This window comes from Dermacentor variabilis, unplaced genomic scaffold, assembly GCF_050947875.1.
Source record: "Dermacentor variabilis isolate Ectoservices unplaced genomic scaffold, ASM5094787v1 scaffold_12, whole genome shotgun sequence".
In the NCBI taxonomy this organism is placed as follows: domain Eukaryota; kingdom Metazoa; phylum Arthropoda; class Arachnida; order Ixodida; family Ixodidae; genus Dermacentor; species Dermacentor variabilis.
Genome location: NW_027460280.1, coordinates 47776488 through 47984998, shown reverse-complemented (window position 1 = coordinate 47984998; position 208511 = coordinate 47776488). Strand labels below are relative to the sequence as shown.

The window sequence follows — 208511 nt, the reverse complement described above, 5'->3', positions numbered from 1 at the left end:
ATTCACAGAATTGTATTATCACTTTTCGTTGTTGAGTTACAGAGTTATAAACTTGATAGTTTCATTTTATGAGAATTTTCTATTTTTGCCAATTTTTTATAAAAAATTGACGACCTAACTTAAAAATTCGAAACCAACAGCTACTAGATTTTAAGTTTTCCTTTTAAATGCGTCAAACCTCGTCAAATTTGTTCCAGTGGTTGCTGAGAAAAATGAATTCTCCTTTTACATGTATTAAGATAGGAGCACCCGAGCGAAAGCTTCCTCTGAAGTTTAAGTGCTATCCGCGAGTCAAAGCAACTGAGAAACAGTACAAACAAACAAAATGTTCTTTACAACTTCTGAATAAAAAAAGAAAGGCACAATGAAAAATTTGTGATTTTCATGAATATATACGAATATTAGTTGATCCATCTTTTAAAGGAATTGGTCGTAATATGAAACTGAAATGTGTATTCTGAAAAGCAGTGGCGGCTTCCTTGCACATTCACAAATGCCGATCCATAAATGTGCAGTTTTCTATTAATTATACTTTTGCTTGAAAGGTGAAGCAGTGACTGCGATGACAAGCATGCAAGGCCTGTGCTGCTGAAGAGCACCCCGGAGGCTGCCAGGTGTCTTAGGTATATCTGATGCAATAGTGAACGCATAGTGGCAAAACTGCATTGTTAGCTTTCCAGCTTTCCTAATCCCATTTATATATATATATTATTACGATATCATCAAGCGATGGCTCAAGAGACGAGTCGAAGCGAGAACGACGAAGAAGTTGGTCGGTGCCCTTGGCACGAGCGAGTGTGAGCCTCGCTGCCTGGCTCCAGTGTAAATAGCGTGTAAATAGCATCTTTCGTCTGTGTCTTTCCACACGTAACATTTCTATAACATATATATATATATATATATATATATATATATATATATGTTATAGAAATGTTACGTGTGGAACATTTCTGGAACGTGTGTGAAATATATATATATATATATATTTCTTGCACTTGAAGAAACTTTGTGTGACCTCGAAGAATTGTTCATTGAAGTGACGGCCTTATATGAGAATTTACAAGACCTCACGGTAGGAGACCGTTTTCTTTCACAGCCCGAGTCCTCTCCCACCACCAAGAATCTGGCATCTCACGGTGTAATCTTGCTATGTGTAATTGTTGTATACTTCACTATCTCTAATACTGTTTAACGTTTCCGGCGAAACTGGAGCCTCGCTCTGTCTTTTTCTGTGAGTCCGAGTATAAGCGCTGCTGTGCGTGAATGCTGCCGATTCTGATTTCGAGTGAATCCGGCTTGGCCTCATTTTGGTTGCTGAGTGAACTATACAGGGTGCCCCAACAATCGTGCACCAAGACTTAAATTAAGAGCAGTTGCGCTGCTCGAAGAAAACCTAATGCATATTGTTTCCAGTACAGTGGAGTAGCCGCCAGTAATTCTTTCATTCCTAAAATTTAATATGACAATTGCAATTATCTGATTCGAGTTTGCTCGTTCTGTTTGTATACTAAGAAGCGCGCACGTGCGCAGACCGGTAATATGTCACTAATGTACATTCAGTTCCGGCTGCGTGCTATTGGCTAGTCGCTCATAGCACTTCCGGGCGACGTGGGACGAATTCTAGATTTGCAGAGCCGAGCGATCGCGCGACAAGATCGAGCGATCTGTTCAAGCGACGGCCCGATCCGTCGCTCGAAGCCGTCGCTCGTCGCTGTCGCGCACAAAATCGCGCTCATGGGGTTTAGCCTTTAGCCTTCAATTGCGTGCAATTTTCTCCCACTGCCAAACAAACCACGAAATATGACAAATACCACATGGCTACGCTCCCACCCGCATCATAAAGCAGCGCCCTCAAATAATCTTATTGGAAGCAACTGCATTGCTTGTCGCAAACCCTAAGAGGCAGCACATCTTAATAATGGTACGGAAGGAGCACCAACAGCAGGTTTAGCGGCTTTGCAGCTATTCCTTCCTCTCTACATCACACTTATTATCCGTATCTTCAAGGCCGACTGATCTCATTGATAACAAAAGCCCATTGATAATCTGGCCGAAGCACCACTCTGACCAAGCACGAAACGCAAAAAAGCAATGTAATAGGTATAGTATGTTTCAAAATCCCAGCTTTGCTCGCACCGCATCAGCAGAGTGCGCGCCAGAAATTTGCTTTGGACCAAAGCCAAATTAAAGTGACCATTTTATTTTCCATGAAAGTGTATATGTGCTGCAAAAACAGGTTCGTGTCAAAAAATAAAAGCGAAATGAACAAACCGGGAAGCGACCCACGTGTAGAGAAAAGGCAAAACCACTGCGTTCACGAAAGTAAATACATGATAGCACTTCTAAATGAGCCGAATTGGCAATCGGGACGCCTGCTAAAAGAAAGAAAGAAAAGAAAAACCATCAGGTTTCAGTGTTCCCTTATTATCTATGAATTCGTAAGCGCCGCTGAGCACCAACTGCTGCCTAGAGCACGTGTTAAAATGGGCGTCTCCTTCTGCAGCCACGCAGTATTGAGTTCGCTTTTGCACATATTCAGTGGCTTTCTTGATGACCGATGCTGGAATTCGACGGCAGACATCCGTTATCCTTGCTTTGAACTAATCTGATGTCTGTGTCGATCATGTAAGCACGATCTTTCACATAACCTCAAGGAAAGGAATCGAGTGCAGAGAGGTCAGGTGGCCTGGCCGGCCAATTTGGCATAAAAAGTCACATCCAGCCAGTTTTGTGCTCGGCTGCTACTGTGTGCTGGTGCCCCTTCTTGCTGATAGCACGGAAGTGGTAGACGTGATAGCGGGACTTTGCTGTGAAACTCATTCACCACTCCTTCAAGTATTTCGTCCATCCGATGCTGTCTGGTCAGTGTGTGATCGAAGATGGGATCAATCATAGCACCGGAGTAAATTTAGAGAAAGACGTTGCGACTGGGCCGAAACAAAACGCACCTTTAAACATTTGCACTGACGTTGTCAGTTCGCTTTTTTGGGGATAGGTTTCGTGGCAAAAAAAAAAAAAAAAAGGAAGAAAGAAAAAAAGAACCATCCGTGCACTTTATCTGCGCTAAGAACAGCTACCACAGCTTGTTTACAACACCGTATGCAACGTGTTACTTCGGCCGAGGCGCGGCAGATAAGACACTAGCTCGATCACGATGTTTTACAGCCAAGCTGTATATGGCTAGTCAATTGGAAAGAGAAGCGAGACTGAGACACACATCATTCACGTGCATTTCACACGCCGTTGAGAAAAGACTCTACCGACAGGGTCACTAAAGTCTACAGGTTTTTTTCAGGGCCAAGAAAGCGTGCAAAGCATTTTGAAGTGAGATGAACATACAGTAACATATTCATTCTCTAGGCATAAGCTATCCATACCTTTAGAAATAATTCGCTACCTCCTTCTCTTTAAAAAATATAATAAACTTTTTCCTGTGCATATATTTAAATGTGTTGTGTATGTGCATTGTGTTTACAGTGGAAATTTAAAACAATGTTGAAGTGAGAAAATACGGACGAGGCAGCCGCTGCTGGAAGTTCTAATGCGCTTGTTCTATTGTCAGGATTTGCAGAAATAAAACGAAATATGAATTAAGATCCGTGCACCTCCGCACCAACAATGATGCAGTAAGCTATTAGCCATAATAAAATTTTAAGCGAAAAGGTCGAGGCAAGTCAAAAGTAACCTCAAATGATGTGGTTGACAAAGCTCTGGCAAGAAGTTAGGTGGAGGGCAGGGGCGTAGGCTTCAGCATCGCCGGGGGCGAGTAATTACAACGATTACTCTCAACCCGTGCTCTCAACCATCCATGGCGCGCCGGACGCTGCCGGCCTGGATCGATGGATGGATGTTATGAGCGTCCCCTTTGGAACGGGCCGGTGGGTTGCGCCACCAAGCTCTTGCTATGATGCTGCCTAATGTCCTAGCTAGGTTAAAGAAAAAAAAAAAGCATGAACTTCTACAACCAAATTTTCTGATCCCCAATTGCGAACTGTGCTTTTGTACGTCTCTGTTTTTTGTAGTTTCCCTACTTTTCTTCCACCAATCCTCCAATCGCCTCTTACTAATCCCTATTGTGGACATGTTTACTTTTCCACTTTTCTCGCTGAACGCAAGGGCTTCAAAGAGGCCAGTGGTGCCTAAATCGACCGCTGGGCAGACGTCTTCACATTCTAATAAAACATGTTCCATAGTTTCCCAGCTTTACCGCAGCCCACCACATGCTTCTTCCTTCTTATATCTCGCTTTATAGGTGCGTGTTCTAAGGCATCCCTATCTCGCTTAGAAAAGTAATGAGCTTTTCTTTGAGTTATAAATTGTTTCTTTCCTTATTTCGTTTTTTCCTCTTATGTAGTTACTAATGGCAGGTTTCTTTTCCATTGCCGCCACCCCTGAGATTATTTCAGCCTCTCTGACTTTCCGATTGACGTTTTTTGTTGCTGTGTTGCCCACCCTACAGGCCGCATACTTGCTGGTAAGCTTCCTAGTTCTTTTCCTCCACTGTGAATCAATGTTTTTCCTGTACAGATACCTCAACACTCTCCCAGCCCATTTACTTTCTTCCATATTTCTCAGTCGTTCTTCATACTCAGTTTTACTGCGAGCTTCCCTGTCTTCAAAACTAGTCCAGCCCATATCGCCCTGCACAGCTTCATTTGTAGTCTTCCCGTGAGTGCCCAATGCGAGGCGTACCACTGACCTTTGGTTCCTATCAAGTCCTGATTGTACTCCTGATTTAAAGCTAACAACCGCATTTCCAAAAGTAAGTCCTGGAACCATTACACCTTTCCAAATCCCTCTGAGCACCTCGTACCTATTGTATCCCCATAGCGCTCTATGCTTCATGATGGCTGCATTTCTCTTCCCCTTTACTGTTATTGTTTTTTCCTGTGTTTCCATATATCTATTGCCTTCGTTTATCCATATACCAAGGTATTTATATTCTGTTACCCGAGGTATTTCCTGGCCCTGCATCGCCACTGTCTGTTCACTGTTTTCATTGAATACCATAACACCTGATTTTCTAACGCTAAATTTCAAACCTAAATTTTCGCCTTCCTGTCCACAGATGTTAGCCAGACGTTGCAAATCACTTTGCTTGTTAGCTAGCAACACAATGTCGTCCGCATAAAATAAACTTGGAAGCTGCTGCTCTACTACTGTACCCGCCTGTTTGTATGAGAGATTAAACCTGATATTACTTCCTTCTAGCGCCTTATCCATCCTTACCTTGTACATCATAAACAGGAATAAAGGGCACCCCTGCCTCAGTCCCTTGTTGATATGAGCTTTCTCCTCGCTCCTCATCCCTTCCCATTCAACGCAAACGGTATTTTCTAGGTAAATCTCTCTCAAAAGCTATAGAGAATCGTCGCCTAAGCTTTCCCCTTCCAAAATATCCCACAAAATGTTGCGGTCTGCGTTGTCATAGGCTACTGTAATGTCTAAAAAGGCCACATATAATGGTCTGCTTTCTACTTTCGATATTTCAATACACTGAGTAAGAGCAAATAAGTTTTCATATAAACGCCTACCTATTATGAAGCCATCCTGAAGTTCTCCCAAAATTCCACTATTCTCTGCCCATGCTTGAAGTTTTAATTTGATTGCTTGCATTGCTAGCCTGTATATTAACGATGTAATGGTCAACAGTCTGTACGAGTGAATTCCATCTTTCTCCCCCTTACCTCTATAAATGCCAACTACTTTGTCAACAACTGTCTGGTATTCGTCTATCTTTTAAAGTTTTTTCCACTGTTTTCACCAGAGCTCCCTTACTTTTTGGTCCTAGTTTATTAATCAGCCTAACGGGAACCTCGTCTAGCCCTGTGGCTGTGCGCTTAGGAATTTTCTCTTCAGCTTTCTTCCAGTTGAAATTTGTCAGCACCAGCTCCTTTTCCACCTGGGTCTCTTTCATGCTCTTTTTTTCTTCAAATACAACCTCGTCATTGCCTTGGAAAGATTCGGCTGTTACTTTTCGGATGTAATTTATTGCCACTTCTTCCAACCTGTTTACATCTTTGTCTAGGATATGTTGTTAACTTCCTGCCTAATAATCTTGTGTGGTTCCAAAATATTCTAGGTGCGGCCTTCGTTTTCTCATTTCTGTAACCAACGTTCACTTTCACCTTTTATCTTTGCATGCACCAGTATTTGAACCATAGACTTTTTCTCCCGGTATATTTCCCGTTTACTGGTTACTTCATCTTGTGGCAACTGCGCCTTCTTTGGCAGCCTGTGCTCGGGATGCTTTCTGTCGTTCGGCGATTGCTTCTCGTACCTCCCTGTTCCACCAGCTTTTCGGTTTCTTTTTTCCTTTCCAACGAACATGTTTCTCTTTCTGTATTTCTGTCGTTATTGCACTTAGAATCTCACCATATTCCCGCTCTTGGCCATTTGCCAAGTTCTTCATCTACTCTAGTGACTATATTTGTTATTTGTTCAGCGTTCAAATTTGGACTGGCCATCTTGAACTCCTTGCTCTCTTTCCCAACTACATATCCCATTTCCAAAATGATGCGTTTATGGTCGCTCCCAATGCTGCTATACCCTTCCTCATCAATGACCATTTCTCTCAACTTGTCATGAATTCCTTCTGTCCTGGTCAAGCAGTGTGGCGCCATCTTGTGTTTGCCGAGAAAGTCGATTTCTCCGTTCCTATGTGTTTAGCCTATCGATCTAAAGCTTGCTGTTAACGCAAAAGGTAAGTCGTAAGACCACCAATTGGTGAAAATGAGTCCGGATCCTTCCTCTACGGCGTCCCTCATGGCTCACTATTTAGAAAACGCTTTCGCTCTCTCCCGGCGCTGTCGGCGGCGCCAGCAGGATGAGCTGCGCGCCTACGCCCCTCAGGAACATACCGACGTCCTACACCCGTGTGCTATCAGCGGACGTCCCACCACTTTTCCTTGCACCATTTCCCCCTCACTTCCGTGAATGCCGACGCCGATCGCCTTCTCCACGTGGTCGCTGAGCGTTGCCTGCGCGGCCGGGTTCCTAATTTACGGCTTGCCAGCTCCCTGACTCCCACTAGGGAAAACTCCAAGCTGCAGTTTTAGGATGGAGGAGCGACCATCGAACCTGTTATTAGTGTTTGTATATAAGGTGTCCTGCACTGTTCACCGGCGGCCATATGGCATGTGTGTCTTGCCGAGCGCAAGGTTATTGAAAAAAATGTATCCGACATGCTTCGACGAAATATCATTTGTCCAATTCCGCAAGTCCCGGGTCTTCCCCAGTCGTTCTAATGCAGAAAACAGTGCTTACCCAGGCATGGACTGCAGCTCAATAAAAAAAATGCAGCTTCGCAAGCAAGACCATCAATATACTGAGTCACTTGGTCAGCAAAGAATATATGTGACTGGACCCTGACAAGCTTGCTGCCGTCCTCAACTTCCCCGTTCGCTTCGTCGAAAAGACTTGCGTAGTTTCCTAGGCCTCGCCTCCTACTTTCGGCACTTCATACAGAACTTCGCGGAGCTTACATCCCCGCTTCATCAACTACTCGGTGTGCTGTACCCTTCGTTTGGTCCGAAGACTGCGAAAGTACTTTCCAGGCTTTGAAACATGCCCGTCGACGTCCCGCCCAGTACTGTGCCACTTCGAACCTACCGCACCCACCATCCTTCACACACTGACGCTAGTGGTCATGGTCTTGGAGCCGTTCTCTTTCAACGTGACCATATACCTCCCGTGAACGAGTCATTGCTTATGCTAGTCGTTTTCTAACCCCTGCAGAGAAGTATACGCGCGGTCACTGAGCAATCGTGATAAACAGTGCCAGTGTTTTGGCTGTGCAAAAATTCCGCCCACATCTCCATGGGCACCATTTCACAGTCGCTACCGATCATCACGCATTGTGCATGCTGGGTTTCATCGCGGAAGAACTTATCGGGACGTCTCGGTCTGTGGGTACTTCGCTTACAGGAGTACGACTTCGATGTCACCTACAGATCTGGAAAGAAGCATGAAGGCGCCGATGCTCTTTCTCGCTGTCCTCTTCCGATCCCTAATCGCTCATCATCGCCTTCCCACACCAGCGTATACGCATCGAGTCGTATTCACTCGCTTTACCTATCACAGCGCAAAACTGGCTAGGCCCCGACCATCATTCTGTCCTTGTTTCCCACCAACGTGCCGACCCATACATGCCGGACTATTCTTGAACGACTGGGAGGTTCCTCTTCACCCCCCAACGCCCGATTTTGTCGAAAACTCAAACAATTCAACGTTTACGGTGGGGCTTTACATTTACCGTATTGATGGCAACAGATGGGTCCCCGTTATACCGCGTTTTCTCCAACGTGAGATTTTGGAAGCACGGCGATACGACGGCCGGTGATCTCGGCTATCACAAGACGTACGATAGAATCCGAAATCGCTGTTCCTGGCCGGGCCTCACTTCAGCCATTGCCAAGCGCGTCGACTCTTGCGTGCCTTGCCAACGCCGCAAACGATCCATATCTGCCTCCACTGGGCTCTTGCAACCTCTCTCTGGTCCCGCTTCGCCCTGCGCGCCTCAAGCACCATTCATAAGACGTCTAGTATACCATCCACAGACCACTGGCTTGACAGAACGTTTCTATCACACTCTCACACATGATTGCAAGACTGCATCCGCCCGGACCAAACGAACTGGGATGCAATCCTGCCGTTTGTAACTTTCGCCTACTTTACTGCCATGTCATCGGCTTTTCTAATTTTTCCTTCTGTACGGCCACTCAGCAGGTTTCGTGCTGGATGCCTCTTTCTTAGGCTGCAGTAGCTTCCTCAGCTTTTTCCAAGCAGTTTGTTTCTCGCCTCGCCCACTGCCGTCACCTCTCCTGTATTAACACCCGCATCTCCTAGGAAGCCCGCAATTAAGGTAGGTATACGACTTGACTCGCCGCGCTGTGACTTCCTCCACAGAAGATCAAGTTCTTTGGTCACTTGTGCGTACTCCCAGCTTATGCGACAAATTGCTCAGTCGTTTTATGGGACCTGTAATGGTTGGGGTCAGGCATGAAACATGGCCCATGCCGGTCGTCCAACTCATCCACGCTGAGGACGTTGTTGAAGGGAGAGACTTGTTCTCATCGAGAACGAGGAATATGGGATTTATTTAAAGTATCTACATGAGAACGTTACAGTTCATCAGTCTAGCATGATTGAGAGAGAATGCACACTCAGCAGCCGCGCCACGGCTGCTTATAAACACTCTGTCCTCCCTAGATCCCTAGGTGAGGGAAAACGGCCGTTCAACCGTCGACCAATTCGGAGCGTCCAAAGTCATCGTAACCGACCCGCCTTTGAGGGGGAGGGTTTACACTCTCACTTCCGCACAGTTTTGACTAACCACACCGAGGTGAGAGTGTTCTCGCAGACACGGGCCTTGCCCGGAGCAGGCGCCTCTTGGTCTCACAGTTGACCCCGCAGACAGTGGCTACCGCGTCTTTCCATTGACTGACGACTTCTAAGACACGCGAGACGGCGCCGCAAAACACCTTCTTCCAGGAATTCCACCGCTTCAAACAATCCGTGACGGTGACGGCGAATCCACTAACAATACTTTGTCCGCCGACCGCGCCTAGACATGGTGGCGCCGACGGGCTGGGGACTGTCGTATTGTCGTCCTTAGAAAGCGAGTCGCCGCAGTAGACATGGTGGCGCCGTTCGGTTGGGGACTGTCGCTTCCCCGAAGATCGCCAGCCTCCGCAGGTCGAACGTAACAGACCTTACCGATTTATTGAATAGACAATCTCAGTTAATTATCGCGTCTCGCCTGTTCGTGCTCCTTCCCATGGCCGTTGCCGCGGGACAGAGATAGTGTATGTCGCGTTTAAAACCATGTACTCGGCGCATTTCATACTACCACCGGTAGGAATGAGTGTGAGAGCAATATGTGACTGTGACTTTCATCTTCCTCATATGTACATATCATCAGCGCACGTCGCGTCTTCTTTGTCGTCATAGCTCGCCCCCGGAGAAATAAAGCGGTTCCTCTTATATAAACAAGAAGAAAGGAAACCAAGGGGCCCGATTTTTATTAGTCATATCATAACAAGCCATCAAACCATGGCACCAAGCGTAACATAGGGGAAACTACGTAGTCGCACAAGTGCGCTTACGTAGTTCGCAGTGCTGTGACGTCACTCACTGTGACGCGGGACTTCGAGAATTATTCGAGGCGAGCAGTTGTTGATCTGTTTCTTCAACAGACGAATTAAGTTTAGAGAACTAATAAAACCTACAAACCGAACGTGTGCGTGCCTTTGTTTTACTTCATACCGTAGAAAGGGAGATGTACGTACTTCCGTTTTGTCTGCTTGTTCCCAAGTCGTGCAATCGCGCGCGCACAGAACGAAACTGACATTTTCTACCGTGTTCCAGCGCTCGATCATGCTCTTTGATACGCTCGCGTCTACCTCAGTGTTCATGTGGCACTGACTTATCATACCGCTAGTCTGGTGCTAGCAGTACAACTACGTGCAGATCCATGATCCGGGCCAGCCTCTCCAAACGTGCGTGCACTGAGGGATCCATTTCGCCGAAGCTGCAAGACGATAACGCGGGCGTTCTCGTGTACAGCTCGCAAGATCGTACACGGAGCGAAACGAAACAAACGCAACAGCTTGCGGATTCGCTTCCAACAGGCCTTTCATTTTTGGCCAGCGAGAAAACGACGATCCCGCCGCAGCTAGAGGCTGCAACGAGGAGCTATGACAAAGAGACACAACTCAAGGCCGTCCAGCAGGTCTCGGCAGCTCTAGAGAGGCAGCGACCGCGCGAAACCGAGGAGAAGGGGGGCAGCACCCCTAGGAATGGGGCGGCGGCCCTCTCGGACCCGCGGAAGTAGCGAGGAACCAAGACCTCGAGGAGCACAATGCACGAGACTGACGTAGTGGCCGCGTCGCGGTAGAAGCTTGTCCTCCCTGCGTGGAGGGAGCCTAACCGACTCTGCAGGCATTTTCACTAAAGTTGTTCTCTCTCTCTCTCTCTCTCTCTTGGCTCAAGTTATGTGGGACACCCTGTCTATGGGATCATCTGAATGCCATCGTGTCATCGTGCCATCGTCGTCAGGGTGTCGGGGTGTCGTCAAGGTGTCGACATGTGTCCCTATGTACTTTAAGCGAGTCGAATATTTATGTGGGCTTCTTAGCTGCTTTCACCGTAGAACTCCCTGAAGCAATTTCTTGGGGTAGGGTCGAAGCGCAAGTGAACATTGAAAATAATGCAGAAGGCAAATACGCGGCTTTCGAGCTTTGAGTTGCAACAATCCGTGCACCTCTTGCGAGCGGCAGCTTTTGTAATTAGGTGTGGGGGAGCTTCTTGTCTTGCGCGCATTCTTATGCGTCTGCATATCTGCTCAGGACTTGTTCTCTGCTCTCAGCTCAAAACATTTCAATAATAATCTGGCAACTGCTTGGCAGAACTGCAGCAATGTCAGCGGGCTCGTCACTTTGTTCTTTGGCGCACATGGCGTAGACAATGTTTACTCCATTGTCCATGAATTCGAAGAACGCCCTAAGGTAGTATATTATTTTTCACTTTCAGTCCACTTCACAAGTTGCCTTGGAGCTGACAGTACGTGATAGCTCAACAGGAGGCTGACAGCTAGAAAGGCCTTAATTTATTCTACCGATGTTATAAAGATGTTCCCGTTTTGCACTGCGTACCAAATTCCTTCTTTTACAAGCATTTTATGAAACTCTCCAACGTTATAACAACAGAAAATATTTTTAGATACACCAAGGAATACACTATGGTTCCTCGCGGTGCGCGCGGTTTTGTGCGTCTTCTTCCGTTCGTTGACCCTTTTACTACAGAGGCAGTTCTTGTGAGTATATAGTAATTGCGATATTTTTTTGCGGGCACACTTACTCTCTTTCTCGGTGGCTTTAAATATTATCGCTTCTCTGTGTGCTCTGGTTCAATTTCTACACAAATGTTGTTAAAATCTTTTTCAACGGCTAAAACACACTGTTTGTCCTTGTCATCAAACAAAATCTTATAGAATCTTTTCTTCCGATACGAAGAAACTGTTTTCCTGCATAATTTTGAAAAATAAAATCTTTTATCTAAAGTGAACCGAGCCACACGTAAAGGCACTAAGGATACAAATTTATTCAATTCAAGCGGCTATGAGAACGTGAACGTGCCACCCACAAGCGAACGCCATGCAATTGGCATCCAGCCTTCCGTCACGATACACAGGGACACATATGGCGCAATGAATTTTTCTTGGTAAAAAAGTATTTTGTACTCTTTTAAATCCAAAAATCTTGCTCTGTTAAGAACGCTCGACCACTGCACTTTACATTCCACACATTATCTTCCTTCACTGATTAGAAAAATCTGCAATACGAGCACTTAATTCGTCGACCCCGTCGTTGCGCGACTCTATACCAACGTTTCGTTAGTGTTTTGTCATAGTGCTGTCAACCGAAATAACATATTTCGGTAACGGAAGCTAACTAGTTTTTAAATTGCCCTCAGTAGGTTTGTAGGGGCAAGACATGTGTATTGAGATGTGTTTCGAATTCGGGGTACACATGTGTCCCATATACGCTAAAGGGGTAAAGAAGCGACACCTCATTGTCGTCGTGCAGTTGTCGCTATATTGCCTGTGTCGTCTCATTGATATCATTCCTTCTTCATCAATCTATCGTCACTGCGTCGGCGTCATACAGTCGTCGTCATGCCGCCGTGCTCATGGATCGCCTTGGCAAGCGAGTGCCACAGCAAAGTGGGATGATATCGGAGTATATATGCGGGATATAGCCGGGAAAACGAAAGTCTCAGTATTACCACTATACATGTTAAATTAACGTCACTTAGGGAATACGGTCTGTCGCTACATTGCTCGAATGCTATTCGCATTACCGTCGACAGTAATGGTAAGATGAGTTCTGCCGTAATATATTGTTCGGGTATGATGGGAAATTAGGCATTCTTCTCTTCTGAGTGTTACACGTGAACACGACAACTCTATTAGTACGTTTTTTTTTTTTTAAGAATCTGAACTACGATGCACAATATCGCTGATACACAAAGAATTAAGCGCGCTGCCGCCAACAGTCAGTATTGTCATTTTCGATCAATTTTTCTAAATTTGAAAAGTTAAAATCGGTTACAAAACCACGAATGTGAATTGTAAAAAGAAAAAAAAGAACTTTTTGCATGTTTCTAGCTCTTTTGAAAGAGTTGTGTCAAATCGCTATGAAAGCCAAGCTGAATTTTATGTGGGAGAGGTAACTTTGGCGCCATGTTAAAGCGCTTCTAGTGCTCGTTTCCGCATGAATTTTGGAGCTTATATTCTTCATTGAATGAAGTATCTTCTGGTATCACAATTGAAAAAGTGATTTTTCGAAGGTTATTGCCTCCCCCCCCCCCCCCCGCCTCCCCTAAGGCAGCATATACAATTTTGATTTTGCCAAACCTGAGTAGACGCTGTCAAGATCTTCACGGTGCGGAAACTTAGGGCGGTGTCGCCACCCGTGTCTCATTTTTACGTTTTTTTCTGCATTGCCAAGCCTACCCTCACGGTTAGAGTGGTGGATTGCCTATTGCAGAAGCATAATTTAGCAATACAAGGCTAACGTAATATTCCCCTTATTGTCCGTTTAATAAGACAAGGGCGAGGATTTTTCGAAGCAAGCATAGGTCTCGGACTGTACGAGAAGGACCGAACGGTCTTTATTCATTTACTGATTTATATTTTTTTAGTTGAACGCTGAACTTGAATCGAATCACGAGTTCTGACCCGCGGCCACAGGCGCGCCCGCTCACGTCATACGTTCACGGCCACTCACACACGCTGCCACTAGTTGATTCGCGCTCACGTGCACTCTCACGCATTCCCGATGAAACCCGCGTTCATACGCTGGGTAACTTGCGTTCACGTTCGCGCATCCGCTCACCATCACATTCGCTGGTATACTTGTGCACTTACACCCACTCAGAGTGACAGCAACTCACGTCTGTACTCGCGCCCACTCACACTCGCAGCTGGCGCTTGTTCATGCAAACGTCCAGTCGTGCGCACCGATACTCACGTTGAAGCTCACTGGCGTTCACTCCCGTTCATACGTCAACTGACTCACCTGCACTCACTCACAATCACTGGCGCTCACACTCACGCCCACTCTTACACGCCGACAGGTTACGTCCACCGACATTCGCCGACGGTTGCGTTCGCTCACACTTCGTCGTCGTTCATACTCACTCCTATGAAATGAGTTTGAGCGAGTGTGCGCATGAGTGGGGAGTATGCCGACCTGCGGCAGCCGCGCGGAATGACTATACGGCCGCTTGCCATCATGGCTCATGTGCTTGGATTCACGACCACCTCCGAATTCAGCAGAAGAACATTCAGTTTTGTTCGCCATATTAATGCATCTTTAACGCGTACACGTCACTTTGACGCGGTAAGTTTTTGCGGTTTTGTGACGTCGCGTGAGAGGCAGGTGAAGTGGGTGCTGCCCGAAAACTTTTGACCAATAGCCGAGGGCTAATGGCAAAAGGCGTCGAATGAGAAATAACTATTTTTGTGTTGTTCGGTCAATTTATGCATAATCAGTGTGCACACGTCATATCAGATAGGGAGCTATCGCGGTTTTCGTGACGTCGCGTGACAGACAGGTGAAGTGGGGGTGGTCGAAAAAAGGTTTTGACGAACCGCGGTGGGCTGATTGCAGAAATGGAATAGAAAAGTTTGGAATAGTTTTACGTTATAGCGCCCATGGTTACGGGCTGTTTCCTTGTTGAATTTCTGTCATTGTCAAAGTGCATCAGATTCCTGAAATCAGTTACGTACCGCGCCTATTAAAATCGATCACTGGTGACTGATGATTTCGATCTCCAATTTCAGAATGTCGAAATAGTTTTTTCAGATACATTGCGTAATTCGTATAGACCAGGAACAAGGCTTTATGAATCAGTTTCGTGTTTCTGCAGCTATACCTTTAAAAAACTGAGGTGTGTTTGCGAAGGCGTGTTTGTTGCAAAAATCTGCCTTTAGCTGCTTCCGTCGCAATAAAAAAAGTAAAAAAAACTAAAGCGTGTGGTTAGGGGCCGTGGCGCATCAACGTCAAATTCTTGTGATCAGAGCACCAGTAGTAAGTTTTAGACCGACATTACATAGCCAGGTTGGCGATCTCAGAGCGCTGTATGATGATAACTGAAATAAAATGTCGGCAGCGGTCCGGCGGTAAGTTTAGGTTAGAGCTCTGAGCGGGTTTACTCCTTTAAAGCGCACTTCAAGACGGCTTCCGCACGTCCAACATACAGAAGTTGGCATTTTGACGACGTTTTGCGCAGTTTCAGAGAAGCCAACTTCCGGCAGTTGTTCAGAACCAAGCTCGTCCAGCAGCTGCTGGGGCTCGACAGAGAAGATCGCGAAGGCCTTCCTGCTCAAAAACCAGTACCAGGACTTCGGCACCAACGCAATAAGACGTAGAAGAGGTCATACGAATATATGTGCTACCTGGAGCCCCAAGTGGAACCAAAAATGAACGTTTGCTGCCAGAAATGCACAGTCTGCCTTCGCTTCAGGAAGCAGAGGAAATGCTTCACTGCATGACATGGGCGCCGGATAGACTAACCTCTTTGTGTTTCGAACCCAAAGCGCAGTTGCGTGCTGATCAAATTTTATGAACGTGTTCCTGGAACGTTCATCTGTGAAACGTATACTCTGAATTTCTTATGACGTTTATTTTTTGTTGATATACAGATTTTCTATATCTTTCTCAAGTGGCCTAAAAATGTCGGCTTCCCAAAATTTCTAAAAATTGCTTATTAAATATTTTTATTGCACCCAATGGTATTTGGAAACGCCAATTAGTTTTCTACAATTTGTAATGCTGCATTATATGCTACAGCTTTGTCCACGGCGGCAAATATAACAGCGTAACAGACCACCCATCAGTTAGCCGGGGCTAGTGCAAAACGTCGCGATATCCTGCTCCCACGCGACCACCATGTGGGTCATGACGTCACAACACATAGGCCTAGAACCCCTGGGAAACAAAAACGAAACCAGTTCGTTGAAAGCTACTATAGCAAATTATTTATCTGAAGCTTGCCTGTATCTTTTCTAGGGTTTCGAGGTCTAGCGTCTTATTTTAACGCAAGAAAGACAGAAAAAAAGAAAGAAGGAAGGAAGAAAGAAAGAAGAAAAGAAAGAAACGTCGACAATTTCCTGTTAATACTCTTTTAAGAGGCTTGTGCAAATCGCCCGTGCACACATCGAAGGTCGCACGGACGGAGGATAGGTGTAGACTCTGGCCAGCAGTAAAAGCCGACATTCGCCGATACCTTTAATGTATGCATGACTGAACCGGAACTTCTAGAAATTTGGGATGGTGGGCCGTCACTACGCGCAATGTGTCTCGTTTGGAAAAGAAGCATATTTTTTTTCCAACGATCAATTTGTGAAGCAGATTTTATTTTACAGAAACCAAAACAAGTGTGGACAGCAAAGAGGTGGTATTTACATAAATGCCAACACATGATGAGCATGACAACATTATTTGTACTCTCTCTCTCAACAAATGTCAATGTGAAAAATAAAATCTTTTTCAGTGTTGAATACCGACTGGCTGCGTGTACATGGTAAGTCATGTAGTTGACACATTTTCCCGCGCACACAGACTGACAAGAGCGTGTTTGACCAACTGTGTGTTGTGTCTACAGAAGCGGATTGCGCAATATTCGTAAACAGCGATGTATTTCACGCATTGCACTTACATTCTTAAACACTGTTGCAAGCACTGCATAAGACAAGGCCGTGCAAAATCGCGTTGTTTGGTGCCAGAAAATGAAAGGACGTTGGTTTGTTGAAGTCTTCAGTCTTGCTGGAAAACATCGTGAAGAAGAGTTTGAACCAATTGTTTAACCACCATGACTTGAATCCTGCAAGTATTTTGTTATTAGGTAATAAATGTCTAGCTGCTTGGGAGGACTATCATGGCTAATTATTCTCTATTATCAGTGTTATTTTCTTTCGTGACGTTTCAAATGAGGGCATAGAAAAACGTGGGGCTCTTTTCACATGCCAATATTTTATTTTACATGCAATCACTTACAGGCTGGAATATTCTCACAGACTCCTTGTTCTTTAACACGGTTGGCCAACAGTGCAAGGAAGCTACAGCATTTGGGCAGCCTGCTGAAAAGCCGAGGTGCACCGTTGGATCTCACCCGACAGCCATTGCACCTCAAAATGGCACTGGGCTAAGTTCACGGTCACTGAAGAGCTGCTTGCATTTTTTTTTTTCGCTGCTCATGACACGGAGGGGAGTTACGGTTATGACATTGTATAATACGTCCTGACAGCTTTAGGCGGTTTATATAATGGCAAATGTCTGCCTTTTGCACGGCCCTGTTTGATCAGTACGAGACATTGACGGTGGCAACATACAGTTGGAGGTTCAGCGGTCAGCGCGATTGTGACGCTCTCAAGAGGAGCGCGCTTTGTAGACGAACTGCGACAGTCGACGGGTATGCGACGCTTGCCGAGCTACTTGCCAAATTCAGCATTCGCCAAGCAAGGGCATCTAGTTAAATCAACTCTCTGCGCGTACATCTCACATCCGGTCCGCCGTGCTTGTGCTGGAACCGGTGTGAGATGCGCGCTTGTGGCGCTCCTGTTGGCTTAGCACGCTGGCTTTCGTCTAGACGTCTTGGCGGGCACCGCATAAGCACGATGTAGCACGCCTCGGCTTCTGCCTTTGTTCGCAGTCGAGGCGGACGGAGCTTTAAGCTGTCAGGTTCAGAGAGAGGCAGGGACGCACACGCTAGTAGCGAGCGCGTGGGATTTGTTCGGAAACAAAATGTATAACGATACATCGTTTTGTGAGGTTTTAGAAAGTGTTCTTTCCCTCGCAAGTACAACATGGACGTCTACAGATAGCTATTCGGCGTTCGTTCAAACTCCGCCGTTTGGAAGGTGCCTCTATGCGATATCTATGGCGGTGGTGTCTGGGAGGCAGGGGGGGAAGTAAACTGCTGTGGGGCACTGAAAAACTGACTACTGCACGTGAACAGCTGGCGGAACACCGGAAAAAAAGACGATTTCCAGCTGCCCGTCCGGTGTGTACTGGAGAGAGCAACGTACTACATTGTTGAACATTTGGGCGCATTGAGGAAACGGCCATTGCACTTGGGAGACCATTGCACTTGGGAGAAAATAGCAGGAATACCCGCTCAGTGCGGTCACTTTAAGCTCGCTCGAAGCTAAGCTAAAAATATTGTGTCCTCTGCGGCACCTTTGAAATCTAACGCGATCCAGCGCGAGTTCGCTGCTTCGCGTGACAGTAATGTGCATGAAGTCATATCCCTGAAACGAGCGATACTTACATAATAAATAACATCAACTTTTCATTTTACATCCAACTATTCACAGCTTTTTACAGAGGACGCTGCCTCGCGCCGAAAGCGAGCACCACTGCGCAGGACAGGCTGCCTAGCAGCGGGTGGCCAGGGCGGGCGCCGACAGGCCGGGGGAGCAGTCGCGCGACTAGGGCTCGGCAGCATCTTCACACGGCCGTGTGGTGCGCGGCGAAGGAGAGAGAGGACTCGCTCTCGGAGGAGCTGGGCGGCGTGTCCAGCACGGGAATAGACAGGTCCAGGTATTCCTGCGGAGGAGAACAGTGGCTCGTCATCAGCCAAGCACGCAGAGGCGTCACGTAAGCACACAAGTTACTTGTGTGCTTCAGTGCATGAAACGACGTTTTGTTGACAAATTAACTGGAACGCCAATGCATTGCTCCGCAATGTTCAGGAATTTATATCTCGAAACTAGTGTCATCTTGAAAATTCGTTCCAAGTGGATCCGCCTTGCGAACTCCACTGCTAGCATTTGTAAATTGCAATATGGGCCATAATGTAATTAGTTAAAAGCTTAATTAGTGTATTTTTATTAATTTGTCAATTTTGCATCTAAATTTTTTGTGCAAGTATTGTCCGTCTCTTCGAGTAGACCACTTCATGAACAAGATTTGGGCTATCTGCCAGAGGCAATGTTTGAAGATGTTTCAAAGTTTTCGCTGAAGCACCCTGTATATATATATATGTATATAGCTCAAATGCGGTAGCTGAACTATAATTGTGAAGTTTCGCAACGTTGTGGTTGTCTTTCCGGTGTTATGCTATGTGTACACGCTTGCTAGACGCGCTGTATGCAGAAATACGTTTTTCTCCCAAGATACGGCAATATAGGTTTCGCGACGTTGAACATTGATTCTCCAATTAGATCCGGTATGCACATACGGCTGCAAGCAGAGCAATTCATCGTGAAATGTGCTGCTTCACTTCTGTGCAGGCGAGGCTTCCTGTTTGCTCAAATACTGACAAAGGTGAATCGCATGTGCTGCACCTCATAGCCGAGTTGATGTCGGGAATATTTCTAGGTTCTGACGCGTCGCAGCCCGCGGATAGTTAATGCACGCTGGGTACACGCAGTCCTGCGAAGCAGTAGCCAGGGTTTCCAAACAGTGAAAATCGGCCAAAAAATCTCAAGGAGCACCCAAAAATCAGCCCGTTTTCTGCAGGTGCTGTAGTAAAAGAAGTCGCCGAGCTGCTGCCGCGGTCAATCACGTAAGGAAAAACATTGCTGTCACCGAGCCCGATACTGCTCCTTTTGGGATGGTTCTTTTCAGCGCCCCTCGATTCGTCTAACAACGTGTCTTAGGACACCCTGCACGTTATCTTTAGCTGGAATGCTCAACTGACATTGCCTATTCAAGAGCACACCTTCAGGTTTAGTCCGTGGAACGTCTCCTTTATTGTTGATTACAGGACAAATATAAGCTCCACTCCCCGCAGTCCCCATGGTCCCCGATGAAATTGATAAAAGGAACACGAACACATCAATATGTGGCTCCAAAAACTACCAGAATTCTGGAACCGAATAAGTTGCTGTTGCAAGAGTTCAACTATATACATATAGTGAGTTCATATTAGCATAATTTCTCGGAGATAAAATAGTCTGGGTAGCTAATATTCCTTTTGAAAGTTGAGTTGAGGAACAAGAATAACACGGACAAATTACTATACAGAAAGCTAGAATTGTGGAACCGACAAATACGCCGTTACTATCGTTCAACTACAATGACATGGTAGTCACTTGCAGAAGGATAAAAAATCCCGAACAGGTAAAGGTTCCTATCCACCAGTGCAAACTTGATCTTCAATGTATACCCTCGATCCTCATTATGGTAGAGGTTGCGTCGTCCCCTTCAAACAACTACATGTGGTGATGATGACCATTGTACGTTGCGTATGCTATGCGTTGCGTATGCGTTGGGGTGCTATACATGACGTGGTGCAATGAATTGCACCGATATGAGCATAATACTTGGGCTTGCTTGTGTGTAGTTTCTTTTGGAGAATGCTGTTCCTAAAGGTAACCAAAAAGTAGTCATGTAGCCAACCCGAATTTTTTTTCCACCACGAGCCTTCAAAAGTAGCCACTTTGGCGCAAAGTAGTCAATCCTGGCAACCCAGGCAGTATAGCTTCACATATGACGTTTTAGCTCCGGAAATTGAAAAAAAAAAAAAAACCGGTAGAGGGCTGTTCTGCGAATAAGGTCGACTTAAGTAAAGCGACATAATGCACCCTTTACACGTCCTTCTGTTCCATCATACAAAGCATAGCAGATTGTAGACGGCTGGTTATTTTGCTGCAAAGTTGATTACCTGGTCCGTGGCGAAGGTCAAGATCCGGTCGAGGTCCTCTACGAGTTCCGTGAAGGTTGGCCGCTGGTATGGCGACTGGTTCCAGCATTCCCTCATTATCACATACCTGCAACGATACGAATCACTAATGTAATGACAACGGACCCAACCACTGGCGTGCAGTCGACCACCTGCTTTCTGTCCATATAAGAGATCTCGAAAAAAAATCTGGCAGTATAGAAATGGCTGCCTAAATCGAAAAGCGCACACACTGCAGTTCTTTGCTGTGCTTGCTGCATGTCGCTTAGGCGACATCTCTTCAATTGTAACACTGTAGTTAGGAGCAGACCACTAGTTTTATGGTATCAGGTTCAGCCAGAACTTCGAACACACATGTTTACTGTTCGTGCAGTGTGGCGATAAAAATTGCGGAATTGTCCAGGTCAACACGACCAGGCATTTAAATGTATAGTAGTTGAAGTTGCGTCCGTCAAACCACAACATTTCATTCTGTTGATGGTCCTTTAGCGAACTTTGCACTCCCTCTGATATGCTGTTAGCCCACAGATTGGGCTAAATAAGCTTGCGTTAACAACCATTATTGATGACACACAATGTGCTAAGATCTCCGAGTATGAAATAGGTCTTACATGTTTTGTTAAAAAAAAAAAAGATAGCGCGTTGTAGTCTGCGTCGTTATTGCTTTTCCTAATCTCTTTCTAGAGCTGTTTGCCCGTCACGTCGCCCGATGCTGCTCAATGCTATGCGGCGCTCATGCTGTTCAGCACGAGCATCGCGCGATCTTTGAGCGGCTGCGGCAGTCGCGTTCCGGCGAAAGGTTCCGCATACTGAGATTTCAGTGCAAGTTAAAACGCTTCGACGTAGGTCGAGATCAACCCAGAACTCTCCATTCCAGTAAATTTGGTTCGTAGAGACGAACCGAGCACTCAGCCCACCGCATGCACGACGTGCGTGAAAGTACTCTGACGGATCAAAGCTCCGTCCAGCAGTACTCCCGTAGCCTCGACAGCATTGCTTGATAAGTACGAAAAAGGCAAAACGCATAAGAGACTGTCTTACAAAATACATTTTGCTCTGTGGCATTGTGCGAAATCAGCGCGTCAGGCACCACGCGCAGTGCCGCGACCACGTCCCGTCTTTGGCCATGGCAAATTTTTGTTGGGCTTCGTGCTCTCTGATTTCTTTCATGAAGACGCGTTAAAGACACCTAAGAAGGCCTTATGAGGCACCTGCGACACCTACGAGTGCCTTACGAGAGCCTTGAGTGTTAAATATAAGAGAAAGCAGGACTAACAAGCTCTATAACCGATCTGCCAAATTAGATCTCATTACGCATCGGTCAAATCATTGCTATTACTGCGATCCTGGTTGGAACTCATGATCATCATCTGTACTAATAGAGCACGATGTGTAAATGCGAAAGGTGAGAAGACATGTAGTCTAAAATTGTTCCGTCAAAGTACGTGATATTCTAGTGTTTTACAAGCGTGTCATTTTCAAAATGTTCAATTTTCGCCGCATGTATATTTCTTACTGCATTCACGCAGAAAAGAAAAAAGTGATTCTATTTGTTGTTTCTTGGTTCTGCTGCTTCGCGGTACTGTGCCTAGACATCGTCTCCGTTCCTGTATAGGAGTACTCAGCGGTACTCACACTTCAAGCGAGCAGCCCTGTGGTTTCTCCATCCTGTGTCCGTCTCTGAGCAACTGGAACAGCTTTTCGATGGGCACAGACGGGTACGGTGTGCCACCGAGTGTCATGATCTCCCACAGAAGGATGCCATAAGACCATCTGCAGGCATAAAGCAAAATCAAGCGCGGTTGCAGTTTATATGGCGAAACGTTTCAACACTTCGCCATGTGTTGTGCGACGAATATAACACGGCAAAAAGTGATTGCGTGATACAGGCATGCCCTGACATTCAGCGCTTGACTAAGCGCAATCGTAGTCAACTGTGTGCGTCCTAAGCTTTATCTCAACATTGTTAGGCGAGCGCACGCACCATCAGTCAGTCTACACGTGGCTGTGCATGGTCAATATAAAAAAAAAAAAAACGTTCTGATGAACGGATGAATAGCGATACTGTTTAATTAATCATCACTTTGATTGTTTAACTGCGGTGTAGTGAGTGTCACAGTATAGCGACTTACTAGTACTTTAAGTCTGCACATTCGACGTATCATTTGAGGACACCTTTCCAACGTTTATACTGGATAGGATTGCAACCCACTCGCAGGTTCTTGACAAAGTTTTCACTGTGATGCTTGAAGCATCATATACTCACACGTCGCTTTGTGTGGTGTAGACCCGATCGAACAGGGCTTCCGGAGCCATCCATTTGACAGGTAGACGTCCCTGCAATACCAGAAGACGAAGATCGTGGGTCGGCAAAGGCAGTTCAAATCTGCTTTCCACGTTGATGAGTAGAAAGAGAACTTATTTGAATGGAAAGGCAGAGAGGCCGCAATGGCACTCACGTCTGATTTCTTCTTGTAGTAGTCGATGTTGTGCAAGTCACGCGCCAGACCGAAGTCAGCAATCTTCATAACGTTGTTCTCCACGACTAGCACGTTTCTCGCTGCCAAATCCCGGTGAATGCACTGCGCAAAAAGAATCGAGGCACGCTCAAGCCCTGCTGTACCAGTTCAAAATAGCGGATTGCACGGTAGTCACCAATCCAGCGCTTTCGCAAAAAAAAAAAAAAAAAAAAGTACCCGGTGCTAGCACGTCCACAAAAAAGCTTTCGGCTATGCTATAACAAGCATATAACATCTATCAACGCGAGTAGCTCAGTGCGTCGACTGGTGTAACGACATCTTGGTTGCAAAACAGTGTGTTAACAATCCTCAAAAGGATAGAAACTCGCACAGGAAATAAGTTCTGGACAGTCCACAGAAGAGGAGCCACTCGTGCAACATAATATTGAAACGCCTATATAGCAGCGAGCGCCCGCTGTGCTTAACGACTTCGGCGCAGGATTGATTTTCTCCGCATTGTAGTTTACACGCACTCGTGACTGCGACGACGTGACAGAAAACGCGTGTCAACCTGCATAGCTTACCTTTTTCGAGGCGAGGTATTCCATCCCACGAGCGACTTGATAGGCGAACGAGACCAGGTCCTTGTGCGTCAACGTCTTTGGTTTCAAGTCAGCCCCGATAGCTTGCTCGTAACCAGAGCTCGGACGGTGGGTGCGCAAGAAGTCGCGGAGGTTTCCGTGGGCAGCGTACTCGACTATCACTTGAAGCGGGCCTGCAGAGAATATGTAAGGCACGCGACGATTAACGTCCTGGCTAGCCGATATTCACGTGCTAACCGAACGCCGTGATGACACACAATGCTCTATAAAAGCACACACGCAAGACGTACTTAACAAATTTGACGTGTGCATGTTTGTGAGTAGATCCACGGTACTTTCGAACACTGTAAGAGACGTCCTTAATCATCCTTGATCAGTTTACACACTACTGCAGTTCCCTAACATACGGCAAGGTCATGGGTGTCAACTGCGGCCGAAAGCATGCAGGCGCCGCGATGCCTTTCTATATAACTCCGCCGTCGCGTATCGTTGTATGTGCGAAACATATGAGCATTTGGCACACGGCCTACCACTTAGCATTACTGCTGCCCATTCTTTCACTTTACTCTTGATGCCATGCCGGCAGGCAGCCTGCTAAATATTTAGGGTGCATCAACACGGTAAAAAGAGCGATTGGATTGCCGCGACCGACTGTATTCCGTTGAAAAAAATAATTTTACTTGCCGTCTTGGGTGCAGCATCCAAGCAGGTTAATGATGTTGATGTGCTTTCCGATGGTCTTCATCACCTCCATCTCGGAAACGAGGTTGGCCATTTCACTGTCAGTGTGCCCATCTGCGAAAAATAGTCGCTCTGAGGAATGTGATTTTATCACGTCGTGCAGCCATCTCTTCGACGCCTGTCCTTTATTTACCCATGAAATTTAAAATCGCAACATGTCAAAGAGAAAAGAAACAAAAGACGACTGTATCTACAAAATTGGTGAATGCAGATATCGAGTCGTAGTTGTTTATTTTTTACAATTCTAGACAAATAAGTCACATTGCCAGCCAAAGCATTTCTATACGCACTGCTAGCTGTAAAGAGTAACTTACTAATCGCTGACTACTAAACGATGCCGTCTCTGCTGGTTGAAATTCTTTGTGCTCATAGCACAAGCCTTAAGTCAGACCTTAGACTTGGTGCAGTCAATATGCCTGATGATTTAGTAAATTCGTGCCCTATCTTCTTCTAATAATGACTTCTCACCTTTCAGCATCTTCACGGCTACGATTGTGGGTCCTTCCTTGTCGCCAAGGCCGTACGCCTCTGCCTTGACCACTTGGCCGAACGCTCCTTCTCCCAGAGGCTTGCCAAGGACCAGCCTGAAGGAATTAATGTCACTTTACTCACGATGTAAGGTATTTCAATGCGTGCTTGCCTCAGCGTACGGCACCGCGACGCTATAGTACTAATATACACCGCCATCCCCGCACTCCCACTTGCGCAAGAGCGCACGATGAAACCGTATAAGAAAAATGACCCAGGAGGAAACACAGCGTTCTAATACACATATGTAAAGAAGAAACATGTTTGTATTAGCTCTGAATTAAAAGAAAAAATCAGCTGACAGGAAACGTAAGCGCTACTCCTAATTTTTTTCTTTCAGTTGTGACGACAAACAGACAGACAGACAGACAGACAGACAGACACACGCACGCACACGCGCACGCACGCACGCACACACACACACACACACACACACACACACACACACACACACACACACACACACACACACACACACACACACACACACACACACACACACACACACACACAAAAGCAAAAGAAACTCCCTATATGTGGGCCGATCCCGGAGAATGCAATGCCGGGCCGACCCGCGGCGGAGGTGAAGCAGGCGTTAAGCACTCGCCATACGTGGGCCGATCCCGAAGATAGTGCAATCCCGGGTCGGCCCACGGCGGAGGTGCAGTTCGCCATTAAGGGACCCACATACACAGCTTCGCTGGTCATCCTTCTTCACATAGCGGAAGGGCACTGAGTTTTTTTTTAAATGTTTGAAATAGCCTAATGTCTTTTTGTTTCTTGTCTAGAAGCGCGCGACTCAACCAGCATGAGGCGAAGAGCGCCATGTTTAAACACTGGCTCAGCGTGACACGACGCGGCAACGGATTGTTTCACGGGTGGAAGAAGCGTCGCCAATTAAAAGGTAAAACTGAATTTATACAAAACAGCTTCGCGCCTAGGGAAGCAGTATACCAGCATCGCCTGTTGAATTTTTTGTGTTTTCAAGCCTACAGTGACCGCTGCGCAGTTGAGGGCCAGGCGCGGTGCGGGTCGGTGGGGGTCGAGTTAACCGAAGCGGCATGTTTCCGAGTTCGAACTAAATTAGCTTTCCTTCCATATGCAATATATGTTTTCATGCTGGGACTTTACAATGCATTCGAATTACGCGAAAAGTCGAATACCGAGGTTACATTAACGGGAGTTGACTGTATATAATTTTAGAACCAAATTATGCTACTGCAGAAGCTGCGGTCACTGAATGCCATAGGGAGAGTGAAAATTGTCACAAATATGTTTGCAAGTATATGACATTTAAATATGTATTACCACCTCAAAGAAATCAATTGGGTTTATTATAAGAATTATGCGCTTGATGGGCGTATATTTGTTGCGGTGAGGATATTTAGGTAGCATATATGTTGTTTCGTTCCGCAATTCCGTAATTCCAAATCAGTATAGCGGTAATACAGATGGCTATACGTACATACACTGACTCGTTATTGTGTGTTGTCCTGTGTTGAGTCATGTCGGGCGATGACGTGGTTTTCGTGAAAAGGAAGCCTGCGGGAGAACTCGAGAAAAAATGCTTCTGTGGTAAAACCTAGATATTGTAAAACGGCTGCAGCTGGCATCTCATGTTAAATGCCCGCACTTTGGTTGTGGCAATAGCATCGCAGAAGTCGTGAGTGTCAGCGCCATCGAAGCCACGGACGCCTAAAACACAACCTCTCGGAGTGACCGTCATGTCAACATCCGTGCTTTTCACGTTAGGCGCGCTCACAGCATGGACGCCTACTGCTGCGGCGTCGGAAAGCGAAGGCATCGTGGAAGCACGCAGAACGACGCTTTGGGCAGGGTGTGTTACACCAGAAAACGTTTCGTGCGTGCACTTGGATCAAACCGCGCTGTACCTAGCTGCCGCGAGGGTTGTCGGGAGGGACTATTTCGGAAGCATATAAATTTGCCCTTTTTGTTAATACGCCCAAGTATTGGATTAGATGGCGCAATTTGATTTTGGCTTAGCATTTATTTCGTGTTTACTTGTACTCGGGACAACGAATGGTCAATTTCGACTTAGCCTCCTTTTTGTTTGTTTCCGTTCTTAAGAGGAAGCTTTAGCTCGGGCCCGACTCCGACGGGCTTTTCTGAGATAACGCCGGACCGATTCTAATGAAATTTGTTGTATTTGAGAGAGAAAGTTAAATTCTAGTGACCGTTGCAAGCGTATTTTCTACTTAGGGCCTAAATTTCGTTAAAAGAATTTTCAAAAATTCGAAAGTTCGAAAAATATAAAAGCACAAGGCTTGCAAATTATAGCTCTGCAACAAGAACAGATATCGCGGTCCTGTGCGGCATCCACTAGATTCTTCAAAGCGGACAAATTCGATATGTCAATTTATATCTTACGTGAATTCGTTACGTTGTGTAGAAGGGTTCTGAAAAAAGTGTATTTCTTTATTACTAACTTTTTTGAGATTGATCTATAACATATCAATTTTGTCCGCTTTAGATGTACTATTAGATGCAATTCACATAATTGTGGTATCTATTTTCTTCCCTGAGTTAGAAAGCTGTAAACTTGATGGTTTCCTTTTCTGAAAATTTGCGATTTTCGCCTATTTTTAATAAAAAATGGACGAGCTAAATAAGGAATTGGAAACTAACAGTTACTAGATTTTAAGTTTTATTTTAAATGCAACAAACCTCGTCAAATTTGGTGCGGTGGTTGCCGAGAAAAACGAAGTCCCCTTTTGCATGTATTTACGTAGGAGCACCCGAGCTAAAGCTTCCTTTTAAGCTTTTGTTTAGTTCTACGTCAGGAAGCAGTGCTGAAATTAACAATTTTTGGTGACATCGGGAACGTTTTACAACACCGAAACGTTCCTAGGACATAACAATGATCAGTAGAACAATATTAATAAAAACAATAAGTACTGCCAGCTCAGCCTCTCTTTCTGCATCGCCTTCCCTCTTATCCAGCGGACGATAACAAATCAGGCCTTGTATTCGAGTTGACCTTGTTGCCTTTCTTAATATAGTATATGCGTTAATGTTAACCCGAATGTTCACGTATATTACATTGGTCCACCACAGCTCAACATCGTGTAAGGAAATTTTAGCGGTGACATTTTACCGCGTCTTGCTTGGTGAAAGGCAGTGGCACCTACCTTTCTCTGGCAAATTCCCATTCGGGGTCCAGAGGCAACTCGTATTCGCAGACGGTGTTCAATTCCGAAGGCATGAAGCCCCTCTGGTGGTCGATCTTGACCAGTGGGGCTACTGATGAGTCTTCGTAGTGCCCAGAATCCTGTTAAGACATGAGCGCAGAATATATTTATTTGCTTGCTTGTAGATTCGCCAGTCGCTTGGTGTAAGTATAAGATCACAAGGTGCAGCAGCACGTAAGCAACGCTATAATAAAAACTTTGCGCTTCTTCGCTCTTGCACTGGGAAAGCGTAGACTTTTCTTTGGATCCGCGGATACGCAAGACGCGACGGCACGCAAGAATGTTAGAAATACTCTGACATTGTCAGCCTCGCTTTTGTGGCGAGTTTCGGGCATCCGCGCGAGCAGAACAATATAAGTGCTGATATTGCAAGTAGTTATGAGTGTGATCTCAAGTGCTGGCGGGCACTGGGGGCCCATCGGTCGAGGCATGCGTGCGGCATGCTCACCGAAATCTGGCGCTCGAGGATGACCTTCTTGCGGACGACCACATGCTGCTTCTGGGCTACGTCGAGCTTCTGCTGCAGTGACAGCATGGCAGAGCGGCAGACGAGCGTGGTGATGACGCCCACAACGGCGCTCACGCCCAGCACAGTGGCCAGCGCCAACATCCATGGGTGCTTGAGGAGCGTCATCGTGAAGCTGGACTTCTCGGGTTGCGGCACTGCACACACGCGAAGACTGCCATGAAAAACCTCATCGTGATATCAATTCGATCGGCTGCGTTTGCGGCCCCTCTCTTTTGGAGACAGTCACCGGTGACTGGTTCTCGGAGAAAGCATTGTGCTTCACCAGTGAGTTTCCGTCAAAATACTAAATTAGGACAGGGTACTCAGGTGACAGGGTTTCAAGTGGCTTAATTTCTTCAGCATGCAATAGCATTGTATATGGTGCCAACAATGGGGGCAGTCAGTAAATAAATCCAGCTTTGCTTTTCTGTTCATTGCATTCATTCGCAACAGACTGCATCCCCCTCCCTTCCTCCATCAGCTGACATCAACGCACAACACCTCCGGCCTCGGCTGACTGCTCAGTTGCACGAGCAGAGCCGTCGGTATGTGAGGCAGCTGGGAGGCGATATAGTGGGAGAGCGATCGCTTTTCCACCATTGAGCTGGCTGTGAGGCTGAGTATCAGCAGTGACAGTCATCCCAAAGCCTGAGACACGACGACATTCCCCCCTTCCCATGCTTCCGTCGCCATTGTACTCAAGCCTTAAATACGATGAACCATTACGTGATTAGCAGTGGTAAAACAAGGAACGTCGTTGAAGGTCACCAATCAGAACTTCGCTAGCACTTGGACAGCAAACCACCAAATGCGTGTACTGTCGTAACAATCATGCAGATAACGTTCTGGACTACAACGCACTTATGTAGAACACAAAGCGCGAACACGCAAGGACGAGCAAATCGAATGACAAGCCAAAGTAAAAGCACGCCGTACTCACATGGCTCAACATTCAAATAGACGCTCTTGTTGCTGATGCCAACGCTATTGCCAACTAGACAAGTGTACCAGCCTTCGTCATCCATCGTCACGTTGTCGATCACGAGGACTCGAGGATCATATATGCTCTGATTCGCACTCTGCGAGAGAGGTAAGTAATCACACCGTGAAAAACTAAGCTCGAAAAAAAAAAAAGACTTTTCAGTTGTCATTAGACACACGCTTGAACGTTTGCCTAAGGCGCACGTATCGCATCTAAGTACTTACCGATTCCTTATTTTCGCAATGAAAAGCAAGCAAGAAAAATCGAATAATCACATCATGCGCATTAGCGTTCGGTGATTTCAAATGGGACGGAGTGCAGCGTTTCATCATGCTTACCTGAACGACACTGACGTAAGGAGTAGTCTCGTCGTCGTTCTGGAAGTATGAGCCGTTCACGGAGTAATGCCGCAGCCAGCGAATGTGCGGCTGCAGGTCGCTTATGAAGCGGCATTCGAAGCGTGCTTGCTGTCCGGCGTACACGGTCAGGTTCTGGATGGAGTCCTCGTAAATGATTGGCCGAAGTGGAATTCGTTCTGTAAGCGTTAGGGTATTCGTTAGCTCCAAAATATCCCCAGAAAAGCGGCTGAAGCAACTTGCAAGGACTTTTTCTTTTGTTCTGAACTTTTTATGTTTAGGGAAGTGATAGTATAGTTAGAGCACTCTGCCTGCGGAAACCCGTGTAAGAAATTATTCATGCCTAAAACTTAGCATAAGATCCCTGCGCTAGCTGAGTCAACAAGTAGCACAGATCATTCCTCTTCTTGAATTAGTGACGATCAGATAAAATCAGTCTTAAGGATACTTTTTGTGGCAGAATAGCATCTCGATAGGTGTTTGTAGGCTTACAAAGAGAACACTTACATAATTGGGGCCGAATCAACGAACCTTTTCGTTTGTATACGCGCTGTCTGCCACTGACCTGCCGCATTCGAAAATGATAAAAATATACCCGACATCACCTTTGACTCCTATCTGCTCTTACGAACAGTATCTATCGTCAGAGCTTTTTTGTATATACTATGTCTGATGTGTGCAATCCCGTCTTCCGTATAAACGAGAAGGCGGGACTTTTTTGTGCAACAGTTATTCTTTACTAAACGTCAAATGATGATATAAGAGGAAATTAGCAAACAACTCATACGTTCTGATAGTGCGTTTCTGATAGTGCAGTGTTGCTTGTGCTTTTACGCGAAAATATTATTCTTTGTATAGATAATTTAGTTTAGAAATGTTCGCGTTACTGTCGGTCGCCGGGGGAGAGAGAAGAATTTCGCACGAACCTTTGATTTCAACAGTGTAGGTGTAGCTGATGTTGCCCAAAGAATTGATGGCCGTGCAGGTGTAATTGCCCGCGTCGGACACCATGACGTCATTCAATGACAATTTGTGCGTCCGGTAAATAACCTGCGCAGAATTCAGGACAGGTCGGTTTCATCTCCACTTCGATGAGCGGTGGTCATCAAAACTACATCCTCCACCTACATAACATGACGAGGGCCTTCTTGAGTAGCTATGATTAGCCTTACAGCTAAATTATCGTCATTGACATTTCACCACGAGCGCACACTGGTATGATGATTTTAATAATATTCACTTTGTTTAGTAGTTCCCTGCGCATCACTTGAAAAAATATTTTTAAATCTTCGTTTTCTCTGTCGATGGGGGCGAAATGCGAAAACACCCGTGTACTTAGACTTTGGTGAACGTTAAGAACCCCAGGTGGCCAAAATTTCCGGAGTCATCCACTACGGCGTGCCTCGTAATCAGAAAGTGGTTTTGGCACGTAAAACCCCATAATTTAATTTTTTTTTTCTCTGTCGGAAACGTTTCACAAACTAGTATACTTCGCTTCAAACGAAACAAATAAGAAAAATCGGAGCCGCTTCCAAGGCTTTCAGAACCAGGCCGAATGACTAAAACGCAGCAAATGTGAAAGCCATATTTGAACCGTAGTTGTTGTGATAGTCACTGGTAGGCGTATAAATTAAACGTTACATACGCTTTACATATTCAAAAATTGCGTTAACTTACTTATATCGTCAAGGGTTGTGAACAACTCTGAATTGCCGCTCTTCCTTCGAACTGAGCCTGATCCTCTACCGCCGACAGATTCAAAGCGTATAGTGGGCAGAGGCGTCCGCAACCCGACGTGCGGTATAGGGGACTCCAGTGACCCGCGCTGCAGAAGGGCATCCCAAAACGAGTGCAAGTGCTCGCACTCGAGGTTTGTTCGCGCTCACAGAAGACATTGTTTAGGAGCGTGAATTGCTGGGCCAGTTGATTCATGCTTAAAGCGGGAAAAAAAAAAAAACGAAAAGCAGGACGCTGGTCCTGAAGGCGCCACACACGCAGTCGCCGGACTTACTTGTATGTGTGCGTGCGCGTCCTTCTGGTCCTGCGTCTTGGTTGTCGCTGTTTTATTTTTTTTTTTGCTTTAAATAGAAGACATCCTGGAGAAGTGGCGGCATTACGTTCCAGTTTTTTAACGCAAAGAACCAACACATGACGTGACGCAGTCGCAAAGAACCAAGGACTCGTATTCGACACGTAATGACGGACTCCCGCCGGTGATTCGCCACGTGCTCTACAACTGATCCGAGATTCAAGAAGCTCAAAACCCCTACTGAGAGTCTGAGAGAGAGAGAGAGAGAGAGAGAGAGAGAGAGAGAGAGAGAGAGAGAGAGAGAGAGAGAGAGAGAGAGAGAGAGGAGCATGCAGTGTAAATAGAGTGGGGCTCCCGTTGCGGCCTCTATATGGCTGCTCTGTGGTCTTCGAACTAGAGATCGACGGAGCTGAATGGATCCCGTCAAGCTGGGCCCGCAGCTGTGTGGACTCGTCTCCACCCATTTTTTACACACCCCTTCCCAACTTTCCCCATCGCAACGTGTTTCACAGAGTCGTCTTTCTTGACCGTAGGATTAATTAGTCCATGGCTTATTGCGTCAAATGGCCCTAGTTCAGTCATAACTGCATATTTTCGAGAAATTATTCCAGGATAGCTTTTTTTAAACTTGGAATTCAATTTTTTTTTTTTGCTGTATGGCACGATTCCCTTAAATGATAAAGTAGCTACAGTGGCTGTAGACACTGCCAGCACAGTGCGCGCCATGCTGACTGTCGTGCTCACTTCTTGACGCTTATGCATTCGGACGCGACAGGCCTTCGTGGAGGTGTGAGTTTTCTTCGGCAACTCATGCATAGCCCACAGGTGTGCACGTCGTTGCATCTATGCTACCTGGCAAAACTATACCCGCTTCCAGTAGAATGTCACGCGCGCTGTCACTCCCGCGATGCTTTTATCGATTAACGAGGAACACTGACTGACATGCATGGCTGAATTCGAAGATCTGCCACTGAGTATATGCCGACTTCAGTGGCGGCTCTGATATATGACCGGCACAACTGCCGGAAGACGCGCGCAGTATTTTGCGAGCTCCGTGTGACACGAGGGGCAGTATTAGTGCACGAAGACAAGGACTTGGTTCGCCAACACCGAGCGTGCCTTTTAGAAAGCCATGTCACAAGAGCCCTTGCAACGCTGAGCACTATGGGAGCTGTGGTGGGTTCCCACTGTGTCTTCTTCTACTACGAACATCAATTATGAGCTACCAAATGGGCCCACCGTGTTCGTTCGGGCTTGTTCGTTCGCTCTTTGGTTCAGACAGGCGGTAACGTGACATAAAAGATAAGATGTCCTACCGAACCTACAGGATTAAACCAACGAAGGTGCGTTTCCGAACCGAGCAATCGAGTTGAGACAATCAAAGAATTTTTGGACGAGGACTGCCTCGCCGTGTTCGTACTGGTTAGCATGTTGTTTTCGAGCGATTGGCCTCCGTGCACCAGACACTGTGAAAGTGAACCCTGTAGGTTTCCCCCATCTTGTTTCACTCCGGTGCTTTGCGAGGAAGCGAACTGAGAAAAAGGCTGGCACGCTCCGGTGTACCTTTTTTCCCAGAAGTCGCGTTGGTGGTTGGTCGTTCTTGAGCCACGTGATGTTCGCCGGTGGGTTGCTCTTGACGATACATGGCAACACCACGTTGCTTCCAGCAGGCTGCACCACCAACTGAGGATTCACCTTTACGAACGTCGGTGGCTCTGAAAGGGCAGAGGGAAACACGGCCAAGAAATAGAAGTAAGTAAACGGACAGAAGCTGCGTCCTGTGGATTTCGCCAGTTCTCCCCGACCCCCACGCGCCCTTGCTCAGCATCCTCATCTGTTTCGCGGAAAATTATGGGCGACTATCACGTTGTGTTGAACCAGGCATATATACTTGGAGGACTAAACTCAGGACTGAACGAGTTTGGGTAATAAAACACAGTTCATTTAATTATTTCTGCCGCGAATTTTGTTTTGGGAAAACTTTATTTTCGCGCACATGTCAACGATAACATAAAAAGGAAAAAAATTGAAAACAGTTCTCAGTGCTACTATTCACAATATCTTGAACCTTGTGTCACATATCCAGATAGTTGCCGGGAGATAATATTGCGTCAAGATTGTAAATTTGCAACGATGAGTATATGAAGAATAGCCACAAATGATTGTCAGGCGTGCCAACTAAGGCATACTACGCCGCTTAGGCGGCAGGCGTCAGACATGCGGTATACAGGTCTAATCAATTGAATATATCTATCCTTTATTTATTTTTTACTTTTTTTTTGCCATTCCGCACCGCTGCGTGTAAACATGTTGAAAGGTCGACTCCACGTAAAGTTGGACACTCGTAGTTCTCGAATTTCGGTTATACTATAATGCTATGATATAATACCATAATAACGTTTATTTCGCGAAGCAGCGATTGTCGCCTCGTGTAGTGTACCGCATTCTCTTAGTACGCTGTCAAAGAGCATCAGAAGCACTTCGCTTGCGTATGGTCTACGTCTTCATTGTTCGCCATTAGCAATGTCTCAGTGGCTGCGGAGTTACTGCGCTCTGCGCGAGCTTACGGGTTCAATTCTCGGCTGCGGCGAAGATCGGGAAAGAGTGAAAAGGAAAAAAATAAAACCCCGCTCATGTACCTAAATTTAAATCATACTTAAAGGACACCAGGTGATCCAAATTATTCGGAGCCCTTTACCACAGCGTCCCTCACTTTGCAGCTTTCGGACGCCAAAAAAAAAAAAAAAACTGGTCACATAATTGATTCTCTTGTGTTTTCCATTTTTGTTGACCCAAGCATGCGGTATTGTGGAACACCCTGCGGAAAACAGCGGCGCCTATGTAACGCGAAACTTATCCGAAAGAAAAAAAAAATGACCCACCTAGCTTTTCCGTGATTTCTGCTGTTACATCGACAGAAGGCGCGGTAACCGCACTTGCATTTCTCGTGTAAAGAATGTTGTCCGGGGCTTTTCCTTGGTCTCGAGAAAGGACTTCTGAAAGAAGAGCAAGTTTTTTTTTTTAAATTGGAACTGAGAAGACACTCACCTTCAGAGACATTTCACTGTAATTTTAATCACGAATTTTTTTTAATCCAATGGGGCCTTCCGACTTCGTATGAAAAAAGAAAAAAAAAGAAAACGGTCACGTGCTCTTTTTCGGCGGACTCTTTTCAGCCTGAATATCTACAAGAGCTTTGCGTCCCACATACTGCCTTTTTAATCAGCTACTAGCTTTATCTACCATCTGCTGCGAGAAAAGCCCGAAATGAAATGAACACGCGTGTAAATACTGCAAAGCGCTCCGCCAATTATTCCTACGTTTGGAGAGTATTTGCTTAAAAAGCATACCTCTACTGTTTACATACCCGTAATATGAAGCGGGACGGGCGGATACTCACGGTGCAGGACTCAAGTGCGGGGCCCGTATTCACAAAAAGAGCTCTTACGCTGGAATTGCTCGGAAGAGCAAGTATATATATATATATATATATATATATATATATATATATATATATATATATATATATATATATGAAAGGCCTCAACCTTTCAGGGTCAAAACCGATTTTTTTTGCACCCGGCTTATAGCATTCTGAGTAGCAGACCACGGGGGCGATCGCCGTTTACAGAGGCCACATTCCGATGGGGGCGGATGCTATGCGCGTTGAGGTACCCTGGCCAATATTGATCCGCAGCTCTTCGCTACGATGTGCTCTCAAGCGTCAGTGTTGCTTTGGGAGGTTAAATAAAATAAATAAATAAATAAATAATAAATAAATAAATAAATAAAAGGTAAATTGGGAGAGCTGTGTTTAGAAAGTGCGGGAACCTCTGAATGACGGTCCCTATCTTTGATGGACTTCACTTGCTCACGTTATTGTAGTGAAATGTCGGCAGGTTCCCAAAGGTATAAAAAGCGATCAAGTGTAGCTGTTTCCTTTTATTTCTTTTTGCGCGCGGTGCCAAACCGTTTCGAGAACATTGAAAAGGATGCTTTGAAAATTATTTTTTGAACTACCGTATTTTTCGGACTATAGACCGCGGAGTATAGAAGTTGTACGATAAATATACATACAAGCTATACAATCTATATATGCCCCAAATAGGACGGCGCAATACGACAAACGGTAAATCAGCTTTCGGTGGGAAATTATAGTAGCTATCCTGCACAACACTTGAGAAAGTTGAATCCATTTCATCCGTTTCATCCTTTTCGACTATCCTCGCAGTTCTAGCGTTTCCTCAATGAAACAAACACTTGGCTTAGCCAACCTCGAATAGCGCTGAAAACACCTTAGGCTCTGCCTCTTTGAGAAACTCTTCTATGCTGACGAGTTTCGCAAATATGAGCTGCTGCTTAAGCCATCGTGCATGTACAAGCCTCGAACAGATAATCCCATGCAAGGTTGGAATTCTCTCATGTCGTAGCACCATATACAAGGGCCCGTTAATCCCAGTAACATCCAACGACTGAAAGCACCTCTCCACCGGCACCACCGCTATCATTTGACCCCAGAACTTCAAGCCACAAAAGTGCGTATTTTGTGCTTGTCCCTCCTTTTTTGTAAAGAGGCAACGACGCATGCACGCGATACTCAAGCGATGCGGCAGGCAGACGCTGTCGCGCTGTCGCGTGTGGGGCAACCACATGGACACGACACTGCAATAAGTCGCGTCAAATGTCCATTCTTGTCAGTAGGAATACAGTCATACGCACGTCAAAAAAATGCAAACATACCGCAAGACTAACGTTTTTACCAGAGTGTACTAGATCTAGATTTATCATGCCGCCATCGCCGATGAAGAAGCGTTCTAGACTAGCACACTCGTTGAAGTGTTAATAAGTTAAATGCACGTGTGTCAGCAATAATTTGTGACAAATTAACAAAGAAATATGTAAGCTGGAAAAAAAATTTTAAATAGACACTTTCTTGGAACATATGATAATATGACATTAAAAATGAAGTAAATTACCCGACGAAGGATGAGCATTCTTTAAAGTGTTATCATTGGAGGGAGCAACCCGCAAAAGAACCCGGACCAGGTCTCGACAGTAAAGAACTCACTTTGAGTTGTCGACTAAAAAATTACTGTAAATTGTTCTACCATCCGAAATTGTAAAACATATAGAACCCCTGGTTAAGAAGAACACTAAATAAGTATACATGCCGTAAACATTGTAAGCATAAACTAGATGAAGTAATAACATGCTCACCGTATCTCAGATAATTAACTATAATTTGGGCTTACTGTTTTATAGGCTGATCAGCAATCAGCTCCCGGTTGACCTAATTTCATTATCGTCTTTACTGAATGCTAACATTACGAGGTTTGTATATAAGAAAAATTTTACTTGCCTAAAGTGCGCACTAATTACAGTAAATTCGCATTTCATTGTGGAACTCCTTGCCTTTAGTTATAAAAGAGTGTAACGTCACATATAAATTCAAAAAGGATCTTAAAATGTTTTAAGATCATTTATTGTTCATACTCGCACTTTTTTCTTTTTTAATATTAGTTTCCCTTGTTTTTCCTTCTTTCTTTTTTTTTTTGTACTTATGCTCAACGTGTCTGTTACCTTAGTTCTACTTTTTGAGTTGTTTGTTAATCTCGTTATATGATATTGCTCTATTTTGCTGCCATGTAGTAATTCCTCTCACCACCTAACCTAGGCCGGAAGTCCCAGCACAGTCTTTGACTACTCCTCTTGTATTTCATATCTATCAACACATGTAATAATAGTCAATGTGCGCAAGGCCCCATATCATATTTCAGATTTCATAACATAAAATAGCATAGCGGCAGCGCCTAGTATGTCAAAAATAAAATTGTGTGTACAGAAAAAGAAAGAAGAGACGAACCAAGAGCTTGCACTTCAGTGATATTGAACTCATTAGTTGGCCTAATTGCAAAGCTTGGGCGAGTTCGATGGTAAAAACTGTCTATACTAAGAGTGGGGAAAAAGAAAAGAGAGGACAGAAATAAAGTGGGAATCAGCGGTGACGTAGCACATATAGTCTTGTTCGATCGAACCTTTCCGTAATGCATCAATACAAAACCGCTTGTCGTTCAGTGAGCGCGCGCGACGCGTTCTTCGCGCGCCCGGATTTACAAACCCGACATTCTCGTATCGCCGACGTGCACCAGAGGCCCTTCGGATGGCCCAGCATTATTTGCAGCAGAAACCTACGCTACTGGAAATAAGGCCAGCGTAGTTCGAGCCCGGTGCAACATTGAGTTTTGAAACGGCGTGCCGGGGGCGCGAGCCAGCCCCCAGAATAGCAGCGCCGATGAAGGAGCCACGATGAAGAAGCAGTGCACGAATGCAGCCCGCCGGGGCAGCAGCGCCAGCGCGCCGTCAAAGGCGCGTCATCGCTGACGCAGTGATGGCGGCGCAGCGAGGCCCGCGGGCGCGCGCCGTGCCTGGCCATGTGGGGAGAGCGCGAGGGCTGGAACGGCTCTATTTATGGAGTTGGAGTGCATAAACCATTGCTTTCTCTGCAGCGTTTTGAAGCGGTGAGCAGACTCGCGTGCACTGCTTATACTTATTCCGAGAAATTCATCACGGTATGTAGCACGGTAAACAGTTGAGAATCTTAATGTCCTGCGCCTCGTCGCACAGCCGTCAGTCACATTGTACTTTTTTTTTTATTATTATTCGCGCTGCAATTACTGACCACATAGAACCGAGTGCCACTTTGGCCATGATCAAACTGTGCGTGAGTGACGCGCTCGCGGAGAGTAGCTGATGACAGAAATGGGCAGCGCGAGCCAACGGAGAGAAAAGGAAGAACAGCGAACACGGCGCGCGCTGTCTGCTGGCTTAATTGTTCCCCCTTTCATTTGTCCGCGTCGCGCTGCCCATAAATATCGTGGATCCGCGCCAACTAGTCGCACCTTTCACCAGTCGCCCCATTATGCGAGGAGGCCGTGACGTTTCGAATGCGGTTACGGGTGTCTATTCACGCACTAGTCTGGCTCTCATCGCCGCTTTTCAGCTGGCTGAATGGTTTGCATCACTTCCGCATTTCTTGCAGGACTCGTCTTCACTTCCCTCGGTGGTTAGTTAGCCTCCATAACGTCAGTAAACCAGGTTACGCGCTCCTCGTTAGCGCGCCTTCAAGTCCCACGTGGAGCGACCGCCAAGTGCAAAGCCAGCATCACTCACCGACTCGCAGCGTGAAGTTCTTCCAGGCTTCGCCGAGGCCGTTGTTCGCCTTGCAGAAGTAGCGGCCGGCATCGCGTGGCTGCGCGTTCTGGATGGTGAGCGTGTGACGCGACACGCGGATGTTCTCGCGTGGCGTGGTCGTCAGCTCGCTCTCTTCGTGGTACCAGGCCAAGTACGGCCGCGGCTGTCCCGAGACGACGCACCGGAGCCGTACCGTGGCGCCGGCCATCACCTCGTACAGTGTCCGTTCATCGTCCTTTTTGAAGACCGGTGGATCTGCAGAATCAATCAATCAATCAATCAATCAATGCTCAGCGGGAGAGGAAGTAGGAAGGAAGACGGCAGTACGGGCTAGACTTCAAAGGCGGATAATGAAGAGGTCTGAAAATATTTGGCGTATTGTTTTTATCCGAAGACCTAATGCCTGCTTTTTCTCTTTTTTTCAGTGACTACATTACCCGCAGGTTTATGGATGTCTTTAGGTTACTGTTTCCTTAACAGTATCCCCTCACGCCCCACTGCGCCCCATCCCCGTTTTTCTTCGCGGTATTAGACAAGCGCACAGTGTTTTGACTGCTGGTTGTTTTCATTTGTTGTTTGGTAGCGCCTCTGGCACGAGACGCGTAAAAATTTAATAATCGTAAGACAGGCTCTCAGACTACATGCCGTCATACGAAAATTGCCGGTAGCTTTGTTTTATTTATTTTAATTTCGTCCTTGGTTGGTTGGTTAGGCTGTTTGATGGAGGCGGGGCTAACAACGGACAGCCTGGGCCGACAACTGCTCTGCACCTAGGCGACTCCTTCCGCTATTCAGGGCCGAATTCACGAAGCCTTTCGTTCGCAAGTGCTGCTTGCTATTGGCCAGCAGCATTCGGTAACAGCATCGCATGAATGACGCGATTAGTTGGCATCTGCTCTTACGAACAGTTCTAGCGTAAGTACTTTTTTGTGAATACGGACCCACAAGCGTATCACCAATTGTCCATCAGGGTCCGTATTCACGAAACCCTCTTACTCGCTAGAATATTTCGTAAGAGAAAATTGCACATAATCCTAATGCTGGACGTATTATTAGCGATGGCGGCCGACCAATTAACGGCAAAGAGCGCTTCCGAATGAGAGTGTTCGTGAATTTGGCCACTGATCAACGTCGCTTAGAAATGCGAGCACACAAGGCGCGACTCGTTTCACGCTATCATCGTCATTCGGGGAACATTATCTGCTGCGCAGGCAAACCTCTTCGTTGCAAGTTGCCTAACAAAGTATTGCTTCCGACATTGAAGCGCCAAAATGGCCAAATGAAACGTTCCGCATCACCACTGGCTGAAGACACAAAGCTTTTCGTGCGCGGGTGCTCTTGGCCATTGGCTGGCCGCCTTTACTAATATGTCCAGCATCATGATTAGCTCGAATTTGCTCTTACGAACAATTCTGGCCTAAGTGATTTTTTGAGAATAGAGGTCCATGTTTTTTTTTTTTTTGCATTCTGTATATAACGGCGAGGAACTTCATCCATTTCGTCCGGTGTAGGCTAATACTAGATTAGATTTAGACAGGGAAACCTAAGTCGGCATTCTAGGCATCGTGTGTAATACGTGCGACGTGAATGAGAAGCCACCGCAGTTGCCGTGACCGCTTCGTGTGGCTCCGTATGGTCTCCAGGTAAAGGTCGTTTCATTCATTACACGTAAATTCTCCTTCACAAGATAGAGCGGACGCCTTATTATACTATTGTAAAGAGAAATTCGCCTGTTCATTTTCACATTTGCTTCGGCATATTTACACCTACACTGTAAAATAATTTACACCCCCTGAAGTGAGAAAGTGTGTAAATGTGTCTTAACTCACACTCTTACGGTGTGATTTATATAACTGACACCCTAAGGGTGTACGTTATAAACACACTTACACCCTTTTTCGCATTTAAGGGTGTAAATTATATTACAGTGTAAAGGGGCACCGCCCAGAAGGTCGCTGTCGAATCTAGCAACCCTAAGTATCGCTTCTCACTTTGTAACTAGTAGCCGCCGTTCCTAGGGACACATCCTCAGCGGTACCTGGTGGCAGGGCCGTAACCAGGAGCAGGGTTAAGAGGTTCTGACAGCCCCCGAAAAGATCGCTGCGCCAATATACTGTTTAGTACAACCTTTATATATGTCCTTATACGTATACTTCGGGGACGTGCTCAATTCATTGTAAAAATAAGTGAGTACTTCGGAATGGTCGCCGCTGTGCTTGCATAACCCCTCCTGAAAGTGATTTTCCGCGTAGGGCCCTGCTTGGCAACATAACAAAACATTATTTGCCCCCTATTTCTTTCTCTTATCTGTGCCGTGGGCCTGTCTTTCCAACGAAAAGGGCAAAAATTAACAGCCTGGCTTCAGTTGTCGTTGCACCGGCGTTGTACCGCCATCTCCGCTGCTATCTGCTCTCTCCCGACACGAGCGAGCGGTCCAAAGCCTCGCCGCGCCCACCACCACTTGTTCCACCTCGCTGAGTCCACACATCAGCAGCGCCGCGCGCGCACCTTTCTCGCCAAGCCAGCTTGACAGCCTGGGCCGCGGCTGTAATTCGTCGAGTCCATCTCAGAGTTGCGTAATGTAAATCTGCTGCCCCCCCCCCCTCTCCCTCGCGACGCGGGGCCAAACACGGGGCGTGTCGCGTCAAGGCAGGAAGTGCGCGCGCCCGCGCGGTTATTCCGAATGCATGTATTCTGAGCTGCATCCTGCGGTCTGGCGACCCGCTGCCGCGGTCTGCAGGCGAGCTTTTCGGGCGGAGCGCTGAATGTGCGATGACGCCGCGGAATACACGAGAAAAAGAAAACGGCGCGGCCTTTGGCGACGCTAGTAATGAAAGGTGTGCATGAAGCGAAGACGACGAAGAGTGCGACGGAGAGTGCGAATTGGGATGATCAACTAGTTCCTGAAATGGCGTCGTTCGCGCGACCCGATGTTATCGGTTCCACGAGTCGCTAAATATGCTAAGATATTCGGTGAGGAAGCGATACAGTCGCGATTTTTTTGACAACAGACGCAGAAGGAAGAAAGAAAGAACGAAAGAAAGAAATACAGGGTAGTATTGGGGGGGGGGGGGGGGCGTATACGTCGTCTCGTCGTTGCAAAGCAAGGATCAAGTCGCATGACAATATTCCATTGATGTTACCGTGAAAATAATAAACTCACAAATAACGGCAGCTTGCCACTGCGAGAAAAAGCCGCCGTCTTCAATCTTTCAGGTCGTTTAGCCGCCTGAACGGCAAGTGATCTGTCACTGTGTCCATTGTGCGACAGAGCCGCCGTAGCCTTTCGGCCACCAGCCAAGCCGACGCCGAGTTCGAGGAGTCAGTGCGCATCAGGGGCCCCAATCCACAAAGCTTTTCTTGCGCGGTATTGTAACGGATTGTTTATCTGATGAATGAATGAATAAAAAAATTATGGAGTTTTACGTGCCAAAACCACTTTCTGATTATGAGGCACACCGTAGTGGAGAACTCAGGAAACTTAGACCACCTGAGGTTCTTTAACGTGCACCTAAATCTAAGTACACGGGTGTTTTCGCATTTCACCCCCATCGAAATTCGGCCGCCGTGGCCAGGATTCGATCCCGCAACCTCGTGCTGAGCAGCCCAACACCATAGCCACTGAGCAACCACGGCGGGTGAATGAATAAAAAGGAAGGGAAGGTGAATTACTGCTGAACGTACCGCAACTGTCTAGCACAGTCGGCTAACACCTGAACGGTGGTCGGCACTCGGCGTGGGGGCGTAAAAGGACACGGAGAAAGGATAACAGAGAGGAGAGAGTAAAGAAAGGGACTATTTACATATAAAGGACAGAGCGATTAGGTCCGAGTTATCCGTAGTTCGCTTGTGGAGCGACTTCGGCCTCGAGAGAGCTTGTTACCCGGCCCCGGGCACACCGGCACTGTTAGGTCACGCAGAGCAGTGGATGGCGAGGCCCGAGTGCCTGAGGAAGTCACTGTGTCTAGTGAGCTGCCCCCCGCAGGCGAGAGGCACAGCTTCGCCGTAAGGGCGCTACGGCGCGGTCGACCGGAAGCGCTGTATAGAAGCTCGAGAGTTCCTCCCGTGGCGCCTAAGTGCTGTTTCCCATTGGCCGGCCGCCTTCGCTGATACTATATGTTCAATATTATAATTGGCTGGCACATGAACTTTACAACATTACAATACAGGTCCAGGGCCGATTTCGCAAAGCTTCTGGTTCGTAAGTGCTCTTTGGCATTGGCCAGCGGCCTTCGCTACTAATATGCGCAGCATCAGGATGGCCTAGAATTTTCCCTTACGAGCAGTTCTAGCAAAAAGTTTTCTTTTCTTTTCTAATTGCGCATATGGGCTATAGTGAACAAACTGAGAGTCAGAATTTCCTTCAGCGGCGCACTGTATATGGCCTGCACAGCGATCCGGAAAGACTAGAAAGGATGGCGTAATGTGGCAGTTCACACCTTGTTCCGGTAACACCAAGCAAAGCTAGAGCAGTATATAGAGTAAAACGCGCGACACGTTTCACAAACGGCAGTCGCAGCCTCTTTTAGCGTGCGCCACTGACACGTTCAAGAGGATTTGAGCTTATTCCGGACTAGACCAGCTGTACAGAATCTTCATCAGCTTTGCATTGTTACCTGCTGACCGGTAACAAACAATGCTTGACGAGACCTTAAAGCGAGAACCAGGCTGAAACCTCTGGTTCATCTACTTATTCCCTAAATTATTCAGATGCCGCAATTGCAGGCGCTACATCTGGCAACCACCTCTTCGTTCAGCGCCGAGCAAACGAACGACAAGAGAGAAGGAGAGAAATATAGCCTTACGAAAAAATTACGGCGTAAGAGATTTTTTGTGAATGCGGGCCCTGTTTGTCTACGATTTGCGTGCCATGGAGGGGTGTGCACAAATCATTCCCGGCCGCACTGGTGTCGACTCAGCGGTTGCTTCGTGCATGTCCGACACAGTGCAGCGCCCTTTGAGAAGCCAGACGTCAACACCTAGATGTCCGAGCCATCGTGATATATATACGCAAAGAAACGCACTCCAAGTATCTCCTCCACAATTCAGCTTGAGGCACTCATTCTCCGACGACTGCGCGCGCCCAGCCATGGCGGGCGGTTCCGTGCATAGACTTCTCGACGTCCCTGCGCCAGATTCCACGCGCGAGCTTCGCCCCTCTGGCCAGAGATTGCCGTGACGATTTGGTGCAGACGCTCCTGACCGCCGCGCTCCACGGGAGGAGCGTGCCCTTGCCGCAGCCTGACAGCGCCGGAAGAGTTACGGCGGCGTGCCGTGCGCGACACCGCGAGCTGCAGGGACGGCGTCTCTGCTGGCGCGTGTCTCGGCGACCATGAATCAGAGCTGCGGCTAGAGCAGTCCGGCCTGGCGGCGGTAATTCGCCGCTCGTCAATGGCGAGGAAGCGCGCATAAAAGTGGCCGCGGGCTCCTTTATGCACACCGGGATTTACGCCGGCAGCCGCGGCTCGAACGAGGGTCTCTGTTGTCGGTTCGCGGAGCCGAGGCGCGACCATTTGACGGCGCGAGTCGAGAGGCCGGTTAATTTTGGCCCTGCGGCGGCAGCGTGCCGCACAAAGCCCTTTTCCGGGATTACCCCGCGCGCCCTTTGGCGTCTCGCCTCGGCGCGCCACTGCCGAGCGGACGACGCAGCTTCGTCAGCGGCGCCACACGCGCGGGGCCCACTTTGTTCGCATTTCCTTTGCCTGTTTGGGGCCCTGCACGTTAGAATTCCGGCGGCTCCGGCTTGGGAGCGCATGCACGAAGCCGCGGTGCGGTTTCATTACGGCACGTACACGGGCTGGCTTCTGAAACAACAGCTCACGGTCGAGACTCTAAGCGAGAAAAGGTCGGCGCGACGCGGCTCTCTCGACGGGTCCTCGACTTGCCAAATATACACGCAAAATAAGGCTAAAGAGTTGTTTGTTAATCTCTTTTCGTCTTTTTTGCGTGGAGCTCCAAAAGTGCTGATGGCCCGAAATTGCGAAAAGAGAACGAGAGTGAAGGGAAAAAAAATAGGAAAGAAAGATCCTTCCTTTACGTTCGCTGACACATGTCGGAAACCAGAGCAGACGATATTTTGGGAAACCGGCTGTAAGATAAAATCTGTCGCGCCCTTTCTCGGGGATAGGCGGCGAAATTGAATTTTTCACATCCAGAGACAGTAGCATGGCAGAGGCAATGTTTTCGTGAACATATTTTACCTTCTTTTTTCCCCAATTTCTAACAGGGGACGCAATTTCAGTTTCTATATTACTTCTTTCTTTCTTTCATTATTTTCTTTCTTTCGCATCATCTCAGCACCTATGCTGATCTACGGCTTGCGAAAAAAAAAGAAAAGAAACAAAAAGGAACAGAACCTGTGCATCTACCTTTATACAAAGGTCCGAGTGATGGCTACGAAAGCACAATTTCAGAGGAACCTCCTGAAGTTTGTAGTTCGCTTCTGAAACGTTTCCGTGTGCAGTCCAGTATCATGTGACACTGACAAGCATTCCATGTAAAGTGCATATTAATATCAACCGCGCACAGAATGTTCCAGTAGGCATACACGCGTCTTAGGCACGCGATAGAAAATACTGTAGATCGATGAGGGGTAATAATAGAATAAATGGATGGAATTCTATTGAGCATACTGCCATGTTCGGGTTCGTTGCGCTCCGCAAGAATGTTTGCCAGGCAACGCGTTGATCAAACAGACTAAAGTTGAGATATCATTTGGTACGAATGATTGAATCATACTTCTGCCTTATTCTCTGCAGCAGCTCATTCATACAAATATATAAATAAACGTATTTATATACATCGTGGAATGTGGATACATAAATGCTTTCAATGGGGAAATATTCTTAATGTTAATAAATTACGTTACTACACACACGCACGCACACACACAAACACACAGACGTCTGATTTAATCCGTACGTTAAAAAAAATTAAATTATTGGGTTTTACGTGTCAAAACCACGATCTGATTGTGAGGCACGCCGTAGTGGGTGGACTCCGGAAATTTCGACCACCTGCGGTTCTTTAACGTGCACCTATATATAAGTACACGGGTGTTTTTCGCATTTCGCCCCCATCGAAATGCGGCCGCCGTGGTCGGGATTCGATCCCGCGACCTCGTGATTCATTCGCAGCCCAACACTATAGCCACCATAAGCAACCACGGCGGGTGTCCATCCGTACGTTGCCGCCACCAAGTGTAATATCAGAAGTTTCAGGAAATAATATATATATATATATATATATATATATATATATATATATATAATCATAAAACCGTGCAACATAGTTATGACCTGCGGAGCCCAGTATGCTCATGAGAAGCGATAACGTAAGAAGCACAGGAATGTGTAGGTAACGTACTTTGTGACACTGTCAGGTAGAACAGGCTGACGAAGCTTAGGACTCTGAAGCAGAAGTGACACATGGTCTGCTGAGGCAGGGTCCTCGTTCAACTGATCATGTCCCCGGCTTCTGCGAAAGGAAAAAGGGACGGGGAGAGTCAGGGCATGCAGTAAGAATAAAGCAAGCATTTGGCGCTGCCTCCACCGCAATTTCCTTCACTCATCGACATTTCTCCACCGCTAGTCAAGTCAGAAACAGCAACAACAACAGCAACAACAACAACAACAACAACAACACTTGTTCACATAATTTGCAAAATTGTAAACGCTGCTCGAAAACTTACGATGCCATTGAAGGAAAACAAAAACACCGTATGTTGACAAAATGTGCTCTCTGGAGTAACAAATCCAGAAATTATTATGTTAAAACATTTGCGCGAACACATATCCCTTATCAAGTTTTACGTGCTGGCTAGTGTCCAGAAAAGTTACTCACTTTCCATAGAAACTGTCACGGTTTCCTCCTAGATCTTAATGTTCCAATGTTAAAAGTACGGCAGATATGTCAGAAACAAATACAGAAGTCCGGATCACATCGGCCATACAGCAACAATACAGGGTCCAAATTCGCAAAGCGTTTTCATCGCAATAATTACTTGCCAACCATTTTCGCTAATAATGCGAAAATGGACGTGTAATTGCATGCTGGTTGTCACGATTGGTCAGCGCCTGTTCCGTATTCACAAAGTTCTAGCGCCGCAACTGTTCGTAAGAGCAGGTGTCAGTCAACCGTGATGTAAGACATATTATTAGCGCAGGCGGGATGCCAGTAGAAAATTCGCTTACGAATGAAGAGTTTAGTGTTTGGCACCTGTTTCGACACCGGAAATTGCGAAGAATGCTGCAATGCTAACGTGCAACTAAAAAAAATAAAATGTGCGCGTGCACTTTACTGACTGTTAGTCGCTTTCTTTTACTTTATAAGTACGGACTACCATGGTGGTGATGTGCGACGGACCGCAGTCACCTTCAAATAGGTTATTGGAGGAGGAGGAGTAGCGTAGCTGTAGTTGAAGAAATGCAAGAAAAAGAGCCAATGCTGACGTTTCGCTGTGTGACGGCCCTCCCATCCGACGTGCCAACCGGATTGTTGCGCGAGGTGACGTGATAAACCGCTCGAGCCGCAAAACGGCGTGTACCACGCAAGCGCCGTCCACTCCCGGCATAGTTGGGGGCGGGAAGCGTCGAACGTCGGGGAAGCAAACACGAACGCCGATAGGGATCGCAGAGCGCTCACCTCTCGGGGTGGCACGTTATCTCCCGCTCTGGGCGCCTGTCCCTCGTTCCCGGAGCCGCATAATGGCACCCGGAGAGCTGTCAGCGCCCGCTCGCGAGCGTCCATCGACAACGAGATACTGCGCGAAGGCACGTCTTGGAGTGCTTGCCGGCCTAAAGCAGGCGCCGTCTTCGCAACCGACCGCCACCCTGTCGACGGGCTGACGCAGGCCACGCGACGCGCACTGCGACGCCACCGGGACAATCCAGCTTCCGACAATTTCATGCAGCGCACTTGCGGCAGCCAACTGCGCCTCGTCTTGGCGTTTCTTCGTGCCGTCTGCATGCGCCTCGCGCCGTTCCAAGTGCCACCGTATGCGTAGCTGTTGCCTTCGGGTGAGTGCATATATAGAGGACCAGCTTAGAGTGGTGCAGCGTTGCTTGCACAAGGCACATGTCGAGCACATGTAGTAAACATGTACTTTTCATCAGAATCCCTTGTGCATGACCTAGGCTGTTGCAGTTACGCGAGCCTTGCGCCACCTATAATGCGCAGGTAAGGCAGCGCTAATCACGGAAAGTGCGGTCATCGAAACATGGACGCGATCGGGGATCGTTAGATCGTTGTTCGAAATGTGCGTTCAATTTGCGTTCAGTTTCGCCTCACGCGAAGTCGCCAGCCGCGTGGCTGACGACTCTGCGCGGCCTAAGCCAATCGCGTGAGGCGAAACTGAACGCAAACTGAACGCACATTTCGAACAACGATCTAACGATCGCGCCCCATGATGTTAGTGTGCTTGATATTCAAGTGCGCAGAATTAGATGACAGTCTGCGCGCTATGAAGCGCCGGCATAGCCTCGATGAGTGGCGCATGGTCACTGGGCAGTCCGAAACAAAATGCAGAATTGCAAACTGTCGTGCATAATAACCTTTTTCTCTACTGTGTAGACCAATACGCTAAGACTAATACTCAGGCTCAGCAAGTGCTGCACAGAACAATACTGGCGGTTTACTGGGCCTAGAACGAGTTCAGCAATTGTCTTCAGACGCCACCCCGCGCTGTCCGCGACTCCCTCGCCAAGCACCACTCCCGCCCCTGTCTGTCGCGCGGACGAAATGGAGCGGCCATTTAGCGGGTCCCGCTTCAGTGGAAAAGCCTGAGTGTGCGCACGGCTGATGGCTCTGCGACTTTCCGACAAGTTGGAAGACAGGCGTGGCAGACTAAGCAACGCTCAGGCGGCAAGCTCGCCATTAGGCGAGATTCAATTGTGGCACGCAGGGTAACATCAAGGACCTGAGGCAAGCCAGGCAGGCCGCGAGTGGAACTTAAATTCTAGCCTATACCACTGCCGGTCCAACTTAGCTATACTATACTGTCTCCGCTTCCAGGTAGCTTTGCCGGTGCTAAGCACTCCAGCTTCGCAGCTTTATATAGAAAGCGCTTATTCGCAAGCGCACCACAGCGGTAAAACATCTCGCATATGCGTGCGATGTGAATTCACCGCCGGGACCTTGGCAATTGCTTCGTTACCGATGGCTTCGTCATATATATATATATATATATATATATATATATATATATATATATATATATATATATATATATATATATATATATATACATGGTTCACAACTATTGCGTCGATGTCGCGTTATCGATTACGAAAGGCAATTCCACTGCATCGTAAATCTACAACGCGCTCCTGTCAAGGGATTTCTGCCTAGGAGCGCGAAAGGAAATCGTGCGGAAAAGCCCAATGAGAGTGCCACACAAGACGATGCGCACTCCTGCTGCATATGCAAGACGTGCAGGTCGATCGCGTACCACAGGAGGCAAAACAAGGGAACAAGGGCGAACTGTCTCGTTCCGCCGATTTCCGCCCGCTCACGTTGCATGCGGCTGCGGCGGCGTCCTCGATTCGCGTCACGAGAGCAGCCGTCTTGACCAAGCGCTGCCGCTGCAGCGCATGTCTTCTTCCCTTCCGCTTATCGCCGCACCATTCGTGCCATGACCCCACTAATCCAAGTGAACTGTGTTCATCTAGAGACTGGGCACGTCCTTAGCAGGCACTGCTCTCGCGGCGGCATTACTTTCCGCCAGGAGCATTTGGCCAGATTCGGGGCCTGTGTTCACGAATGCTCTTACGCTAGAATTGTTCGTAAGAGAAACTTCCAGCCAAATCTGACGCTGGACGTATAATTAGCAAAGACGACTGGACGATGGAAAAGAGCACTTACGAACGAAGGCCCGTATTCACACGCAAAGTTCTTACGCAAAAGCTGTTCATAACACCAGATGCCAGCCTATACTGGTGCGAGACATATTACCGAAGGCAGCCGACCAAATGGCAAAGAACACCTCCGAACGAATAGCTTTGTGAAGTCACCTCGGGGCCCGAACAGGGCGAGAACGTATACACGCGCACGTGGAGTCAGCACGCGATCTCCTCTGTATTTCCGCCCGTCAACTCTGGGACGGTGGGGCCAAACTGTGAATTGTGTAATATTCATGGTTGTACGAGCCTATCGTAGAATTCAGCGAGAAAGGTTTGTGGAAGAGAATTGTCTTATCTGCTCGCCTGGTCCAAGATAAATGTATTCCTGGCTGTCGATACTCAGGCAGCATTGCGCAGAAATCCGGCGAAACTCCAGCTTGTTGGAAGGTGTATTTATGTTACAGCGGAACAGTTACACGAGTGAGATCATGCTCAGTGTTCGCTGATTGCAGCACGAGGCTCGATAAGGGCCTTCTCACGCCCGTGACAATTAAGCGCCAGGAAGGAACCCATAGTCTGTGGAGCGCTGAGAAGAAACCGTGGAGTTGAAACTGTTGATTCATATCCGAAAAGAAAAAACAAAGATGATGAACTGATTGGGGGCTCCAGAATGGTTGGCGCAGGCGATAGGGAAAATCGTGAAGAAAAGCAATAGTGTGGTAGAGCTCATCGTGCTTGGTCGAATGGCGCGCACCGAACGAGGTCGTGTTTGGAAGGAAGGAGGGTGGTGTGGAGGGTTGCACCTTGGCGCAGGGGGAGACGCGAGGCCCTGAGGTCCAGATGGCGACAGCACCCGCTGCAGGGATGAGTCTCTTGCACCCGCGGCCCCGTAGACCACGGGGCGGTCTCGAGAGCGGCACGCTGTAGGCTTCCCAAAAATAGCGCCGCCGCGGAGAAAGGCCCGCCGGGCGGGATCGTCCGCCGAGTCTTGCCTGCTGGTCGCAGTGTCTGTGGCGAAGCGGTTTCCACGGGTCACGGAGACCTTGGTCCCTCGCTTTGCTCGTCGTGTTGCTACTTGCGTGCAGCAGAATCGAAGCCGAGAGCGCAGAAAGGGTAGTCAGCATTGTTCTAAGGGATTTAGATCCACTTTGCAACAGTTAGAGCATAATATAAAGGGCTTCCCTCCATTTCATGCGCTCGGCAAATCGATCATTTAGGGACACGTTTATTTTGGTGAGGTATTCTTCTTTCTACATATAAGCTGCTTTGATGGTCCTGCGCATGACCATCAAAGAAGCTTGTATGTAGAAACCTAACCTAACCTAACCCAACCTAACCTAACCTAACTTGCTGCTGGGTACTCTGTGCGGTCGTAATATACGATCGTTTATCTACAAGCTTTATAAGCTCTCCTTTCGTTAAGATTTCAGTTGCGCGACTTCATTTCTGCCCAGTTTGCGCACATGCACAAACACCCTCTGCATTGGCTATTCCTTTTCTCATGGCACAAACTTGTAGTGCGTGGATCCCCGCTATTCACAGCCACGAGTTCTAAACTTCACATACGCAGTACATTCGAACGCTATTCTATCGCGAGATGACTTCGCAAGAAAAATACGGCGGGGTGGCTTAGACGCAAGCTAAACGCCTGAATCGTGCCACACCACGTCCATCGCTTGAGTGACAGCGGCCAGATAACGGGTCTATCAGCTGAACAGAGCCCCATTATCTCGACGTCGAGAAGTCTGCAATAAGGGAGGGCGAATAAAGAATGAGTGGTATATCGCTAGTCGGTCCATCACGGCTGAGCTCACATATCTCTTTTCCTTTTTTTCGCCTTCTTGATGGTGGCTGCCGAGTTTCTGCTCCGAGTGGACTACTTTCTTACATCATTGTACTATTGCAACCTAACATGACCTTTTCTCTTGTTGCTATTGCCTCTATTTTCTACATATGCGAACATCGTGACAAATCAAAAGTAGGCGTGACAAATCAGCCCACTTGACATCGGAACAGTACCGGGATTTACAAAAAGCGCATTCACTTTAATTGTTCGTAAGTACGAATTTCAGACAATCCTGATGCTCTACACATTATTCCTGTAATAGCCCGATGAGGGCTGACAGTATCAATAAATGAATGAATTAGTGAATGTGACTGGTCAATAATAAGAAGCACTCACGAACGAACAGTTTTGACGGCCGTGTCCAGCTCCTGATTTTCATGAGCAAGGAGAGAGGCGAACCCACAAACGGCAAGTAGATCGAACAGAAATATTTTCTAACACGAACAGCGTCGGTCTGCCCTCCTGCACGCAACTTCGCCGAGACAAGGCATTATACAGGCCTTCGTGGAGGATCTGCCTTCGGACACAACAGTTCTGTCTTTTTGGTCTTCGGCAGCAACCGGCCGTGGGGGATTGTTTAGCGCCGAGCGCGTGCTTAAATTGAGCACGCCTATCAGACGGCGTGCCGGACCTCCCATCTTTTGTTGTCTGGGCAGCGCTGACCACAACGACCGAGCGACCTTGCCTCATCGCTCTTTCGGGCACGCATTTTCAGCGATAGCGGATGACGCACAGTGCACGCGTGCAGCCAACCAACAGGAGGGGAAAAAAAGGAAGAAAAGAAAAGCTTTGAAATGGGCAGTGGAAGGGTGAGGGCAGGAGCAGAATATACACAATGGTTTACGTCCAGATATATCCGGACTGCTTGTCTGTGCAAGCGACGCTGCTTTGAAAAATGGCTGCACGAATAAAAGCCTTTGTGCCGCTGCCTTGTCCTGGACGCGGCGCGAAAGCGCAAGACAAAGCTTAGGTTAAGATCAATGTGCCACAAGGATCGCAAGAAGTGCGCTGCTGCTTTCGGGCTATTTTCGTTTGTTTTATTGCTTTTATTGATCACTGCCTGCCCAAATCGTAGACATGGCTCGATGTCGTGGGTAGAGGCCGTGGATTCCTTTCCCCGAGTAACACAGTCATCAAATTAGCGCATTTCGCAACACATAGAACACATAAGGGGCCGAATCCGCAAATCTTTTCCTTCGTAACTGTAGCTTGCCTTTGGTCGGCCGCCTTCGCTAATATGCCCGACATGAAAATTGGCTAGTATATGCTCTTACGAACAGTTTTAGCCTAAAAACTTTTTTTTTGTTGGATAGAGGCCAGGAAGGCTACCAGCACCCCTTCTCCTCCTTACCCCTGCCCTTGGGGAAGCGTATGCAAGTATGCGCTCATGGGTGCATACATGCGTGTGCATTTGTACGTGCGTGTCTGCCTGCGTACGCGTGTATGTACTCCTGTCATCATGGCGCAACGTCGAGTTCACGAAATAGTCTTTTTTTTTTCAGGTTTCCCGTGGCAGGTAAGTTCGTACATAGCGTATATGTAAGGGCTTGTAGATAGCGCGCATTGTGGAGGCGGTGAATGCTGACACACACACACACACACACACACACACACACACACACACACACACACACACACACACACACACACACACACACACACACACACACACACACACACACACACACACACACACACACACACACACACACACACACACACACACACACACACACACACACACACACACACACACACGCACGCACGCACGCAGGCACGCACGCGCGAAAGCACATTTTTTTCAGAGCTCATAACAGCATGGCTGTGCAAGCTGCAGCGCGCGAACCTGCCTGTGATGGTCGTTTCCATCACCATAACTGCATAAAAAATCACTTCATGAAAAATATTGGTGTCGTTCGCCTCAGCAAAGATGTTGGAAAGTATAGTCCAAAATATTAGTAAATGTATATAGTTATCCCTGCGCCTAAAGGAACACTCTAAAACTTAAGCAAATAGCAGTTTAACCTTCATAGTATGTCTGGAAAATTTTCTCCAGGATAGACCAGTCGTTCAACTGAACTTTCCACAACTGCCTTAGTTGCGTATAGGCCCGATTGTATACTATCGGGCCTAAACACTTTATTTACAAGAACTCGACGCGAGCGGTTCGAGTCAGAAGTCCAGCAGAACTAGACCGACCCGACCACGTTTACATGCATCGTGCCAAGTGTTAGGCGAGCCACTTGCATGCGAGCCAACTGAACTCAAGCTCACTAGGCCCGACCCGCTAGAGTTCACATGATCCAGACAACGGATTCCGGCCCAACAAGACGACTTGACCCAGCATTATCGGCTTCATGTAAACGTAGCTAGTTCTGTGAGCTACACGCCGGCATGGCGCTCCTGTTAACGCTCCGCCAGGTCAGTCACATCACGTCTTTTTTTTCTGCTTCTTTCCATTAGCCAATTCTGTCTGCTTGCGTCAAATCTTTCGTCCAATGCACCTCACGTAGTATATGTGAACTCGCGGAATGCTGGGTGTAAAAGCAAGCTTCGCTACGCAGTCGGGGCTATACATACAACAGAAGCAAGCTGGTTCACGAATGCGGAGTTGGATGCCTTCATTCTTTGTCATCGGGACGACGTGTTCGCGAACACTGGTTGGGAGGAGGTTTAGAGGCTTTCATCCATCGCCACTCGAGAAAGAGGAAACCGACCGCTTGGTTCGCGATATTTGCCGATCCACGTATGCTGCGATGAGGCACCCCTGCCCCGATGCGGAGCCGAAAGGCTGGACTGCCCGAGTACACTATGTGTACACTTACGCCAGCAGGGTTTCGCGTAAGTGTGTCCGCTTGGGAATGTACATATATTATCTCCGCCACGCACAAAAATTCCCACGATATACGTGCACGGACAATGCAAGGAATGCTGGCGGTTGGAATTCCGTCAGAAGGATTTTCACTCATTATTCTAAAGAGACGCGTGGTTGCCTTCGGCTCATATCCACGCGGTGATATTTTGCCGCATCTCCGGCATTTCTCCTGCCGCCCTCCGTATAGTGAGCAGTTTACGTGTCGGCGCACCCGAGCCTCGTTAAAGAATTGTCACGAACGGCGATGGGGTGCCCCCGCGCACCGGTTGTCACATTGCGCACTTCCGCTGCGTCGTGCGGTCGCACCGGCTGCGCGCGGCATTTTCATTTGTTGAGAAGGACCCGTAGAAAAACGGAGGGGGCGCAGGGGCGTGGCAAGCTCCTGGCCCGTTATCTCCCTTCCGATTTCCTCGTCCGTCTCGAGCGCGGCAGAGGCGGCGGAGCCGGCATCGTTCCGCATCGGGGCTCCGCCGAGAGAGCCCGTTTTCCAGGAACGCGGGCTGCGCCGAGAGGAAAAGGATCGGATTTCGCGACGCGCGCGAGAAGGAGCCACCGCGCCGCGTTCCGCTGATTCACGGGCGGCCAGGCGCCGTCCTAGTCTGCACTCGGAGCCCGCCGCGCGGACCCGTGCAGGCCGTGTGCGCTCCGGGGCTCTTTCCTCCAGCCGTCGTCGCGAGCCGCTGGGACTCGTGAGCCCGGTGGCTGCTCCGCCGTGGTTTCGGCGACATGCGCGCACACCACGTGCGTCGCCTCCCCCAGCGCTGCTCCGCGGGAAGCTCGGCAGAAATGCGCTCGGCCGAGGGACGTCGCCGATTTCTCGGAAAGAAGTGATCGTTCGTTGTCTCTTGCTTTCGCGCGGTGAAATTCTTAGTGGCGCAGAAAACGCGCGCAAAGCTGCACTTCGCGCTGCTGCACAGTCACACGCACACACAAATCACACACACACGCGCGCTCATATATATGTATATAAAGACAAATTCCTTCAGGCTACCTTCCAAACGTAAAGAACTTGAGCGATGCTGCAAGGTAAACAGAACAAGTATTTGATTTCAACAGTTTCGACCGGTGGACCGATCTTCATCAGGGTTTACATGACGATCTTGTAAACCCCGATCAAGATCGGTCCACCGGTCGAAACTGTTGAAATGAAATACTTGTTCTGTTTACCTTGTAGCATCGCTCAAGTTCTATATATATATATATATATATATATATATATATATATATATATATATATATATAATCCCACGTCTTCGCGTCACGCGTATACACGCTACGTCGTACATGTACTGCCGTCGGCACTCGCAGCAACCCTTGCCTTTCAATGTGCCGCTATAGGCCGGTGAGCGGCTGCATGTGCACAAGGTACGAACACCTGCGCGAGGAATTACAGCAAAGAAATGGTGCGAGAGAAATACGCGGAAACAATTTTCCTGTCTTTCGCACCTTGCTGCCCAGCTTCTCATGCATTTTTTCCCAGGATGAAGCTGTTCGATCGAGCTCAACAATGAAACGCTTTAGCAATAAGGCAAGAGCGCAAGTTGTACACGCCAGTGCTATTCGTGTGCAGCAGTTTGGACTCTCGTGAAAGACGGGGCTGCGGAAGCCGTGTTACCGAGGTGCCGGTCGGCGCAATCCGTTCTATAAATTTGCGGTTGCATCACAAGTTGGACACTTTTCGGTATTTATAAGCAGTGCGCGCGTGTGTGTGTGTGTGTGTGTGTGTGTGTGTGTGTGTGTGTGTGTGTGTGTGTGTGTGTGTGTGTGTGTGTGTGTGTGTGTGTGTGTGTGTGTGTGTGTGTGTGTGTGTGTGTGTGTGTGTGTGTGTGTGTGTGTGTGTCACTGTATACATCGCCTATATACGTCACCACAGTAACGGTGTCCAGTCGAAGAAGAGGCTACTCAGTTATACCGCTGCATGGAACTTAATCGGGGCGCGTTACTGGCCAGGGCCTCGGAACAGTTTCTGGACCTTGATCTACCACGGGAACGTTCCGCGTGCCCCTCGAATCTGTGTGATCTGCCTGGCAGCGTACTACTTTCTTCTTTCTCCGTCCCAGCCGTCGGAAGAGTGTTTCATTCGCAATCGGTGTAGCCACTTCGGACACTGCTCGAACCAGGCGCGTCAGTTCCATTGTTTCGGCCTTGCCGACGGTGGTCCCGGCGAGCTCGACCACGGGCGGGCCTTCCGTCACGGGGGCGGCCGCGGCGTCGCGTCAACCCGGACGCCTCCCAGCGCGCCTGCGCGCCGCTTCCGGATCCTGACAGCGGCGCACCTAATGATTCGGGCCAGACACAATGCGGACCGGTGCCGCGTGGCGCAGGCATCGTTGCGCCGCTTGCTTACGGGGCGTCGCGACAGAGGCGCCAGTCTGGGCCGCAACAACTCGGCGAGGCCTCTGAGAAAGACCCGACGAGGCACAGGTTACGTTCGTGGGGCGTTCGCGGCGCCTCGAGGAAAAGCCGCAGTTGGCTTTTTTTTTTTCTCTTTTCTGTTCTGAATTTGAGGCATATATCCTCAAAGCAGTGGTCGACGTCTCTGTAACCGCAACTGCAATTTCTTTGCGATAGAGATCCGCTGGTTCAGACTGAGTCGTCTGGAAGCGGAGGCGTATCGAATGTAGCTGCACGGACGCTTTTTGAGCACATATCTGTTACATGCCCCTGGCGAAGGATTCATTTCTTGGTATTCTAAGCTATCGGAAAATATTTTGGTATTGAGAGAGAGAGAGAGAGAGAGAGAGAGAGAGAGAGAGAGAGAGAGAGAGAGAGAGAGAGAGAGTACAAAGGAAGGCAGGGAGGTTAACCAGAGGTAGTTCCGGTTGGCTACTCTGCACGGGGGAAGGGTTAAGGGGGATAAAAAGAGAAAGAAAGTGGAAGATAGAGAGACAGCGAGCGAGCGGCGTCGAGAAACAACATTAGAGCTACGAGAGACGCCGTAGCGGAGGGCACCAAATTACTTTTGTTCAGCCTTGAGTTTTCTGGCGTGCACCGTAATCGGAATGCACGAACCTCTACGGAAATGCACCTGGTGCATGCGCCGGGAGTCGAACCCACCATCTCGTGCTCAGCCGCGGAGCGCCATACTAAGCCGCCATCTCGACAGGTAAGCTTACATGCATCTACCGAAGCCTTGTTCCCAATCCCTGTTGCTCCCACGACACTGGCAAGCAGGTGTAAGCGTTCAAGGACACTGACACACGGGTTTCAGTATTCACTAACCGCTGTTCACTTAACCCTTTCATGTGTTTCCTCCCAGATCAGTGCAATTGGCTTGGAGAGCTATAGATGCGGGAAATTGGTTATTACAATCGATTATCCTATCTAAAACATAATGCATATCCAAAGCGTTCGCTTGTTTCTGCAGACAGTGGGGCTTAACGAATGTGTATGCACTTATACCAGTCCCTTTGCATGAGAATTATGGAATGTCCTTAGCCGTCTTTTTACTACGCCAGCTCATATGGGCGCCTTATGCTGCGCAGAATTTTATTAAACAACGAGTTCTCCCAGAAACAAGTTTTCAAAGACAGAAAGCTATTGCTGGATTAGATTATGTGATAATAACATATATTTATATATGCTTTTTACATTGAGTCTATGCAAGCTGAAATTACTTGAGCGACGCATCACAATATTGTTGCCGGTGATGTTGTCGTAAGTGAACTGTGCTCTAAATATACCGGGTGTTTTCTGACTATCTCTTTTAGAATATAAAAAAAAATGAAAACGACCTGCGGAAGATACCACGATTTCTTGTACTGAATTGCTCGAAGAGCTTGCACAATCCATCGAAATGCTAATTTGAGTAATTAATAAAAATTCTCCAAATACGTTTTTGAATTATTACTGTGCGGCACGTACTGCAATTTACCACTTGTAGCCGGAGAGATTGCGAGGCGTATTCGCTTGGAACGAATTCCTAGGATGGCGCCGGCGGCACATGTAGGGTGTCCCAACTATCGCGCAACAAGATTTAAAAATATGCAAATGACACGTAGCTGTACATAGCCAGTTAAGGTAATGTTGTTTGTCGTCGCTTAGATATACTCAGATTATTTTTTGCATTCCACCTAATTACATAATTACAATAAATAAATAACTAGCTTCTAAAATATTACAGTTAGATTAAAGGTGCCAATTAGAAAAGCATAGAGCAACATGAAAAGCTCCCGACACAGCTTTCTGTTGCTCAATACGTGCTACGCAAAAGTGTTTTTTCCGAGCGTGAGAGAAGCCCGCGAGTACACGCAAGATTTCCGCGCGACTGGCCGCTCGAGGCACTTAGCGTGTATTCGCTTAGTATATCTAAGCGACGACAAACAACATTACCTTGGTTCACGCAGATTTAAAAAGCAGGCTGCACTGATAGATGAAAACTAGCAGTGCGAGAGCAATGTCTATAGAAACACACTTGGCGAGCATTTAGAAGTGGTCGCTTTAAAAGGTGATGTAATTAATTATTTGTTGTCCACCAGAGGAACTGGTGCGCCATACCCTAGTTACGGGATCTACAGCTACCCAAGAGAAAAAAAAACAAGAAAGCGTGGCACAATATTTCCATGTCGCATTTACCAATGCCTACGCGTTCCGCATAGGGGTGGCCGACACCGCAGCATGTGGCTGTTGCGGTGACGCGTAAACATTTCGTCATGTTCATGCCAGTGCCCGCAGCACCGTGTGCAGAGACAATCGCTTTCCGCCTTGCTGAACCAGTTGTACGACCAGCCTCTGCCGTAAAAAAGCATTTTGAAACGTCGACGCGACTTAACGCATCAGAAGACCGTGCAAGCGCCACTGCGCTTCTTGAGACCGACCGGCCGGTGTGAACACCTGTGACTGGAACGCCTTCTCTTGTGCCTGTTATTCTTTTCTTGTTCTTTTTTTCTTTCTTTTTTTTACCGTATTCCCCGCCTCTGTGCAGGGTAGCAACCCGAAAACTCGCCTCTGGTTAACCTCCCTGCCTTTCCCCCCTCTCTCTCTTCAAAGGAAACAGCTTTAATTGATTGTTTACTCTTCAGGAATTGTGAATGCGCCAGTCTTATAGTTCAGGAGAGGTTTGGTTCACCAGAAATGATGTAAAAGCGAAAAGCGGATGCCGACGTGCAGCTGAAATTCTCGCACACCGGGACGTCGTAAATATTGGTAGCGCCTGCTCTAGGCTATTCATCGGTAAAGAGGGGCGAAATAGTATTCTGAAATGAGCAGATACTCAAACCGATCACTCTTGCGAGGTTTTCTTGCACACGAGCAATCCAAATACGGGAAAATACCCTGAAATTCGTAACGTCATGATGACGTCGTCGAGGCCGCGTTTCGTGCAGAAAATTAATGTACGGCTCTCATTTTATTTCTCACAAGTGAATCTTTTTTATTTATTTTTTTTCCATAGAGTTTCTCACTATAACACCTAGAGGGAAATCTGGCGCCACCGTCTATGGGAGTTTCTTAAGGTGGCACCGTGCCGTCATGGGAATGACGGTATATGTGTCTGCGAGGCTCGTGTTGGCTGGTGTTAAGAGGCTTCGTCTAAAACGTGGATATGGCTACACAAATAACGCGTTCTCAAAGTAAAATCTTCATAAAATGTTTCCATTCACGCATATTACATCTTTACTCACCTACAATGCATGACCAAGCGAAGAAAAGCAAGAACAGACGACTAACTGTTTCAAAGCGAGCGCGAAGCTTGTCGTCTGTCCTCCAACTTTAGCGGCCCGCTGACACTTTTTACGTAACATGTAGTCGTACACGCAATAACAAGTTCTCATAGTTCAACAAAACATGTTTTTGCGTAATAATAAAGCTAAAACAGCTTTTCACGTGCTGTTTTTGTAGAAAATGAATCATTGTGACAGACGGAACGGTACTTGCCAAGCGCGTCTTCAAGGTTTGCTGTCTCTCCGACAACGATGCCAATCCGAAGTCACAATATACCGGCATTCCCATGCATGCCACAGCGCAGCAGCGCCAGATTTCTCTCTACGTAATATAGTGAGAAACTCTATGTTTTTTTTTCCTCTGAAGGGTAACCGGGCTCAGAGACGACAAAGCTGCATCAACAACGCTATGTCTTCAAGGCGGCAGCTCTTGTCGAATGGATAGGGCGTGCATCTGTTCAGTACATTTTGGACAATCATGGTGGTCATTAATAGGTGTCGTAGATGTAAGAATACGTCGAATGAGCTCTCACGTCTCGTGCCACTTTAATATCTGCATCACTAGCCGCACTTGGCTCCGTCTGGGGTCTCCACTGCGTCGGACCGTGCCCGAAACGATGGAGGCTGTTGGCGTGACCCCTCGGGGCGGCTGGTCTCTCGCTGGAGCGCAGCTGGTTTGTTTGACTTGGCCGCGGTGTCGACCGTCGCTCGAACTCTGCACGCCCCGCCGAAGGGGAGCCCGACGAGTGAGGATGCGTGTCGACGCCGTGCAGGCGATGGAGGCAACGAAAAGGGGAGTGTGGTCGGCGGTCTGAGAGCTTTCTTCCTTCGAATATATATTTTCTTCTGTTTGTTTTCTTGTCCGCTTGCTTTTCGAGTGAGGCACAGCAGCGCTTTTTGTTAGCCTGGTTGTCCGCGTGGCAAAAAAAAAAAAAAAAAGAACACAGGAAAATAGAATAGAAAGCTAAAACGGTATGCCGCGCATTTACGTGTTGGCAAAGATGCAAAGCAAGAAAAAGGCGCGTCTCGTGATGCGTGAAAATGCTCGCTAAAGAGCCATGCCTGCCATTGATTGCCGTGCACTGTCCACGCAACTTAGAAGGAAATAATCAAGGCCCATATTCACAAAACACGTCTTGCGCTATATTTGTTCGTAAGAGAAAATTTTAACCAGTGCTGACGAAGGACATGTTAGCGAAGGCGACCGGCCAACGGCAAAGAACACTTACGAACAATGAGAGTTTTGAACGGGCCGAATTCACAAAAATCTCTTGTCCGTAAGAGATGTTTGCCATTGGCCGGTCGCCTTTAGTAACAATGTGTCCGACATCACGATTAGCTGGCATCTATTCTTAAGAACACTTCAGGCGTAGGGACTTCTTTTTGAATACAGGCCTCGGGGCCGAATTCAAAAAGCTGGTTATACGTTATCACAAGAACCAGCTCTGACGTCGGGTCACTGACGAAGCGTCAAAAGCAAAATAATTAGAATATTAAGTTTATGTACTAGCGGTGTACTGCTCAAAAATTTTGCTTGTCGTCTCAAAGCGTCTGTCCAAAAAAATAAGGAAAATAAAAGAAAAAGAAGGAGAGAAAATCGCGCGGGAACACAACACACCAAACGCCATGTAGTGAGGAGGTTGGTGGCGGGAGGCAAAACAGACGCGAAACAAAACGAAACAAATGACTGCGGTTCGAAAAATTTTCAAGCGAGGAGGTTGAAGGAGAGGGAAACAGTGCGCAGCATGGGCAGGACAACGACGCCTGAAAACGAGATGACTCGCAGGCCGCCACCTCGCGCTGCTCCAGCACTGTCCGACCCCTGCAGCAGTGCCAATGGCTTTGTGTCGGCCGCGCTGACAGCCCCGGGGGATGCGGCGCGCGCTGCCTGCCCCAGGAAACCCGAGCGGGCGAGCGACAGCCGCGCACTGCACAGGCCGCCGGGGTCCGACCGAGGTTCGTAGGACTCCGCCAAGTGTCCAATTATGCGCAGCTGCCGGCAGCCTTCGGCCGTGCTCCTTTGCGAGAGGGCTGCTTCGGCGGAAACCGCGAGTCGTCGCTGATGGAAGGAGTCCTCCCACGGCTTTATGGCCCTCGGGAACCGACCGGCTGGCAGCCCTGTGCCGGCGGATCCCGTGCCAGCTTCGGCCACGCTCAAATGGCGCCTAACCCAACCGCAGGGCAGAAGAGGGCGAAGAAATGCCTTTCCTTGGGTTTCCTTCGTCGCCTTCACCCTCCGAGACCGTTTCCACTGTCTTCCCTCGTGTTCTTCTGTTCTCCATCGTTGTTTTATTTACGGTCTCTCTCTCTCTCTCTCTCTCTCTCTCTCTCTCTCTCTCTCTCTCTCTCTCTCTCTCTCTCTCTCTCTCTCTCATTTTTTATGTCGCAAATCAGACAGTGCGTGTGTGTGTGTGTGTGTGTGTGTGTGTGTGTGTGTGTGTGTGTGTGTGTGTGTGTGTGTGTGTGTGTGTGTGTGTGTGTGTGTGTGTGTGTGTGTGAAATAAACAGAGTGGCCTTTATTTCAGCTTTAGCGTGAAACTCTCGACATAGTCATTTGACCGATGCCCAAGTTTGTGAACTGCCACGCATTGAAGCAACGTTTGTACTAAATCTTAAGGGCACCTAACCCCTAGGGCCGAATTCACGAGGGTTTTCATTCGTAAGAACTGTGAGCGAACATAATGTTAGCGAAAGCGGGATGTCAATGGCAAGCAGTTATCACTGCGAAAGCTTTCCTGAATTCGGCCATCGATTTTTACTAAAGCTTTTCGATTGTATAGTGAAGCACCAACTACGTGTTTTGCGCCACAGATACGCTTGAAAAGGCTCGAGCCTAAAGGGCGACAGAACTTGTTGGTGCATACATCTTAGCAGTGCATTCCCACTTTCGCCCAGCGTAAGAGAGCTTTCGGTGCGTGTGTCGTATCATCTATGTGCGGCCGGGCTAATATAGCTGCCTGCCTCCTGATTCTTGTATAACCGCCGCTGCGGCGCGCACATGTTTCGTTTCCACACATTGAAGGTGCTGGTGAAGGCTTCTCAGCCAGCGCCTTGATACGATTTGTACGAGTTCAAGAATGAACTGCAGTTGTGCGCAAGCAAACAAAAAGCGCCGTGATTTTCCAGCGTGACCGTATAGTGCTCACAGGGAGACCAAGAAGAGCGCGTGTCACCAGTGGGCGTCCGCTGTAGCGCTGTGGCGCCCAGAGCACGGGGCGAGAGCACCGTGCGTGCCGTGCTCTCGTCCCTGCGCCGGCTGACATGTGGCCTCCAAATGAGTCGCCTCAATGGGGCGCCCTGTGGCGCGGCCGGCGCTTCCGTTCGCCCGGCTGCGCGCACAAGAGGCACCTCTTGTGCACGAGCGGCCTGCCTCCGGTTAGCGCGGGCCGAGCACGGGGGGTCTCGGGACCGGCCAGGAAGCCCCTCGAAGTGACCCCGCTTTCCTTAACATGGTCACCCGGATGCTCGTTGGCACTACCAACCGCCCGCCGATCCCGGTGACAGCAGGAAGCGCGAACGCCGCTAGTCAAACTCGGCTGCCACAGAAGCAGCTAATGTTTATCGTCCAGCGTCCAGTTGGACTGAAGAAAAACACGGTACGGCCCACGGGGGCGCACCAGCGTTGGCCTTGTCCAATGATAAAACTCTGTAAGCTTTTGCGTTCAGCAGCACGGACTCTCGCGTTCGTTTGGTTCTGTTCCAGTCTTGGGTTTAGTCGCTGTTCAGGACTTGGTGATTGAGCGGCAGAGCGCATGTGGCTATAAGCTGTACGGAAATGTACACTGAACAACAGAGGCACTGCATTCATATGCTGCGGCCCCGCCTTTCAACACAAAAGTTACAGGATATAATAACGAGAAGAAAGAACTGCCATAGGGTGCACAGAAATTAGGAGAAGCCGGGCTAAGCATAAAAGTGGTCTGTGTCTATAAAACAGCTTGTATACGCCAAAATGCCTCTTGGGAATTGGCGCACGCCAGTGGTGATATAGCAAACATATTAATAGCGAAGGCGGCTGGTCACGCGTAAATAGCTCCTAAAAAGGAAAAAGCTTTAGGAATTCGATCTGTGGTGCTTTAAGAGGTACATGTTTATTACTGTCATTGTTCATCGCAGCTCAGATTCGATAAGGCGTAACCTGAGACTGTACTTTCCTCTGATTAGATTGCGGGGCTATCTCCGCGATCGCATGGGATTGTATGAACGCGCAAGGGCAACGTACAGGCGCCTTCGGGTTGGCCGACCGGTCATGCGATAGTAGGCCTGTGCGGAAAGCTGATTTGCTGTCCACACATTTGCTGTCCACACATGGTGCCAGGAGGCAGCGACCCCATGGCGATTGGATCGTCCTTGTCGATGACTCCGAGGCCAACCGGCGTCAAGTGGGCCATGTTTGTTTCGGTACGGCTGATACCGACGGCGTCACCCAATAGCAGGCGATATTGACATCCCGAGGGTGCGCAAGAGGAAACGGGGCGGTTCTTTTCGGGCAGTACCCTCTCTTCATTATAATAGACGCGCCGTTGCTTGGTTAGAGTATGCCACTGTAGCATGTAAGAGTTTCCACGTTAAGGTACAGCATTATCGCGGATGAAATGATAACCGAAGATGCCAGTCTTTCTTTCTTTCTTTCTTTCTTTCTTTCTTTAGTTTTGTGTTCATTGGTTGGTTTTCACTCGACTACATAAATGAAATTAAGCACGAAGGGCAGGGTAAAATTTCGGGGCGAAATGCGAAAACACCCGTGTACTTTGATATAGATGCACGTTAAAGAAACCCAGGTGGCCCAAATTTTCGGAGTCCCCCACTACGGCGTACCTCATAATCAGATCGTGGTTTTGGCCCATAAAACCCCATAATTTTTAATAGGGTAAAATTGGACGAAGAAATCAGATTTTTTTTTGTTTATGGGTAAAATGCAGTACATAGAATCACTTTCAATTGATTCTTTCTTTGCGAAACTATCAATAACAAAATTCAGGTTGGCGGGAATGACCCTCCTCTCCCCCTCCGCCACCTTTCTTTTTATCTCCTCCGTCCCACATGGCTGCAGCTGATTCACTGCAGGGAATACGAATTGAAACAAGAAGACATACTACTATGTTTGCCGGATTCCTCAGATGTGTCTTGCAGCAGCAATAAACAGGCCACCATTTTGTTTCCGGCTGAGTCAAGCGAAATTGAAGGAAATGTTTCTGCGACCATGCTTTTCAGTGAACCAAAAACTTGGGCATGGGCACTGAAATTCGCGAAAGTAAATGGAATTATCAGAAAATGTAACAAAGGTAACAACGCCCGAGATAATGTTTTGAACGCATATGACATTACTCCGTGTCGCTGCACAGTACAGGAACGGAGCAAGGTGCGAATCTCTACTTGTAGGAGTTTCAATGATGAAAAATTGAAAAAACAACCGAAGTACAAGTGCTTTAAGCGATAAAATTGCTAGTATAAGCGACTCACATACTCGTATGACTGTAATGATATAATGATGGAAAACGATGCCAAATTAAGTAAAGCAAAAGCACAGTGCAGCGCGCCGTACAGGAGCTGAAAAAAAAAGTCGGTTACCAACGTGCTTCAAAATATGACATACATTTGCAGCAACTTCTATCGCTCAGTAGCCGCACTCTTTTTGCATTTCTTTCAATCAAGGTGGACGTTTCAGTCCAGCTTTTTTTTTTTTTTTTGTAATCGTCATTTACTGAAGCTCACCCGACCATCGGGAGCTACGAGTTTGACTAGTAGTGGCTTGTACGAATGCAATCCAATCGACCCATGCATAGAGATCGGCGATCACCTCGTGCCGCGTGGAGGAGAGCTAGCTGAGGCTCGTTCGGACTTCATTTACTTTGACTGATCTGCGAACGAACTAATATTGCCCGGAGATACAAAAACACACAAATTTAAAAAAAAAGGAAAGAGAAAGAAAATGGGAGCTGTATAGTCCCACGCATTAGGGCCCTATGGACCAATTGGTAACTTGAACGCACTTGAGGATGTTCGATCTTCGCCCGTCTTGTCCGGACATTCTGGCACCTTCCTGCTTCAGCTCCAGTTGAACGGATCCGTCTCGCACCCGTGTCGTCGTAAAAGGCGTGCTTATACGCCGCGTCCGCTATCGGATCCGCGCTGGCGGTGGGCCGGCCCGGCATCTCCTATCGTCGCGGCACCGCGGGACGCCTGGCTAAATGGGCAAGAATTGTCACTGCGGCCTTTCCCGGTAACATAAGTCACGTGCCTAAATCCGGAGAGCCGCGCGCTTCGCAAAGACCCCTCCTCTTGCGCTGGCCAGTTTGCCATGCGATCTGTAGGCTTGATATAAAGAAAACCTCCTCTTCCTTTCGTTTTTAAGGGCGAATTTATGGCCGCGTCAAATGACCGGGCCCTTTCAGAAGGCGGCAGGGGACGGTTGCGCAAAAGCCCCCGGCGCCGGGAGGGCCGGCAAGCGCGGGACAAACTGAATGCGCGACTACCGCGCCGTCGCGGCCTCCCCTTCTATCTTTCGGACACGCTCACTGACCCCAGAGCCCGGCGGTGAGCAATGCGCGTACGGTCGCGTAGCGGAGGTTGATGATGCCATTTGCGGTCTGCTCACGAACCGAATGCCGCGACGTGCGCGCTCCCGCACCGTGCACGCGCCCGGCGCGCCGCTGTCCGGCGCAGGTGAGCTGCCGCTCAGCAAACCGAGAGGGCTGGTGCCCGGGGCTGCTGCTCCCACAGGCACGTTGGCGGTTCGCGAGCGCTTCCGCGTCTCGCCGTGGAACCGGGCCGAGTGGTGTACGAAGTCACCGCGGAACAGCGATACGATGTTCATAGTTTTCTGTGTCTCTCGAGGGGAATGCAATGCGTCGGAGCAACGTTAGAGGATAGTACCTATACCGTAAGTTTGGGCGCATACGCGCAGGCCATTTTCAAATTTTTTCTCCGATGCACAACGTGCGATGAAAACTAACGCTTACGGCATTAATTAAGGCACGGACTTGTGCAAGCTTAAACAAGAACGCGAGAATTTTATGCTGATGTCGACTCAGACAACCGCAAAGGTAAAAAAAAAAAAAATCTAATTACAACGAACACATCCGTCTTTCTTACCTGTTCGCCCTTTCTTCAGCGCTAATCCACCTTGTTTGCCCATTGTAAATGGCCCGTATCCCATGATATGACAATTGGCGCGCTTATTGTCTCGCGAGCGTTCAGCAGCCGCAATCTTGCAACTTCTACCTATTTATTTATTTATTTATTTATTTATTTATTTATTTATTTATTTATTTGGTACCTGATTCGTCATTACAAGCAGTACAGCAGGGGGGAACAATTCATGAAACAAAATATGCACGAAATCGGCATGGAGGAAGTCAATATTAGAAATACTATAAATAGTAGGGGCGACAAGCCGTTCCAAGCTCATATTGACGGTACCAAAAAAAAAAAAAAGAATGAATGAATAGAAGTTATTTGCCAGAGGACTTCGTTACGTTCCTCCACTGACAGTTCTGCACGTCCTGCACAACATTTTAGCTCATATAGAGGCGGGAGAAGGGGGAGGGGGGGCGCCAAGTTAACGCGCTCGTGCAGCGCCAAACGTGTCTGCGAGGGCTGCAGATCGTCCGCATGAAGGTGTCGCACGAGCGAACTTGCCAGTAAAACGCATGTAAGCACACGCAGGCAACTGCGGCGTGGTTGCGCGCGAGCCTGTTCGGGCGCAAACGAGGCGGGCTGCTCAGACGTGAGAGGATGCACGCGCTAGAGAGACGCCTCGCCGCGGGGTCTGTCGTGTTACGAACGCCTTGCTGCCCTCGATTTGTCACTCTCTGTGGTGCGGTGTTCAGCATAGCCGTATTATAGTAGTGCGTAAGGAAAGCAGCCGGCTCGAGTGACGCGGACCCCTTAGTGACGGCGCCGTAATAAAAGGCGCATTGAGGGGAAGCAGGCAGGAAGAAAAAAAAAAAAAGAAGCCAGTGCGAACGCGAGCCCCGTGACAGGGAGATCCCGGGCGCGTAATCTCGAATCAAACATGGCGTTCGTTGAGCTGCGGCGCAGGAGCGAGCGAGCGAACTCGACGGCCCGGCACACTTTTTCGGGACGCGGCCACGGATGGACGAGTGGAGCAGCGGTTAATGACTGTGTTTGTCGTTGTCGCTGCCTAATTGATGGGTCGGAGCGCGCCCTTAACCTTGACGAGGCCGGCAATTACGCGGGCGTAGAAAGTGTGGCCATCGGACAGCCCTGCCCAGTTTCAATCCCTACACTTTCTATACATTTTTTTGCTTGACTGACTTTAAAGAGCACGGCGAAGGCCGCTTTTGGTTTTTCTTTTGATCGCGAGCACGCAATGTTTCTGTTTTTATCTATTTCGGTTCCATCGCTGTTGTTTTTCTTATCTTTACCCAATAAACACTCGGGACAGGTCAATGAGCCCTATTGCGCATCTGATAACGTGTCGTAATATGAAGATACGCATAGACACGCACTAGTGCACGTACACGAAGCACGGAGCGAACGAATCTCGAAAATTTAGGCTGACGTGATGATGACTACAGTGACGTAAATTAATTGGCGGTGTACAGTCAATGTCTCACTTATTGAGGAAATCTTTATTCTTGCTGTAAATCACAGCATTTCGGTCAAGCGAGACCATGCCGTACACAGGTGCCCGCCTCATAACGTCCGCGCAATGTAATCTGAGAAAACTGCTCTGTGGGCGCTCCGTTATTGGTGTCAGCACGTTTAAAATAACGAGGTGACCCTGCAGAAGCACTGAAACAGACGCATTCGTGCGGATTTATGACTGAAGTAGGCAGCACAGCACGACCACTATATGAATAAGAGAAAACAGTAAAATACGACCCCCCCCCCCCCCTTACACATCCTGTTGTCTATTTTCTATTCTTCCTAGTGCCTCCGTCTCGTCACGCTGCCTATTTGAAGCGAAGCTACAGCTACAGTCGCATATCGGTGAACTGAATGGAGTACAATTTCGCTTTAATAATTATGAGCAGAACAAGACTATTAGGAGCTCAAACAACGAGGCCGTACTACACGCATCTTTATAGTAAGTCAGCCCTTTATTGAAACATTAAAGGTTAAGTAATTTTTCCGTCATATTGTAACAGTATTGCGGATTATTTTTTTTACTTATTTCTTTGAGTGTGCGCAGTCATCTTGACAAGTTCCCATTCCCAAAACAGAGCTACCGTCTTCAATCGCACATACCGCTCGTGGCGCATGCATCTTCTGTCACGGTTCCTGGCAACATCGGTGCCTTCCGCTCGATTCTACTGAATAGTGATGGGAATACTAGCAAAAGGACCCCACGCACGGTTCCCATATCGGCCCGCTTTGGAGACGACGTGAACGCTCCATTCCTTTCATAGACGTGGTGGTTGTCTGTATATATGCAGTCAACGCAGTGTATGGACCCAACTGCGTGCATGGTTGCAGCGTCATTGTTGTGAGTCAAAAGAAAAAATAGTCAGGACTCGACTGCGGTATACGAGGTGATTATCGGTGTCTGAGGTTATCTTGCAACGTGACCGTGAAAACGCAGGCCCAAAAACCTCAGGACTCAGAGCATGCGGGAAGTACTTTCATTGTTTTAACAGTGCTGCGCTCTGTTTGTTTACCCCGCACGACGTGATGAAACGCTAATAGCTCTCTTATCGCCCTCGCTTGCGTCCCTGGAACAGCTCTGAGAGGCAAGCAGTCAGCATGCATGCGTGCTTGCAGGCGAGCGCACTGACAAAGTGGCCGATATCTCAGGTGCACACTGCATGCTGTGTCGACAAGTGCTACAACACTTAATCATGCGCACAATGCATGCACACCCCCTACTTTGCGCACCCTGTCTGCACGTATAGCTGACCTCTTTAGAAGAGGCGCAAGACGTCGAACGTCAAACCAAATAAGACGAGTGGCCGAAGGCATGCGAATGAAACAACTACATCCGCGCTCTCTTTTGAGCTATACCCGAGCCCATTGGACAGGTCCTTTGCATGTGTTTTGTTTGAACGCAAGATAATATCCTAACTATAGTTCGTAGACGCGTTGTATCAGCGCGACGCTTCACATCGGAAGTGAAATCATCTTGACAGCTGCATAACGTGAGCGCATGTCGTGCGCTGCACATGCCGGCTTGCTGTGCGCAGTTCAGCGTACCCTCGATGGTGGTGGCACACGTTTTGTAGCAGTGCGTCATTTCCGCCATTTCAAGTGAGCGCACCAAAGTCCATCGATGAACAAACCGCTAGCGCAACTCGTGGAAGAATAACAAAAATACTCCCACCTAATTCAGTATACCTCAAACAAATAAAAACGCACAGACAGAGACAAACTATTGTAGGCTGCGCCGTGGATGCGGTTCCATGCTGCTGATGAGGTGCCAGCTGCAGATAGACGAGTAATATCCGCACTAAGGCCATTAACGGACTTTATTCGGGCGCTTTTTGACGAGCTGCACACTACGTTGGCTCATAATGCAATGAATATATGCACTCAATACACTGACTGCATGCAGTGCTATCATCCTTGTGCAGAGGAATGCTCCACAAGATATACCATCATTTCGGGCACACCACAAACGGCCTCATCGATGGGCAGCACGGTGCGCTTCTTTCCAACCAATGCCTGTGCGAACGACTGCGCATATGAGCGTGGTTTTTCTTTTTCGCGCCTGTGTTGTGCTCACTCTGTGGTGTAATATGTAACTTTGCTTTTTATCCTCCCCATTTCCCCTCGCCCCGTGCAGGGTAGCAGGCCGAATATTGCCATCTGGTTAACTATGCTGTATTTCCCTTTATTCATCTTTCTCTTGTGAATAGCCGTATCCTCCAAATCGAACGAGGGGTAAATCAAAATGGCAAAGTGAAAGCCTTAGGAACCCGATTATATATGGACGGCTAGAAGGTCATTCGATCAGTTCATGGTGACTCTCACTGTCGAAAAAAACAAAAAAGAAAAAAGAACCCCCGTTCCTATAATAACGATATCGCCGATTGCAACCTCAGTGCTCGCATTTACGTCCATAATACCGAAGGAAAGCAAACTGATCAGTTTTCCACTCGGCGATTTCAAAAGAACCGCAAGGCCTTCAAAATTAATTTCGAGCCGCTTATTACAACACCTGCTGGTCGCAGAGGCCCTGTGCGTTTATTCTCGTAAAACTCTGCACGCTGTAATTACGACACGTTTAATCACTGTTGAAAAGAGCAGATTCCACACGCAATCAGTGTTTCCACGGAATCTATATTAACGCGCAGAGCACATCGCGGATAACACAAAATATTACGTATGAATTCAAGATCAACAAGCGAGTTTTCAAAGAGTAAATGGGTTTTTGTTTTGTGCACTCCGAGCATGCAGACTTCCGCAACTTTTCTTTATTATTTTTTTTATATGTTTGACGTTTAGTCCCCGCATGCTCTCTGTTTAAAATTTTTGTCCCGCGTTCAGGAAAAGTCTGTCCATATTCACAAAAAACCAAGCCTAAATCTGTTCGCAAGAGCATGCGCCAGTCAATAGCGGTATTGAACATGTTATTAGAGAAGGCAGCCGGCCAATGGCAAAAGGCTCTTCACGAACGAGAAGATTTGTCAAGTCAGCCCCTATTGCGTAAGGAAGCTGCCTTACTCGCCGGCGTTCAGGCTCCCGCCACTCACGGCAGTGATCGGCGTGATTAAAAGACGATGGCCGCGACGATAACGAACGACACTTACGCAATGGAAGCTCTGTGAACATGGGCTTTTATGTTTTTATGAGTTTTGCTTTTATCGGCTTTTGTGTCTTTCCCTGACATCTTCAGCCATTCTGGTTTTATTGGGCTCACAAGGGCATTCCGCTGTCCAAAAATAAAAGGAACGTTGCAAGAATAAATGAATGAATGAAACTGAGGTTTTGGTAGGAAAGATGACGACCATCATCATCATGATTAGAACACGAAGGCGACGATGACGATGATGACAAAAAGTGAGCGCTTCAAAGTAAGCTTCTTCTTCTTCCTCCTCCTCCTCCTCCTCCTCCTCCTCCTCCTCCTCTTCTTCTTCTTCTTCTTCTTCTTTTTTACTTCCCGACCATGAAGGAATACAGCCGAGCCAAAGGAAAGCAACATGTACGCGGAGACTGATGCTCCTCCGGATTAGAAAATCGGCCTGTGTGACCTTTCCGCTGCAACAACTAATAAAGGCCTGGTGCGCCCTTGGGACCGCAGACATACTTGCAACATCGCATGCAGACTTGTCGCATGTTGTCTACTGCAGGCTTTCGAAGCTACATAGAGGGGCTTTACAAGGGTGTTGACGCTCTGTACTTAATAAGATGCCTGAAGTTACACACGCGCATTACACGTGTGTGTGAGTGGAAAAGGGCTCGAAAAAATCAGAAAAGAAGCGCATAAACGTATAAGACATATCGGAGACATATCCAGGATGCGCAACGGCACCGAGAGCGACACTGACAGCGACGACACCATGCAGTACTATGTCAGCGGTGAAGATTCTTGCGACGACGCCTTCGAGCTGGTGCGGAGTCGTAAAGCAAAGCGAAGATTTCTCAGCGCATCATCGAATTCGAGTGAGTCCACCGTGAGATCTTCGCGGGATACCGAGGAGCTCACCATCCTGTTCTCGCCAGTTCTCGCCACTGACAACCTGAGACGCCTGAACAGGCAAGCCGTGTCTTCACATCTCGAGGCGCTGGTTCCAAACGAAATCAAAGACATCAGAGTGAACACTCGTAAGAACGTGCTAGCGATTGACGTAGAACACGCGGCTGCGTTGGATTCCTTGCGCAAGGTCACGGAACTTGGCGGGATGAAAGTCAGCCCTTATATTCCGCTGGGCAAACAAGTCCGTACTGGCGTAATTTACGATGTTGACGAGACCATTGTCGACTCTGATCTGTCAATCTTAATCAAGCCAGCTACGGAAAACATCATCACCACAAACGCATTTCGTCTCGGCACATCACGGTGTGTGAAGATCATATTTAAGGGCGAATCCCTCCCATCGCATGTAAAGGTGGGCCACTTCCGACACGCAGTGGGCCACTTCTGACACCAAAACCGCTGCAGTGCTGGAAGTGCATGAAGCTTGGCCATGTGAGTAGTGTGTGTAATAACACTACCGTCTGTTCTCGCTGCACTGGGCCCCACACCACAAACACGTGCGAGGCCAGCGTGCTGAAGTGCACAAACTGCAGCGGCCCTCACGATGCATCTTTGAAGGAATGCCCTTTGATTCGAAAGGAAATGCAAATATTGAAGAAAATGGTTAGAGACCACTCGTCTCACCGAGAAGCAGCAGCATCTATTAAGCGACGACGATCACGTCGCCGACGTCAATCAAGAGCATCCAAAGCCTCTGCAGAACGCCACACACGTATATTACCACCCACTCTTCCGCCCAGGCCAAACGCAGTCAGCTCAAAGGGCAAAGGTGCATCGAACAGCACGGCTGCTGACGCGTCGCCTGCACTCCCGAGGCTACATGCCCCTACTGAGCGAAATGATACTTCTACAGCAGGGGACACTTCGTCTGTTCCTGATAAATTGGCGGACCAAGATCAACAAATTGTTGTTATGATCAGGTCTCTGGTGTGAGTGCTATTCGTGTTCTTCTGGACAAGCTACAGACACCAACAGCTCGAAGTGCATTGCAAGTGCTGGATGCCATCAGTCCGGTTCTGGCGAGCCTTCAGAAGTCCAGTGCTTGAGAACTTCTACAGCAGAACCATGGCTCATCGACAACAACAACGATCGTTCCGGGATGATGTGAGAAGTGCCTCCATATTCCAATGGAATGCGAGAGGCCTGAGGTCCCGTATTTCGGATTTTCGACAGTTCGTATTTTAAAACCATTTTCCTATACCGGTCATCTGTGAACCGAACTTATCAGCCTCCATAAGACTATCGGGATATGAATCTTTTGTTTCAAACACGTGTGTCCGTAGTAGTAAGGTTCTGGTTTACATTCGCAAGGACCTTACGTATTTTTCCCAACACGTAGCGCCACACGACGGTAACCAATACGTCTGTGTTACTGTGAAAAAGAAGAAGCTGTCGTTTACTCTTATTGGCGTCTACCTTTCCCCAACAAGTCAGTTTGATAGAAAAAGACTGGAAGATATTATGGCTGCTACTCCAGGTCCTTGGATAATAACAGGAGACTTCAACGCTCACCACCATATATAGGGAAGCTCCAGGATAAATTCGAGGGGCAGGTCACTAATATCCTTTGCATCAGGCCACAACCTGTGTCTTCTAAATGACGGAAACCCGACATTTCTGCGAGGAACTATGTACAGCAGCTGCCTTGACTTGACTTTGGTGTCACGTTGCCTGACTTTGAGCGTGCAATGGTTCACTGATATTGAAACCTATGGAAGATATCATATTCCGACCTATGTGAGAATCGATGGACTAGACGCCGCATTACCGGTTGTCTCTCGCCAAATCGACTGGTCAGTCTTTCAAGATCGTGTAGAAGACACATGCAAGACACATATCGCACGCAGATTAGAAGACATAATTGCAGACGCTATGCAAGAGTGTACACGCTGCTTCACACATTCATCAAAGCGTACAAAGAATGACATTGAATTGGAAAGGCTTCGTGCACTACGTCGCCGAGCTGAAAGGAGGTACAGGCGCACGAAGTCAATTCTTGACCTCAGAGAAGCTCGGCGCATGCAAAAGAAGATCAAACGCCGAATGGATAAGCTAGCGGATTAAAGATGGAAATGCTTTTGCGACTCACTGCACCCCCGCAAGCCATTGTCCCGTGTGTGGCGTACCCGACGGGGTCTTTCCTCAAGTCCCCAGCAACGACACCCTTTCAACGCCCTTGCTCTCTATCAAAACCGCCGTGAGATAGACGTCGCAGAGGAATGTTGTGCGAACGTCGCCGGCGGCACAGTTTTAGTCCCTGACATGGCTCTAGGCAACATCCCCGGCCCACGAGATGCAAGTATGGACGCTCCATTCTCTATGGAAGAGTTAGAAACTGCTGTGGCGCTCTGCAGGTGTTCGTCTTCACCAGGGCCCGATGGCATAACATATACTGCTTTGCGCCACCTAGGTCGAGAAGCACGAAGAGAACTTCTCAGCCTTTTTAATAGTTCATGGCAAGATGGTGTCGTCCCACAGGAATGGATACGCAGCCGCCTGGTACCGCTTCTAAAAGCAGGAAAGTCGCCACTCGAACTGGCATCGTATCGGCCTATAGCTCTTGCCAGCTGCGTCGGGAAGCTTATGGAACGTATGATCCTCATGTGTCTCGAATGGTACCTTGAACACCACAAAATTTACCCTGACTCTATGGCGGGTATTTGACGCGGTCGTTGATTTATTGACAGTGTCATCGATATAGTATCATCAGTAGAACAACAAAAATCTCGGCAGCGATTATCAGTAGCACTCTTTCTTGACGTGAAAGGCGCTTACGACAACGTTTCCCATGAAACCATTCTAGACGCACTTTTGACAATTGAACTAGGAGGGCGAGTATATCAATGGATCAGAAACTACTTGACACAATGGTCCTTGTTCATAAGTACGGAAGATGGTCCGACTACCGACCACTACACATGCCGAGGCGTTCCCCAAGGCGGTGTTCTAAGCCCTATTCTTTTCGACCTTGCGCTTCTTGGGCTGGCCGAATCCCTACCGGAAACAGTGAGTGTTTCAATCTACGCCGACGACATCTGCATCTGGACATCAGCGGTCACTCGCCTGCAGGTTCGCGCACGGCTACAGAAAGCAGCAACACAGGCGTCTGACTGCCTTCACACACAAGGCCTTACCATCTCAACAGAAAAATGTGCGTTAGTCGCTTTTACGCGAAAAGCGATGACTCCTTATCCAGTATGCATCAATGGTCAGCCTATCTCCTACAAGAAAAATCACCGGTTTTTGGGCGTCATTGTAGACCGGGACCTCACTTGGAGCCCTCATGTTGCCCAATTAAAGAAGAAGCTTACATCTATTGTTCACGTCTTCAAGTTCATCGCCGGCAAAACATGAGGATCGTCAGTGGGCTCCATGCTACAGTTATATTGAGCACTGTTCATCAGATTCCTACGCTATAGCTCCCCCGTGCTTGCTAAAACATGCAAGTCAAATCTTCGAGAACTTCAGAGCGTGCAGGCGCAGGCACTACGTGTTTGCCTAGGCCTTCCGTGCAGCGCCTCAACAGCTGGAACCATTATAATGGCTCAAGACCATCCGATCGCGACTTACATTAGCACCGAAACGCTTAGAGCCCATGTTCGCCATGTTTCACGGATGCAGTCAAGCTCTCTTGCGTGCCTGCCAGAACGACGACCACAGACGTCCTTCTCCAACAAGGTAAGCATCCATCGTGCCTCCTTACCATCGGGTTTCACACCCTCAGCACGTTCAACCTCAGCTTTGTGGTGTTTAAAACAACCTCAAATGCGTCTTACGGTTCCAGGGATAAGAAAGAAAACCGACCTGCCTACCTTGGCCTCGAAGCAAGCAGCTCTGGATTGTTTGCACACTTTCTACTTTGATCGAGTCCACATATATACGGATGGCTCTTCCACTCAGACGCAGCTCCACCAGCGCAGTGGTTATACCATGACGATCACTAAGCATCCAATAGAAGATTTCTCACTTGACAACATCGACCGGTTCGGAGCTTGTTGCCCTCCGAGGTGCCGTTGATTATATTAAGAACCAACCGGCTAATCGGTGGTCTATATTCTGCGATTCGAAGGCGGCCTTACAATGTCTTCTGGCATCTCTTCGTCGCGGGTCATGTGAACAACTCGTGTCGGAGATACGAGAAATGCACCATCACATGATCGCGAAAGGACACGACGTCGTGTTTCAGTGGCTGTCTGGTCATTGCGGTATCTCTGGCAACGACTTTGCTGACGAAGCTGCTAGAAAAGCACACGAAGGAGCAACCCTTGCTTCAATACCTTTATCGCGGACCGACGCAGCCCAACACTTAGGCAAGCTAGCGCACTCTTTGACATTGGAGAAGTGGCACACACCTGAATTCACTCAACATCGCTTGCATTCCCTCGATCCCTCTATGCAACTGCGGCTGTTACCAGGTCTTCCGCAAAATGAGCAAACAGTGCTGTGCCGCTTACGTTTGGGCGTCGCATTCACCAGTGCTTAAGCATTTCTGATTGGAATGGCTGATAGCGCCGAGTGCAATGCCTGCGGTGTCGAGGAAACCGTAGAACACCTACTGTGCTACTGCCATCTTTTGAAAATGAAAGGCAAGACCTCTGCACAGCTCTCAATCAGCTAGATGGAAAGCCATTCACCTTGAACGAGATCTTGGGACCATGGCCTCGCATAGCGCAGCTACAAAAGGCCACAAAAGCGCTGCTGCGATGTTTGAAAGCGACCGGATTGAGTCAGCGTCTGTGATCCGGACTGAGTGACCGACTGATATCTCCCGTGGACTTTCTCTTCTTTTAATCTTTCCGTCCCCCTTTCCCTTTCCCCAGTGTAGGGTAGCCAACCGGGCTCAGTCCTGGTTAACCTCCCTACCTTTCATTTATCATATTCTCTCTCTCTCTCTCGGAGCATAGCTAACACATATAGACCGCCGCCGCCCCATAGTAAAAAGGTTCGGCGCAACTGCGCCGAACAAACGGACCGCATATCTCTCCCAGTTCGAAATCTATAGCCTGATCCGTCTAGCAGCCCACGCTTGGATATACGTGTGTTGCAAAACAAGCTTCTGCGCCTCAGTGTATAAGCGGCGCTGGCGGATGTGGGGGTATACGCCAAGTCTTTGAAATCTGGATCGGCCGAACTATGGCTTGGAAGTTCTCTTCGTCATTCAAAGCCATTTGCCTTACAAAAGAAAAGAAAAGAAAGAAAGAAAGAAAGAAAAAAAAAAGGGGGGGGGGGTCTTTTTGTCCTTGTAAAAAGAGACAGAAAATTGTAAATTGCAGCCGAAGACGGCAGACTGCGCAAATTGGATTCAGGCTCTATGGTCATGGTATCGTTCGGATACGAGCCACCTCGAATGCCAACGTGTTTCGTTTGTCTTTCGCAATTTAGGTTTTCGAAACTTCGCATAACTAGCCGGTACATAATATTCTGCGCGTACTTGTTCATAAAGAACAGCAATAGCCACGTCGTATACTACCTTGCGCGCAATACCTCTCTTTTCATATATAGCAATCAATGAAGACAGCTTGACTCATTATTCTATTTCTGTACGCTTGATAGAATACAGTGGTTCTCTTTGGAAAAAACACCATCCACAGAAAAACGTAGCGGATGGCGCAATGCGTCAAGTGGGGAGTTTTGACGTCGCTCCAGCGTGCAACTGCGGTTGAGGGACAAATTGGCGCCAAAAGGTTGCGGGCTACACTGCCGAAAAGCGTGGCTGCCTTTGAGCGCTAAACGGCCGTTTCTCGTGAAATGAATGACTTTCGATGCTTTATAATACCTTACGCATTAATGTTTGCAGCGTTAAATCGTGGCACAACTCTGTAGAGCATAACTATCTCCTTTTGCTCCGTTTTTTCGTCTCCCGTATATGGGGAGAACGAAGGGCCTTCTGCCCTCAGGGACGAAATAATTGAGCAGCGGTGCATGCGGCCGCAAAGCCGCCAGTGTGTGTGTAGTATATCTCGGGGCGGAGGGTGCTTGCGAAAGAGGGCTTCCATTGAAGTGCGTGACCTTTTTCGCCCGTGAATCGAATAACTCGCCGCCGCCGCCGCTGAGGTCCGTACGGCGCGGTGCGCCCAGCGATTTTCTTTTTGCGTGCGCGTGCGTCTCGGTTTTGCTTTCGTCAGAGTTTTTTTTTTCTTTCTCTCCTTTGTCTTTCCATCGGCACGTGCCCCAAGCCACGGTATACTCAATTGGTTCCTAGCGGCAAGATCGCCACTGGGTCAGTGCTTCTTTTTTTTTTTCGGTGGCACGCGCGTACGCGGAATCGATGGCGAAAGCTGCGGCCTCTGCTCGCTCCGCGCCGGGTGCCTTTCGGGTGATGAGTTAAGCAAGCTGTTTAACCCTTTTTGCTGCTTGCGCACGAGATTGAAAAAACGGAGAGAGAGAGAGAGAGAGAGAGAGACTCGGCACCAGGCCAGTCTTTGAAATGTTTGCTAGCGCCGAGTGAAACGTGATCTATGGTTTCCGAGAGCTGCAAACACACTGGCGAACGCTCCGCACTTCCTGTGTTCGCTGACTGTATACGGCGTGCGCACTGTCATTCACATCAGGGAGAACGGCTGCTTTCGAAGTGCCGCTCAGACCTACGTTATTCCGCGTTAAAAATAGTTCATTGCAAATGAAGACAAGCAAAACAAGAAGTGGCATTGACGGCCTGGGACACGCTCTTTGGTTATCGAATTACTATACCACTTACTGGAGAGTGTAGTAAACTGTGGGCTCGTTGCGAATTATTTGAGAGGAGCAATCCCCTGAGGCAGCCATACAAGTGTTCTAGCAGCTTCAACGTACATCTAATTTGCGCCACATATTTGAGTACTGGCGTGGAAAATAATAACAACCGTCTAGGTGCGATTGCAACTTCATCAGCGTTTGTGGATATGCCTAACTGTTTCGCGTAAACTGTGAATTGTCGTTGTGAAAGCGGTCAAGACAACATTTGAGCTGCAAAGTGTAGTGCTTCCAGGTGTGGAAAGCGCCGTCCTGGCTCCATCGGGAGCAAGTATGGTTATGTTACGTGACATTTTGCGAACTTTTTTCCGGTGGCCTTTTGTATCTTCATCTCTCAGCATCGTGGAAGATAAAAAAAAAAGATATATTGGTGCAATAACAATGCGCTCTCATTGCCAGCCGCCTTATATAGTGACTCCTATACGACGATCGCATTTTCATAAATTCGCAAGCACTTGTTTCTCTTTTTCTTTTTTTCTACAGCTCGAACGTTCGAGCACCAAATCTAGAAATCCAGAAATATTGTTGAATTTCCCCCGAAATGGAATACTAGGTGGACATCCTTTCTCGTCTAGTCAGCTACAATATGCCTCGGACTTAAGCGACGAACAAGCTTCGTCAGCACCCTCGGAAACCACGTCAATTTTCTTGTAACCGCAACTGAGTGCGGCCGCTCATGAATGGAGAAAAATCAGTAAACAGAGGCACGCGTGCTTGTGCCGTTGAATCATTGAAGGAGGAGGACGTTCGTCGCCCCCCCCCCCCCCTCGTTTCATTCACGCGCCACGGCGGAAGCAGCGCGGCGGCGGCTGGCGCGAAGTGCGTCACACGCTTTGACGCTCCTCCGTAACGGGGCCCGTATGGGCGCACGCAGACGGGGTCCCATGTCTTCTCGCGCGGCTTATTAGTGGGCCGTCCCCGTGTATGACGATTGCCTCTGTCTTGCCTATTATTTTGGCCGCCTGCTCCGTCTTTCTTTCTTTTCCCTCTCGCCCCAGCCGCTCCCATCTTTCCTTTTCTCTGCCGCGGATCAGCCAGCAGATGCCCGGGCCCGCGAGAGCAATTGCGACACTCGAGTCGTCAGTTCCCTTGGCGCGCGCATATCTCGCCGGCGTCGGAACGCGAGTCGCGCATGAGACGCCAAGGCAGCCGCAGTCGGTCCGCGCCTAATTTCACAAGCGCCGCCGTTCGGCGAAGCCCAACAGCCGGCGCCCTTACACGGAGCGCGCGCGCGCGGAGGCTCTGTTTTTATGCATATCGAGGCGTTTTCTCTCGTTTCGTTGACTGCGGTCGTCACATGGGGCGGGCGGGTGCTGCAGCCGACGCCGCTGCTGGACAGTTTCGGGATGGTAGGCGACTGTGAATGATGGACACTTAAACGGGGAGGAAAACGAAGAACAAACGATTCACCCAAGCTTGCGTCCGCCACATTCACTGGCGGTTTGCGAAGCGACGAACGGTGTGACTGAAGCGCTAGTGGAGGCAGAGAGGGGAGAAAGCACTTGCTGCGTCCCGTTCTGCCTATGTTTTTTGTTACGTCGCTCGGTGCAACCGTTCGCAATTGCAAGGCTGTAAAAGTATGAACCTTGGAGCTCAAAAAAGCATTGCGTGTGAGAAACCGTAGTCTCGAGGCCATTTGCGCAATAGAGCTGATCGTGAGAAAGGCGCCTGAGACTCGCGGCGTACCGACAGCTTCGTCAATCTGGCGGCCACTCGCGCAGAAGCAAGTAAGAAGCCGGCTGAAAATTGAATGAAGAAGCCCAAAGCAAAAATTATGCTAGCCGTCCGTGAACTTATGAGCCCTTGAGTCCTGCATATTTCAGCTTTCTGGCCGTACAGGATTTGTACCATTAGCCCCGCATCATTTTGTATTCGCCACGCTCTTATTTTTCGATCAATATTCATATAATATGCTAACGAAAAGGAAGGAACACAGGAATGTCCGAGAAGTTCGGCCTCCGCGCATGCTCTGTGAAAAGCTCTCTGAAAGCGAAGCAGGGTCTAGGCGTCGCTGTGCAAACACTCTGCGGGCGGTTTAAAATCGAGAAACAAAAAACAACCAAAGACAAAAAAAAAAGAAAGATTTGGCGGCGAGATGAGAACGCCGAGAATTCCCGAGCTAGCGGCGGCTCACTTCGCCACCTTTCACGGGTGTCGTGCCAAAAAGACGGATGCACCGACATGGACCGCGGGCGCCCATAGCGCTGGCTTCCGAATTGGCCGCATCCCAGAAGTGGGGCTGAGAGTTTGAACGACTCCCGCGTGCGGAAGTGTGCACGCGCTTTGCCACTACGCGCAGGGCCGCGCCGTCCCGTCTCAATTTTAATTCACCCTCGCAGCAGCGTGAGCCGCGCGCAACGCGGAGGCCACGCGTCTCCACGCGGTGCGTGCCCGCCTCGATGCCTTGACCGCTTCTGCTCGCCGCGAAAGCTTCCTTCGGTTCTTCTCTGACACGCGAGTGACGTCATAAGCCCAATTCTAGAGCACGAAAGCAACTGCACAGGCTGGGGTGACGGGCGCGTACACTGGAGGGCATGGAAGAAAAAAGTATTTGACGAAATGCCGTCTAGTGTGTCTCTGCGGCATTCAATGTACGAGGGACGTTCCGAAAGTAAGTTTGGTCATTTATTTTCTCACGGAAACTTTACTGCCAAAAAAGAGAAAGGATACACTATGGCGTCATAAACTATACACCTTGCCACATTTTCTCACATAGTCGCCACCGACATTGAGGCATTTGTCGTAGCGTGCAGTCAGTTTGAGGAAACCACTCTGGTAAAACTCGGTGCCCTGCGGTGCAAGGCCTGAGACACCATACGCGATCTGTAGGCGTTCACGGATGATACACGCACTAGTCCCACCTGCCCATTCATACCGGATAAGAGCACGCACTTCTAATGGCGACCACGCTGTCAGCACGTCTGTCTGCCATCGTGATTTGCACTCGAATAACCTCTGGCACATCGGTATGCTGTTACTCGCTCTTCTTCGGCGCTCTGCACATGCGTCATTCCTTGACACTCCTTCCGTCGTTGAACCACCAACGCGCGTATCCTTATGGCGATTGTCTGTTTCACCTGGTGTACCATCTTGTCTTTCAAAAATATGACAAAACTTACTTTCGGAACGTCCCTCATATTTACCTTGGTCTATGCCGTTTTTTTTTTTTAACAATAGCGGATTTTTAAAAAATCACCATCGGCAGATAGGGCAATTCTAATGTTTGAACTGGTTTAATCAGAGGTGGGCATTACGGGAATGAGAAAATTTAATTTAATCAGCGATCAGTTAACACAATTGTACTAATTAAGTTTTTAACTAACTACATTAGGCACATATTATAATTTATGATCTGTAGCCGGTGAGTTCATAAGGCGGTATCCACTTGGAACGAATGCCCAGGATGACATCAGTTTCGAGATATTCATTGCCAAAGTACGCGACGAAATACATTGGCATTCATGTTACTGCTATGCTTCAATGTTTAAAAGGACGTTATCGTAAAAAAGTAAGTGGAACGACAGTGTATTTTTGCATCAAGTTCGACAGCGCGTCTCTCGAAACCGATGTCCTCTTTAGAATTCGTTACAAGTCAATATTCTTTGCAGTTGCGAGCTACAAATCTTGAATTGCATTATACGTGGCAAAGTAATTAGTTAAAAACTGAATTAGCGCAGTTTTGTCAATTAGTTGATTGCGCATCTTGATTTCTCGTGGAAATAATGTCCGCCTCTTCGTAATCCTGTTTAAGAATTATAATCGTGCTATCTGCCGCAACCGCCTTTAAAAAAAAAGAAGAAAGTCTATCATTAAATTTTGAAGCAAATACTTTTCTCTTAGGCACTTCAAGTGAAAGTTTTTGTTTATTGTTCTTATCGCAATGCCAACATAACCGCAGCCGGAAATCAGACCTCTGGTGTTAGCTTCACTTGCAGCCACAGGTAAAGTAATAACATGTCCTGCACTGCGTCCGTTGTCTTACAGCCCGAGAACGACAGCACGCTACAAGAAACAGCGTATTGAGAACCTCAGCTCTAACTCGATTACACCATGCCTGTGTTGTTTAAAGCTTAACGGGAATCTAAGCGCGAGTCTGTTCTTATTATTCTTTGGCGCTTGGTCGGTGCACGGAAGTGCGCCTCGCGCGCTCGGGAGCCAAAAACAGCGGCTTCGGAGCCTGTAATGCACGAGCGATGCAGGGGTGTATAGCAGGAAATTTTGTCTGGGGAGGGGGGGGGAGGAGGGAGAGAGAGAGCTGGGCGGATGGCATCAGGAAATTTCAAAGACGGAGGCACGGTGCTATACTCCGGCTTCACCGAGAGATCCTAGAGAGCAACCGTAAGAACCGTAATTCTGGATGTCGCCTTCTTCGGCGTGTCCACATTACTTAGCGCGATAGCCGCCGTCTTTTCACGACGAAAATTTGCTCTTTCTGTTTACCGGTCACGGCACAGTACGCATTTCGGCCGTGGTCGGAGCCTACTTATCGCGTCGCATGAATTAAACGCCCCAAAAGCTGGCGAAGCCGCCTCTGAAATACTAAATACGTCCAGAAAACGTTCCATGTGGTTGTTGCTTAAGATAGCTTGCTCAGCGCCTGATCCTAGCAGACCCCGTACTTCTATTGTCTGCCTTCGGCGGCTCAGTACATTACATACCACACCAAATTACTGAGGCCATAATCGATGCCTACACACTCGTCGTAAAAACATTAATAAATCTGATCCTCCGCGAACGTTGTAACGGATTGGGTCAATATTTTTCGGCAGCGCTCAGTCGTTCTCAATTTCCTTTTCTGCCTTCTTACCAACATCATATCCGCTTAAGAGAAAGCAAGTCGAGCGCATTTTAACGTTTCGGTTTCATTTGCAACGCCGCTTTCAAAACCTTCAAAGTAAAACGAGATCACGAAATCCTGCCTTCCCCCTGGAGCCGCTTAGCGAGTCTCCAGACGGCGCGACCGAAGCCGCGACATGCGGGGTTTGTTTACACCATTGGGCGCTGCTTACATGGCGCTCGAAAGCCACAGTCGTCTGGGAACGGCCGAAATAATAAACGGGCCAAGCAACGGCCGTGCGCCGCCACACGTGCGGGAGGACGCTCGCAGACGAAGGCCCGTTTCCTTCCCAGGGCATAAACTGCGTGGGAATGCCAGTGGCCAGAGCGACGGAAATTATCGGGCCGTTTCCGCCAGTTCCACCAGTGCCGGCTACTCCCAAGTGTGAAGTGCGTTTCATACGTGCCTTCATATATACCCTGTCATTGACGCAAGGAGCAGACGAACTCGTCGTGACTGGAAATCCTTCGTATACCTCACCCATTCACAGGGCCAGAGAACAGCACTAACACTCACTCACAACATTCATTTGTTTACGCGGTATGGGGGAGTCTCGCGCGACAAGCAATATTTTTTTTTTCTCAACAAGAAAAAATGCGTACATTGAAGACATGTTCTTTCGACGCTATTATGGGCAAAAAAGAAAGAAGTGACATTACGAACTGCCATGGACGAGGTAATTTTGTAAGGTAGATGTTTCGCAGGAATCAAGACTTAGACGATAGCAAGGTCGAAGTGAGTATTAAAAAAAAAAACAGTAAAAGAAGTGTTAGAAAGGACAGGAACAACGGCGACAAAGGGAAACATATTGTGGTGAATGAAGGCTCACGCGGAGGTGGTTGAGCACCGTCCGGCAGGCGACGCGATTAGGCGGACGATTCCGCGCGCAGCGCCTCACCGCCGCTAAATGTCGGCGGCGCGCCATTTCTCGGCGAAACTATCCCCGACCGGGGCATGGAGCGCCGCACGAAAAGGTGTCGGCGCAGCTACACCTGAGATGGCGAAGGCGTTGCTCACGCCAATAACCCGTTGCCCTTGGCGTGCCGCTGTGTGCGTTTCGTCTCACAATGGAGCCCCACTGTCATGGGATTTCGATCGCTCGGGCTGCGGCCCTTCACGGCCGCCCCTCTAATTTCGCCCGCCGCACGCGTGATTCCCCCCCGTTTTCCCTCTCGTCGGCGCGCGCGATACGAGCGGCGAAACCTTTGGCGCGCCTCTGCGGCGCGTTGCCGCAGTGACGCGCGAGCTCACGCAACCGCGACGCGACGTGACGACAAGTGACGAAACGGGCATGATGGGACCGTCGATCGTGCAGACGGCAGCAGCGGTAGGGGCTCGCGGCATGTGTATCAGCTGATTGCAGAAAGCTGCGTCGAAGCTAGCCAGCCTGGGGTCGTTAACGCGGCATCGCAGGCTGCAGTCTCGCACGTGCGCACATCGCCGCTTCCAGTGGCGCGCTTCTTTCTCCAGGTTGAGACCGTTGCTTCCTCTCGTGTCAGACTGGAGGTGGACTGCTGGAGAAAATAAAGTGGCGCTGGAAACGCGAGGCGCGCTCGTGACTCGTCGCCGCGCGCGCGCAGCGAGGGGGAGGCCAGTTTCTTGGCAGACTGCCAGACTCCCAGCGCTGGTCCTCAGAACGCCTGGACGCTGAGTGCGATTTGGTGCGTACCGCGAAAGACCCGCTCGCGGGACAACGTTGATGTTTTGTTTTACGCTTTTTTTTTCTTGTTGTTTACGCTGTTCGAGAGTGTCTCTGTCAAATCTGTCATAGCAGGCCGTGAGAGCGCGCCTCGACCCGCCGGCGCCGAGGCGTTTCAACGTTGGCGGGAGCCGCTTAAAGGCGCGCTTAAGTTGCCGGTGAGAGCACGAGGAAAAACGTTCTCTCTCGGATGGCACTTGACGCAAATCTAGACGGTGCCCCACCTGAGCGCGAGCGCACGATGCTTAAACTTTCCATGCGTTCAAATGGTCCCGTATTGGGGGATCGAACAAAACTGGGTGTAAAGCAACAATGCCAGTGACCTGAGCACTAGGCGGCTGCTTTCAGAGCACATGCACATGTGTCGATGAGTTGGATGGCTAAGAATCCTGCAAACCTGCGAGACACGTTGCCATGGAGACGGTTCATATCTTTTCCCAAAGTACTTATTTTTACCTGCCATAATGACGTTATAATTTTCTAAAATACCTGATTCGATTTGGTCATGTACTCGAACTTTGAACACGATCTCTTCCACGCATTTGAACCATGGAAATCCGTGTTTATTGCTGTATTATAGCTTGCTACATCTGTTAGTTCTTCGAGTCCGATTAGAGTTACTTGTAAAAGTAATTTGTTAAAGCCTATTCGGTCGATGTCTATGTGGTGAGACAGCCTGTTGCGGGTATCCCTTAATTTGGGTCTCCTAGCAAGGTTTATAAAGCCCATTTTAAACATTATCATGTATGTATGTATGTATGTATGTATGTATGTATGTATGTATGTATGTATGTATGTATGTATGTATGTATGTATGTATGTATGTATGTATGTATGTATGTATGTATGTATGTATGTATGTATGTATGTATGTATGTATGTATGTATGTATGTATGTATGTAGTCGTATGATGCAGCTGAAATTGTTACCCACCAGTAATGCAGCTTGAGTCGGCACAACCGAGAACTGAACTCCTGCTTTCTATATAAGAGCCCACCCTATGCAACTTTTTCGCAGACTAATTCTCAGGATTCAGGCATAGCGTAATTTCTACCATTGAGCAGCGTGCTCCATGTTTGACGTTTGGTTCGCTTTGCAAGCGCGCCAGAGGTAAAAATATTTTTCAGTCAGAAACCAGCTAGAAAGAACAATGAAAGTGCAGAGTGTTACGAAGCCAAACTGGCGTCGTTTTGTGGTATGAAATTAGAAAAGGAAAAAAAAGTGATTTTCTTATTTCGTACGGTCCCCCCCCCCCCCTCTCCTTGGTAAAAACGTTCCGTCTTGGTCGGGCAGACGCATTACAAATTGATCATCCATAGCGAGACAGGGGTTCCGCTGTCGCTGCCTCACCACAGAACAGGCTGGGGCTTAAAAACAAAGGCAACGCCCAATCCGACGCTCGCTCGTGAGCTTGTGTGTGCGAGCGTGACCCCGTGTCAATCACCGGCCACGACGGAGTAATTAAAGTTTTCGCTGACGGAATGACGGCCCGACGACGGGCCATTGTGGCGCGAGACATCGATTGAGATGCGCAACGGCGGTTCAGCGATCGCGTGTGCTCCGCGTCTCTCAACGGGCTGCGCGGTGGAGGCCGAGAACGACTCGAGGAGTAACGGCGACCTTACGCAAACATGTGCGTCGTCGTCGTCGTCTTCTTCGCGGCCTCGTCCCGTCTGTCTTTGCAGCCTTTGTTTGCTCCGCCGCCAACCACGAGCGAGCCTTATTTGTGGGAGCGCCAACCACGCTCGCTAATGCCTTTGTTGCGAAAAGAGAGTCGCTAATAGTTCGCGCTCCATTTGTGCTATAGACACCGAGCCTTCAACGCGGCTTTTCTTGAGCAAGAACATCGTCAAGTAACGTTAGGTAACTGTCGGCGTCCTGGACAAACATGCGCGCTCATCCATTAAAAACGAAAAAGAAGAAGAAGAAAAAAAGAAGACAATTATAAAGCGTGGAAGTACTCACCTTATCTCAGTCTAGAGTTGCGTATTGTGGTCATAGGGACGTGACCTCCTGCACAAAAGAAGAAAAAGATAAACACGTGCTATTGTTCGAGTGAACTGACCAAACGATGGAATGGCGGTCATGTCACACGCAACACTATCAGCAGGCTTTGCTAACGGCGCAAGCAAGCTCCGCGCAATATGCCATTGCCGATCGCCGGCTGAACTTCCTTCGCGTGCGCAGCCTGTTTCAGGCGCTGCTCTTCGTGCCGTTCTTTCATATATATTTGCTGCGGATGCTGGGCGGTGACGTTGATTCGATGCGCCTTGCCTTATCTCCGTCGCGTCATGTTCGCGTGATTTGCTATCTCACGCATGATTGATCGGCGCACTGGGCGCATCGGTATTTTCCTGAATCCACCTCTGCTCGTCGTGCTCCGCTGATATATTTTAGCTCGTTTTATTTTCTACCTCTATAAACAAACACCTACTGTCGGTTATCTGAAAAAAAAAAAAGATTCTTTAGCCTGAGAGATGGACATTGGGCCCTATTTCTTGTTTGTTGAAACGCCACGCTGTGAGCCTGAGTCTCGGTTGATCATGTAGTACAAAGCGTTCATTTGGCCTGACAGTTCACAACGTTTCTGATTAACAATAGAAAGAAAGAAAGAAAGAAAGAAAGAAATGTTCACCTATCTCGCTTCTTCGAGAATCCTTATCGAGAGCTATGGCACAAGTCAGTTAACAAGAGATTTACTCATTCCTCTGGCAGTGTCAAAAGCCTTCGCCTTCACTTCATGTCCTCATGAATTGACTACAGCGCCCACTTGTACACTACCACTACAGAGGCAGCAGAGGGCTTTGGTAACAGCCTTTCAATGAACATACAAGAGAGTAAATAGTTGGCGCTATAAATGGTGCCTCCTGTATAGCTGCCCGCAAAACTGGAACCTCACGATTCGAATGCTCAACTCACTGGTTCAACTGTCGAACAAACTGTGTTGGCGAGAGAGAGAGAAAAAGAAAGCACCCACGCACCGTAATTTCTACACTTCGTATTGTCCAAGTTAATACAAACCTTCTACGAGCTAGACTTATTGAGTGCTACCTGTCGCAATATTCTTCGTGCTTGTCATAGCCGTATCCCTAAAACCTCGTTCACACACGAGACCAACGGAACAAACATTAGGCTCTTCCATATGTCGGTAATCTCCCCGAAATGCGAGCGCGATTTACCTATGCGACGCCGCTCTTAGCGGCAGTATTGGTTCGTCTCTGCGCTGGAAGGTTTCGAAATGGATTGTTCCAGAAAACAAGGCTTTCAGAGAATACCGGGCAGGCAACACGAATAGCAATGAGGGGGCGAATATCGGCACGATGGCGCTTCGCCTTGTATAGTTTACACGTGGGCGGCGGCGTTGGGATTTATATCGGTTACCGGCAGCGGGCCTTCGCGAAAGGAGCGTGCGCCGACGTATCGCTTTTTTTTTTTTTTATTCTCTTCGCCGAGGGCCAGCCGTTCGATCAGCGTCACAGCGGTGAACTGGGACCTTTCCGTGTCGACATCGCGCGTTGCGTGCTCGCCCTGTTGCCGGGCGCCACTCTTCGGGTCACTCCTTGTGAGCGCAGTATCAGAGAGCCAGTGCAGCGTCACGCATAACTCTGACGAGGTTAATCTTTAGCGCCAACGCCATAGGGTGAACGCGATAAAAAAGCTACGAAAGGTAGCGGTACGTGGAATATCTGGAATTACGAATACAAGTACGTGTTATTCGGTTATCCATTCGATTAATAAATTTGGTGGTCGGCATTGCCGGACACACACTTATCGCCCGAAATACGGGATAACTACGATTGTTGCAGCCTCGGCACGGGAAAATACCTGCGTAAGTGGTTATGGCAAGGTCTCTTTCGAATGACTCGGTTAAATAAACCGTTGCCCTTGTGCCTTGGTCACTCCGCGAGGAAGTATAGCAGGAGCGCTATAACTCAAAGATATTCCAATCTGCTTCTATTGCATTTCTGCCACTAGCCCTCCACGATTGCTAAAAAAGACATCACCGGTCTGTCACGCGACGTCACGGAAACCGCAAAAACCTCCATCTGACGTTTACACGCTGATTATGCATGATTAGGGCGAAAAAAAAAAGAATGATAATATTGTTTTTCGTCACTAGCCCTTCGCTATGGTCAAAATCTGTCGGGCTCCGCCCACTTCGCCTGACTGTCACGTGACGACACGAAAAAGCGACAATTGACTACGTCAAAGTGACATGTACGCACAAAAGATTGATTATTATCCCATCTCCCCCACACTGCTGGCGCTGAGCCGTGCTCCCGCATGGGTTGCAGAAGATAGTGCTAGCCATTCCTCCTTCCCCACAAGAACCACTTCTCTCTCTCTCTCTATTATGCCGAACAAAACTGAATTATTGTTCGGGATAGTCCGAGACTACCCCTTTCCGAAAGGCATAAAGATGGCTGCCCGCCGATCGCTTTGCCACAGGCTGCTCGGAGCTGCCATGGAGAATGGATTTCTCTGCGAGTAATAAGAATTATGCGCGGTTTTGTAAAGTTGTCGAGCCCGTTCGGTAGGCATACCACATCGCTCCGCCAACTCTCCTTCGCTGAGGATTCGTTTTAACTCCATTTTTAACCTGCCATTGCATGCCGCCGCGATTTTTGACCAGTCACGGCAAGCTAAGTAAGGGGAAGCGGACCACTCGCGGGCGCCGGCACCGCCCTCCTCATCGGTTACCTACTTACACTGCGCTAACTCGGGCCCACCGGAACCTTCTCCACTTCTGCGTGCTCGTTACCCTCTTGTCAGCCAATTAGATAAGAAGAACCTGTCAAGCTGTCAAGTAAAACAATGCAATTTGCTTTCAAAGCAAACGAAAGTGATCTTCCATAAACGAGGACGGCGTTGGATTGGGCGGTTCTAACAACGGGCGCTGCGAGTCACCGCCCGATGCTGGCGTCAACGGTTTTGTCAATTTGACTTTAGAAGAGTTTAATAAAATCAGAATGGGGAAAAGCTTTACTGTATGCGAGTCCAGGGTCGATATGTAACGTAAGGATTTCTTTCGCGAGATTCCATTTCTTTTTTATCACCCACCGTTCACGGCCGGCCGATCCCAATGATAACGTAGGCGGAGCGCCGCTCGGACCACTGACGAAGCGTGGAAAGGAATGGATTTGTGAAAATAACCGTTACATTGTCCACGCCAACTCCATGTCTTCGCATGCCTTTCTGCCTTGTAACTAAGAACCTCTCTCTCTCTCTCTTCTTTTTTTTTTTTAAGGCTAGGACATCGAGAAAGCACGCGGGCTCGATCGTGTGATTTCATTAGTGCTGTTCTCTAGCGCACACCCCCCCCCCCCCTTCCCTGGCAGGAATTCCAAAAAATACGAGCACTTATTTTCACTTCAGTATATAATCAGTAAGTGGCGTAGTTTCCGTGAAAATGGCAAGAACACTTGAGATTATTTAAATTTTTCTTCTTGTTCTGTCCTTTTCCGTTTTGTTATATATATATATATATATATATATATTTGCGCGCGCGATTCAGCTACTCACCCTCGCCCTACTCACCCTCAACCCGTGTTCCGTGGCATATTCACGAATACACGCCTAAACACTGTCAGGACAGTTGGCGGCTGGTTTTTAGCACCCAGTTCTGTCATTTGTGTAACTTATTTTGCTCCCTACTATATATCCTGTTATTTGCAAAAGCCACGCAGAAGCGCAGTGTAAATAATAGAGCCCGGCCAATGAAAGGACGCGCGGTAAAAGATGCGCGAGGAAACCGCGTGGATGCGTGACCTAATTGGCTAACGCCAGCTCTCGTGCCCGGAGCGCTGCACGGCGCCCGGTTCTCGTGGCGACAGGAGCCACGTCTCGTGCAACGCACGACAGCTCGCAGTCCTCGCGGGCGGCTGAGCGAAACCTCGGTCAGCGCGCGGTCTGGCCGCCTGAACTTGGCGCGAGTGGCTTCGCAGGCCGAGCGACCGCGATTGCCGGCTGCGAGCCGGTGCACCCCGGGTCGAAGGAACGCCCGCGTGGCCAGGCGCGCGCGCGTGCACAACAGCTCCGGCCGCCGCCAGCGGCGGCTCAGACAAGTGCGCATCTGGGAGCTGCACTTTCGCTGAGCGGCTGTTTTTCGGGCGGCCCGCCGTTCCTCTAAAATTAGAGTTCGCCGAACGATGGCGGGCAGGCACAGTCGACGACTCCTCTGGCACCTTCGCCGCTTGCACCTTTTGGCTCGCGGCTGCCTTCGCAGAAGGAGACCGCGGCTCTCCTCGGTGCCGGCCACACGACGCGTACGTGAGCGACGACGCGTGCGCGGCCGCGCACTGCGAAGCGTTGCGCAAATTTTTTTCGCGTATGTGCGCCTCCCGTGAACACTTGGCGCTGGTCTGCGCCCACTTCTGGGACCCGAGTGGATCTGTATGCGCGATGAATCAACCGCGCCCCTCGCCTGTCGCTCGCCCCTCTCGTCTACCGTGTGAAGCGCGGCGGGTCATAACGGTAAACTGGCCTCGCGATGCGGTTCGACCGCGAGCGTAGGTAATTTATTCGCCTCGGGGCGACAGCCTGGCTTCTAGCCTTTAAAGCTAACCCCCGTTCGCCGTGGCAGTAAACGCTTTGCAGTTCGTATTCTCAAACGATTGATTATACTATCCTCGAAAAAAGAAAACGCAATATTAATCGCGGAACAAACGAAAGAAACAAATTTATTCGCTCTGCAGATTATATACTTAAGCGTAGGAAACTACCACGGATGTATAACGTGTCACGAAGAACGTCACTGTAGTTGAGGAATGCAAGAGACTTACTGACGTTGCTCGTCTTTTTTTTTCTTTTTTTTTTCATGACCTCTACCTTGAAATCGCTTCTACCGAGCGTACGTCAAAGCTGCGACACAATACAGTGCAAGAAGGCATTCCTATCGACTTATACTGCATTAGTTTTACAAGAAATAGTTCGTCCCAGTTGGTCCTCGAAACAGCATTATTCAAAATCAGCAACCAGAAAATAAAGGACAAAACCTGCGTTAAACTACGTTTCCGTGGGACTTTTCTATCATGCTCCATGAACTTATTGCGAGAAAGAAAATCGCAAAGTATGATGATGCCTTTAACTGCTCGCTATATGCTAACACAAGAGGTATTATAAGCTGCGTGTGTGTGCGCAGTAACTTTCGCACCTGACATGAGCACCCTGAGGATGATATCACGCAAAACAACTATCTTTCATCCTGAACGAATACAAAGGAAGAATAGTCTCGAAAACACTCGAATAAGGCCTGCCATCGTGCTTTGCTTTCACGTTTGGGTAAAAACTAATGAGCGAACGACAACGAAGAAATCAACAAGTTTAGCGGTGAGTGAGAGTAGCTTCATGTGAGAAAAAAATAAGGAAAACATCGGATTATCTTTCCTGATCGGCGATGGGATTTAAAGTCGTTCCATGATGACAACGATAAGAACAATCTGCCGCTATTACGCACTTTTACGCTATGCTACTTTATATATAAATCTCGTGAGTCTTATTTCTTCAGGTATTTTCTTCCTCGATGTAGGCTGAACGATGTGAAATTCACGAGGAAAAACGCTACACGTCGCACGTTTCGAAGGTTTCAGTTTTTCCTTTCAGTATGAATAGCCTGCTGTAAATGTTCGGTACAGCAGCGCTTGGTCGTGAATCCGGATCTTGAGTTACGCAAGAGATCCTCGTGACTGCCGCGAAATATGTACGAGCAAGAATAGGTTTTCTTCGCTTTTGCGCTTCTGAAAGCAATCTTGTGAAACCGCCTCGTCGTTTGACGATGGACGGACAGGCGATAAAAACCGTGTAGTAAAGACGGCGTCAAGGACTCTTACGGCAACATGCAGCAACGAACGGACTGACTAATAATGCGTGCAACGCGAATCAAATAGCACGCGAATCCCCACGTTTCTGTGAAATGGCGTACGTTACGCAGTCAATAACTCTCAATGGCGTTTTACATCAGGGTGAGCTAACTCCCAGTTGCTGCTGATTCGCTACGATGCCGCCTCGGATTGTGGGATCTCCATTTAAACTGCCATTGGTGTAAATTTTCGCGCAACTCATCTGGTTAGTGAGCAATTATGCATTTCTAGTTCTTAGCGAAGAAGATGGTTCCTTCGTTGCTCTGTTTTCCGTCTAATTTGGTTTCGTTTGGCGTTGAGGGACACATTATTAGAATCTTGGGGGCGCCTACTCCTGTCGTACGGCTGGTTTCGCAGAAAGTAGACGTCAAGCTATAGCTCATTTGGCGCGTTTGCAAACATAGGCCCTGGACGGCTTCCGGTATTGACCACTGACATATAGCTTGCTATATTTAGCGTCCAAATATGGCAAGGGCAAGTCGCAGGTGTGCGTCAAAACAGAAGCCCGCTGATTTTCAACACTTTTACCCTATACATAATAGCAATTTTACAATTAAGCTTGGCGTAAGGTATATGAAACCTTATACGTGTTATTCTTGAGGCATTATTTATTTATTTTTATTTGCACTTTGCCTACATCACCACAAAGCATTGCGTGGAGGAGACGGGAGACATGAATCTCAAAATAACAAAAATAACAATACATTGTTGTAAAATATATATAATAAAAACGAACAAAAACGCGCATATTATGCGAAATTGCACAGAATATAAAAAAAATAATAGAAACGCACATTCTAAATAATAAAGACACTTCGGGAGAATAATTCCATTTATGTCGACGTTATCATAATGAACAGAAGAAGAATTCATTATTAGTTTGGTTCATGATATCATCCGGGAGCCGATTCCATTCTTGTATTGTTCTTACGAAGAAAGAACTACCAAAAGTTTTGAACGGGTATTCTAATATTTTTCGTGAATCATCCCGACGAAGCGAGACCTACGTCGGTTGTGAGACGTATTCGCGTGGATTAATAGCATTCTTATTGTAATAAATATTACGAAAAAATTTAAGCCGAAGTTTCTGCCTTCTTATTGTCAAAGGTTCCCATCCCAATCTTCTTTTTATTTCGGAAATACTTGCAAATGAGTAATAGTCATTACTTACAAATCTACTTACTTTATTTTGCACTTTTTACAGTCTATTGACAAGATACTGCTGATGAGAGTCCAACATTACACAAGCATAATCTGGAATTGATCTTACATACAAAAAGTAAAGTGTTTGTTTTGCAGTTTGTGAAGCCTGCTTAAAATGCCTCCGTATAAAATATAACCTTTTGATTGCCCTTTTCACTGTAAATTCGATGTGCTTATTCCACGTTAAGATGTCAGGAAAGTGGACGCCAAGATATTTATAGTCGGACTCGTTGGTAATTGTTGAATTGTTAATAATGTAACTTGTCTCTCATTTATGGACACGGTTAGTGAATGCTATGCAGCAGCATTTACGGACGTTCAGGCTCTCCATAATGTTTAAAAAGCGCGCTAAAGACGTACACCGGACAACTTAATAGAGCAGCTGACTTACGACGTTGACAGCGCTGACTTACAATTATAAGCCAGCGCTGGTGTGTGTCCCATCCTCTATTCTGTGCATCTTCATCTGTGCATCCACCTGTACAAATAAGGCGGAGTGCTCGCCGCAGTATTCATGCCCCAGACGTGACCGTCTGTAAGAGCATAAAAGTTGATGCCTCTACTCCGCCCTTCAGGGCATGCTTTGCCTGTCGGCAGGTCAAGGATCATTTCATCTCTCCTCGCTTTTCCCAAACTATATCCATATAGTGAGGAGGCTGGGGAGGGAGTAAGGGTCGTCCGTGGCTCCGTTAGTGCCCCGAAGGAAACATCATCCATGTCGGCTGGGGGGGAGGAAGGCAGGAGTTTGGAAAGAGTCCAAAGGATAGGTAGCCTGTCTTGGCCGAGATGGGGAAAGGGCCAGGGGATTCAACGCGAGCACTTCCAAAGAGAGATGAGGAGTAAGAGCTATCAGACATTTTCCGGGAGACTGATTGATATCCTGTGGCTCTTGACAGTTGCTCCTTCCCTTTATCTGAAAGCGTAAAAACAGACTTTTTGTAAATAGAAACAACTTAAAAACACCGTTTTTGTTCCTGAGTAGTAGTCTGATAAGACACGTGAGCGGAAGTTTCTTGGGGCTTCAGGCTCGCTGCACTTATCGCGCGGGAGACACCGTCTTATTTTTCCCTAGCGTGGCATCAACCACCAGAGTTACCACTTAAACAATTCAAAACAGATTTCAGTACTGACCGTGGTACTGACACAGTGACGTCACTAGTGGCTGCAATTACAAGAATGATAAATTAATACTTCCTCGCATACGCACTGAACGCATTGAATAATCGCTATTAGGCAAAAAATTAGCGCTCGAGTGTTATTTTTTTTTTTTCATGTTCGTGCGGGTTTGTGAACTTATCGACGATAACAAAGTTATAGTTTTCTCGATTTGGTGAAACTTATCCTGCCTAATGTACACTGCTCCTTTAAGCATTTGTCGATTTCCATGATAACCCCAGTTCTCGCTCACGCGCAGCATTTTTCCCGCGGACGGCACGGTCGCACGTATACGCGCGAATCGCGAACACGGGGAGAAGCTTCGCCCGTGTTTACATTACTGACGTGCAGAGAGGCTTTGGCTGTATCAGTGAATCCCCGATTATGAGGTGAGTGCTGCTATCAGTGCGCTTCGCATTCACACTTGCTTCGAAACTGGAAAGGGCCGCACACCGACGCGACGGTTAATTTCGACTCGCCGGGCAACCTTTTGTTGCGGCGCGCACGCGGCGTGGAAACGCTCGCCATGTATAGATTGTGCGCGCGCCGTGAGTTGGGCGCCTCAGCAGTTCTGTCACGTAGTCCACCCATCGTGTGGCTCGTGCAGGGGCAACCAGGGGGACGCCTCGGTGATAGCTCAAAGGGCAGCTGCTCCAGCCATGCCTAATCCCTCGAGCAAAATTAGCAGTACACGGGCACAACCGATGATTTAAATTCATATTGCTTTTCAGGAAGCTGAGCTCGGGCGGCATAGCCACTTGAAATGAAACATGCTATAAGCATGTATCAGAACTGCGTAACGTAGAAGAACTGTCTAACGATTTTTTTTTTCCTAATGCCATTCCTGTTGGCGTTTCGTCGTCCCTCCGACCCGTGTTTCACCTACGTTATGTAATCGGATTCAGCCGGTCCGGAGTGCTCAATTAATGTGATAGAATCGGGCGAAAAGAATCGTTAAGTTATACTCGCCTTGAATTTACCCATTCCCTCGTACAGTAAAGTGCTGCTTATTGGAATTATCAGCGCGGAAAGCGCGGCATCGGTGAAGCTACGCCGACTGCTTGCCCGCAACGTCGCAAGTATATGCATAGAAGGATAGACATACGCATAGAGAAGCATATGCATACGCATATCCTTCTCTATGCGTACGCATAGAGAGGGATAAACAGTGGATCGTAATTAAAAAGACCCGTATAAATAGCACATACACATAAGCGAAACGACTGTGTGGTCCGCTTTCTATACGTTGCCGTGACAAGCCAACAGGACAAAAGGGTCTCGGGAACATGGAGACTTGAACTGATTAACAGCGCGTGAACAAGGGAAGCATAAGCCTGGAACTATCGTTTCGACAAAGGGATTTGTCTTCGTCAGGCGAATACAAGTCCGCTTAAGGAAACTTTGGCTCGAAGCGATCAGGAATCCCTTATTCGCTTACTGCAATGGCATGGTTCTTCGCATACGCCCACCGGGGTAGCTCAGTAGCTATGGTGTTGCGCTGCTGAGCACGAGGTTGAGGGATTCGATCCCGGTCGCGGTGTCCGCATTTCGGTGGGGGCGAAATGCGAAAACGTACGCTCGTGTACTTACATGTAGGCGCACATTAAAGAACGCCCGGTGGTCAAAATTAATATGTAGCCCTCCACTACGACGTGCCTCATAATTAAAACGGAACGTTTTCTCGCAGGAAAGTGCCATAATGGAGCTGTTGTTGTCTCAATAATGGTATAAGAAAAGAAGGAATAGCCGTCGTTATCCAAATTAGTGGTGTATATAATTGCAGCTTTCTGGCTACGTTAAGGAACTTAAAAGAAACACTCAATAACAGTGAGGCGCTATTTGAAAGATGAGAGGAGTAAGAAGCGGCATGTCAGTGATATGATAACCGCGACCACCTCGTTTTTGTTGAGATGATGAAATGAAACTTATTTAAGAATGACGAAATGAAAGAAAGAATTACGGAGGCAAGGAGCAGGTTAGACCGTGCGTCTTGGGGAGCCAGAGAATCCAAACTTCGCCAAGTGAAAACCCTGCAGGGCAAAAATTATGTGCGCACAATTACACAGGTGCAAGAAAGGTCGTGCCGGCCATATACGATCACGAACTGCCACCTGAGCATAGCTCGAGAACTTCGTATTTGCAACGTTTAACTTCGACGCACCTCAGCGGTAGGAAAGCTTTAGGGTGCTTTATAACCGCCGTCAGAGTCTCTTTCTTCACCTAAATTACGTTATCAGCACTTTGTGCTTTGTAAACAAAACCGCCTACTTCGCTTAAGCGAAGCTTCTTTGGAACGGGACAGAGTTTGTGTGACCTTGGAATTTCGTTTAAGCTGAGCCTGCTGCATCGAGAGTGACTGACCTTCGCTCCAGGGTACTGCCTCCCTCACAATTCAGACAGCGATACAAGGAAAGGTCTGTTGTTGAAAGGCGCACCGCCCTTATGAATACTGTATACAGTGCTGCTATACTGACAGGAATGGAAAGGGAACCGAGAATTAGAAGAGAGCAAATAATTTCAGAGATTAAACTCTCCATGCACCGACTCGGAAAGAGGTACTTATCTAAGGGAGCTTAATACACACGCTGTCCCTCTTCGCTAGTCTTTTTGTTTTTCGAACACACATGTACACAAACACGCGCGACCACTGACGCATTCACACGCATGGGGCAAATAGAGCTGTTACGACTATTCAATTGGATTACATGAAAATGTGGACATTACCTGTTATGCTGAATCAGAACGAAATTTCTAAATAAGAAAATAATTTCGCCGCTTAAGTGTACGACTTACTTAGCATACGTGCTGCAATTGCAGAATGAAAGCCAGTCGATGCCTAAGGCTTGTCTGTTTACAATATTGAGACTACAGTTGCCATTTTCAAGCATGTGTTCCCAAAATCGCAGTGAAATGCCATCGGTGTTGCTAGTTCTTATTTTTTTATCAGAAACTGTTCCTTACGCCCCCAGAACAAAGCTACATAGAAGGCCAATGACTCTCGTTGAAAACTCTCGGTGCAAGAATGTCTAAAACGGGCGCTACAGTTTTGAGATTTACATTAAGCGAGCTCACCTTAATTGGAAGATTAAGTGGCTTCGATTGTGCATACCATTTACAATGTGTAAATAATTATAAATTTAGTTTACGGCATATTGTTACTTGTCATTCAAGTAATGTCCATCTCTTGAAGTAGTCTTGCTATACAGCAATTTTTCGAAAGTAAAAAAAAAAAAAAAAGAAGTAAACGAAATTAAGAGAACAGTCAGAATATATGCCTTTAAGATTTTCGTGATAGGTGCAGTGAATTTCAGAAAAAAAAAGTACTTTCTCATTTTGAAGGCATACACAGCCACGTTGCTGTTCCGAATGCTTGGTGTCGCGTAGTCACTGCGTCTCTCATTTTCTGTCACTGAGCACGATGCAGAGGGTTCGATTCCCGGCCGTGGTAGTCGCATTCCAAAGGGCGTGATGAAAAAAAAAAAAAGAAAGGCTCACGTACCGAACTTTGTGTAAACGTTAAAGAACGTGAGATAATTCAAAGACCTCCAATACGGTGTCTCTTATGGCCATTGTCCTGGCCTTGGACTTTTAAGAAACATCAATCATCGTAGCCAGCCTTCCTAAGATTCAGTACACAGAGCCGGAGGTGCCCAAATTAATTATTGTCGTAGCTACTTGAACACAGAGCTCAAACGTCCAGTTGTCACTCAGAAACGAATTTTGCTTCCACAGAGAGACGCTGCGGCGTTCTTCCTAAAAATGCGGTACGACTGGGACCGAGACTGGAGAGAATAACGAAACGTGCCCGCAGGCTCTAACGGCTCCTTAAACAACGGCACCAAACATCTGCGCATGATCTAAGCATTGTTTGTGCAAACGCACGCACACACTCTGCGCGGTTGGCGGCGCCGAGGAAACTAGAGTGGCACGCATTATGCGTAACAGGATCCTTGACGCACGCACGGCGTCAGAGGAGATAATTTCCTCCTGGTTGCTGCTCGCTGAGGAAACGACGTTTTGCCATGGGGCGTATTTCACAGTGCATGGGCCTTCAGTATCATGAGCAAGAAGGCTGCATAGACTTCCACCGCTCTTCTGAGTAATAAGACGGCGTCAGAGGTGAATGCCCTGTCCAGTTGAAAGCGAAGAAAACAAGTATATGCTTGTACGACGCGGCGAGCTTGCGACAGTCATAAAAGAATTCAACAGTGCTTCCTATCCTGTTAGATCATTCATATAGTCGTGAATTAGCTTTTGTTAAGCGGAAAGAAGCAAGGTGCTTAGTTCTCGCCATAAAGATGCGCCACAGTCGAATTGTGTTGAAGAGGCTATCACTCGTCAAGCTAGAGAGAAACGAAACTAAGAAAAACGACCCACTCCAGCAATCGAAATGGTAGCCAGAATCTTAATAGACCTTCGATGAGTAAAAATTTTCACGGCAGAAGTATACGAACTAAATGGGAGGTAAAATGGAGATGGGGACGAGGGGGGGAGGGGGAAGGAAGCACGCAAGGCAGCGCTATTCTCATAGTGAGGCAGCCATGCGAAAGAACAACAGAGTCGACAAAATGTAGAGGAGAAGCTGTCTTTCGTCTTGATAATCAATACAAGATGGCTCGCGTATAAAGAGACGGAAGCTCAATTCACGAAGCTTTTCTTTCCTAAGTGCTCTGGGCTATTGGTCAGTTGCTTTCGCTAATAAGATGTCAAGCTTCAGGATTGCCTGTAATTTTCTCTTACGAACGATTGCAGCGTAAGGGCATTTTGTGCTGTTGTTAAAACATTTGTTAAAATAATAATAAAATGTTTCCACCCTGAGGAAGGGAATTCATCCGTGCGGGGAGGGGGACAAATGAGGGGGCCGGTTCAAATATTGCTGACCATTTTTTGGGTCGCTTAGAAAAGGAAGTAACGACTGCAATATCACACGCCGTGTCTCAGGGAGAAGGGGGGGGGGGGGGACTTTGCGAATGCGAGCCCAGGGCCCGTATTTACAAAAATGCACTACTCTAGAATTGTTCATAAGAAAAAATTCCGACCAATTCTGATGCTAGATATACTATCAGTGAAGGCGAACGGCCAATGGCAAAAAGCACTTACGAACGCAAAGCTTTTTGAATTCAGTTCCATGGGCCGAATTCACGGATTTTTTCATTCGTAAGTGCGCCATTGGTAGGTAGCCTTCTCTAATATGTCCAGCCTCACGATTGGATGAAATTTTCTCTTACAAACCATTCCAGCGCAAGAGCTTTTTGTGAATGTGGGCGCACTTCGAGAGTAGCAGTACGTTCTTTTTCACTAAGGAAAATAACGAGAACAGTAATAACATTCAGCATGCACGAGTGTTTTTCGTTTTGTTTTTGTATAAAGGTCACCGCCTTCGCGACTTAGATAAACGTGGCAACAAAATCAACACCATAGAAGGGTGGTTGCGCTGCGCTCGCCGGCTTACGTGTGCACACACGCCGGCCATCAGTCACGCTTACAACGAAGGCCGGCGGCTGTAACTCACACGTATACAGTAGTTGACACGCTACAGAGACGAAAACGCTGGCCTTTCGACTTTTTGCGACAGGGTGGACATTTCAATGCACTGGTATTACCTCTGTGCAAGGTAATCGAATTCACCCTTCTTGATCGGTGGCGGAATGCCTCAGGCATTATTTCAGTATACGACGGTAAAAAAAAAACAGAAAGAAAAGAAAGAAGAAAGGAAAACGTCTAGCAGTGCGAGGAGGCAAAGAACCAAATGTGCTGTAGAGCGAGAGAGAGAGAGAGAGAGATATATAAAAGACAGGAAAGGCGGGGAGAAATGTGCCGTAAGTTTCAAGTTATGTAACTGACTGGTATGTTGACAAAGACATAGGCGAATTGTACATATTGACTGTAATCGATGAGCAAGCATCTAAAAAAACAACAATATCCATGAGGGATTTTGCGTGGCGTAGGGTCTGCGACGTCAGAAGCTTTTTTTTAGTTAATGTGTACGTTAGGCGGCACCAGTTGGAATGTGCTCGAAGTAATCTCGGTGGTGAGAGCTCCTAATGAACGAAGTAATGGATTTGCCTACTGTAGGCTGGAGACCGATTACAGAACAAACAACGAAGGAGCCCCAAGAGTGACTTCACGCTGTTGCTATAGCTTACAGTACAGTACGTTCGCTTTAAATATGACGTCAATTATAGACTTTCAGTGACGCGAGAAGACTAGTCGCATGAAAACGCGCTAGGTTCAAAGAACAGCGTATAGTGTGCCACTGCTTCAGTGGCATGACCATGTCTGAATTATTATTCGTGACATCGCAAATTTAGACGTGTACAATGTGCTTTATTTGTTTTTGTACAGCTCACTGTTCGTAGTGCACGCATGCTATGCTTCTATTCCAAGTATCTTCCAATGTGGCACTATAAAGTGACAGCTCAGCTATTCCGTGATGCTGTATTTAACACCTGGGCTCAAATTTTGCGCTGGAGCTGTTCGTACAAGAGCGCGTACAAGAGCCAATTGCGATATCGGACAGAATTATTACCGAATCCCAAAGAAAAACAGCACTTACGGGCGAAAATCTTTGCGAATTCGGCCCTTGATTATAACTGTCAGTAACATGTCAACTCATTTTTTGCTTGACAAGAAGAAATAGGAGCGCTGAAATAAGTCGTATGGGTACGCATATAGTAATCTTTCTAAACTGCTTATAAATTGTTTCCGACGCTCAGACCACCTGCGAGACAATAATCAAATTTTACGTCTTCTACTCCCTGTCTAAGTCGCGCCGCACGCTTAGGTGTCTGTAAGTATAGCGGCATACCTTCGGTGTATACGTTGGTCGCGCATCCTGGGCATGTGTGAGCTGGTCGCAGGACGCGAGATGTATCTTCAACTGTCAGCCCGGCAAACGCACCATCCTCCCACCCACGCCTGACATTGTCTGGTTGTTAATAGCAAGCGCGTGTCTCTCTTCGCCAGCACATGAGACCGAATGGTTTCCCCTTTGCTGCTTGTTCCAGTGCACCCAGGGCCAGGCGCGAAAGCGAACAGCCTGGCACTGTCACACATGCACCTCTGAAGACATCGAGCAGTAAAATTCGTAATTTCCTAACGCATAATAAATAATGGCCATCATGTCTAAGAAACGGGATGTGATTTTAGTTGTCTGACCATGCATTTGAATGCAGGCTTGCTTTGCGTGAGTTCATTTGGGAGCCATGTCACCCGCTCTTGCCACTGTATGATTTGGCAGAGGATAAAGCTACACGAGTACGACTTGCGTAGCGCAACACACAACGGAAGAAGAGATGGTAAAGTTGAGACTTGGTGTTAGTATCGAAGGTTTTACGACCCTATGCATACAATTTCGACACAGTGGCCAAACGCACTGGTAACACACACACACACACACACACACACACACATATATATATATATATATATATATATATATATATATATATATATATATATATATATATATATATATATATATACGGACTGGGTTGTTCTTGACCGGTGCACCTGAAATATTTAAAGTCATAAGTGTAAGCATTGGTAGCGGCCTAGTTCAACTTCAGAGCACCGACTTCGACTGCAGGCATCGACTTCAGAATGTCCTGACAAGCACATTTGTCGAAACAGACGTCGAGACAAACGTCGGAACGCCGCCTCTGGACGGAGGCTCTAAAACTTTATAAGGGGCTTGTCGTTCGGACAGCCTTAGGAAAATTAAATGAGAAGCGTTTTTAGACCGCGACCCAGTGCGACTGCGACGTGGAAAGCCACAAAAGCGCTGCTGCGCTTTTTGAAATGCGCCAGCCTTTATGACCGCTTGTGGCGAACTGAACGACGAACAATTCGTTACGTGTGTGTGCGATGATACTGGGGACTTCTCTCCTTCCTCTGATCTACCCCCTTCTCCATTGTAGGGTAGTCAGCCATGCTTAGCCTGGCTAACATCCCTGCCTTTTTCCTTATCACTTCTCTATCTCTCCTCATCTCTTTTTTTAACTTTAACTCATTTCTGTTGCGTCTTAGTGCAGACATCGGCTATTCTAAAACAACTGTGGGCGTCGAAAACAACGCACATCTTGGCATACAATGCAATCCTAGAATAACCTCGGGCAAAGAAAACTTCGCTTTAAAAACATAGGGTCATCCCAAGGATTTACAAACTGACTCAACTATTGGCTCCTTGAGTAATAAGCATGAGACTACGAAGTTCCCGTTATTACCGCGTGGCTACCGATGTGTCCCACTAGCGCGTAACTGCCATATTTCCATGGTTCGATGCCACGAGTGATATTACGACGTGACGCGAAAAGCTTTTTTCGCGTACCTCTAGCGAAGGAGTGCAAAATAATTCCGTTCGTTTCATCTTACGTAATTTCAACAGAACTGCAAGTGTGTTTGCCATGAAAACCAACCTTTCACTTACCCCACTTTCTTCTCGTCGTAAAATCGCACGTTTAGTTCTTTTTCATAAATTATGCCATCATTCAACACTCCGCAACGATTTCATTTTTCAGCCACAATACGTATCGCCTCGAATCGACCACCGTTATAAAGTTGGCCTTGAATCATGTCACACTAAAACTTTTTTACAGTCATTTCTTCTGCGGTCATCCACGGAATGGAACCATCTTACTGATGAAGTCGTACCCATTTACGATGACCAAAGATTTCGAGTAGCTCTGGCTAACATTGTGCAATTGAAGCTTTTTTGGCTGTTGTTGTTTACTGTATGGTTGTAACCTAAGTGCGTTTGCATTTACCGCTTTACTGTCTTAGTTTGCTACCAATTTATCATGAGCTAAAAATGTATAATCAGAAACCTTTGCACTTAAACGTTCTAACTGCTTACATTTGTTTCTTTTCTCATCTGCTGTAACCCACACCCTTCTTTAATGTATTTGGCCGTGAGGGTAATAATAAATAAATAAATAAATAAATAAATAAATAAATAAATAAATAAATAAATATGACAAGTGGGAATAGCGCGAAACCGTCGGGCAAATCTTCAGTCCGTGCAACAAATGCCACATAACTAACCTTGAAGTGAAAAATGGAAACCTTTGTTTACTGTGTCTGACATTGAAAACATCGACAAACACTATAGCACCCTTATTCTGTTAGGTCTCATCGCATTTAGGAAGCATTTAAATTGGATACCCGCAGAGAAAACTTTGGATTATTATACTCCCTCAGTACGGTGTTAGTCAGGCTAGAATTCATTACGCGTCGCACCCCGAGCGTATTACGCAGCAGCTAAGACATGGTTGCTTCGTCGGTTAATTGTTACAGAGAGGATGAACGCTGCCAAGCGAGGCCGCGAATCGACGTTTACGCTGCAAGATTACCACCACTTCCTTCCTTTCAAGGTAACTCAACGTAGTCTCACTATAGCTTGTCGCGAGTTGTCTGAATTAGTGGAGTAAATTGCAGATTAATAGTTTAAAACCTCCGTTTGAAGCTTTACGAAGCCATGTGGTACGTTCTTCCGCTGCTCAAACTTTGATTTAAAAGAATGCATAGAAATGAAATTAAGATAACAGCAATCAAGTGCGCAAGCCATGCGCGGACACGACACTGAAGTGGTACCTTTAAATATTTTCTTTCGATTAAAAATTTTCCCAAAAAGCTCATAACTCCTACACCCGATAATCTAGGGAATATGAACACATGAGATTCCATATAAAAAACCCACATTCTCCCACGTATCAGATGGCGTTATTGACTTTACGAGGCATATGTATTTGTTGAATATGGATGACAGTTTGTACGTAACGCTCGCAAACGTGTCACAGATAAGCCCTTTAACATAACGCAAGTGTGCTGCTGCTGAATGACAGCTAGCGAACACAATAAAATGACAACGCGCATTCCGAGACCGAAGGCTCTAGCAAACATCTGTCGACGCGAATCGGAAGCCGGAGACGTGCAATGTCTAATATAAATGGGTGTTTTCAGAACGAAGCAGGCTCATGAGTGCGAGAGCGTACTTCGATCATTGTCAGCGTTCAACATTTTCGATGACAGTCCTCGCGGTAAGTCTTGCCAAGCAAAAGAGTGCAAACTCACCGGCGCAGAGGAAGTGGCACGAGGCTCGGGCCGTAATCCAGGTAGACAAAAACAAAACAACAAAAGCGCGACGGAAGCACGCGTGCGAGTCCGCGCTCCGGGATGCGGCGGAGACGCCGGGGCAAGAAGCAGGCGTACGTCGGACTGCTGCCGAGCGCGCGGAGCACAGGATCGTAACTGGCGGGACCGGCGGTGGCCGCGGAGTTTCTCGCTCGAGCAACGTACGCGCGCGCGCGCGCGCCGGCGTGGGACCCGCGGGAGAGAGAGAGGGGGGGAAAGCGCTCCTCTGGGAGAGAGGGTGGCGGTGACGTCACGGGGAAGATGCGGCCGGTCGGGGTGACGGTCGGGCCCCTCTCGGGCGTCCCGCACCGCTGCGGCCGCCTGGCTGATGCTCGGGATGCAACTCTCCCTCGGGCCCTCTCCTCTGCCGCCTCCCGCGCCTCCTTCGCGTCTCGTACGCGCGCGTGCTCCACCGAGTTGCGCCCGCGAGTTGCGCCGGAGAGGCCTAGAAGGTATTGTGAATCGCAAGAACGCGACACCTCTGAGCGATGTCGAATTGAATATGTCTTCGCTCCGTCAGAAATGCGAACAGACGGCGAAATGCTTGTCGGGCCGTCTGAAATGTACGAAAGAAGGACCAGGTAGAAGGCAGAGGGATTTCTTCGCTTATGGTAAGAAAGACGAATGATCAATCAATCAATCAATCAATCAATCAATCAATCAATCAATCAATCAATCGGACATGATAATTTTGCTGCTGCAGACAAGATTTTTTAGGGCTTCTGAGAAAAATGACTTTCCTGTTACGTTAGTCTTCCGTTTTCGTTCGCCTTTGACCCCAACTACTGCCAGTACTAGCACTAGTAGTAATGCTACTACGGGTAGTAGTAGTAGCAGAGTAAGAACAAGGAGAAGCGGAAGGAGCCCAAAACGAAAAAAAAATGAATTATTTGGCTACTGGGGGACGCAGTTAATTCATTTTATCGGGTCCGCCTGAACCAGATGTTGGCTTTTGTATCAACAAGATCGCGTTGTGGAAAAAGGTGAACGAAAAGCGAATAATTCCATAACAGAAAAGCCGTTTCGTTCAGAATCTTAAAAAAATCTCGCAGGACTGAAAAACAGTGATGGAGTTTGACTTCGTCATTTTGGTATCTTAAGTTCTTTCGGAATCAATAATTACGGGACCAGAAACCGACCATAAGAGATATACGTCAAAATTAGGAGTAGTTCTATCTGCTTGCGTGCGACACTCGGGCTACGTGTCTGACTGCCCCGTCATCTTAAGGCAAGGCAAATGGGCCTGATGAACACCATGGTACTCGCATTTCGTCACTGTTAAGCATTACTTTCCTCTTTGACCGTTATATGTGATTAGCCTCATGTTCCTTGGTGCGTGGGCGTCATGAGTCGGCAAATATGAAAAGATAAAGTTCGTACTAAAAACCGGCGTTTTGACGGACCGTGGTAAGTCATGGAGAGGCGCTGCTGCTATCACGCATGCTCGCATTATTATGAAAAAACGAAAGGATGAAGCATGCTTACGTCTTCCTTCCCCTTTTTAACGGTGACCGAGCTGTGTAACTGAGGAGAACGCTGCGTCTCTACTCTTTGCAATATAAAACGTGATCTATAATAGGGACTTGTACAAAGAAATCTCACGTAACTAGCTAGGATGTCAAAGCCGCTTACTTATTTGTCGGTTTGGAAGTTTTCGGTGATGCTATAGTGCAAGCCTGATTATTGTCAGGAAAGGGGGACCGCACTGTTTTTTTTCTTTCCTGTTTTTTTATTTTACTGTTTTTTGCAATCTTTGTGTTATGTGTAAAATAATTAATATGGTCGATATTTTACATAGCATCGATCGCACTTTCAGAAGAGGGTGCGTGGCACAGAGTCGATGAAGAGAGGACTTGGGCCCTGTTTCCCACTTGCCACGCCTCTCTCGTTGCTCCCGAACACTCAAGTGCGGCGCTGCTATATGATCACCAGAAGTGAAGGACAATTATCGTCTTGCTGCGCATCACATAATACGCGAAATTTCAAGCACAGAAGTACTGAGTCATGTAATTATATAGTAGTTGTGTACACATGAGCCTTTCCCTACACGAGCACTTTTTCTTGCAAAAAGAAAGAAGAAAAGGAAAAAAAGAAAGCAGATGAAACGAAACCATGATATGGGGCCATTAGCACTCCTCCTCACCTCATCACCGAGGAAGAGATAATAGTTCAAGCACACCTGCGCGCTGGCTCAGTGGCTATGACGTTCCGCTGCTGATCGCACGAGGTCGCGGGCTCGATTCTCGATCGCGGTGGCCTCATTCTGAAGGGGACGGAATGCGAAAACGCTCGTCGTATTAGATTTAGGTGCACTTTAAAGAAAACCCCGGGATGGCCAAAATTAAACCGGAGCCCTCCGGTACGACGTTCCTCATAGCCTATAGGTATTGCTTTGGGACGTGCAACCCCATCAATCAGTCTAGTTCGAGCGTGCTGTATCCCTCACCGTTCTTCATGTTTTGAAATTTGGCGACAGCCAAACTTCAAAAGTGTGCATTTTTCAGAGATAGAAGCAAAAAAAAAAAAAAAAACAGTTGCGCAGGACATTCAATTGTAAATTTACCGTCTTTTTTTTTTTTTCATGAACCATTGCCAAAGTAAGAGCTACTAAAAGCTACTATATCCCGGATACGGCGGCCGCATTTCGACGGGGCGAAATGCGCAAACACCCGTGTACTTAAATTTAGGTGCACGTTAAGGAACCCCAGTTGGTCGCAATTTCCGGAGTCCTCCACTACGGCGTGTTTCATAATCAGAAAGTGGTTTTGGCTCGTAAAACCACATAATTTACCTTTTTTAAGCTACTAAAAAACGTGAATTCGAATAAAGTCCTAAGTTGACTCAAGGTCCTGCGGTAAAAAAAAAGAAAAAAGAAAAAAAGATGAGCCTTCGAAGAAAACAGCGAACATTCGGGATAGCAACAATACCTTGATCTGGGCGAGTTAGTTCATCTTGCTCATGGTGTCCTGACACCGCAAAGGACGAAGACGAAAAGGGGCAGATACGACTGACGGGCGCTGATCAGTATCAGCACCCACCTGTCGTACGTGTATTTTTTTTTTTCGTCTTCGTGCTTTGCGCTGTCGGAAAGCTGTCACAATAAGTTTCGCAATTTTTTTTATCGTTCGCTGAGTTCGAAACTGCCGGCCTGTTCCACTGAGGCCCATGCTCCGCGTTGCTACCTCTTAAGTATTGCATCTGTTCATATCGAGTGAGAACAATAAGGGGAAGCTAGAGGATCGATTTTTGTTAGTGACAACCTTATAAATATACAGGTACGTTAACTCCCAATATCAGCGGCCGATAAGCTAGGCAAAAGTATGCAATCGATAGCAGTTACTGCATACAGCCTTGGCTTTACAAACGAAACTGCCACCGTCAGCTAGAAGAGTTGCAAGCGCCTGCTGTGTGTTGTTCACCTCATGAACAATTCAATCACCTGCACTCGAGGTGATAGCGTCAAAGAATCGCACTAGTACACTAGTATGAACTACAAGGCGCCTGCATATCCGTTCCCCGGGTGATTCAAAAGACCATGACAGACGCTTAGTGGCTGGCTGTACTTGAGTTGTGGGTGTGTCGTGGACAACAAGTATTCGAGATAAGCAGCTTCCCTTACGCACGGCGGCTGTAAAACATTAAATCTCGAAGCGACACGAAACGAGACAAAGTCTGCACGAACAAACACAGAGTTATCACGTTCATTACAGAGGCGCGTGAGGTCACGCTTACGCCAGGACTGTGTTTGCACAAGAGCAACTCGTAGCGGATGTCTGGCGGCTCGCAGGCGCTGGCGGTGTGCAGTCACGTCGACTGTTCAAAACAACCAATTCTTGTCGAAGACAACGAAGTGGTCACCTGATTTCACACACTTACCACAGGAGTAGTCGTCTTCGATGCGGGCTCGTATACGCGCACTCGCCTGGGGACGCTACGCTGCTATATGTACATACGCTGTCACCTTTCTTTTTTGGAAGTAGTGATCGATGGACGCCAAAAAGGAACTTACTTGCATTTTCAGATGAAGATAGACGTTCAGTAGGCCGTGGAGGAAAGGAGCGGGTGCCTTTAGAGCTGCAACCCGATTTTCTCATCACCTCATCGCCAGCTCACGAGAGACAGCGATGCGATCTGCGCTGTAATCTTTCCTATATGAATCTACTCGAAAGTTACTCTGATAAAAAGAAAATTGAGCATTCAACTGCGCTACCACAGGGTAATGACGGGATCCCACGTTCTTTATATTTATAAAGTGTGAGTGTATGTATTCGTAAATATTTTTCGGCCGCGGAGCAAGAGAAGACATGCCCCACGGCAGATTTCGGCTAAGTCCTTGCCGACGGTGCACTACCTGGAAGTAATCACTTCACACACACTGCATTCAGTCTACCGGAAGCTAATCTCTCCGAAGCGAACCTGCACTCGGAATATTGTCTGCGCAAATTCGTTAGCCGCTCAAACCGGCTACCCAATTTAACCCAATCTGTATTCGTGCTTAATCTTGTCTTCATGAACCTCTGCCTCTTACCTAGTGCTTTTGTTCCAAGGTAGTAACTTCCAATCTAGCACAGGAGATCAAAACGCATGCAGTGCCTGTTGCATAACTCTTCCGACCACCGCGACAATTTTATGCCAAAGAAAAAGAAGGAAGTGAGCTCACGCACACTAACAGCGACCTCTTATCTGAAGCAAAGAGGACGAAACAGCGCCAGCGGTCAAACGATGTTCGGACGGCTAAGTTTGTCCATTAATGCAGGCCATCCTGAGTGACGTACTTGGAAAGTCAGTGATGGCAACTGCCGAAGCCAACCACACTCTGTCTTAGGCGTCACCCAGAGGAAGACTAACAAAGAGCCGCACAACATCGAGAAGCACAACCTGATTCAAGCATGCGGCCGTTTTGCCTGCCGCTGCGATGAAAGCGGAGCAAAAAGAGAGCGGAGGGGCTGGTACGGAGGGGGTGGTACGCAGAGAGATCAGGGGAGCCCCCACCCAGGTTCTTGGAGTCTTTGCGCTTAGGCCACTGCGGTGGATGAGCCGGGCAAGTTCACCAATGGTAGCGCCTACGGTAACCTATGTCTCTGTATCTAACCGTAAGATCTTTGTACCAGCATAATGCTATAAATAAAGTATTATTTTATTTAAAGTATTATTTTAGGGCCACAATGCCGTATGGCGTTGTGGCCCTGCTATAGAGTGCTTCTCGAGAACTTTGTTCTATGTAACTACAGCGTCAAAGAGCAGAATGTGCAGCCAGACAGCGTTTTTTTAGCGTTAAGACAATTAGTGAACCGGATCATCACCGAAAAAAGAAAACCTTAAACTCGACGCGAAAAATTGTTCCACCGAGAAAAGTTGTGTGAAAGTTCATCTAGAGCAATATATTCGCAGCAAAGGGCCGAACCTTCAGGTGGAAATAAAAACCAAAAATAGTACGCCGAATTTTTGAGAAAAAAAAAGAATAACAAAACATGCGAAATGCGTTAGCATTACGTCGTGTTTCTTTGAAGTCACGGATCTATGATTTATACCACGCTGACCACACTGCAGAGTGTTGTTCAGGAGTTCACTCGACACACGTATATTAGTGAATCATAATATAACAGGATCCAGCACAGAAAAAGATCAAAGAATAGAAGCACGGAGGGAAAATAACAAGACTTTACTGACGTTTCGGCCGCGGGCCGGCCGCACGGTCAGTAAAGTCCTGTTATTTTTCCTATGTGCTTCTATTCTTAGAAATATATACGTATATATGTACTGTTTCCAGGTCAACGGCTTCCCACACTTCACATCCACTTTTTTCTTAACTTTGACACTCCTAATCCTACCGCATTAAAAATAAAAATAAATAACTTTGCACCCTAATAACGAGCCATGTAGTGACCATTACTAGTGATAAGAAAAGAAATGAAGAAGAAACCAGGTTAACAGAAAAAAAAAGCAAGCGCAATACAATGACCACAGCGCAGTGGGTCTCAAAGTGCGCAAGGTCTCCAGGTCCTCGTACGGCGCGTCTGCTGTTTCCCTCGGAACTCTCTATGCTCGCAGCTCTGGCCGCGGTCGGTTTGGAACGCACGTTCTAGCCCGGCCGTGCACCAGACGACGCCGGGCACGTGCGAGGGCCGTCGCTCCTCTCGAGGAATGAGACGCCGCTTGCTCGAACGCGGAGCGACCGTCTAATTAAAATAACAATTATAAAGAGAGAGACAAAGAATTGGGCGACGGCGGCAGCGGCGGGTGGCGCCACATCGAAACTTCCGCGGCAGCGGTGGGTTCTGTGCTTTGGAAAAGAACGCGAGCTTCGGCGCCATAGCTGGTTGCGCGTGTTGTGCAGAGAGGAAGAAAATTTCGCCAAAGCGCGACCCGCAGCCCCAGCAGCATTGTCAGCGCAGGTGAATTGCCGGTGCTCGCTATCCCCACGAGACTCCCGGGCCCAGTTGGCCAGAGGCGCGCGTCTCGCGAAGGCGCGGATGGAATTCAACCGGCGCCAGGAAGCCGACCAACCGACCATGGACTCAGAGGACCAGGACACTGTCAGCTGCGGTGAGTAGGCTTGACTCTGGTCGCCTGCACCGTTGGCAAGGTCTCTTGCAGGCGAGCCCAGGGCCGGTATTTTGTAGCGATGCCTTTTCCGATTCTATGCCTTTTCAGGCTTTTCGCGCTTGGCCAGTGGTCAGAGCGACGGTCTGCCCACATTGTCAACGGGATCAGGCGGCCGTGTGTGGTGGATGATAAGAATAGCATATAATAAGGCATAAGGCATCGCTACAAAATAGCGGCCCAGGGAACCGCGACGACATCGGTGGCCGGTCCGTGGGCCTCGTCACTGGCGGGAATAGCGATACCGGACTTAACCCTAACACGGCGGACGCAGCGCTTGTCGAGCGCGGCGTCTTGAAATTTTGCCAGCCTCAGCGTATTGTCTGGCCGCATGCCTGCGGTGCTCGTCGTGCATTTGCGCACGTTACCCTTGTGCAGCGCAGCTGGCGTCTTATATTTACCGCGTATTTTTTTTTTTTCGTTTGTCCACCGGGCTTTCTTTGTTGCCGCTTTCCGCCGACGCGAACGCAACGAAGAGAGATTTCTCCTAAATCCAAGATCAGAATCTATTAAGGAGCGTTCAGTGCGCGATCGTGCGCGAGCCCCGTGGCCCGCGCGGCGCCCGTACTTGCGCCCCTATCGTCGTTCTGATCAATATTAGTGCAGGATTTTTTCATGAAGCTTTTCACCGCGTGCCCGGACGACTTGCGAATCTTTATCTTGACTGTATCGGTTAGAGTGCTTTAGCCCGTGAACGCAGCGTACCTCAACCCACGCTCTCTTTTCTTTCGAAACCTTTTTTCGCGTTGCCTATTGTCTCCCTTTCCACGGCGCCTGAGTAGCAGTACGTGTTCGCGATGCACCCTCCGAGCCCGAGATGTTTTCGTGGCAAGAGTGGCGAGACGTACCGGCACGTATCGGCGCCGCAGACGCTTCGTCGTACTGCCTCCGCAGCGCTTTAACCGAGCTAGCTCTGTGGCGTCTGTACCTGCTTCGCTGCCGCGTCTGTCCTTTTCTTTCCTTAGTTATCGCGCATTCGCGCCTTGAATAGACCAAGACGCTGCAGGTAGATGCTTGCCAGCAGTGTTTTATACTTACGGGGTGTGTAGCAAGCCTTGACGTAGACAGCTACTTTGCCGTCTTCGCCGGAAAGCCGCAATCTTGTTCCATTCCTGACGTAGACGGCATAGAAGACGGCTTCGAGGAGACAGCATCGAAGCCTGCAATAGCCACCGTATACCTGCAATGATGCAGGTACGGTGGCTGTCTAGCGAACAGACAAGTGCTGCTATGGGGAGTAGCTAAACGGAGTGGAGTCAAGCAACCGCACTGAAAAAAAGAAGAAAGGAAAAAAAGGAAAAAAGCTCGTGATTGTGCGCAACCCTTGTAAGCGGGGCCGGTGTGTGAAACCATAAGATTGTGTGCTGTTTAGGCTTGAGGGAAAACGCTTTAGAAAAGCGATGTGCGCGAGCCGTCAAACTGTGAGGACGGTGTCGTCTGCAGTCACGCAGATAAGTTTACATTACGTAGATTAAGTTCACAGTTTACGTTTGTGTGAGAACTTCGGTGCCAGGTGGCACGCGATGTCTAGGCTTGTTCATGTTCCAGTACGCAGACTGTAGCAGACGAGCTGTCTTCTTAGACGTCGAGTTAGATTATACTTAGCCTGCGGGAACGAATTGGAACACACCCATAGCAGGCAGCGCTGCGAAAGCAGCGTAAGTAGGGCCTTCGTAGAATTGTATTGCTGCCCGCGTTTCGTAATGAACTGGCTTTTTATCTGCGACGTATTTTACCGACTAACCTTTTTGTGTAGGAACTGCAACATGTGGCGTTGATATTACCTCAAATAGTGTTTGCACGCTTTTAACTTGTTGTGTGCGATGCACTACGTTTTGGTTGCGAATGTACAGGCGGTGTACTTCAGTCGCTATGCAATGAGTGCGGTCGTACGAACGTGTCACTCAGCTTGCCTTTTCGTGGTTAATAACTGCATGCGGTGTGTTCTACGTAGCACTTGATTCATCTACAGGGTGTTTTTTTTTTTTAGCTGCACCAATTCTTACATATTGCCTATGGCAGGTAGCACAATTCGAATCCTTGATCTAAATTACTCCATGAGGCGGCCATTACTTCTACGAGAAATCAGAATGTTCAATGTAACAATTAACGTGATTACGCTAATTACCTCTTTAATTAATTATTTTATGCCACATATTTCAATCTAAGAATTATATCCGCTTAGTTCGCACTGCGTATCCACTTGGAACGAATTTTATGGACAGCACCAGTTCCGAGTTGTTAATTTTCGAAGTGTCCCTCCAAATGCATTGGTGTTCCAGTTACTTTTGTGCTTCAATGCATAAAACAGCAATTCCTAATAAGGCAACTGGAACGCCAATGCATTTCGTCGGACACTGAAAATTAAAATCTCGGAACTGAACTAGGCGGATATAATTCTTAGGTAGAAATATGTGGCGTAATATAATTAAGAAGGTAATTAGCGTAATTGCGTTAATTATTCCATAGATCATTTTGATTTCTCCTAGAAATAATTGCCGCATCATCGAGTAATTTGGATCAAGGGTTAGAATTGAGCTATCTGCCATAGGCAATATGTAAAAATTGGTGCAGCTCAGAAAAGAAAACACCCTGTATAGTGACTATACAACGTACGAAGTCAACTTTACTCCAAATTACGTAGCACATCCTTATTTCCCGCTGCCATGAGGCATGCAGGATTTCCCCCCCCCCCTTTCTTTTTTGTCGCGGATGCTGCTAGCGCGAAAAGTTGCAGTAGCCTCCGCAGCGTTATCAGCCTTTCCTGCTATTATAATGGTTACTGCTATATGCATGAAATCCAGTACGAAGGCCAAGAGGCTCGCGTTTGATATTGCCTTCTTTCTGCAGTTTTTTCTTCTTTTTCTTTTAAAGCATTCGTTTCTGTTTTAGAGATAACGAACTTCTAGTTTCGACACCCTCAGTCAGAAATGAAACGCGGAAATGTTTTAACTAGACAACCGTTGAATTGGTTTAACAGCAACAACAACAAAAAAAGGCCCGAAGGATAAGCTTATAATTTGATTTAGGTGTTTACGTATACTGCAGAAATTGGCGAAAATCATAAAATTAAAGAAAAGTTAAAGCGCCGAGTTCTCAATTGAACAGCACATAAAAGAGACCCATTTAAAGCATGCAAATTTCTACGTTACAGGCGATTGTAGGCCACACCGGCATTCGATTGTAATTTGTGGGAAACACGTCAAATATCCAAAATAAAGGTCATGTACACATGTCTTTGTTAGAAATGATTTTATTATGTTGAAAGCGCTTACCACTCAAGGACTTCTAACAGGGCTGCAATGTGTTTTGTTTGCGGCATTGAGATAGTGCAACTTTGCAGGTCTGTGGCTCAGATATGTGTCGGTGCTGTGACGGCTAAGTAAAACTCAGAAATGCTTGAAACTGGGCTGCACGTTAAAATAATTTACACCCGTGAATGTGAATAAGGGTATAAATCGGCGTATAACTCACACCCTTACACCTAAGAAGGGAGTAAGGGTGTGAGTTATAGATCGATTTACACCCTTATTCACATTTGGTGGTGTAAATTATTTTAAAATGTAGTTGGAGAAGTTCTAAGTTTCTTGATCTAGCGTATGAGGTCACAAGGATACGAAGAAACAACACCAGTGAAGCGCAGTGTCTAACAACGGTTTGACTGCAGTGATTGCGCTTCGCAGGTACAAACTTGTTTGTTTGTGTACCTGCTCTTGTGTCCTTACGCTAGCGCAAGAATCATGCTTAAATAAAAATTATGAGAGTCACTAGATTTGCGCTTTTCTCCATGCGATAAATGTTTATTCGAATATGTTCAGCGTTTGCCTACCGGCGGAATTGGTGCCTTTCTCGTGAATTTGGGTAAGGAGGGTCGCAGTTAAGTTACCTCAGCTTCCTCACTACTAGCATAGTTCCGCGACAAGAAGACACTAAAGGTCCCTGCATCTTTGTAGCAGAGAAAACATGATGCGGAAGGGTTAAAAAACAGCTCGTTGTTACATATCCACTATAATACTTGGGAACAGCACGAACGACCACTAAAAATTAAGCTGATTCAACTTCATTTGACATCAACGTAACGCTAAACATGCGTGGGTTTGGTAGAAAATGGTTATGAACGGTATCAGTCTTCTGCAGCGAACCGTTAATGCATTCGCGACGGGTGTATCCAATGGGTACGTCAGTCTTTCTATGCATACGCAAATATATATATATATATATATATATATATATATATATATATATATATATATATATATATATATATATATATATATATATATATAGATTCTGTCATTTCAGCTGACCGACAGAATCGATTCGTGTGTATGGGTCCTTTATTAAAAATTAAGATGTCAGCGCGTATGTATCATGGAAGTTGATAGTTGATTTCAGCCGCACGTGTCGAGCGTTGTCGTGTTTTTGCGAAAGTGGCCAAACACCCGTCGCAGAAAACAGGGTTGACCTCGTCAAAAAAAAAAATGTTTCACATTAAAAACAACCTTTACTTGAAAAGGCACGCATATATCTGCTGATATACATAGGCGAAGAATGTGCCAATCGTCATTGTGTCGACCAGTCAGAGTTGTTAGTCGGTGCTCGCGTTGTCTCAACTTCTCCCGTCATCCCCCATATTCAGAACAAAAACTGTGTACGGTTTGCGGTCGCCGCGGTGCTTTGCGCACCATTCGGTCGGCTGCTGCAGCGTCCGGGCCATTTCCGTCTTCCATAAGCGCGCCTTGAAACGGCTGACAGGGGGTGCGTGCCGCAGCGATTCATCTTCATTTTAACCAGTGCCCCAATTTATCACTGCTCATCTCTCTCGATGCGCGCTTCGGGGCGGGTCTTGTGACCCAATTAAAGTCGCAGTGTCCGCGGAGCTGGCAGCGCGTGTGTACAGCGAAAACCTCACTGGATAGCGATGCCACCTCGCAACAATGCGCATATGTCAGCTCCTACTGACTTAACCGGCTTCAAGCAGTTGTCTCTGGAGCTAATCTCACATGTCACATAAAAATTGACTATTGGAGTTTGGCGAATTGGTATCTAGCTTGCACTATAGGTTAATCGACAGTCGATTGATTACGCTGTGTTTATAAGCGGGCTCAAAGTTCATGCTGGCGTAGCGTCCGCTTATACTGTATACCTGTTGCTTTCGTACGATTTTATTTTATTATGCGTTGCGGAGAATAATGGGAGGGTGAAGAGAAAGAAAAGTGTATGAGCAAGCACAGTTTGTTACAAGAGTTATTTAATCGCAGAAGGATGCAGTTACTGATATGGAGGCGACGCAGGTAGGCAGGCGGTTCCAGCCTTCGCTGGTCTTTGGAACAAAAGTTTCGTGGAAACTGTTAGCATGACAAGAATAACATAGCGTAATAGACAGGGCGGAGAGCAAGACGGAACGTACGGCACGAGCGCTAACCCGCAACTGGACATACGCCGGGAAACCGTCGCTTTGTCAAACCTCTCTCGCTCACTTGGATGAATTACGAAATTGATCTATTTCTTATGCATGCCTTGTCTTTCCTTGCAGTAACGCGGCAGACGGCTGATTCAAAGATAAAACTGTGGAAGGTGCACTTACATACACGCCTGTCACAACCCAGCCTTAGTAATTCGGCCGCCTCCAATATTTGCCGTTGCCGCCTTTCGCTATTGCGCTATTTTCTCCTTGACAGTGCTACACTAACTGGCCTGAACTTGTACACTTGTGAAGTTAGCATGTCAGTTCGGCACAGCGACTTTGTGATGGTGGTCTACCCGGGATCATACGTAATGAGAGACGGGGAAAAAGTGAGTGTTTCTTGTTTTCATTCCATGGTAATAAACTTTCTGGAATACGCACAGTCAGGACTGGCGTCGTCGTCCTCTCGTGGTCTGTCCCGCTGAGTGGCTGATCTCAGGGATAGGCGGAGGCGCCACTTCTGAGGGCAAACGAAGACGAAAAAGAATGGAAAATGAAGACAATCCTTACATAAAAATACTCGGCCTGGTTGTGCTTCCAGAAGCCAGTTTTTCCAGAGTGTTTGTCTAACAGTTTTGCTATCTATCTATCTACCCACCTACCTCCTACCAACCACCACCACCACCATTATTATTATTATTATTATTATTATTATTATTATTATTATTATTATTATTATTATTATTATTATTATTATTATTACACCCATCTTTGCTCGAGGGCATGCGCGTTCTTGGTTACCTTTATGCTTATTTCTGGCGATTCCGCCACTTTTTCGAGGAGCACACGAACTGCAGTCAGTATCTGCTGCGACGTGCGTGCCGGCAAACGTTGAAAATTTGTTTGCGCAGCGAAGTGCCCATTCGCACAATTTATGCATCAACGAAATGCATTCCCTTATCACCTTTGTATTGGCGAATGCTGATAAGGACGAATGGCCCGATAGCTGCACATTATTGCAGAAAGCATTAGTCACTCCCAAGATGTACCCGCAGTTATCACATGGTCGCCTCGTGATCATCGCACATAGCGCAAGTGTTTTGAAAAGGGTGCGAGGTCTGTGTCGTGCTTTCTCTTTGTGTGTTGCGGCAATCACGAGCAACACCGAATAGCTGAGCCCACACTCGTAAATGACGTATGCTTCCTCTGTGAAACAATGGCAATAATTTTCGAGCTTTCGATAAGATTATGCATCTCTGAGAACTTGCACAACACATAAGGGTCACAGGACGGGGAAATATATAACGACATACAAATCGCATGTTCGACTTCTGCGATACTTATGCTATTCGCACGATCATTGCTGTAGTTCATTGTCCTATTGCTTGCGGTAATACCGTCAGTGCGTTCTGTACGTGTGCCTCCCCCTCTACCTCTGATAAGCAAAAGCACACATTTTACAAGCTGAACGTTGCTATATTGTACACGTCGTTTATGCCAGGAACGCTCGCTCTTTCCTTCTTTCTTTCACTGCGTCTTCGGGTGTGAATGCCAAACCAATAATAATAATATTTGGGGTTTTACGTGCCAAAACCACTTTCTGATTATGAGGCACGCCGTAGTGGAGGACTCCGGAAATTTTGACCGCCTGGGGTTCTTTAACGTGCACCTAAATCTAAGCACACGGGTGTTTTCGCATTTCGCCCCCATCGAAATGCGGCCGCCGTGGCCGGGATTCGATCCCGCGACCTCGTGCTCAGCAGCCCAACACCATAGCCACTGAGCAACCACGGCGGGTAATGCCAAACCAGGCACAATACTTCTCTGGCGTGAGGGCACATCCTCACGCCCAAGTGTTCGGGGCATCGCCGCACATGATAGCAGTCGGCATGATAACACGGCTATTGCGGCGGCGACGGCCAATCGTGGGTGGCACTTATACGCAAGAGAATTTCTGTCAATGCGGGCCCAGATCTGCATAAATTTAGTGACAACTTATGGTTACAATTCGAAACTCTTCACTGTGCGAGGCCGCCAGCTTTAATTGCTACTGCATATGGAGGCATATTCACATAGAGGGTTATATTCGTGGCATATTCACATAGAGGGTTATCTATTTCAACTGCCTTGGCGTTGCCAAGAAAAGCGGCAAGTGCTCTGCCTGCGACCGAGTTGTTTTTGTGAGAATGGAGCCCGTTGAGCCTATGAAGCTTCAGTCGTTGCTAAATGACATTGCTTTCCTATTTCGCACTCGACTTCAATGTGCTACCAATGTGCAATTGGGAGCAGAAGATTGAAGACCGCGGGTGCAACGAAAAAAAAAATTGTTGCATGCAGCGTCAAATCTATAGTATTAACATACAGATGTTCGCGTTCGACAAATGCAGTGTGTTTCCCATTCCGAAGCTGCAGGGCCTCACCGGAAAGAATCACAATTTCTCGCGCCATTTCTTGCGGTGCATACCGTTGGCTCCTGCGATTGATAAGGGTTTTGGCAGAAAAAGAAGGAAGAAAATAAGAAAAATAGCGGTAATGTATTGCATGTCAAAATTGATTACATCCAAGTAAAATAATGAACGGCATTAAATGTACTAATATAAGTATACCGTGCACGACTGTCGCCGTAAGAACGCTTTGCCCATATATGTAAGGGCTGTACGAATTACCGTTCTCTACAACGTTGCGCAGGTCATTCCCGCATAGTTTCTCCGCCCGACAGCGGAGCTCACTTAGCCGCCATCGATAACCGGAAAAAATGCATTGTCTGATAATGCCAAGGTACTTCGTTACTTGAAACGACGGTTATCTGATAGGGTCACGTAAGTGTAACGACCGCAGCAATTATGGAGCATGACCACAACACCATTGTGCAGATTCCGTGTCTATGTCTGAAACAATGTACAGGTATTTTAAACCAGGACAGACCCCCCCCCCCCCAACCTGGTTTATTACATACCTTGACTAAGACCACCCCTTGCTCGACGCTCCGGTTAGCGTGTTTTTCTTTCCATTTTAGCGCGTACGGGAGGAAGGTCAGACGGTTATTGGATGAGTAACAATAGCAAAGAAATACTGTGACGTCAACCACGCTAATGACGAGTAGGGGGAGGAGGCTGGGTGGCACGAACACATTCGTGTTTTCCACCGATGACCCCGTGGCATTTTCTCGCGTTCCAAAGCCGATAAGGAGTGCCTTATCCAAAGTCAAGGGAAATGGCGCGCGCTTCCTTTCTCCTATGCTTTTCGGCTTCGCCCCGACGCCGTCTCTCTCGAGGAAACTGCGGAATTTCGCGAGAGGACCGTCATTTCCACCGCAAACCATCCTTGTGCTGAGCTCAAAGGAAGAGGTAAAAAGCTTCTATATATTTTATCCCCCCCCCCAACACACTTTTGCACACGGCTTTCTGTAGCGCACTTCTCGGTCAGGGCGGGGGGCCAGTTTTCGACCGCCGACATGGTTCGCGAAATTGTCGTCGCGCCAAAAGCAGATAAATGTGTCAATCCAGCGCCACACACGACGTTTCGAAACGGTGTTCGGAAGTGACTGAGTGTTGGGGAACGACGATCGATGGTCGTCCCAGCGACTTCGCTTCTACTGCGCAGCTCCTCTATCGTCCAAGGCAGGACGCGAGTGACCGCTCCTCACATTCGATTCACTTCTGCAGGCTGCCCACATGGCTGACTGCCTGGAACTGCTCTCTTTTTCTTTCCGGGCTCAAACGTACTAAACTTCAACGCCAGTTGATCGCATCGATCTCCATGTCCGGCTTATGCCACATGCGTTGGAAACTCGCCCTTGTGAAAGCTTTCTCGAATGACAGTGTAAACATCTTAACCTTTCAGCGGTCGCTTTCGGTAGATGCTTTCATCGGAACGAACGCTAATGGAAGCGATCATCATCGAGCCTATGTGTGAGCAAGCAGTCGAAAGCATCACTTCGGAGTCCCCGTGCGGAAATTGGGTTTCGTTAGTTTCCATTAGCAGACGTGCAGTGAGCGCAGTATATTCTTTTTATGTAAGAAAAAGTCTGGAAATGTGGTACTGTATGCTAGGCCAATATTTTAAGAAATCAAACAAAATCGTACTATTCGTCGCAAGTCACGTTTAACCTTTATTTGTACATGCGTACTCCTGTGATAAAAGGTAGCAGTCAGGGGAGAAACATAATTCAGCTGGGCTGGATTGCGATTAGAACTGGAGTTTCAAATAAGCCAGATCGTAAAGCGAGCGGGTGCTTGGTGCGTCCACAATAACGTAGGGAATGAAACACAGGTCACATGAAAGAACTGCATGAACTTCCCGTGACGTCAGATAATGTTGAAAATGTCTAGCTCCGTTTAATATATTTGATAGTTCTGTTTCATTTGACAATTAAAAAAAACCCTGCAGGTCATCACTAATACGCAATGTTTTTCCCGCCGAGGAAATGCAGAGATAGCGTTATCAGAGCAACGTACCAATTCCGATTGATTTAAATGCCCGCTTAACATAAGTCCGCTACAGTGCACCTACGCTGTCATTAGGTAAAGTTGTTTTCCACTACTATGGAGAGAGAGAGAGAGAGAGAGAGACACGAGCCCGCTTTTCAATGCGGCTACACAATGTTTGCTTACGCATTCACCAATTTGCTTAGCTTTGAAGTATGTCACCTGCACATAGCCCTTGCTGCATTTTTTTTTCTGACAAGCGACAATGTGACTCATGCTGCCGACGCTGCTTATACAGCCGATAAAATCAAATACATTGTGTGTGTCAGCTCGTATCCAGCAAATGATTGTCTGTCCGCTGCTTAACTGTGTTGTCACTCGTCCTTGCAAGGACGCCCTCTGATATCACGGCTGGGCAACGAACCGTTATGAGCAGCGAGCTCTTTCCACGCACGTTGCGCATTCCCGAGAGATAGAAGAATCATATATGAAACGCAATCGTTGTTCAAGCGTGTGCATATCAAGGAGCATTCCCAAAAATAGCTGCATGAAAAAAAAATTATCAGAGAGGTACAATACGGTGCTGACAGGACGACAGCGATGTGACAATGCTACGATACATACACTGCGTGTACGACGCAACTATGTTAAAGGTCGTGTCAGTGTAGAGGATGAACCAAGCTGTGTTGCGTTGGCCACTATCTAGATAAACCTAGGACATTCAGTAATTCCTAATAATTATATAAGCAACATAAATGAAGTTTGAGAATTTTGTAATTTCAGTGACAAGTTACATGTCGGAGCCTGTATTCACAAAAAGCTCTTATGCTACCATTGTTCGTAAGAAATAATTCTAGACAATCCTGATACCGGACACCCAAAGGCAGCTGGCCAATGAAAAAGAAAACTTACGAATGAAAATTTTTATGAATTCGGCTCAAGAGGCTCCAAGGGTTGAATTCACAAAGTTTTTCTTTCGTAAGCGCTCTTGGCCATTGACTGGCCGCCTTTGGATGTTCAGCATAAGGATTGGCTAGAATTGTCCCTTACGGAACAATTCTATGTGAATACGTGCCGATGGTTCGAATTCACGAGGCGTTTACTTCATGTCGGCTGTTTTTCGTTGGCTGGTCGCCTTTGCTAATGATATGTGCAGCATCACGATTGGCTGGCATCGGTTCTTACGAGCAGTTCAAGCGTAAGAACTTCTTCATGCGGATCCAGTAGTTCGATCATAAGTTGCTATGTTACATAATGCGGTTGTAGGCGCAACTGCCTTTTGGTCTCGTCCTTGTTCTCTCGCTGCCTCTTGCCGTTATACACTGGTTGTTTCCTGTAGTAGCTGTTGCCAGTAAGCCATCCTGATGCTGTGTAGTCAGCTGTACTGTCACTCACGATAGCCGTTTATTTAGGTATAACAATGAAATTCAGTAGCTTTTGTGATAAAATTTGGTAGCTCGTCAAACTCTGGCTTATGGATTTATGGTTTATGGATTAGTAGTCTGCCTGACTTACGTGAATTGTTCTCACTTATGTGAATACTATGCATGTGGTTGCTCTGGAAGGTAGAGCCGAGCAGACTGCGTATCATTCTCGACATTTAGAATTCGGGCACTCGTTCAGTGTCAGGAGCCATACAGATGACGTCAGTGCGATTTCCGCGAGGGCACTCTAGTGTGGCCCGGGTGTGCATTTTAGAGAGCCGGAGCTGTGTCGACTGCCCCCGATGCCACGCTTCGCCGCACCGAGCCGAGCGCATCGTTGTTCGAAGCGCACGCCGCGGCCAGGCGCTTCGGCGTCGGCAGCGGCGCCAATTTATCGGGAAGACGCTGCAAAGCTCAATCTGGACCTCGGAGCGCGGCAGGGTCCCTAACTGGAATTGATGGAGCCCGGGAGAGGAGGAGCTGCCTGGACGGGAGGGCGCGGTTAATTCCCAATTGTCGACGGTGCCGTCACGGGGACGAGGAGGGGGGTGCGGGCATCGGTCCAATATCCTCCGCCACTTGAGGCTCGCCCCATCTTTGTCTTCTCGTCGACGACGGCTGCGCGTCTCGCCGACCCCGCGTGCGGCGATGATCAGGGACCGTCGGGGCGCGGGTGGGCGAGGAAGGTCCCTCTGCGTCGCCTCTTCCTCGGCGGGTGATTATTAAAACATTTTGGGACTCGCGGGGTGTGAACGAGGAGGAGTGGTGCAGACGGCTCCCCCAGCCGCTATAAGTTGTGATCGGGCGCGCACCATAAATAACGCGTGTGTTATGGTAGCTTCGCCTTTGAGGTACGCCGTATGCGGCCGGCTGGAATCAGTGCCCGCCGATTGTTCTTTCATTTCATCAGGGCGATCGTCTGTCCCTCTTTTTCGGTTCTTATTTTCCGCGATTTCTCCCCGTTACATCGTGCCGATGGAAAGGGGGCCGGGCGACGCTTCCTGGCATTCTGTTCACGGCGGCGCACTGTTCTAGGCGGCCCGTGCCCTTTGGTTTGTGATTCCATGCAGAGATTAGTTTTGTCATGACCCGGTTAAGTAATGATTTCGGCCGCTGGGTTAGCGTGTTAACGAGCCGATGGGAAATGTCGTGACTACGCGTGGTTTAGTAAAGTTTCTTCTTTCTTTGGAGGGGGGGGGGGGGCGAAGCACGAAGTTTAACGTCAGCAAGCCTCGCGGAGTAAGTCACATATGCATCGTAAACTCTGCAACGCAAATTAAGATTACCAGGGAATCCGCCACCGCTTGAAAATAAGGTCCTTATAAATTGACCATAAGTGAAAATTTATCCCCAGTACGTTTACTCTTGTATTTGTAGGAGAGTACTTAAGCGCAAGAAAGAGAACTATCGGCGTCAAAGTTAGGCGTGCAGGCATTTATGTTGGGCTCATTTCAGCAGTGTACAAGCGACCGCTAATTGGTAGAAACTAGTGATGTGTGGCGGCTGCATACCGGAGTCCTCGACAAAATTATGATACTGACTTATGTGAAGTGGGCTGCATATCTTGCTTTATACGGCAGCAAACAAGCAAAGTTTTTTTTTCTTTTCTTTGTGTGTGTAGGGGGAGGGAGAGGGGGGAGGACGCGGAAGGGCCCAGCCCGACCAACTTCGCATATATGAAACACTATCCCGCCTCCCTCGCACTAGGAAAGCGAATGAGAGGAACTGACTCATGTTTTCTAAAATAATTATCATAACCGTCGGAAGTTGTGCAGTTCGAGCAGTTACGTCACTCAGGACCGTTGTATCTCGTTTCTGGAAGCCTGCAGATCAGCTGCTCTACGATATGGCGCGCTTTCTGGCGGTCATCGTTCATGCTAACATTTAAATGCGCGGCTCGACTAGCTTGGCATCAGGTTGGCGGTGTGCTTATTCGCATGCCCTCTCACAAGCTCTGGAAGGTGAATCTCGCCCACTTGCGCCACGTAACCCTTGGCGGCTAAGCTCCTCTTCTGGCCGCTCGAATTCGAGCAGCCGAGGGCAGAGCCTTGGGTTCTTCAGCGGCCGCCTGCAAGGTCAGCGGCCCGACGTGACGCGTGCCGTCTCCGAGCGCTGCGGCGTGCGATTTCGCAAGCGAGTGTTGTCGCACTTGTCGCTGCGCAGCGCTTCACGGCTGGGCGACACAACAGCCCTCGCGGCGCAGCCGTGCAGCTGACGCGCTTTCGCGACAGTCGCGGATCATACTCGAAAATATCCCGCTCTCAACGCGACAGCGTCGTCGAATCCTTGCCGCCGGGGATCGTCCGCGACAGTCTCCCCTGTCAGCGGCGGCGCTTTTGCTGAGGAACGCCATTCTTCGGAGTTCGCCAACCTTGGTGCGCGCGCTCTCCTTTTGCTTCCCGCGTGCTGGGGCAGCGACGACGACGCGCGCGAATGAAAGTGCCACGTAGTCGCGAGGAGGAGGCAGCGTTCGTGAGGACGACACACACAAAAAGAAAGTTGAAGCAAAATGCAATGAAATTGTTTTGCTGCGTACCGTTGCTGTGAATATCCGACTACGTTTAAAGTTCCGCGCAATGTTGTTGTGAAGACATCTTTTGTTAAGCAGCGTATATTATATATGCGCGTAGTTATGAACACGTGGTTTGAGTTCGACCATAACCGGGCAGAGTTTGTTCCTGTAAATTACCTAACCTGTTCCCCACAGTGTTGCCGTTGCAGTGAGGGACGTAAACAAATGAACTCAACGTGTCGGTTGAGTTCACAAAGCCAAGCCACTATAGTTGGAGCCGTTACCATCTCACAGACTCCGTGCAGCGCAGGTAAAGGTATGGGGTCGCCACAGCCAATAAGAAAAAAACAGCTAGAAGAATGGCGCCTCGAGTGTCCGTCTCTGATAGCCCGGCTCCGCGCGATGCCGACTGAATAAAATCACCACGGAAGCATTAGTAGCGAGCGAACCTCCCTCCCCTCTTTTTAACGCGCAACCGACTATCGTTACTGACTGGCTTACACGAGTCGTCGTCGCTGCCCAGAGCTTGTAAAACGTAATAAGCAGTGATCGTTTCATATGCGCCATGCGCGAAAGCTTGCAAATGCCAACGGTATATAGCAGTTTGTTATGCCAAGCTTAGCGCACGAAATTTAGCCTACAAACCCGCAAGTGTGCGGTTCTTCCGGAAATGTAAAGACCTGCTTCACAATATTGGTTACATTGGTCACCAGGTTAAGTAGCTTTTTCGGATCTATACTCTACAGAAATCTCCAAATATTGTTCCCACACATGCGGTCGTAAATTGCAAATTGCGAATTAGTGTGAACGCCCGGGGCCATATTGACATAGCTTTTCGTTTGTAAATGTGATTTGCCATTGGCTGGCCGCCTTCATTAGTATGTTTAGCATCAGGATTGGCTGAAATGTTCCATACGGACATTTCCAGCATAAGAGCTTTTTTGTGAATACAGGCCCAGGATCGCTCTTCTTACGTTGTTCTAGGGTCTGCTGCATGTCACACCGGCATGTCCCATCGACAAGCCCAAAAGAAAGAAAGAAAGAAAGAAAGAAAGAAAGAAAGAAAGAAAGAAAGAAAGAAAGAAAGAAAGAAAGAAAAGTATAAAAAGAAGCAAAATCCAAGGTATTTTCTCTCGTTATTGACGAACTACCTCACCTTGCATGTGCCCTACTTGCTATCTTCTCTTATTTCTCTGTGCCTGACTGGAATGCAATTTCAGACTGAGTTTGGAGAGGTACATGCATTGACGTACTGCAGCACCAACATGGCTCAAAAACAGCAGCACATTGCAAAAGGACAGATAGGTGGGCGAGTTGGAGTGGATTCATAGCCAATTTTCGTAGCACAAGACAAGGGCAAAACAGAAAGGAACAGACAGGACATTCTCTGTCATCAAAACATATTTGCTATTTGAAAACCAAATGCTTATATGTACAACGGAAATGGACAAAATGAATGCTGCCAAAACTAAGTACAAAAATCAAACACGTGGCAAAGAACAACGGCATGCCACAATAAAGATGGCATAGCATGCCGAACTAAAGCACGAAAGAACTACTAAGGTATTGCATTTATTTCGTTAATAGGGATATTATTGCCTGCCTACTACATATCTCACCCGATCTGTTGCTTGGTTGCTATGTAGCGACAGAATGACTGTCTCTATAAGGGAATGCACCTGAAGGCGCGACAATGCATCATTGGCCAGATGGGTGCTTAGAATCAAGGGTCAGAGAGAATGCGGATACTCTTGCAGATGATGCAGTGACCACTCTGACCTACATAAGATTGGCCCCGCAATATAGCGGGATCGACTAAGCTGCCGCAAGAATGCCGCAACTGCCGGAGGAGCACAGGAAAATCGTTAGGCCTCGGGGAGGCCTCAACCTGAACAAGGTCAGCACAGCTATTAAAGAAGCGATCGTCGAGGCAGCCGGACTTACAGCAGACCAAGCGAAGGAAGACATCGTCTGCCCCAACTTCACACAGAATATCGTGGTGGTTAGTACACGGGACTCCTCTCATGCTGAAAGGTATGTGAGAATGAAGTCCGTTACGATCATGGAGGCAGAATATGAAGTAAGCGCTTATGAAACAGCCCCCCCCCCCCCACTCTACGTGCAAGGGGGTTATTAGAAGAGTGAACCTCAATGACAATCAGAGTGTGATCACGAAAAAGATTGTGCATGAATACAACGCAACGGCGTTGGCTGCACAATGTATCAAAGCTACGGGCTCGGTTATTGTGCTTTTCGACGGATTCAGGGTGCCCAGCTTCATCAAATATGGGTCAACCCTCGTGAGGTGCTATTTGTACAGAAAGCAATTTGACGTATGTTGCGCATATGGAAGAATCGGACACAGCTCAGACGTTTGTCCAACACCTGATGTTGTGCAGTGCAGGGGATGTGGTATGCAAGACCCAGGGGAGGCTCATATCTGCTCTCCCAAATGCAAGTTCTGCGGTGAAGATCACCCCACAGGTGACAGGGCTTGCAAGCAGCGGTACCAAATACAATATGTAGTGAGAGTAAGAAGACAACGCTCCAAAGTGGAGACCGAGATGGAATCGGCCCAACCGACAAAGGAAACGCCTCCAGGCGCCGGAAGGCGCTCACGCTCGAGAAGCACATCAAGATCAAGACAGCGCTCAACATCGAGGGGAAGAAACTGTTCCAGGTCTCGGGAGGCGCAGGTGCGCTTCGAGGAGCAGGAGCTGAAGACAAACAAGAATAAGGAGCCAGGAGCGACCTGGGCCGAGAAAGTCAACGGTACTGTGAAAGTCACAGGTGCGCTAGCCTCGCAGAAACAAAGCAATGATGCCAGAGTAGAACAGCTGATCAGAGAGATTATATCACTAAAGAAAGCAAATGAATAACTTAAGCAGCAGATGCAGGAAATGAAAAAAGGGTTGAAGACAGAAAGCGGCAGTGTGGCAATAGCTAAGCCGGTGTGTAGAAGTAATACCCAGGAAGAAGACACACCGGCGCCCAAAAAGAGAGCTTGTTTTGCCATAACATATATAGCAGTCCCAGAGAGATGAGACAGAGCTTCAGAGGAATTTTTAATAAGGCCATGAGGGTAGCCAAAACTGCGCCACTAATAATCGGAGGGGACTTCAATGCCCCACACCAATCTTGGGGTTACCGCTGGAGTAGTAAGAAAGGGGAAGGAATCTGGCATCTCGCCATGGATTTAGGCCTTTCTCTTGTCACGGACCCAACCTTTCCTACCAGGTGTGGCAGTTCCACGTGTAGGGACACTACCCCGGACTTATCCTTCACTTATAACTTACCCAGGGCAGACTGGATCAACTCTGGTACGGACCTAGGAAGCGACCATTATATACTACACATAATGGTGGAAACGACGGGGGTGGAGGTAAAGCATTTCACTTACATAGACTGGGATCACCTTAGAAAAATCAGAAAGGACAGAGCAGGCACAGATAGAAAGGGGCGAATCAGACTACAAGAGTGGGTGGCCCAGCTTAGGGACGACTTGAATGCAGCAACTAAGGCTATAGACAGAGGAAGAGGTCGAACAAATTGATAGTAGATTGGCGCATTTGATCGAAGCCAAGCAATCGGTTTTACAAAGATGGAAATCACAACGCTTAAACAGGAGACTTAGGAAACGAATTGCTCAGCTCAATAAGAATATAGAGGAACACGCACGATATCTGCAGAAACAAAAATGGGATGAGGTGTGTAAATGTGTAGACGGAAGGATAAAACGTGGAGGCAATTGGAGTCTGCTCAGGCATCTGCTCAACAGAAAAGGCACTAAATCGAACAGACGTACGGCAGTGGCGAAACTGGTACACCAGGAAAGTCAGACTGCAAGCGCAGAGAGCATAATGGAGCGATTGGCTACTAAATACTTGCCCCTCAGGAAAGAGGATCAGGATGTGAGTTATCCCGATTACTTAGGGGTAGAATGCAAATATATGAATCAGGAATTCACCGAAAGTGAGGTACGCACGGCACTGTATGATCTGAATAGTAGGTCAGCAGCTGGCCCGGATGGCATCTCTAACAGATTGCTTAAGAATTTGGACGACGAATCAATAAAATATCTGACCACATACATTAATGAACTATGGAAAAATGGGGTATATCCAGAAGAATGGAGGACGGCCAGTACTGTCTTAATACCAAAGCCGGGCAAGCAACTCAACTTGGATAATCTGAGGCCAATTTCGTTAACATCATGTCTAGGGAAGACAATGGAGCATGTCATATTGAACAGGTTAACGAAATATGTGGACAATGACATCCTACCGCACAATCTGATTGGTTTTAGATCAGGCTTGTCCACACAAGATGCCATGTTAAACTGCTATTAGCTAAACCAAAAAACACTCGAGCTCTCTTGGGGTTGGATGTCGAAAAAGCTTTTGACAGAATTAAGCATAGAGCAATACTTGAAGTGATTTCCGAACTGGGATTGGGGAGAAAACTCTATGAAGTGGTCAAAACCTTTCTTGGCAATCGTTCAGCTCACCTTAGATTAGGGGATATTAAATCAAAGAAGATGGATCTCGGTGACAGAGGGACGCCACAAGGGCCGGTCTTGTCACCTATGCTTTTCAACCTGGCCATGTCAAAAGTGGCAAAGGGAATAAAAGGGATAGAGGGCATTCGCTTTACCATTTATGCAGACGATGTGACTATATGGACCGCTGAAGGAAGTATGGGACATGCGGAAAGCAGACTTCAGCAGAGCATTTATGAGGTAGAGTCTATTTTAGAAGACATGGGACTCAAATGCTCTGCTAATAAGTCTGAACTCCTTGTACTCAAGAACAGAAGAAGGGGTAGAAAACCGAGGGGATATGTTCCCGAGGAAGAACCCAGGTTAGTACTAACCACGAAGGCAGGCGAATCTGTTAAGCAAGTAGAATCCATTATAGCCTTAGGGTTATTCCTGGAGGCAAACGGGGCAAACAGAAGAACAATACGACACATCACAAGCAAGACTGTGGAGGTAATAAGACTGCTAAGGAGAATCACTAACAGACACAGAGGGCTGGGAGAGGAGAGCGCCATGAGACTGGTCCACGCTTTCGCCTTGTGTCACTTCTCCTATGTATAGCTGGGATGCTCAGTTGGACACAGACAGAGCTAAACAAGTTGAACAGATTAATTAAAAGGCTAGTCAAAACAACAGTGGGGTTACCGATTAACACGCCGGGTAATAAATTAATGAAACTGGGGCTCCACAACACAATAGCCAAGATAATTGAAGCTCAGCAGATTGCCCACAGAGAGAGGCTCTCTGGAACAAGGCCAGGTAGAGCAATACTAGAAGAGGTAGGGTGGTGCGCAACCGAATCTAAAATTTCAGGTGAAGGCACAGTAGAACTAAAAGACAGCATAAGGGAGATAATCAAGACGACCCCTTTCCCCTGAAAATATGCACCCGGTGCACAACCTGGAAAGACGAAAGGCAAGGGCCAAAGCTCTCCTGCAAGAGATAGAACACGACAGAGAACATGCGGCTTTTGTAGATGCTGCGTGGGTCAGAGGAAAGAAAGCCTTTACGGCAGTAGTAGTAGATGCAGATGGTCTCACTCGGGATGCTATTACAATCATGACTAAAGACACGACAGTCGCGGAACAAGTAGCGATAGCATTGGCTTTAAGGAATAATAAGTGGACGAAGATTTACAGTGACTCTAAGATGGCTATTAGACACTTTACCAATGGCTTTGTAACCAAAAGGGCTGCCCAGCTGATCGGTGAGTTGGACAGCCAAGGGATCGAAATCCGCTGGTTTCCTGCGCACATGGGGTCTGTCGATCCATCTCGGAAGAACATAAACGAGATGGCTAACGCAGCTGCACGAGGACTTACTATCCGTGCACTACGCGACCAGGACCTTAATAATGTACAGGAGGAGAACAGGGCCCAATTACTTACATATAATGAAATCACGAGGCATTACTACATGAACAGAAGGGAATTCCCAGTGCCACACGCTAAGCTCAATAGAGCTCAAGCGGTGACTCTGCTGCAGACAAGAACTTATCCAAGTCCAAACTTTATTAATAAGCTATAGCCTGAAAGAGAGGTACCAATCAATTGCGAGAAGTGTAATGGCATCATTACTCTGGATCACATGCTTTGGCAGTGTCCTGTGACTTTCACAGACTGTGACAAAGAGAGAGACTGGTGGCGGCGAGTCCACAATAGAGTTCTTTTCGATCAAGTACAGGCCGTCCAGAAGGCCCACGATACGGCGGTAAGGTTAAACCTTACTGTCCCGACGTGAGAGCCGCCTGCGTCAACCTAAGGGTTGATCTTCAGGACATTAAATAAAGTTCATGATACCATACCATACCTTAATAGTTAATGTATGCGCTATTTCGGCATGTTCTGACAACTTTGTTGTGACATGCCTTTATGCCGCTGTTGTTTCTAGCCATATGTTCTTGCGTTTTCTTCCTGTCGCTTGGTTTTGATGGTGTTGTCTCTGCCACTAAGTTCGTTATAAAAATGATGAGAACAGCGCGTGTGCTGTCTGCTACCAAATGCAGCTACGAACAGCATAGCACTCTTCGAGAATAAAAACACACGAAAAGTATTTTGATACACTTGCTGTTACACAGCGTGAGCAAAAGGAAGCATGTGAAGCAACCCGCGGTTCTGCTTGTGTTCCTTTCCTTTTCGTTATTATTTAACATGCTTTAGTGTCGCTGTTTGCGGAGGAATTATGCCTCAGCAGCAGACCCGCCGTGGTTGCTCAGTGGCTATGGTGTTGGCCTGCTGAGCACGAGGTCGCGGGATCGAATCCCGGCCAAGGCGGCCGCATTTCGATGGGGGCGAAATGCAAAAGCACCCGTGTAATTAGATTTAGGTGCACGTTAAAGAACCCCAGGTGGTCGAAATTTCCGGAGTCCTCCACTACGGCGTACCTCACAATCAGAAAGGGGTTTTGGCACGTAAAACCCCATAATTTAATTGAACTACTGCCTCAGCCGCAGGTATCAGCCGCACTAAGCTTAGTGCGCTATCTTTACAGCACAGTGGGTGATATGTGCTTGATAGTTACTGCAGCCAAGAAAGATGAGAATAGAAGCCATAATTACTAACCTTCGTTTGTAGAATAAGATCCAGCGGCGATTTGTTTGATGTGTTCTCGTAACCTTTGCTGAAGTCACAATGATTTTTCAGCGCAAGAATGTGCTGCTGTTTGTAGCGCGTGCACACTAGGGTGGCCAAGTTTCGTTAAAAATACAGCAGCCATTCGGCTGGCAATCCGTGCGTTGATCCCCGGCAATGGAAACGCGCGTCCAGTATGGTTAGCAGTACACCCTTCAACGGAGTTTTCCATATACGAACACTAGCATGTTCCGAGTGACAGTTGAAGAAAAGTGATATAATGCGCAGGTCAGACGTTCATGAAAGAATCCTAGGCGTGATCAGGCTGCGGGGCGTTGAACGACCGCGAACCGTCGGAGCAGACGGAATAGCAATTTCAGTCCATAGTAGAAGCTTACATCAAACAGTTAGATGTTCCTATGATCATGCTTTATCTCGCTTCAATCGATGAGAATAAGCGTCTCTACATTCTCTTGAATTCTGCTTTTATAGCCTTCCACTTTGCGATTGCTTAGACATGATTTTTCACGAGACCTCACGAGACCTATCCGCCTTCGTTCGGCACACACGGATAGGCCTCGTGAGGTTTCCTCATCCATAATTGCACTGTAACTTTCTCTGGGGTTCTCGAACTAGCGGCAATTTGTTTTTCTTTTGTTTGTTTCTTTATACATTTTCATATCCATTTAGTTATAATTTCCACTCTTCAAACAACTAATAATTTCCCTTATGTTTTCCCTGACTTCGTTGTCTCTTGGCTTCATGCGGTTGTGACTAACGAAAATTGGGCCCTTCCATTCCCCTTTTTCTAGCAGGGCAACTAGCATTCGTCGGAACCCACATCCACGTATTAATGCGGATATCACATTCCCGCACATAGAGGCGCCGGTGTAGCCATGCTGATGTGAAAACCAGCACTGTTCTTGCGGGTGTGCAGTCTCTGCCAGCTGAAAAGCAGGGCGCGCGATCGGCACCCATGACATTGAGCCAGTACAGGGCCGCGCAGCAGTGACAGGCAGAAGCAAATGGAACGAATGTTCTTCAAACGGAAGCTGCACGCGGGGCGCGCTTGCAACGGACTTCCATCCCGGTCCCCCTCGTCGCGCTGGTGCGCCCCCACCGCTTCGTCTCCCAGTGCAGGTTCTTGCGGAGCCGAGCGTTGTACAAAAACACGTGGTGCTTCCTCGAAGGACCCACTCCCCGGGCCTCTCCCCTCGCGCGGGTAGCCGGTATTTTTGAGGTGCCGCATCCTGAGCAGGGGACGACGAGCACGCGCGTCCCGTGCGGCCGCCGCCTCCTTGCTGCGGATTCCGTGCACTGCGGCGGAAGCTGCCCGCCCTGCCGTCTTGCATAATAAAGGCCCGAATGGTTCCACCTGCGCCCCGTGACGCACTCGGGCTCCTTCTTGTGCGCGGATCCGACTTGCACGTCTCACATCCTCCAGATTTCGGCGATCGCCTCCGCGAACGGGCAGCAAGCGTAAGTTAGCCCGGTGCCCTATACACCCCAAAGAATCAAAAGCAAAACGACGAGAACCGCCACATCTATCGCGCGTACAACCAATGCGCGTCTCTTTACCCGCAACGCTCGAACCGAGGCAGAGTTCTGCGCATTAATTTCGAAGCCACCAGCGATGCCCAAATGCAGTCCTCGTCGCGTTGCCCGAGACTCGGTATCAGCTTTAACAGCGCTGCTGAAAACTGCGGCGACGCGGCTTCGTGCGGCCGCAGCTATGCTACGAGACGCGTGGCGTAAATAAGGGCGACCCCGGTTTTGGAAGTGCGAGTACTCTGAGGGTTGGGGGAGGTGTGGCATCCATCCTTTTCCCAAAGTGTCGCACGGGGACGTTCGAAATGGAAGCAGGCGACATTTTCGCGAGCCAATATTTCGCTGCCCGACCACACTTTCCCGAAGTCCTCGAGCGCGCGGAGAACTGTCAGGGTGCGAAGCACGCGCGCCGGGCACTCTGCTTCGGTTGGCACTGCGTAAATCTTCGACTCTCACGCTCTGCACGCTGTGTGAAAAGTATATACGTTTTTTCTTACGTGTGCACCATGGTTGTGGCGCCTTGAAGGGACGCGGAGGTGCTCCACTAAAACGTTTCGCTCTGTCGTTATAGTGCCCAATTAAAAACTGCTAAGAAAATCGGCAAGGCTTCAAAAAAGGGGGTACGGAGCAGGGAGGGAAAAGGGTACAACTGACGATTGCTATACACCGGCTGTTCCACGTAACTATAGAACCAAACTGCCATCCAGATGAGCAAGAGCGCAGATACGTACGTAATTTTTTTTTAATGCTTCACGGGCTTTCTTCACACCCCGGAAAAAAAGAACAATGTAAGAGATAGGGTTAATAAAACAACTTCATTGCCGTTTCTGAGCCTTCTCTATAACTGCTCAAATAAAACTTATGTCCTAAAAGGAATATCTATATTGTGCATAATTAAACTTAATTAGCTAATCGCATCTCAAAAAATAGCTGAGTAACTCAAGACTACCGCGAACAGTGTTACCATTGGTCTCCTTAGCTTAATGAGGGCCACTCTATCTTTATTATTTGGTTCCAGTTACACGAAACGCCCAGCATATGGCCTTAGATGTTATGTGATCAAAACTCATATTTATCACATAACATCTAAGGCCACTCGTACACTGGGATACTTTCGTCGGAAATTTTCTCTAGCACCATCATCGCTAAAACTCTTATTGTACACAACTTACATTCGTCCACAAATAGAGTACGCATCATCAGTATGGGACTCTGGCCATGACACCCTCATACAGTCTCTAGAAGCAATACAGAATCGATCAGCCCGTTTCATTCTCACCAACTACCAAAGAACTGCGAGTGTCACTAACATGAAAGCTCTCCTACACCTCCCACTGCTATCAACCCGTAGAAAACTATCTCGCATATGTCTTTTCCATAAAATCTACTGCCACAACACATATTTACGTTCCATCTTTGTTCAACCGCCACCATACATTTCATCTCGCATTGACCACCGCCAAAAGGTAAACATCCCGCACTGCAACACCGTCGGCTTTTCATATTCATTTCTTCCCCAAACGAGCAAAGATTGGAATAACTTACCCGCATTAATTACAAGCATAACTGACACCAATAACTTTAAAAGCACACTTCAAAGTTTCATGTTATAAATTAATGTTGCGTTTGCTTGTTCTGTATAATAACTGCTTTTATGCCATAATGTTAAGTTATGGCTTGTATTATTATATGCTACGTTCTTTCCTTTCTATTTTTGTTACGCCATGTATTTTTGCCACGCTTACAAGTTTCTATTTACCATTCTTATTATTTTGTATACGATGTTTTTTTTTTCCATGTTGTTTGCCTTCCTTCATTATTTTGTGATTTGCCTCTGTATTTACTTTGCCCCTCCCCTCTGCAATGTACAACCGTACCTTGAGGGTATGATAAATAAATAAATACAGACAAGCCTTTCAGCGCAGTACTTTATCCGACCTTAGATAAACTTTGAAGAAATTTGCACTGAGTTAATTGTGGATTCCACGGGCATTCCGCATATATATGTAAAAGGAGAAAGCCCTGCCTCGGCAAGCGAACAAATGCGGAGCCAAAACCACTTGTCAGAACGTTGCCACAGAGCAGTTTTGCGTAATACAGGTTAATTAAATTATACGTAGTTTCCGCCCAATGAACCACCGCATCTTCGAATCGAGACCGCACAGCGTTGGCCTCAATTGCACGTGCACATAATCGTCTGGATTGCATGATGGCTCGGTGTGCACGTGTGGAAAGACAGCCCTCTTACTTCGGCGACCTTGTGGACCCATGAACGCCTGGTATGAATTTAGAGTCGCTCAGTGCAGGTAGTTAACTCATGCGAGCTTCGCATCCGAGCAGGTGCGCTCGCGGTTGCTGGGTTTCTGCCACCCGCGAAGCAGAAGAAGCACGTTGTTTGGGATCCCACCGATGGCATCGGTTGTTGGGAACTCGGCGCTGACGCCCGTGGTTGTACCTGGGTCGCAAGCCCCAAGGGTAGCGTTGGCCTGGCGGCCTGGGGTACAACTGGAAGCATCCGAAGGACCCGGCAAAGCATGAGTCGACTGGTAACAACAAAGCAACTTGTTTATTTTAACATCGCAAAGAGTTGGCGGTCAGGTTGACCGAAGTAGAGAGACGGGAGAGCACTTTACTCAACAGAAGAAATCGGAGCCCTCTTTTTGGCGTCCGGGGGCAGCTGTTTTTATACTCTCGCAGTTGAGGGCAAGAAGGAACCCCTCAATAGACGAGCACGTGATTGTACAATGGGCTAAGGTGACGCACACTGCCGCCGGTCGGGCACAAAGACTGGAAGGAGAGGGTGACCCCCTGCTTTCGCATCACCTGGTTCGGGCACAATGACTGGAAGGAGAGGGTGACCCCTGCTGTCGCATCGCCTGGTTCGGGCACAATGGCAGGAAGGAGAGGGTGACCCCTGCTGTCGCATCGCCTGGTTCGGGCACAATGGCACATACACTCACACACGCACATGAAGACACGTGGCATCGGAACATGCCTGGAAACGCCTGGAAACGCCTGGCGGGGAGCGTTGCGGCGACGCCGAACCGGCCAAAATGTCTGCCGCCCCGCCGCAGTCGCGCCGGCAAAACCGCGTGTCGCAGGCGAAACGCAACAGACCGCCCCGCCGGGGGAAGGAGATCCCGATGGACAGGGGACTGCATCCGCTGTCCGGAGGGATGTCGCTCGATGATGCTCATAACCGAAGTCGGGCGTCCCTCGACGTTTCTTGAGCGCAGCGCACAGAGAAGGCCTCGTTCTCTCGTTCAGGTTCGCACGGGACACTGCAAAGTGACTTCGGGAGAGTTCACATTTTTGTTCTCGTTCCCGGCAAGCGTTAGAACTACGCTGAAACTCAACCGCTCAGTCAGCAAGCACGGCACAACCCTCACTAAGCCCTGCCAGGCTCTTTCCCCTTTTTATACCACTGCCTAGTTCCTTACAGTAGTCTAGCATCACTCAGAACGCGTCCACAAATTGGAAAATTGCACTAGAAAGCATATCATCACTTTGAAACACTAAACAAAAGCAATATGTTAAAAAAAAATCCTGCCTCAGGAAGAAAAACATCAGTAACCAACAATTTTGAGGCTGATTCCTACGTTAGGGGCTTCGACTTAAGCCATCGGCGTTACCGTTGAGACTCCCCTTTTTGTAACGCACCTCAAAGGAATATTGTTGTAAAGCGAGGCTCCAGCGCAGGAGGCGGCCATTTTTGGGAGAGATGGTCTGCAGCCATTGGAGAGGGCAGTGATCCGTCTCAATGATAAACCTCGAGCCGGCTAGATAGCATGACAATTTCTGAACGGCCCACACGAGACATGCACACTCTTTCTCGGTGGCGCTGTACGCCTGCTCACGACTGGTCAGCTTACGACTAGCATACAGGATGGGGTGTTCTACTTCTCCATTTTCCCGTTGGCACAGAACAACGCCCATGCCTCGCTCACTAGCATCGCACTGAACAACGAACCCTTTTGTATAGTCTGGCGATCGTAGCACAGGCTGGCTTGTTAGGGCACTCTTTAGGGCGCTAAAAGCTCTTTCCTTTGTCTCGTCCCAGACGGCTGTTTGCGGCTCTGTTTTTCTTAGAGCATCCGTCAGGGGAGCCGCGATATCAGAGTACCTGGGGATGTACCTCTGATAGTAGCCGGCGACACCTAAGAACGACCGAATATCGGTCTTCGTGCGCGGTTGCGGGAAGTCTCGCACAGCGGCCACCTTTATTTCAGAGGGGCGGCGACGACCCTGACCAATCACGTGACCGAGGTAGACAACCTCGGCCTGTGCTAACTGGCACTTGGGAGCCTTGACTGTCAAGCCCGCTTCGCGCAGGCGGGTTAGCACTGCCCGCAAGTGTGCCATATGCTCAGACCAGGATGCGGAGAATATCGCTACGTCGTCTAGATACGGTAAAGCGAATTCTTGCTGTCCCCGCAACACTTTATCCATGAGGCTTGAAAAACAGTATGGCGCGTTCTTCAAACCAAAACTCAACACCTTAGGACGGAATGTTCCCATTGGTGAAATGAACGCCGCATACCTACTAGCCTCTTCTGTAAGTGGAACCTGCCAATAACCCCTGACAAGATCTAGGGTGGAAATAAACTGAGCGCTACTAACTTTCTCAAGGCGCTCTTCGATGTTAGGGATCGGATAAATTTGATCCTTAGTGATGGAATTAAGCCTGCGGTAGTCGACGCAAGGACGAGGTTCCTTGCCCGGTACCTCAACTAAAATCAAAGGGGAGGTATAATCACTCTCACCTGCTTCAATAACACCGAGCTGTAGCATTTTCTTTACCTCAGCCTCCATAATATCGCTCTGGCGGGGTGACACCCGATACGCCTTGGATCGTACTGGCTCTGGGGAGGTAAGTTCTATATCATGAGTAAGTACAGAAGTCCTACCAGGCCTCTCAGAGAACAGACCTTGAAACTCTTGTAATAGCTGGTGTAGTTCGGTTTTCTGCTCGGGCGACAGCGGTGCTTTACTGATAAGGTCACTAATGACTTGACCGGTGTCTTCCCTGTTCGTCACTGAGCCTAGTCCCGGAAGCTTGACCGGAAGCTCTTCAGGAACGTTTACCATCATGCACACCACTGCTTCCCTTTGTCTATAAGGTTTGAGCAGATTACAGTGGTAAACTTGCTGTGCTTTCCGCTTTCCTGGCAGACTTACCACGTAGTTAACGTCCGACAGTTTCTGAACAATTCGTGCTGGGCCCTCCCACTGCACGTCTAGTTTGTTGTTTAGCGATGTGCGCAATATCATGACCTCATCGCCCACCTCAAAACGACGGGCCCTGGCTGTCCGATCATAATAAACCTTGGCCCTCTGCTGGGCCTTTGTCATTGCTTCACCTGACAACTCCTGTGCCCTTCTTAAGCGTTCGAGGAGCTTAAGTACGTACTCCACCACGACTGGGTCGTCGCCCCTACCTTCCCATGATTTTCGAAGCATGCGAAGCGGAGATCGAAGCGAGCGACCGTACACCAGTTCAGCTGGCGAAAACTCCGTAGCCGCATGCGGCGCGGTCCTTAATGCAAACATCACCCCAGGCAGACACAGCTCCCAGTCAGTTCGATGTTCAAAACACAACGCTCTCAACACGCGCTTCATGACGGAGTGGAGCTTCTCAACGGAATTCGACTGTGGGTGGTACACTGAGCTGTGTAGCAGCTTTACCCCACACCTTTCGAGAAAAGTTGTCGTCAAAGCGCTAGTAAACACTGTGCCCTGATCTGATTGGATTTCCGCAGGAAAACCAACTCGCGCAAATATGGACAGTAGTGCATTGACTATCTCAACTGAGCTGAGTTCTTTAAGCGGCACTGCTTCAGGGAACTTTGTCGCTGGGCAGATCACAGTCAAAATGTGTCTGTACCCCGTGGCTGTTACCGGCAGAGGTCCCACTGTATCAATAACGAGCCGTCTAAAAGGCTCCGTAATGATAGGTACCAATTTCAACGGCGCCCTCGATTTGTCCCCTGGTTTGCCCACCCGCTGACAGGTGTCACATGACCTTACGAAATGGTCTGCGTCCCGAAAACACCCTGGCCAATAGTACTCTTGCAAGAGACGGTCCTTAGTTTTCTTAACTCCTAGGTGTCCGGACCACGAACCCCCGTGTGACAAGCGCAACAGATCCTGACGATAGCATTGAGGCACGATCAGCTGATCGAACTCCACTCCTCGGCGGTCTAGATACTTCCGGTACAGGACTCCACCTCTTTCCACAAAACGCGCAGTTTTCCTGGCGATACCTTCTTTGACATTGCAGCGCACGTTTTCCAGGCTGCCATCCTTTTTTTGCTCGGCTATCAAAGCCGACCGGCTGACTTTTAGCAACCTATTAAGTCCGTCTGACGTAGGCGCGATGAGCAAATCAGTAGATAGCTCTTCTAACTTTCCCGCATCGGGATTTTCCTCTCCGGTATCTGGTGCCTTTAACGTTACAGACTCAAGTTTATTCAGTTCGGGCGTGCTCTGAATATCAGCTTGCTGCGCCTCTGACCCTTTTTCGTTGTTTGATAACGTCGGCCCCGCAACTACCGCCTTTGCAGCGAGCTCCCGAACCTTCGATCTGGTTAAGGCCTGAACACTAGCTTCACCAAACAAAAGCCCCTTCTCGCGCAGGAGGTGATCGGACCTGTTTGAAAATAGGTACGGGTACTGGGGTGGCAGCATAGATGACACTGCCGCCTCTGTCTCAAGCGCTCCGAAAGGTCCTTCAATAAGCACCTTTGCTACTGGCAGACACACGCTATGAGCTTCCACGGCTTGCTTGATCCACGCGCACTCGCCCGTGAACATATGGGGTTCTACGTAAGACGGGTGAACTACATCCATCGTAGCTGCGGAATCGCGAAGCACTCGGCACTCTTTCCCGTTCACGAGGAGGTCTCGCATGTAAGGCTCGAGAAGCTTCATGTTCTCGTCAGTGCTGCCTATTGAAAAAAACACAACTTTTGGTGTTGTTTCCGGACACTGCGCCGAAAAGTGACCCGGCTTCTGGCACGTATAACAAACGCGCGCTTGCCTCATCTCGAACCGCTTTCTGCGTTCGGCTTCGGCTGCCGCCGTCTCCTTAGGTTCGGTCGCACTGCTTCCACTCGCATCCGCACTACGCGTGTTCCCCTTTGCTCTCATGGGTGTGAACTTCGGCCTCTCAAACTTCAAGCCAAATTCACCCTTTTGACCGTCCTTAGCTCCGCGAGCCCGACGCGTCACAAACTCCTCGGCTAGCTCAGCGGCTTTAGCCACCGTACAAACGTCTGGCCTATCCAAGACCCAGTATCGCACGTTCTCCGGTAACCGACTATAAAACTGTTCTAGCCCGAAGCACTGCAGAACTTTATCGTGGTCACCAAACGCTTTCTCTTCTTTGAGCCACTCCTGCATGTTCGACATAAGCCTATACGCAAACTCTGTATATGACTCACTTTTGCCTTTCTCATTTTCCCGAAACTTCCGACGGAACGCCTCCGCAGACAGCCGGTACTTTTTTAGAAGACTCGATTTCACTGTGTCGAAATCCTCTGCCTCCTCTCTATCCAAGCGAGCGACTACGTCGGCCGCCTCGCCGGGTAACAAAGTGAGCAAGCGCTGTGGCCACGTTTCCCGAGAGAACCCCTGCTTCTCGCACGTTCGCTCAAAGTTAACCAGGAACAAACCAATGTCCTCTCCAAGCTTAAACGGCCGCATCAGGTCAGTCATTTTGAACAATACTCGTTCTCCTGCACCGTGTGCCTGACTTCCATTACGAGCGCGTTCCATCTCTACCTCGAGACGCTTCATTTCCAAAGCGTGTTCGCGCTCTTCTTTTTCTTTCTGCTCTTTAAGTTCGCGCTCCTGTTTCTCTTTTTGCTCTTTAAGTTCGCGCTCCTGTTTCTCTTTTTGCTCTTTAAGTTCGCGCTCCTGTCTTTTTGACCTCTCCTCAATAGTCTCAAGGCATTCCGACAGCTCGTCGTCCTCAGCCTCTAACTCAAGAATAGCCTTTAGCAGTTCTGGTTTTCTGAGTTTGTCCGAGACATCCAGACCCAACTCTCTTGCAAGCTCCAACAATTTCGGTTTGCGCAACGACTTCAAATCCATGGCTGCTCTGAATGCTGCTTTCTCTACTGCTTACTATTGTCTTGCCGCAACTAACCCGGCAGCAACGACAACCACAATTACCAGCTCTGTTTCTAACACTAACAAAAGCCTGGCAAAGCTCAGAAGAAGAAAGTCCCGCACTCACCAAACCTCGCAGCCAAGAGTCCAGCGCAGTCGTTCCGCTGCAGGCAACCAGTCATCACACAGGGCTCGTTGCACTGCTCCCGGATCGTCGTTGAGCTGCTCAGCATACAGTCAACTGCATCTCTTCGCTGCTGGCCTCCGTTGTCGCGATCTCACCGCTGGCAGACAGTTGTTTGGAGTCGGAGGCGATCTCACCGCTGCCAACCAGATGTTTCGGATCCCACCGATGGCATCGGTTGTTGGGAACTCGGCGCTGACGCCCGTGGTTGTACCTGGGTCGCAAGCCCCAAGGGTAGCGTTGGCCTGGCGGCCTGGGGTACAACTGGAAGCATCCGAAGGTCCCGGCAAAGCATGAGTCGACTGGTAACAACAAAGCAACTTGTTTATTTTAACATCGCAAAGAGTTGGCGGTCAGGTTGACCGAAGTAGAGAGACGGGAGAGCACTTTACTCAACAGAAGAAATCGGAGCCCTCTTTTTGGCGTCCGGGGGCAGCTGTTTTTATACTCTCGCAGTTGAGGGCAAGAAGGAACCCCTCAATAGACGAGCACGTGATTGTACAATGGGCTAAGGTGACGCACACTGCCGCCGGTCGGGCACAAAGACTGGAAGGAGAGGGTGACCCCCTGCTTTCGCATCGCCTGGTTCGGGCACAATGACTGGAAGGAGAGGGTGACCCCTGCTGTCGCATCGCCTGGTTCGGGCACAATGGCAGGAAGGAGAGGGTGACCCCTGCTGTCGCATCGCCTGGTTCGGGCACAATGGCACATACACTCACACACGCACATGAAGACACGTGGCATCGGAACATGCCTGGAAACGCCTGGAAACGCCTGGCGGGGAGCGTTGCGGCGACGCCGAACCGGCCAAAATGTCTGCCGCCCCGCCGCAGTCGCGCCGGCAAAACCGCGTGTCGCAGGCGAAACGCAACAACGTGGGCATCGTTACGTGTCTCACGCTGTATAAGGGGTATACGTTTCGCTACAGCATGCAGATGAAAACACGCGGGCAGGGATTGCTACCATATGCTTGTTGGAAGAAGTATGAGCATAACCATAAGTCTACAGTTTTACATGCAACGTGAGCACGACATAATATTTAGGCTATATAAGAACAGCTTCAGATTTTCTTACAAACTCCTAAGTGGTCACCTTGGTCACCCTGGTGAGTGGTTGGTAGTAATCCAGCGAGTGATTCTCAAGGCGTTTGCAGAGACATTCAAAATGATGACCTGCCTTCATGCGCACAAACCTCCACATGTACACGCATGCTCACCTTCTTCTGCACGTATACGTATACAATGGGTTCTAGGCCATCAACGATTGCGAGGAAATTTAAAAGCACACCAGCTCTACCACGCAGAAAATACGGGACCTCCTATCCTTTGGCCTGTCGAAGACACGACCCCAGAAAGGAGCGGAAGATGCAGCGTAACGAAAGGCTGCATATTTTGAAGTCTCGCAGGGAAGCACCGACACTTCTCAACACACCATCCTAAACGCATGCTTTCGAGAGAGGACGCCTCAATCATGCGATCTTAAAAATCAATAGTATGACTTTGCAACAAGGAACAACGCAGCAGAAACAGCGCGCTTGCAATGGTTCCACGACCGAAGCGACTGCCAACAATGCTTGAGAGGTTTCTGCAAACAGTGTGTATAATGAAATACTACAAGCACGAGAGACGATTGCCATAGGCCAAAAATTCGAACGCAAGGTAAAACTAGCGAGGTTTCCACAAGGAAAAAAAAAAGAGATTGGTTTGGTGTCGTGCCCTCTTGGCATTCTGAAACCGGGTTAACAAAGGATTCTTTTTTTTTTTTTCGTCAGGGTACTTTGTTATTGGTCGGTCGCCTTCGCTTATGATATATACAGCGTCAGGATTGCTGGAATTTTCTCTCGTGAAATCATTCTAACGTAAGAGCTTTTTTGTGAATGCTAGCCCCGATTCGTACAATTCGCATGTTTGAACGTGGCCGACTCTAGCGCACCATGCAGCCGTGATGGCACGGTCAGAAGGATGCGGTCAGCGCGCAGGCGTCGGACGTGGACGGTGCCTCGGGAGCCATTCTTGGACGGCGTAACGACGGCGGAAGCTGAAGTGGCATTCGATCGCATAAACTGTTTTCCCTGCCGTTGGGACGGCTCCGGAGCTTCAACACAAAGCAGGGCCCCAGAGCGTCCGCGGTTCCGGGACAGCCGTAAACATCGGGTATTCTCGGAAAGTCAGGTGGCCTTCGGGCCTCGCGCGCGTCGTACACCGCTGCGTGCGGCACCAGCAGCGCGAACGCGCGGAAACGCGCGGCACGTCATCGCCGCCGCTTACTCAACGAACCACTGCGGGCACGTTAACAAACTGACGTCTACGTGGTTTCTTTGGCTGCAGCACCGAGCGCGTTGCACTGGACGCGGCCGCAGACAAAAAGCGACCGCGCCTTTAGTCAAGAGAATGGGTGTTGAAATTGCCGTTCGGCTGGTGCTGTGAAGAGCGGTGCGTACAGGAAGAAGCCCGCGCTTCTTCCTGCCCTCTTAGACAGCACATTTTGTGGTTCGTACTTGAACGAACGTTCTGATATATAGTGAAAATAAGAGGCGTATTCACTGTCTGCTTCCTCCACACTGTATGAAAGCCACTTCCTCACTTTAAGCTCTGGATGATATGTGATGAAGAGTGAGGACTCGAAATTTTATGCCTGACGTGATTACGCAACAAATTCTTTTAATTAAAACGAACCTCAAGATATGACACAAAGCACGTGCATTTCATTTTTTACCACTTGATTCTTATTGCTTGCGCTATCGGTATAGCGCCCAGCCTGGGCGCACTTCCCGTCTAGTTTTCCTTCTGGACCACATTTGTCGCCTTCAGAATGTCCAATGTCCTGTCTGTTCAACGAATGGAGGCCTTGGCGACAGCAGTTGGTTGTGACAATAAGAAGACGAAAGTATGCCTGTTAATGAATCGGTGCCCATAATTTTTTTCAGAGCAGATTTGGCAACTTGGTTCGACGAAGCTTCCGAAATAAATTTGACGAATGTTCAAGGGAGTTCGACTAAATATGTTCTTTAAGTGGGGAATTGTACTCAACAGTAGGCTAATTGTGTATTTTGAGCGTTCTATGCGAGTTAGAAAAAAATTGCGCTCACTTTTGCACTACGTTCGGTGCAACTTCATACACTGTAGTTTTCATAAAAGTCGTTGGCGTGATTACTACAACGTTTTTCGACCATGTTGCAAGAACTAGACTTGAGCAAGGGCGAAACCTGCAGCCTGACGCCATCGTCTCAAGGGTTTGCCATTGTTTATATATGAAAGACCACCCCATTCTTCGCTGTGCTTAGTTTCTTTCTGTCGTGTATGTCCGGTAACGCTCGGTTGTCAGTGATCTGAAACAAACGAATAAAACCTACCTATCTTTAAAGTCTATGGTGTTGGGCTGCTGAGCACGAGGTCGCGGGATCGAATCCCGGCCACGGCGGCCGCATTTCGATGGGGGCGAAATGCGAAAACACCCGTGTGCTTAGATTTAGGTGCACGTTAAAGAACCCCAGGTGGTCAAAATTTCCGGAGTCCTCCACTACGGCGTGCCTCATAATCAGAAAGTGGTTTTGGCACGTAAAACCCCAAATATTATTATTATTATCTTTAAAGTACGAAATCGCTCGTCTGGTATCGGCACGCCTTATAACCTTGCTTATAGTCGTTGCTATTTCCTTCGCGCAAGTCTTCGTCGACCATTTGTTTTTTTAATGTGTTTTAGGACCCGAGATAAGTGAGCATGCGACATGTACGATCCTCAGTTTTATGCGATTCTTATATATAATATTAGCATATGCAATAAACACATTTCGGAAAGAATTTGAATTGAATAAACCTTCAATAAGAAATGTGGCATTCGAGGGATGCTCACAAACTCGTGGGGCTAATATCTCTTAAAATCCAACGTCAAATCATATCGACACGAATTACGTAGACCCTCAATAAATTCGCGATTAAAGAAAGACATCATAGAAAGCGTCGTACATCTTTATTAAATTGACGAGTAATGCGAAATAAATGCGCAACGAAACCATGACACGACAAAGCGCAGCATAAGCGGCTTCTTGCTGTCCGTCTGTTGCTAAATCATTTTGTCTGCGTTCGATGAACCCTTCGAACGACGATTTGCTGCAGTGTGTCCGAGCACCGCAGCATGTCAGGAAGTTAGTCACGCGCGCGTGTGCGACCTGCTCCTTTTCCCTGAAGGAGCTCGCTCCAGCGTCTGTGTTCTCTGTCTGCGAGGCTGTACACGTACACCGTTATACACGCTCGAGGCAACTGTGGACAGAGGGAGGACACGTGGGAGGAAGCACCTCTGAGCACACGGCTCCGCCGCTGGCCACTGCGCACCAGACAACCTGCGAGGCGGCCTGCGCGTGCGTTTGGGTTGGCGCGTGCAGCGGGTTTACGAGCCGCAGCGGGGTGAAGGTGGGGGGGCCACTCGCCGATGGTGGGCGCAAATAGAAGCCGGCGCAGGCAGGATGGGCCGTCGAATCGGCGGGAGAAAGATAGGGTCCGCTGCCGGCGACGGTGGCAGCACCAGGTCGGTCGGCCCCGGGAATAGGCGGCCTGAACGCTGCGTCTTTGTCTAGAAGGCCCCATCGTGGCGCTAATTGGCGGACCCCGGGTCGCCGCAGTGGGCTCATCCGCCAGGGGGCAACGAGCGGCGACGACAGCCTCTTTGTCGCGCACTGGCGCCCACGGTGGAGAGGAGGAAGCGGGGAGTAGGCGATATCGCGTTGCTTTCTTGGCTCGACGCGATCCGAAAGGGGCGTTCGAAAAGATCGCTGGCACTGTTGAAAAAACATATCCGTCACTCCTAGCGTCTAGATACGCGGGAGGCACGGTATAGGAGCCTTCTAGTTAACCATAACGCTCTTGGATGCATCTGCATATCAAGCATTCGAGAGCCCAGCCACATACAAAGAATTCATTACTTGTTGCTGTGCAAGTTGGTTCATAGTTTTTGTGGTGTAACAGGACGCGAAGCGGTATGAAGTAAAAACAGGGCAGGAAAAGGCACCTTCCTGTCCTACTCTTCATGTTGTTTTGCGCTATATTAGACCACAACAAAGTTCTTCCGTGAACACATTACACAAGGCCCGAGTGGTTCTGTGTGGCAGTTGTAAACTGCATAAAAGAACAGTTCATTCACGTAGTGGAGTAATTTGAGCGTGGCACTGTCATATGCGAAAACAATATTGAAAACATGGAAATCATTGCATGCAGCCGTGCATGTGGCCGCATGCACCCTTAATTTGTCAACGTCAGAAAATATCTGGATGCTGGTGGGTATGTTCGTGCGACAACCTCTCCGACACTCAATTGCATTAAAGGCTTTATTCAAGTGCGTATCTGCACACTTAAGGAGGGAGTACGAAAGGAAGCAACGCCGCACTAGGTCCTCCTATAACTGGGACGACAGTCGAACACAAACTGTGCCCGCAGAATAAAAATGTAAATGTAGTACAATAAAAGAAAATATACACACATGAAGGAGAAGTAAAACAGCAAGAAGTCATGCATACGTAATAAAATAAACAATGTATACAGAAAGGAGCACTACAGTAAAACCAACAGTAAGCACTACAATTTGTGCAAGGAAGAAGACAGTTCCCCAGAAGATTCGAGGGGTAATTAGGCGAGATATAATCCCATGATCGTTATAATTTTCTTGCATCGCCGTCATCACTGCATCGTTAAGCAATTACATGCCAGCTAAGCCGAGTCTCATATGCGGGGGTTGCCCTTAACAAACTCATCTATTACCTCTATTACCGCCGTATGGCGCCCCGCGTGTTCTGCGAAATGTTGCAAGCACATCTATACAAGACCCTGAAGCAATTGGAAACAAGGGCACGTCAACTGAGGTTGGTCACTGATATCCTGACCGGAGGGGGGGGGGGAGGGGGGGAAACTACCAATGAACGCTCTCTACCGCATTTTGTTACTTTCTTAACTTCAGCGTATGAAAACATAAATCCAGCGGACCTATTGATTCCGTACAGCAAACTTTCACTCTCGAGGCTTAAAATACAGAATCCGTCATTCGCAGTTCTTTACACCGCAGCTGCTTTATTCAACGGCCGATGATAGTAGTGCTCCTAAGTAACACCAGGACTACCGGCGATGAATAATTGAAGACTTGTACTGGTGGTGTAAGGATACAGGCCTCAAAATTGATGTTGAAAAATGCGGCGAAAGCAGCGAAAGTTTAGTGAGCCTCTGGAACTACTAGTTATTAGAACATAGTTGTCTTGCCAAACAGTTCCTTGAATCCAAATTCTCAAATTCGTGAGCAGCAGCTTACTGAAATGCTCAAGAAAAAGCACCCGCCTGCTGACCCGAAACTTCTTGGCTGATAAAGAAGCTTTAAAGAAAACTTAGCCGGTATGTAAGGATTCATTTAGCTAGATTCAATTTCTTTGTTAACATGCAGGACTCACAACCGGCCGATCCTGGGGACGATTTAGACTGAGTGCCGCTCAAACAATTGCCGAAGCGCGAAAAGGAAGAGAATTAGAACATAACCGTTGCATTAACATAGTCCTGTACTCAATTTCACAGTACCTTGTTTACGAAGCAGTTCTATAGCATTAGAACAGGCTTTGTGAATTCGGTCCCTAGGACCAAATCCACAAAGCTTTTCATATGTAAGTTCATACCTGAAAAAAAAAAACAGCGCTGACCAAGACGCGGACAAATAAATTATGGCATGTTTTGCACAATTTCTTTGTGCTCGTCTTTGTTAGCGCTTATTTTGTCAAGTGCGAACGCACGCCAACTTGCCCAAGTTTCCCTGCAACATTATCTGTAAGAGCTTATTGCAATTGGCTGGCAGACTTCAAGTCCTTTTTGTGAATAAGGACTCGCAATTGGACTCTGGGCGGCGTAGTCATACACGTACTCTATACGCGGACCCTGGCCCTGCGCTCGGAATAGTGGACCGCACACCCCCTCATAACCCGGCGAGCTTCCTGCATCCAGCCGGCTTTCTTTGCTGCACTGTGACGATGAGAATTAGCTTCAGCTGTGTGTTTTCCAGACATTATTCTGATTCCTTTCTGGTTTGTCTGATTGCTCAGAGCGAGTGAACTCCCGACATTAGGAAGGACGCCGAACTCTAGTAGAGCCTCCTCGAAGCCCTGTGACCTTTGTTGAATCGCAATATGGCTATAGAAGTGGCCTTATCTACAGCAGTGTGTGAATTTGGTCGGAGCAATGGTGAAAAATTGGAGAACAAGCTTGTGCCGGGCTTCGTCAGAGCAAGTGCTCGCTAGTTCTTATACCAGGAAAGCTCATCATCTGAGCAAAAATATGTGCTTGTGACCCTCTCATCAGTCGAGCATGAATGGAAAAGCGAGGCCCCCTACAGCTACCATACTTCGATTAGAACAATTTTTTACAGTCTTGGATGGAGAAACGCCTCGACTTTTGTACACTTGAAACTAGAGTGCTGTAAACTTGTAAGCGTTTGCTTACTAACTAAATTAAGATCCATGGTGTGAAGCGCGCACAAGCAAACAACGCAGTTCACTCGATGACCGCGGTAACTCGCTGTCGAAACGCTGGAGTGAGGAAGCGCGGCAGCAGCAGTAAGCGAACTGACCTTCGTGCCGCCTCTCGCTTCAACGCTAACTAAGCGGCGGAAACACAGCGCACACAAAACTATCAGCACTCGGCGCGCACTCTGTCTCATCGCGGATCGCTTTCAAGATAAGGCCTGCGCGGCCTCGCGCGCCCGCGCCAGCAGCCGCTGGACTAGAATCCCCCCCCCACCTCTCTCCCCTCCCTCGGGTGCCTTGCGCGCGACGAAAGACGGCGCGCTTTCTCCCTACTTTTCTCACTTGCGCGCGAGATTGAGCCGCAATCGTCGCCTCACCCTCGCGCATTTTCATTCACACATCTATAGAGCATACGGCGCGCGGCGACGATGTTATCACCCTTGGATTTTACACGGAACATCACGGCGATGGCGACGGCAGAAATGCGCCTGGAGTGTCCATATAATTGCTTGGGTTCATCATCATCATCAGCCTGGTTACGCCCACTGCAGGGCAAAGGCCTCTCCCATACTTCTCCAACTACCCCGGTCATGTACTAATTGTGGCCATGTTGTCCCTGCAAACTTCTTAATCACTCTTTCCACCTAACCTAACTTTCTGCCGCCCTCTGCTACGCTTCCCTTTCCTTGGAATCCATTCCATAACTCTTAATGACCATCGGTTATCTTCCCTCCTCATTACGTGTCCTGCCCATGCCCCCCATTTCTTTTTCTTGATTTCAACTAAGATATCATTAACTCGCGTTTGTTCCCTCACCCAATCTGCCCTTATCCCTTAACGTTACACCTATCATTCTTCTTTCCATAGCTCGTTGCGTCGTCCTCAATTTAAATAGAACCATTTTCGTAAGCCTCCAGGTTTCTGCCCCGTACGTGAGTAGTGGTAAGACACAGCTGTTATAAACTTTTCTCTTGAGGGATAATGGCAATCTGCTGCTCATGATCTGAGTATGCCTGCCAAACGCTTCCCAGCCCATTCTTATTCTTCTGTTTATTTCATTCTCATGATCCGGATCTGCAGTCACTACCTGTCCTAAGTAGATGCATTCCCTTACCACTTCCAGTGCCTCACTACCTATCGTAAACTGCTGTTCTCTTCTGAGACTGTTAAACATTACTTTAGTTTTCTGCAGATTAATTTTTAGACCCACCCTTCGGCTTTGCCTCTCCAGGTCAGTGAGCATGCATTGCAGTTGGTCCCCTGAGTTAATAAGCAAGGCAATATCATCAGCGAATCGCAAGTTACTAAGGTATTCTCCATTAACACTTATCCCCAATTCTTCCCAATCCAGGTCTCTGAATACCTCCTGTAAACACGCTGTGAATAGCATTGGAGAGATCGTATCTCCCTGCCTGATGCCTTTCTTTATTGGGATTTTGTTGCTTTCTTTATGGAGGACTACGGTGGCAGCTGAAAGATATCCATAGTGGTTCCACAGCCACCGTAGTCCTGCTTGGGTTGGTAACAACCTCATTTATAGTCCTGCAGAGGTTTCGCCAATGCGGCCTTAGGTCTCCCACATGGGGACGGCGAGGTGCTGCCTCGCCGCCGCCTCGCGGGCCTACTGGAGGGCCAGTGGCCCGCCGCGGCGGAAGGGTTCCGGAGTTAGCACCGTGCGGGTTTTTGTTACAATTACAGAGCATGCGGGTTGAAGTGGCTATATCAGTGTGGCAGACCTCGCATATATTTGTCGGGCATGTACCGAGGTAGAGTCTGTGGTATTGCGCCGGTATAGGGCACGTGAGCGTCTACAGTTGTCTGAGGGCCGCCGCCTGCGCCATGTCCAGCTTGTCACCATGGGCGGAAAGAAGGTTCGGCGGGCCAGGCGGAGGGCCTTGGTAATTTCGTTGTAGCTCGCCAAGTTATAGTCTTTGGTGCGGTGCCATGGACGACGGTCACCGGCGCTGTTCGCAAGCTCGCGCGCCTTGGCGTGTGCCGTCTCGTTTCGGTTGCGATGTGTCTCCGATACTTATCCCATGTGCGCCGGGAACCACTGGATTCTGGTTTGAAATTCGACCTACTGCTGGACTTGGCGATTGCTCAGGACTCCGGCCGCTCTCCGTGAGATCCATCCTTTGGCGAAGTTTCTGACCGCTTGTCTCGAGTCGCAGAGAACTGTCGCACACGTCGGATCCGTGAGGGCGAGTGCCACCGCCGCTTCCTCCGCTTCTTCTGCGCGCTCGCAAGCTACACTTGCCGATATACGCGCGTTTTGCCTCTCGAATCGATCACCAAAACCGCGAATCGCGAGCGTTCTGCGTATTTCACGGCGTCAACGAACCGTGTCCTATCACAATAATATTTTTTGCATATATCCATTGAGAAATGGAAAGTAAAATGATAGACCTCACGTTAAGCGATATAGAGCAACGTTTACTAGAGAAAAATGTGAGCTTATTATCCCAGCGGAAATAAAGCGGAAGTAGACTAGAGCGGGACGTGTACGTTGGTGTCTTATTGGAGTTAGAAAAGTAACGTATAATTGGAGGCGGTTGAGAGATGGCCCCGGCCCTCTTTGGTAGGCTCATGCCTGCTGGCCCGGCACATTCTTCATGGGCTTTGTGAATAAAACCGATACAGACATGGGACGGAGGGAGACGACCAACACAGGGTGGTACTTGCAACTGAATTTTTATTTAAAAACATGGCTTTTATAGAAGATTGCACGTGTAACCCGACAACCAATAGTAACCAGGATGAAGTAAACGCCTACAAAGAAATTAAGCAGAATATTCTCGGAAGATTAAAAACTACCGCATGGAAATAAAAAAGCTGAAAGTGAGCAACACAAATGAAATGAATAACACAAAAATGTGAGTAACCCAAAAGGAATGAATAACACATGAAAAGGATAACAACCCAACATCAGAAACCTGGAAGGCGACAAAAGCGCTCGTGGAAATGATGGCACAAAAAACCATGCATAGAGGAATGCAACAAAGGACTCACGTGGCAAGAGACCCCAGTTTTTGCAAGACCGAAACTGAAGGGGAGCTAACGCATTCGTCCGGTTGCGAACGTAAGATAGCCGCTGCCTCTACAATCTCTCTTTCAAGCTGTCCCTTCCTTTCTATAATCTGTGTATGGCTGAACTGAGGAACGCACAACTTTACGCAGTGCCGCGCAAGACGGGCTCTGCGGCGACGATGGCTACGAGATGGATCCAGAGTAGCGGACGTCATACATATGGAAACTAAGCGCTGCATAAGGTCTGTCTGTGGCGGCAGCTGTGAATCGCGTCCAAGCGCCACCCACACACTGCCTCTCGCGATCTCCCGATTAGCGAGGCAGTCACGCCCCACTTCGCTCCGTTTGCAACGTGCCGCACGAGACAGATTATCCGCGCCAGCCAATATATGGCGAAATGAAAACACGTATAGAGCCGCGCTGAAATTTCGCATTACGAAGTATCGTAATTGTCGGTGAATTTTTTTTTCATGATAACTTCTGCGTTTTTAGCCTGTTGTGAATGCCAAACTGCATAGTCACGCAGACAAATTACGGAAAGTAAGTAGCGTATGCCGCTTTATTTGTGTAGTTGACGGCGAGTCCGCCGCGTTTAACTCCGACAAAATATTCATGCTACAGGAATACTGGGGCCGTATTCTGAAACGTTCGCCTTCCGCGAAACTCACGTTCAGTAAATCAAGCGACTGCTTACCCGTGACGTCAACGTGCACTACCAACACGCTTTCGAACGCTTCACATCGCATGAGAGAGCGCACCGTGCGAGTGCAGAGTGGCTCGGGTGTCGTTTTCGAGTGTAGAGGCCGCAGTACGGGTTCTGCGCACCGACTGCAATTGGTTACGGCCGCTTTAGGTAAAATAAGTTGAATAAAGAAGTGTAAAATGTTTTATTTTATATGAATCAACAAATAACGCCGCGAAACAACGCGTGTAAGACGCCACCAAGAAGACCACTATAAACTACCACCTATCTTATCTCTAGTACACTCCACCACCAACCGAACGCCAAAAGACGCCAAAGGACGTGTTCGTTTATTCAATTTATGGCGAGAGCACCCATCGACACCATGACGTTAAAATGACGTAGGCCGGAACTACTATAGATGGCACTGCTTATTTTCCGGTTTTGTTAAAACAGCCAATCAAGGCGCGCCTTTGGCAGAGGCGTGGCCAAGGCGATAGTTTCGCGGAAGGCGAACGTTTCAGAATATGGGCCCTGGAACACGTTCTGACGCCAGTACAACAACAAAAAAGGTCAACTGCAGTATTTCGTATTTTTATTCCGATAGCAACTATATGGACACTCCAGGCGCGTTTCTGCCGTCTGCTTCACCGTCGGCGTCGCCGTGGGGTTCCGTATAAAGTCTAAGGCCGATAACACCGTTGCCGCGCGTTGATATGCTGTATGTGCGAGTGAAAGTACGCGAGGGGGGCCGAGATCGCGGCTCACTCTAGCGCGCGCAAAGGAGGAAGGCGGAGAGCAAACGCGCCTTCTTCCGTCGCGCGAAGGGCCGTGCAGGGATGGGAGGGAGGGGGGCGGCGCATTATGCTCCGGCAGCAACTGCGTATTTCGCGACCAGCGCAAGGGGAACTGACGATCTCGCGCGCGGAAGGGACGAAAGCGAGGAAGCAGCGCGGGAGGGAGGGGGGGGGGGCGGCTTTGACTCCGCCAAGTCCGCACTTTGCACAGCCCCGGGTGGTTGCGCGCGCCGTATCTTGAAAGGGATCTGCAGACGGCTCATACCTTCGTGCGCGCTGTGTTCTCGCCGCTCTTGCGTCGAAGCGATAGGTAAACATCATTTCGCTCGCTGCTGCTGCCGCGCTCTCTCAAACGAGCGCTTTGACAGCCAGCGTCCGCGCTCATCGAGTGTGCAAGGTAAATATACCTGGTAGCGAAGCTTCCATAGAAGTCCATACGTTCAAAACATGGCGGTTCTTCGGCGGTTCATGGGGCTTAGTGCCATGTGTATGTGGAGGGAGCACTTCCGGCGGAAGAAAAAACAATGTGACGCCATATCCGCTAAAAAATAAAAGTGAGGTCATTTTGTTCTCAAAGGCGCGAAATTTGTTTTCGTGGCCAGCCATTAGAGCTGTGTATTCAAATGCCCCGCCATTCGACTTGATGGGCGTTTCGAGCTTTCAGCGCGGAAAACGATGTGCAAGAAAAGGTCAGCCGTACTGGTGTTGAAATCGTACCCCTGAACAGAACATACTTTTTTCGGAGGCCGACGAAAGCTCTGGGTGTAAGGGGCTGGTTCTATCGTCAAACGCCAAGCCCGTTGGTCTGTGCAGTCGCACGAAAGCAACTAAAGTAAGCAATTATCTAGCGGTCGTAACTCACTACTTTTGGCTGAACGGGTTGAGAAACGATGAAGCTACCCGCGTCGCCAAATCAGACAAACGTCGACAAGCAAAACAGCACAAAGTGAGAGGGGAGCGTATTCTAACAGGTGAACTTTACGAGCGCGCCTTCCTGCTGCACACTTCAAGAGCTGCATTGCTTTGCAAGCGATAGCGGCCTCAACGAAAATAGAATTGTCTTTACTCGTCACGCACATATAAAATTGATTAGGAATTTTATTTTCGTTGAATGAATCTAACTGTCTCGCTTTAATTAAAAAACGCTTTTTTCTTTCCCAGTGTTTGTTCCCTCCAAGCATCGTTGCGCTTCAATCGCTGCTCCCATAACCACCCTTGCTGATGCCGGTGGCAATTTGTTCTGAACCACCTTTTTCCCGAAGCTTCGCGACCTATTTGGATCGACCTTGGAGTGTGATCATGTTTGCTTGTGCGCGCTGACACCATGCTCGTTAATTCACTTAGTAGGTGAACGTTTCCGAGTTTATACGGCTACTATCCTTACTTCGTACAGCTGTGTACTAATTTGCTATCGTAATCGATGTTTTGCCTTTCAGGTGAAGTTGTGACTTTCTTTCTTTCCTTCTCCCTAGCATAAGTCTTCAGATTTTAATGAGCGAACTCTTGCAAATGCAGCTTACACCCTGGGCCCAACACTGCGCTTCGCATTCGCACTTTGTGAACCCTTACTGAAGCTACCGCGTGCATCTGTTGACGATGAACATCGTTTTGGAAATTTATGCGCCCTCACACTCTCCGCAGTGCTCCATAACTGTACGGCAATATGAAGTTCCTTTCTTCTGAAAGCACAATTTATATCAAGCAGTGGCGCGAAAGGAAAAGATGAGGATGGTTCAAGCGCGATAAACCAAAATTTTAGTCGAGTAGTCTACTAACATTCATAATGCAATAACCTGCAGGAAAGAGCCCTGCGCTATCTCTACCGGATAAGCTTTAAAACTACAAGTTTTTAAACGAACCGAGACAAGGCAAAGATTGAGGTTGAGAGCTTCTCGGAGTACTACGCAACGGGCTTCCTCGGAAGCCTGGCGCTAACGGCTACGTTCATCACCCTTTTCCGGACGACTGTGGCCGAATTATGGCCGTTCTCGCCAGATGGGGCACGCGAGCGAATGAAGTGCGCGTGCCCGTTAAGTGGCAAGCAAAGCAAAATGACAAAACGGCAGAATAAGTTCAACGAGCGCCGCTCTTGATGGCACACGACGGGCCGCCGTCCCTTCCTGCTGCCTTCTCGCTCGATTACAGCCGACCAAGTGGCAGATCGACGTCGGCGCGCGCTTCGCTCTGCCGACCGCTGGTGGGCCGGGGCCGCCGGCGTTGTTCTGCGAGCGCGAGGCGCCCTATGTCTCAGTGGCCGACGCGCCACGTACAGGGGCAGTAGTCGACGCCCTTCGAGATACACGCTCCGATACCTTCTTGTTCGTCTTTCATTCCATTGTATATATATATATATATACATATATATATATATATATATATATATATATATATATATATATATATATATATATGTACTTTACAGCTGCTCTTGGTCGTCTTCGAGTTTTGAATGTGTCACTCCCGTCTCTTCCTTTTCGTTCTTGATCTTTTGCTTTCTGCGTGTGAGCATTGCTTTCCAGGAGCCGGAAGAAGCGTTCCATCAGGAGCCAGCCGTGGCCACCCCGCGTAACGACTTCCCCGGCTATTAGGCAGATGGCGCCTGCGCAGCACGTGGCTGCTGCCGACGTCCGATGGACACGAATGAACAAACAAAAAACTCCTTCCCCGCACGAGCGGGGCGCAATTAAAAATTAAAAAAAAAATTATAGCATAAGCAGAGTGAGCAACGTTGGCACACGGCTAGTACGGGCGGGTGCGCTCTTGGAAAGCTTCAGCTAAGAAGGGAAGCGAAAACAAAAGCAAAAAAAGCAACGAAAAAAAGACACGGGGAGCCGCCAGGCTTTGGCGCCCAAGAAGCAGCGCTCTTTTTGCTGTTGGCAGTGTGACGTGCGGTTATTTCGGTGCACGCTCCAGGGGCGGCTCATCCTCCGATTGAAGTGCGAGATGAAGCGCGCGTGGCGATCCAGAGCTCGCGTCCGTCTCCCTCCCCACCGCAACTAGTACGCGTCCCCGACGAATTCCCGGCGTGTCTGGCCGCTCTGCATCCTCGCCGCTACTCGGCCGAGAGACGCATAGACGCATACTCGCGCTGACCCGCGCGCGGCGGCTACCGTGTCGGTTCCTTCCCTGCAGGTCCGGGATCGTTCTTCGCTTGCCGCTTCAAGCGCTCTGTCCCGAGGGGCTCCGGAATCGCGCGGAATCGTTTAGCATCTCGGCTTGGCCGGCCGCGACTGCTCGCACGCGATGAGCGCGTGCCTTTTGCGCGTCGCTGCAACTTGGGCTCTTCCCAAACATTGTGCACGCAGCTGGACTCCCGAGCACTTAGCTACGACGGCGGTGACGATGTGGCGTCGGCTTCAGATACAGCGGTCCGCCGACCCCTCGCTGACAGATAGCGCCGTCTGCGCGCTTGTTTCTCCTGCTATGCGGGCAATAGAGACCGTCGACCGCCGTCTGTTTGGAAGCCAGAAAAGTCCGGAAAGCATGGGGGAGGAGTCGGCATTGCTGCGTGTATCGTGCACTCGCCAGAAGGAATTGCCCCGCTTGACTGCCTGAAGAGATGCTTCCGAGTTCGCAGATGCCGAACAGCTCATGTCACGTCAGCGGAGAGAAAACAGTCCGAACCGTTGCTTTCTTTGGTCTTGCTTTGAGCGGGAAAAACGCGAAGTACGTGCAATGGAGAAACCACTCGTTAACCATCAAAGCGAGCAGAAAGTTTCGTTGAAGCAATCAATTTTGTGTGCAACTTTGTGCCTTGCGCCTGTTGGTTATTGTGCACACATATCAAAGTTGATGAAGACAAGGCCCAGTGGCAGAATCACATTGGGCCCCCATGTCGGTAAAGTAAGGAGGTGGGGGAGGCTATCCAAGCGGCATATTGTAGCTGACGAGATCCACCATTCAGCGGAGTTATAGCGCCAGTACATTGAAGCCAAGCAAACCAACGACAATGGCCGCACTAGCCACCGCGTCTCCACAGTCGCCCGTCTTCCCTCGTGTGGCCAAGCCATGGTGCCTTGAATCTGTGCCATGGCTGACCCGTATCCTTGCTGTTAGTAACAATTTGCTACTCGTTGGCGAATCCAATGTGCTAGATAGCCAAGTTTTCCAGTCCAAAGTTTATCGCGCAATGCATTTGTTAAACAGGAGTCGTTGGGTGAGTCGAGTTTACAGAAAGGCGCAAATTAACTATAACGCTATTCCACTATTTCTGGCGCAGTATTGTATGCTTCACCTCACGGTATATGTATCTGTTGATAGCTTCTAGTAGCAGCAGGTTAGCCCATTAATCAGTTCAACAGAACCACCAATCACTTTTTCAAAGAGTTCCCGCTGTGAAAACGCGGCTCCCTTTTCAGAGCCCTTCTTGATGATATAAGTGGATCGCAACGATTCATTTACTCTGCTGCAGGAAGACTACGCTCCAAGCGATGGGTGCTGCGGCCTCCCAGTCAAAAGTAAAAAAAAAAAAAAAAACTTGGCTACGTTGCAACAAAGAAAAGAAAAATGAAATAAGAGAAAGAGCTGTCGTTGTCGGCATCGGTGCACGCGTTACCGAAGCAGGAAATCAAATTCTGCTGGGTTTCCGGTGGCTTCCTCGGCACACGGCGTCAGCCGTAACCGCCCAGCGTTAGGTGGCTCCCTCTGCACTCCTTGAAGCAGCACCGTGCTGCATGGTGCCCTTTTTAAACATCTTTTTTTTCTCTGCCTGCCCCTCCTTCTGCCCCCGGAAGAAGAGCTGCAGCGGTAATCGGGAGCGAGTCGTCGCCTTCGCCGCCACCGCCGCAGATGAAAGGCTGCCCCTGAATGATATGCACACACCGGAAGCACGGCTGCGACTTGCCGTCGCTGCTGCTCCTTCTGTGCCCAGATGCTCCTCGCGCGGGACACACGCCACTGCTGCGCGCACCACTGTTCCGGTTTGCAACAGTGGCGGCAAGGAAATGGTTATTCCGGCCAGCGGAACACGGGAGCGACCGTTGTCTCGTTATCGGTAACGCTAGGTCCCTCATGCCTACTATCAGTCGGGGTTTCATAAGCGAAACGATATGCGAGCTGGATGCGCACGGCTTTACGGAGGAGCATATGTGAAAGGCTCACACAACTCGCTTCATTTTTGGTAAAGAACGCGGTGGTCGGAATGATGCCTGGTAGCCAAGTTTTTTGAAGCGTTCAACTTTCTTTGGGAACTAACCGCAATTTTTCGCGTCTAACTGTTTTAGTGGGCCGATTCCAAAGATAGTGCAGTCTAACACATCGGTAAAAACAGCACGGTGGTACAGTACCACCGCGCGGTGTTACCGGTGGTACCGTACGGTGGCGCGGTGGTAAAGAGTGCGTTCTCGCATTCTTCCCTCGCGACAGCTAGCGTTTTGACAATGTTTCGTTGAGACGCTGCGCCTCTGCTTGAAGACGCAGACGCTGACGTTTTATATGCTGAGCCTCTGGTCGCAGCGGCAAGGGGGTTCTGACTGGTGCTTGAGTAAGTAACACCTGATCAAAGCACTGGTTGGCTCTGGAGTACTGCTAAGGCGTAGTGGCAAGGGGAGCACCACCCATAAAACATAGTGCAACTTAGAGTCACAAATACACACCTCCCAAACCATGCTAAACGCATTCTTGGATAGCAACCGGGGGTTGCAATGGTTCCTCATCTCTTCTTTTTTCTTTCTTTTTCGGGTGTTAATATGCTCTGCTACAAAGAAATCCTGCCGAGCGCAGAATAGCGCATGCTGGTCCCTAAGCGCATTAGAAATGCAAAAAGAAAGAGAAAGAAAGAACACAAAATTTCTTCAACGCGTGCAATGGCAGCAGTCTCGCTCTACCAGCCACGGACAATAGCACATACGGACAAACGGCAATCCGCGTTGCTGCAACCTATCGTCTACGCCTTCTTCTGAGGCCGCCAAAACCGCACTCATCTCTGTACAATAACGCACAGAAGCTGGGGCCGCGACGCGCTTTGACAACGTGGAATCGTAGATAATATTACAGGCCCTTCCTGGTTAGGCAAACGGTACCTTTGCAGCGTGCATGTATGCTGTGTTGCAACACTTAATACAACGGCAGCCTTTCTAGAGGGCCTGCAATTTTGCAAGTGTGTGTGTGTGTGTGTGTGTGTGTGTGTGTGTGTGTGTGTGTGTGTGTGTGTGTGTGTGTGTGTGTGTGTGTGTGTGTGTGTGTGTGTGTGTGTGCGCGTGTGTGTGTGTGTGTGTGTGCGTGTGTGCGTGTGTGCGTGCGTGCGTGTGTGCGTGCGTGCGTGCGTGCGTGTGTGTGTGTGTGTGTGTGTGTGCGTGTGTGTGTGTGTGTGTGTGTGTGTGTGTGTGTGTGTGTGTGTGTGTGTGTGTGTGTGTGTGTGTGTCGCGCGATATAATGCGGTATCTTGACAGTCAGCGTCTGCTTCCTTTACGTCTTTTTTTCAAACGGGGCTTCGAATGCGTTTTTGTTTTTTCTCGCTTCTGCATTTTCTCACTAGGTTATGCACGCAACTTGCTGTTGAAAGTGCGGCGTGTCTCTTACGATGACGTTCAATTAGATACGATGACGTATTGTCGCCCGCTGGAACCTGCATGCACGCAGCTTAATCCTACCTCGCACATGTGAGTTCGCATGCCACTTGAATATTTTCACTTCTCAGCACCCATTTTCGGTGGCCAGTCAACATATAATGCACATGACACTAGTGAAGGCGACTTGCCTGTTAATAATCATCTTCCGAAACAAAAGCTTCTCAATTTCGACCCCTGTGTTCTAATTAATAGGAGCTGATGAAGCCTTACGTCTCAGCTGAGGTTACTGCTTCACGTCGTATTGTCATGATCGGAAGACGACTGCAGAAGCAAATGACATGTCAAAAATTTGGCCAAATCTTACATGATCTGAGTACCCTCAGCGCTTCTCCTACATGCGCCCTGGGACATTTATCACTACGCATCCTTATTTTGCCCCATGGCAGGTCGCTGAATTCCCTAAAACCTCTCCAAGACAGGGTCGACACTGCATAACCGTAAGAGAAGGGGGGCTATGTAGAGCGCGACGACTCGTGCATCTTCCGTGGCGCTCACTGCACGCGACCTTCATAGAAGACGAGAATCTGGCCGCCGTAAATTTCGCCCCTGCGCCTGCGAGCGGCAGCAAGGGAACGCGTCCTCGACGAAGGCGCGTGTCGCCACAAACCCTTGGGACTCGCGTGTAGCCGCAGGAAGTGCGGAGAGCCGAAATGCGCGCGCGCTGACAGGCGCCCTCGTGTGCTGGCGCAGCAGCGACCGGCATTGTCGCTCGCCGAAAGTGACGCCCCCTCGGCAGCTGGCGCGTTTTCTGGGCCACGGCGATGCACCGCTTTGCGGCACGCGGGCACGCGGCGAGGCCGTGGGAAACAAGATTGCAAATCCCGTTTCCATTCCTAACTGTAGAAGGGTCCTTTTCACAAAAATGAACTCTCGCAGTGCTACGCGTAAATTAGTTTTCCTTGTCGCTGCTGCTTCAGAAGGCGCATGACTGACAACTTTTGAATACCTTTGTACGCGAGACACTACAGCCGTCCACAATTTTCTCTAAAGCGCTCGAGCGCCGCGCTGCAAAGAAAATGAAGAGTAATTTAGGAAAGCAGCTCTAAACTAAATTCAGCATACCGCGACCTTATGTGTCCCGGTGACTACCGTTGCCCCTTCACAAGCATAGCCTTCCAAACCAAGCAGCGACTCAAGAACGTCGCTTTCTTCGTCTCGCAGTGCACTGCTCAAAGTGTTCGATCTAGGCATGAGCAGGGTCATCTGTATAAGGCTAGGATGAGGCGACGGGAATAAACACATAATCTAGAAAGTCGCTCTTATTGACTCTTATACACTTACTTATGCAGTAAAAAGTCAAGAAAAAAAATTCTTTTCCAGAATTCAGCTTATGTAGAAATGTGCGCATCAATAGAATGTTTGCTTTAGGGGCGCGTATTAGCCAAAGGTAAGTTTAGCCATGAATATAGTGCACAGCTTTGGGCGCGAAACATTCGCACTTGTGGCTTTTGATTTGTTTTGTAACTTCGTCCCGCACGAATTAAATAAAACATTTGAAATGGTCCTTCAGTAGGCAAGCACATGCTTGTGCGATTTGTGGTAACGAACTGATTTATGACTGGGGGAATAGTAGAAAGAAATTGTCTTTTTATGGCTGTAATGAAAATAGGTGCCACGACTTGGCGAAGGGTTTTAAATAATTACTCCAGTGACGTAAAGGCTTCTTGTCGCCGCTTAAGTGTTCTCGCTCTTAGAATCAAATAGTTCGTGTTTCCCTCCTGGCTGACGTTCGGGCGCCCACAAGTCGTGATATCGTGATCGGCATGGTAACGGGACGATTGCCCCAGCCATGGTCATCTGTGGACGACACATACGTTTAGAAAGTTCTGTGAACACTGGGTCTGCTTCCGCCTCGATCCTGCTTGCTCTCCTCGCATTATAGGCTATGCGAGGTAGCGGACTGCTTAGTCGTCCAGGCCGGCATGCAGGAACATGCGGCGTACACGCGCTTATTTCTCTCGACTGCAAGCAGAGCTTGTGCAGTTTTGTCTTGCTTTGTGGCGCACGTTTTGCTTCCTCATAGCTGGGCCCGTATTTCTCGTTGCGCGGAACTCAATGCTCGCATAACCTAATTAGAGATAGGCGCTTAGTTAGTGTATGTGGCTATCGCCTCGTGTTTCTGCAAGTCCACCATGACTGGCGACAGCTTCAGTGGGGCCTTCAAGGTCGCCTCTGTTCGGTGGGAGCTAGTGGACAGAAACGGGTGCGCTCCACGTTTCCGAATGGGTAACGTCCCCCGTCGTGACCTTCGCCGGAATCTTGCGCCGAATGACAGGCTCTGACAGGGGACACGTGAGACTATAGCTGATGGATGGAGGAAGGATGTTTGTTCCGCATGGCTGCCAGCGTAAGATAACGCGCCACATGTAGCAGCGACCGTGTTTGCAAAGCTTTGCGTTCTTATAAGACCTGTCATCGGCCGGCAGCTTCGTCATCTTTTGGTTCTTACTAAAACCGCTGATGCGTACGAACGGATTTGCTAAGCGCGGTGCTTACACGAGCCGACAACTTTCAGGGTTCTCGTCAGACTGGTTGCTCGATTGGCAACAACTTTTTTCATAGTTTCATACAATAATTACTAGAGGGAACTCTGGCGCTGCAGTCGTTGTTCTACCATGGGAATTATGGGAAGCACATGGATTTGTCTGATCTTCGTACTTGTCGATTCAGACCTTCTTGTGGCTTTGTATATTACGCTTTATTTGTTTTCATTGTCCTAAATTTCGAAGCGATCTATACTTTCTTTAAGTGCCAAATATCCTGAGAACACGCGCCACCGCTACAGTGCAGTGGCTCAACTTGTCGAAGTGGCCAAATTGAAACGCACCAAGCGTCTCAATACGCTGGCTTGCCCGCAAGAAATTCATAAAGGTGTTCTATGCCGCTTGTCGATGCGTGCGTCCGTCGCATAATGGTTTCAATGTCGGACTTATGTGCTGGAGGTCCTGTGTTCGGATCCTACCGTTGGACAATTTTGATAGTGTTCGTTCAAAACACACACTATTAAAATTCGTCATTTTCAACAGTGCTTTGTTGAAAGTGACGAATTTACAAAGTCGCGGGGACGCTTGAAGCCAGAAGGACAAAGTTAAGGCAAATCCATGTACTTCCCATAAATCCTACGCTAGCTGAACCGCCCCCAATTGCAGCACCCCTATGCACTAGCTCCAGAGTTCTCTCTAGTAATAATTGGGTGAAACTCTCTGACCGTTTTAATACAAATGCTAGAATTCTGTTTAACGCTCTGTGCGATGACGTCACACTTTCACTACCTGTAACCTCACAGGCACGAACGGATAGTGAAGGCTTTTAAGCGGCAGCAATTTCGGTAATCCTCACCACGGAACACATGTTTACGAACTTTTGTTAATATATAGCAAAATGTTTGTTCAAGCATGTGCCTACGATTACTTTTACTGGTCAGTGTTGCAATCTCATAAACAGTGGAAGTAACACCATTTGCATGTTCTAGCCGATTAAAAGACAAGCAGCAAAAGAAGTTTACGTTATTCCCACCTCAATTCATCTTTCAGGAGCTTTGAAGTAACCAAGCGATGCGGCCCGATCTGGATCGCATGACACAACATTTTAAAGCTTTGCTCTAAATCACTGTTTTAAGTTGTTCGTTCTGTCACTTAGCAATAAGCAATCGCATCGCGAATTATGCAATTACAAAGTTTGTCGCACGGAAATTGCTGAGAACAGAAAACCACCTAAAGCAATATCGGATCTATGAATATTTATCGCTTGCTTTGTTTAACTTTTAACTTTGTTCGAATAATTTTTACTTTAACTTTAAAATTTAACTTTGTTCGAATAGATTCATTTTCCTAATTCACAAGTGCGCCTCTTTGCGGTGCACATTTTCCTAACTAATGGTGGCACCGGTGATCGTTGAAATGCAGACGAAGTGGTAGCAGCGCATTACGGGGTTTGTCTCTTAAGCATGGTTTTATCACGAGAGCCTACGTCTATATTTTTTGTCATAGGGCAAGCAAACAAGGCTTGTTCACGCATTTTGCAAGCATAACTACGCTGCCAATAGTTGGGCAAACTGTATCGCAGTAAAGCTAGCTTTACAATTATGAAAGGGTCGATAAGGCATACATACCATCGCCATTCTAGGGCTTCCCGCTCCTTTGTACACTTTAGGAGGCTCTGCCACTACAGATTTGGTCGCGTGGTGAAGTTTGACTCGTTTTGTAGGAAGAATTCTCCTTGAATGTGCAAAGAATAATGGGGAATCTTGTAGTCGATAGTGTTTCTAAGCCAGTGAGCAAGCACTTTTGCTTCTTACTAACGAATGGAAGATGAAGACGTGGCTCTGGGTGAGAGTCAGTTTCACCGGTTCAGTTGTGTTACGTCTGGCCAATCGACATCAAAGCAACTTCATGTTGAAGCGTTTTATTGCGATAGCCATTATATGGACACCCCAGGCGCATTTCTATGGCCGCCGTCGGCGTCGGCGTGATGTTCCGTATAAAGTCCAGGGGCGATGACACTGTCGCCGCGCGCCCTACGCAGTATGTGGGAGTGAAATCCTGCGAGGGGAAACGAAGATCGCGCATCAATCTCGCCCGCGTGAAAGGGAAGAAAGTGGGGAGGAAGGGCGCCGTCTTCCGTCGCGCGCGAGGCACCCAACTTTTCGAAACACCGGGGCGAGAGTAGGAGGGGGGGGGATGGCATCCTACTCCGGCTGCAACTGCGCATGAGGCGGCGGCGCGCGGTCGCGCGGCCGTGTCTTGCGAGCGATCTGCGTTGGGGCCAGAGTCTAGGTGCGTCCGCGGCTCGTAGCTTTGTGGGTGTTGCATGTTCTCGGCGCTCAATTTGCGTTGAAACGATAGACCAAGGCCACTTCGCCCGCTGCTGCTGCCGCTCCTCCTCACACCAGCGTTTTGACAGCGAGTGTCCGCGGTCATCGAGTGAAATGCGTTCATGTTTGCCTGTGCGCGCGTGACACCATACTTGTTAATTTAGTTAGTAAGCGAATATTTAAAAGTTGATGCGGCTGATAAAAGTACTATCCCTACTTCGTATGGTTGTCTGCTAGTTTGCAATGCCGATCGATGCTTCGGCTTTCAGGTGAAACGGGGACTTTTTTTTTCCGCGTATGCAATAAGGACTTTTTGAGCCTTTCCCGCGCTGCTAGTTTACCTGCTGAGCTTTCGATTTAAGAAAAAATGCCGCCGAATTTTCGAGCTTCTCAGCCTTGTGCTAGAAATTTCTTCTTTTTTTCTTCTTCTCCTTTTTTTGGTACCACTGTGTGGTACCAGAATAATTTGTCCTTTGAAAATTTGTGGCCTCCTTTGAGCCCTTTTTTTCCCCGTAGAGAACCACTTACATCCTTTAAGGACGTAAGTGGATTCAACTTTTTCAGCAATTGCGCGGGAACACCAGGAAGAAACCTTGGAGTGAAGTTCACTCCAAACCACCTATGACATTGTTTGAAATTTGTACAGACAGCTCTAGCCATATGTGAACCACAGTGTACATTTACTTGCTTTACAATGTGACACCACTGTAACCGGACATTTTGCATCGGTCTGTCTCCTCTGACCATGCTTTCAAAAGAAAGCGAGCCGCGTGCCAAACTCCTCCTTCCTCATCCTGTGTTCCTGCTCTAAACCATCAAATGACGCTTGTTGCCTGTCAGCGATTTTTGTCCAAAAATATTTAGCAAGAAACTTCGTGCTCAATACCGAAACTCAGCAAGAATTTTTTTTTTCTGGAATGTTGCAACAAACCTCCATAAATGGCCCTTGAGAATGTGGTCTCATTTGGGCTATCTTTAATTCGAAGAGAATAACCTAATCGAGAAGTATTCCTTGACGTCATTGTCCGAACCAGGATATTGTTTCGATGTTGTCCAGTGCGTATCTTTTACAATGCCAGTTTGCTGAAGGCAGCTAGGCTCATCAAGAGTTTAGAACATGCATGACTGTACACGCGTAATGAACTGCGACTTCCGCGTCCTGTCGGACGAAGTTGCCCATTAAAATACGCGCGAGATAGCCGTTAGAATTTCTCTAAATTGTGTCCTTCTGAGGACTCGGTATGCATTTTAAAGATACTGCTTATATATGTTGATGAAAGTACAGGTAAATATCTGCAGTCAAAATGTTGATCGATCTACTTTATTTTAACAATGCGGACCAGCCTCACTTTTGAAAACACCTGTTGTAGGCACCGGTGGATAGGCCTGTAAGAATGACGGCAACACATGTTTGGGTTACATTGAATAGGTGTGTGGATTGGGCAAGCGAGCACTACGATGGCCACACACCCACGGGGTCATCGTTACCTACTGCAGCATTCGAAGGTTTGTGCAGAGCACTACCGTGAGATTCCACTATGCCGTACAGCAAGCAGCGCGTCGCGAGGGAATTCCCCGAACAGAGGCCGATGTACCTGCGCGCCATCCCTCGTTAGCTTAATTAATAGCCACCCTTCGGTAATTAACGCCTTCGACGGGACCGGTCAGGATGGGTCGCAATCCCGTGGGAGCACCCGCCCTCCCTTCGGGTGATCTAATGCCTACGCCCATTAAACAAGGAGCGCGGAAGAAAATGAACGCAGCCACGGCTTTCGCCGAGTAAAGAACATGCCGAATTTCGACGCACTCGAGCGGAGAGCGATGCCAGTGATGAAAACATGATTGCACGGCACGCATCACTCCGCGCTTGCTTTAAATTGTATGGTTGCGGGTAATTATAGTTTCGGAGACAGCGTCCGCTCCTTGACAGAGGAGCTTTTAGTCGGACTTATAGTTGGAAGGTGGACGCATACTCATGAGTCAAGCTTTTTTTTTTTTATTTTACCTGTTTAAAAAATTGCTCCCCTTAGTTCTTTCCAGAGCGTTACTTTCCTTTGGTGATTTCTACGCAGTAAAGCACCTCTATATCCAATTCCTCGAACCTTGTGGAGTATGTGGTCATGAATATGCATGAGCTCCCTCCTTCGGCGACCTTTCCTTAACCTTCTAGCGGGCACCGCCTGCATAGCACCGCGAACGTCGCACCTATCGGAGGAGTAGGTACGTCTCATTTGCGTAAAAACTTCCGGCTCCTGCGCCACCAGATCGAGTGCGCGCATATATAACAAAAAAAGCAATTGCCCAAACAGTCTTTATAGAGAGTCCTTTAGACACGAAGGGGTCGATTTCACTCAGATCTGGAGGAATTTCCTAAGTACCGGGTGCATTCGATCCGATATCGCCGCTGGTGCGTGTCCTCCCCGACGAGAGGGAGTCCCGACGCGGGACTTTCCTCTGTACGGCCCTGCCAGCTTCATGCCCGCATTGTTTGATGGCCGAACGAGTGTGCGTCACCACGGCGCAATGGCCTCTTCCGGAATACGAAGAGCAAACGCAGGCATCTGCGTATGAGGGCGAAACTGAATTTGTCCTGTTAGTCGCGGCTGCTGGGAGCCGCCTGTGAATCAGCGGGTTTTTCCCGGACTTCTCCGTTGCGCCACGCTGCACTGCTGGGCAGCCGATTCAAGGATGCTTTTTTTTTTTTTTTCGGAAGACGAGCAAGACGCGTCGGGATCGATCCTGCGAGCCTCCCTTTCTCCTTGAAGGGATGCCGCCTCCCGGTCTTCGGTCACTCTCCCTCTGCCGTCGCTGGAAAAGGGTCGCCGATGCGCTCGTTTTCCGAGTGGGCCAGCTGCAACTTTTTCCCGGCACGGATTAAGTGGTGGTACGCAGGGATGGCCTCCTCCTTCACGCGCAGCCTGCGACTGCAAAACCGGACACGCAGGGGAGTGGGGAGTTCTTGCTGCTGGTAGTGTGCTCGGGCATCTGTTGTCGTGTGTCGGTGAAAGCGAAACACTCGGGCACCCTCTACACTACAAAGAGTAAATGAGACGTGGTGCTTAGGAGAGACTGGTGCACAGGGGTGGATGCGGTAAACTGTCGCGCGCAGCTTGGATCCTTCGCGCGCCGCCACCGATGGAGGCTTCGCCGTGCCTATAACCAACACGGAGGAGGAGAAGACCGCATCACCGCTGTCCGTTCTTTCTACTCTGAATGGCCCTATATTATTTTGTCTTAAGCCAGCAGCGTACTTATTAAGATGACTATCTAGGGGGGCTCGTTTGATAGCGTAAATTGTAACCGCGCATTTCTCCAAAATCTCGAGGAGCTTAGGAAACGCTTCCTACATTTTCCTCCGTTCTATTGTGCCGCGCCCTTGTCAGATTGCCTTTAGGGTTTCAGGGGAGAATGGCGCAACTCCGGTCCCCTTATGTGTAGTTTCTCGGTGAAACACTGATAAAGTAAAAACCCATCGTGCCGCTGGGATTCGACAACTGGATTCAAACAAAAGTGCTAAAAGGAACTGTCTGGGTATGGGAGCACCTATATTTAGGGTAACAGGCGTTGCCAGCATGCGAGGAAGAAACAAAACGTGGGGCAAAGGTTAGAGAAGCTGAATATCACAAAGCGCAGAAGCAGTTTGGGTCTTGTCACGAACGGAAATAATATTGCAAATCTTCAATTGCTATTCTTCTGGACACTTGCTAATATTGACACGTATATGCAGTCGCTCATCAATGAGAGCTCGCTGTTACCACCTTGAGAGGGGAAGCTCATGGTGGCCCAATGCGGCATCGAACGCGAGCCAGGTTTGGCTCGAAATAGGAGCGTGTGCTATCTCCAGCACACACGATCCAACGCAACTGCGAGAACGTCACGCCGTTTTTGCCGCCGTCGTTAAGTTTTTGCGAAGTTGAGCACGGAGAAAACTCCACCACCCGAGATGGAAAAACGGGTAGGGGATTAGAATACACGTAGAGAAATCGGTACATAAAGTGCGCAGTAAGAAAACCAGGAAGCCGCAGTCACGTCAGATGGAATAAACCGCTTTCAAGGAAACACTTCTACTAAGTGTATATAAATGTACATTTATTACTGCACTGGAGAAATAAACGTAGTCTATAGTGCCGTGTAGACGCATTGCCGGGGGGGGGGGGAAGCAAACAGTGCGTGAACGAACTCGAGAACGCACGCAAACACACAACTACGTTTGTTCGTCTTTATGGTCCTCTTCTGCACTATTGACACTTTCTATCAGGTAGCGCACACTGTTTTCGAAAGCAATACAACTGCTTTGCTTTCAAGAACTTCTAACGTGCGCTATACCTGCTTGCTTGTAATGAATTCTGGGGTTTCACGTGCCAAAACCACGATTTGATTATGAGGCACACCGTAGTGGGGGACTCCGGATTAATTTTGACCACCAGGGGATCTTTAACGTGCCCCCAATGCGCGGGACACGGGTGTTTTTGCATTTCGCCCACATCGAAATGCGGCCACTGCGGCCGGGATTCACAGTCTTAATTGCAATACGCGCGCACATTAATTAAAAATTAAATTGAATTATGGGGTTTTACAGGCCAAAACCACTTTCTGATTATGAGGCAGGCCGTAGTGGAGGAATCCGGAAATTTCGACCACCTGGGGTTTTTTTAACGTGCACCTAAGCCTAAGTACACGGATGTTTTCGCCCCCATCGAAATGCGGCCGCCGTGGCTGGGATTCGATCCCGCGACCTCGTGCTCAGCAGCCTAACACCATCACAATCACCATCACAATGATTAAACCTGTGCCTATTTGCGTAGGGGGAGAGGGGAGGAGCGTGTGCGTACGCATGGTTTTTTCATTAGCGACCTTCTTTCTGGTTCTTAATGTACATGGTGACGGAATGATAGAATATGCTGAAATACTTCAATGGCCTAAAGGGGCCCAGAAATATCAAATTTTAGGGTAAGAAAACACAGTGCATCTAGCCTGTCTATTCTGCATTTCCTAGAAATGGCTGCCTTTGCTCTACACGGCACTATAGACTACGTTTATTTCTCCAGTGCAGTAATAAATGTACATTTATATACACTCAGTAGATGTGTTTCCTTGAAAGCGGTTTATTCCATCTGATGTGACTGCGGCTTCCTGGTTTTCTTACTGCGCACTTTATGTACCGATTTCTCTACAAGTATTCTAATCCGCTACCTGTTTTTCCATCTCGGGTGGTGGAGTTTTCTCCGTGCTCAACTTCGCAAAAACTTAACGACGGCGGCAAAAACGGCGTGACGTTCTCGCAGTTGCGTTGGTTCGTGTGTGCTGGAGATAGCACACGCTCCTATTTCGAGCCAAACCTGGATCGCGTTCGATGCCGCATTGGGCCACCATGAGCTTCCCCTCTCAAGGTGGTAACAGCGAGCTCTCATTGATGAGCGACTGCGCTGAATTCATCGCGTGCAAGTTTCTCTGGATGGCTGGTGACACGCGCTCGGAAAACTGGCGGCCTTGGCGCCTCTTGGGCATTAGCATGCCTTCGGTTTCTTCATGGCGGCGAGCACGGGCCCCAACGTACGCCGCACGCTGCAGTGGATGAAATATGCAGGCACTTGTTTACCCATGCAGAGGACCATTTGCGGGGCCTCCAGGGAATGGCGCGCGTTCACCTGCCCGGCGGAATCGAAGGCTGTAGTCGTACACACGCGCGCATGAGAAACGTGCGTATATGGGGTAAGGGACGACGCCTGCGTTATGTAGGGGTGCAGTTACGCGCCTGGAACGGCGCGTCTAGTTGGCTCAAATTCCTGTGTCGCGGATATCCCTCCGTGTACGTGGCAAACACCAAGTACGGTTACCCGATTTCGACACGGGCCTGTACCGGGCGCTTTCTTTTACCGCATGTCATCTGCGAGAGCCCGCGCACACATTAAAGGAAACGCAGGAGCGGCATCGGTGGTTCGGCGAGTGGAATACGGGTGAAAACGCGGCTCCGTTCTTTGACTTATGCTTCGTGTGTAAATAGCGACGGATCAACGTGCAGGGGGGTCCCAAATGGCGCGTCTAATTCGAATGCTGCCCGTCGATACGGATGCGCCCGTTCGATGGATGATCTTGTCTATGGGTCGGAAAGGCGTAACCATGGGTTGTATACGACCGCTGTGGCTTATAAGCAGCAACGCGAAGGTCGCGTACACGGTCATCCTTTGGCGGGAAACGGCGGCCACACGGTATGTTGAACGCGTGCGCTAGCTCCGGCGAGGCGTGTGGGCGGCACCGCTGTGACAGATTTAGGAGCCGAGACTCGAAGCGCTCGGGGTCTCGAGACAACGGGTTATAAGGTCGGCCGCGTCTTTTTATTATAAATATAAGAAAGGTTCGTGCAAGCACGAGCGGCCCTTGGTGACCTTCGATTTGGTTTCGCGCCTCTCTCTCTCGCGCGCGCTGCTGGTTTGGAGTCTCGTAAAACCACGTCAAGTTACGTTCACGAGAGACGGAGCAACGTGCTTGCCTGTCAGCGCGCCGGCAGACAGCGCGTCGCGCTGAGACCGCATCGGTTCTCTTGTGCGCGGCGCGTCCTTCGCGGCAGCGCTGGCTTGAAGCGCTTATTTAAGCCTCTGGCCAGAAGGGTCCCGTTGTTTCTTGCCGCCAGCTAACAGGCGCGCGTGCTTTTGTCTAAACAAACGGGCCGGACGGCGCGCGATTTATGCGGCCCCCGCTGACCTCCAGTTTTGGCCCTCCCCACCCGTGAGCGAGGGCGCACGCCGCGGGCTGTCGGTTCGCTCCCGACGCTTGTCCGTCCGCTCCCTTCTTTCCCGCAATTTGGCGCTCAAACACCGAGAGGGCGCCTCAAATTTTCATCGTGAAGACTACGAGAACAAGCTGTTCCTAACAGCTGGAACTATGGAGGACCAGCGTCGGCTACATGCACACCTAGGCGAGGTCTTAACCCTGTGTCAGCAAGCCATACGCCGAAACCTTACACAATCGTGATTCGGGTCACCATCAGATATATATATATATATATAGCACTTTATAATACCGAGACAGATCAAGTTGTCCAGCGCTGTTTATTCCCCAAAAGGCAACGCCCCAGCTCATGCGCGAAGAAGTCGAAGAACAGGGAAGATGATGATGGCTATGTACAAATGAAAACGACGAAGTACGTTAACAGTGCTTAGAACATATATATATATATATACCAAAATGTGTTGATGGCGATGAGGCTAATAATGAAATCTGCTGTCCCTTAATTGGACGCGAAGCGGGGGTGGTGTCGGCACGTACGCCGTGCATGTTTGCACTTATTGCTCACGCATGTGCGAGAAAGCAGTATACTTGGGAGGAGGGAGGTGGAGAGCGCTTTCAATGCAGCGCTGACGAGTGCGTAGATTTTAGCTATGCGCAGCTTCATTGGGATTCGCTGGCAGTATAGTCGGTTCGGCGTTTATGTAGCTCAATTTGAACTTCACACCTATTTTCCAACAGGGGTTTCTTTAGGGGTTCTCCTTGCGAGGCAAGCAGTCACAAACAGGTTTAGTAGATGCCTGGAGGCCCGTACACGCGATAGCTTACAAACCAGCCCAACGCAATTTGTGCATACGCGTAGGTGCATGTGTGTGTGTACGCGTGTGTACGCGTGTGCGTGCGTGTGTGCGGAAGAGATTCATAACAGAAAATTTGACATAAAGAAATTAGCAGCAAATTACAACGCATAGCATCGACGGCAGAAAATAGAGAAAGAAAATTATTTGTGTACCTAACTCGGACTGGCACAACAGGATATATGCAAAATGCGCACGCTATCGTCAACTTGGCGTAAGCGTTTCCTTTAGCAGAAGCTGTTCGCGTTAACGCACTGTTTCATCATAATTATTTAAAAAGAACAACAGAATGCACTATATAGTTAGTGCGACGTCGTAGGTTCCGCCGTTGATCACTGCCACGTGTCCGGTAACAACTTTTCATATCTAGTGAGTCCTGATATATATGGTGTGATTTTCTTGCGCGCACTATAAAATAAGGGTGAAACAAACAAAATTCAGATAATTTTGTTGTCGTATGGTAGTTATACAGAGCTGTGTAAGATCATTCTTCTTGTGATCTAGTGCATTGCTTCAGCGCGCCCATAAATTCATTTGGACAGCGCGTGGGGTGCCGCCATGGACGCGAACGCGCCCTGTGGCCGCCAGCTACTGAAAAACCTGCGTTTTATTAATGCTACGTTACTTCGTTTCAATCTGCTCAGCTCTGCTCTTCAACCTCTTGCGAAAAAACAAGTCGGCAAGGTTGTGCGATGAAGACGTGCCACGCTTATACGTGCCACTGGGATACCTAGTATATGACATGCCATGACGTGCAGCAAGCCTTTTCAATCCAACAACTTCGGCAATTCAGCAATTTTGTCCAGCGGCTGGTGATGCCCAATGTATACATTAAATAGACGAGTCGCTGATTGAATGAATTAGCGAGGGAACATGCTGCAAATAAAGAAAAAATGCGATTCGCTCGAAAGGCGCGCTGCAAGGACTGCATGTGTGAGGCCGCGCCTCCACCCTTTGAAGATTATCTGCATGCAGGAGAAACTGTCGCAAAGGGAGGGGAGCCTCCTGCGGCGTGATTACTTCAGTCCAGTCGCTTCAAAAGTGACGCGAAGCCGTACCTATAGCCTATTTTACAGAAACGTTGGAGCGTCGCCGTCTTGAGCTGTTACCGCTGCCGTCTTCCAACTCGAACAACCGTGTACTACCGTCGATTCGTATATGCATAAAAATTATTCTACTTATCTGTTCGGTTCTGCTCGCGAGTACGTTGATTTGACGTCCCTGTGCGCAAAATTGAGATCCTCATGCAACAGCCCAAGAGTCGGTGGTATTAACCGTCAGTCCACACAGACTGCGAAGCAGATTCAAGTGTGCTCGGAAAGCTTTCGCAAGAGTACAGCTATGTCGCTGTGAGTTGCTCGAATGTGATAAGAGAACGTTGCGTGCGTCTGTATGTAATGGTTGCGAAGTATTTTTCTGACGACTTTCGCACTTTATTAATTTAGAAAATAGAGGATTTGAGACGAAATGATCTTTAATGAGCAAGCTTGATAGCAGTGGCGGACATCCAAATTAGTTCGATAATGGACAATACGTACGATAATTGACGAAATTTCACTAAGAAAACTCATAGCTGTGTTTTGAAGGCATTTTATAATTGCCGAATTGAAGTCAATCAGGACTTAAAGCATTTTGCTGGAAACGGCACCTTGCACCGATTTAGAGAAACAAGTATACTTAAACTATTAGGGAAATGCATCGTTCTTTCAGTTAATGAGCTTCCGCTCTGAGAAAAATGCAGTATACGGAAGACTCAACTGGAACGTCAAATCACTGTGCTGGGAAATACGTTCTATGACGAAAGGTTACGCTTTGAGTACTGGCTGACTACGAGTTTCACGACATGCCCCAAAATTCAATAATTAAAGGTTAATTAGTGAATGCTTCTTAATTAATAACTGTATTTGCAATTATCACTCACATTCTGGACATTCCGATGTCCACCACTGCTGTTAAGCTTGGTCAGCAGAAAGATATTTTATCTCGAATCCCATATTTTTATAAAAGAATCTGAGACAGTCATCGCAGAAATGCTGAAAAACGGTTCGTTGTTACTTTGGACGCTACACGAGACCTCTTGGCTGTTGTTTCGCAAGTTCTTGTAAATGCTACGTAGCAGTGCTCAGAGCCCAATAAAAAATCATATTTCAACTTGCCTTGTCTCAACGTAAGAAAACAAGTTATTGCTGTACTTCGGGAAATAGTTAATCGTCGGCGTAATGCTTTCGCAGAAGCTCACCTGCAGAAAGGGTCAGCGCTCAACTAAACGACGCAGAATAAATCTTCACTGTCGAAACAGTACGTCCCTGAAATGTAAATCATAAAGGCGCTCGTTAGGCGGCAGACGACGGTTTGCCCAATTGGCAGAGCATGGGTTTGTTCTTAGCGCCCAGGACAGGACGGTTTCCTGGTGAAGTACAGCTTGGGATCTCCGTGCAAAGCGCGTTTTCGTGTCCCGACTATCCTGATCACTTGTAGCACTTCTACAACTCTGGAAGAAAGTCGTCCTGCATCCCCTTTTTTCTTAGCAGAAGGGGAAAGAAAAGTACAGACTGAAGTAGAAGTAAACAAGTCGAACAAGAACCAAGTTTTCTTACGTTCTCTCAGGCCCTGAACGAGGTCAAAGGGCATAATGGCGGTCCAACTGTTTTTCGGTTGCCCTTCGAATTACGTCGTTCAATGCGGCATATCATGTCCCATGAGCTTTTGCCGCGTGACGAATCGGCGCGGATACGAGAGTAAGCCTTGGCACGGAAGATCGATGAGGCTCAGGGCGTCTTCCTGTCTTGACAATTGCCAAACCGTCCACGCTGGGAACCCTCGGAAGTGGTGGCGCAATGCAGCAGTTGCACTGTCGGTTGAGGATACGGCGCCAATCTCGATAAGAGGCTCGCATTCGGTCGCTGGCTTCTTATACCTATACACTATAACGTGGAACTCGATGAGCAGGCAACCCTCTTGCATCTTTGCTTTTGTTTAATCGTTAGCATTAGGAGTGTCAGGGTGGGAAAAAAGAACACGTGCGCGGGTGTGTATAGTGTGGGAAGCCGGTCACGTGGAAGAGGTAGAGATGGGATGGGAGAGCTTAGATGAACGTGTATATATATATATATATATATATATATATATATATATATATATATATATATATATATATATATATATGTGTGTGTATATGTATATAATATTCGGAGAGGCGGACGTTACTTGCATGAACAATCGATACGCAATAGAAACCACTAATTAACTCCTTAATTAATTACTTTAAGGCACATATTGTAGCCGGTGAGCTTGGACGGCGTATCCACTTGGAATGAATTTCCAGAATGGCACCTGTTTGGACATGTACGCCATCGAAGTCGCCGTAAGGAATGTACTGTTGTTCCACTTACTTTCTTTAACAAAACGCCCTCTTATGCACTGAATCGCAAAAAAAGTAACTCGTACACGCATGTACTTCGTCCCACACTCTGGGAAATATCTCGAAAGTAGTGTCACCCTGGATATTCGTGTCAAGTACGTCTAGCATGCTCACCGTCTAGTATTCGTAAATTGCAATATCTGACGTAATGTAACTAATTACGAAGTTACTTAGGGAATTGTTGTTAATTCGTTGAATAGGTGTTTCCATTTCTCGTGCTAGTAATATCCGCCTCTTCGAATAATCCCTGTCTAGGACAAGAATTATGCTATATGCTACAGGTGATATTTAAAATTCCGGAAAACTTAAAATGATCACCCCGTGTACGTATACAGTATACAAACGATGATCTGCTCCGGACCGCGGTCAGTTGCACTTCGCTCTTCGGAGAGTCAGGACGTGTGTCGAGTGATATCTTGGACAACACTTTACAATGTGGCGAACGCGGCTTAATTCATGGATCCGGGAACTCAAAGAGCTGCGACGTAATGCTAACACAATTCTCTCACATTTACCGCTAAATCTCCACAAAATTTTTCATTATACATGCCCCGCGAGAATGTGCAAATTGGCTTCTCTTGTCCAGTCCGTCACTGCAGGAGCTGTCCTTGATGCGGCGTGCAATACAAGCGCAAGCGTAGCTAAGCTTAGACCGGTAGGCAGGGCCGTGCCGTATACCGTGTGCGTCGAATAGGAAAAGCCGAACTTTCTGTAGAAAGTGCAATCGAGATCAGGACGTCTTTATTTTTCGGCAACACATTGCTAGCGGCAGCGGCCGGAACTAAGTACGTGATAATCATTGATTAACTAATTAATATTCGTGAATGACATCTTGGTATGTATTTACTTTGGGGCAAATTTTGCAATTTGTACATTGAAGCCATTCAGTGCTCAAGGCGTAAAAATGTCCTGTGCATGCGCTTTTCTTTTTCTTTGATGCCCATGCATATGCGGCCCAGCGCGCGTACTCCGGCCGGTTCGCAGCACGCGTGGTGTCGCTGCTTCAGAATTATGCAGTTTGCAAGTATATAGACGGAATCTGTAAGGCCACCGCACAATGCATTATTTTGAGCGAGTCGATCCAGGCGAACGCTAGCATTAATGCAACGTGGAGTTTGATAAAAGGATATCGCTACAAGTGAAACCTCTTTTCTCCTCAGTTCCGTTACGATTATTTTGATTAAGGGAATGCGGGCGAAACGCAACTTCTATTTGATTTTCGTGCCGTCTACGTATTTCCTTCCATTTCAACAAACGAGAGAAGAGTTACACTCCGCGCTCCTCGGAATCGGTCGTTAAATTCGTAGGCGAAGCTTAACGCAAAAGGCGCGCGATGCAAGGTCGGTCAAGTAATAGCCCGAACGACCCTGGAACGCGATTGCGTTCTAGCTGCCCCATGGAGTTTAGTCACAATGCAGGCCCTCTGCACGAGAGTTGCGCGAATGCTATACCATTACCTAAATTGTCCCTGCCTGTGACTTTGCTCATTGGGAGCACATACACGCACAGTACGCACAACTGTGCTGCAAATATCTGTTAGCCTCAGCTGGTCGCATTGTACAATGACGGTGGATCGACGGCCTCTGCAGATGCCAAGCACGGCGAAGGACGCTTCGCTTTATCGCTTTGCAGACTCCACGGACTCCATTTTGTATTCCCTATAGGATTGGAACAGACTGCTGCAGTTAAACCCTAATGAATTAACTGCATGCTACACATTAGGTTTTTGTTTGAAGAGAACAGACGTTCAGCGTCGTGAGCAGGCAGGAATAGATGCCCGTTGAGGCTCTCAAAGGAACAGGCAGAAGAATTTTGCACACACCGTAGTCCGCACAAGTCTCTTGAGAGAGGTTATGCCATGGAAATTTAGTCCGGATCCGATACGTTGATAGAATGGTTCGTGAGAATGGGTCGCTGTCGAATCGTGCTATCGGACGAGATAGCAGCGCAAGAAGTGCCCGACGACGCAGTTCTTATGAACGAACAAAAATTTGCAAGTCAGACCCCTCATTACGCCTGCAGTAAGAGGAGTGCGCTCGATGGAAAACCGTGCAATGCTGGGCGCTGTCGAGGGATATACGGTGTTCGTCCCACTTCGGTGAGCGTGAGCAAAACTAGAGTCTGTCCTGACAGATGGTGAGCCTAGCGCAACAGAACGCATGATTTTACCTCTCGTTGTAGTTTGCACAAATCATTATATGAAAATAAATACCGAAGAAGTATATACGTATGGCGCCACGATTACGCCAATACAAGAACTCGGTGAACAATCATCTGGGTGCAAGAAATAAGAATAAGAAGAAAAGAAAGTAAGGTGAAAGGTGTGTTAGAAAATTAAGTTATGGGGTTTTACGTGCCAAAACCACTTTCTGATTACGAGGCACGCGCGCCGCAGTGGAGGTGCACCTAAATCTAAGTACACGGGAGTTTTCGCATTTCGCCCCCATCGAAATGCGGCTCCGTGGCCGGGATTCGATCCCGCGACCTCGTGCTCAGCAGCACAACACCATAGCCACTGAGCAACGACGACGGGTAGAGGTGTATTCGACGACGGGGGTTGGGAGCTACGAGGGGCATAACATAAATTCTGGTCGTGTCACTGGTGGCTGTGGTGGCTTTCGAAGCGAACCTGTTCATGATCTCGTCAAAAGTACAAATCTCAGTCGCATTTCAATGAAGTTAGCTCCAACACTCGTCTGCTCAAATTCCGGTTCACGTGCCGTTTTAGGACGTGTAGAGTTTGCTGCAACTCCGCGAACACGCACGAAGCCTCGAGTGAGTTACATGAAATGGAATAAGCCGATTTCCGCAGCAGCGCTGCGGCTGTGGCTGTACTTTAGATTTCTCGTCTATTCGTTGGGTGTGACCGCAATGTGAAAGTCGCCGACGATACTTCAAAGCGCCAGTATACGATAGTACTTCCAGCCTCGCCGGAAGTTGGAGGCGTGGCTTCAGCCGCAGCGCGTGTAAACTGTAAACAGACCTGGCTGCGCTTGCAAAACCAGTGGCGGATTCTCTGTTCAGGCGCTCGGCGTGCTCGCGAGCGACCCCGTGTGTTGTTCGACCACACACTCGCAGCATCGCCAGAGCATGTGGTGGCGCTCGCAGCGCGATGCCGGCACGCGACGAGCATGAATCTTGGCGGCTGAGCTGGCGGCGTAAATCAGCTTCCCAAACCGATCCGCCCCGACGTAGGCGCCGCGTGTGAGGCGGCGGAAGGATGCGCTGGCGAAACGCAATGCCTGACGACAGGGTGTTGTGCTCCCTCGGACCGCGGCGGCGGCGGCGGCCCGGCGACCTCGGTTCTGCATCCGCCCAACGGGGCTCGCGAGGGAAGACCGCGAACCAGCGTGCGGCCACCGTAAAACGTACACAGCATTCGCTCACGCGCCCTCGCCATATTTGACACGCGGGCTATCCACTAACGCGACACGGACACGATACAAGGGAGAGGCGCGTGCAAATCCTGTCGTACGAAAAGAATGCGGCTCCTTTAGCACACGTTGTACAACACCGCGCAGATAGTTCTACGCTGCTGGGTTCGTCGATTTGACACCGGTGATCATTTTTTGTCTTAGGTTACTAAGCGATGAGCGGGTGTTAACCAGTTAACCACGATTCGGTGCTTTCGTGTACATTATGTGGGATGCGCCGAGAGATCCCCCACTACGTGGGATTCCTGAAGACAGAAAAAAAAAATTAAGGATGCGGAGACTTTAGCCTGAAAATTTGAAATTATTTGCATGATTCTTGCGATTCATTTACCACAACTTGAGTGCGCTGATAAAAACTCTTATTGGGGCAGTATGTTCTAATGATTCTCAGTGCGGGACTTCGGCACGTTAAGCCACACACTCATAGTCTTGCTTTTCAATTTTCATTTTTCTTTTTTCTTTCTTTTTTTTACTCTTCCTCGTTGACTCATGCGTAGCCTCGCATTCACTACGGCCGAGATCGGCCACTCAGCAAGACGGGTGAGGGTGATAATGAAATAATTTGAGTCAAAGTAAAATTATTCTTGCAAAATAAGGCCCCTGATGTATGATCAAGCCATCCCAGATTTGTGGTGTAACGAACAGTTCGCTTTGGAAGAAACATTAATTTACCTACCTTTATTTTGCTTATTGAGCCTGAGGGCGTCGATATACCATATTCACGCGCGCAAATCATATGGAAATCATTTGAGAGCATGCCTATAGCCCTCGAAATATTTGAGCATACCTTGTTACCACATGTAAAGAGACAATTGTCCTTTGTCCTAACTGGTGGGCATCTGTTCTTCTGAACGGGGGCTATTAACGGACGGCGTTGTGAACACGGGTCAATTGGTCATGTATCCTTATCGATTGGTCATATATATTTTAACTTTTGCGTGATGGTACCGTTCATCCGGCGGGACGCCTCACAAGAGCGACGGACGGTGTGTATACGCAGGCTTAGCCCATCAACGTCGGCTGAAAATATCCCCGAAGATTATCGACCCATAATCCGACCGCATTTGTGTCTTCATTTCGTTGAGTAAGAGCAAAAAATATAACTGAACCAATACTTCGTTTCTGCAATGCATTCAAAACGATCCTCTCGGATTTAGAAAATCGACATATTCATAGCGCTCATGTTTTAATGTCTAACGACGAGGGGCCAAGTTCCCAAAGCTTTTAATTCGTAAGCGCTGTTTGCCATTTAGCCCGCCTTCTCTAATAATACGCCCGTCATCACGATTGGCTTGAATATGACCTCACTACGGGTGCTATAGGAACGTTTTTATTTTTTTTAATACGGGCTAAGGTATTTAGCAGACAATGTCCTTATTGGAGATACTATTGTCAAAATTCACAACATTTTTTGCTTTGTGAATTTGGCCTAGTATTATAGTTGGCAAAGAGAAGGCGAATCAAATGCACTGGCTTATTTCCAAACAGGCGAGTTTCGTCTTGTATAAGCGATGCAGGGCGACATGAAGGGCACGGTATATGTTTCTCCAGCACATTTTAGCAGCGAGCCACAGGCAACGTTAGATTCCGCTGGATTCAGCGTTGGATACAAATTGGATATTTTTTGGATCAAGAGGCTTATAATAGGATTAACCGCGTGCACTCTAGTGTGTGAGATGGCTTTGGTTTATGACAACCTCTCCTCGAGGGTATCCTGTATGATGGATACCGTTGATCTGATCATCGCCATAAAATCTTTATAGCTCAGCTGACTATATGGTCAGCTGTCTTTATCTTCAAGAAATCTCTCTTGAATATAGCTATTTGGATAATCTCCTTGGACATCTTGGACAGGCGCTCGGGACAACGCAGGATTACGTGGTGGCTCGTGAGTATATCAGCATAAAAATTGGGCTTGTCAAATATCTTAGATGGAAGTCGTGGTGGTCTAGCCGGATGTTTGCAGCGGATGCATCCAGCGCGACGCTTTTAGCCCGCAGACTCAGACGTTCGTCAGCTCAGATGGCGCCCGTTTTCGCGAAAGAGAGATCAGACTCGGGGGCCTGTGTTTTTCTTACGAGGTCAGTGACTTCCAATCCGACAGACTATACATGTAGACCCTTAGTTAGGTCACAAGACGCGCGGAGTCCGTACAGCGTGAATTGCCTCCGTGCACGCAGGTTGCTTTGTTCATATATAGCCAACTGCGTGTGAGCCGATAAATCACGGCACCATTCGGATCTTTAGCGATGCTGCGGGAGATAAAAAGGACAGTTTCGAAAACTTTTACGAAACTTTCTCAGCATGTTAACCCATATGGATTATAAAATTTGCAAAACGAAAGACGGGTGTCGATGCCGCCTTGGAGTTTCAGCACCATCTCGCCGTGACGTCACGAATTTTGACGGCTCGGGCCTATTTAAATGTTTATCGACAAAGACTTTGTATTCTAAGAAGGCCAGATACTTAGCAAGCTTCAAGAACTTTTATTGGGTGACAACGGCTCAAATGTTAGAAAAGACCATGATGTCACACTAACGTAGCAGTGCTGAAGTTTCGGCGCGAAATTCAAGGAATTGACCTTGACCTTCATTTCTTGTTCTAATAATTACCATAATGCCACGAAATTAACGAAAGTAGCTTTGAAAGTGCACTTTATCAGTTTAAACTGATTTAGTGTACCCCTATCGGTTCCCTTTCGGGCGTGCAGAACCGAGTATTTCGAGTTCTTTGCCGTGAATTAGAAGCCCCATACGATCAGCCTCCAAAAGCTGCACATAGCCACTGTTTGAGCACTGCGGAGAAAAAAAAAGAAAAAGGAAAGAGGCAACAGAAAAAAAAAATAAGTGCAGAGGGAGAGAGATATTTCGCACAGCAGTGCCAGTAGAGGGGAGCGGCCCTAAGCTGGATGGGAGCTCGAGGTTTAGATCGCGGCCGTGGCCATCGGTCTGCTCAAGGGAGTTCCTTTCAATCTGGGCTATTTGTACGTTTTGGCGGCGCGAGCGCGGAGAGGGGGGCCAAAGACAGTTCTCTTCCCAGCCCAGTATTTACACAGATGTCTCCGAACCCTATAAGCCGCGGCTCCCGAAAAAAATAAAAGCCTGGGCACTCTTAGCCAACTCACTGCTTTCTTTCGTCAATAGACGGCGTCTCGATCGGCGCAGCGCGCGCCCTCGTGCCCCAGGCGAAAACCTCGAGCTGCGGCTCTCTCAATGGGCTGTTGCGGATGCTTGTTTATGCTCGCCGCTGACGCAAGACGGTTACGGCCGGTCGGTCTGGACTGGGCACGTTATCACTCAGCTCGACGACTGCCTCGCGCGGCTGCTGGACATGCTGTGGGTGCAGGGACAACCCGCACCTCTCCCGTCGTGGCACTGTTATGCTTTCATCGAGCGTTGCACCCGGCAGTCGTCCTGGTCGTGCGCTTGTTCGTGTAAACTTGTCGTGTCATTTGCCCGTCCGAAACCCTGCTGCAGTAGTAGCACAGCTTATCGTCAGTCGGCCAACCAGTGATTCAGTCACAGCTTACCGTCAGCTGGCAACCAACCAGTCAATCATTTTTCTTTTTCGAACTGGTCTTCTGGGACGAAGGAAACTTTCATTTGGAAGTGTTGTCATTCGCTGGCCGCCTTCGCTAATACGTCCAACATCACCATTGTTACGCATTAACAGATCTAGCGCGGGGAGAACTTTGTTGTTCATACAGGTCCCGCTTTGCTATACTTTCACTCGATGTGGGCCGGAAGGTTCGAGTATTACAATATTCTGCGCTCCAGGTTTTGGGTCCCTCTATAAGGGTTTTCACTAACTGGTCAGAGAGACGCAAACGCCGCCCATCTCATCGAGCAACATGAGCGCCTCGTGCCTGAAGCTTTGTGCGCATGCCAATCAGGGCGGTGTGGTCATGTATCAGAGTCCCTTGACTGTCACGGCTGTCACCCAATTGGAAAACGTCATTAACAATGAATCTCATTTGCATTTGTACTTTTATTTTTGTGTCCTATGTAATGTGGTTGTGGTTACGACAGTGCTCACTAATCGCTTCTTCGTTCTTCCTTACAGCCATCGATGACGACGAGGTGTACCTAGTCGATACCGACGAGTATGCGTCGGGAGGTAAGCTTTCGCTACGCAAGGTTATTTTGCTTTGTTTTCACAGTAGCGCTCCTCCACAAGACTCGTATTAATTCATCAAAGCAAAGTGAAGAAGGAACTCACGCTGGAATTGGCCGGAAATTGAAGCAGAGAACGCACTTGGGGGCTAGCTGAGAACAATGCCACTGCGCTAATAGATTACGTACGTGCTGCTTTCAATGGGTAATTTTCAATTCTAAGTTTCTTAAATTCTTCTGTAATGAATGTCCGCCAGACTTGTCCGTACTAGTTTGCCATTTACGGCTGAAGCAGCGTACGGAGTAGTAACTTTCAAGGGCCATAGCTATGACGACATATTTTGTCCGGCGCGGCCCTTCGGCTGTTGGTGTCTTTGGTGTAAAAGGAAGGCGACGCGTCAAACAAGAGCAGCTGAACTTTTGCGTGTTCGCTGCGGACAGCTGGATACAGACACATAGAAATATGTGCGTTATGTGACAATAATGCACCAGCAATCCAGACAGCCAAGAGAAACCGCGATTAACACCTTCGTGGCTGCTCGGCGATATGTCGTACTGATGCTCTTAGAACGTGGCCGCATACTTGATGCCCCACTGCGACGGCGTAGTTTCAGACCGAGGAGACGCGATCTAACCTAAACAAAAGAAAACGTTTCATGAGCAATGTGAAAAGCACGGTGTGGATACAAGGTAGCCACCGATGACAAAAGGGGTTTGGTGCTCGGCGTAACCGATAGCAAGCGCAGTGAATGGGTCGGAGTCGTGTGACCAAAACAAAGCGAGTTTATCAGTCAATGAACGCCGTTTTTTTTACAATTCAACATGCACTGTAGATAATAAGAAAGACATAGCTACATGACAGTTGTGACATCATAGAAAGCCTACTAAACTAACGCGTTATACGTTTGAACAACTGGTATCGAGAAGCGGGAATTTACAATGCATCTGGTTATAGTTAGCGGATGAGAGTTCGGAACGAAATAAGCGTGCGGTGACCGGGGGAGCAGCGACAGTCCATTCACCATGACGACGCATGAAGAGCGAGCTTCGAAGACGCAGCTTCCGGGCACGTGGGCGGTCTCGTCGGTAGGATGCAGTGTCCACGGCTCTGTCCACAGCCGTCGGGGACCCCAGCGCGGTGGTGTTTCCCCCAAAGCAGACTGACTGGGTAGACCTGCTGGCATCCCTTTTTAAGCTATCATGGTGGCCGACCGGGTAACGGATTCGGCGGACGCACGGAGACACTCGCGACCACTGCCTCGGGTGTCGAGTAGGGCCAGACCGCAAGCACACACAAACGCGCAACCAAAACAGCGAGCTGCACATACGCCAGTTCCAAGTTCTGCATGGCCAGAACCTGCCAGAACCACGATCGAATAATGAGGAATGTCGTGGTGGGGGACTCCAGATTAATCTGGACTACCCGGGGTTTTTAAAAGATGCACTTAAACTTAAGTACACGAGCGTATCTGCATTTCGCCCCCAGCGAAATGCTACCGCAGCGGCCAGCTGGTCGAACATGTGACCTCGAACAAAACAGCGCGGTGCCATAGCCACAAGCTACCGCGGTGGGCGAATGTCCACTTTTATTGATTAGCCGTCTTCCGTCTGAAGTCCCACAAAAATTGTGAAAGCGCCTTGAAAGCAATTACGGTACACACCCGTATTATCGTGGAACTGTCGAGCACTGTTGGTTTCAACCTCCATCGACAGCGACTCATCTGTTCGAACAACACTTATAAAAATTAATTGCTACAGTCTTAAAATACGGGTTTGCCCTCGACGAGTTGGTATTGTGGAAGCAAGTAGCTCAAGAAATAACACGACAGAAGACAGAGACCTGCGCATAGCGATGTGCCCGTCGCTTCTTTCCGAGTGTCGTGTAACCTGTCTTCAGACAAAATACTTCAACGTGCTTACTTCCCTCAGTCAATTTGGGGTCCGCAGACCTCAAAACCCGTTTGCAGGAAACTCCGCAGACAACAAGCGAAGGAAAGTAGGTGATAAGTCCACAAGCTGTCTAGAGACATTCCATTGACTCGTAGTGAATACCTCTACAATTTCTAAATAAATTTGTGGCGGCTGTTGCTGATGGTCGCATGGTCGACTAACGCGTCTAGAATATTACTAGCAATACAAGTGTGTATATATATATATATATATATATATATATATATATATATATATATATATATATATATATATATATATATATATATATATATATATATACGCTCGATTAGATACCATACCGGAACTAAGCAACGAGCCGTGTTTTGTGAATGGAAGTGACTATGCAAGCATATCTGAAGAACCCGCGAACCACATAATAGTCATTCGTAAGTTTTCTCTGGCGTTTCAAGAAATCTAGTTACGCCGTGGAAGAAGGAAAAAGACTAGGAGCAAGCGTCCAGTGACAGCTTTGAAGCTTAGTCAACAAGAATGTAAAGGAAAGGCTCATGGGAAGCAGGCCTTCACCACGGGATAGTACAGTATGTAGTAGTAATTGGTTGCTTAATTCAAATTAATAAATAATTAAGTTAAAGGAGCACTTTGTTATCCCTACGTGGATGAACGCGAAAGCATTGCGACCGCGTGACTCGAGCGGCCACGTCAGCATAAGTGCCGAGACGTCACGTGACCAACTGTTATTGCCACTAGGTGCTCACAAGAGAAGGTCGTGGGTCAACTTCCACCAAAGGTTGTGGATTTGAGTGTCCTAATTAACTCCACCTTAATTAACTGTAAGGTCGTGGGTCAACTTCCACCAAAGGTGATGGATTTGAGTGTGCTAATTAACTCCACCTTAATTAACTGTCTTAATTAACTTTGCCTTAATTAACACCAATGGTCGTCGGTACGATTCCCACCAAAGGTCGAGGGTTCGATGACAGTAGCCATGCCAATGCCAACGCTAGATTTTCAGCCTCATGAGCCAGATAATGCTTTCGCATTAATGACTAAACATCAGCCGCCGTGGTTACTTAGTGGCTATAGTGCTGGGCTGCTAAGCACGAGGTCGTGGGATCCAATTCCGACCATGGCGGCCGCATTTAGATGGGGGCGAAATGCGAAAACGCCCGTGTACTTGGATTTAGGTACATGTACGTTAAAGAACCCTTGGTGGTTCAAATTATTCCAGTCCCCCACTATGGCGTACCTCATAATCAAATCGTGCTTTTGGCACGTAGAACGCCATAATTTTTACAAATAAATAAATAAATAAATAAATAAACTGCCTAGCGTAGTCTGCTGACACCAAGGAGGTTATATACCTTGGCTGACACATGAGCGGCGGTCAGCACTCAGGGGAAGGGGGCACGGGAGTAAAGGACAGATAGAGGATAGCAGAGAGGATAGAGTAAGGAGGATAGCTATATTTACATATATACGAGCAGAGCGACTAGGTAAGAGTCATTCGTAGTCCGAAGTTCCCCCCTGAACAGTGAAGACATGCGTCTCAGTAAGCGACGCCATCTCTTAACAGCAGCAGCACCCTGACCGGCGTATCGCAGGCGGGGAGAAGCTGCCTACGATAGCATGCACGCACTATTTCGTGGCAGCAACGGGCGGGGTCGCTACGATTGCGAGTGAGGACGGGACGCAAGCATGCAGGCAACGTCTCAGTCTTGCCGCCGCACGGACAACTGCAACAACTGTGAAGTGGAGCCCCTTGAACACTTGATCCTGCGGTGCAGTGCTTTCGCGGCACCGCGAGAGGAACTCTTGAGCTGCTACCGCGTACGCGAGCTGCCGTCAGAAGAGCTTGCTTTGCCAAGGCTAGCTGTCTGACGTCATGCTCCCTCCTAGTCCTTTTTTTTTTTCCTCTACGAGTTCCGGCCTTATTGCAAAGGCACTTTCTCTCAGCCTTATCAACTCTCGTACATCCAACCAACAAAGACATGGAAAACAAAATTGAGCGCAGCGCTTCGGGCCTGCTACGACGCAGTAGAGTCGCAGATTCGCAGTTAACGTAAGGCTGGATGCAGTAAGTTATTTAACCCGCCATAGAGAAGCGGTGTGACCTGCACTGATTCGCACAACTTCATTGTCTCCAAACGTCCACCCATGGAAGGAGGATCCTTGACGATTTAGGATATCAGATACATCTGCTGACCATCCTTCCTACAACACTTCCGTGGGATACAAGTACCCACCTCAAAAAAGAAATAAAGAAAGAAAAAAGACATAAAGGTTTTCTGATAAGTGTTACCGCGCGACGCAACATGGACCCCACATATCACCACGCCGGAAGAGCACACATTCAGGGCCAAACGTCTGGTACCAAGTACACTAGACCGAACGCTGTAGGCTGAACCACTATCTACTACACTGATACCGCATTACAAGTCGTCAAACCAATATAACTGCACCCTGTTAAGACTCCTGCGTCTTTCGAAACCGTCACAGCAAATTCTCAACACCATTAGAAGCGGAGTTATTGGTCACCTCTGAGACAATTATGCTGCCTTGCAAGCCCACATATGACGAGCCTAAATCCCACTGCAACCAGCTCGGGGAGGGACGGCGGGGGGGGGGGGGGGGGGGGGGAGTAAGGAAAGACCTTCCTACGAGGTTTGTGGCTAAGTTGCTTTCACCCTACCCATACTCTAACTATCCCTATCGCTCCGAGAGAGCGCCCACTGGCACGCCGCCTGAACCAACTTCTTAGTCACCGATCGACAAAGATGAACGGACGTACCCGGAGCACTGCGGTGGTTAACTGGACACTGCCCGCACCGCCCTCTGGGACTGCCCGCAAGCCAAAGCAACTCTCGTTCAATTCACTGCACGTGTCCCACCTGACAAATTTCGCCCATTCTAGGTGTAGTGGCTCACTCCATCCCTACCAATTCTAAAGGCATGTTGGAAACCCTGGCAAAGCACGCCATGGCGATGCTGAATAATCAATACCAGACCAAGCTCCTGAGATGTTTTTCTTTCTCTCCCTCCTCTAATACTTTGATTACCGCAGTATAGTTCAAGTACCCACAATGGTCGCGATACATTTACTGTGTCTCCGCCTCCATCTTTTTTTCTCTAGTTTTTTTATTCATTTGTTCACTGAACATCAACCAAAGGTGCGTAAGATGCTGAGATGCTGAAGCTGTATATTCCAAGCAAGGTAATTATATCTCGCGGCCGTTTCCATCTCCTAATCCGCGCATTTTTTAGTACTCTTCAATGACTCTGTGTAGCGTAGTATATGCACTAGTCTTGGTCCTGCGAGCCTTGCAGAGCATAAAACATAAATAAATGCCGCTCCAGTGAGCACCAGTAAGCGCTAAAGCAAAGCGCAAATTATTTCCTCGATTTACTTTACACACTGCGCTAACTGAGATGATTTCTTGTCTGAGGTGGATCAGTACCGTAAGTTATTTATTCTTATTTATTTATTTACAGATACTGCAGCCCACAATGGGCTATTGCAGGAGTGGGTGAATACAATATGTGGCAAATACAAATCGCAGTACAAAAGAAGCATATGTGAGAACATGGCTAAAGGTAGTACTCAATAGCATCCCCAAATTCTTTATGTGGTAAACAACGGATGGAACCAGGCAGGTCATTCCAAAGTTCAATAGTCCTAGGAAAAAAACTACTCAAGAGCAACTACTAAAAGCATCTACTCAAGCCCTGCACAGGTTCCTTCCTGTTTCGCTAGCTTATGTGTTTGCAATATTTCTATATATTACTGACAGCTAGTGATCAGCTTATTGAAAAATGCCAGTCACTGAACTGCGAATTGTGAAAATGGTTCTACTTATTTATTCAAAACAATTTCTGTTTCGTCTACTGACATTGTCCTCTTTCCTTCTTAATAGGATTCAGCGTCAATGGCAGCTTGGAGGACGATGGTGAGATGCGCAAGCACGTATGCGACAGTGAGCTTAGCGTTCCTAGAGTCCTATAGATTTGATGATAATATCGGTAAATCCCGCTAGCTAAATTCAATACTTTAACGCAGTAAAACCACCCAAAAGGATCGCCGGGGAGATCTACCGTATGTAATATACGTCGAAGCAAGCTTTACCTCGAAAACATCATTGCGTGTGCACAGAACGAACAGTATAACAATCAAGAGCCCCGTATACGCATTGCACGATTTACTTCATTGCCAACAACACCGTATTTGTATTGTGCACATATATACATAAGTAAAATTAGAGCTAAAATTGGTATCACTTAAAGCACAACGCGTTTACCAATGCAGCCTGCGAACGCTGACTAGTGACAATAGCCTCGATTGTGATTTTATTCTTTAAGGCTAGTGGCATGTTTACAACTCGAACGTACGTTGGGAAAGTTTCACAGTGCCTCGGTTTCTCCTTGATGAAAGTTGACTAACACGCCCAACACATGTGCACTCTTGGCCAGTTTAATGTAAGGATTGCGTTTTGTAGATTTTACTCCCGTCTTATCGTGTACCGTTAACGCATGCACAGCCAGCCCCGCTGATAACGTGGTGATGACGGTGATAACGCGAAAAGGGAAATAAATGGAATATATAATCGTTGCATTATCACGACCATTATTTCAAGATGCAATATATTTCAAACGTGTCCCTAACAATAGCAAGCAGACATTCGTTTGATGCAGCATAAGTTGAGCGGTATTTTAATGCCGCCAAATGACGCTTTCTGTCGCATCTGAGGCGGCTGGTAAAACCCGTCCTATTGCATCGTATTATGGGAAGGGCACCGGCGACGTCACTGCAAGGAGTGCAGACACATTTCAGAATTGGAAAGGAACAGCCTACAGATTATTGCTCGCCGCAGTGACCGTTGTCATTGCATCCTATATTAATCTAGTGGCCTCATGAGCAGTCACTTAAATTCAAACGTCGTGGTTTTCTGTGGTCCGTCGTGTCGCCTTGTTGACGCAGCCCTGAATGCCCACCCTCGCCGACAAGGCTATTTACTATTCACGTGACGTCTTCCGCGCTCGTGAGTCTGCAGCCCATAGGCACCATATTCGTGCCTTTGAGGGGAGTGCAACGGATAACAATGTAACGTAGTAATTCCTCACTAAGGTCACATTAATAAATCTAAATAGCTTTTACGGAGCTGAAGTTGGGCAGCTGAATAGTCAATTCAGTAATACCCACCGCGGTTGCTTAGTGGCTACGGTATTGGGCTGCTAAGCACGAGGTCGCGGGATCGAATCCCGGCCGCGGCGGCCGCATTTCAATGGGAGCGAAAGCACCCGTGTACTTAGATTTAGGTGCACGTTAAAGAACCCCAGGTGGTCCAAATTTTCGTAGTCCTCCACTACGGCATGCTTCCTAATCGGATCGTGGCTTTGGCACGTAAAACCACAAAATTAGTCAATAGTTAAGTTGTTCTCGCCTAGGTGCGCTCTACTAGGCATAATTTATTACACAATTTCTAGCATGGATTCTCAAAGCATCGATCAACAGAAACAGCACTGTTGACACAAACATAAGACTTTAGCGGCAAAAAATTCGTTGCTGCTATTTATGTTGATTTTTCAAAGGCTTTTGACCTTATAAATCATAAGGTACTGTTTTACAATCTAAAAAAAAACACGATTTCTGGAGTATTACGCGCACGCCTCTCAAATGTCATGTTTCTCAACCAGAGCAGATCGCAAGAATCGACAACGCTTCACTGCAAATACGTTCTGGTGTTCCACAGGGCAGCATATATACTGTGGCCATTTCTAGTCTTAATATTTGTACAGTGTTCGTGATGTCAAAATGATCTTGTGTGCAGGTTATAATACATTTTCGTTATGGGTTCGTTTGAAACAGGGGCCCTATAACGTAAAACTATTCCAGTATGTTTTTATTCCAATCTCATGACGTCAGCTTTGCGTAACCGCCGACGCAAGCATCGGGCGGTGACCCGCAGCGTTGCCTGAAAAGCATAATCAAACGCTCTCCTCGTTTATAGGAGGTCACTTTTGTTTGTTTTCAAAACGAATAACATTATCTACATTGAGCGGGTTTTCTTATCTAATTGGCTTACAAGAGGCGAGGAGCACGCTTAAGTGGAGATGGTTTCTACAGGGCCGAGCCAGCGCACTGAAAATAGATAACCGGATGAGGGTGCTGCCGGCATCTGCGATTGGTCCGATTTTATTTCCCTTACTTCGCTTGCGGTGCATTGTTTAAAATCGCGGCGGCGTGCAACGGACTGTTAAAAATGCCGCTAAAATGGTTACTCAGCAAAGAAGAGTTGGCAGAACGATGTCGTGCACGTGGCGAAAGGGCTCGATAACGTTATGCTGCCGTGCAAAATGTTATATTATACGCAAATAAACCCATGCTCTCCGGTAGGTGCGAGTAGCCAGTGCCTGAGCGATCGTCGGCAGCCATCTTCTATTCCTTTCGGAACGGGGCAGTCTCAGGCTATTCAGAAAAAAAAAAAAACAGTTTTGTTCGGCATATTAATGCATCTTTGACGCGTACGCGTCACTTTGACACAGTGAGTTCTCGCGGTTTTGTGACCGTCGAGTGACAGACAGGTTAAGCGGGTGCAGCCTGAAACCTTTTGGCAAATAGCAGAGGGTTAATGGCGAAAAGCGGTCGAATCAGAAATAATTATTTTTCTTTTGTTCGGTAAAATCATGCATAATCAGTGCGTGCACGTCATGTCAGATTGGGAACTATCCAGGTTTTAGTGACGTCGCATGACAGGCAGGTGAAGTGCATGAGGGTGATCCAAAAAGTTTTTGACCAATCGCGGACGGCTGCCATTGCAGAATTGGAATAAAAAAGTTTGGTTGTATGTGCTATGTACAGGGTGTCCCCACTAACGTGCACCAATATGCAGATGTCACGTAGCTGAACAGAACCAAGGTAATGTTGTTTGCCATCCCTTGGAGACACTCAGATTATCTTTTGCATTCGACCTAATTACATGATCAGTCTTAATTAGTTAAATTCTCAAATATTTTAATTATATTAAAGGTGTCAATTAGAAAATTGAAGAGCAACATAAGAAAACTTGCGATGCAGCTTTCTGTTGCTCAATACGTGCTACATAAATGTTTTTCCGAGCTTGAAAGAAGCCCGCGAATACACGCAAAATTAGCGCGCGACTGGCCGCTCGAGGCACTTTGCCTGTATTCGGGGGCTTCTTTCACGCTCGGAAAAACGCCGTTATGTAGCACGTATTGAACAACAGAAAGCTGCATCGGAAGTTTTTTTTTATGTTGCTCTACAGTTTTCTCTTTGACACCACTAATTAATTATTTATTTAATTAATTAAGGCTAATTGTGTTAGGCTGAATGCAAAAAATAATCTGGGTCTCTCCAAGCGACGGCAAACATTACATTGGTTCTGTCCAGTACGTGGCATTTGCATATTTTTAAAGTCTTGGGGCATGATAGTTGGTACACCCTGTACGCTGCATTGCTGCTCCTGCTCCATTCTCATAGAAGCCTGGACTACTGCCAAGATGTGTTCACAGCTTTTTGTCTCGGATCCCCCTATCGAGGAAAGAAAATTAAATTGAATTAAATTTTCTTCGTGGGCATACCTGTAGCCCTCCACAGCATGGCGTCGTTCTGTTGTTGGCAAGCCATTTTCGATGCAACCGAGTGTCAAACCGAATTAGTGAACGATTACTTAATGAGGTCGAAAAGCTGCACATTGTGTTAGGATCGAATAAATAAGAAACCATAATATATTTTGCAACCTGTAAGGCGTAAGCTACTTCATAACAATACCTTGATTTGAGCGAGTTGGTTCATAAGCTGCCGTGATGGATGCCTGCGACGGCAACATGACACAGGCATGCACCCAGATCACTCCTGGTAATACAGCGACTGTAACACAACGCTTAGCTGGGGGTACTCGGTTGATGTTCGCTTGAAACCACCGCCTCCGCATCGCCAAACTTCAAGTGTATCTAGGTCAGAACCGTTAAAATGTGGTTTATCAAAAGTTTAAAAAAAAAAGGCATTCAAGAAAACCCCATTTTCTCAGACAGAAAGCCTGCCACTGCGTGTTTTTATTTAATTCGTGCATTTCTTTTTTCTTGTGTGGTTTATAGCACCACTGGCGTTTTGTGTTTGTTTTTTGCATCGTGACACAATTCCTTTAAGGCTTACATTCGCATTCGTTCTTGCATAAAACCGCTCTGCTTCGACCAATGATTGCTGCTGTGTATGCGGCGCATTGTAAACTTCACCTTCACAGTCGACGTCCGAGCTGTAGTACACCATAGTCCGAATACGTGAAGGCCCTGGCCGTACCCATTCCCTATAGCGGATATGACGGCAACTCCTCGCAGCCCCTTGATCCCCGCTCATGCAAGCAAAAAAAAAAAAAGAGAGAGAGAGAAGGCCTCTCCCCAGCGCATCCGCTGCATCCGCACGTCACCTCTGCGAAATCGCTGTCTCTGTATATCGGCAATTTTGAAACGCTTGTTGGAGCTCGCCTCGACGTCAGTACGAACGGGATTTTGGGCGTGCGCTGAATTTCCACATAGTGCTGGTACATTTCCGGGGGAAAACGGGGTCTCTCTGTCATAACGACAGCCCGCATTGAGCACGCGGCGGTTTCCGCGGCGTCGCGTCATTTCATCGCTGGGCGGATCGACGTGTGAGGGAAGGCGCAATAGAAACGAAATGTTATTCAACTGCGCCCTTCGGCGCACGACACCGTCAACTTCCGCCGCCTTTTCTCGAGACGTTTAGCCTTTGTGCTATAGCGTTCTGACAATAGATAGGAGCCGTGTCTGACTTCAATTATTCTTTACCTAACACTGCTTGTTGTTTTGTTGTGGTGGATTTCGTTCTTGCTTTATTTTGTTTTTCAGATTCCATTGACGGGTGCCTACTCGAAGGAATCCAAGGTGGGTACTGTCCCTAATTTAGAGAGTATACACGCTCATATTTAAGTATACGTGGCATAAAAGTTACATAAACATGAATATAGTGCCTCCGTAAGGCAGGCCTACGTTTCGATAGGCGGATCTGTTTCTCTCAAAAGCGGTCTCGTCATCCACGGCCCGTTAGTTTTAACGGATTGGTAGGGTGACGTCGCGTGCGGTCGTTGTCGGCGGCGGCTGACTGTAAAGGCAGGTAACCTTCTTGGCGATTCCCGTCTGCAAGATAGCTTGTGAAATAACATCAAGCTGACATAGTTTTCCTTTTGCGTACTTATCGGGTCACTTTCCATGAAAGGAGGAGGACGCAACAGAAGTTTTACGACACACCTTGACATGTAAAAGAGCAAACATCAAGCGACGTAAGCGTCGAAGTAACAGAAAGAAATATATTTGAAAAATAAAGAGCAACTTTCATAAAGGAACAAGGCGTCACGGAAGGTGTATTTCTTTGGCGAGGAAAACAGCACATATCAATTTAATCAATCATTGTGTTCAGAATTATACAAAATGCAGTGCTTGCGCAAGAAGCAAAAGAATCTGTGAAATGCCTTTGAACGATTGCATGCACACGCGAACGATATTGTTGTCGTCTGATACGGGTGAAATTGGGCACAAAATTCAGGCTTGTAACGGCAAAAATTTTAGCGTGATGACATCTGCCATTATTGTTCCGTTGGGATGCTGCAATAGAAATTTCGGTTTTGAGCAAAATTTTGCGTTTTTTTTTTCAATTGGAATAATCGGGGCCCGTATTCACAACATATGTCTAACGTAAGAGCGTCTCCCCAGAGGGTGGCGTTCGCGTTTACTTATGATAGCGGTCGGTGTGATACGGTGGCGATCGTTCAAACTCGAACTGTACTCACATATCGCAAGGCAATTTTAGGAAATACAAGTCCTTTTTTGGTGGCACTTATGTAAGGGGCCCTGCACAGCGAAGTCTGCTACCAGCTCTTTTCTTTTTCTTTTGTACACCCACACTGCCATAGACATTTAAGAGATGCGTGGTTATAAGGTTACAAGTTATAAGATGAGTGTTTATAAGAGATGAGTGGTTTAGGCACACGGCGCATAAACGCTGTGTGCGTAAAGCTTTTCTTTCGTAAGTATACTCTGTTGCAATTGGCTTGCCGCCTTCGCTAATATGTGCAGCATCAGGATTGCCCGGAATTTACGTTTACGGACAATTCTAGCGTAAGAGATTATTTATTTATTTATTTATTTATTTATTTATTTATTTATTTATTTATTTAATACTGGCCAAGAACATTAACTCATAAAACAATACGTAAATGGCTACTTATACAATTTTAACGAAGCCAACGGGGACCGAGTTGACAATGACTTCTGTTTATAATTGTTGTTTCCTATTGGCCGGCAACCTTCGTTGATATGTCCAACGTCGCGACTGGCCAACATCTGATTTTACGAACAGTTGTAGCGTAAGAACGCACTTGTGAATGCGGATCTAAGTCACATATTCAGAAAAAGCGCTTTTTATACGCTAAGATGGTTCGTAAGAGCAAATTCCTGTCAATCTTAATGTTGGACATACATAGTTTAAGTGGAGTCCGCCAGTGGTGAAAAGCACGTACGAACGAATCGCTTTTTGAATACGACCCCTGGTATTCTGCGTATATAGGAATGTGAATTCAATTGAATTATGGGGTTTTACGTGCCAAAACCACTTTACGACTATGAGGCACGCCGTAGTGGAGGACTCCGGAAATTTCGACCACCTGGGGTTCTTTAACGCGCACCTAAATCTAAGCACACGGGTGTTTTGGCATTTTGCCCCCATCGGAATGCGGCCGCCGTGGCCGGAATTCGATCCCGCGACCTCGTGCTCAGCAGCGCAGCACCATAGCCACTGAACAACCACGGCGGGTATAGGAATGTGAGAGGGCATTTGTTTCACCCGGCGGAATTCCAGCTGAGAAGAAACGTAGGTGTGTGGTAAAACAAGCTCATTCCGTGAGGAATGATGGTGAAATATTTTGTGCAAAAGGCAAAGGCGCATAAATCTACAACGAGATCGTAACTCAAGAATACACTGAACTTATACTTGCTGTCTTGTAGGTATGAAATGAAACGAAACTGATTAGAATGGTGTTAATTAAACCGTTTCTAATAAATGAATGAGGCTGTGTGCAACTTGTGTCCCACACTGAGGCATGGTATTCAAGTTCGGTAAGTATTACAGGGCGTTATAAAGTTTAAGCTTTAACGAAGGAACCTGTGCTCAATTGAACGAGATGTGTTCTAACATTCTATTCGCGCAGTAGTCCAGATGAAACCGGATGAAGTATGAACCCCGAGGTATTCGTAGCACGCAACTGATTCCGAAGCTGTGTTATCAAATGTAATAAGCGGACTGTGTATAAGGTGGTTCTGGTGACGCGCATCAACTTGCGCTGTTCAACTTGCGCTAAATTTATAATGTTAAGCTTGGTACACCAAGCAGCGATGGCATTAAGGTCATATTGGAGCATAATGATGTCAGTATAGACGTTACATCACGCAAAATCATCAGCGGAAAGGTAAATATGAAAATAAAGGCTTGTAGCTAAGTCGTTGATGTGGATCTATAAAAGCGCAGTGATTCAAGGAATGAGGCCTAGTTGGACGCCTGAGTTGACAGGACTGGAAACAGGCATCAGTTAGCAGACGTCTGTACCGATCACCTTTATCAAGCGATTGTTGATATCTTTGTTAGTATGATGGAGTTATAAGTTCTACTACTTTCCAAAAGCTTGGAGGCAATATAACCATAGCTTGGGAAGGAAGGAAGGAGGCTTCAATTTACAAATTAGATGTTCGAATCCGCCTGAAGCGATTTTTTACATTGCAGGTGAATTGTGGCGTCAGGGCCGAGTAATGGGAGGCGATGTTACTGGACTCACAAGAAAAATACTTGCTATGACGACATCATTGCGGGTACATGCGGAACGTTCACTTGGTATAACTTCTCAGGAACTCTCCACAATTCTTATTACGTTATTCTTCATATCAGTCACAATGTTAATCACCCTTGCGTGCCCCTTAATAACTTATCTCCCTCATATCTGCAAAGAAAGGATATTCAGCTTCTTATTTATTTATTTATTTATTTATTTATTTATTTATTTATTTATTTATTTATTTATTTATTTATTTATTTATTTATTATCCACTCTGTTCCACCACATTTAGGGCGGCCCGTTCAGACCTGAGAGAAATGCAATTTCATCATTGCTTACACCAAACGTTTCTTCCGAATGTCTTATCAGATGAAAGCGTGCAAAACTGCTTCGTCTGTTTTCGGTCTGCCAGCCAGAAGCACGCACAACCGAAGTAGATTTCAATGATTTACTGGAGCTGGCAGAATTAAACCACCATCTGGGCCGCTATTTTGTAGCGACGCCTTATGCCTTATTCTATATGCTATTTTTATCATCCACCACACACGGCCGCCGAATCCCGTTGATAATGTGGGCAGACTGTCGCTCTGACCACTGGCCAAACGCGAAAAGTGTGAGAAAGCATAGAATCGGAAAAAGGCATCGCTACAAAATACCGGCCCTGACGATACAAGATAAGGTACTCGCCAGTTGGGTGCAATCACTCCTCTATAAAACTATAGCCGTGCGTCTATGCGTAACGCGTCGTGTGGTGGACATCGTGGTTAAAACTCCGCTGTTTCGACGGTAGCAGGAATAATGACCACAGCTGCACACACCTGTGCTCTCGCGCAAATGCCCAATTCCGTGATTGACTGGGGAGTTTTGGGAGGCGGAAAGCAGGTTTCGTACGTCCCTATAATCACCATCACTATATGCACATACGGCGTGATCATTTTTAAGTCTTACGGAAGTTTTAAAAGTCCCTGGCAGCTAGGTCGCATAACTCCTGTTCTTGAGCCGGATCACTCGACAGGGCGGGCATTACTAGCACGAGAAATCGAAACACATAGTCAGCTAATTAACGAAAATCGCTAAAAACTTCCTATTTAATTGCCTTACGGCACGAACTGCAGTTTACGAATTTTATCGCAAGGCGTATCCGCTTCAAATGAATCTCCAGGATCGCACCAGTTTCAAGATATTATTTACCGAAGCGTGGGACGAAATATATGGGCGTTCCAGTTACTTTCGTGCTTTAATACATAAAAAAAGAAATACGTTTTGCTAAAAAACGTTAAAAGTGAAACAACAGTGCATTCTCACGGCGAGCTTGACGGCGCACATCTGCAAATTTGTGTCACTCTGGAAATTCATTCCAAGTAGACACGCCTTGAAGACTCACCGGCTACTATTTGTAAATTGCGATATGCGCCGTAAGGTGATTAATTAAGAAGGTAATTACATAATGTTTTAATTAGTTCCATATGTGTTTCGATTTCTCGTGCATGTCCGCCTCTCTGAATAATCCAGCTCAATGACTAGAATTCCCTTTCTGCAACAGCCTATTCCGTAAAACTTAAGAAAAAAAATAGAAAATGCTCACCCCGTATGTAGCAGACGGACCAATGGAGCTGCGCCAAAGCAGCGTCCCAAACCGGAACATCGCCGGCAAAAGGTCACTCTCAGTGCTCTTGGAATCGAAGAATGTAGGGCTGATGTAGATTCTTCCGCAGGATAATGCATTCACTACTGCTGAGCACTGCAAACAGGCACACTTTCTTCCCGAAAATTTGGCAGAATTAAAAAGAACGTCTACATAATAGGATCACAGTCGCTTGTTCAACCACACTGGAACGCATGCCGTGAAAATACACCAAAAATTACTCCATTTGCGATGAGTAGACATGTTACCACTGGTATAGACGTCAGGTTTGCTTCCATTCGATCATAGCTTACGTTGATGTTCGCAGCACCTTAATTACCCCAAACTGAAGCTCTTGAAAGTGAGCTTAGTTTTTTTTATTGTCCCCAGCGGAGCCAGCAATTTGTCTGCCCGTCAGCAAGATGCCGGGAACAGCGATATTGGTTGCGCCATTGACTTAGAAGCCTTAGCTTTGAAATAAAGAAGCGATCCATGTTTGGTCGCAACATGAAAATCACTGTTTCACAAAACCAATAAAAGAAGGGCACTGCAAAAATCACTTCCTCTGTTGTTTTGGTAATACTTTCTTTACTTCTGGTGCCGACAAAAACGTGCTTACTGTCTCAATTTTCATATCGTGTCTTGTGTACTTGACATTGGCGTTTTTCTTTTGTCTATTTATTTACGTTCTTTTAGATGGCACCAGCGACTGTTGGCTACATGGCCGCCAGGGTGCGTTTCTCCGTCAACATCCGCATCCTTCGTGCACACATGAAGGCATAGGCGACCGTGATTAGGTCCTTATACTATTATTCAAATGTAGCAAGCGAAACGTCCATAGTGTATGCTCTTGGACAACAGACCAGACACCGCAATAACGTCGGTAAAACGTAAAAGAAAAAAAAAAAACCTTCAACAAAAATAGCATGATCTGCACGTACCGCAATCGTATGTGCTGAGAATTATGTGAATGTAAAAGCACCTGTGCACAAATATTCCGGCGTACTCTTGAGGACTTCCTCGAAAGCTCAGGCACCGCTTAAAATCTGCAACCTCTGACGTAAGCAGAGGGACTCTTCTACATTTTTCTTTAAATATCCGTCTGAATCGCATGAACGATTGCTCTTACGGTCGAAATGTGGACACGTGAATGCATAGTTGCATCTCCCGTGGCCCCTTTGCAGATGCACCGCTATTTAATCATCGTCGATTTCATTTATTTTGCGATCTTCTCGTTGAATTAGGATCAACACGCTTTTTCCTGGTGACTTTTCCGCTCTATACAGAGTAATATCGGTCGTTTCTAAACTCTCTCTTCTCAGCCAATATCAGCGAAAGCCTGCTACATGCAGAAGATCCCCGAATTGTTTTCGGGGAAGACGCCCAGAGCGCGATTGTGCATGTCAACTACGCGGAGGGGACGACCGAGTACGCACAGGAAGACATGCAAGGTGCAGTCTTGGTCGGGGGTGAAGAACCTCAGTGCGCGTATGTAGACCCTCTGGATAACGGAGATTTCCAGGCAGTGGTGGAAGACCTTCCGGAGGAGTGCAGGGGCCTCCTGAGAGCCGCTATAGCATCCTGGGGCAAGGCTAAAGACATTACACGCGAAGACATTCGGGTTTCGGAAGAAAGCATCCAGCAAGCAGCTGAAAACCTCCAGGTAGCGGGTGAAATCTTCAAGTTTGTGGGCGAGGTGTTCCAGTTCGCGGCAAGAAACACCGAGCTTGCTGCTGGAAACCTCCAGCGTAACGAAGGGAACCTCCAGGACGCCGACGAAGACCTCCAGGATGCGGCTAGGGACCCCGAAGGTGAGTGAGCTTCGTCCTTCTTACATTTGCGTCCGTGCGCCTTCCGTTCGCTGACTTTTTGACCCGTCGAAAAAAGAACTCCCGCCCACGGGCTCTTCTGCTGTGGTGTGCTTCGAGCGCGCGCCCGTGTACACGGGAACGTGGAAAAAACGTGCGTCCCATCTGCCAGGTCATGCGCGCCGTGCACTCGAGAGGCACCGGAGCAAGCGCTGCTTTTTTCTCCTGCTTCGCCTCTTTTTTAATCCCCGCTTGCGTGCCGTTATGTCATCGTCGTCGTACTTGCTTGTTTGTCCTATGCTTCGCCTTCCGCCGAAGATTGACGCCGGCTCCCGAGGAGCCTGAAATAGCCGGCTGTTGGTAGGATGAGCTCAGGTGCGCCTCACGAAACGTCCCGTTCTAGACGCGGGTTTATTGGGCTCGCATTCTTTCCTGCTTATTTTTCTCTTCTTCACCGGACGTGGATATTGCGCACGCAACTGCACGGGAGCACGCAATGAGAGCTCTCGTCACTTTCCGAATGCTTCAAAGCCACGTATTTTCTTCGATTACATGAGGCTGCGGCCAATTGTGCACGCCGACATACATATGGGGTCGAAGAACTCTGTTTGCCTAAAGCTTAGATTTACCCTGCCTGAAATATTTGCCTCTCATCGCATATAGCCAAAGTAGGCTCCAGTACGCAGAGCTGTGAGAACTGTAGCGCACACACAGAGCAAATTAATCTAATATCCAAGACAGAGGCCATCGTGCGCTGAACCGGCATCGAACCTATAGCGACGGATTCCTATTATATATCCTTGCGCCGAACCGATTGCGTGTGCGATATATGGCGAACATGATACCAATAATAAGAGAACGTACTAAACAACTATAGTTGAAGGTATGTCACAACCGCATAACACGTGTGTATTAAGTCACCCGAGGAAAACTTTCATGAATCCGCTGGATTCAGTGGCAGAGAGAAAAATTACTGCTTCGATGACTACGGCGACAGCGCGATGTCTCCTGTGAAAGAATCGTGCGAAAAATGGTTCAGAGAACTCCGAGTAATGAACTTATTTCGATATACTGTTTCGTTTTGGACTGTGGAGGTCTGCAATGTCAACTTGTCATTGTGCATTTTTAGATGGCAAGACGTCGCATGCACTCGCAACGTCATGAAACATTATGACGCCCTCACAGCGTACTTGCGACCGCTATGAACGAGCGCAAGATATTTACAATTGACAAAGCACAGGAATGCATAGTTTTTCGTTGAAGTTATAGATACGCGCAAGAGTAACTCCAGACATCTCGGCGCTTAAGCCACCGCTAATAAATAAATTCAAAGTCCGTATAAGTACACCATCGAACCCGGGCCCGTATTCACAGAAAAGTACTTACGCTAGAATTGTTCGCAAGAGTACATTCCATCCAATCGTGTTGACAGGCATACCATCAAATGGGGCCGGCCAATGGGAAACAGCACTTACGAACAAAAAGCATTGTGAATTCGGCTGTTATTAGGACGCATTTGTCTTGTACAGCATTGCTCAAGAAGAAGAAAGCTTTTGCTGCTTGCAGTATTTTATCGAATATAGATGACAAAGATAACAAAAGGGAAATTCATTAGCACAACATGGGCTATTTCGAGCCCTGCCACCCTCATTTCGGCCAAATGTACCTTTGGGACATTCAGTCGCACAATAGCCATCGAAGTAGCCTCTGAAACACATCTGCATATTTGAGAGCCTGACAGGAGCTCACGCCCTTACACATTTTACAAATTATTTAGTGAATGCGTTATTCGAAATTAACCTACAGAACGCTTGCTCTTTAGCACAAGAAGGAAACTTGTTACGGTTATGAAAGTAAGTCACTTATGGGCCCATGTATGACTTTGACACCACTGCCATCGTTCTGTCACCTTCTATTCCTGCGGCATTCGAGGGATCAGCTGTGGCAACACCAGCACAGCAGTGCTTTCTGCCGTCGCTTTCTCTTGACTCTCGAGACCATTAGTGCACTTCATACCTTCGGTTCGCCGCACTGCGGCTGCATTCCAACTGGACTGACGTTATCTTCCATGATAACTTTGATTATAGACGTCGCTGTTCCACAGGAACCGACGCATGGGTCGTCGGCATTGTACATAGAAGGGCTCCGCATGTGCTCTGCCACGAGCAGGATGGGGATTAAGGATAATGTTACATCGCAAGATAATTAAGATACCGCGCTACCTCTATTCGTTTTGCCTGTTGCATTGAGGAGACTGTTCAGTTGCCATATTCGGCACGTGCTCCTGTCCTATCTTGATTTATTCTTTTGCGCTGTGGCAACAACGTACGAGGAACGACCCAAACCACGTATACGCAACCAAAAAGCCAGCATGTGCTGCGAAATGACGAGCTGTGTCGACGAAGATGCGCGCTTCTATACTGGTTGATGCATTAGATAATTGGCGCGTCGGAACACGTACCACCATAAAAATTGTTTTCATCGATTTGCTTGACCTCTCCTGGGTACTCGCTAGAGTCTAGACGTTACGAGTAAATGTCCAAAATAGTAACTGCTTTTTTTTATGGAATCGTAAAGAAAACGAAAACAAACACAATAAGAGACCTGGGGCGCTATAACGTAAAACTATTCCAAATTTTTCTATTCCAATTCTGCTATCAGCCCTCCACGATTGGTCAAAAACTTTTTTCAACCACTCCCACTTCACCGGTCTGTCAAGCGACGTCACGAAAACCGCGATACCTCCCCATCTGATATGCTGTGTACACACTGATTATGTATGATTCGACAGAAAAAAGAAAAACAGTTATTTCTGATTCGACCCCTTTTCGCCATTAGCCCTCGGCTATTGGTAAAAAGTTTTCGGGCTACGCCCACTTCACCTGCCTGTCACGCGACGTCACAAAACCGCAAGAATTCACCGCGTCAAAGTGACGTGTACGCGATAAAGATGCATTATTATGCCGAACAAAACTGAATTTTCTTCGGAATAGCCGCAGGCTGCCCCGTTCCGAAAGTAATAAAAGATGGCTGCCACCGATCCCTCAGACGCTGACTACTCGCACCTGCCGGAGAGCATGGGTGTATTTGCGTATAATAAAACTTCTTGCGTGGCCGTGTAACGTTTTCGAGCACTTTCGGCACGTTTACCCCTGATTCTGCCAACTCTTCTTTGCTGAGGGTCCGTTTTAGCGTCATTCTTGAGCTTCCGTTGCATGCCGCCGCGATTTTCGACCAGCCACCGCAAGCTAAGTAAGGGAAAGCCGACCAATCGTGGACGCCGGCACCACCCTCTTCATCCGGTTATCGACTTTCAGTGCAGTGGCTCGGCCCCATCCAATCCCTCTCCACTTGAGCTTTCTCCTTGCTTCTTGTCAGCCAATTAGATACGACAAGCCGCTCAGTGTAGGCAATGTTATTCGTTTTTCAAGCAAACAAAAGTGACCTCCTATGAACGAGGAGAGCGTTTGATTGGTCTGTTCAAACAACACTGCGGGTTACCGCCCCGTGCTTGCGTTGGTCGTTACGCAAATTTGACGTCAGGAGATTGGAATAGAAACATATTGGAATAGTTTTACGTTATAGGGCCCCTGCTCCATAAACTGAAAGCCCATCTTGCTGTACATAGCACTGAGCTTTGTCAAAGTTAATGGGGTCACAGAAGGGCTGAACGTTTTCTTTGACATAAGAATTACCTGTATTTGCTGTTAGTGCGAAGGAGATTTTACTTTCTTTCTTAAATTCATTTCTGTGCCCTTGAACGATTTTGTGTTCTAACTTGTCAATAGCGTGGTCGCGCACACCGCCACTGGTATTTGGTTTCTGAAGGCGTTGCATAATCATGCTAATACTCAGCGTTACAGAAGCAAAAGGCTCTCAACGTGCACCGTGCACGCACTTGTGAAACAGGACGTGAAAAATGCGTTTGTAAGTGCACTGAACGCTTTTCGAGAAAGACGCCGAAAGCATCTGACGGCGAATACTCGTCTCCGTAACTCCTTCGGCTTTGCTTCTGAGTTTTCTTTCGGGTCCCGCTCCGGCGCTCTGCCGCGCGAGCGAGCGGGACTCCAGGGCGTGTGCGCGGCCGCCCCCTCATCGCGTCCAGCACGAGCGACCTTGATGGAGTACCGCCGCGAAGAAGCAGCGGCATTCCCGCTCCACGCGGTAAGCACGCAAACGAAGCCAAGCTGGGGGCTTGGAAGGCGCCGGGCACGCGCCACGAGCCGTTGCGCAGCTGCGCGCCCTGCTCTGCTCACTCCGCGCGCTTCGGACCACGTGAGCAAGAGGCGGGCCCCCTCAACTTCGATCCTGGTCGCGCGACCTACATTTCATTTTGCTTGTTTTCTTTTTCTTCGTTTATTTTTTCGGGTTTTTTTGTAGTCGTTTTTTCACATTGCCGATCCCAGCGTCACGGTGACGGTAGGTGATGGCAGAAGAGAGAGGGTCGCACGCTGGACGTTTCGCCAGTGGGCCACGGTTTCAAGGGCGCGGGCGAGCTCTTCTAGGGAGCGCTCAAATTTCGCCCAGCTGCGAGCCTTGGTGCGCCAGCCGACTGGGCGCCGAAACGTTCCAACGGCACGTGCGCTCCGCGCATGCACAGGCGCTCTGCGTTGACTGGGCTCGACGGCGTGAGTTACGCACGCGCGAGCTGCCGGCTCGTGCCCGTTCATCTGAACTGCGAGCACGTGGCCGGAAAGAAGAAAGTAAATACGAACAAACTAACAGTACGAACAAACGATCGTGGCCGTAATCGGATCGTGGTACCGGAAACAGCTAGGCGAGTGGTGCTTGCTGCATAAGGAAGGAAGTAATTGTGCCAGCAAGAGTGTAAAACTATGACTATCAACTTTAAACTAGCAGAAGCAGTTGGTTAGCGGGGGGGGGGGGGGGGGGGGCTTGCGTGCTCAGTGAAGAATGACGGGACATTGTACCAAAACCATGTCTTCGCGAACGCGATAGTCGAGATAGTATGAGCGCATTGTATGTTTATCAAGCAAGAGAAGTTAAAAAAATTAGGGGGTTTTACGTGCCAAAACCACTTTTTGATTATGAGGCATGCCGTAGTGGAGGACTCCGGAAATTTCGACTATATGGGGTTCTTTAACGTGCACCTAAATGTAAGTACACGGGTGTTTTCGCATTTCGCCCCCACCGAAATGCGGCCGACGTGGCCGGGATTCGATCCCGCGACCTCGTGTTCAGCAGCCCAACACCATAGCCACTGAGCAACCACCAAGCAAGAGAAGTGACCATGGGAACGAGACGACAACCG

General features: G+C 48.0%; 2 protein-coding genes across 4 annotated transcripts; one reads left to right on the top strand and one right to left on the bottom strand.

Moving 5' to 3' along the window:
* Window positions 1-16401: 16401 nt before the first annotated feature.
* LOC142566094 (fibroblast growth factor receptor 2-like) lies at window positions 16402-106945 on the bottom strand. 3 transcript variants are annotated; one of them, XM_075676860.1, is made up of 19 exons: window positions 106737-106945; window positions 88414-88461; window positions 46665-46775; window positions 39279-39554; window positions 34991-35104; window positions 33672-33823; window positions 31006-31129; window positions 30062-30258; window positions 29682-29820; window positions 28682-28896; window positions 28174-28313; window positions 24965-25080; window positions 24440-24550; window positions 23738-23928; window positions 23154-23276; window positions 22961-23031; window positions 22330-22467; window positions 20677-20782; window positions 16402-18614 (listed from the first exon to the last, which is right to left on the bottom strand). In XM_075676860.1, the coding sequence occupies exons 3-19, from the start codon at window positions 46726-46728 to the stop codon at window positions 18516-18518; spliced, it is 2376 nt and encodes a 791-aa protein (XP_075532975.1). In that variant the 5' UTR covers window positions 46729-46775; window positions 88414-88461; window positions 106737-106945; the 3' UTR covers window positions 16402-18515. The 3 variants fall into 3 exon arrangements, with proteins under 3 accessions (XP_075532975.1, XP_075532977.1, XP_075532976.1); XM_075676862.1 differs by having other exon boundaries at window positions 34991-35101; XM_075676861.1 differs by lacking the exons at window positions 88414-88461; window positions 106737-106945 and adding an exon at window positions 52320-52534.
* On the top strand, window positions 48265-203296 carry LOC142566095 (uncharacterized). Its single transcript, XM_075676863.1, has 6 exons — window positions 48265-48316; window positions 113192-113342; window positions 185995-186048; window positions 191870-191902; window positions 196836-196871; window positions 202754-203296. Exons 1-6 carry the CDS (start codon window positions 48296-48298, stop codon window positions 203248-203250), a joined length of 792 nt encoding a protein of 263 aa, XP_075532978.1. The 5' UTR covers window positions 48265-48295; the 3' UTR covers window positions 203251-203296.
* Window positions 203297-208511: the final 5215 nt, after the last annotated feature.

What these genes read in the sequence shown, in the direction of transcription:
- LOC142566094 (XM_075676860.1), bottom strand. Translation starts at nt 46,728, where the DNA reads ATGTGTCACTTCTGCTTCAGAGTCCTAAGCTTCGTCAGCCTGTTCTAC. An exon ending in AGAAATCACGGAAAAGCTAG is followed by an intron (nt 33,824 to 34,990) that starts GTGGGTCATTTT and finishes CTGCCCTTTCAG; the next exon opens with AGCCACCGACGTTCGTAAAG. An exon ending in AATACCTCGCCTCGAAAAAG is followed by an intron (nt 23,277 to 23,737) that starts GTAAGCTATGCA and finishes CTTTTTGCGCAG; the next exon opens with TGCATTCACCGGGATTTGGC.
- LOC142566095 (XM_075676863.1), top strand. Translation starts at nt 48,296, where the DNA reads ATGCGTAGCTGTTGCCTTCGG. An exon ending in CGACGAGTATGCGTCGGGAG is followed by an intron (nt 186,049 to 191,869) that starts GTAAGCTTTCGC and finishes CCTTCTTAATAG; the next exon opens with GATTCAGCGTCAATGGCAGC. An exon ending in TGGCAGCTTGGAGGACGATG is followed by an intron (nt 191,903 to 196,835) that starts GTGAGATGCGCA and finishes TTTGTTTTTCAG; the next exon opens with ATTCCATTGACGGGTGCCTA.